At 45.0% G+C, this 288,358-nt stretch overlaps 13 protein-coding genes, 1 long non-coding RNA gene, 1 other non-coding gene and 1 pseudogene across 18 annotated transcripts; 8 read left to right on the forward strand and 8 right to left on the reverse strand.

Moving 5' to 3' along the window:
- Positions 1–5,241: 5,241 nt before the first annotated feature.
- Positions 5,242–6,081, reverse strand: LOC147101214 (heat shock protein 30C-like). The gene has a single exon (XM_085966469.1). It carries the CDS (start codon positions 5,827–5,829, stop codon positions 5,365–5,367), a length of 465 nt encoding a protein of 154 aa, XP_085822595.1. The 5' UTR covers positions 5,830–6,081; the 3' UTR covers positions 5,242–5,364.
- Positions 6,082–9,010: 2,929 nt separating this feature from the next.
- Positions 9,011–10,083, forward strand: LOC147101215 (heat shock protein 30C-like). The gene has a single exon (XM_085966468.1). The coding sequence runs from the start codon at positions 9,202–9,204 to the stop codon at positions 9,862–9,864; it is 663 nt and encodes a 220-aa protein (XP_085822594.1). The 5' UTR covers positions 9,011–9,201; the 3' UTR covers positions 9,865–10,083.
- A 3,315-nt stretch (positions 10,084–13,398) lies between these two features.
- Positions 13,399–14,744, reverse strand: LOC147101216 (heat shock protein 30C-like). The gene has a single exon (XM_085966716.1). The coding sequence runs from the start codon at positions 14,251–14,253 to the stop codon at positions 13,600–13,602; it is 654 nt and encodes a 217-aa protein (XP_085822842.1). The 5' UTR covers positions 14,254–14,744; the 3' UTR covers positions 13,399–13,599.
- Positions 14,745–15,750: 1,006 nt separating this feature from the next.
- Positions 15,751–16,857, forward strand: LOC147101217 (heat shock protein 30C-like). Its single transcript, XM_085966470.1, has one exon. The coding sequence runs from the start codon at positions 15,883–15,885 to the stop codon at positions 16,543–16,545; it is 663 nt and encodes a 220-aa protein (XP_085822596.1). The 5' UTR covers positions 15,751–15,882; the 3' UTR covers positions 16,546–16,857.
- Positions 16,858–22,823: 5,966 nt separating this feature from the next.
- LOC147101218 (heat shock protein 30C-like) lies at positions 22,824–23,888 on the reverse strand. The gene has a single exon (XM_085966471.1). It carries the CDS (start codon positions 23,678–23,680, stop codon positions 23,027–23,029), a length of 654 nt encoding a protein of 217 aa, XP_085822597.1. The 5' UTR covers positions 23,681–23,888; the 3' UTR covers positions 22,824–23,026.
- Positions 23,889–25,194: 1,306 nt separating this feature from the next.
- On the forward strand, positions 25,195–26,282 carry LOC147101219 (heat shock protein 30C-like; annotated as a pseudogene).
- A 6,165-nt stretch (positions 26,283–32,447) lies between these two features.
- On the reverse strand, positions 32,448–33,490 carry LOC147101220 (heat shock protein 30C-like). The gene has a single exon (XM_085966717.1). It carries the CDS (start codon positions 33,302–33,304, stop codon positions 32,651–32,653), a length of 654 nt encoding a protein of 217 aa, XP_085822843.1. The 5' UTR covers positions 33,305–33,490; the 3' UTR covers positions 32,448–32,650.
- Positions 33,491–34,813: 1,323 nt separating this feature from the next.
- Positions 34,814–35,771, forward strand: LOC147101221 (heat shock protein 30C-like). The gene has a single exon (XM_085966472.1). The coding sequence runs from the start codon at positions 34,905–34,907 to the stop codon at positions 35,565–35,567; it is 663 nt and encodes a 220-aa protein (XP_085822598.1). The 5' UTR covers positions 34,814–34,904; the 3' UTR covers positions 35,568–35,771.
- Positions 35,772–46,404: 10,633 nt separating this feature from the next.
- On the reverse strand, positions 46,405–47,451 carry LOC147101222 (heat shock protein 30C-like). Its single transcript, XM_085966474.1, has one exon. It carries the CDS (start codon positions 47,371–47,373, stop codon positions 46,711–46,713), a length of 663 nt encoding a protein of 220 aa, XP_085822600.1. The 5' UTR covers positions 47,374–47,451; the 3' UTR covers positions 46,405–46,710.
- A 1,271-nt stretch (positions 47,452–48,722) lies between these two features.
- On the forward strand, positions 48,723–49,805 carry LOC147101223 (heat shock protein 30C-like). The gene has a single exon (XM_085966475.1). The coding sequence runs from the start codon at positions 48,951–48,953 to the stop codon at positions 49,602–49,604; it is 654 nt and encodes a 217-aa protein (XP_085822601.1). The 5' UTR covers positions 48,723–48,950; the 3' UTR covers positions 49,605–49,805.
- Positions 49,806–53,420: 3,615 nt separating this feature from the next.
- Positions 53,421–54,547, reverse strand: LOC147101224 (heat shock protein 30C-like). Its single transcript, XM_085966476.1, has one exon. The coding sequence runs from the start codon at positions 54,386–54,388 to the stop codon at positions 53,726–53,728; it is 663 nt and encodes a 220-aa protein (XP_085822602.1). The 5' UTR covers positions 54,389–54,547; the 3' UTR covers positions 53,421–53,725.
- A 7,759-nt stretch (positions 54,548–62,306) lies between these two features.
- LOC147101225 (heat shock protein beta-11-like) lies at positions 62,307–63,274 on the reverse strand. The gene has a single exon (XM_085966478.1). It carries the CDS (start codon positions 63,194–63,196, stop codon positions 62,534–62,536), a length of 663 nt encoding a protein of 220 aa, XP_085822604.1. The 5' UTR covers positions 63,197–63,274; the 3' UTR covers positions 62,307–62,533.
- Positions 63,275–76,573: 13,299 nt separating this feature from the next.
- On the reverse strand, positions 76,574–84,394 carry LOC147101226 (uncharacterized). Its single transcript, XR_015073461.1, has 3 exons — positions 84,284–84,394; positions 83,205–83,227; positions 76,574–76,808 (listed from the first exon to the last, which is right to left on the reverse strand). It is a non-coding gene; the product is annotated as an uncharacterized LOC147101226 (long non-coding RNA).
- Positions 84,395–84,605: 211 nt separating this feature from the next.
- Positions 84,606–149,859, forward strand: kat2a (K(lysine) acetyltransferase 2A). Of its 2 annotated transcripts, XM_085966477.1 has the most exons (18): positions 84,611–84,888; positions 100,248–100,371; positions 102,355–102,500; positions 105,882–105,971; positions 108,591–108,772; positions 110,431–110,622; positions 111,384–111,490; positions 115,549–115,659; positions 118,543–118,679; positions 125,662–125,870; positions 126,648–126,774; positions 132,762–132,872; positions 133,005–133,148; positions 138,935–139,049; positions 144,626–144,662; positions 146,424–146,487; positions 147,685–147,769; positions 149,018–149,859. In XM_085966477.1, exons 1-18 carry the CDS (start codon positions 84,655–84,657, stop codon positions 149,209–149,211), a joined length of 2,409 nt encoding a protein of 802 aa, XP_085822603.1. In that variant the 5' UTR covers positions 84,611–84,654; the 3' UTR covers positions 149,212–149,859. The 2 variants fall into 2 exon arrangements, 1 of the variants encoding a protein (XP_085822603.1); XR_015073460.1 differs by lacking the exons at positions 147,685–147,769; positions 149,018–149,859 and having other exon boundaries at positions 84,606–84,888; positions 138,935–139,101; positions 146,424–146,462.
- A 9,277-nt stretch (positions 149,860–159,136) lies between these two features.
- Positions 159,137–223,983, forward strand: dhx58 (DEXH (Asp-Glu-X-His) box polypeptide 58). 3 transcript variants are annotated; one of them, XM_085966482.1, is made up of 14 exons: positions 159,137–159,470; positions 162,306–162,356; positions 163,599–163,782; positions 166,043–166,247; positions 176,614–176,804; positions 178,468–178,584; positions 183,569–183,695; positions 184,135–184,332; positions 185,331–185,584; positions 190,214–190,363; positions 195,311–195,472; positions 196,131–196,321; positions 204,624–204,717; positions 222,878–223,983. In XM_085966482.1, exons 3-14 carry the CDS (start codon positions 163,606–163,608, stop codon positions 222,938–222,940), a joined length of 1,929 nt encoding a protein of 642 aa, XP_085822608.1. In that variant the 5' UTR covers positions 159,137–159,470; positions 162,306–162,356; positions 163,599–163,605; the 3' UTR covers positions 222,941–223,983. The 3 variants fall into 3 exon arrangements, with proteins under 3 accessions (XP_085822608.1, XP_085822605.1, XP_085822607.1); XM_085966479.1 differs by lacking the exon at positions 222,878–223,983 and adding an exon at positions 205,568–206,066 and having other exon boundaries at positions 159,179–159,470; XM_085966481.1 differs by lacking the exon at positions 222,878–223,983 and adding an exon at positions 205,568–206,066 and having other exon boundaries at positions 159,182–159,470; positions 184,135–184,326.
- Positions 223,984–267,052: 43,069 nt separating this feature from the next.
- Positions 267,053–267,124, forward strand: trnac-gca (transfer RNA cysteine (anticodon GCA)). Its single transcript has one exon. It is a non-coding gene; the product is annotated as a tRNA-Cys (tRNA).
- The last annotated feature ends 21,234 nt before the right edge of the window (positions 267,125–288,358 follow it).

Here is a 288,358-nt window from a genome sequence, read left to right on the forward strand (position 1 = left end):
GGTGTATTTAGATTTTTAGAAGACATTCAATAAGGTGCCACACAAGAGGTTATTAAACAAAATTAGGGCTCGTGGGATTGGGGGTAAAATACTAGCATGGATTGAGGATTGGTTAACGGACAGAAAACAGAGAGTAGGAATAAACGGGTCATTTTCGGGTTGGCAGGCTGTAACTAGTGGGGTACCGCAAGGATCAGTGCTTGGGCCTCGGCTATTCACAATCTACATCAATGATTTGGATGAGGGGACTAAATGTAATATATCCAAGTTTGCTTATAATACAAAGCTGGGTGGGAATGTAAGTTGTGAAGAGGATGCAAAGAAGCTTCAAGGGGATATAGACAGGCTAAGTGAGTGGGCAAGAACATGGCAAATGGAATATAATGGTGGAGAAATGTGAAGTTATCCACTTTGGTAGGAAAAATAGAAAAGCAGAGTATTTTTTAAATGGTGAGAGATTGGGAAATGTTGGTGTTCAGAGGGACCTGGGTGTCCTTGTACACGAATCACTGAAAGTTAACATGCAGGTACAGCAAGCAATTAGGAAAGCAAATGGTATGTTGGCCTTTAATACAAGAGGATTTGAGTATAAGAGTAAAGACGTCTTACTGCAATTATATAGGGCCCTGATGAGACCACACCTGGAGTATTGTGTACAGTTTTGGTCTCCTTACCTAAGGAAGGATATACTTGCCATAGAGGGAGTGCAACGAAGGTTCACCAGACTGGTTCCTGGGATGGGGGGATTGTCCTATGAGGAGAGATTGAGTAGACTAGGCCTATATTCTCTAGAGTTTAGAAGAATGAGAGGTGATCTCATTGAAACATACAACATTCTTACAGAGCTTGACAGGGTAGATACTGGGAGGATGTTTCCCCTGGCTGGTGAGTCTAGAACCAGGGGTCACAGTCTCAGAATAAGGGAGATTGAGATGAGGAGAAATTTCTTCACTCAGAGGATGGTGAATCTTTGGAATTCTCTACCCCAGAGGGCTGTGGAGGCTCAGTCGTTGAGTATATTCAAGATAAAGATCGATAGATTTTTGGATATTAAGGGAATCAAGGGATATGGGGATAGCGCAGGAAAGTAGAGATGAGGTCGAAGATCAGCCATGATCTTATTGAATGGCGGAGCAGGCTCGAGGGGCCAAATGGCCGACTCCTGCTCCTATTTCTTATGTTCTTCTGTTCTTCTAATCAGAAGTTCACACTAATTGACTCTGGTGCAATGCCCTGCCCACCTCCCATCTACGGGCTGGATAATGATCGGTCTCAATATACTCTACACTGAAATTACACTGAATACTTTCACAGACATTTGTAATTATAGTTTACATTTATGGAAGTCTGAGATGCTCAATTAAAAGAAAAGTAGCTGATCACTTTTAAGTAAAAACTTTACCTCTATATCTGTTTATAGAGGTTTAGTCTGCAGTGAATACCGTGTCAGTAGTGAACCTTATGTCTGCCTGTTAATTTTGTTTTATTTGATTGGTCTGACATTATTTATTGAAAGAAATGCCAACCAAAGAGGTGCAAGGTGTGAGTGAACCCAAGCATCAATCAGAGAGAGATGTCAGTGAACCCAATCACCAATCAGAGAGAGATGTCAGTGAACCCAATCACCAATCAGAGAGAGATGTCAGTGAACCCAAACACCAATCAGAGGAAGATGTCAGTGAACCCAAACACCAATCAGTGAGAGGAGTCAGTGAACCCAAACACCAATCAGAGAGACCTGTCAGTGAACCCAAGCACCAATCAGAGAGAGGTGTCAGTGAACCCAGACACCAATCAGTGAGACAAGTTAGTGAACCCAAACACCAATCAGAGAGAGATGTCAGTGAACCCAAACACCAATCAGAGAGACCTGTCAGTGAACCCACGCACCAATCAGAGAGAGGTGTCAGTGAACCCAAACACCAATCAGAGAGAGATGTCAGTGAACCCAAACACCAATCAGAGAGACCTGTCAGTGAACCCACGCACCAATCAGAGAGAGATGTCAGTGAACCCAAACACCAATCAGAGAGACCTGTCAGTGAACCCACGCACCAATCAGAGAAAGATGTCAGTGAACCCAAACACCAATCAGAGAGATGTCAGTGAACCCAAACACCAATCAGTGAGAGGAGTCAGTGAACCCAAACACCAATCAGAGAGACCTGTCAGTGATCCCAAGCACCAATCAGAGAGAGGTGTCAGTGAACCCAGACACCAATCAGTGAGACAAGTCAGTGAACCCAAACACCAATCAGAGAGAGATGTCAGTGAACCCAAACACCAATCAGAGAGACCTGTCAGTGAACCCACGCACCAATCAGAGAAAGATGTCAGTGAACCCAAACACCAATCAGAGAGATGTCAGTGAACCCAAACACCAATCAGTGAGAGGAGTCAGTGAACCCAAACACCAATCAGAGAGACCTGTCAGTGATCCCAAGCACCAATCAGAGAGAGGCGTCAGTGAACCCAGACACCAATCAGTGAGACAAGTCAGTGAACCCAAACACCAATCAGAGAGAGATGTCAGTGAACCCAAACACCAATCAGAGAGACCTGTCAGTGAACCCACGCACCAATCAGAGAAAGATGTCAGTGAACCCAAACACCAATCAGAGAGATGTCAGTGAACCCAAACAGCAATCAGTGAGAGGAGTCAGTGAACCCAAACACCAATCAGAGAGACCTGTCAGTGATCCCAAGCACCAATCAGAGAGAGGTGTCAGTGAACCCAGACACCAATCAGTGAGACAAGTCAGTGAACCCAAACACCAATCAGAGAGAGATGTCAGTGAACCCAAACACCAATCAGAGAGACCTGTCAGTGAACCCACGCACCAATCAGAGAAAGATGTCAGTGAACCCAAACACCAATCAGAGAGATGTCAGTGAACCCAAACACCAATCAGTGAGAGGAGTCAGTGAACCCAAACACCAATCAGAGAGACCTGTCAGTGATCCCAAGCACCAATCAGAGAGAGGTGTCAGTGAACCCAGACACCAATCAGTGAGACAAGTCAGTGAACCCAAACACCAATCAGAGAGAGATGTCAGTGAACCCAAACACCAATCAGAGAGACCTGTCAGTGAACCCACGCACCAATCAGAGAAAGATGTCAGTGAACCCAAACACCAATCAGAGAGATGTCAGTGAACCCAAACACCAATCAGTGAGAGGAGTCAGTGAACCCAAACACCAATCAGAGAGACCTGTCAGTGATCCCAAGCACCAATCAGAGAGAGGCGTCAGTGAACCCAGACACCAATCAGTGAGACAAGTCAGTGAACCCAAACACCAATCAGAGAGAGATGTCAGTGAACCCAAACACCAATCAGAGAGACCTGTCAGTGAACCCACGCACCAATCAGAGAAAGATGTCAGTGAACCCAAACACCAATCAGAGAGATGTCAGTGAACCCAAACACCAATCAGTGAGAGGAGTCAGTGAACCCAAACACCAATCAGAGAGACCTGTCAGTGATCCCAAGCACCAATCAGAGAGAGGCGTCAGTGAACCCAGACACCAATCAGTGAGACAAGTCAGTGAACCCAAACACCAATCAGAGAGAGGTGTCAGTGAACCCAAACACCAATCAGTGAGAGGTGTCAGTGAACCCAAACACCAATCAGAGAGAGATGTCAGTGAACCCAAACACCAATCAGCGAGACATGTCACAATTTCCTACCAATTGAAATGGTGGCTGTGAAAATTAGACATTTTCTCCTAGGTATTAGTTACTGTAATATGTCATGCCTGTTCTATCCTGGAGTGCTTCACTTCCTGGGTTCCACCTACGTTCTGCTCCACAGCTTGGCCTGCCCTCAGCTAGTGCTCCCTCCTCAGGCCTGAGCCCTGCCTCTACGCTGCTCCCCTACTAAGCAGGGGTTTCTGTATGACTGCATTCTCCTGTTATCTTATGCTGCAGTCCACCCTAAGTCCCTCTATGTGACAGCTCCGGTCTCACCTGATGCTTGGTGAACATTCTGACCACCTCCTTTGGTGGCCCCTTACTGAATGTATAACCACTGACTGAAAGAAACATCAGCCATCTCTGTGGAGCAAAAGCTGATACTTGAGATGTGCAAACCAAAGACAGGAACTGCGATTTTTTAATGCATCTTAATGGTCACAGGCATTTCATGTTCCCTCTTTCTTTGCTGCACACTGCAGAATCTAAAGTGAATGTGCAACCTCTAATTTGGTACTTCATGGATATAATTTTATTAGCAAATATTGTAAAATGCACATAAAGCCAGTAAGTAAATAAATAGAATACATTTTCCAGATATAGTGAATGATTTGAAGGAATCCAATTCTTATGACACACCACATAAGAAGTTGGGACTCAGAGTAAAATTATTTTGTGTTGTATTTATTCCAATATTTAGTAATATTCTGAGTGAATCAAAGCTGATTCCTTTATTGACCTATAATGGCTCCCGGTCCAGCAACAGCTCAATTTTAAAATTCGCATCCTTCTTTTCAAATTCCTCCATGGTCTTGTCCCTCTAACCTCCTCCAGCAGTACAACCCTCCGAGATCTCTGCGCTCCTCCAGTTCTAGCCTCTTGCAAATCCCCGATTTTCATCGCTCCACCATCAGCAACCGTGCCTTCAGCTGCCTGGACCCTAAGCTCTGGAATTCCCTCACTAAACTTCTCCACCTCGCTGCGCCTCTCTTCTCCTTTAAGACGCTCCTTAAAACCTAGCTCTATGACCAAGCTTTTGGTCACTTGTCCTAATATCTCCTTATGTGGCTCGGTGTCAAATTCTGTTTGATAATCGCTCCTGTGAAGCGCCCTGGGCCGTTTTATTACATTAAAGCCGCTATATGAATGCAAGTTGTTGTTGTATTTCATTTCTGCCTCTCTCTTTTCCTTTCTGTTACTTACACTGTTCTGTTTGGCCTCTTGTGCCAGGGTTTGAGAAGCAATTTACTGCAGACATAAAACTGTACATTCCAAGATATAGAACAATGAAGCATATAACTAGGAACATGCAAAGTGAATCTTTATTATTCATACATAATTAGATTTTTGTGCAACATTTACTCAGAATCAGGACTGTGGGAATAGGACACAAGTGTAGACTTAATCGGAAATAACAACAGAAAACGCTGAAAAACTCAGCAGGCCAGGCAACATCTGTGGAGAGAGAAATAGAGTCAACGTTTAGACTCTGTTTCTCTCTCCACGGATGTTGCCTGGCCTGTTGAGTTTTTCCAGCGTTTTCTGTTGTTATTTCGGATTTCCAGCATCCGCAGTATTTTGCTATCGCATCATGGACTTAATCGGTTCTAATTGTCCCGTTCCATTTCTCCTATTCCTCTCAATAACATCACTGCTGCAGTTATTCTGTCCCTACTTCGCTGTGCCAACTACTGACTGGACAGTAACTGTTGTATCAGAGGTGATGTTGATGGGGACGTTTTGTCCATTCACAGCTGGCAGTGCCAGGCGTGGGGCTTGAACCTTTAACCGACCGTCCTGTGACAAACAGCAGTTAAGAGCTTGAGCATCGACATCTTCTGGCAGCTGAAATTCTCTCCTGAACTCTTCATATTTGTAGCTGTAAGAGCCGCTCCCATCATCACTTTTCTTCTCGTGTTTTCCTGTCACCAGCACTTTTCTTCCAAGTACTTTCACCTTCAGTTCCTCCGGGGAGAACCGCTGGACATCCAGGGACAGAGAAAAGCCATCTCCATCCTTGCCCTCTGATTGGCTTTTACCTTCTTCATTGTCATCAGCTCTGTTGTCCTGATTTCTTAATTTTTTGCTCCAATAGTTTTTCTCAGAGCTGCTCCTGCTCTTCCTCGCTTCTGCCATCTCTTTCCACACGTTGTGCTCAAGCTGCTTAAAGACCGTCTGCTGAAAAGGCCTCAGTGTTTACACAGTCTGCTGGCACAGACATCAAGGGTGGGAAATGTGACCACGCAGCATTTTCTCCGCCTCTCATAACTCTTATCAGTTCTCAGAAAACCGTGGCTGCTGGAAACTCCCAATCTTCAGGCTCTGGGCGCTCAGACGCAGGCCTTATACATTCTACTCCGAGAGGTGCACAGCCTTGCAGAATTAGCTGGCGTTTAATGTGCGTGTCGCGAGAACAGTGATTTATTGTGATACCTCAGTCTTGCTTTAAACAGGAATTACTGCTGCCAGTGACAAGTTGGCACAAATCTGGAATGTGCCAACTCGGTGACACCATAAGTAGGAGGAGCTTGTCTGGAGCACTTTCTCTGATGATCCTTTTTGAATTTTACAAATGTACGAGACCCTCGCACTTCAAAAATTGTAAAAAAAAAGTTTCTGTTAAAACGGCTCAGTTTAATTCCCACTGTCTGTGACTCGCAGTGAAACCTGGTGAGTGGGCCAAACAGGAAGTGAGATCATTCATGGCTTTGTGCTGCCTTCCACACCAGGATATTTCAGGAGTTCAGTGCAGTTTGAACACTTCTCTTTTCAAACTTATTCAGTTAAAATTCAATTTATTGCTTTCGTACAGAAAATCAGCTTGGAAATTAGTGAAGACTTCCAGAAACTGACGTCAGTTAAATCATTGATTTAAAAGCTTAATTCTGTAGCCATGTTGTTTAAGACAATGGGTGTTTGTGTCATTAACATTCTTGAATGAAATGAAGGCCTTGGAAAAGGTTTTACATTGGATAAGGAAAGCTAAACGTGTTTGTATTTATTTTAAAGTTTTTAAAATAAATGAATGCATCAGAAATTCAAGTAAATCCAGGCACCCCAACAAAGCATAATGGGACTCCTAGCCAACAGAAACTAGGGTATTGGTATGTCAGTGACACTGCTGGAGTAAGTCTGCTGACTCCTGGGATAGCTCGGAAGCTATTGTCTCGGGTGGGACAGGAATTGGAGCGGCAGGAATGTTTGCAGAACTCCAGGGTTAGGAAGGAAATGTCAGCAAGCTTTTCCACTCTTGATTGCTATAGGGTGGCCCCTGATGGAAGTGTTGATGTGTGGACACTGGGCGAGGATTTGATTGGTCTTCAACATTGCACAGTCTTCCAACACTCACTGTTTAGCTCCTATGTGAATAATGGCTATTGAGCGGCATGAACTTTCTACCCTCTATGGGGAGGTAGCTGGCCTATGTTGACTGTATCTGAGACAGGGAACTCTGCACTGTAGGTAACTCCAATTCATCATCCAGCCCTTATCGAATTCAGATCTTAATCTCGTCCAATAGGATTAACTTGTCTTTTATTTGACGTTCTGTTGTTCAAACAATATTTAGTGTGAAATGTGAGGATACAAGGTTAAACATTTTTAAACTGTCTGATTTCTGCATACACAGTGGCCCAAAAATTACTGTGGCCAACAAACGGTGCCCACTGTTAGTTAGACTGGCCCTTGCCCATTTAATGTCGCCGATATTTTGCCCTGCAAGTTGCTGGAAGTGCGAGATGAAAACAACACGGCCCCCTCTACAGGGCATCTGGGATCTGAGCGAACAGGGCAGGCAATTATGTATCTCCTTAACCAATTAGATGGATGGATTCTGAAATTAACAGTGCAAAACTGACAAGTGTAATTTAGAGTGGGCGAATTCATTGTCAAGTCAGGTACAGAAAGAGAAATAAAGAGAGGGAAAATTAGATTAAGAGAGAGAGAAAAGAGAAAGAAAAAGTTTAAAAAATACACTTAAAAAAAAACTCCAACAACAATTAAAACCTGAAGGAGTGAGACTTCGCAAATGTAATAGTTCATTTTCAGTGCCAGAGACATTGACTGGCAGTAATTAACATTTATCATGTTGTTAAATGGGTATTTAGACTTGAAATGAAATGACTTAACTTGTGACAAGTTTATTTTGTATCTACTGTACAAGTACAGGACCCTCACACCGCTCAATGCATTTGAATGGGGAGATGACAATTTTGCAAAGTTAACGCCCATCTCAGACAGTAACTTTTTGATTTCCCTGATTAATCGCGCATCTGCCCTCGCCTGAAGTTCTTGTGACATTTACACATAAATAATGGTGAGCGCTATTAGCCTCGCCGTTACTTAGACAGCAATTTTTGGGCCATTATAGCACAGAACTTACTTTTTCATCCTGTATCTGCTGCTATTTCCACTAGGTGGCAGTGTTCCATAAATTAATGATTAATCAACAAATGAGCTGAGATGGTGATTTCTTTAGCTTCTAATAATGTACACTGATTCTGCACAACATAATTCTCCACATCCACCTCATCAATTGTTTTTAAATATTCAAAACACTTTGAAAGGGGAATATATTTAGTCCTCATTTATGGCTCCGGAATATAAGTGCTACAATTATCTTTGTTGCTCTTCTCCAAATCCTTTACACAGTCTCTACAGCTAAAATATATTTGAATGTCTTGTGCACAGCTGATAAACACACGTATTCTCCAACTCACTGTGAGCAACACCACGGGTGAGCTGCTCGACCTTTCATGAACAGAGTGACCACGAGTTAACACTATACTTCCTGCCTTGTACGAAACACCCTTTAAAGTTTGTAAATTATATACAAATTACAGTTCAATGACAGTGTGTACAGAGGAGGCCACTGACACGGGATAGGACACAGAGATTTGATAGAAGATTGTAGAACTGGGCAATAATGGGTCATCGCAGCAACGCGCTCCGGCGAATTACAGACACAAACCAAGGGAATTAATCGCTCTGTATGGGCTAGAATTACAAGTTTATATATTTCACATCGCACTGGCCGGAATATCACTTTCTGATCACGCTATCTTTCCTTTAAAATTACTGCACAAAAAGCAGTTCGAAAATGACAATGTCCTTAACCGCTTATATTCGAGCTTCCTTACGGTAAACACTTCTGCTTCTTCACAAACCCCATTTTACCACACAATCTTGTCGTTCTGCCAGGCTGTCGATCATTTGCCCCTCCCTCTGTGCTGTCACTGGGTGAGGACATTCCAGGAGTCTCTGGAATTGCGCCAGTGGGTGTCACTGAATCCCAGTCATTCTTGTTTAAAGCAAGGCTGAGATGAGACGTCAGTTATTTTCTGCTCACGTGTCATAAACCCAGCAATGTTCAGCTAGTTCTGGAAGTGTCTGGAGTTCTGGGAGTGGAATATATAAGGCGGGTGTTCTGAGTGTTGCAGCAGATCAGAGACTGAAGATTGGGATTCACATCAGTCGTGTTTGAGAGAAGTGATTGAAGAGGCAGAGACAATGATGAGCTGTCGGGCTTTCCACCCTTCACGTGTGTGCCAGCAGCCTGCGTACACATTGTGGCCTGTTCCACACACAGTCTTTGAGCCGCTTGAATGTAACATGTGGAAACAGGTGGAAGAAGCGAGAAAGAGCAGGAACTTCATCAATCGAGTTCTCGAGGAGCTGGCAAAAGAATTTTGGGAGGAAAGACCGAGAAATCAGGACAACGGACCTGATGATAATAAAGAAGGTAACAGCCAATCAGAGGGCAAGGATGGAGATGCATTTTCTCTGTCCCTGGATGTCCAGCGGTTCTCCCCAGAGGAACTGAAGGTGAAAGTACTTGGAAGAAAAGTGCTGGTGACAGGAAAACACGAGAAGAAAAGTGATGATGGGAGCGGCTCTTACAGCTACAAATATGAAGAGTTCAGGAGAGAATTTCAGCTGCCAGAAGATGTCGATGCTCAAGCTCTTAACTGCTGTTTGTCACAGGACGGTCGGTTAAAGGTTCAAGCCCCACGCCTGGCATTGCCAGCTGTGAATGAACGAAACATCCCCATCAACATCACCTCTGATACAACAACCTCTCCCCGGCTAAATCCAGGCAAAGAGGCCCAGGAACAGGACAGTGGAAAGGATGAGGGGAGCAAGACTCAGGCTGAAAGGAATGAGGACTGTTGATACTCATTTACTGTGAACTTTTGCCACACGTCACAGAGCAATTGTATACTGGTGGAAATTAGCTCTTAGTGAATTTGTGTGAAACTGGGACTGTGAATCATTCTTTTCATTCTGTATGTCTGAAAAATCTCTTCTGTCCTATAGTGATATATTTTCTTGAATGAGTGTTGTATTTTAATTTGTATATTGAGGGAATAAAGTACAAATCTCTGAATGGCCTCCTATGCTATATGATTCTATATCAGCCATTTATTTTATTTTTGCTGCATTTGCGAATCTCATATTAAAATATATAATTTCTTTCTAAACTGATGCCAGCTTTATTTTCTATAATTCATTTAAAAAAATTATTTCTGTTTATAAAGAAAGCAAGAATTGTCATTGAGAGAGCACCTTTCCTGCACTCAGGATATCCCAAAGTGCTTCACAGCCAATTCAATATTTGTGAAGTGCAGTCATTGGTGCAATGTAGCCAGTTGCAGCAGCACATTTTACAACGAGCAGATTCTCACAAACACAATGGCCCAGATTTTGCCACAAGTTCGGGATTTCCGCATGCGCGAAATCTGGAATTTGCGGCCTGTCAACGCACGTGTTGACAGGCCTTCCACGCGGGCCAGGAAACAGCCATCGCTGGCGCAGAGTTGAGCTATTTGCTCACCAAATGGCCAGCAATTGCACACACAAGTTTTAACAGTTGATGCAAACAGTCGCAGGGCTATCCAAGGGGATATCTAAGTTATTAATTAAACAGTTTCAGATCGTAAATTATACACATACCCTATATTGATAGAGTTTCTGCAAATATTGGCCCGGATTACAGTTTTAATGACATCTAAAATGATCAAATGACTACCCACAACCCAGAGGGTGGTTGGAATCTGGAACTCACTGCCTGAAAGGGTGGTAGAGGCAGGAACCCTCACAACATTCAAGAAGCATTTAGATGAGCACTTGAAACACCATAGCATACAAGGCTACGGAGCAAGTGCTGGAAAATGGGATTAGAATAGACAGGGCTTGATGGCCAGCGCGGACACGATGGGCCGAAGGGCCTCATTCTGTGCCGTATAACTCTATGGCCTAGAAATTCGGTTGGTAGCGCCAGCGATTAGCACCTAAAGAGCCCGAGAATTGGGGCGTTACCCAATTTTCGGGCGGGCGCAGTGAATATAGCGCCACCTCCCATATTGAGTATCCTTTTAGCGCCGGCGCTAACTCTTTGCGCGCACCCGTGGGCGCAGGCAGATCATGACATCATTTCAGTGTGCAACGCCTTTTTGGCGCCCCGGACCGGATATTCGGTGGCGCCCGCAACCTTTCCGCCTGGCGCTATTAGTGACAGTTGGATGGAGCTTTCCCAGGCCCTTCTCGGACTCAGGGGGCGCTATTTAAAGGGGACAGCACTAGTATAAAAGCTGCAGCCATTTGGGCTGGCCATTCTGATCGTTGCTGGAGAGAGTTGCTGACCTTCTGTTGGACAGTACTTTTCTCATTGAGCCTTTGGAGGCACTGGCACTGGCAGCTCGAGGGCCCGGCTCCCGAGCTGGTGATGCAGCATCTGAAAGCAGGGAGTTGGAAGAGTGGCTTTATCAAAAGGACAGCTTGGCAGCAAGGGATGCCAGATTGCGGCAAGGCTATGACATGGGTCCATAGTGAGAAAGCATGCTGGCGGGGGGAACAAGTGGAAGGAGGTAGTTGTGAAAGGTGAGAACCTTACCATCGCTGTCGACAATGGGGTCGGCAGCTGCAGTGGTTACAGGACCACTCAGACGTCCTCCAAGAATCTGGTGGACTCTCTCCTCGAGATCCGTGAGAGTGACCACTTGTGGAGGTCCTCCACCGGTGCGAAGCTGGTCTTTGCCAATTCTCGCCAGCTTGGACTGCAGGGGAAAGGAGGGGAAGTTATGTTACCTGATGCCCTGAGTGATCATCTCATGCCCCCCATGGTGGAAGAGCCCTTACATGATGCCCTGAGTGATCATCTCATGCCCCCCATGGTGCAAGAGCCCTTACATGACGCCTTGAGTCAAATGTGCATGTGTGTGTCCAGAAAGGGCCATGGGTGCTTGCTGGCAGATGGCCAATGGGGCACAGGCCACCCTGTAGCCATAAAGTCAGGTGCAAATGAAGGGATGCAGAAGTTTGCAGAAACAACACCCACCCTCACGACCCGAGTGAGGTCGTTGAATTTCTTTCTGCATTGGACAGGGCTCCTGGTCACCATGCTGCTGGAGTTGACCCTCTGGCATACATCCCTCCAAGCTCGTCAGTAGTCCTTATAATTCGGCCTCCTGCCATTGTCTGGGTAGAGAACATCTCGCCGGCGCTCCACTGCGGCCACCAATTGCTCCAGAGCCTCATTGGTGAAGCGCTCTGCTCTCTGTCTCACCTTCTCCATCTGGTCCAAGTTTTTAGCGCCAGAGAAGGGCCTGCGCCGATTCTGAGGCCTGCAAGGCGCAGAGTGTGGATGCTGAAGCTGACTGGCCCACCCCTTTAAGAGCTGGCCGGCGCCTGGAAGTCTCGTGGTCATCAGTAATTGAGAGCACCTGCGCTGCACCCATCCGCTCCGATATTGGGTTGCGCTGGAGGTTTGGCGCCTTAGGAGTCCCGTGTAACGCCTGAATTCGCGCCTCAATCACCTTTAGGGGTAATGCAACCCAATATCACGCCAGGTGGCGATAAGTTGCGTCTGGCTATAAACTTTGCGCTGCGCCAATTCTAACGCCCCAAGCGGGGCTATACCCAATTTCTAGGCCTATGACTTTATGACTAAATTTTAAGTGAGGTTGGTGGAATAAAGGTAATTACGAAAAAATTCCAATTCTGTCAATTGTAATTAGATTACATTTCGGGATTCCGTTAAAACTCATTACGGGATTCCCTTCAGAAATGATTAAAATGGAATTCTGCTTTGTGATTGGAGCACCAGGCCCACGTGATTCCAGGTACGCTTCCACACGGCCGGCATCCCTTGAGTCCGTGGGCCATTACACTGCCCTCTGCCTCGGGGCTCGAGAGCGCAGCTTTCACAGCCTCGCTGCCAGCATGTACTTTCGTTACTCTTTCACGGGTTAGAGGCTGGGGAATGGGGGCTTGGGGAGAGAGGGAGGGAGACTGGGGAATGGGGGCTCGGGGAGAGGGAGACTGGGGAATGGGGGCTCGGGGAGAGGGAGACTGGAGAATGGGGGCTCGGGGAGAGGGAGGGAGACTGGGGAATGGGGGCTCGGGGAGAGGGAGACTGGAGAATGGGGGCTTGGGGAGAGGGAGATTGGGGGTTTTTGGGGAGAGGGCTGCAGGGAATACCTCTGGGCACAGAGACGTACACAGCTATTGGTGCAGTGGGTCTGTGCAATGTTGTGATTTTTTTACTGGCCTGAGTTCAGTTTGAGGCAGAATCCTTTTTCTACTTTTAAGTTAAACCAAATTAAAATGAATGCCATTACGGAGAGTGAAAGGATATAAGTGGCTAGTTTTTGAATTGTGTCATCTCATTATCTTTTTAACAAGTTAACAAGCTAAATCATAGAAGTCACTGTTCCAAAATGTTTATTGGTTCAATACATATATCAAAATAATCCACTCTAATGCAAATAACGGCACAGTGAACAATTTCAGACACACAAGATGAAAACAAGAATTAATTTTCAGCATTATGGCTTCATATCATTGTCTTAAACTCATTTCTGCCTCTAACCTTTCTTATATCTTAATAAAGGTCATTGCAAATGTCTCTTAAATGTCCGTTTTTGCTTCTGCCTCTTTCTTGCTCCCCTCATCCTTTCCACTGTCCTGTTCCTGGGCCTCTTTGCCTGGATTTAGCCGGGGAGAGGTTGTTGTATCAGAGGTGATGTTGATGGGGACCTTTCGTTCATTCACAGCTGGCAGTGCCAGGCGTGGGGCTTGAACCTTTAACCGACCGTCCTGTGACAAACAGCAGTTAAGAGCTTGAGCATCGACATCTTCTGGCAGCTGAAATTCTCTCCTGAACTCTTCATATTTGAAGCTGTAAGAGCCGCTCCCATCATCACTTTTCTTCTCGTGTTTTCCTGTCACCAGCACTTTTCTTCCAAGTACTTTCACCTTCAGTTCCTCCGGGGAGAACTGCTGGGCATCCAGGGACAGAGAAAAGCCATCTCCATCCTCGCCTTCTGGTTGGCTTTTACCTGCTTCATTATCATCAGGTCCGTTGTTCTGATTTTTTGATCTTTGTTCCAACAATTCTTTAGCGAGCAGCTCATGCAGCCAATCCATGATCTTCCTGGCTTCCTCCACTGGTTTAGGCATGTTGTGTTCGAGCTGTTCAACGACACTGTGTGGAACAGGCCTCAGAGTGTCTGCAGGCTGCTGGCACAGACATGAAGGGTGGAAAGCCTGAAAGCTCAGCATCACGGCTGCTTTTTCTAAGTATCACTTCTCTCAAACCCGAATGATGTCAACTCCAAGTCTTCAGTCTCTGATCTGCTGCAGCACCCAGAACACACGCCTTATATATTCCACCCCCAGCAATCCAGACACTTCCAGAATGAAGATTGCTGGGTTCATGTCATGTGAGCAGCAAAGAATGACTCCACCTCAACCTTGCTTTAAACAAGAATGACTTGTCCCAATGACACAGTGACACAATTCCAGAGACTTCCAGCATGTACTGACAGAGTGACATCACAGGTGGGAGGGGCCTAGCTGGAGCTCTGCCTCAGATGAATTTGTTTTAATATAATAAGTGGAATCGAGGATCTTTATCTCCCTAAATTCTCAGTTTGTGATAACGGCTCAGTTGATTTCTCAGTTATTTTGCCTCCCAATGAAAAAGCAGAGAGTGACTTAAACAGGACGTCATTCAGGCATGGAGTTCTCCATTGCCCTTCACACCAGATCTTATCGGAAATTTGTTTTAAAATTGGGTGTTTGTGTTGTTTAAGCATTCTCGGAAACTGAGTAACAAGGGGAAGTCATGATATATTTTTACTTATTTAAGAAAAGCTACCTTCAAGAGATGAGGGGACTGGGGGCGGGGAGGAAGCATGAATAGAGATTCAAGATCAAATTTGATACCAGCCATAGCACAAAGAATTACACTGGGATAAAGGGTGGGAACAATCGGGAATTAGATCCACTAAAAGCTGCCTGAGATAAGGGACTCAGCGGGCTGGACCCTCCACTGAGTGGGGCATCCCCGAGAAAATAAGTATCTTCCTGCTCACATCTGGTGAAACATCAGCCTGTCTTGGAGTCAGTGTTCAGCTGAATTTTCTGCAAATAACAAATTATTTATCGTGATGGACTTTTAAACAGCCTCAAACTGTAATTTTTGACTACAATAAACTGTCCATAGAACATCTCCAGACTGCAGGAATGTGAAGACCATCACTCCATCATCTCGGAATACTGGACAGCAACACATTACCATAGCAACGCACCCTGGCTAATTAAACAGAAAACAAGGGAACTAATGGCCCTCTATGGGGTAGAATCTGAACGGCATTTAATTTAAATCAAACTGATCAGAATTTCACTCTTTCTGATCACTGTACTCTGTTGTTGATAAATGTGACTTTAACCTTTTGAAAATGACTGAAAATAGCAGAGCTAGTAATCCCCTGACCGACTCTTCATTATCTCACAATGTTAGTATATATTTCATTAATTTTAACACTTCTATTTCTTAGCAAACACCCCTTTACCACACAGTCGCTGCCTTCTGCCAGGCTGTCAATCATTTGCCCCTCCCCTCTCTGCTGTCACTGGGTGAGTACATTGCAGGAGTCTCTGGAATTGCGCCAGTGGGCGTCACTGAATCCCAGTCATTCTTGTTTAAAGCAAGGCTGAGATGAGACGTCAGTTATTTTCTGCCCACGTGTCATAAACCCAGCAATGTTTAGCTCATTCTGGAAGTGTCTGGAGTTCTGGGAGGGGAATATATAAGGCGGGTGTTCTGAGTGCTGCAGCAGATCAGAGACTGAAGATTGGGATTCACATCAGTCGTGTTTGAGAGAAGTGATTGAAGAGGCAGAGACAATGCTGAGCTGTCGGGCTTTCCACCCTTCACGTGTGTGCCAGCAGCCTGTGTACACATTGTGGCCTGTTCCACACACCGTCTTTGAGCCGCTTGAATGTAACATGTGGAAACAGGTGGAAGAAGCGAGAAAGAGCAGGAACTTCATCAATCGAGTTCTCGAGGAGCTGGCAAAAGAATTTTGGGAGGAAAGACCGAGAAATCAGGACAACGGACCTGATGATAATGAAGCAGTTAAAAGCCAATCAGAGGGCGAGGATGGAGATGGCTTTTCTCTGTCCCTGGATGTCCAGCGGTTCTCCCCGGAGGAACTGAAGGTGAAAGTACTTGGAAGAAAAGTGCTGGTGACAGGAAAACACGAGAAGAAAAGTGATGATGGGAGCGGCTCTTACAGCTACAAATATGAAGAGTTCAGGAGAGAATTTCAGCTGCCAGAAGATGTTGATTCTCAAGCTCTTAACTGCTGTTTGTCACAGGACGGTCGGTTAAAGGTTCAAGCCCCACGCTTGGCACTGCCAGCTGTGAATGAACGAAACGTCCCCATCAACATCACCTCTGATACAACAACCTCTCCCCGGCTAAATCCAGGCAAAGAGGCCCAGGAACAGGACAGTGGCCTGGTTGTCGAGAACAAGACTCAGGCTGAAAGGAATGAGGACTGTTGATACCCATTTACAGTGAACTTTTGCCACACGTCACAGAGCAATTGTATACTGGTGGAAATGAGCTATTAGTGAATTTGTGTGAAACTGGGACTGTGAATCATTCCTTTCATTCTGTATGTCTGAAAAATCTCTTCTGTCCTATAGTGATATATTTTCTTGAATGAGTGTTGTATTTTAATTTGTATATTGAGGGAATAAAGTACAAATCTCTGAATGGCCTCCTATGCTATATGATTCTATATCAGCCATTTATTATATTTTTGCTGTATTTGCGAATCTCATATTAAAATATATAATTTCTTTCTAAACTGATGCCAGCTTTATTTTCCATAATTCATTTAAAAAAAATTATTATTTCTGTTTATAATGAAAGCAAGAATTGTCATTGAGAGAGCACCTTTCCTGCACTCAGGATATCCCAAAGTGCTTCACAGCCAATTCAATATTTGTGAAGTGCAGTCATTGGTGCAATGTAGCCAATTGCAGCAGCACATTTTACAACGAGCAGATTCCCACAAACACAAATGGCCCAAATTTTGCCACAATTTCGTGATTTCCGCATGCGCAAAATCTGAAATTTGCGGCCTGTCAACGCACGTGTTGACAGGCCATCCATGCGGGTCATGAAACAGCCATCGCTGGCGCAGAGTTGAGCTATTTGCTCACCAACTGGCCAGCAATTGCACACACAAGTGTTACAGTTAATGCAAACAGTCGCAGGGCTATCCAAGGGGATATCTAAGCTATTAATTAAACAGTTTCAGATCGTAAATTATACACTATTGATAGAGTTTCTGCAAATATTGGCCCGGATTACAGTTTTAGGACATCTAAAATTATTAAATCACTACCCGCAACCCAGAGGGTGGTTGGAATCTGGAACTCACTGCCTGAAAGGGTGGTAGAGGCAGGAACCCTCACAACATTCAAGAAGCATTTAGATGAGCACTTGAAACGCCATAGCACACAAGGCTACGGACCAAGTGCTGGAAAATGGGATTAGAATAGACAGGGCCTGATGGCCGGCGTGGACACGATGTGCCGAAGGGCCTCATTCTGTGCTGTATAACTCTATGACCTAGAATTTCAGTTGCTTGCGCCAGCAGTTAGCGCCTTAAGAGAAGTGAATTTCGGGCGCTATGCGTGTAGCGCCCGGGCGCAGCGCAGTTTGCGCCTCGCCCCAAATTAAGTTGACCCTTAGCGCCGGCGCAAAGTTTAGCGCCCGCCCGGATGCGCGCGCAGAAAATGACGTCACATCCTCGTGCAACGCCCTTTGGCCGCCCCGATTCCAAACTTCAGTCGGACCGCCCCATTGTGCGGCTGGCGGCCGGAGCGTTTGTAAAAAGGAACGCAACACAACCAGCGCGGGCCCCGGGGGGCGCAAATTAAAGGGGACGTACCCTCCAGTATAAAGCCCAGCCATTTTGCAGCAAACACTCTTGTGCAACGCATTTCTGGACACACAACAAGGAGGATAGCTAACTGGTTTCAAGCAGCAACAGCTCAGGTATTTTTGGACTCAGGCCAGAGCGCTGCAAGGGGCCTTTTGGAAATTTGACTGTTTGCCAGGATTTGATGGGGGTTGCATGGGGTGCCAACGTGGAGCTGCAGCGCCATGTCCGTAGGGCTCGCAGACGCATTGTGAGAGGGGCAGCCCTGGCTAGAGGCAGAGGGGGCTACAGGCGTCGGCCACGTAGGCCTTACCCAATCAGGCTATACCGCCAGCAGCGCTCCTACCTCAACATGACTGATGCGCGATGTGTTAGAAGGCTCCGATTCCGAAAGGAGGTGGTTGCAGAGATCTGCCACCTGCTTCGCAGCGATCTGCGTCCAAAGCTCAGGTGCAGGACGTCTCTGTCAGTGGAAGTGAAGGTGACGGTGGCATTGAACTTCTATGCCACCGGCTCCTTCCAATCCGCTGCTGGGGACATAGCGAACATCTCCCAGTACGGCGCGCATCGCTGCATCCGCCAGGTGACCGAAGCACTGTTCAGAAGGAGAAGCCAATTCATCTCCTTCCCCATGGCCCTGGAGAGCCAGCATCAGCGCGCATTGGGATTTTCAAGACTCGGGGACTTCCCCTTGGTGCAGGGCGCCATTGACTGTACGCATGTGGCTTTGCGGGCCCCTCTGGAGCATGGCGAGCAGTTTCGCAACAGGAAGGGCTACCATTCTCTGAATGTGCAGCTGGTGTGTGACCACAAGCAGCGCATCATGGCTGTCAATGCCAGCTTTCCAGGCAGCAGCCACGATGCGTTTATCCTGCGGCAGAGTACTGTGCATGACATGTTCGAGGCACAGCCTCCCCCAAGAGGATGGCTACTCGGGGACAAAGGCTATCCTTTGTGTACCTGGCTCATGACCCCGCTCCGCGCGTCCAGGACCGCTGCTGAAGAGGCCTACAATGAGAGCCATCAAACCACCCGCAACATCATCGAGCAAACTATTGGGATCCTCAAGCAGCGGTTCCGCTGCCTTGATCGCTCCGGAGGAGCTCTGCAGTATTCGCCGGACCGGGTCTCCCAATTTGTGGTAGTTTGCTGCATGCTACACAACCTGGCAGGACTCAGGCACTGCCACCTGACGTTAGAGCAGCACCTCAGGAGGAGGAGCAGGAGTACGTTCCCAGGAGGGAGCGACCAGGGCCAAGGGCCGCGCGACGCCACCTTATTACACGGTACTTCTAAGCCCCCTGTCAGGGAATGCCTTGGGGCCATGAGGGAAGATGAATGCAGCCGCTCCGCAAGCCCTCAGCCGGCGAAGCCAACAAACACTAACAAGAACAACCATGGAGACTGTATGAATAAAGATAATTATTTATTACACAAAAATGAAAGCCCCTTCCCACATGAATCCCCAAAAACAATCAACGGGCCCCACAAAAAGCCCAACAAACGACTCACTCCCACAAACTGGGGAGGAGTAACTCCACATTTGTACAAACCTGGCCTCAACCTCGGCCTTAACGCAAAAAATAAGCCCACGAACCAAACAACCATGGGCAAAAGAAAGATGGCCACCACCATATAAAACGAAAGCTGGCCACACCCTCTACTGAGTGGCCCGCGAGGGCGAGACCTTGTCCAGCCTTTTGCCTCCCCTGCCCGGCCTGCTGCTCCTTCGCAAGCTCTGCCCAGTGGCTGCTGCGAGGCTGGGGGAAGGCGCCTGAGGCTCAGATGTCCTTCCGCCAGATGCCGCTGGGGGGTGGCCTACATGGCCTTTGGGCCTCGAGGGGCCGGCTGCTGAGTGGCGCACCTGAGCCTGGCCAACATCAGCTCCAGCCGCTTGCCCTTGATGCCCCAGTGGGGGAGTGGCGGCGACGGATGGCGCAATGTGGGCAAGCTGGCGCCTGGGATGCGCTGGCTGGTGCTGTGGCGCGCTGGCACTCGGCCGGGCCCGCACTGCAGGATCCGCAACAATCAGCCGAGGGGCGGCTCGCTGGGATGCTCCAGCGCGGCGGCTGCCCTGGCGATGCCTGCCTGAGACAGCGCGTGTGGCAGCAGTGAGTGCCCCTGTTGTCCTGGTGTGCGCCCGCATCACACCCACCAGGGACCACAGAAACCACAGAAACCCCACAATGCAGATAGAGGCCATTTCGGCCCATCGACTTGACGGCATCAGTGAGCATGCGGCCACTCACGGCAGTTGATGCCCCGAACTCGCGCACACTGGTCGCCAGCGACTCGATGGCCTCAGGCATGCGCCCCACCATGCACATGAGCTCCGTGTGGCGCCGGTCCGAATCCTCGGCCATCTTGTCCAGCTTCCGCGCCTCCTCCGAGGTGAAGGTATCCGGACTGGAGTCGGGACTCTCCCGCTGGGGAGCAGGGGACCGAACTAGGGGAACCTTGCCACGTTGGTGGCGGCGAGTGTCCCGATCAACTGCACTCCCCTCTGATCCTTCCCCCCTTTGGGGGGAAGGCCGCGGCCCACGCGCAGGGCTCCTGGGTGGCTGGACGCCACTGGTCCCAGAAGCTGCAATCCGCTGCGACAGTTGGTCCAGGCACTCGTCCAGTGAGGACGTGTCAATCATTTCGTCCTCTCCTGCGGGACCTGAGTGTTCCCCTGATGGTCCGGCTTGCTCTTGCTCCTCCTCCTCCTCCTCCTCCTCCTGCTCGGAGGGGCTGTCACTGGCAGCTTCAGGGTCCTGGTCGTCACCAGCTGAAAGCAGGAATGCACAAGAGTAGCTTCAGAGTGAGGAGACGGCGTCAGCGAGGGAGTTAGGACTGGTGGCATTCAGCGCATTGGTGGGACAGTGGCAAAGGAGGTAGCTCGGATGCGCAAGTGCGACGCGAGAGGGCCAAAAGGCGAGGTCCTTACCATTGCCGGGCAGTGGAGGGTCGGCTACTCCGCATGCTGTGGGCACGATCAGCCAGGCTCCCATGAGCCCACACATGCGCTCCTCCAGGCGAGTGAGCTTCTGCAGCTTGGCGCGGCCTCCCCTGGTCCTGGCACGGGCCTGGCGATTATAGGCAACTTTAGCCTGCAAGAGAAAGGGCGGGCTGTAAGTACGGAGTGTAGCCCTGATGTAGTGTGCACTGCCTCCCATGGTGGAATAGCTTGGCCAGAGTGTAGCCCTGATGTACTGTGCACTGCCTCCCATGGTGGAATAGCTTGGCCAGAGTGTAGCCCTGATGTACTGTGCACTGCCTCCCATGGTGGAATAGCTTGGCCAGAGTGTAGCCCTGATGTACTGTGCACTGCCTCCCATGGTGGAATAGCTTGGCCAGAGTGTAGAGTGCAGAATGGGCAATTGATGCTCATGACTGTCCCAAAGCTGCTGGCTGAGGGCTGGCCATTAGGACTTTCAGCTCCCTTTGCCCATCAAGTCAGGTGTACATGCAAGAATGAGGAGGAGACTGGAAAGGGTACTCACCCTGACAATCCTGGTCAGGTCGTTGTATTTTTTCCGACATTGTTTGTGGGTCCTGGGGGCATCGCCGGTGAACGTCACCCTGTTGGCGATCTGCTTCCAGGCTCTGGTGTATTCTTGGTGGTTCGGATTCCTCCCAGTCTCTGGGAACAAGATCCTGCGCCTCTTCTCCAGAGCTGTCACCATTATTTCCAGATCACGCTCTGAGAAGCGCAGGGCACGCTCACGGGCCTTCTCTGGCGTTGCCATGACTCCCTGGGGCTGAGCAGCAGTGTTGAGGCCTATTTGCAAAGCTGCAGTGTGCAGGGCGTGGCAGCAGACCAAATCGTCCCTTCCCCCTTTAAGAGCTGGTCGGCGCCACGGGGTCTGCTGTCAATCAAAAAATGACCGCACCCGCGCTGCGCCCCGCCTCAGCGCTCTCCCTCTGCACCGCCGGCTTAGCGCCTAAAGATAGTAGTGGAACGCCTCTTTTAGCGCTCCACCAACCTCTTAGGGCGAAGCCACTGAATTTCCGGCAAGTGGGCGCAACTTTGGGGCGGGCGCTAACTTCGGGCGGGCGCTAACGTTAGCGCCCCAAAACTGGCTATACTGAAATTCTAGGCCTATGACTTTATGACTAAATTTTAAGTGAGGTTGGTGGAATAAAAGTAATTATGAATTAAATTCCAATTCTGTCAATTGTAATTAGATTACATTTCGGGATTCCATTAATTCTCATTACGGGATTCCCTTCAGAAATAATTAAAATGGAATACTGCTTTGTGGTTGGAGGCCCACGTGATTCCAGGTACGCTTCCACACGGCCGGCATCCCTTGGGTCCGTGGGTCATTACATTGCCCTCTGCCTCGGGGCCTGAGAACGCAAGTTTCACAGCCTCGCCGCCAGCACTTTTGCGGGTTAGAGGCTGGGGAAAGGGGGCTTGGGGAGAGAGGGAGGGAGACTGGGGAATGGGGGCTCGGAGAGAGGGAGATGGACTGGAAAATGGGGGCTTGGGGAGAGGGAGACTGGGAAATGGGGGCTCGGGGAGAGGGAGGGAGACTGGGGAATGGGGGCTCGGGGAGAGGGAGGGAGACTGGGGAATGGGGACTCGGGGAGAGGGAGGGAGACTGGGGAATGGGAGCTCGGGGAGAGAGAGAATGAGGCTTTTGGGGAAAGGGCTGCAGGGAATGCCTCTGGGCACAGAGATGTACTCGGCTATTGGTGCAGTGGGTCTGTGCAATGTTTTGATATTTTTTACTGGCCTGAGTTCAGTTTGAGGCAGATTTTTACACATAGAATCTACTTTTAAGTTAAACCAATTTAAAATGAATGCCTTTACGGAGAGTGAAAGGATGTAAGTGGCTAGTTTTTGAATTGTGTAATCTCATTATCTTTTTAACAAGTTAACAAGCTGAATTATAGAAGTCACTGTTCCAAAATATTTATTGGTTCAATACATACATCAAAATAATCCACTCCATTGCAAATAGCGGCACAGTGAACAATTTCAGACACACAAGATGAAAACAAGAATTACTTTTCAGCATTATGACTTCATATCATTGTCTTAAACTCATTTCTGCCTATAAACTTTCTTATATCTTACAAAAGGTCATTGCAAATGACTCTTAAATGCCCTTTTTTGATTCTGCCTCTTTCTTGCTCCCCTCATCCTTTCCACTGTCCTGTTCCTGGGCCTCTTTGCCTCGATTTAGCCGGGGAGAGGTTGTTGTATCAGAGGTGATGTTGATGGGGACCTTTCGTTCATTCACAGCTGGCAGTGCCAGGCGTGGGGCTTGAACCTTTAACCGACCGTCCTGTGACAAACAGCAGTTAAGAGCTTGAGCATCGACATCTTCTGGCAGCTGAAATTCTCTCCTGAACTCTTCATATTTGAAGCTGTAAGAGCTGCTCCCATCATCACTTTTCTTCTCGTGTTTTCCTGTCACCAGCACTTTTCTTCCAAGTACTTTCACCTTCAGTTCCTCCGGGGAGAACCGCTGGACATCCAGGGACAGAGAAAAGCCATCTCCATCCTCGCCCTCTGGTTGGCTTTTACCTTCTTCATTATCATCAGGTCCGTTGTTCTGATTTTTTGATCTTTGTTCCAACAATTCTTTAGCGAGCAGCTCATTCAACCAATCCATGATCTTCCTGGCTTCCTCCACTGGTTTAGGCATGTTGTGTTCGAGCTGTTCAACGACACTGTGTGGAACAGGCCTCAGAGTGTCTGCAGGCTGCTGCCACAGACACGAAGGGTGGAAAGCCTGAAAGCTCAGCATCACGGCTGCTTTTTCTAAGTATCACTTCTCTCAAACCCGAATGATGTCAACTCCAAGTCTTCAGTCTCTGATCTGCTGCAGCACCCAGAACACACGCCTTATATATTCCACCCCCAGCAATCCAGACACTTCCAGAATGAAGATTGCTGGGTTCATGTCATGTGAGCAGCAAAGAATGACTCCACCTCAACCTTGCTTTAAACAAGAATGACTTGGCCCAATGACACAGTGACACAATTCCAGAGACTTCCAGCATGTACTGACAGAGTGACATCACAGGTGGGAGGGGCCTAGCTGGAGCTCTGCCTCAGATGAATTTGTTTTAATATAATAAGTGGAATCGAGGATCTTTATCTCCCTAAATTCTCAGTTTGTGATAACGGCTCAGTTGATTTCTCAGTTATTTTGCCTCCCAATGAAAAAGCAGAGAGTGACTTAAACAGGACATCATTCAGGCATGGAGTTCTCCATTGCCCTTCACACCAGATCTTATCGGAAATTTGTTTTAAAATTGGGTGTTTGTGTTGTTTAAGCATTCTCGGAAACTGAGTAACAAGGGGGAGTCATGATATATTTTTACTTATTTAAGAAAAACTACCTTCAAGAGATGAGGGGACTGGGGGCGGGGAGGAAGCATGAATAGAGATTCAAGATCAAATTTGATACCAGCCATAGCACAAAGAATTACACTGGGATAAAGGGTGGGAACAATCGGGAATTAGATCCACTAAAAGCTGCCTGAGATAAGGGACTCAGCGGGCTGGACCCTCCACTGAGTGGGGCATCCCCGAGAAAATAAATATCTTTCTGCTCACATCTGGTGAAACATCAGCCTGTCTTGGAGTCAGTGTTCAGCTGAATTTTCTGCAAATAACAAATTATTTATCGTGATGGACTTTTAAACAGCCTCAAACTGTAATTTTTGACTACAATAAACTGTCCATAGAACATCTCCAGACTGCAGGAATGTGAAGACCATCACTCCATCATCTCGGAATACTGGACAGCAACACATTACCATAGCAACGCACCCTGGCTAATTAAACAGAAAACAAGGGAACTAATGGCCCTCTATGGGGTAGAATCTGAACGGCATTTAATTTAAATCAAACTGATCAGAATTTCACTCTTTCTGATCACTGTACTCTGTTGTTGATAAATGTGACTTTAACCTTTTGAAAATGACTGAAAATAGCAGAGCTAGTAATCCCCTGACCGACTCTTCATTATCTCACAATGTTAGTATATATTTCATTAATTTTAACACTTCTATTTCTTAGCAAACACCCCTTTACCACACAGTCGCTGCCTTCTGCCAGGCTGTCAATCATTTGCCCCTCCCCTCTCTGCTGTCACTGGGTGAGTACATTGCAGGAGTCTCTGGAATTGCGCCAGTGGGCGTCACTGAATCCCAGTCATTCTTGTTTAAAGCAAGGCTGAGATGAGACGTCAGTTATTTTCTGCCCACGTGTCATAAACCCAGCAATGTTTAGCTCATTCTGGAAGTGTCTGGAGTTCTGGGAGGGGAATATATAAGGCGGGTGTTCTGAGTGCTGCAGCAGATCAGAGACTGAAGATTGGGATTCACATCAGTCGTGTTTGAGAGAAGTGATTGAAGAGGCAGAGACAATGCTGAGCTGTCGGGCTTTCCACCCTTCACGTGTGTGCCAGCAGCCTGTACACATTGTGGCCTGTTCCACACACCGTCTTTGAGCCGCTTGAATGTAACATGTGGAAACAGGTGGAAGAAGCGAGAAAGAGCAGGAACTTCATCAATCGAGTTCTCGAGGAGCTGGCAAAAGAATTTTGGGAGGAAAGACCGAGAAATCAGGACAACGGACCTGATGATAATGAAGCAGTTAAAAGCCAATCAGAGGGCGAGGATGGAGATGGCTTTTCTCTGTCCCTGGATGTCCAGCGGTTCTCCCCGGAGGAACTGAAGGTGAAAGTACTTGGAAGAAAAGTGCTGGTGACAGGAAAACACGAGAAGAAAAGTGATGATGGGAGCGGCTCTTACAGCTACAAATATGAAGAGTTCAGGAGAGAATTTCAGCTGCCAGAAGATGTTGATTCTCAAGCTCTTAACTGCTGTTTGTCACAGGACGGTCGGTTAAAGGTTCAAGCCCCACGCTTGGCACTGCCAGCTGTGAATGAACGAAACGTCCCCATCAACATCACCTCTGATACAACAACCTCTCCCCGGCTAAATCCAGGCAAAGAGGCCCAGGAACAGGACAGTGGCCTGGTTGTCGAGAACAAGACTCAGGCTGAAAGGAATGAGGACTGTTGATACCCATTTACAGTGAACTTTTGCCACACGTCACAGAGCAATTGTATACTGGTGGAAATGAGCTATTAGTGAATTTGTGTGAAACTGGGACTGTGAATCATTCCTTTCATTCTGTATGTCTGAAAAATCTCTTCTGTCCTATAGTGATATATTTTCTTGAATGAGTGTTGTATTTTAATTTGTATATTGAGGGAATAAAGTACAAATCTCTGAATGGCCTCCTATGCTATATGATTCTATATCAGCCATTTATTATATTTTTGCTGTATTTGCGAATCTCATATTAAAATATATAATTTCTTTCTAAACTGATGCCAGCTTTATTTTCCATAATTCATTTTAAAAAAATTATTATTTCTGTTTATAATGAAAGCAAGAATTGTCATTGAGAGAGCACCTTTCCTGCACTCAGGATATCCCAAAGTGCTTCACAGCCAATTCAATATTTGTGAAGTGCAGTCATTGGTGCAATGTAGCCAATTGCAGCAGCACATTTTACAACGAGCAGATTCCCACAAACACAAATGGCCCAAATTTTGCCACAAGTTCGTGATTTCCGCATGCGCAAAATCTGAAATTTGCGGCCTGTCAACGCACGTGTTGACAGGCCATCCATGCGGGTCATGAAACAGCCATCGCTGGCGCAGAGTTGAGCTATTTGCTCACCAACTGGCCAGCAATTGCACACACAAGTGTTACAGTTAATGCAAACAGTCGCAGGGCTATCCAAGGGGATATCTAAGCTATTAATTAAACAGTTTCAGATCGTAAATTATACACTATTGATAGAGTTTCTGCAAATATTGGCCCGGATTACAGTTTTAGGACATCTAAAATTATTAAATCACTACCCGCAACCCAGAGGGTGGTTGGAATCTGGAACTCACTGCCTGAAAGGGTGGTAGAGGCAGGAACCCTCACAACATTCAAGAAGCATTTAGATGAGCACTTGAAACGCCATAGCACACAAGGCTACGGACCAAGTGCTGGAAAATGGGATTAGAATAGACAGGGCCTGATGGCCGGCGTGGACACGATGTGCCGAAGGGCCTCATTCTGTGCTGTATAACTCTATGACCTAGAATTTCAGTTGCTTGCGCCAGCAGTTAGCGCCTTAAGAGAAGTGAATTTCGGGCGCTATGCGTGTAGCGCCCGGGCGCAGCGCAGTTTGCGCCTCGCCCCAAATTAAGTTGACCCTTAGCGCCGGCGCAAAGTTTAGCGCCCGCCCGGATGCGCGCGCAGAAAATGACGTCACATCCTCGTGCAACGCCCTTTGGCCGCCCCGATTCCAAACTTCAGTCGGACCGCCCCATTGTGCGGCTGGCGGCCGGAGCGTTTGTAAAAAGGAACGCAACACAACCAGCGCGGGCCCCGGGGGGCGCAAATTAAAGGGGACGTACCCTCCAGTATAAAGCCCAGCCATTTTGCAGCAAACACTCTTGTGCAACGCATTTCTGGACACACAACAAGGAGGATAGCTAACTGGTTTCAAGCAGCAACAGCTCAGGTATTTTTGGACTCAGGCCAGAGCGCTGCAAGGGGCCTTTTGGAAATTTGACTGTTTGCCAGGATTTGATGGGGGTTGCATGGGGTGCCAACGTGGAGCTGCAGCGCCATGTCCGTAGGGCTCGCAGACGCATTGTGAGAGGGGCAGCCCTGGCTAGAGGCAGAGGGGGCTACAGGCGTCGGCCACGTAGGCCTTACCCAGTCAGGCTATACCGCCAGCAGCGCTCCTACCGCAACATGACTGATGCGCGATGTGTTAGAAGGCTCCGATTCCGAAAGGAGGTGGTTGCAGAGATCTGCCACCTGCTTCGCAGCGATCTGCGTCCAAAGCTCAGGTGCAGGACGTCTCTGTCAGTGGAAGTGAAGGTGACGGTGGCATTGAACTTCTATGCCACCGGCTCCTTCCAATCCGCTGCTGGGGACATAGCGAACATCTCCCAGTACGGCGCGCATCGCTGCATCCGCCAGGTGACCGAAGCACTGTTCAGAAGGAGAAGCCAATTCATCTCCTTCCCCATGGCCCTGGAGAGCCAGCATCAGCGCGCATTGGGATTTTCAAGACTCGGGGACTTCCCCTTGGTGCAGGGCGCCATTGACTGTACGCATGTGGCTTTGCGGGCCCCTCTGGAGCATGGCGAGCAGTTTCGCAACAGGAAGGGCTACCATTCTCTGAATGTGCAGCTGGTGTGTGACCACAAGCAGCGCATCATGGCTGTCAATGCCAGCTTTCCAGGCAGCAGCCACGATGCGTTTATCCTGCGGCAGAGTACTGCGCATGACATGTTCGAGGCACAGCCTCCCCCAAGAGGATGGCTACTCGGGGACAAAGGCTATCCTTTGTGTACCTGGCTCATGACCCCGCTCCGCGCGTCCAGGACCGCTGCTGAAGAGGCCTACAATGAGAGCCATCAAACCACCCGCAACATCATCGAGCAAACTATTGGGATCCTCAAGCAGCGGTTCCGCTGCCTTGATCGCTCCGGAGGAGCTCTGCAGTATTCGCCGGACCGGGTCTCCCAATTTGTGGTAGTTTGCTGCATGCTACACAACCTGGCTATCCGCAGGACTCAGGCACTGCCACCTGACGTTGGAGCAGCACCTCAGGAGGAGGAGCAGGAGGAGCAGGAGGAGGAGGAGGAGGAGCAGGAGTACGTTCCCAGGAGGGAGCGACCAGGGCCAAGGGCCGCGCGACGCCACCTTATTACACGGTACTTCTAAGCCCCCTGTCAGGGAATGCCTTGGGGCCATGAGGGAAGATGAATGCAGCCGCTCCGCAAGCCCTCAGCCGGCGAAGCCAACAAACACTAACAAGAACAACCATGGAGACTGTATGAATAAAGATAATTATTTATTACACAAAAATGAAAGCCCCTTCCCACATGAATCCCCAAAAACAATCAACGGGCCCCACAAAAAGCCCAACAAACGACTCACTCCCACAAACTGGGGAGGAGTAACTCCACATTTGTACAAACCTGGCCTCAACCTCGGCCTTAACGCAAAAAATAAGCCCACGAACCAAACAACCATGGGCAAAAGAAAGATGGCCACCACCATATAAAACGAAAGCTGGCCACACCCTCTACTGAGTGGCCCGCGAGGGCGAGACCTTGTCCAGCCTTTTGCCTCCCCTGCCCGGCCTGCTGCTCCTTCGCAAGCTCTGCCCAGTGGCTGCTGCGAGGCTGGGGGAAGGCGCCTGAGGCTCAGATGTCCTTCCGCCAGATGCCGCTGGGGGGCGGCCTACATGGCCTTTGGGCCTCGAGGGGCCGGCTGCTGAGTGGCGCACCTGAGCCTGGCCAACATCAGCTCCAGCCGCTTGCCCTTGATGCCCCAGTGGGGGAGTGGCGGCGACGGATGGCGCAATGTGGGCAAGCTGGCGCCTGGGATGCGCTGGCTGGTGCTGTGGCGCGCTGGCACTCGGCTGGGCCCGCACTGCAGGATCCGCAACAATCAGCCGAGGGGCGGCTCGCTGGGATGCTCCAGCGCGGCGGCTGCCCTGGCGATGCCTGCCTGAGACAGCGCGTGTGGCAGCAGTGAGTGCCCCTGTTGTCCTGGTGTGCGCCCGCATCACACCCGCCAGGGACCACAGAAACCACAGAAACCCCACAATGCAGATAGAGGCCATTTCGGCCCATCGACTTGACGGCATCAGTGAGCATGCGGCCACTCACGGCAGTTGATGCCCCGAACTCGCGCACACTGGTCGCCAGCGACTCGATGGCCTCAGGCATGCGCCCCACCATGCACATGAGCTCCGTGTGGCGCCGGTCTGAATCCTCGGCCATCTTGTCCAGCTTCCGCGCCTCCTCCGAGGTGAAGGTATCCGGACTGGAGTCGGGACTCTCCCGCTGGGGAGCAGGGGACCGAACTAGGGGAACCTTGCCACGTTGGTGGCGGCGAGTGTCCCGATCAACTGCACTCCCCTCTGATCCTTCCCCCCTTTGGGGGGAAGGCCGCGGCCCACGCGCAGGGCTCCTGGGTGGCTGGACGCCACTGGTCCCAGAAGCTGCAATCCGCTGCGACAGTTGGTCCAGGCACTCGTCCAGTGAGGACGTGTCAATCATTTCGTCCTCTCCTGCGGGACCTGAGTGTTCCCCTGATGGTCCGGCTTGCTCTTGCTCCTCCTCCTCCTCCTCCTCCTCCTGCTCGGAGGGGCTGTCACTGGCAGCTTCAGGGTCCTGGTCGTCACCAGCTGAAAGCAGGAATGCACAAGAGTAGCTTCAGAGTGAGGAGACGGCGTCAGCGAGGGAGTTAGGACTGGTGGCATTCAGCGCATTGGTGGGACAGTGGCAAAGGAGGTAGCTCGGATGCGCAAGTGCGACGCGAGAGGGCCAAAAGGCGAGGTCCTTACCATTGCCGGGCAGTGGAGGGTCGGCTACTCCGCACGCTGTGGGCACGATCAGCCGGGCTCCCATGAGCCCACACATGCGCTCCTCCAGGCGAGTGAGCTTCTGCAGCTTGGCGCGGCCTCCCCTGGTCCTGGCACGGGCCTGGCGATTATAGGCAACTTTAGCCTGCAAGAGAAAGGACGGGCTGTAAGTACGGAGTGTAGCCCTGATGTAGTGTGCACTGCCTCCCATGGTGGAATAGCTTGGCCAGAGTGTAGCCCTGATGTACTGTGCACTGCCTCCCATGGTGGAATAGCTTGGCCAGAGTGTAGCCCTGATGTACTGTGCACTGCCTCCCATGGTGGAATAGCTTGGCCAGAGTGTAGCCCTGATGTACTGTGCACTGCCTCCCATGGTGGAATAGCTTGGCCAGAGTGTAGCCCTGATGTACTGTGCACTGCCTCCCATGGTGGAATAGCTTGGCCAGAGTGTAGCCCTGATGTACTGTGCACTGCCTCCCATGGTGGAATAGCTTGGCCAGAGTGTAGCCCTGATGTACTGTGCACTGCCTCCCATGGTGGAATAGCTTGGCCAGAGTGTAGAGTGCAGAATGGGCAATTGATGCTCATGACTGTCCCAAAGCTGCTGGCTGAGGGCTGGCCATTAGGACTTTCAGCTCCCTTTGCCCATCAAGTCAGGTGTACATGCAAGAATGAGGAGGAGACTGGAAAGGGTACTCACCCTGACAATCCTGGTCAGGTCGTTGTATTTTTTCCGACATTGTTTGTGGGTCCTGGGGGCATCGCCGGTGAACGTCACCCTGTTGGCGATCTGCTTCCAGGCTCTGGTGTATTCTTGGTGGTTCGGATTCCTCCCAGTCTCTGGGAACAAGATCCTGCGCCTCTTCTCCAGAGCTGTCACCATTATTTCCAGATCACGCTCTGAGAAGCGCAGGGCACGCTCACGGGCCTTCTCTGGCGTTGCCATGACTCCCTGGGGCTGAGCAGCAGTGTTGAGGCCTATTTGCAAAGCTGCAGTGTGCAGGGCGTGGCAGCAGACCAAATCGTCCCTTCCCCCTTTAAGAGCTGGTCGGCGCCACGGGGTCTGCTGTCAATCAAAAAATGACCGCACCCGCGCTGCGCCCCGCCTCAGCGCTCTCCCTCTGCACCGCCGGCTTAGCGCCTAAAGATAGTAGTGGAACGCCTCTTTTAGCGCTCCACCAACCTCTTAGGGCGAAGCCACTGAATTTCCGGCAAGGGGGCGCAACTTTGGGGCGGGCGCTAACTTCGGGCGGGCGCTAACGTTAGCGCCCCAAAACTGGCTATACTGAAATTCTAGGCCTATGACTTTATGACTAAATTTTAAGTGAGGTTGGTGGAATAAAAGTAATTATGAATTAAATTCCAATTCTGTCAATTGTAATTAGATTACATTTCGGGATTCCATTAATTCTCATTACGGGATTCCCTTCAGAAATAATTAAAATGGAATACTGCTTTGTGGTTGGAGGCCCACGTGATTCCAGGTACGCTTCCACACGGCCGGCATCCCTTGGGTCCGTGGGTCATTACATTGCCCTCTGCCTCGGGGCCTGAGAACGCAAGTTTCACAGCCTCGCCGCCAGCACTTTTGCGGGTTAGAGGCTGGGGAAAGGGGGCTTGGGGAGAGAGGGAGGGAGACTGGGGAATGGGGGCTCGGAGAGAGGGAGATGGACTGGAAAATGGGGGCTTGGGGAGAGGGAGACTGGGAAATGGGGGCTCGGGGAGAGGGAGGGAGACTGGGGAATGGGGGCTCGGGGAGAGGGAGGGAGACTGGGGAATGGGGACTCGGGGAGAGGGAGGGAGACTGGGGAATGGGAGCTCGGGGAGAGAGAGAATGAGGCTTTTGGGGAAAGGGCTGCAGGGAATGCCTCTGGGCACAGAGATGTACTCGGCTATTGGTGCAGTGGGTCTGTGCAATGTTTTGGTATTTTCTACTGGCCTGAGTTCAGTTTGAGGCAGAGTTTTACACATAGAATCTACTTTTAAGTTAAACCAATTTAAAATGAATGCCTTTACGGAGAGTGAAAGGATGTAAGTGGCTAGTTTTTGAATTGTGTAATCTCATTATCTTTTTAACAAGTTAACAAGCTGAATTATAGAAGTCACTGTTCCAAAATATTTATTGGTTCAATACATACATCAAAATAATCCACTCCATTGCAAATAGCGGCACAGTGAACAATTTCAGACACACAAGATGAAAACAAGAATTACTTTTCAGCATTATGACTTCATATCATTGTCTTAAACTCATTTCTGCCTATAAACTTTCTTATATCTTACAAAAGGTCATTGCAAATGACTCTTAAATGCCCTTTTTTGATTCTGCCTCTTTCTTGCTCCCCTCATCCTTTCCACTGTCCTGTTCCTGGGCCTCTTTGCCTCGATTTAGCCGGGGAGAGGTTGTTGTATCAGAGGTGATGTTGATGGGGGCGTTTCGTTCATTCACAGCTGGCAGTGCCAGGCGTGGGGCTTGAACCTTTAACCGACCGTCCTGTGACAAACAGCAGTTAAGAGCTTGAGCATCGACATCTTCTGGCAGCTGAAATTCTCTCCTGAACTCTTCATATTTGAAGCTGTAAGAGCCGCTCCCATCATCACTTTTCTTCTCGTGTTTTCCTGTCACCAGCACTTTTCTTCCAAGTACTTTCACCTTCAGTTCCTCCGGGGAGAACCGCTGGACATCCAGGGACAGAGAAAAGCCATCTCCATCCTCGCCCTCTGGTTGGCTTTTACCTTCTTCATTATCATCAGGTCCGTTGTTCTGATTTTTTGATCTTTGTTCCAACAATTCTTTAGCGAGCAGCTCATTCAACCAATCCATGATCTTCCTGGCTTCCTCCACTGGTTTAGGCATGTTTTTTTCGAGCTGTTCAACGACACTGTGTGGAACAGGCCTCAGAGTGTCTGCAGGCTGCTGCCACAGACATGAAGGGTGGAAAGCCTGAAAGCTCAGCATCACGGCTGCTTCTTCTAAGTATCACTTCTCTCAAACCCGAATGATGTCGACTCCAAGTCTTCAGTCTCTGATCTGCTGCAGCACCCAGAACACACGCCTTATATATTCCACCCCCAGCAATCCAGACACTTCCAGAATGAAGATTGCTGGGTTCATGTCATGTGAGCAGCAAAGAATGACTCCACCTCAACCTTGCTTTAAACAAGAATGACTTGGCCCAATAACACAGTGACACAATTCCAGAGACTTCCAGCATGTACTGACAGTGACATCACAGGTGGGAGGGGCCTAGCTGGAGCTCTGCCTCAGATGAATTTGTTTTAATATAATAAGTGGAATCGAGGATCTTTATCTCCCTAAATTCTCAGTTTGTGATAACGGCTCAGTTGATTTCTCAGTTATTTTGCCTCCCAATGAAAAAGCAGAGAGTGACTTAAACAGGACGTCATTCAGCCATGGAGTTCTCCATTGCCCTTCACACCAGATCTTATCGGAAATTTGTTTAAGAAAATGGGTTTTTGTGTTGTTTAAGCATTCTCGGAAACTGAGTAATGAGGGAATCATGATACATTCTCACTTATTTAAGAAAAGCTCATTTTAAGACGTGGGGCGGGGTGGAGGAAGCATGAATAGAGATATAGCATCAAATTTCAAACTAGCCCCAGCACAAAGAATTACACTGGGATAAAGGGTGGGAACAATCGGGAATTAGATCCACTAAAAGCTGCCTGAGATAAGGGACTCAGTGGGCTGGACCCGCCACTGAGGGGGGCATCCCCGAGAAAATAAATATCTTCCTGCTCACATCTGGTGAAACATCAGCCTGTCTTGGAGTCAGTGTTCAGCTGAATTTTCTGCAAATAACAAATTATTTATCGTGATGGACTTTTAAACAGCCTCAAACTGTAATTTCTGAATACAATAAACTGTCCATGGAACATCTCCAGACTGCAGGAATGTGAAGACCATCATCTCGGAATACTGGACAGCAACACATTACCATAGCAACGCACCCTGGCTAATTAAACAGAAAACAGGGGAACTAATGGCCCTCTATCAGAACGTCATTTAATTTAAATCAAACTGATCAGAATTTCACTCTTTCTGATCACTCTGCTCTGTTGTTGATAAATGTCACTTTAACCTTTTGAAAATGATTGAAAATAGCAGAGCTAGTAATCCCCTGACCGACTCTTCATTATCTCACAATGTTAGTTTATATTTCATTAATTTTAACATTTCTACGTTTTAGCAAACATCATTTACCACACAGTCACTGCCTTCTGCCAGGCTGTCGATCATTTGCCCCTCCCTCTGTGCTGTCACTGGGTGAGGACATTCCAGGAATCTCTGGAATTGCGCCAGTGGGTGTCACTGAATCCCAGTCATTCTTGTTTAAAGCAAGGCTGAGATGAGACGTCAGTTATTTTCTGCCCACGTGTCATAAACCCAGCAATGTTTAGCTCATTCTGGAAGTGTCTGGAGTTCTGGGAGAGGAATATATAAGGCGTGTGTTCTGAGTGTTGCAGCAGATCAGAGACTGAAGACTGGGAGTTCACATCAGTCGTGTTTGAGAGAAGTGATTGAAGAGGCAGAGACAATGCTGAGCTGTCGGGCTTTCCACCCTTCACGTGTGCGCCAGCAGCCTGTGTACACATTGTGGCCTGTTCCACACACAGTCTTTGAGCCGCTTGAATGTAACAGGTGGAAACAGGTGGAAGAAGCGAGAAAGACCATGAACTTCATCAATCGAGTTCTTGAGGAGCTGACAAAAGAATTTTGGGACGAGAGACCGAGAAACCAGGACAACAGACCTGATGATAATGAAGAAGGTAACAGCCAATCAGAGGGCGAGGATGGAGATGGCTTTTCCCTGTCCCTGGATGTCCAGCAGTTCTCCCCGGAGGAACTGAAGGTGAAAGTACTTGGAAGAAAAGTGCTGGTGACAGGAAAACACGAGAAGAAAAGTGATGATGGGAGCGGCTCTTACAGCTACAAATATGAAGAGTTCAGGAGAGAATTTCAGCTGCCAGAAGATGTCGATGCTCAAGCTCTTAACTGCTGTTTGTCACAGGACGGTCGGTTAAAGGTTCAAGCCCCACGCCTGGCACTGCCAGCTGTGAATGAACGAAATGTCCCCATCACCATCACCTCTGATACAACAACCTCTCCCCGGCTAAATCCAGGCAAAGAGGCCCAGGAACAGGACAGTGGAAAGAATGAGGGGAACAAGAAAGAGGCAGAAGCAAAAATTGACATTTAAGAGTCATTTACAATGAACGTTTGTAAGATATAAGAAAGGTTATATGTAGAAATGAGTTTAAGACAATGATATGAAGTCATAATGCTGAAAATTAATTCTTGTTTTCATCTTGTGTGTCTGAAATTGTTCACTGTGCCGTTATTTGAATTCAGGTGGATTATTTTTATATATGTATTGAGCCAATAAACATTTTAGAACAGTGATGCCCAAGATTCAGCTTGTTAACTTGTTAAAAAGATATTTATATTACACTATTCAAAAACTAGTCACGTACTTCCTTTCTCGCTGCATAATGGAACTCATTTTAAGTTGGTTTAACTTAAAAGCTGAAAAAGGATTCGATGTCTAAAGATCTGCCTCGAACTGAACTCAGTCCAGTAAAAAATATCAAAACATTTAACAGACCCACTGCACCAATAGCCGAGTACGTCTCTGTGCCCAGAGGTATTCCCCGCAGCCTCACAATGACCAGCAATAACAGCCTGTCTTCCAACACAGGCACCAGACTGTACACCATTCATTTAGTGGATGGTCATAACCCGATTCATTGGGGTTATCTGTTCAATATAAATAACATGGGAGAAAAGGTAAAGTTCCTTGCATCATAAGCAACTTTTATAAAGTTTTAGTTAAATAGTATGACTAATCCTATACCCTTGAGGCCTCTATCATTCAGTATCAGTAAGGTGTGTAATATTTCTCACAGTGTCAGTCAGCTGTTATATTGCCTCAGTAAACTTACTGTGTTACAGCAACGGGCAAACTGCTCATGTGTTTAGGCTGCTGTAGGACAGCGGGAAACATCAGTAACCGTATCACAGGTCCCGGACTACACATGAGCAATGCCACAGAAGAGCTAATAGTAAAATATTAAATGGTGTATAAAATGTAAACTCAGACTATGAACTTAATGCAACCCTGGAATATATTTCATTGTTATGCAGGGAATAAAGATTCATGTTGCAGTTCATAGCAGACTGGTGTGTGTTAGGGGAAAGGTCAACTTCCCATTGTCAGCTGTGGCTCAGTGGGCAGCACTCTCTAGGTGGGAGGGGCTAGGAGTGAGCCAGGTGTGACTGGTTGCCTAATTGCAGCTGGGTGTTGGAGGAAGTTTTGTAAAAAGTTGGTGGAGGGTTTTGTTTTCAGGTTTTAGGGCCTTTTTGGCCCACAAAAAGCAGCCAGATGGCTGCTGAGGGGTCTGGGGTGCCGGGCCCCTCAGAGGACAATATTCCCGAGAGGAATTTTATTAGGGAAGAAACTGTGGTGGGAAGGGGGAAAAAAAGGCCCAAAGATTTGGGCCGGGACCTCAGGAGGTTTGGTAAAGAAAATACAGTGGTGGTGCAATGTGAAGATAAGAAGATTCGAGCCTGGGATATAATCCAGGCGGTTCATGAGGACTGTGGTGAGGGAAGCTGTTTTGCCTGCCGACCAAAACCAAATGTGGGATTTGAGGTGAGGGTCAGTGGCCGTGAGGAGGTGGAAAAACTGCTGCTCAGCCTGAAAGTTGGGGAGAAATTTTGGAGGTGACTCTGCTATATTCAGAGGAGGTGGTGGTTTCATTTTTGAACTTGCCTGTGTACATCGAGGACGAAGTGCTGAGGAAAAAGTTGGAGTCGTGGGACATTAAAATCTGTTCCAAAATAAAGAGGAGGTACTATCAGGGAACACGGGTAGCAGACGGAACCCGGTATGTAAAGGTGCGGTTCCCAGAGGGGGTGAGGTCTTTGCCTTACAGTATGAAGTTCGAGACACTGGAAGGAGTACAGTACTTTCGTGTGCTGCACGATAACCAAGTAAAGGTGTGTTACTATTGTCTGGGACATGACCATCTCGTAAGAAACTGTCCTGATTTGTATTGTTACAATTGTGGTGAGTCGGGACATATCGCGCGGAGCTGCAAGGCGGAGAGCTGTGGGGTGTGTCGTAAAGGCCCTGCCTGCTGTGAGTGTGTGGCAGAAGGGAGCGAAATGAGTGATGAGATGGGAGAAGGAGCAGGAGAGGAGTGTGGAACGGCCGGAGGTGCGGTGCCGTCGGAGGACACAGCCGGTAAAATGAAGGAGAAAGGTGCACAGGAAGAGGCAGAGGTTGGCGGAGCGGAGATCGAGATGGAGATGGCGGAAAACACAGCGAGTGCTATGGAGGGGAACAAAGACAGCAGCGGGCAGCAAGGGTCGAGTGCAGACTCGAGCCTTAGTGCAGTTCGGCTCCCCCTGGGGAGTCGGGTGTCTGTGGGGGGAGAGGAGGCAGGAGCGGGGTGTGTGGTGGAAGTGAGTGCTCCGGGGAGAGGCGGGGAGTCGGATATTTTGGTGAGTGGGAGGGGGCAGGGCGGGGAGAGGGTGCAAGAGGCAGGAGCCTTAAAGGGACAGCAGAATGGGATCGGCGAGATAGAGACGTCAGAAGGGAACAATTTAGGTGCGCCATTGTCCCATGGAGTGAGGGAACAAGGTGCAAGGGTCAGAAGTAGAGACGTGGTCGAAGGGGGCGGCACAGTGGGAGAAACTGTGATAGCAGGAAGACTCTCAATGGGAGATGAAGTATCTGACGGGGAGCAGGATTATGTATCTGACAGGGAGCAGACACAGGGGGTTGCAGAAGAGCTTGAGTGTGAGGAATTAGAGAGGGACAGAGACATGGAAGTTGGGGATGGGGTGGCATCATGTGGAAAGGGAAAGGTTAGTGAGGGGCAGAAGGAGGGAGAAAGGGCAGCTCCTGGGTCCAAACTTAAGGCAAGGAAGAGGCTGAAACAGCAAGGAGGGGTCAAACAGGAGGGGAAAAAGAGCCGGAGGCTGCAGGAAAAAGCAACAGCTGCCCAAAAAGTTGAGAAGGAGCATGAGAGGAGGGAAGAGCCTGAGATTAAATGATGGGGAGATTATTGGGCATACTTCCCTTCTTTGGAGCCATGATTACATTGGTCTCGATCAATGTGAACGGACTGAGGGGTGAGAAGAAATTGCAGCAGTTGTTGCAGGGTTTTAAAGGCACGGACTTGTTGTGTCTACAAGAAACCTTTTGGGATGAGGATATTCTAGAAAGAGTTCAGAAGGTTTGGAAGGGAGAGGTGTTTGCAAGTTGTGCAAACAATAACCGTAGAGGGGTTGCTGTTTTGGTGAGTCCGTCCATAGAAGAGAACGTTGCCTTGGTGGACAAGGACACTGAGGGGAGATTTTTACGGCTAAGGGTAAAATTGGAGGGATTTAATTGTGATCTTTTTAATATCTATGCGCCAAACGACCATTGCAAGCGTCGCGAGTTTTTTCGGGGGTTATTCACTGCAGTGGCAGAGGTGGAAAATCCTTGTATAGTGGGGGATTTTAATGTATTTTTATCTTGGATGGACATTTCAGCCCAGGTGACCTTTAAAGAGGATAACTCCAGAGGGATGATTATAAAAATGATGACAAATTTAAATTTGAGAGACTTATGGAGGGACTCGGAACCCCATAAAAAGGGAGTTCTCCAGAGCAGGTTGGGTGGGTGATGTTTCAAAACAGAGCCGAATAGATTTTGTGTTAATGCGGGAAGGGTTAAGTTCGGAGGTGATGGAGATTTATTATAAAAATTTATTTTTTAGTGATCACTCGGCTTTGGTTCTTAGAATTAGGAACAGCAGAGTTAAGATTGGTTCAGGGGTGTGGATTTTAAACAATCAATACCTGAAGGAAAGTGCTTATAAAGATGGGATTATAAAAATAATAAAGAATGCTCGGAAGGAACTTTTGTTCTTGAAAGAAAGAAGAGTTTGGTGGGACAATTTCAAATATGAGGTAAAAGTTTTTTCGGTACGTTATGGGAAAAAGAGGGCGGCAGCTAACTGGCATCGAGAAGAGAATATAAACAAAAGGTTTACGGATGTCTGTAAAGCAGTTGACGGAGGGGATAAGGGAGCTGAGACTAAGTTCCGGGTGCTAAAGGAAGAGTGGGAATTATTGCAAGCTGAAAAATGCAAGGGGGCCATTCTCCGTGCAAAGGCTAGAGATGCATTGGAGGGCGAAAGATGCAATAGATATTTTCTAGAGCAAGAGAAGCTGTGACAGAGATTATCGTTAATTGAGGAGTTGAAGGTTGGGGAGAAGATCATTCATAAAAGTGAGGAGATTTTGGAGGCGGCTAACAGCTTTTATCAAGAGCTATATACAAAAGAAGACATTTCCAATTTGGAGATGGAGAAGGTTACTGCTTTTATTGAAAAGGGTTTAAAGGAGGATGAGGGAAGCATGTGTGATAAAGAAGTAGGATTAGCGGAAATAAAAATAGCAATAAGTGGAATGAAGGGGGGGAAAAGCCCAGGGTCCGATGGACTAAGTGCAGAATTTTATAAGGAATTTTTCGAGATTTTAAGTCCATTGCTCTTAGGAGTTTTTAAGGAAATTAAAATTGAGGGAAGCCTGGCCCCATCTATGAGGAGAGGTATCATAAGCTTAGCTTATAAAAATAAAGGGGATAGACGGGATCTGAAGAATTGGAGGCCCATCACACTATTAAATGTGGATTATAAGATCTTGGCGAGGGTTGTGGCAAATCGTTTGAAGGAGGTGTTACCGGAGATAGTTTGGCCCTCTCAGTCCTATGGAGTCATAGGCCGGGACATCGCAGACTCTGTGGTCTCAATCCGAGATGCGATAGAGCTCATGGAAGAGAATGGGAGGGAGGCTTATGTATTAAAGATAGATCAAGAGAAAGCCTTTGATAGGGTCTCTCATGAGTTTTTATTGAAGGTTTTGGAAGCATTTGGTTTCAAGGAAAATTTCATTCAGTGGATAAGGATTTTTTATTCAAACATATTTAGCTGTGTTAAATGTAATGGTTTTTTATCTAAGTATTTTCCGATACAGAGATCAGTGAGACAGGGTTGTCCCCTGTCCCCACTGCTGTACACATTGGTAGCAGAACCATTAGGTTACATGATGCGAAAGAAACAAGGTGTAGTTTTGAAGAAGGGTCAAACCCGAAACGTCAACTCAAATTTCTCTCCACGGATGTTGCCTGACCTGCTGAGTTTTTCCAGCATTTTCTGTTGTTATTTCGGATTTCCAACATCTGCAGTATTTTGCTATCGTACAAGGTGTAGTTGGGATTGTGGTCCCCAGTTCCGGGCTGGTGTCGGTGATACACCAATATGCAGATGACACAACCTTAACACTGAGAAATGGGGAGTCAGTGAGGAAAGCTATGGAGGTAGTGGAGGAATATTGTAGAGCTTCAGGTGCCAGAGTGAATAATAGTAAGTCCCAATGCCTGGTTGCAGGGAGGGGTAGGGGGGAATGGTTGGGGGAATGTCCCTTTAAGGTGGTGGAGGTTTTGGAAGTTCTGGGGGTGCATATGGGGTGCAAGAAAGACAGGGAAGAAGTGGATCGATTAAATTGGGAACCGAAGGTTATGAAAATTAAAAAGATTTTGGGAAGATGGGAAAGAAGGTGGTTGAAAGTGCAAGGAAGAGCGACAGTGGTGTCTGCTCTCCTGCTATCTAAGCTGTGGTACTTATTGACGGTGGTGGATATTCCTGAGTGGGCAGAAAAGTCCATCCGAGAGGCTTGTGTGAGGTTTTTATGGGAAGGGAAACCAGCCTGGTGGCTTACAATACCATCATTGGACGGAGAAATCAGGGAGGACTCAATTTTCCAGATATTGATTTGAAGAAAAAATCCTTTAGAATCAAATGGGTGAAGAGATTTCTTCAGAAGTCAAATTCAAGTTTTTGGAAGAGTTGTTTTGAGCATTTTTTAAAACGAAGTGGGATAGGAGGGCAGGGGATATTGTATATGGAATACAATAATATGTTTTTGAAATCGATTAACCTTCTCCCTAGGTTTTATAAGGGGGTTGTAGAGACTTGGGCTCAATTTTTAAAAAGTGTGCAGTTTACGCCCAAGGGGGCTGAGGAATTTTTAGAACAGCCCTTATTTTTGAATAGGTGGGTCAACATCGAAGGAGAGGTTTTATTTAATCAAGCTTTTATAAAAGCTGGGATTATATCGGTGAAAGATGTATTATACGAGGTGATTCCAGGTTGGTTGCCGGAAGCGATAGTGAGGGACATGGTGTGGGAGGAGGATCAGGAGGTAGAAGGAAAAGCAATAGGAATCATGTATGAGAAGATTGTGAGGGCAATGCCACAGGATTGGATGGAAGAAATAAATGCGGAAATCTCCAAAGGAAGTAAAATGCGTCCTGCTTTTCCAAGCTTTGTACTGGAGAAAGGGGGAGAGTTAGTCCAATTTGACATCTGTAATACTCGAGATTTCTATGAGGTATTCAGAGAATGGAGATTCAAGACACCTGCTGGTCAGGAGTTTTGGTAGAGTATATACCCACAGCTGGACTTCAACAGGATTTGGAAGGGAGTGTGGGCGAATTTTAAATGCCCAGAATGGATTGAACTGGATTTCAAATTGGCTCATAACCGGATTTTTACCATGACGGTCTTGTGCAAGATTGGACGAGTGGAGGCGGCAACTTGCCCAATGTGTGGGACACAGGATGAGACTCTGTCCCATTTACTGGTGTTATGTCTGCAGTTAAATGACTTTAAGTACTATGTTCGACAGTTGTGTGAAGCTTTTTTGCTGGGTGGGGACCGAACAGCGAGAATGGGAATCCCGTGGGACTCAATTTTGAGATGGGGATTGCAGGAGAGTCTGCCAGAGTATAGCGGAGCGGCAATTAATTTAATGTTCAGTTTGGCTAGATTCGTGATTGTGCAAAGAAGGAATGCTCTGTTTTTTAAGGGGAGGAGAATCAATCTAAAAGAGTATTTTAAATATAAGCTAAAAGACCATTATAAGGCTCTGTGGATGTTTTATTCAGAAAGGAATTTAAGGACAGTATTTTACAACCAATTTTTAAAGTACAATCGATTAATATATGTTACAGGTGATAAATTAAACTTCAGGTTTTGATGTTAAAATGTGGTGGTGGAATGGCTGTGCAGGGCAGTGGAATTGATTTGTATCATACAATGTAATGATCACGATGTTGTAAATGTTCTTAATGTTCAATAAAGTATCATTAAAAAAAAAGTGGGTAGCACTCTCGCCTCTGAGTCAGAAAGTGGTGCGTTCAAGCCTAACTCCAGGGACTTGAGCACAAAAATCTCAGCTGACTCTCCAGTAGGGAGTGCTGCATTGTCTAGAGGTGCCGTCTTTTGAATGAGACAAGGCCCCGTCTGCGCTCTCAGGTGGATGTAAAAATCCCATGGCACTATTTTGAAGAAGAGCAGGGGAGTTATCCCCGGTGTCCTAGCCAATATTTATCCCTCAATCAACATAACAAAAACAAATTATCTGGTCATTAACACATTGCTGTTTGTGGGAGCTTGCTGTGCACAAATTGGCTGCCGCGTTTCCCACATTACAACAGTGACTACACTTCAAAAGTACTTCATTGGCTGTAAAGTGCTTTGGGACATCCGGGGGTCATGAAAGGTGATATATAAATGCAAATCTTTCTTTCTTTCATTTACCAAGTTATGGTGTTGGGAGTAGGGATGCCAAATCTGATTGGAGGAATTCCAGGAGATTTGATCACATGAGATTCTGATCACATGACATCGGACTATGCGATGTTGAATCACGTGATGTCGGATCACATGATCCAATGTTTCTCCCATTCCCTTGGAAATTATGTTTGAGTCTCTACCTCAATAGCCACGTGTGGTGAAGGATCCCACGGTCTAATAGCACTCAGTTCAAGAAGCTTCCTCCTCCCATCCCCCTTGTTTCTTTCAGTGAGAATTTTTGGGTTCCATTCCCTAATTCCCCATTTGCCTACCAGTGGAATCAATCTTTCACTATTTACCTACAATAAAATCCCCAGGTGTCACTGAGCCCATTATTGGCTGCTGCTCCCTCAGTGCCGCTCGCACTCACCACCTTGCTGCTGTTGCTCCCGCTCTGTGGCAAATGCTGGTCCCCACACCCACTCCATTCCCCCTCTCTCTCCCCCGAGCCCCCATTCCCCAGTCTCTCTCTCCCCGAGCCCCCATTCCCCAGTCTCCATCACTCCCTGAGCCCCCATCCCCCAGTCTCCCTCGCTCCCCAAGCCCCCACTCCCCAGTCTCCCTCCCTCTCCCTGAGCCCCCATCCCCAGTCTCCCTCGCTCCCCAAGCCCCCAGTCTCCCTCCCTCTCCCCGAGCCCCCATTCCCCAGTCTCCCTCCCTCTCCCTGAGCCCCCATTCCCCAGTCTCCCTCGCTCCCCGAGCCCCCATTCCCCAGTCTCTCTCTCTCCCCCCGAGCCCCCATTCCCCAGTCTCCCTCTCCCCCGAGCCCCCATTCCCCAGTCTCCCTCTCTCCCCGAGCCCCCATTCCCCAGTCTCCCTCTCTCCCTGTGCCCCCATTCCCCAGTCTCCCTCTCCCCTGAGCCCCCATTCGCCAGTCTCCCTCCCTCTCCCCAAGCCCCCATTCCCCCTCTCCCCTGAGCCCCCATTCGCCAGTCTCCCTCCCTCTCCCCAAGCCCCCATTCCCCAGTCTCCCTCTCCCCTGAGCCCCCATTCGCCAGTCTCCCTCCCTCTCCCCAAGCCCCCATTCCCCAGTCTCCCTCCCTCTCCACGAGCCCACATTCCCGTCTCCCTCTCTCCCCCCGAGCCCCCATTCCCCAGTCTCCCTCTCTCTCCGAGCCCCCATTCCCCAGTCTCCCTCCCTCTCCCCGAGCCCCCATTCCCCAGTCTCCCTCCCTCTCCACGAGCCCACATTCCCCAGTCTCCCTCTCCCCGAGCCCCCATTCCCCAGTCTCCCTCCCTCTCCCCGAGCCCCCATTCCCCAGTCTCCCTCCCTCTCCCCGAGCCCCCATTCCCCAGTCTCCCTCTCTCTCCCTGAGCCCCCATTCCCTAGTCTCCCTCTCTCCCTGTGCCCCCATTCCCCAGTCTCCCTCTCCCCTGAGCCCCCATTTGCCAGTCTCCCTCCCTCTCCCCAAGCCCCCATTCCCCAGTCTCCCTCCCTCGCCACGAGCCCACATTCCCCAGTCTCCCTCTCTCCCTGTGCCCCCATTCCCCAGTCTCCCTCTCTCCCTGTGCCCCCATTCCCCAGTCTCCCTCTCCCCTGAGCCCCCATTCGCCAGTCTCCCTCCCTCTCCCCAAGTCCCCATTCCCTAGTCTCCCTCTCCCCGAGCCCCCATTCCCAGTCTCCCTCCCTCTCCCCGAGCCCCCATTCCCCAGTCTCCCTCCCTCTCCCCGAACCCCCATTCCCCCTCCCTCTCCCCGAGCCCCCATTCCCTAGTCTTCCCATTGCCAGTCGGAACTCTCTGCCCAAGTTGGCACTCAGCAGCAGCCAGTGACAAGCTCTATGGAAAAGGTTGGGAAATGCTTCTGATTAAAATTAACACGGTTTAACCTCTTTGCGACTCCCGATCGCAGGCTAACATTCATTAACCAGTTACAGTACCTCACTTCAGCATCTGTTGTTCGAGTGAGCACACTGGGGCAGGAAATTTTGATCGCTGATCTCCCAGGTTGCTGGAAGCAGCGCTCGGGATAGGAACCCCCGATTCGGGGAAACACCCGGTCATTCCGGGAGGGTTGGAAAGCCTAGTTGGGAGCTTTACATCCACATTAATTGTAGAGCCACCATTGTAACTAATTTAATATCATAATGCATTAGGAGCTTCAAACATTGCTGCATGATATCAGTAAACCCAATTATATTCATGCTGCTGTGGCGGAACCACCAGAGGATTATGGACAATTGTATAATTCCTTTTACAGCAATGTAGTACAGCTGGGGGCTGCACCTTTAATGTATCTGTTAACTGTACTAGGGCTTCTTTCCTGTACTCCGCGTGATGACGTCATGCCGTCCATCATGTGATCTCTCAACGGCGGGAAGAACGTGATGACGTCAGAGCTCGGAACCTTCTAGCAGTTTCCAGAGAGGCTTTCAAGCAGACCAGACCTATTTGCATTGTATCCTACAGTTTCCTGTACAGCTTCGTTTGTTCATTAAATGTTATTGTTTTTGATTTCTGAGCCGATCTCAATTCTTCGACTAGGAACCCCAGTTCCTACACTGTCATAGAAACATAGAAGATAGGAGCAGGAGTAGGCCATTTGGCCCCTCGAGCCTGCTCCCCATTCAATGCGATCATGGCTGATCATCCAAATTCAGTGCCCTGTCCCTGCCTTCTCCCCATATCCCTTGATCCCCTTAGCCTTAAGAAATATATCTAACTCCTTCTAAAATATATTTAATGAATTGGCCTCAACTGTCTTCTCTGGTAGAGAATTCCACAGGTTCACCACTCTCTGGGTGAAGAAATTCCTCCTCATCTCAGGCCTAAATGGCTTACCCCTTATCCTTAGAGTCAGTGCTATCCAATGCAGAACTAGTATTACCTAAATTAGTTGGCAGTCTTGGCTCAGGCACTTTCACCTGAGCCAGAAGGAGTTGGGTTCAAGCCCCAGTCTATCGCCCTGAGCACATAATTGAGGCTGACACTTCAGTGAGGGAATGCTGCGCTGTGAGAGGCGCCCTCTTTCAGATGGGACAGTAAACTCAAGTCCCATCAGCCCTCTTGAGTGGAAGTAAACGATCCCATTACCCTGTTCACAGAGCAGCTCCAGAGTTCACATGGATTCCTGGGCAACATTTGCCCCTCAAACAAAGCCACCAGAAACAGATTATCTGGTCATTTACCACATTGTGTTTGTGGGTCATTGCTCGTTGTAAAATGTGCTGCTGCAATTGGCTACAATGACTGCACTTCACAAAGATTGAATTGGCTGTGAAGCACTTTGGGATATCCTGAGTACATGTAAGGTGCTCTCTCAATGACAATTCTTGCTTTCTTTATAAACAGAAATCATAATTTTTAAAAAATATGAATTAGTAGAAAATAAAGCTGAGATTAGTTTAGAAAGAAATTATATCTTTTAATATGAGATTCGCAAATACAAGAAAAATATAATAAATGACCGATCAATATAGAATCATACAGCATCAGAGGAGGCCATTCAGAGATTTGTACTTTATTCCCATAATATACAAATTAAAATACTACACTCATTCAAGAAAAGATATCATTTTGGAACAGAAAGGATTTTTCAGACATACAGAATGATTCACATTCTCAGTTTCACATAAATTTACTTGAATCTCATTTCCACCTGTGTACAATTGCTCTGTGACGTGTGGCAAAAGTTCACAGCAAATGAGTATCAACAGTCCTCATTCCTTTCAGCCTGTGTCTTGTTCTCGACAACCAGGCCACTGTCCTGTTCCTGGGCCTCTTTGCCTGGATTTAGCCGGGGAGAGGTTGTTGTATCAGAGGTGATGTTGATGGGGACGTTTCGTTCATTCACAGCTGGCAGTGCCAGGCGTGGGGCTTGAACCTTTAACCGACCGTCCTGTGACAAACAGCAGTTAAGAGCTTGAGCATCGACATCTTCTGGCAGCTGAAATTCTCTCCTGAACTCTTCATATTTGTAGCTGTAAGAGCCGCTCCCATCATCACTTTTCTTCTCGTGTTTTCCTGTCACCAGCACTTTTCTTCCAAGTATTTTCACCTTCAGTTCCTCCGGGGAGAACCGCTGGACATCCAGGGACAGAGAAAAGGCATCTCCATCTTTGCCCTCTGATTGGCTTTTACCTTCTTCATTATCATCAGGTCCATTGTTCCGATTTTTCGGTCTTTCCTCCCAAAATTCTTTTGCCAGCTCCTCGAGAACTCGATTGATGAAGTTCCTGCTCTTTCTCGCTTCTTCCACCTGTTTCCACCTGTTACATTCAAGCGGCTCAAAGACTGTGTGTGGAACAGGCCACAATGTGTACACAGGCTGCTGGCACAGACGTGAAGCGTGGAAAGCCCGACAGCTCATCATTGTCTCTGCCTCTTCAATCACTTCTCTCAAATACGACTGATGTGAACTCCCAGTCTTCAGTCTCTGATCTGCTGCAGCACTCAGAACACCCGCCTTATATACTCCCCTCCCAGAACTCCAGACTCTTCCAGAACTAGCTAAACATTGCTGGGTTTATGACATGTGGGCAGAAAATAACTGATGTCTCATCTCAGCCTTGCTTTAAACAAGAATGACTGGGATTCAGTGACACCCACTGGCACAATTCCAGAGACTCCTGGAATGTCCTCACCCAGTGACAGCACAGAGGGGAGGGGCAAATGATTGACAGCCTGGCAGAAGATAGCGACTGTGTGGTAAAGGGGTGTTTGCTAAGAAGTAGAAGTGTTAAAATTAATGAAATATAAACTAACATTGTGAGATAATGAAGAGTCGGTCAGGGGATTACTAGCTCTGCTATTTTCAGTCATTTTCAAAAGGTTAAAGTGACATTTATCAACAACAGAGCAGAGTGATCAGAAAGAGTGAAATTCTGATCAGTTTGTTTTAAATTAAATACCGTTCAGATTCTACCCCATAGAGGGCCATTATTAGTTCCCCTGTTTTCTGTTTAATTTGCCAAGGTGCGTTGCTATGGTAGTGTGTTGCTGTCCAGTATCCCGAGATGATGAAGTGATGGCCGTCACATTCCTGCAGTCTGGAGATGTTCCATGGACAGTTTATTGTAATCAGAAATTACACAGTTTGATGCTGTTTAATTATTTATCATGATACACTTTTAGTTATTTAAAGAAAATTCCAGCTGAACACTGACTCCAAGACAGGCTGATGTTTTTCCAGATGTGAGCAGGAAGATATTTATTTTCTCGGGGATGCCCCCCTCAGTGGAGGGCCCAGCCCGCTGAGTCCCTTATCTCAGGCAGCTTTTAGTGGATCTAATTTGATCTTGAATCTCTATTCATGCTTCCTCCCCGCCTCTGTCCCCTCACGTCTCGAAGGTAGTTTTCATAAATAAGTAAAAATATATCCTCATGATTCACACTTGTTACTCAGTTTCCTGAATGCTTTAACAACACAAACACCAATTTTCTTAAACAAATTTCCGATAAGATCTGGTGTGAAGGGCAATGGAGAACTCCATGCCTGAATGATGTCCTGTTTAAGTCACTCTCTGCTTTTTCATTGGGAGGCAAAATAACTGAGAAATCAACTGAGCCGTTATCACAAACTGAGAATTTAGGGAGATAAAGATCCTCGATTCCACTTATTATATTAAAACAAATTCATCTGAGGCAGAGCTCCAGGTAGGCTCCTCCCACCTGTGATGTCACTCTGTCAGTACATGCTGGAAGTCTCTGGAATTGTGTCACTGTGTCATTGGGCCAAGTCATTCTTGTTTAAAGCAAGGTTGAGGTGGAGTCATTCTTTGCTGCTCACATGACATGAACCCAGCAATCTTCATTCTGGAAGTGTCTGGATTGCTGGGGGTGGAATATATAAGGCGTGTGTTCTGGGTGCCGCAGCAGATCAGAGGCTGAAGACCTGGAGTTGACATCATTCGGGTTTGAGAGAAGTGCTACTTAGAAAAAGCAGCCGTGATGCTGAGCTTTCAGGCTTTCCACCCTTCATTTCTGTGCCAGCAGCCTGCAGACACTCTGAGGCCTGTTCCACACAGTGTCTTTGAACAGCTCGAACACAACATGCTTAAACCAGTGGTGGAATCCAGGAAGATCATGGATTGGCTGCATGAGCTGCTCGCAAAAGAATTGTTGGAACAAAGGTCAAAAAATCAGAACAACAGAGCTGATGACAATGAAGAAGGTAAAAGCCAATCAGAAGGCGAGGATGGAGATGGCTTTTCTCTGTCCCTGGATGTCCAGCAGTTCTCCCCGGAGGAACTGAAGGTGAAAGTACTTGGAAGAAAAGTGCTAGTGACAGGAAAACACGAGAAGAAAAGTGATGATGGGAGCGGCTCTTACAGCTACAAATATGAAGAGTTCAGGAGAGAATTTCAGCTGCCAGAAGATGTCGATGCTCAAGCTCTTAACTGCTGTTTATCACAGGACGGTCGGTTAAAGGTTCAAGCCCCACGCCTGGCACTGCCAGCTGTGAATGAACGAAAGGTCCCCATCAACAACACCTCTGATACAACAACCTCTGCCCGGCTAAATCAAAGCAAAGCGGCCCAGGAACAGGACAGTGGAAAGGATGAGGGGAGCAAGAAAGAGGCGGAAGTGAAAAAGGACATTTAAGACACATTTGCAATGATATTTAGTAAGATATAAGAAAGTTTATAGGCAGAAATGAGTTTAAGACAATGATATGAAGTCATAATGCTGAAAATTAATTCTTGTTTTCATCTTGTGTGTCTGAAATTGTTCACTGTGCCGTTATTTGCATTAGAGTGGATTATTTTGATATATGTATTGAACCAATAAACATTTTGGAACAGTGATGTCTATGATTCAGCTTGTTAACTTGCAAAAAGATAATGAGATTACACAATTCAAAAACTAGCCACTTACTTCCTTTCACTCTCTGTAAAGGCACTCATTTTAATTTGGTTTAACTTAAAAGTAGAAAAAGGATTCTATGTGTAAATATCTGCTTCAAACTGAACTCAATCCAGTAAAAAATATCACAACATTGCACAGACCCACTGCACCAATAGCCGAGTACGTCTCTGTGCTCAGAGGTATTCCCTGCAGCCTCACAGTGACCAGCAATAACAGCCTGTCTTCCCACACAGGCAGCAGACTGTACACCATTCATTTAGTGGATGGTCATAACCCGATTCATTGGGGTTTTCAGTTCAATAGAAATAACTGGGAGGAAAAGCAATGTTACTTGCAGTGTAAGCATGTTTCGTAAAGTTTTAATTAAATAGTATTACTAATCCTATACCCTTGAGGCCTGTATCTTTCAGTATCGGTGAAGTCATAGAGTCATAGAATAGTACAGCACAGAAGGAGGCCATTCGGCCCATCGTGTCTGCGCTGTCTCTTTTGAAGAGCAATCCAGTTAGTCCCACTGCCCTGCTCTTTCCCCATACCCCTGCAATTTTCCCCCCTCAAATATTTATCCAATTCCCTTTTGAAGGCTCCTATTGAATCGGTAACCATCGCCCTATCGGGCAGTGCGACCCAAATCCTAACCACTTGTTGTGTAAAAGTTTTTTTCCTCATGCCGCCTCTGGTTCTTTTGCCAATCACCTTAAACCTGTGCCCTCTCCTGATCGAGCCTTGTGTAATATTTTTTGCAGTGTCAGACGGTGGTTATATTGCTTCAGTAAATTTGCTGTATTACAGCAACGGGTGAACTGCTCATGTGTTTAGGCTGCTGTAGGACAGTGGAAAACATCAGAAACCGTATCACAGGTCCCGGACTACACGTGAGCAATGCCTTAGGAGATCAAATAGCAAAATATTAAATAGTGTATAAAATGTAAACTCAGAATATCAACTTAATGCAACTCTGGAATATATTTAATTGTTATACTAGCCAAACACAGCAGGGAATAAAGTTTCATGTTGCAGTTCATAGGAAACTAGTGTGTGTTATGGAAACTGTCAACTAGCCGTTTTCCAAGTTATGGTGTTGGGAGTATGGTTCCAACTCTCGTTCGAGGCATTCCTGGAGATTTGATCAAGTGACATTCTGATCACATGACATCTGGCCATGTGATGCCAGATCACGTGACATCTGATCACATGGTCCAATGTTTCTCCCATTCCCTTGGAAATTATGTTTTAGTCTCTACCTCAATAGCCACGTGTGGTGAAGGATCCCACGGTCTAATAGCCCTCAGTTCAAAAAGCTTCCTCCTCCCTTCCCCCTTGTTTCTTTCAGTGAGAATTTTTGGGTTCCGTTCCCTAATTCCCCATGTGCCTACCAGTGGAATCAATCTTTCACTATTTACCTACAATAAAATCCCCAGGTGTCACTGAGCCCTTTATTGGCTGCGCTTCACTCAGTGCCGCTCGCACTCACCACCTTGCTGCTGTTGCTCCCGGTCTGTGGCAAATGCTGGTCCCCACACCCACCCCATTCCCCCTCTCCCTCCCCCGTGCCCCCATTCCCCAGTCTCCCTCTGCCCAAGCCCCCATTCCCCAGCCTCCCTCTCCCCAAAACCCCCATTCCCCAGTCTCCCCTCTCTCCCCGAGCCCCCATTCCCCAGTCTCCCTCTGCCCTCTCCCCCATTCCCCAGCCTCCCTCTCCCCAAAACCCCCATTCCCCAGTCTCCCCTCTCTCCCCGAGCCCCCATTCCCCAGTCTCCTTCTGCCAGAGCCCCCATTCCCCAGTCTCCCTCTGCCCGAGCCCCCATTCCCCAGCCTCCCTCTCCCCAAAACCCCCATTCCCCAGTCTCCCCTCTCTCCCCGAGCCCCCATTCCCCAGTCTCCCTCTGCCCGAGCCCCCATTCCCCAGCCTCCCTCTCCCCAAAACCCCCATTCCCCAGTCTGCCCTCTCTCCCCGAGCCCCCATTCCCCAGTCTCCCCTCTCTCCCCGAGCCCCCATTCCCCAGCGCCCCCTCTCTCCCCGAGCCCCCATTCCCCAGTCTCCCTCGCCCCAAAACCCCCACTCCCCAGTCTCCCTCTCCCCAAAACCCCCATTCTCCGGTCTCTCACTCCCCGAGCTCCCATTCCCCAGTCTCCTGTTCTCTCTTCGAGCCGCTATTCCCATAGTCTCCATCTCCCCGACTCCCCAGTCTCCATCACTCCCTGAGCCCCCATTCTCCCCGAGCCCAAATTCCCCAGGCTGCCCCTCTCTCCCTGAGCCCCCATTCCCCAGTCTCCCTCCGAGCCCCCATTCCCCAGTCTCCCGCTCCCTCCCCGAGCCCACATTCCCGAGTCTCCCTCTCTCTCCCTGAGCCCCCATTCCCCAGTCTCCCTCTCTCTCCCCGAGCCCCCATTCCCCAGTCTCCCTCTCTCTTCCTGAGCCCTCATTCCCCAGACTGCATCTCTCCCCCCCACTCTCCATTCCTGATTCCCCCCGGCCGGTTGGGAATCTCTGCCCAAGCTGGCACTCAGCAGCTGTGGAAAAGGCTGGGAAATGATTGATTAAAATTAACAAGGTTCAACCTCGTTCTGACTCCAACCCCAGGCTAACAGTCAGTAACTAGTTACAGCACCTCACATGAGTATCTGCATAGGGTAGAACTGACAGCATGAATATGATTGGGATTACTGATAACATGCAGCAATGGAAGCAGAGCTTGCGATCGGAATTCCCGATTCCAGGAAACTCCTGGTCATTCCGGGAGGGTTGCAAAGTCTAGTTGGGAGCTTTACATCAACATTAATTGTAGGGCCATCATGGTTACTAATTTAATATCATAATACACTAGAAACTTCACACATTGCTATATGGAAATAAGATTCAAGTAAATTTATGTGAAACTGAGAATGTGAATCATTCTGTATGTCTGAAAAATCCCTTCTGTTCCATAATGATATCTTTTCTTGAATGAGTTGTATTTTAATTTGTATATTGTGGGAATAAATTACATTATATTCATGCTGTCAGTTGTATCCAATGCAGAACTAGATTATTATCTAAATTAGTTGGCAGTCTTGGCTCAGGCACTCTCACCTGAGCCAATAGGAGTTGGGTTCAAGCCCCAGTCTATCGCCCTGAGCACATAATTGAGGCTGACACTTCAGTGAGGGAACGCTGCGCTGTGGGAGGCGCCCTCTTTCAGATGGGACAGTAAACTCAAGTCCCATCAGCCCTCTTGATTGGAAGTAAAAGATCTCATTACCCTGTTCACAGAGCAGCTCCAGAGTTCACATGGATTCCTGGGCAACATTTGCCCCTCAAACAAAGCCACCAGAAACAGATTATCTGGTCATTTACCACATTGTGTTTGTGGGTCATTGCTCGTTGTAAAATGTGCTGCTGCAATTGGCTACAATGACTGCACTTCACAAATATTGAATTAGCTGTGAAGCACTTTGGGATATCCTGAGTACATGTAAGGTGCTCTCTCAATGACAATTCTTGCTTTCTGTATAAACAGAAATAATAATTAAAAAAAAATATGAATTAGTAGAAAATAAAGCTGTGATGAGTTTAGAAAGAAATTATATATTTTAATATGAGATTCGCAAATACAGCAAAAATATAATAAATGACCGATAAATATAGAATCATACAGCATCAGAGGAGGCCATTCGGAGATTTGTACTTTATTCCCACAATATACAAATTAAATACAACACTCATTCAAGAAAAGATATCATTTTGGAACAGAAAGGATTTTTCAGACATACAGAATGATTCACATTCTCAGTTTCACATAAATTTACTTGAATCTCATTTCCACCTGTGTACAATTGCTCTGTGACATGTGGCAAATGTTCACTGTAAATGAGTATCAACAGTCCTCATTCCTTTCAGCCTGTGTCTTGTTCTCGACAACCAGGCCACTGTCCTGTTCCTGGGCCTCTTTGCCTGGATTTAGCCGGGGAGAGGTTGTTGTATCAGAGGTGATGTTGATGGGGACGTTTCGTTCATTCACAGCTGGCAGTGCCAGGCGTGGGGCTTGAACCTTTAACCGACCGTCCTGTGACAAACAGCAGTTAAGAGCTTGAGCATCGACATCTTCTGGCAGCTGAAATTCTCTCCTGAACTCTTCATATTTGTAGCTGTAAGAGCCACTCCCATCATCACTTTTCTTCTCGTGTTTTCCTGTCACCAGCACTTTTCTTCCAAGTACTTTCACCTTCAGTTCCTCCGGGGAGAACTGCTGGACATCCAGGGACAGAGAAAAGGCATCTCCATCTTCGCCCTCTGATTGGCTGTTACCTTCTTTATTATCATCAGGTCCATTGTTCAGATTTCTCGGTCTTTCCTCCCAAAATTCTTTTGCCAGCTCCTCGAGAACTCGATTGATGAAGTTCCTGCTCTTTCTCGCTTCTTCCACCTGTTTCCACATGTTACATTCAAGCGGCTCAAAGACCGTGTGTGGAACAGGCCACAATGTGTACACAGGCTGCTGGTGCACACGTGAAGGGTAGAAAGCCCGACAGCTCAGCATTGTCTCTGCCTCTTCAATCACTTCTCTCAAACACGACTGATGTGAACTCCCAGTCTTCAGTCTCTGATCTGCTGCAGCACTCAGAACACACGCCTTATATATTCCACTCCCAGAACTCGACACTTTCCGAATTAGCTAAACACTGCTGGGTTTATGACACGTGGGCAGAAAATAACTGACATCTCATCTCAGCCTTGCTTTAAGCAAGAATGACTGGGATTCAGTGACACCCACTGGCGCAATTCCAGAGACTCCTGGAATGTCCTCACCCAGTGACAGCACAGAGGGGAGGTGCAAATGATTGACAGCCCGGCAGAAGGCAGCGACTGTGTGGTAAAGGGGTGTTTGCTAAGAAATCGAAGTGTTAAAATTAATGAAATATAAACTAACATTGTGAGATAATGAGGAGTCGGTCAGGGGATTACTAGCTCTGCGATTTTCAGTCATTTTCAAAAGGTTAAAGTGACATTTATCAACAACAGAGCAGCGATCAGAAAGAGTGAAATTCTGATCAGTTTGATTTAAATTAAATGCCGTTCTGATTCTACCCCATAGAGGGCCATTAGTTCCCTTGTTTTCTGTTTAATTAGCCAGGGTGCGTTGCTATGGTAATGTGTTGCTGTCCAGTATTCCGAGATGATGGAGTGATGGTCTTCACATTCCTGCAGTCTGGAGATGTTCCATGGACAGTTTATTGTAGTCAGAATTTACAGTTTGATGCTGTTTAAAAGTCTATCACGATAAATAATTTGTTATTTGCAGAAAATTCCAGCTGAACACTGACTCCAAGACAGGCTGATGTTTCACCTGATGTGAGCAGGAAGATATTTATTTTCTCGGGGATGCCCCGCTGAGTCCCTTATCTCAGGCAGCTTTTAGTGGATCTAATTCCCGATTGTTCCCACCCTTTAGCCCAGTGTAATTCTTTGTGCTATGGCTGGTTTGAAATTTGATGCTATCTCTATTCATGCTTCCTCCACCCCTGCCCCACGTCTTAAAATTAGCTTTTCTAATTAAATGAAAATATTTCATGATTCTCTCTTGTTACTCAGTTTCCGAGAATGCGTTAACACAAATGCCCATTTTCTTAAACACATTTTTGATAAGGTCTGGTGTGAAGGGGAATGGAGAACTCCATGTCTGAATGATGTCCTGTTTCAGTCACTTTCTGCTTTTTTATTGGGAGGCAAAGATACTGAGAATTCAACTGAGCCGTTGAAACAAACTGAGAATTTAGGAAGACAAAAGATCCTCTATTCCATTTATTATATTAAAACAAAATCATCTGAAGCAGAGCCCCAGGTAGGCTCCTCCCATCTGTGATGTCACTCTGTCAGTACCTGATACTTTATCAAATGCCCTTTAAAGGTCTATCCGTACAATATCTACTGCACTACCTTCATCAACCTTCTCTGTTACTTCAGTAAAGAACTGAATCAGGTTAGTCAGACACGATTTTCCTTTAACAAATCCACGCTGGCTGTCTCCTATTAACCCAAGCTTCTCCAAGTGGGAATTAATTTTGTCCTTGACATTGGCTGGGCTTCGAACTGAACTTCCTGTCACCAGGGCCACTCACTTCCAACTATAAACATCGCCTGCCTCAGTCCCACAGCTCCTAAACCCCTCATTTAACTTCTTGTTACCTTTAGCCTCAATTTATCCAATGCCCTGTTTGCTGCCCTCCCATCCCATAAACTCCAACTTGTCCACAATTCAGCCATGTATATTATTTTACACACCAGTTACCCGTCACCACCATCCTTGCTGACCTACACTGACTCCCTATCCCACAACACATTGCTTTTAAGGTCCTAAACTTTGTTTTTCAAATGCTTCTGTGGCCTTGCCCCACCCTATCTCCGCAGTCATACCCACATCTCACACCTTGCACACAACAACAGCTACTCAACTATGGGAGGCACATCACCCAAAAACATTGCTCCACACTCACTCACACACTTTCCTTTCTCTTGCAGGCCAAGGTGGCTCACAACAGGAGAGAGCAGGAGCACAAAGGTGGGGGACAAGCTGACACCCATCCACTGTCTGAGCTAGAGACTCAAGTGCTGCAGATTATTGGGCGCCAGGTGGTGGGCCCCGTGGCCACAGGTGACGTTGACCCCCTTGGAAACAACAACAGTATGTTCATCCCTACTCCTTCTTCTCACATCCCACTTCCCCCTCACCCCAGAAGCCTTTTGCACTTTCCAGCTAATCATGCTGTATGCATTAATTTCTCCCTTCCAGGCCCCCTCCCCTCACCTTAACCCGAATCTTGTGCCTTTATGCTTTCAGATAATGAGCAAGCACCTGAGCAGCCTGTCCCTGAGGGCACCATAGAGAGCGAGGTAGAAGAGAAGGAGGAAGAGCACACCGCATCACTGCATGTCTCACCCGCAGGTACCAGCTCAGATACTGGCACTACGCATTCTTTAGAGGCTAGTATAGTAGCGGAATCTGCACAGGGTGAGGCACCGGGGACGAGCGGGGTGCAGCAAGGCCAGGTGAAAAGGGTAGCTCAGGGGCCAGCTCCCCGGAGGGCAAGTTCGCGCGCGAGTTCTGATGCACAGGACTCAAATGAGAACCCTGATGGGGAGGCCTTTAGAAGAAGGGTGATGGGCATGCACACGGAGATGATAGGTGCAATGGCAAGGGTGCCCGAGAGCCTCTCTGCAATGATAAGGAGCAAGGAGGAGTCTGCCTCCAACATTGCACAAGGCTCTGCGCACACCATGGAGCCCATCGTTTCCAGTCTGCAAAGGATGGTAGACTCCCAGAGAGACGGTGGCGACCCAGACCTGATGCCATGTGTGATGGGCGATCTGGCAGCTTCCATTGCAGCACAGGCGGAAGCCACGCAACGTCTTAGTGCTGTAATGCAGTCTATGCTTGGTGCCATCCAATCTCAGACTGATTTCATGCAATCTCAGCTTGATGCAACGCAAGCTCTGACTGCTGCCATCATGGCTGGGTCTACCACCATCAACCGGGGATTTTATGGTGTCGCAGCAGGCCAGCAATCTGTGCTGCAACAGATTGCTAGGGATGCTGAGGTGCTGCCCTGGGGGAGTGGAGCAGGAACCTGTTGTTCTCTCTCAGGATGACAGCATTCCTGCTCCCACCACTGGCACTCTGCCATTGTCCTTGTCGCTGCCTGTCATCCAGCCAGTCCAGACTGCTGCCGCCCATGCTGAGGTGGTGCAGTCTACAGCCGGGCCTTCCAGGCCCAGAGCTGGTCAAGGGCGTTCTGCAAGGCCATCTGAAGTCTCCCACACAGGCACTCAGCAGCCTTCCACCAGCCGTTCTGCAGCCACTGGGCCAACACTTCGTAGGAGCACTAGAGTAGGCCATGGCAAAGTAACAAGAGGCAATAAAGGATTGCACAAGGGTGAATAGGTAATACTGTTGTTCTAAATATGTGTTCACTAATTATTGATAAATTTATTAATTCAGTTTGGGTTATTTTGTGGTGTCTCGCATTTCAGCTTTGCGCTGTGATATGGCCTGTAACAGGGATGGAATGATGGGAATGTGGTGAACAACAGGGATCTGGGATTTAATTTATTGGAACCGCAGTCTGATGAAGTGGTCATGGACTGCCCTTCTGGAAGGCCGATTGAGTGGCTGCCTCCTCCCTCGCTCCTGTTTCTCCTCCTCCTCCTCTTTCTCCTCATCTTCCTCTTCCTCCTCCTCTCCCTCTTCCTCCTCCTGAGGTGGTCCTGCAATCCCTGGGGGCAAAGGCTGGGCCCTCATGATGGCCAAGTTGTGGAGCATGCAGCAGCCCACCACAAAATGGGACACCCTCTCAGCCGAGTACTGGAGGGCTCCTCCCGAGCGGTCAAGGCAGTGGAACCGTTGCTTGAGAACCCCGATGGTCTGCTCGATGATGTTCCTCGTGGCGACATGGCTCTCATTGGCTGAAGGTAAGCATGCAGGTGCAGCAGGCGGTTAAGAAAGCAAATGGTATGTTGGCCTTCGTAGCGAGAGGGTTCGAGTACAGGAACAAGGATGTCTTGCTGCAGTTGTACAGGGCCTTGGTGAGACCACATCTTGAGTATTGTGTGCAGTTTTGGTCGCCTTATCTGAGGAAGGATGTTCTTGCCATGGAAGGAGTTCAGCGAAGATTCACCAGGCTGATACCTGGGATGGCAGGAATGACGTATGAGGAGAGATTGGGACGACTGGGCTTTCGATAAGGTCCCACATAAGAGATTAGCGTGCAAAATTAAGGCACATGGGATTGGGGGCAAGGTATTGACTTGGATAGAGAACTGGTTGGCGGACAGAAGGCAAAGAGTTGGAATAAACGGGTCGTTTTCCGAGTGGCAGGCAGTGACTAGTGGGGTACCGCAAGGATCGGTCCTAGGACCCCAGCTGTTCACAATATATATTAATGATCTGGACGAGGGAATTGGATGTAATATCTCCAAATTTGCAGACGACACAAAGCTGGGTGGGAGGGTAAGCTGTGAGGAGGATGTCGGGAAACTCCAGTACGATTTGGACAGGTTGGGTGATTGGGCAGAAACATGGCAAATGCACTATAATGTGGATAAATGTGAGGTTATCCACTTTGGTGGCAAAAACAGGAAGGCAGATTATTATTTGAATGGCAATAGATTGGGAGAAGGGGAAGTGCAAAGAGACCTGGGTGTTATTGTGCACCAGTCGCTGAAGGTAAGCATGCAGGTGCAGCAGGCGGTTAAGAAGGCAAATGGTATGTTGGCCTTCGCAGCAAGAGGGTTCGAGTACAGGAACAAGGATGTCTTGCTACAGTTGTACAGGGCCTTGGTGAGACCGCACCTTGAGTATTGTGTGCAGTTTTGGTCACCTTACCTGAGGAAGGACGTTCTTGCCATGGAGGGAGTGCAGCGAAGATTCACCAGGCTGATACCTGGGATGGCAGGAATGACGTATGAGGAGAGATTGTGTCGATTGGGCTTATACTCACTGGAGTTTAGAAGATTGAGAGGGGATCTCATCGAAACCTGTAAAATTCTGTCAGGTCTGGACAGACTAGATGCAGGAAGGATGTTTCTGATGGCTGGGGAGTCCAGAACCAGGGGTCATAGTCTAAGGATAAGGGGTAAGCCATTTAGGACTGAAATGAGGAGGAATTTCTTCACCCAGAGAGTGGTGAACCTGTGGAATTCTCTGCCACAGAGGGCGGTGGAGGCCAGTTCATTAAATATATTCAAGAAAGAGTTGGATATATTTCTTGAGGCTAAAGGGATCAAGGGATATGGGGAGAAGGCAGGGACAGGGTACTGAATTTGGATGATTAGCCATGATCTCATTGAATGGCGGAGCAGGCTCAAAGGGCCGAATGGCCTACTCCTGCTCCTATCTTCTATGTCTATGTTACTCGCTGGAGTTTAGAAGAATGCGAGGGGATCTCATTGAAACTTATAAAATTCTGACAGGACTGGACAGACTAGATGCAGGAAGGATGTTCCCGATGGTCGGGGAGTCCAGAACCAGGGGTCACAGTCTAAGGATAAGGGGTAGGCCATTTAGGACAGAGATGAGGAATTTCTTCACCCAGAGAGTGGTGAACCTGTGGAATTCTCTACCACAGAAGGCAGTAGAGGCCAATTCATTAAATATATTCAAGAAGGAGTTGGATATATTTCTTAAGGCTAAAGGGATCAAGGGGTATGGGGAGAAGGCAGGGACAGGGTACTGAATTTGGATGATCAGCCATGATCTCATTGAATGGCGGAGCAGGCTCAAAGGGCCAAATGGCCTACTCCTGCTCCTATCTTTTATGTTTGTATATGACTGCTGGGCAGGAGTGTTGAAGTTGCGGAGGGGAGTCATGAGCCAGGTGGAGAGCGGATAGCCTTTGTCTCTGAGCAGCCCGCCACGAGCTTGACGTGGTGGCTGGAAGAGTCCTGGCACACCGGTCTGGCGCAGGATGAAGGCATCGTGGCTGCTGCCAGGATAGCGGGCATTGACATTGAGGATTAGCTGTCTGTGGTCGCACACCAACTGCACATTAAGTGAGTGGTAGCCTTTGTGGTTACAGAAAATCTCAGAATTGTTATGCGGTGCCCACAAAGCCACATGGGTGCAGTCAATGGTGCCCTGTACCATGGGGAAGCCCGCTATCCTGGCAAAGCCACGTGCACGTTTGTCCTGCTTCTCTCTGGTGATGGGGAAGGAAATGTAATCCCTTCTCCTACTGCAGAGAACCTCTGTGACCTCCCGGATGCAACAATGGACGGCAAACTGTGAGATGTTAGCTATGTTTCCTGTTGCAGACTGGAAGGATCCGCAGGCGAAGAAATTGAGGGCGACGGTAACCTTGACTGTCACTGAGAGAGCCATGGTCGCCCTGGTCTGAGGCTCGAGGTCTGGTTCCAGGAGGTGGCAGAATTCTGTGACCACCTCCTTGCTGAAGCGGAGCCTTCTAATACACTGCTCCTCGCTTAATTGGAGGTAAGAGAAGTGCTCTCGGAATAGCCTCGGAGGGTAAGGCCTCTTGTTGAGAGCCATCATGGCCCGTCTCCTCCCTCTGGCCACATGTTCCAATCTTTCTCGTTCCCTCCACCGTAGATCCTGGAGGGCGAGGTCGACTGCCACTACAGCCCCCATTAATGTAACCAAGTGTAGCACTTTGATTTGTTGTGAGAAAAAATATAACTAATTGTTAATAGCCACAACACTCCTGATACCTTGAAATGACTGAATGAATCGGTTTCACAATGTCAAACTGACAAGGAAGCAGTGAAACAGCACTAGCCAGACAGCTGCGACTCATTACTGAGGATACCTTTAAATACCGCCCCCGGAGCTGGCATCCACCTGCTTGATGCCTCCTCTCCCTGTCGGGGCGAGGGGCTAAGGCAGGGGGCGAAAATGCATTTTGCAGATCAGGCACCCAGTGAGCGTTGTACGCTCACTGACGTCACGATATGCCTAGCGTTGAAGTCCCTGGCAGAAACTGTTAGCGGCGGCGCTATGGGGGGGGGCCAGATTTGCCGTGTGCCGCTGGATTCGTATCGCCCCGGCGCTACTGCATCAGCACCCAGTTAGCGCCCCCGCCAGGCGCTAACCAACTGAATTTCCCCCCCTTTGTTTCGGTCAGTCCCCAACTCATAAGAATTAGGAGCAGGAGTAGGCCATATGGCCCTTCGAGCCTGCTCCGCCATTCAATAAGATGATCTTCGACCTCAACTCCATTTTCACGCCTGATCCCCATCCCTTGATTCCCCTAGAATCCAAAACTCAAAAAAGATTTTCTGAAAAAATTTCTGCAGACATGTGAGAGTTTGATCAACAAATCAGGGATGTCTTAAAATTTTATGACCCTTCTGATATTTCACTCTGAGTGGTCTGTAGGTTGAGATTAACCCATTGAAGCTCAGTCCTGCAGTGCTCAAGCTCTCCGATTACAGCATCCAGCTGTATTTTAAGCATCTCTAATTATGTTGCCTCTACATCGCTGCCTGGCAGATTATTGCAAACATTATTCATTCTCTAAGTGAAGAGGTTTATCCTGGTATCTGTTTTTAATTTACTTTTTACTAATTTAATTTCTTGTCCTACTGGTCCCACTTTCCTAGTTTACCTTTAAATAATATTTTAGGTGTATGTTATCGACATCATTTAATATTTTATATACAATTGATGAAAGTTGGTAGCTACGCTCTCCTTTCTTTTGAGAATTTAACATGCTCGCCTTGCCCAGATTCCTGACCAGAGTTAAGTATACCTACAAACTTGTTTGAATTCTACATTAAACAGAATCCAAGTGAAAAAGGTCACAATCATTCACTACCCGGAAGGAATATTTTGGACACAAGCTTCAGTTGCTGCTCGTTGTGAGATGGTGTGATTACCCCTGCAGCACGATGGGCTGAATGGTCTCCCTCTGAGCTGTAAAACTCAATGAAACACCTGTAGCCACAGACAAGTAGAATTTAAATTTTAATAAGTTAACAAATTGAATCATAGACCATTACTTTTCTGCAAGTTTCATTGTTCTAACATATCGAAAAAAATAATCTAGTTATCCACAGTAATGAGACATTGAACAATATCAGACATTCAACATTATGACATCAATTTCTGAGAAGCTCACTTCTGGCAATATTTTAATTATTTTTTATAACTACAAAAATTCATTGTAAATGAGTGTTAAGAGTCCTTTTTTGCTTCTGCCTCTTTCTTGCTCCCCTCATCCTTTCCACTGTCCTGTTCCTGGGCCTCTTTGCCTGGATTTAGCCGGGGGGAGGTTGTTGTATCAGAGGTGATGTTGATGGGGATGTTTCGTTCATTCACAGCTGGCAGTGCCAGGCGTGGGGCTTGAATCTTTAACCGACCGTCCTGTGACAAACAGCAGTTAAGAGCTTGAGCATCGACATCTTCTGGCAGCTGAAATTCTCTCCTGAACTCTTCATATTTGTAGCTGTAAGAGCTGCTCCCATCATCACTTTTCTTCTCGTGTTTTCCTGTCACCAGCACTTTTCTTCCAAGTACTTTCACCTTCAGTTCCTCCGGGGAGAACCGCTGGACATCCAGGGACAGAGAAAAGGCATCTCCATCCTTGCCCTCTGATTGGCTTTTACCTTCTTCATTGTCATCAGGTCTGGTGTCCTGATTTCTCGGTCTTTCCTCCCAAAATTCTTTTGCCAGCTCCTCAAGAACTCGATTGATGAAGTTCATGGTCTTTCTCGCTTCTTCCACCTGTTTCCACATGTTGCATTCAAACGGCTCAAAGACCGTGTGTGGAACAGGCCACAATGTGTACACAGGCTGCTGGCGCACACGTGAAGGGTGGAAAGCCCGACAGCTCAGCATTGTCTCTGCCTCTTCAATCACTTCTCTCAAACACGACTGATGTGAACTCCCAGTCTTCAGTCTCTGATCTGCTGCAGCACTCAGAACACCCGCCTTATATATTCCACTCCCAGAACACCGGACACTTCCAGAATTAGCTGAACATTGCTGGGTGTATGACACGTGAGCAGAAAATAAACTATGACACCCCAGCCTTACTTTAAACAAGAATGACTTGACTCAGTGACACATCGGTGTAACTTTAGAAACTTCTGGAATTATATTGTCCCAGCGGCATCACAGTTGGGTGACAGGCATCAATTTTGTGCTGATTTTGTATTTACCTGTTATAAACCAGTAATTAGCCTTAATTACTGGTGGTTGATATTGCTCGTTAATCGCCTTGGGGCGTTTTGCTAGGTTAAGTGCGCTATATAAATGTAAATTGTTGTTGTAAGTGAAGGTCTGAAGGCGTGACCCTGCTCTGAAAGCCAGGACACACAGCACTTACACTCTCCCATCTCAGGCCCAGATACTTGGCAATTTCTGTAACTGCATAATTATGCCACGCTGGGATGCTTGTTAACCTCAGCCCTCAACAACCAATTCCAGACCCTTCATGAATTTACCCTGATAGCATTTTGCTTTTACTTAGTGCCCGACTATTTATTCCGCTGTACAGGAACAGCAGTAAGCAGAAATAGACCAGCATTAGTCACGTCAGAATAAATGTTCTAAAATGTAATTTCTAAGAATGGTAATCATTATATTTGTTTCTGTATGAAAATTAAGTCAATGCTGAATAGTGGTATGTTGCCAAATATGATTACATTGTCCCAATTTTGTTACATCGAATCTATTAACTGTACAATATTGTATTACCTGTTATAAAACAATAATTCGGTCTAATTTCTAGTGGTTTATTGGACAGTAAATCGTGCAAATAAACTACATTATAGAGTTATCTGTAAACCAGCTGTCTCTTTGAGTTATTGTGTTATTTTAACTTTCCTTGTCGCTGGTCAGCATCAAAGCACAATTATTACTTTCTTAAGTATTAGCATTTTCATGTCCCTGAATCGTGACATTTCATTTTGGGTAATTTATCTACTAGAGTGAGTAATCTTTGCAAAATTGGTTGAAAAATAAATAGACAGCACAAGACTGTGAATCAGGTAAATCTGAAATGGAAATCTTTCTATTAGGCACTTTGCACCCCTCCAGCCGTAACAATGACTTTAATAACTTCAGACCTTAACAGTAGCTCCCACTTTCTTTACATCCAGCTTTCCCGTTTCCATTTAAAACCTGCCATATCCCAACTTCATCCACCCAACCACCTCAGCTATTCACACATTTTCAGTGTCTCTTAACTGTGCTACTGTATCGTGTTAACTTGTTTTCCTTTTAAACACTTTACAGGTCATTCTACTTCCTCTCTCTTACGGTTTGTTTTTTCATCCCCCTTTGTCTGTTCCTTTTAAAATGCCGCTCATCTTTTACTTCTTCCTGCTCTGATAAAGGGTGCGACCTAAAATGGCAACTTGTTTGTTTCCTCCAGATGTTGATTGATCTGCTGAGTGTTGCCTCATATTTTCTGCTTTTGTTTTAGGAGATTTAAGGGGGTGGCTGGGATACTGGCAAAGAAAAGCTGAAACCATATAAACAGCACGGGTATGTGCCAAAGGGTGAAATTTTTCCAGCTTCATTCCTCTGTGAAGTGTGGTGGGGTGGGACATCCAGCCACTGGTCTGACCCAGCCTCAAATCCTGGCGATGAGGTCATTAACATAAAAGGTACAGATGCCCATAATGCTCCCTGAGCATCTGCCATGAGTGGGGGAAGTGGGGCAAGAGGCCAATGATAACAGAGCAACTTCCTGCCCAAAAACAATCACAGCAACCTACTAATCTAATATTGAAGTTGCTGCTTGCTGTAGCAATCGATCACACTGGATCAATTGCCTTTAGGGATATGGCAGTGTGAGATCACTTCCATTGGGAAGAGAAGCAGTAGAACTAGGTTCTAATCCACGCTGTCCAGGGTCCACCACTGTCCTACCCGCCCATCCCAGTGTCAAAATGAAAGGTGAAAGCAATCTCTGACTTTTAAAATTCTTCAATAACATCCTTATTGAACCAATAGCAATGGATGCTAATTTATTCTTAAAGCCACATCAGTAATTTTTGGAAAATCTAAATTATATTCCTGAGGTATACAGTAGGCTAGGAAGATCAAAACTTGCATATCATTGGCTTTCGATATTCAGTTGGATCCCTGTACTAACAATGTATTGAATAGATTATTCACTGGTAACTTGTTGCTGGAGTGGGTGGGGGGTACATAATGTAATAAAACCTCAGAAAGAGATCTGGGGGTCCTGATTGACAATAAATTGAAGGTATTGCAACAATGCTTGACGGCAATGTGTAAAGCAAATCAGGTGCTGGGATTTATTAAAAGGTTAATATTGAGCTAAAATTGTGAGGTAATCCTGCCACTTTATAAATTATTGGTGCAACCGCTTAGAATACTGTAAACAGTTCTGCTCACCACAGTACAAAAGGATATTGCAGCTATTGAAAGGATACAGAGGAGAGCAACCAGAAAGATTGAGGGATTAAATTATGAGGAGCGATTGTGTAAATTGGACATGTTCTCACTGGAGAAGAGAAGGTTGAGTGGTCAACACCAGCAGTGGGCCATTACTGAACCCTGGGGAACACCATTATATACTTCCCTCCAGTCTGAAATACAGCCGTTCACCGCAACTCTGTTTTCTATCCCTTAGCCAATTTTGTATCCATGCTGCTGCTGCCTCTTTTATCCTGTGGGCTTCAATTTTGTTAACAAGCCTAATATATGGTACTTTATCAAACGCCTTTTGAAAGTCCATATACACATCAACTAAGGCCCATCTCGTTTGCCTTCTGCCATCCTGGTTATCACATGATACAATAATTGAGTTGTTGACTTAATCATAGCAATTAATCTCTATCAATGTCGACCATTGGGTCTGCACCAGCTCTTTCGAAGGGCAATCCAGTTAGTCCCATTCCACTGCAATTTTTTCTCAAGTATTTATCCAATTCCCTTTTGAAGGCGACTATTGAATCTGTCTCCGCTACCCTATAAGGCAGTCCAAATCCTAACCACTTGTGCGTAAAAGTTTTTCCTCTTGTCGCCCCTGGTTCTTTTGCCAATCGATTTAAATCTGTGCCCTCTGGTTATCAACCCTTCAGCCATTGGAAATCGTTTCTCTTTATTTATTCAATCTAAACCCTTAATAATTTTAAACACCTGTATCAAATCTCCTCTTGGCCTTCCCTGCTCTCAGGAGAATAATCCCAGCTTTTCCAGTCTATTCACATAACTGTAATTCTTCATCCCTGGAACCATTCTAGTAAATCTCTTCTGTAACCTTTGGGGCCAAACTAGTGTTTTGAATAGGTTTAGCCTAACTTCCTGGCTTTTGTGCGCAAGGGCCACGATTTTGCCAGCGCTCAGCGGACCCGATTGGTGGTGGGTCAGCTGTGAAACTTAAAATGATTGACGGGTCGGGAACCTGCTGTCAAAACGCACACACCTGCACTTCACAATGTTGGGTCCGCCAGCGCTGAGCAGACCCGACAAGCAGCGGCGGGGGACCCAATTCAAATCATTAGTGGCTTGTTTACAGCCACTTAACAATGCTTTTTTTCACAGCTCGCCCACCAGTTTCCCGCTGTGCCTAGACCTCGTCAGTGAAGTTTAAGCGGGAGGTCAGTGGCCACCTTAATTTTAATGTCGTGGAAATGACAGATGAGACAGCAACTCTCGATGGCGGTGATATCCTGTTCACAGTTGCTATTGCGATGGAGGCCACGATGACCCGCTGTAGCACGGCGGCCGGCAGCTCCTCGGCGGGAGGCTCGGAGGTTGAACCGGTAGGAGGGGAGGCGGCCAGCGGACCGAGGGCGGGAAAAGCAGGCCCTGGAAGGTCGGACACCGCGGGAAGCTCGGAGGTCAGACCGGGTGGAAGGGGAGCCAGGGAGAAGCAGGCCCCGGGACGTCGGTACCACGGCAGCTGAAGATTGTCGGGCAGGAGTGCGGGAAAGGCGGAGCGAGGCGAGAGCGGACCCTATTGTGATGGCGCCGATGAAGATGGCTGCCGTCCTTGCGGGCTCCGTGCATACCAGGCAGCTAAGTGTCCTTTACTGCTTGGTGCACTCAGCTCGTTAAGAAAAAAGCATTTCACTGACTGGATTTCACTTGTTGTATTTGGCTATGTGACAAATAAAATTGAAATAGAAATATATTCCACTCCCAGAACTCCAGACCCTTCCAGAATTAGCTAAGCATTGCTGGGTTTATGATGTGTGAGCAGAAAATAAACTATGACACCTCAGCCTTACTTTAAACAAGAATGACTCGGCTCAGTGACACATCGGTGTAACTTTAGAAACTTCTGGGATTATATTGTCCCAACGGCATCACAGTTGGGTAACAAGCATCAATTTTGTGCTGATTTTGTATTACCTGTTATAAACCAGTAATTTGTCTTAATTACTGGTGGTTGATATTGCTCTTGTTAATTGCCTTGGGGCGTTTTGTTAGGTTAAGTGCGCTATATAAATGTAAATTGTTGTTGTAAGTGAAGGTCTGAAGGCGTGACCCTGCTCTCAAAGTAGCGCTGTGATAGCCACCTCAGGCCCAGATACTTGGCAATTTCTGTAACTGCATAATTATGCCACGCTGGGATGCTTGTTAACCTCGGCCCTCAACAACCAATTCCAGACCCTTCATGAATTTACCGATAGCATTTTGCTTTTACTTAGCGCCCGACTATTTACTCTGCTGTATAGGAACAGCAGTAAGGCAGAAATAGACCAGCATTAGTCACGTCAGAATAAACGTTCTAAAATGTTTTAAACTGTCATTTGTAAAAATTTAAATTATACTCGTTTCTGTATCACTTTATGAAAATTAAGTGAATGCTGCTGAATAGGGATATGTTGCCAAATATGATTACATTGTTCCAATTTTGTTTAAATCCAATCTATTAACAGTACAATATTGTATTACATGTTATAAAACAATAATTAGGCCTAATTTCGAGTGGTTTACTGGACAGTAAATCGTGCAAACAAACTACATTATAGAGTTATCTGTAAACCAGCTGTCTCTTTTGAGTTATTGTGTTGATTATTTTATCTTTTCTTGTCGCTGGTCAGCATCAAAGCACAATTATAACTTTCTTAAGTATTAGCATTTTCATGTCCCTGAATCGTGACATTTCATTTTGGGTAATTTATCTACTAGAGTAATCTTTACAAAATTGGTTGAAAAAAATAAGGCAGCACAAGACTGTGAATCAGGTAAATCTGAAATGGAAATCTTTCTATTAGGCACTTTGCAGCCCTCCAGCCGTAACATTGACTTTAATAACTTCAGACCTTAACAGTAGCTCCCACTTTCTTTACATCCAGCTTTCCCGTTTCCATTTAAAACCTGCCAATACTCAAGGTGTGGTCTCACCAAGGTCCTGTACAACTGCAGCAAAGATGTCTTGCTGCAGTTGTACAGGGCCTTGGTGAGACCACATCTTGAGTATTGTGTGCAGTTTTGGTCGCCTTATCTGAGGAAGGATGTTCTTGCCATGGAGGGAGTGCAGCGAAGATTCACCAGACTGATACCTGGGATGGCAGGAATGACTTATGAAGAGAGATTGGGTCGATTAGGCTTATATTCGCTAGAGTTTAGAAGAATGAGAAGGGATCTCATTGAAACTTATAAAATTCTAACAGGACTAGACAGACTAGGTGCAGGAAGGATGTTCCCGATGGCGGGGGAGTACAGAACCAGGGGTCACAGTCTAAGGATAAGGGGTAAGCCATTTAGGACTGAGATGAGGAGGAATTTCTTCACCCAGAGTGGTGAACCTGTGGAATTCTCTACCACAGAAGGCAGTTGAGGCCAACTTATTAAATATATTCAAGGAGGAGTTAGATATATTTCTTAAGGCTAATAAAGGGATCAAGGGATATGGGGAGAAAGCAGGGACAGGGTACTGAATTTGGATGATCAGCCATGATCTCATTAAATGGCAGAACAGGCTCGAGGAGCCGAATGGCCTACTCCTGCTCCTATCTTCTATGTTTCTACATCCCAACTTCATCCCCCCCAATCACCTTTGCTAGTCACACATTTTCAGTGTCTCTTAACTGTGCTACTGTATCATGTTAACTTGTTTTCCTTTTAAACACTTTAGTTCATTCTACTTCCTCTCTCGTACGTTTGTTTTTTCATCCCCCTTTGTCTGTTCCTTTGAAAATGCCGCTCATCTTTTACTTCTTCCCGCTCTGATAGTGTTCGACCTAAAACGGCAACTTGTTTGTTTCCTCCAGATGTTGATTGATCTGCTGAGTGTTGCCTCATATTTTCTGCTTTTGTTTTAGGAGATTTAAGGGGGTGGCTGAGATACCGGCAAAGAAAAGCTGAAACCATATAAACAGCACGGGTATGTGCCAAAGGGTGAAATTCTTCCAGCTTCATTCCTCTGTGAAGTGTGGTGGGTTGGGACATCCGGCCACTGGTCTGACCCAGCCTCAAATCCTGGAGATGAGGTCATGAACATAAAAGGTACAGATGCTGCCCATAATGCTCCCCGAGCGTCTGCCATGAGTGGGGGAAGTGGGGCAGGAGGCCAAGGATAACAGAGCAACTTCCTGCCCAAAGACAATCACAGTAACCTACTAATCTAATATTGAAGTTGCTGCAGCAATCAATCACACTGGATCAATTGCCATTAGGGATATGGCAGTGTGAGATCACTTCCACTAGGAAGAGACGCAGTAGAACTAGGTTCCCATCCATGCTGTCCAGGGTCTACCACTATCCTACCCTCCCAGGCCAGGAATTTCAGGGCCCATCCCAGTGTCAAAATGAAAGGTGAAAGCACTCTGACTTTTAAAATTCTTCAATAACATCCTTATTGAACCAATAGGATGCAGGGCACAATTTCAAAATCTGCAAATGACATGAAACTTGGAAGTGCAGTAAACAGCGAGGAAGATAGTAATAAACTTCAAAAGGTCATAGACAGCCTGGTGGAATGGGTGGCCACATGGCAGATGAAATTCAATGCAGAAAAGTATGAGGTGATACATTAAAAAAATTGCAGTAGTGTGGGACTAACTGCTCTTCGAAAGAGCTGGCACAGACGCAATGGGCCGAATGGCCTCCTTCTGTGCTGTACTATTCTAAGACCTTGGTCTTTTTCCATCTAGCAATGCTGATGTTCCTCAAACCCTGTATAAATTGCAATTTTTCTTTTTTATCCTCTTCACCTTCCTCAGGCTCTCTTCTGCAAACAGTTCCACTTTGTAACTAAAAGAACAGTATTCAGTACATGTTTAAGAGCAGTAACAAAGAGCCAACAGTAAATTCAAGTGCAATTGTGGGCCTCCGCTGCTATTTGGAAAGACTGATACCTGGGATGGCAGGAGCGACGTATGAAGAGCGATTGGGTCGATTAGGCTTATATTCACTAGCGTTTAGAAGAATGCAAGGGGATCTCATTGAAACTTATAAAATTCTAACAGGACTAGACAGACTAGATGCAGGAAGGCTGTTCCCGATTGCGGGGGAGTCCAGAACCAGGGGTCACAGTCTAAGGATAAGGGGTAAGCCATTTAGGACTGAGATGAGGAGGAATTTCTTCACCCAGAGAGTGGTGAACCTGTGGAATTCTCTACCACAGAAGGCAGTTGAGGCCAATTCATTAAATATATTCAAGGAGTTACAGGAAACTTTCGATTTACCGGCACCTAAATAACCAGAAATCTCGGTTAACCGGCAAAATTCAGTAGATTTTACTTCATATTGTACTTGCCTTCCTCCATCTGGTGCTGTGCAAGGGTGTGGCTGCAGCTGTTGCTAAGCTACAGAGACGCTGGGAAGTTGTGGCCATTGTTCTGCACTTGTTGCTAAGGAACAGGGTTTGTTGTTTTATACGGAGCTGTCAGCTCGCCGTATCTTTTACTATAGCGTTCGGTTATCCGGAATTTTTGATGAACCAGCACCACGTCGGTGCCGGATAAAAAAGTTTCCTGTAGATATATTTCTTAAGGCTAAGGGGATCAAGGGATATGGGGAGAAAGCAGAGACAGGATACTGAATTTGGATGATCAGCCATGATCTCATTAAATGGCGGAACAGGCTAGAGGGGCCGAATGGCCTACTCCTGCTCCTATCGTCTATGTTTCTTTGCTCTGTTTGATCTCCTCAGAACCACTTGATTGAACTTGAGATTTGCTGCCACCTATTGTTAGTGCACTAAGATCAAAATTGAATAACTTCATTTAATAATTAATTCAATAGGCTCAAAAAAGGCATTAATAGGTAACCTAGTGGTGTTTCAGTCTGAATTTGATAAATGGTATTTGTGTATGAGAAAAATCAGCACTTTACCAGAATCTCATTACACAGCCAAGTTGTTGAGCATGAAGTTATTTTCCAGCAGCCTATAATAAAAGGAGTCCCCACTTAAACACTGCCAGCCATGAAATTCACTCCCTTCTTTGTTGCTATACATATTTTTATATTGAGTATAAATTCCTACACACACATTTACATTGTACAACAACCCAAGTAAACGTGTCACACTAATTATAACCTCCTGCCTCAGCTCCAGTGAGACAAGTTTACACAGGCAGTATCCATTATAAATATGGAAATAGGAATTTAGAATGCATAATAGTCAGTGTCAGATTTTTATTTATAAATTATAGGACAGAAATGATTCAGGAAATTAGTAAACATTGCAAGATGGAATCTCCATCATCCATAATGACAAAGAACCATTCAGTAACTTTCAAAAGGGAACTGGATATATGTGAAAAGGAAGTATCTGCAGGACTATGGGGAAAGAATGAATTGGATAGCTCGTTCAAAAAGCCAGCACAGAAACAATGGGCTGATTGGCCTCCTTCTGTGTTGTATAATTCTAACCCGTTTGATGGATAGTGGAAGTTTCCCACATTTTGACTGTGCACATTCGCTAGAACAATACCCTTTCCGCAGGAAAAAGACAAACAATACAAATATTGAACTTAATCTTTCTTGGGCGGCGAGGATGATTTACGCCAGACAGGAGACTGGCATCAACGGGTTGTGCAACACGGTAGTGTGCGGTCACATGTAAATTCTGCTGGATAATAATAGGAGGGGACCGAGTGTAACATATCAAAGTTTGCAGATGATACTAAGATGGGGGTGAAAGTAGTGAGTGAGGAGGACATAAAAAACCTTCAAGGGGACATAGACAGGCTAATTAAGTGGGCAGAGATTTGGCAGATGGAATACAATACTGGAAAGTGTGAGGTTATGCACTTTGGCAGGAAAAATCGTAGAGCAAGTTATTATGTTAATGGCAAGAAACTGGAAAGTACTGAAGTACAAAGGGATCTGGGGGTCCTGGTGCACAAAACTCAAAAGGTTAGTATGCAGGTGCAGCAAGTGATTAAGAAGGCCAATGGAATGTTGGCTTTCATTGCTAGGGGGATAGAATATAAAAATAGGGAGATATTGCTTCAGTTGTACAAGGTATTGGTGAGACCGCACCTGGAATATTGCGTACAGTTTTGGTGTCCATACTTAAGGACATACTTGCTCTCGAGTCAGTACAAAGAAGGTTCATTCGGTTAATCCCGGGGATGGACATATGAGGAGAGGTTGAATAGATTGGGACTCTACTCATTGGAGTTCAGAAGAATGAGAGGCAATCTTATTGAAACATATAAGATTGTGAAGGGGTTGGATCGGGTGGATGCAGGGAAGATGTTCCCGATGATGGGTGAAACTAGAACTAGGGGGCATAGTCTTAGAATAAAGGGCTGCTTTTCAAAACTGAGATGAGGAGGAACTACTTCACTCAGAGGGTGGTAGGTCCATGGAATATGCTGCCCCCAAAAATTGTAGAAGCTACATCATTACATAAATTTAAAACAGAAATAGAGAGTTTCCTAGAAGTAAAGGGAATTAAGGGTTACGGGGAGCGGGCAGGAATTTGGACATGAGTCTAGGTTCGGATCGGTCATGGCCCTGTGGGTAGCGGAGCGGGCCCGTGTAGCCTGATCCTGCTCCTATTTCGTGTGTCTAATTCTGTTAGATGCAGGAGATGGTTCTGTGATAGTGGATTGGCGGTTAGGATCAGATCAGCCATGATCTTATTGAATGGCGGAGCAGGCTCGAGGGGCCGATTGGCCTACTCCTGCTCCTATTTCTTATGTTCTTATGTCAAATAATACAAGTGTAGAAATGGAGATTCTATTATATCATCAGAAACAAGAACCAGGATTTTGCTTATTAGAAACAGAAAAATAGGAGTAGGCCATTCAGCCCTTCGAGCCTGCTCCGCCATTCAATATGATCATGGCTGATCCTCTATCTCAATACCGTATTCCCGCTCTCTCCCCATACCCGATACCTTTTGTGTCTAGAAATCTATCTCCTTCTTAAATATATTCAGTGACTTGGCCTCCACAGCCTTCTGTGGTAGAAAATTCCACAGGTTCACGACCCAGAGTGAAGAAATTTCTCATCTCAGTCCTAAATGTCCTACCCCTTATCCCGAGACCCCCTCGTTCTCTAACCCCCAGCCAGGGGAAACATCCTCCCTGCATCCAGTCTGTCTAGCCTTGTCAGAATTTTATACATTTCAATGAGATCCCCCTCATTCTTCTAAACTCTAGTGACTACAGGCATGGTCGACCCAATCTCTCCTCATGCGACAGTCCTGCCATCCCAGGAATCAGTCTGGTGAACCTTCGCTGCACTCCCTCTATGGCAAGTATATCCTTTCTTAGGTAAGGAAACCAAAAACTGCACAGTACTCCAGGTGTGGTCTCACCAAGGCCCTGTATAACTGTAGTAAGACATCCTTGCTCCTATACTCAAATCCTCTTGCAATGCAGGCCAACATACCATTTGCCTTCCTAACTGCTTGCTGCACTTGCATGTTTGCTTTCAGTGACTGGTGTACAAGGACACCCAGGTGCCTTTGTACATCAACATTTCCCAATCTATCACCATTTAAATAATACTCTGTCTCTCTGTTTTTCCTACCAGTGGCTAACTTCACATTTATCCACGTTATACTGCATCTGCCATGTATATGCCCACTCACTCAACTTGTCTAAATCACCTTGAAGCCTCTTTGCATCCTCCTCACAACCCCACCTAGTTTTGTGTCGTCAGCAAACTTGGAAATATTACATTTGGTTCCCTCATCCAAATCATTGATATATATTGTGAATGTGAATAGCTGGGGCCCAAGCACTGATCCCTGCAGGACCCCACTAGTCACCGCATGTCATCCTGAAAAAGACCCACTTATTCCTACTCTGTTTCCTGTCTGTTAACCAATTTTCAATCTGCCAGTATATTACCCCCAATCCCATGTGCTTTAATTTTGCACACTAACTTCTTGTGGGACTTTATCAAAGGCCTTCTGAAAATCCAAATACATCACCTCCACTGGTTCTCCCTCATCTAATCTACCAGTTACATCCTCAAAAAACTCCAGGTTTGTCAAACATGATTTCCTTTCATAAATCCATGTTGACTTTGTCTAATCCTGTTGATATTTTCTAAGTGTCCTGTTATCACATCCTTTATAATAGATTCTAGCATTTTCTCTACTGCTGATGTTAGGCTAACCAGTCATTAGTTCAGCTTTCTCTCCCTACTTTTTTTAAATTTTTTTATAAATAGTGGAGTTACATTTGCCACCCTCCAATCTGCAGGAACTGTTCCATTGGAAGATGACAACCAATGCATCCATTATGTCCATGGCTACCTCTTTTAGTACTCTGGGATGCAGATTATCAGGCCCTGGGGATTTATCGGCTTTCAGTCTCATTAATTTGTCCAGCACTATTTTTTTTACTAATACTAATTTCCTTTAATTCCTCCTTCTCACAAGACCCTTGGTTCCCTAGCATTTCTGGGAAGTTTTGTGTCCTCTTCCGTGAAGACAGAACCAAAGTATTTGTTTAATTGCTCTGCCATTTCCTTGTTCCCCATTATAAATTCACCAGTTTCTGACTGCAAGGGACCTACATTTGTCTTCATTAATCTTTTTTTTCCCTTCTCCATACTTGAAGCTTTTACAGTCTGCTTTTATGTTCCTTGAAAGTTTACTGTCATACTCTATTTTTCCCCTCTTAATCTCTTGGTCTTTTTTGCTGAATTCTAAACTGCTCCCAATCCTCAGGCCTGCTACCTTTTCTGGCAACTTTATATGACTCCTCTTTGGATCTAATACTATCCTTAATTCCTTTTGTTAGCCATGGTTGGGCTGCTCTTCCTTTTGTGTTTTTGCACCAGACAGGAATGTATAGCTGTTGCAATTCATGCATTTGTTCTTTAAATGTTAGCCATTCCCTATCCAGTTATGCCTTTTAATGAAGCACCCCAATCTATCATAGCCAACTCACTCCTCATACCTTTGTAGTTTCCTTTGTTTAGATTTAGGACCCGTTTCAGATTGGACTTCTTCACTTTCCATCTTAATGAAGAATTCTAGCATGTTATGGTCACTCTTCCCTAAAGGACCCCACACAAAATTATTAATTAACCCCATCTCATTGACCAATACCCAATCTAGGATAGCCTGTTCCCCAGTTGGCTCAACGGACTGGTCTAAAAAATCTCGTACACCAGAAATTCATCCTCCACAGTATTATTGCTAATTTGGTCAGTCTATATGTAGATTAAAGTCACCTATGCTTACTGTGGTACCACTGTTACATGCATCTCTAATTTCCTGTTTGATGTCGTCCCCTACATTACCACTACTGTTTGGAGGCCTATAGACAACTCCCACCAATGTTTTCTGCCCCTTGGTGCTGCTTAGCTCCAGCCAGACTCATTCTACATGTTGATTTTCTGAGCCAATATCCTCTCACTATTGCTCTGATTTCATCTTTTACTAACACCACCACCCCACCTCCTTTTCCTTTTTGCCAGTCCTTCCTAAATATCAAATATCCTTGGATATGCAGCTCACAGCCTTGGTCACCCTGCAGCCATGTTTCCATAATCGCAATTATATCGTATCCGTTTACATCTATTTGCGCCGTTAGTCTACCTTATTACAAATGCTTCGTGCATTCAGATAACAGTGCCTTTAGATTTGTCTTCAACATTGAGACATCGACATTTTTTTGTACTATGGCCCTATTTGTATTACCATTTTTTCTTACCCAGACCCCATTTGTTATTGCACTCATTAACTTTAGAATCACTAGAAATGGGGAAAATATAAATCTGCCATTATATTAAAATGATCATTCTATTTTCTTGCTTGGCTTTAAAGTGTACTTGTCTAGATTTTAAAAAAGCTTTCAAAAAAAAGTGTGTTATTAATTTTATTTTATCACAAAAATCAAAAACTGCATAAAACACATTCCATAACAAAGTTCAGTAACTGATAAACAAACAAGTGGCCCCTGAAATACAAAAGCCTGAAAATCTTCCATTGACCACTGACGAAGTTGAACCTTAAAAGCCAGTCACTGTGGTCTCGCCGCTCTTTAGTAGCAGGCCTCACTTTGACCTCGCCCTCATCTTCCTCCGCTTGCGCTTCAATCTATTCAGGAATAGAAACAAAGTTTAAAATGAACCACAAACTGCCAATTGCATTTGCTGAAATGAATGCAGCTAGCATGCAAACAGTACAAACAATGTTTACATTCTTTTGACAAGAATATATAATGTTATGAACAGTGGAAGAATTATCCCCCCCCCCCCTACATTTTTTCAGCACAAGACACCAGAGGAAATGTTTCACACCTGGGTGTTTGAGCTGACCTGCTGTGATTGCCAGCGATATTCTCACTATGTATGCATTGCTATGTCTGGTCAACATTCCTTATGGAAATTTTAACATTACTTGTGTCCACACCTATAGTTGCCCGTGAGGTCTGTAGGGGTAATTGTAATAGGGGTTTGTCCTCTATGTTTTTCAGTCACAAAAGTCTGGGATTCTACGAAGCTTGATTTGAGTCACAGTTCTAAACTTTGGCTACTGGGCAGCACTGTGGAGCAGATTTGCCAATCTCCTGAAAATTTTATCTGCCATTTTCCTCACTAACCATCTTCTGTATCCAAAAAGGGATAGATGGGTGTGTCCTCATCCTGTAACGGTGAAATTCTTAAAAGCAAAAATTTAATTCTCAAAGCTTTTATTTCAGGCAAGCGATGATTTATACAAACATCATAATGCCTGGTTATGAACTTCACAGAAAACAGCAGCAGCACTTGGGGGGAAAACAAACAGCTATTATGGTAGATTCTTTGTTACTGCTCAAAAGATAGTGTTTAGAGAATGGACTGTCAATCACTAATTTTGATTGTTAAAAAAATCATTTGATTCAATGATTTTTATACAAGAACTTGGAAACTACAAGTGCTGAATTCAGTGTTGAGGTAATTTGTTTATGTAAATTTATTTTTATATAAGCCAGCAAGCACAATAGTGCACACTTCATACAAACCTAGGAAATGTGCACCTCCAGCCCATGATTTTCATGAGCAGAAAACTTGCTTAAACGCTTGAAGGAAAGAACAAAGATAGAAACTGGCTGATAGGAAAGAGGTAGTAAGGGAGGGTTGGGGCCTAGTAGTTTAGAAGGGGAAACAACAGTTTTGGTTCCATTCTCCTGGGCCCACTGCTCCAAAAATCCTATCCCCCAAGTCCCACTGCTCCCTCCTTATACCACCTTCTTCCCCATTTAGATTTTCAATGCTTAAATATCCCATGACTGCATTCTCACAACTCCCTGATCCCACAACCACCCATATTTTCCCCAGACCTTGAAAACACTCCCCAATATCCCAGAACCTCCCTACATGCCAATCAACTCCAGCTGGAGCTCACATTTAAGAGGGTAAAAAATGTGGTGGGGTAAATTTGCCCCTTCACTGCCTGGGGAGCAGATCATTCAGATATTGTAGACTAGGGTTGCGAAGGGGTGGAAAGTTTCCAGTAAGTTTCTGGAAATTTTCCACGGGAGGTTTAGCTTGGGAATTTTGCCCAAAAAAGCACATACTAGCATAATTGTTTTTTATGGTATTTTTCATTTCTCCCCCCCCCCCCCCCCAAAAACAGGTCCTCTCGAAATTAATAAGAGATGGAATCTTAATTATTAAGGAATTTCTTAATCAATATGTTTATCTTCTTACTTGGCTTGTTTTAATAACAGGAAACTTTCGATTTACCAGCACCTAAATAACCGGAAATCTCGGGTTAACCGGCAAAATTCAGCAGTAGGTTCAGGTAAGTTTTAGTACTTGCCTTCCTCAATCTGTTGCTGTGCAAGGGTGTGGCTGCAGCTGTTAAGCTACGGAGATGCTTGGAACTTGTGGCCATTGTTCTGAACCTGTTGCTAAGCAACAGGGTCTGTCGCTTTATACGGAGCTCTCAGCTCCGTATCTTACTACAGCTTTCAGTTATCCAGAATTTTTGATGAACCGGCACCACGTCGGTCCCAGATTTAAAAAAAAGTTTCCTGTACAAGTTGTGTGCGTGACTGAACAAATGTGTCCTGATTGGTTGGTTGAGCGATTAGCTCCCTCTATTGGTGATGTAGCGGTGTGCGTACACAGGTCATGCTTCCATCATGAGCATCAGGAAAAATTTACTCATCCTGTTGCAATCGTGCTGATTGACCGCAGTTCGACAGAGACAAATGCCCTTTATTTCTCTGCATAGAACAATGCCACGTTTACTGTCGGATGTGTGGAAGCATTTTAACCCAGGCATTAAAGATGGAAAGACTGTGTACATGTGCAAAAACTGTACAAAGCCATATGTAAACAATGCCACAAAGATGCAGCAGCATTTATCCAAATGCAACAACTTCAATCAAAGCTCACAGCAGTCAGCCCAGAGCTCCTCTGCTTCCATTCAAGATGATGGTGGTTCACATTCAGCATCAGGCTCATCAGCAACTCCTGGCCCACTTGGAAGGTTCTTCGATACAATGGATAACCATAGCCAGAAGAATGCAGATGAGTGCCTTGCTCGAGCTGTATATGCGACAGGCTCACCCCTCATGCTCACAGCCAATGTGTACTGGAAGAGATTTTTCAATGTTACTCACCCTGCATACGGTCCTCCTACCAGACATGCTTTGTCTACTTATTTGCTGGAGGCTGAGTATAACAGAGTCCAAGGAAAGCTCAAAGAAACGATAGAGATGGCAGACTGTGTTGCAGTTATCTCAGATGGGTGGTCAAATGTACAAGGGGAGGGCATCATAAACTACATCGTCTCCACTCCTCTCCCAGTGTTCAAGAGCACAGACCCGAAGAAGGACGAGACACACAGGCACATACATTGCTGATGAGCTGAAAGCGGTCATCAACGATCTTGGATCGCAAAAGGTCTTTGCTGTAGTTATTGATAATGCTGCGAATATGAAAGCTGCTTGGGCTCAAGTGGAGGAGGCCTACCCTCATATTACATCTATTGGGTGCGTATTCATGGGCTCAACCTGCTCCTCAAGGACATCATGGGTTTGAGAACCATGGAAACACTGTACAAGAGAGCCAAGCAAGTTGTGAAGTATGTCAGGGGTAAACAGGTAGTTGCAGCAACCTACAACTCCAAGCAAACAACAAAGAAGAACACCACACGGAAGCTGCCCAGCAACACTAGATGGGGTGGCGTTGTCATAATGTACAACAGTCTTCTGGAGGGCAAGGAGTCGCTGCAAGAAATGGCAAATCCCAGTCTTGGGATATGGAAACCACCATCAATTAAATACTGCTGGATGATGTGTTTTGGGAAGAGCGTGGTTAGTAGCCTTACTACTCTCACCAGTAGCATCTGCAATTGTTCAGATTGAAGGAGATGATGCTGTCTTGTCAGATGTTCAGGCTTTTTTCTGATTTAAGAGAACAAATCAGCATTGCCCTACCCGCATCCCTGCTGCTCAAAGCAGAGAAGGCAATTGTTCAATTCATACAGACGCATCAAGAATTTTGTGTCAAGCTGATTCATGCTGCAGCATACACGCTGGACCCAAAGCAGGTTGGGAGACCAATACTTTCTGGAGAACAGATCAACAGCGCTTAGTGTAATTTCTACCCTCTCACACCACCTCAATCTGGACATGGGCAAAGTTCTGGGAAGTCTGGCAAAGTTCTCTACAAAGCAAGGTCTTTGGAATGGGGACAGGATATGGGAATCATGCAAGCATATCAGTGCACATACCTGGTGGAAGGGACTTTGTGCATCCGAGGCCCTGTCACCCATTGCATCGGTGATACTCCAAATCCCACCTTCATCAGCGGCCTCTGAACAAAACTGGCCACTTTTTGGAAATACACATACAAAGGTGCGCAACAGGCTGACTAACAAGAGTGGAGAAACTGGTGGCTATCCGGGCGAACCTACAACTTAAGAGTCAGATACAGAAATGTCCACCACACAGCTAGACAGTGACAGAGGAGGAAATGGACACATCAGAGCCAGAGAATCAGGAGCAATGATGAGTAGAAGACTCAGGAGTAGAAGGCTCAAAAGGGACAAAATACAGGCTAAATAAGCTGACACTATTTTATTTCAGATGGGTCTTTTTTGTGGGGTTCAATAAAGTTAAAAATTATAACCTAAAGTAAGTTTTGAAAGCATGTTTTCATTTGTCATCAAAATAGACACACTGTTGCATATACAAAGATAATATAAAAGAGTCAGTGACAAAAACCATCAGTGTGCAAAAAAACTCAATTCCCATGGAAAGTTCTCTCTTAAAAATTCCCAGAATTTTGCAACCCTATTGTAGACCCATCCAATTTTCATTCCACCAGGCAGTGAAGACAAAAGTATAACCTGGTATTTCAAGCACCTTTGATTTAGAGAATCAGGAAGGCAGTTACTTATGGCAAAGCCTAGCTTTGTGATTGATTAGTTGGAATCATTTATTAAAACCCTAACAAGCAATACATGCAAGGATATGTCTGTCACACTGCTGCCTAGTATTCCTGGCAGAACTAATGTGCACCTGGCTGTTAAATTTAAACTGGCTGGAAATATAATCTTCCAGTTTTATATGGCACTGTTTTTATTAAAAGGGAAACTCCCACCCCACCCAAGACCAATTAGTTTGTCACCACATTAAATCACATGTAAACAGATTAATGGAGATTAATCCACAATGTATGAGCTGCCAAGTAATGAACATTATGATGAACCCACAAGATTTATTACTACCTCAATAATGAAGGGTTATTTGTGTAACACCAGCAGTTGAGATGCAAGTTATTTTTATGTTTACACAAACATCTAAAGTTTGAAGGTGGCTACCTGTCTGTGGTGGCGGACTAACACCAAACAGTCCAATGTTGTGGCACGACACACTGAAGCTTGCATGATGTTATAAGGTTCACTAAAACCACAGGATGTGGACAGAGATTGTGGGCTTACTTTTGAGAAAGCCAAGTCAAACATAAATGTTGCAAAGTCACAAAAACAAACTAGGAAATACTCAACAGCAGTTCTTCAGCCCTGCATTTCACAGGTATAACAGTGACAGACACAACTGGCTCATCTTTACAACTCGACGTGCAAAAATTGAGAAAAATCAAGGACGTTTTTGACTACCACCTTAAATGACACAAGTCATAACATAACATCTTTTGAAAGGAAGTAATAATTTGAAAGAGGGCTTGGTTGACTAATGTAGGATCACTTCTACAATTAATAACTATTTTTATGTAAATTGTACACGTGCCGAACAAGGATATTAAAACTGAAGTACAAAAAAAGTGTTTAGTGCACCAGGTACATCTTACCCATGTACTTGAGCATTGGGGAAACTGCTTTCTTACATAAACCAAAAATACTGGAAATGTACAGCAAGGTGGATTAATGTATTGGGCATGACACCTCATCAGAACACATCCAAAACATTAACCGCTTTCAGGTACTGACTGTACCCTGAACTATCAGCATTTTGTTTCTCCTCATTTCAGATTTGAGCATTCAGCTTTTCTTTGCATGTTTCTTTTATTATGGGGCACTGCTAGTAGATAGCCAATATTCCACTGCGAAAAAAAGTAACTTGTTCAGATTTAACTTTGCAGTGGTCACTTTGTCACAAGTCATGAGGAATTAAAAAAATACACTGCAATTAATTATGTCCCAAGTCTTACTTGATGCAAATACTGCAAAGTTTTGTCATTGCCTCCAAGGCTGGAGTGGAGTGAGGAGGCAAGCCACAGTCAAACAAACCACTGAGTATTTCCAGCATTTGCTGTTTTTAAAAACAGTATAAATTTGTTCAGTTATGTGTATGGCAGACAAGTTACTAAAAAACCAAAGCAGCCCTGGAAAATTTAAAAAGGTTGAAATGAAATTTAGAGAAGCAGGTTAAGCCAGTTATATACAAAATAGTTTGCAACCTTTCAATGCATCAGTTACAAATTTGCCTGTTCATTTTTTGTTGAATAAATCTGCTTGTTAAAGTTTAAAAATGAAGTCTGATGTTGTGACGCTCTGCTGCTTTTCTAAGACGAAAGTTCCTATGAAGGCACGAGAATCAGTAATTTAACACAGGAAGTTCTCTGTTCGTCACCCCGGGCTCGTTGTCAGAAACTTACCTACATATTGGGGCCAGTGAAGATGCTCTCAACCATAGACAGCTCAGACTCACGAGAGAAATCTAGGACACAGACGCCCAAAGTATCTACAGGAGAGCTGAAAAGTCACAAAACACTCACCCACTACTAGACAAATTTGACACCGCTCCTGCCTAGAAAGCAAATAAACTGTAAAGAGGAATCTAAAAGTGATCAAGAGAGCAAGCTGGGACAGTAAGCCAGGTCAGAAAAAGCAACATCACCTTAAATTTGATTTCTCAAAAAAATATTGAATTAGGAAGACAATAAGTAGACAAGAATGTGTTTGGGATTGAAGTTAAAAAAATTATGATCCACTAATTTTAATAAAAAGCTGGAAAAATTAAGGGTTTATACAGACCTGCGCATCCTTTTCTTCCTCCACTGGAGATTAAAAAAAAGAAAAAATAGACCATTAGGGTTTGGTTATTTTTTTCTTTCGGATTTGCTCTTACCATGTTTTATTTCTAGTTGTCAGAAATTGAAGAAGTGCACCATTTACTGTAACATAAATATAAGCACCAGACAAAGACACTCAATAAAATGAAAGACAAATTGGTTTGCAGTCAATTCCTTACCTATCCATGTTGATCTCTATCCTCCACACAAACAGTAGCCCTATTCCCATGTGCCTGCCCTGTTCCCATATTTCTAATCTCAAATATATTAACATCGTGATTGAAGCAGAAACTAACTCTGGTTGTGCATTCCATTACTTCACAATCTTGTGTAAGTAAGGGATGTTTCGCTTGCTCCTTGTCCTAAATCTTTTACATTTAGTCTTGTACCTATGGCCCCTCAAAAATCACCAATGGCCCCTCAAAAATCACCAGAAAGTGTTTCGATTTGCCCTAATTTTAAACAGCTCTCATAAAATGACCCGATAGTCTTCACTGTTCGAACAAAATAAACAGTGGACATAAAAAGGTCCACACCTGAAACACTAACTATCCGTTCTCTACATAGATGTCGACAGATCGAATTTTACCAGCATATTTTTTTTTTTTTTGGATTCAGAGTTCTATTATCAGCAGTTTGGATTTTAAATCGGACGGCACGCAGCCAATAAACTGCGACCCCTTCTGCAAACCACCAGTGCACAGGGGAAGGGGTGGGGGAGGCTGGTGGTCGACCGCGTGCTGGAGAGACTGAACTAGGGAAGTTAAAAAAAAGTTAATTTTGCCATAATTTGTAACTTATGTTTGTACCCCTCTTAAAAAGTGAGGGGGAGGGGGCACTACTGGTTCAAAAGTGTTGGCGTTTGACGACTTAAATCCTCTTTATCGACCAACTGAAGAGTAGAGAAACCCCAAAGCGTGGTCGCGGCCTTTTAAGAGAAACACGATGGGCGGGAGAAGACCTTCCGCACAATTTCATCCTTTCATACCTGATGTTTGAAAATATAATAACTATATTCGTGTGTTTATGCGGTCTGCTCACCTTAGCTCTCATGGTTTAGTGCGCGGAGACTAGCTTCTGGCCGCGCTCACCTCGACGTCAAATGGCGCTGGTGCCGGACTGTAGTGTGCGCGCGCACCTAAATACCCCATTAAAGAACTACAACTCCCATGATGCCAGTCGGCTGGTCCTTAAATTTAAAAACTCACCAAACCCGGTTATTTATCATCCAACCGACAGTATTCGGTCTTATTTAACTTAAATTAGTTATTGAATGAATTTTATTCCTCGCATGAATGATTTGGGGGGGGGGGGTGAGAGAGTGATCAACTACATTTCCCAAGGTGCCCCGCGCGGCGCGCCGGCGCAGTGGTGGCCCTGGTGGTTTCCATGGTAGAGAGCGGGCCACGGTGATGGCGGAGGCAGCGCAAGCCTCGCAGGCCCGGCCTCAGCCTCCCTACCAATCGCAGGCCCAGGCCGCGGTTGTGGCCTCGGCCTCTCCCGCCGCCGCTGCCCCGAGTCCGGCCGACCCCGCCCGCCCCGGCGCCAGCAGCAGCCAGCAACGCTCAGTCCAACGCAAAGCGCAGGTCCGCGCTTTCCCCCGGGCCAAGAAACTGGAGAAACTCGGGGTTTTCTCAGCGTGCAAGGTAAGAAGCAGAGCCGCAAGTGTCCGCCGGATCCAGGGGGCTGCATAATCTTCGACTGCGTCTCTAAGGCTTGGATTAAGTCGCTTCCCCCCCCCCCCCCCACCAATGCATTATCTTAAACTAGGCGACATAGCATTTATTTTAGAACTGACACATGTTTTCATGTGGAGGATGAAAAGTACCGCATCTTTCCTCCATTGCCTCTTCTACAATAAAATAATTCTTAACCCTGCACACATTGTCTAGGATCATACATGAAGAATGGTCACTGGGGCGAGACAGCTGAGGGTGTATGGTGCCTTTGGAACTGGACGCCGAAGAGGGCAGAACATTGGAAAAAAAATAATTGTTTTTAAAATTGCGATGTGCTCGAGGGTTTAGGTGAGAGCACCGATGTACTGTGAATAGACAAAGCACTTATTAAGTAATACCGTGCCTCTCAATTTGCAACCTTAACAGCAATTAAATAGCATCTTTTTAATATAGTAAAATACTCCCAAGGTGCCTCCTTCAGAAGTGAAAACAGATTTGGGAGGTGACCAAAGTATTAGTTGATGGTAGATTTTAGAGGAGGCTTTAGAAATTGGGGAGAGGGACAAGAAAGGGAAGTTTAGGGAGAGTTTGAACATGCAGTCAGGAGGCTGATATTCCATGCCACTCAAAGTGAAACACAGATGGGGTTGATGCAGAGAGAGTTGGAAGAGCAGAGGGCAGCTACTGGCATAGGGTTAGATGAAACTGTAGGGATAGGCGGTGTTGGTGATGGATAGGATGTGGGATTTGAAGCTCTACTGAGGGTCAAACAGAACATTCTCAAATTCAACCTGAGCGAGTGGCCAGGGAGGGAGATAAAACTGGGAGTTTGGATGTGGCATTTCTGGTAGGAGCTGAACTTTGGTCTTATTGATGTTCAGCAAGAGAATGTTTTAGCTTATTCATGTGGGGCTAGCAGTCTGGATCAAAATTTGAATATGAGCAATAAATGGGGAAAATCAGGGTTGCTTTATTTTGCTATGTGTAGTGTTATGAATCTTCAAAAACCACATTCTTAGCTTTCTAAAACTGTTTAGTTAAGTGTTTTCTCCGATACAATTTTTCTTTTACAGGTGGGTATTTTAAATGCAATTTAAAAAAAAAAGTTTGCAAATTTATGCAGTGCTTGGGAGCAGTCTGCTGTTAGCAGTCAGGGAGGGGAGGAGGAAAAGGCAGACAGCATGAGAGAGACGTAAAGGAGGACAGTGGAGGACATGAAAAAAATGAGAAGAAATTATGGCACGAGAGAGAAAGAAAAATTACTTCTGAGACAAAAGACAATACAGGAAACTTTGGTTTATCCGGAGGTTAACTGTCCGGAATGCTCGATCCGCCGGCAAAAATCAGGACCCGTTTCGTTAGTTTTATTTTCTTGTTGCTTTTTTTTCACCAGTCAGGCTCTGCAAGTCTCGCTGAAGCTGTTGCTAAGCTACAAAGACGCTTGCAAGGTATGGCCGACTGTTTAGAAGCTGACAGAGTTTGTTGCCAGATACGGAGCTCAAAAGCTCCCTATGTTTCAACATTAGCGCTGGTTTGTCCGGCAGTTTTGATGGGACGGCAACAGCTCAGTGCCGGATATCACAGTTTCCTGTAGCACCCTTTAAAAAAAAAAAAAAATCTTCCATTTTCTGCAGTAATGGCAGGGGATTTCTCATTATGGATTTTTGTTTTTTTTACAATAAATGTGTAAATTACAGTTTATTGTATTTTGTTTTCTAATCCTTCCATGGATTTTCTACATTACCTACATTACAACAGTGACTCCACTTCAAAAGTACTTCATTGGCTGTAAAGCACTTTGAGACGTCTGGTGGTCATGAAAGGTGCTATATAAATGCAAGTCTTTCTTTCATGGCCTCGCCCCCTCCCTATCTCTAATCTCCAGCCCTACCATATCTGCGCTCCTCCAATTCTGGCCTCTTGAGCATCCCTGATTTTAATCACTCCACCATTGGTAACCGTGCCTTCAGCTGTCTAGGCCCTAAGCTCTGGAATTCTCACCCTAAACCTCTCCGCCTCTCTACCTCTCTTTCCTCCTGTTAGATGCTTCCTAAAACCTACCTCTTTGACCAAGCTTTTGCCCTAATATTTCCTTATGTTTGTGCCCCTCTTTATTAAAAAAAAAGGTCACTTATGGTTTAAAAGTGTTGCTGTTTGATGATTTAAGTTATTCTTATGGATTAACTGAAGAGCGGGGAGGCCCAATCCCCCAGCATGGTCGCGGCCTTCAAAAGAAACACGATGGGTGGGAGAATGCCTTCCACACAATTTTGCTTGATAACGCTCCTTGAAGCACCTTGGGACATTTTGCTATGTTAAAGGCACTATATAAATGCAAGTTGTTATGACAGAAAATAGCAAATAAAATTCCTTTTGATATCAAATTAAACATTTTGTAGAAAAGGGGGGGGGGGGACCAGATGGGGTGTGGTTTTGGTTGCCCCTGGGGTTTGTCTCTGGCCAGTCAGAAGTATCTGAGCTGCTCCAGGCCCCGTGCTGTTTCGAATTGCTCCCTTTTCTGGTTCTGACCGCCGGACTTATTTCAGTAGCGATGTAGACAAAACGAGACTCGTGGTTGGGTGGAAAGAAGAACAGTATTTATTGAAATAAAGAATAAATTGAAAATAATGATGAATACCTTTGCTTAACACAGCACACCTTTGCTTAATACGGGGAGGAGAAACGGACACATCGAGAAGAAAATTGACTAAAATTACAATTTAACAAAATTCCCCTTTAATTCCCACCCCTAATACCTATCTAGGTTGCCTTGTAATGGGCCAGAAAGCTTATGCTCACCAGTGAATGTCTGCTCTGTGCCCCTGCGGTCTGTCTTAGATTCTTCACTGCCCCGAAGTAGAGATACCCCAGTAATTCAAAAGTAACTGCTGGTATTCCACTTCTTTGGTAGGGCTGTTGAGCTGTTCCTCTTGTAGGCAGGGCATCGGAAGCAAGGCGGCAGAGAGAGAGAGAATGGCTTCCTGAGGGGCTATCTTTATACCCCATTGGGAGCCGTTCTCTTCGCGCCCAAATCTGGATGTATCTGGGCTATACAAAATGGACCGATCTGTCCCCATTGACTGTAATGGGTTTGAATGTGTTTCCCATTCGTTTAAACTGGTTTGTGCTCAGTTTAAAATGTCTCAAGTGCTGGACAAACAAATCCTTAAGTGTTCAGTCAACAGCACTCAAGTGCTTTGTAAACAATCCATTGTCTTGTGGTCACCGCCCAACCGCAACTGATTGACAGCTTTAAGTACTTAAGCCCTGGAGTCAACATTGTAGAGAGCTCGTGTAAACAAACAATCCTTTTGTTCCTCTGTTGAACTTCCTAAACCGCAGTTGATTGACAGTTTTAAGTACCTCAGGTCCTTCAGTCAGTGATGGGAGATGTTCAGGCAGGCTGCCTTTGTCTTCTGCCACGAGGCCTGACAGCCATTTTTGATGACCTGGGGTTTTAAGGTACATTCCAACCAGGTTTTCTTTTAATCAAATAATCTTCGGGGGCTGCAGAAATTTCTGAAATTTTGCGAAACCTTACAGCTAGTTTGGATGCAGGATTTTAATTAATAGTAGTAGATAATCTAAAAGTAAGAACTAACTTGCATTTATATATCACCTTTCACAAATTCAGGACATCCCAAAGTCTTTCACAACCAATGAAGTACTTTTGAAGTGTAGTCTCTATTGTCATGCAGGGAAACATGGCAGCCAATTTGTACACAGCAAGGTCCCACAAACAACAGTGAGATAAATGAAGAGATAATCTGCTTTTCGTGATGTTGGTTGAGGTATAAATGTTGGTCAGGACATGGGGAGAACTTCCTGCTCTTCCATTCACGTAAGAAGCCTCAATTTTTTATGTTTTGTGTGAAAGACTGAGGGGGGTGGGAAGTAGTATACTCTTAGAAAATGTAATGTTTTTTAAAATTTAAAAATGCCTAAAGAGGGAACTCAAATCATTGGTATCAGTAGGTTTAGTTTCCTATAAGAGCATATTAGGAGCAGGAGTCGGCCATATGGCCCCTCGAGCCTGCTCTGCCATTCAATAAGATCATTGCTGATCTTTGACACAACTCCACTTTCCTGCCCGATCTCCATATCTCTTGTTTCCCTAGAGTCCAAAAATCTATCTGTCTCATCCTTGAATATACTCAATACTATATTCATCAGAGCATTGAAAGTAACCATGTTTGAAGAGGGAGCAGAGTGACTTCATGAGTGGAAAGAGCAGGATGGCCAGAGACTTTTGGGAAAGGAGTGAAATGGGGACCACTGAAGACACTCAGTGGAAGAGGAATGGAAATGGGAGTGCCTAGCAAAATTCCACCGGAGCAGCCGCAGAATCTCCTCAGATTGCGGCAACGGCAGTTGTCTTGTGAAAAGGAACAGAGCTGAGCGGCCAGAGAGATTCCTTAGGAGTGAATTGGGAACAGCCATGGAGACACCATGGGAGAGGAGCAGAGCGGGAGTGACCAGAGAGATTCCCTGGGAGAGGAAAGGGAAGTACCGGAAAGCAGCAGGAGTTGGTGGAATGGAGCAATGTGTTGGCAGAAAGACGTGGACGATCACATTTGGAAGGGTTTTTGGGGCAGCTTGGAGGACATAAGAGCAGAAATTAAATGCAGGAAAGTCTCTATGAAATTGTGACATTAGGACAAGATTGTGGTAAACCACTGTTTGTATTCCACTGTGTACATGCCTGGACATGCCTCGGCTGACTCCTCCCACAAGTCCTAGTATAAAGGTGACTGCTCCCCAGCCCCTTTGTATTCTGGACCGGTCGACCACTCGAGGCAGACCTTCATTCTTTTGTTAATAAAAGCCTTTAGTTACTCTCTTAACTCTCAGTCTTTTATGAGTAATTGATAGCGCATCAATTTTATTAACAAAATTTTTATAATGGAGAGGATCCTCACACCAGCATGCCTGGACTTAGATCATCGGGAGGCGGACTCATCCACCAAGTTTACTCACTGGTTAAGTGTTTCGAAAAATTCCTGACCGCCTCCGCAGCAATCAAATCGGACGAGGACAAACTGGATGTCCTGACCTCCAAAGTGAACCACCGAGTGTACTCGGTCATCCAAGACGCGACCTCGTACATGGATGCTATCAAGCTCCTCAAGGACCAGTACACGCGCCCAGTGAACGAAGTGTACGCCAGGCACCTTCTGGGGAGTCGTAAACAACAACCTGGGGAATCGACCGTGGAATACCTTCAGGCACTGTCTGTGCTTGGCCGGGCCTGTGGTTGTAAGGATGTAAAGGCCGCCGTGTACACAGAGGAACTTATCCGGGACGCTTTTGTAGCGGGCCACAGATCCAATTACACCCGACAGCGACTGTTGGAGCAGAGTGACCTCGACCTCAACAAGGCCTCTGAACTCGCACTATCATTGGATGCAGCCTACCGGGGCATGGATGCCTACTCCTCTGCACCGTGAACGCCGCGGGGAATGACAGCCTGGGACACGGTAGGACCGCCTCATAGCGCCGTGCCACCCCAGCCACACCCCAGCAATGGCCCAACTACCGCAGCAGTGCCCCAAGGCCAGACAGCAGTGCCCCAAGGCCAGAAATGCTACTTCTGTGGCCAGGCAAAACACCCCAGAGCGCGCTGCCCGGCGAAAAACGCGATCTGCTCGGGCTGCGGGAAGAAGGGACACTACGCTAACGTCTGCAGGGCCAAAGCCACCCCGAACCCCAGCAGCGCCGCGTGTGGGCCATGCGGGCCGCCATCTTGGGCCTCCCCGGCCATGTGCGAACCACCGGTACAGCAGCCATTTTGGACGCCTCCAGCCACATGGGGATCATGGACGCCGCCATCTTGGACGACAGCCGGAACGCAGCAGGCCCCCAACACCGCCTCATCTGATACCCGCAGCGACACACCGACCCCTACGCTGGCATCCGTTACACTGGACCAAGCGAGACCGCACCAGCTGGCCAGTTCCACAATGGACATTAGGGTAAATGGCCACGATACAATATGCCTTTTTGACTCTGGGAGCACGGAGAGCTTCATCCACCCCGACACGGTGCGGTGTTGCTCTCTCCCAGTCCTGCCTGCGCACCAGCGGATTTCTATGGCATCCGCGTCCCAGTCGGCGGACATCGGCGGCTACTGCGTAGTGACACTCGTAGTAGACGGGACCGTGTACGATCATTTTAAACTTCTGGTCCTGCCCGACCTCTGCGCTGCCGTCCTGCTGGGGTTAGATTTTCAGTGCCACCTTAAAAGTGTTACGATGGCGTACGGTGGACCCCTACCCCTACTCACAGTCCGCAGCCAGCAGCTCCCAAATTGCCCGCCGCGCACCAGGTGCAACCTCTCCACACTCGGAGTCACCCCCCCCCCACTGTTTGCTAACCTCACCCCCGACTGTAAGCCCATCGCCACAAAGAGCAGGCGATACAGTGCCGGGGACAGGGTTTTCATTAAAACCGAAGTGGAGCGGCTCCTGAAGGATGGGATTATTGAGGGCAGCACCAGCCCCTGGCGAGCCCAGGTTGTGGTCATTAAGACCGGCGAGAAGCAGCGCCTGGTCATCGACTACAGCCAGACAATAAATCGCTACACCCTGCTGGACGCCTACCCACTCCCCCGCAGAGCTGATATGGTCAACCAGATCGCGCAGTACCGCGTCTTCTCGACCATTGACCTGAAATCAGCGTACCACCAGCTCCCTATCCGCCCTGAGGACCGCCAGTATACTGCCTTTGAGGCAAATGGCCGCCTCTATCACTTCCTTAGGGTTCCCTTTGGCGTCACCAACGGGGTCTCCGTCTTCCAAAGGGAGATGGACCGGATGGTAGATCAAAATGCGTTGCAGGCCACTTTCCCATATCTGGACAATGTGACCATCTGCGGCTGTGACTTGCAGGACCATGACGCAAACCTCGAAAAATTCCTCCTCACCGCCCAACTCCTGAACCTGACATATAACAAGGAGAAGTGCATATTCCGCACAAACCGCCTCGCCATCCTTGGCTGTGTTGTGGAACACGGAGTCATCGGCCCCGACCCTGACCGGATGCGTCCCCTTATGGAACTCCCACTGCCTCAAGGCCCTGAAGAGGTGCCTAGGGTTTTTCTCCTATTATGCCCAGTGGGTCCCCTACTATGCGGACAAGGCCCATCCGCTGATCAAGTCCACCTCTTTTCCCTTGACGGCAGAGGCCCGCTTAGCCTTCCACCGTATCAAGGAAGACATTGCCAAAGCCACCATGCACGCAGTGGACGAATCCATCCCCTTCCAGGTGGAAAGCGACGCGTCCGACTTTGCCCTGGCCGCTACCCTCAATCAGGCGGGGAGACCCGTGGCCTTTTCATGAACCCTCCAAGGCCCGGAGACCAGACACTCCGCTGTTGAGAAGGAGGCCCAGGCGATTGTGGAGGCTGTGCGTCATTGGAGGCACTACCTGGCCGGAAAACGATTTACCCTGCTCACTGACCAACGTTCAGTTGCTTTCATGTTTAACAACAAGCAGAGGGGCAAAATCAAAAATGACAAGATCTTGAGGTGGAGAATCGAACTTTCCACCTACAATTACGAGATCTTGTACCGGCCCGGGAAGCTCAATGAACCCCCGGATGCGCTATCGCGTGGCACCTGCGCCAGCGCGCAGATCGATAGACTGCGAGCCCTCCACAATGACCTCTGCCACCCGGGGGTCACCAGGTTCTTCCACCTCATCAAGGCCCGCAACCTGCCTTACTCTATTGAGGAGGTCAGGACCATGACCAGGAACTGCCAAGTCTGCGCTGAGTGCAAACCGCACTTTTATAGACCAGACAGGGCTCACCTGATAAAAGCCACTCGCCCCTTCGAGCGCCTGAGCGTTGATTTTAAAGGGCCCCTCCCCTCCTCCGACCGCAATGTGTACTTCCTCAATATTATTGACGAGTACTCCCGTTTCCTGTTCGCCATCCCCTGCCCGGACATGACCAGTGCCACGGTCATTAAATGTCTGAACGACCTCTTCACCCTGTTCGGTTTCCCCAGCTATATCCATAGCGACCGGGGCTCATCGTTTATGAGCGACGAACTCCGTCAGTACCTGCTAACTAGGGGTATTGCCACAAGCAGGACCACCAGTTACAACCCCCGGGGGAACGGACAGGTGGAAAGAGAAAATGCGACAGTTTGGAAGGCCGCCCTGCTAGCCTTAAAGTCTAGGGGCCTTCCAACCTCCCGCTGGCAGGATGTGCTCCCCGATGCGCTCCACTCTATTCGGTCACTGTTCTGCACTGCCACTAACGCCACCCCTCATGAGAAAATGTTTGTCTTCCCAAGGAAGTCCACATCGGGGACATCGCTACCGCCATGGCTGACGTCCCCAGGGCCGGTCCTACTGAGAAGGCACGTGAGGACCCATAAAACGGACCCCCTGGTCGAGAGGGTCGACCTCCTCCACGCCAACCCCCAGTATGCTTACATTGCATACCCGGACGGGCGGGAGGACACAGTCTCCATAAGAGACCTTGCACCCTCGGGGGCCGCAGTAACCCACTACTCACTACCACCCCCCCCCCCCCCCCCCCACGATCCGATATCCAGCCCCAGCAGACGGCAGGCCTGGGCCCAGCGACCCGCTCGACATCTACGAGGACGACACGCCTGTGCCACAGCCTACGCGGGACTCGACGCCGGAAGCTCCAGTACCCCTGCCGTCGCCACGCCGATCACAGCGGCAGACAAGACCTCCGGAGAGACTCCAATACACTAACTTTTAATACACTTCACCCCGCCGGACTCAATTTTAAACAAGGGGTGAATGTGGTAAACCACTGTTTGTATTCCACTGTGTACATGCCTGGACATGCCTCGGCTGACTCCTCCCACAAGTCCTAGTATAAAGGTGACTGCTCCCCAGCCCCTTTGTATTCTGGACCGGTCGACCACTCGAGGCAGACCTTCATTCTTTTGTTAATAAAAGCCTTTAGTTACTCTCTTAACTCTCAGTCTTTTATGAGTAATTGATAGCGCATCAAAGATTGAAAGATTGAAATTGACCTGCAAAATCAGGACATCCAATTAAATTAGGACAGTTGAGTTGTTGGCATTGCACCAAAATAAATACATGCAGGATAACATGTCTAGCAGTGATTTGCAAGAGAAGTTATTGAATTTATAACTTGTAGAAAAACCCTTTGTAGAAATAACTATATTGTTAGTATATTATAGCCCTGATAGATTACAAATTTGTTTCAACAAATTTTCCTGAGGTGGAAAACACAGAAATACTCTGCTTTTTTTCTCGCAGTTAAAGAACAAAATACAACATGTTTAGAATAGATATGCCTGGGTCAGCACTGTGGTGTGATAAAGATGTCCACAAGGCTGAAGATAAATCCTTTTTGTCTTTGTGAATTACTCAATTAGGGCCCCTTATGGAGATATTTTTTATGTTATATACGGCTGGTCACAGCACTTCTATTTAGCAGTTACTGCTGAAATAGGTGTCTTGTGTCGAATAAACCTGCAGAAAAGCAGCACTTTTAAATTGAATTATTATCTTAAGTTCCCTCCCAGACATCTGTTTAATATATATAGTTTGATCAGACAATCCCAAGAGTTACTGCAGTGATATTCTACCCATCTGTGCTTATAAATAATTAGCAGTGTGTTTTTAGTACATCAGTCATCTGAACTCCGTGAATTATAGGATAAATAGGTATGTGTTTAAGGCATGGAGAAATTCAGATAACATTAGAAATTGCAAGAGCTTTGCTCCCTCATTTATCATCCTCTCAACTCAGCCCTGAGAAGTTTACTTGAAATTTACTCTTACTGGTTATTAATATATATAGTATAGGATAGGAATCTAATGCTAATATTGTCAGCTGTTGTTTAGCAGTTGGCTTTGAAAGAAATGGTAAGATCCTCTAATTGAAATACATGATCAGAACTGAAGTGCTGTTATACTCTGATGTGTTTCATTTTGTGCCTGCTACTGAGAAACACACACGCCTTGTTTATTTTTGTAACAATTCACATATCAGAATCCCTGCTCGACTAGGCTGATCCAAAGCTTTATATAATTATAGTATTCATTCATGATTATAAATGTGCAACATATTATGAACAAATATACATATAGGTAGCCTTTATTTGATCATAAATATATTTGGAAATCCTTTTGTTCCTCTGAATTTGGGGCTATAATTACCCGGCGTTAGGGTTGCAAAGGGGTGGAAAGTTTCCGGTAAATTTCCGGAAATTTTCCACGGGAAGTTTAGCTTGGGAATTTTGCCCAAAAAAGCACATGCTAGCATAATATTGTTTTTTTTGTATTTCTTTTTTTTTCCACAGGTCCTCTCTTAAAATTACTAACAGAGATGGAATCTTAATTATTAAGGAATTTCTTAATCAATATATGTTTATCTTCTTACTTGGCTTGTTTTAATAATTACAAGTTTTGTGTGTGACTGTGAACAAATGTGTCCTGATTGGTTGGATGAGTGGATGAGCGATTAGCTCCCTCTATTTGTAATATTTGCATATCGAATTGTGATTGGCCTGCAGGCATCTGTAAGACTGCTATAGTTTTTTTTAAGATCCAGGTTAGGGGTCCTGAGGGAAGTCATTTTGTTTTCTGCTGATGTTGTGATGATGCAGTAAGTAAATCAGACTTTATACCAAATAAACCAGTTACTTGTTGAACTCTGTTGTCCTTCAATTTAAAATATACAAAATAATACACTATTGGTGATGTAGCGTCGTGTGTGTACAGGTCATGCTTCCATCACATGGAGCATCAGCAAAAATGTACTCACCCTGTTGCAATCGTGCTGATCGACCGCAGTTCGACACAGAGATGAATGCCCTTTATTTCTCTGCATAGAACAATGCCACGTTTACCGTCGGATGTGTGGAAGCATTTTACCCCAGGCATTAAAGATGGAAAGACTGTGTACATGTGCAAACACTGTAGAAAGCCATATGTAAAGAATGCTACAAAGATGCAGCAGCATTTATCCAACGATCTTGGATCACAAAAGGTCTTTGCAGTAGTTACTGACAATGCTGCGAATATGAAGGCTGCTTGGGCTCAAGTGGAGGAGGCCTACCCTCATATTACATCTATTGGGTGCGCAGCTCATGGGCTTAACCTGCTCCTCAAGGACATCATGGGTTTGAGAACCATGGAAGCACTGTACAAGAGAGCCAAGCAAGTTGTTAAGTATGTCAGGGGAAAACAGGTAGTTGCAGCAACCTACAACTCCAAGCAAATGACAAAGAACAAGAACACCACACTGAAGCTGCCCAACACTAGATGGGGTGGTGTTGTCATAATGTACAACAGCCTTCTGGAGGGTAAGGAGTCGCTGCAAGAAATGGCAATATCCCAGTCTGGGGATATGGAAACCACCATCAAGAAAATACTGCTGGATGATGTGTTTTGGGAGAGAGTGGTTAGCAGCCTTAAACTACTCTCACCAGTAGCATCTGCAATTGCTCAGATTGAAGGAGATGACGCTGTCTTGTCAGATGTTCTCAGGCTTTTTACTGATTTAAAAGAACAAATCAGCATTGCCCTACCCACATCCCTGCTGCTCAAAGCAGAGGAGAAGGCAATTGTTCAATTCATACAGACGCGTCAAGAATTTTGTGTCAAGCCGATTCATGCTGCAGCATACATGCTGGACTCAAAGCATGTTGGGAGACCAATACTTTCTGGAGAACAGATCAACAGCGCTTACAGTGTGATTTCTACCCTCTCACACCATCTCAATCTGGATGTGGGCAAAGTTCTGGGAAGTCTGGCAAAGTTCTCTACCAAGCAAGGTCTTTGGAATGGGGATGGGATATGGGAATCATGCAAGCATATCAGTGCACATACCTGGTGGAAGGGACTTTGTGCATCTGAGGCCCTGTCACCTATTGCATCGGTGATACTCCAAATCCCACCTGCATCAGCGGCCTCTGAACGAAACTGGTCACTTTTTGGGAATACGCATACAAAGGTGCGCAACAGGCTGAGTAACAAGAGAGTGGAGAAACTGGTGGCTATCCGGGCGAACCTACAACTTATTGAGCCAGATACAGAAGTGTCCACCACACAGCTAGACACTGACACAGAGGAGGAAATGGACACGTCAGAGCCAGAGTCAGAGAATCAGGAGGAGCAATGATGAGTAGAAGACTCAAAGGGACAAAATAAGGACAAATTACAGGCTAAATAAGCTGACGCTCATTTTATTTTAGATGAGGCTTTTTTGTGGGGGGTCAATAAAGTTCAAAATTATAACCTAAATAAAGTTTTGAAAGCCTGTTTTTATTTGTATGGAACAGTATGTCTATTTTGACGACAAAGATAATATAAGGGTCAGAGACAAAAACCATCAGTGTGCAAAAAAACTCAAAATTCCCGAAAATTCCCATGGAAAGTTTCCTCTTTTAAAAATTCCCAGAATTTTGCAACCCTACCTGGCGTTCAGCTGAAAAATAGAAACCTATGTTTATCAGAGCAGCTATGAATACTTCACTCCGTAAGCAGTAAAGAACACCCATAAATTGGTTAATTTATATCAGTTGATCCTCAGTGACTTTGGTCACAGACAAAAGTAAAAAATGTTTATTTTTTGTATTGTACTGCATATATTTCCTACTATTCCATTGTTCACCTTCCTGTACCCTGTATATAACGATATACAGGTAGACTACCCTTTATCCGAACTTCCGAAAACCGAAACCCTCTAAAAACCGAAGGTTTTTTCGTTCAGCGTAAGTCGTGCGCACGACTTACGCTGAGCAGAGGGTCAGCGTAAGTCGTGCGCACGGACCCCCGCCAGCCCCGACCCCCGCCGACCCCCCCTCCCCGCAGACCCCGACCCCCGCCGACTTACGCTGAGCGTCAGCGTAAGTCGTGCGCACGACCCCCCGCGGACCCCCGCCGACCCCGACCGTAAGTCGGCGGGGGTCGGGGTCGGCGGGGGGTTGCGCGCACGACCCCCCCCCCCCCCCGCCGGCCCCGACCCCCGCCGACCCCGACCGTAAGTCGGCGGGGGTCGGGGCCGGCGGGGGTCGGCGGGGGGTTGCGCGCACGACCCCCCGCCGACCCCCCCTTCCGAAATCCGAAATTCTCCGAAAACCTAAACACGGCTGGTCCCAAGGTTTTCGGATAAAGGATAGTCTACCGTAATATATTTTGGCCTGTAATTTGTGGTCAGCGGCAATGCTAAGGCATCACCGCTGGCCCCAAAGAAAGCTGCCCACAGAGTTCTCGCAATCTCTGGAAAGAAGTTTACCTTTCTCGACATGCAATTGATTGTAGCGCTGTGTCATGGGACTCCCTAGTGTAGTGCTGCAGTGATGTCAACAAGCTGTCTAAGCAGACAATCGCATTGAAGAATTCTCATAGACTGCAAACCAGGAAATAAAAAATGCTTTTATCCTCACTTTTTAAAATTTAGAGCACGAAATACTGTTTGGAACTTTCACATGGGGATATGGTAGAAGCTGAAATATCATGAACAAACTTTAAAAAAAAAAATAAAGTTTAAAAAAAAAAAAAAATGAATGTTTATATCATAATGGAAAAATTTGACACTCCACAAATATAAACATTATTTTTTCAGGGCCAGAACAGTAGTTCAGCAATCAATATGCTGTTAAAATCCCAGTTATACCTATTCCAACAAGGCTTAACATTTAATGGGCTATTTAACAGCGATATCAGTGCAGAAAAGCTCAAGTTTTCGTTAGTTCTACTGATTTCACAGATTACCAGCTGTGGGGAGGGGATAGGGAATGGGGGGGGGTGGGGGTGGTCCGTCCACAGCGCAACCAGTGCCAGAGCAGTGAATGACTGACTGCAACTTCAGGATTTCCACGTTTAGATGCACATACACTAAATCCTGAAGTTACGGTCAGTTTCAGAGGGGTAATGACGGCGACGCTGGCCGTTCCCTGTCATTACCCACAGCAAAATCCGGGCCATTAATACGATAGCAAAATACTGCGGATGCTGGAAATCCGAAATAACAACAGAAAACGCTGGAAAAACTCAGCAGGCCAGGCAACATCCGTGGAGAGAGAAACCGAATTAACGTTTCAGGTCGAAACCCTTCTTCAGAACTGGATATTCAAGATGAGACGAGATGGTAATAGGACAGGTAAAGAGACAAAAGATGGCTCTGGATGAAGTGTGAAATGCGCTGGCAGAGTGAGAGACAGCTGCCATGTGGGAGAGAGAAAAAGGAAAAGGCACAAACCAAAGGTGTGGATAAAAAATATATTAAAATATAATGGGGGCCGAGGTTATGATCTGAAATTGTTGAACTCCTCAGCGTAAGCTCGAGGAGCAGCACCTCATCTTCCGATTAGGCACTTTACAGCCTTCCGGACTCCATATCGAGTTCAACAATTTCAGATCATAGCCTCGGCCCCTATTATATTTTTATATATTTTTTATCCACACCTTTGGTTTGTGCCTTTTCCTTTTTTTCTCTCCCACATGGCAGCTGTCTCTCACTCTGCCAGCGCATTTCACACTTCATCTAGCGCCATCTTTTGTCTCTTTACCTGCCCTATTACCATCTCGTCTCGTCTTGAATATCCAATTCTGAAGAAGGGTTTCGACCTGAAACGTTAACTCTGTTTCTCTCTCCACGGATGTTGCCTGGCCTGCTGAGTTTTTCCAGCGTTTCCTGTTGTTATTCCGGGCCATTAATGTTTGATGTATAATGCACACTTTCTTTAAGTATTGCACTTCATTTAACACTTTCCTGGTCACACATACCGCCTCATGCTCGTCTGACTCAAGAGCATTGTCATGGGAGATCTCCGAATATATATGTAGAAAACAATAAATGGTAAGAAAATGATAAACTTTCCCTTTCCAATTTATAATTTGTTTCTAACCCTGTTAACATATTTTTGAGGAATTTTTTTTAATGGCCCAAAAAAATCAATTGAACTTGCTCCATGATGTCACTTCGTTATATTCATTCCATGTTAGTCATGTTGTTACCAGGGACCAATGGCGGATGCAATGTTTCAGTCACACTTTTCCCCACAAACCTATTGCATTGCTCAAAACCAGTGAGCAGTGTTTACCATGGAAACTATCCCCTGGTTACCAGGGAAGTAACGAGTGATGAATTAATAAATTGACATTGGATAAAACCGCTTTCTTCGCCCTTCCCCTCTGCCCCCATGTCAAAATGTATGGAGGTAATAAATATTAATATTATTTAAATAATACCTGCATTTATTTATTTTTATAAAAAGACCCCCTATTGAGCAAGATCTATATGATTTGTGCCGCTATTGTGGCCGTTGTTTTAGGTATTAATATATATAATTTCTCTCTAGGCTAATGAGACCTGTAAATGCAATGGCTGGAAAAATCCCAACCCTCCTACAGCCCCAAGGATGGATATTCAGCAGCCAGCTGCCAGCCTGAGTGAGCCCTGTCGCAGTTGTGGACACACATTGGGTAACTATGACATTTTACTGTGATGCTCAAGATTGCTGCGGGAACTGGATGGTTCAGCAAATTAGCATGCATCCCACTTATTTCTGGGACCAGGGTTTGGCTTCAGCCCACCGTGATGGGATGAAAGCCGCCTCTCTTTCAGATGTAAGTGCAATGAGCTTGCGTCAACTGAATCTAGTTAATAGCTTGCAAGGGTCCACCGTGCATAACTGTCCAATATTCAGTACAATTAGCACTAAATTATTAGCCTCCCTCATAGAGGTAAACAAGGGTGGCTGTGGTGGAAGGTGGAAATGGGGGGAGGAGAGTCCTCTTACAAGGCGGACTTTTGCTATAGAATGAGGTCCATGCAGTGATTTTCCCAATGTGGTGAGTTACCCACCTTGCTGGTGCAAACTGGATGCTAGAGGCTTTCCCCACAGGGAGAGAGTGCGAACAGTAGAATATGTGCTTTGTAGCCTTATTATTGGCCAGTTGTAGATTAGCATTCTCAGGGTTTTGAGGAGATTATCTGCTTTGTTCTGTCAAATAAGGAGTGATTTTGGATGTGCCCATCTTTCCCAGAACTCCTTGTTGAAATCCCTCCAATCAGGCTTCCGCCCCTGCCACAGTACCGAAACTGCTCTTACCAAGGTCACAAATTACATCCTAATTGCGACAAAAGTAATCTATCCCTTCTTGTCCTTCTGGACCTGTCTGCAGCCTTTGACATGGTTGACCACAAAATTCTGCCCCAATGCCTCTACACTGTCGTCCAGCTGGATGGGACTGCACTCCCGTGGTTTCATTTCTATCTCTCCAGCTGTAACCATAGAATCACCTGCAATGGCTTCTCTTCCCGATCCTGCACTATCACCTCTGGTGTCCCCAAAGGATCTATCCTTGGCCCCCTCCTATTTCTCATCTACATGCTGCCCCTCGGCGAAATCATCCAGCAACTCGACATCAGTTTTCACATGTACGCTGATGATACCCAGCTCTACCTCTCCTCCACCTCTCTCAAACCCTTCACCGCCTCTATACCATCAGACTGCATGTCCGACATCCAGCACTGGATGAGTAGAAATTTCCTCCAGTTAAATATCAGGAAGACCGAAGCCATTGTCTTCGGTTCACGCCACAAACTCCGTTCCCTTTCCACTGATTTGATCTCTCTCCCTGGCAACTGTCTAAGGCTGACCAAGTCTGTTTGCAACCTTGGTGTCATATTTGATCACGAATTGAGCTTCCTACCTCATATCCATTCTATCACTAAGACTGCCCATTTCCACTTTCATAATGTCGTCCGTCTCCGCCCTTACTTCAACTTATCTGATGCCGAAACCCTCATCCATGCCTTTATCACCTCTAGACTTGACTATTCCAACGCACTCCTGGCCAGCCTCCCTAGTTCTGCCCTCCATGAACTTGAGGTCATCCAAAACTCAGCCGCCCATGTGCTAACTCGCACCAAGTCCTGCTCACTGATCTCCCCTGTGCTTGCTGACCTACATTGGCTCTCAACTAAGCAATGCCTCGATTTAAAAATTCTCATCCTTGTTTTCAATTCCCTCTATGACCTCGCCCCTCCTTATCTTTTTATCTCCTCCAGCCCTATAACCCCCCCTGGGTCTTTTCAAAATCCCCGTTATTTAAATTCTCCGCCATTGGCGGCCGTGCCTTCAGCTGCCTAGGACCTAAGCTCTGGAATTCCCTCCCTAAACCTCTCCGCCTCTCTTTCATCCTTTAAGACTCTTCAAAAAAACCTATCTCTTTGGTCATCTGTGCTAATATCTCCTTATGTGGCTTGGTGTCATTTTGTGTGATAATTCTCCTGTGAAGGGCTTTGAGACATTTTACTACGGTAAAGGTGCTTGTATAAATGCAGGTGGTTGTTGTAGAAATAAGATCTTGCTTTAAAATAACCTGAGTAGAGAACTAAACAAATGACTTTTTAACTGTATTGCTCACATTTGTAATGTTTTTGTTATGTTTGACCATTAGCGGACCATGTTTCTCACTTGGATAATGTGTCGGAAGATGAGATTAACAGGCTGCTTGGGATGGTGGTGGATGTGGAGAATCTGTTCATGTCAGTTCACAAAGAGGAGGACACTGACACAAAACAAGTCTATTTCTATCTTTTCAAGGTAAGTCTAAATGGGGAAAATAGTCTCTAGCTCATCTAACTTGTACAATCTAGGAAATTGGAGCAATAGTTTTGTATTTCCTGTGTTATCTGGAGCAAATATTTGCTAAGCATTGATTGGTTAAGTCTGAGAAGCTTCCTTGACTGCAAATGCAAACTACACGTATAGGGGATGTTGCAATGGCAACGGTGCATTGCAGGGCTTGATTTAAAAATGTGAGAAACTCATAATTGATGAATTCAGGCGAATGTAAATTGTGAGGTCTTATGAGTAAAATTAGCCCATGAATATGCTGCAACAGTACATTATCTTATTGTATATCCTTTTGTTCGATGCTGGGGATGTTGGCCTGAGCGAGAACACTGACGTTGGTGCACCTATCCTGCCAATGAATTTGCAGGATCTTGTGGAGGCAGCATTGGTGGTACCTCTCCAGTGCTTTGAGGTGCCTGCTGTACATGGTCCATGTCTCTGAAGCATACAGGAGGGCGGGTATCACTACTGCTCTGTAGACCATGAGCTTGGTGCCCGATACGAGACTCCCAAAACAAGCGCTCTACTCGGAGCTCCGACACGGCAAGAGAGCCCCAGGTGGGCAGAGGAAACGCTTCAAGGACACCCTTAAAGCCTCCCTGAAAAAGTGCAACATCCCCACCAACACCTGGGAATCCCTGGCCCAAGACTGCACAAAGTGGAGGAGAAGCATCCAGGAAGGCGCCGAACACCTCGAGTCTCTTCGCCGGGAGCAAGCGGAAACCAAGTGCAAACAATGGAAGGAGCGCACGTCAGCCCAAGCACTCCACCCACTCGCCCCTTCAACCACCATCTGCCCCACCTGTGACAGAGACTGTAGGTCCCGCATTGGACTCATCAGTCACCTGAGAACTCAGTTTTAGTGTGGAAGCAAGTCATTCTCGGTTCTGAGGGACTGCCTAAGAAGAAGTTATCCCTTTGTTACATGAAAAATATTCGTAAACAGTTTTGAAAATATAAATTGTGAAATATTGAATTGGTTTCGTGTGAGCATTGCTTTTTGTAACTATTTTAGTTGTAAGATTTCAGGAAAAAAGAAAGAAAGAACTCGTATTTATATGTAGCGCCTTTCATGACCTCAGGTTGTCTGAAGGTGCTTCAAAGTTTTTGAAGTATAGTCACTGTTGTAATGTAGGGAAAATGGAGCAGCCAATTTTCACACAGCAAGGTTCCACAAACCGCAGTGAGATAAATGACCAGATAAGTGATGTTGGATCGGGGATAAATGTTGACCAGGGCACAAGGTGAACTGCCATGCTCCTCTTCAAATAGTGCCATGGGATTTTTTACATAGACTTGAGAGGGCAGATGGGGCCTTGGTTTAACGTCTCATTCGAAAGACGGTACCTCCGACAATGCAGCACTCCCTCAGTACTCCCTGAAGTATCTGCCTAGATAATGTGCTCAAGTTTCGGGAGTGGAGCTTGAACCCACAACCTTTTAACTCAGATGAGAGTGCTATTACTGAGCCATGGCATCAGATAAGTGTAAAGTCATGGGATTAGATAGAAGAATCGAGAATGTAAAGTACATAATAAATGTTAATGTGTTTGAGGTAACAGCAGATCTAGGGGTTGGTGGATAGTTTGCTAAAATTCTCAGTTCACTGTTCGCAGGTGGCCTAGAAAGCAAATAGTGTGTAGCTAGGGGTGTGACATAAGACAAAGGAGGTGATGTTAGAAATTATATCTGGACTTAGTGAGAGTATGTTCAGTTTTTGTCCCCGCCTTAGAATAGAGTTACTGGTGGGAGTTCAGAGCAGTTAGTAAGCTGGCTTCTGGATTTAGAGGGGTGAGCCAGACTTTACTCTCTAGAGAAGTACAGGACGAGGAGAGTTTGATAGAGGTTTTCAAAATTTTCACAGCAAATGCAAATTTGGATTCGGAAGTTCTGTCGGGCACAGGATTTGAGGACTGGAGATACAGACTGCGATTTTGTTATCGGGTTGGGTGCGGGACAGCTGGTTTCCGGCTTCCAGTCCCGCCCCAGCTGCATTCCGCGCCACAGACGTGATTTGACCTTGTTAAGCCCGCCCTGCGGGCTTGCTGGCCAATTAACAGGAAACTGGCCTGATGATGTCAGATGATGTCATTTGATGACACGTCATCTACCGGCTTCCTTAAAGGGACCACGCACAATTTTATTTTGACAGTTGATTTCTCGGTGTTTGACAGCATTGAGGTGCTGAAAACACTGACCATCACTGCACAAAGGTGACCTCTTGCACCAAGGCTCTCCAACGACTCCCTCCATAGGCTGGAATAGATGGCAGCTGCAGGTGAGGTGACAGAAGTGATCTGTCACTGGTGAGAGAGGTTCTCCCAATGAGTTGGCACTGGACATATAGTTGGATTTAAAAACTTGTAAGCTAAAGAAATTTGTAAATGTTTTAAAAATGCAGTACCCAACATTTTCTTTGCTCTTAAACTTACCATGTGCAACATTGGATCCTTCACACCACTTCTGCAGCTGCCATCATTCCACAAACATTACACCAGACTCGCAACACACCACACTTACCTAGCGTGGTGTCTGGACATCGGGAAACCCGACCCAGAAGCAGGAAAATCCAAAAACAGGCTGAAAACTACTGGCATGTACCGTAATTGCCTTTAATCAGCTTCCCGCTGCTAGGTGTCGGGTCCATTCGCAAATCGGGGACCCAACACTTGGGAAAGCTGTTTGGAGGCAGGTTGACGGCGGATTCGGAACCCGCCGTCAATCAAATCGAATTTAACCTCTGACCTGCCTCCAAACCCGCCCTCTCAGCGCCGGCAAAATCGCGGCCAAAGTTTAAAGTTATGGGTGTCGGAATAAAATAAATGTTTGCAATTTTCTTTGGAAGAGGGTGATAGATTTGTGGAATGGATCATCAGTCAAGGTGACCAAGTATAAAACCTGGTCAAGTATTAAAAAAAATACCTGGATGAATTCCTATTGGTAATAGGACTATTAGTTCCAGAATCTCTCAAAGGAATCTGATGGAAGGTTTGGAAGGGTAGGCTAGATGGATCAAAGATCTGCTCAAAACATTACTCAGTTGGTATTTGGTTTTTATATGTTACTGTAACTTTGAGAAATGTGCAATTTGTATGTTGACTGAGATAATTGGAGCAGACTTGTAAGCAACATGCTATAACATTAAAGCTCTCCTATCAAGCTGGATTCATTGAAGAGAACAAGCATTTTTATAAAGTTGTGCAATGTTTACCAAACTGCAAAATAAACTCAAAAATTTCAATACAACATACACTTTGAAGCTGCAGGTACTTAAATTGCATCCCATTTGTACTGTACTTCTGCACATTATAATGAGGCAAGTAGCTGACTTTATTTCCTTCCTGTTAGCTTTTACGGAAATGTATCTTGCAAATGGCACGCCCTGTGGTGGAAGGAAAGTTGGGAAGCCCTCCATTTGAAAAACCAAGCATTGAGCAGGTGAGGTTTTAACACAGGAAGTTTGAGTGAGATTGTAGTTTTGACTGGATTATGAATGACGGAGAAGAAAATTCCACCCATAATATTCAACATTTTAAACATAAAACATGCATGTCTAGTGGGGATGAAAATAGTTCTTTTATCAAAAAGAAGCAACAATACATACTTGTGACTAAAATGTAGAATTATGGTTATGACGCAGTAATGATCTGAAAGTGGGCAGCTTCTGACATTGGAGGTTAAAATATCAGTGAGCAGAAAGTTCACCTTGGTCTTCCTTTGTATTCTTTGGATGGAGGAAAAGCATTACTACATTTTTACATTGCTTTGTTCCATAACTAAATGTATTGATGCGCTTACATTTCAAGTCAGCAAAGGTAGTGTAATTTGCAGAAATTACTCAATATTTTACAAAATGATTTCTAGGTGTTCTCACCTCCTTGATGTTGAAACTAATGGTGAGCATAGACTTTCCTGAACAGCACTGGACTCCCAACTGGGTGATCTAAGCCGGAATCTCATTCTGACCTGCCATTAGCACTTGGGCGCCCTCACTCAAACAATGAATTTGTCCCTCTTGGCCAATTTTCTTTTTTCAAAATTGAGAAACGCGGTGAGGGTCCAAAGTCTATTGTGCAGGACACTACCAAGATTGAAAAGAATATAAGAAAAGCCGAGGTAAATCAGGCTGTAATGATTGGATAATGGCAAGCTTGGGTTTTAAAAGTCTGAACATTCTAAAAGGAAGTTAAAACTGAGGGAGGTGAGGAGTTCCACAGTTTGAAGGCCCTGAAAAAGAATGTGTCGGATTGGGTGACAGATTCATGTCACTCATTGCACAGTCATTCATGTCGAAATGACTTATGAAGTAATACTGGGTGGCCTGCTGGTGGCGCTGTCCAGGGAGAGTGTAAATACTCGGGCACGGGCCCAGCTTGTGCAGGACATTCTTTAACAGGAACTAGTGAAGGACACAACTAGATCTCCATGTTGAAAATCAGTTGATTAAAGCTTTGTTTAACGCTTAGACCAAGTGCCGAGTAGTTTTTCTTATGTCAATGAGTCTTGATTTAAACATTGAGAAAGTAGGGAGGAGGAAGAGCATCTAAATATGTTTGGAGTAAAGAACGAATAAGAGAGGAAAGTTAAGAGGAGCACCAGTAAAATAGAGAAAGAAAAGAAAGGTTGCAACATGGGAGAGACAGAGGTTGGAGACTAGGTCAAAGATGGATTACATAACAAGCAACCATTTTCTTGTAACTATGCACGAGTATGCGAGAAGTGCTAGAAGAGCCTCCTCAGATATGGGAGGCATAGTCAAGTCTTGAACAGACCAAGATTTTATAAAGAAATTGCATTTATATAGTAATTTTCATGAGCTCAGGATGTCCCAAAGTATTTCACAGCCATTGAAGCACTTTTAAAAATATAGTCACTGTTGTAATGCAGGCAACATGGCAGCCAATTTGCAAGGCCCCACAATCAGCAATGAGGTAAATGACCAGATGATCTGTTTTTGGTGTTGGTTAAGGGATCAATGTTGGCTCGGACACCAGAAGAACTCCCCATCTCTTTGGATATTACCTTTGGATCTTTGCCCAGCTGAGAGGGCAGACTAGGCGTTGGTTTAATGCCTCATCCAAAGGTCGTCCGCTCCAAATGTGCAGCACTCCTGCAGTACTGCGCTGAAATGTCAGCCTAGATTACGTGCTCCAGTCTCTGGAATGGGGCTTGTACCCACAACCTTCTGACTTTGGTGAGAGTGCTGCGTCTGAGCCAAGGTTGACACCTTTATAAAGAATTAAGAGTCGTTGATGTGAAAAGAAGTGGCATGGAAAGAAAACTGAGTTTCATGGCGATTCTACTTGGATGAAGGAGATAGTGGTGGCAACTATAACTTGTTGAAATTCGTATTAGTGGGGCGGTTGATTTACTGACCCATTAACGCCAACACTCTGCCTGCTGCCATTCTTATAGGGTCCTTCTGATGGGTGGTTGAAGCACCTGCCTGTTTAAAAGGCAAATCGGAGTCTTATGATATAAATAAGACCCAACTGACATTTTAGCATCGAACTGGTTGGAGTGTATGTCGTGCACGCTCCAACCACCTTTACTGGTGATACAGGTAAGAGGCTCCATAAAAGTAGGTTTTGAATTTTTTTTTTAGTGTGATCCACCAGGCCCCAGATAAATAATTTGGGCTGTGTCCGCCCTGGGCTCCCGACAGCACCACCCCCCCCCCCCCCCCCAAACAGTCTTGCCTTGTTGCTGGACAGGCAGCCTCAGGGCCCTCCGATGTTGCACCAGCCTGAATTGGGAGGCCCGTTTGAGATGGGCAGCTCAGTGGTTGTATTTAAATGAATCCTGAGCCTCAAAATGGCTCCAGCCTTTTTGTTGGCGCCTGGCTCTTTCAACCAGTCGGCAGCCCAAAGGTTAAAATCTGTCCCAATGAGGCCTAGAGTGTCGATAGATGAAGGACTAAGAGTGGAAACATCAAAGGTAAGATGTCATAGGGAACAAAGGAATACTACCTTTGGGGGAAGACAATAGCAATAAGTCTTGGATGTAAATGTGTGCTGATTCATTGGATTTAAACCTTTGATATTCTGTTTCTACCAGGGAATTTTTAATTTTGTTCAGTACAAATTCAGCCACATTCCTGCCAAGGAAAAGCAAACCATGTATGAACTTTCCAAAATGTTCCTGCTCTGTTTGAACTACTGGAAACTGGAAACTCCATCTCAGTTCCGGCAGAGATCCCAGAACGAAGATGTTGATGCATACAAAGTTAATTATACCAGGTATTTGGGAGCGTCATAAGTACGTCTATGAGGAAATGTTCAGTTACTCTTTTTAAAAAAGTTTTTGCTCATTTAAGATGAGGAATATTGATGTGAGGACAAGAAACTGTTGGTGAAAGTAGCAAGTCCTCGCAGGCCAGACATGGAGTAACATTCTCTTTACTTTGCCCAGCAATATGCCTCAGTCCCACTTTCAGAAGAGCATTCTATTGCACCATTGTGACACTTCCAGTTTCTGCAGTATTTATTGTAATAACCTTTGAGTTAGTTTGTCAAATAGTGGGCATTCTTGTGCTTTGGCCCCGCATGCTGTCAGAAATTGATTGAGACTGCCACAACTCATTTCATGTAGGACTGTTAGAACGGGATGGTCTAAACCCCAAAGGGGAAAGGACAATGTGCAAATTGACTGCACGACTTTGTCGCCTGAGGCATAGTATTTTAGTTCTCTTTGATTCAAAGGCTTCTTTGTGGAGTCTGGGAGTGTCTTAGTTTGGTAAGCATGTTCAATATGAACCTGATCTGAGGTCTGTCTGAGAAGAGGGAGGAAGGAAACTATTGAATGTGGCTTCTGGGGCAGTGTTAAGTTTGTTATAGTTCTTGTTTCCACATGTTAATTGGGAGCTGTTGTTTTATTTTATAATCTTTTCCTGCTGAATATTGTCTTATTTACTTAACACGATAAAACTTCACAAGGACTGGATGGGAGTAGTTTCCATCCTTTTTTATAAACAAATGCTATTGCTCCTTTGCTATCAACAGTGCTACCTCTGATCTGTGTGAAATCAGTTACTGTGTAAGAGGGAGGCTCTTGCCTTTTTGTATAAGTGTGGTTTTAGCTTTTAACACATTTATTTTCTTAACTTTTTTTGTGAATTTTGAGCTGATTAAGGTGAGGAGTGTTAGGGCGAGGGAATGGAACATGCTCCATAAGCATTCCCAAGCCATGTATAGCAGTTGGATGCAAAATGTAAAGCCCTTTCTATTCTGCCCCAGTAATATATCTCGGCACCAATCCCTTACTGCACAGTGTGGTCTTTTTTCATTTCCCACTTCACTATTTTTATGTACAGTTACATAATTCCTCATTTTTGTTGGCAGTTCAAGTGTAATCCATGCAAAAAAAAGAGAAAATCTAACTGATGACTAACAATGGTACAATACAGGAAACTTTCTTTTATCCGGCACGGACGGGACCGACGTGGTGCCGGTTCATCAAAAATTCCGGATAACCGAACGCTATAGTAAAAGATACGGGCTCCGTATAAAGCAACAAACCCTGTTGCTTAGCAACAGGTTCAAAACAATGGCCACAAGTTGCAAGCGTCTCTCTAGCTTAGCAACAGCTGCAGCCACACCCTTGCACAGCAACACATGGAGCAAGGCAAGTAATAAAAGTTACCTGAACCTACTCCTGAATTTTGCCGGTTAACCGACATTTCCGGTTATTTAGGGGCCGGTTAATCGAAAGTTTCCTGTATGTCTAAATTTTCCTATATTTGTCACCAAGTCCAAAAGAAAAATGTTAGTTTCTGAAAGTAAATATGGTAAAATTTTATACATTGGTTTTCTAAGGTCTCGGTCTTGGCTATTTAGGATTTTTATTTGCAAGAACAGGAGGATAATACTTTTTTATTGTCATTTTCTTTGTATTTTAGGTGGCTCTGCTACTGTCATGTCCCTCAAAGCTGTGACAGCCTTCCTCGGTATGAAACCACACAGGTCTTTGGGAGGACCTTGCTTCGGTCCATCTTCACAGTCACTCGACGGCAGCTACTTGAGAAGTTCAGGGTGGAGAAAGACAAGCTGATGCCAGAAAAACGAACACTCATCCTCACCCACTTCCCAAAGTAAGAGATTAACGCTTCAAGCTCGATGCAGTGTTTTCTTTGATGCTGTGAAAGAAGAGATAGATAGGGCAGTTGTCGAGGCAGCTACCATAGAAAACAGTTTTGCCTATGGCACAGCCTCAGAAATCCCCAACCCCCCCCATCCCAAACCTCCAAGATAGGTGGGCAAACCAAGTTTGAAAAGTGCTGGCACACAACCATTGTGTGGGAAATATGTTGTACAAAGCCGGTGGTACACACTGCAGGTATGATTCAAATAGTGTGGACATTTCTTGGCAACATAGGAAAAAAAACTGTATGGCGGAACCTAGGAGAACCATTATTGCTGATTAAACACTGAAGTGAAAGTCCACTCCAGTGGAGAATGACTACAACCTGATCCACCCTGCAAGGCGGAGCGCAATTCAAAAAGCAATTCGTAATACAGTTTCTGGAAAATTTAACAATCCATCACTTCACTGCCCACCTAACTTAAAAATAACCTTTATCTTAAGGTATTTGGAATTTTAGTTGCTTTATCCTGAAATGCTACTGTTCGAAGTTGGCCAGTTGCTGTAAAACAGGTTAACCCTGTGGATCCTCTAATAGTTCTGTAATGTAACTGGCATTCCCAACTTTAGTCAGAGTTTTTATATTAAGACATTTTATCTGCTAGTGTATGATTTTTAGATGAGTGACCATCTTTCCAATATAGTAATTTTATTTTGCACTATTTGTAGTGTCAGCTCTGTCTTATTTATCTTCTCAATTAATTCTTGCAGATTCCTGTCTATGCTGGAGGAAGAGATTTATGGCCAGAGTTCTCCAATATGGGATTCTGATTTCACTTTGTCCGCTGCGGAAGGAGTACAACTGGGACAACAGCCAGGTAGCTGTCTCTAGAATCAACAGTCGCCGCAGGTCTGCTTTCTCAAAAGGGGTCAGTGCCCATGGATTGGAGGGTAACTAATGTAACCCCACTATTTAAAAAAGGTGGTAGAGAAAAAACGGAGAATTATAGACTGGTAAGCCGGACATCGGTAGTGGGGAAAATGCTAGAGTCCATTATAAAAGATGTAATAGCAGAGCACTTGGAAAACAGCGATGGGATCAGTCAAAGTCAGCATGGATTTACAAAAGGTAAATCATGCTTGACTAATGTACTGGAATTTTTTGAGGATGTAACTGGTAGAATAGATAAGGGAGAACCAGTGGATGTGGTGTATTTGGACTTTCAGAAGGCTTTCGATAAGGACCCGCATAAGAGATTAGCGTGCAAAGTTAAAGCACATGGGATTTGGGGGTAAGGTACTGACTTGGATAGAGAACTGGTTGGCAGACAGGAAGCAAAGAGTTGGAATAAACGGGTCTTTTTCTGAGTGGCAGGCAGTGACTAGTGGGGCACCACAGGGATCGGTGCTAGGACCCCAGTTATTCACAATATATATTAATGATCTAGACGAGGGAACTAGATGTAATATCTCCAAGTTTGCAGACGAGACAAAGCTGGGCGGGCGTGTGTGCTGTGAGGAGGATGCCGAGAAACTCCAGTATGATTTGGACAGGCTGGGTGATTGGGCAGATACATGGCAGATGCAGTATAATGTGGATAAATGCGAGGTTATCCACTTTGGTGGCAAAAACAGGAAGACAGATTATTATCTGAACGGCAATAGATTGGGAAAAGGGGAAGTGCAACGAGACCTGGGTGTCCTTGTGCACCAGTCACTGAAGGTATCCATGCAGGTGCAGCAGGCGGTTAAGGCGGCAAATAGTATGCTGGCCTTCATAGCGAGAGGATTTGAATACAGGAGCAAGGATGTCTTGCTGCATTTGTACAGGGCCTTGGTGAGACCACACCTTGAGTATTGTGTGCAGTTTTGGTCGCCTTATCTGAGGAAGGATGTTCTTGCCATGGAGGGAGTGCAGCGAAGATTCACCAGACTGATACCTGGGATGGCAGGAATTACGTATGAAGAGAGATTGCGTCGATTGGGCTTGTATTCGCTAGAGTTTAGAAGAATGAGAGGAGATCTCATTGAAACGTATAAAATTTTAACAGGACTAGACAGACTAGACACAGGAAGGATGTTCCCGATGGCGGGGGAGTCCAGAACCAGGGGTCACAGTCTAAGGATAAGGGGTAAGCCATTTAGGACTGAGATGAGGAGGAATTTCTTCACCCAGAGAGTGGTGAACCTGTGGAATTCTCTACCACAGAAGACAGTTGAGGCCAATTCATTAAATATGTTCAAGAAGGAATTGGATATATTTCTTAAGGCTAAAGGGATCAAGGGATATGGGGAGAAGGCAGGGACAGGGTACTGAATTTGGATGATCAGCCATGATCTCATTAAATGGCGGAGCAGGCTCGAGGGGCCGAATGGCCTACTCCTGCTCCTATCTTCTATGTTTCTATATCGGGGAATTCTGTGACGAGCCCAGACAATGAAAGTCTGTCTGCTGGTCCTGGGTGTTCTATGTAAAATAAGTATGGGCAGTTTGTGGTTTAGGCACAAAACTCTCCCTAATTCAGCACTAACTGACAATCTTATTCAATGATGTCAGAAGATACCTGGTGTGTGAAATGGAAAAACATCTTGCTGGTGAGAGAGGGTGCTATACTGAGACATCTTAAATTCAGAATTAAGAGAACTTTAGAGTGCTAACTACTAACCTAGGAATGCTTGATGCTGACCCTGTATGCCTGATATGAAAAGTGTTCCATTCCCCGGCACGAACATTCCTTGTGCAAAAATCACTAACAAACTCGACAACTGCCTGTGCTTTTATAAGTAAATTGTTTTTGTTTGTCGTACTTGACCTTTTTTCTGCCTTTTTCCCCCCTCCCTCCTTGTCCTGAACGTATTGATATTTGCTGGGACACAGTTCTAAGGGTACGGGTCACCCTCCAGTGTCTCATCCAAATGCTCATTATTGATGCATCAGCTTTCACAGCAGGCTATTTGACAATGGGCAGCGTCACAACTGAGCTTGATCTTGTCTTCACTGAACACCCACACAATGAACTTCCAACACAGCTCACTGGACATCAATCAGGAGATAAACACTGAAAGTACACCCCTTCTCCCTGCTCCAACTGAGACAGTGAGGCTGCTCCCACACCCCCCCAAAAGAAAATCGGACTTCTTTCACCCAGGACCTTGATAGCCAACAGAGATAGGAAGCCTTCATCACATCAGTCTGGGCTAAATAAGGATAGAATGAGTGTGATTTAATTACCATATAGTAGGTACTTTTGTTCTTGGAACAAACTGATCTTTGAAGATGAAAAATAAAAGGCGCAAAGCAGAAAACAACATGCTTTTTTATTACAATAGCAAAATACTGCGGATGCTGGAAATCTGAAATAACAACAGAAAATGCTGGAAGCACTCAGCAGGCCAAGCAGCATCTGTGGAGAGAGAAACCTGGAAAAGGTTAGAGATGTAACAGAGTTTAAGCAGTGCAGAGGCTGGGAAAGGGGGAGTGGAGGGGCAGGAGGCAGGAGTGGTTAAATGTTGCAAATGGGGATGGCAGAATCATAAACAGTCTGAAAAATGGGGGCAGGGGTTATAGTCTGAATTTGTTGAACTCCATGTTGAGTCCAGAAGGCTGTAAAGTGCCTAATTGAAAGATGAGGTGCTGTTCCTCGAGCTTACGTTGGCAAGATCTCTCTGTCCTCGGCCTCTTGCACTGTTCCAATGAAGCTCAACGTAAGCTCGAGGAACAGCACCTCATCTTTCGATTAGGCACTTTACAGCCTCCTGGACTCAACATTGAGTTCAACAACTTCAGACTATAACCCCTGCCCCCATTTTTCAGGCTATTTATGATTCTGCTGTCCCCATTTGCAATATTTAACCACTCCTGCCTCCTACCCTAGCACAGAATGTTCCTTCAATTCCTTCCTCCCCTCACCCTTTCCCTGCCTCTGCACCTGCTTAAAACCTGTTACATCTCTAATCTTTTCCAGTTCTAATGAAGGGTCCCAGACCTGAAATGTTAACTCTGTTCTCTCTCCACAGATGCTGCCTGGCCTGCTGAGTGCTTCCAGCATTTTCTGTTGTTATTTCATGCTTTCTTATTAATTGTTTCTTGCCTTCTACAATTTTGCTACAAACCTCGGAACTTGATTTGGGTTCCCCTGATTTGTTGGTAGTTAGGACAGTGGTTTGAAATATCCGTAGAGAAATCTGAACCATTTAGAGTACTGATGCTTGTTCACAGCTTTCGACTTTACCCGTTTCTATCATATAATATGGATCCTTTTGAACTGCTAATGCTAAATATTATAAAGTAGAATGTGGGAAACATATGCAGAATGTTTGTTAATTCCTAACATTCATATACAGGAAACTTTTTTTTATCCGGCACGGACGGGACCAACGTGGTGCCGGTTCATCAAAAATTCCGGATAACCGAACGCTATAGTGAAAGATAGGGAGAGCTGACAGCTCCGTATAAAGCAACAAACCCTGTTGCTTAGCAACAACTGTAGAACAACGGCCACAAGTTCCAAGCGTCTCTGTAGCTTAGCAACAGCTGCAGCCACACCCTTGCACAGCACAGATGGAAGAAGGCAAATACAATATGAAGTAAAACCTCCTGAATTTTGCCGGTTAACCGAGATTTCCGGTTATTTAGGTGCCGGTAAATCGAAATTTTCCTGTAGTACATTAGATTTTTGTGTTTTAATGCTGCCTCAGTCCTCAAAGGATTAATGCACTTTGTCCATACTAATTTGAAGCTCGAACTGCACTGCAGATATCCAATAGTGCTCAAGGACTGTCTGCATGGGTTAAATGTGCATCACTTAATGTGGGTTGCACATCGGGTCATCTTCCACTGTTATATATGTTTGTTTTATCACATGATGTGTGTTTGTTCACAGCAACTTTGTGTTTTAAAAAAAAAATGTTATATTGCTGACGTTTTATTTTTCAGCTGTTAGTCCGTCCCCAGTGCCTAGTATCCCTACATCAAGCAGAAACATCAGCTGTAGCTCCAGTCCAGCATCCATTAGTGTTGACATGGGGGTTTCTGAGCCAGCACCAGGTAATTGTTGCGTTACTGTGAGCTGTAAGAGTCTATTTTAATCTGATATTAGCACTAGAAAGATCAGAAGCATTGTAATGCAGTTATATAACTAACACATGTTTTGCATGTAAAGTAATGGAATGCTGGAATCTTTTCAGTAGAGCAGCTGTGATCATGTAAGTTGTAGGATCAGGATTTTTTTTTATAGTTTAAAAAAAAAAAAAAAAGTTTGTCTATTCAAGTTCAGATACATTATAAGACATCCAATTGAAAACCGAGGCCACACTGGTACAGCAGCCAATTTAATTAGTAGGGATCTGAGCCAGCTTGTAGTGCTTGGTACTTGTCGAGTAAGCACCTGCTGTTTAGTGTAACAAAGGGACAGGAGGAAATATGAAGTGCTATATAATAGATGATGTGATGCAGCATTACTTAAATATTCAAGGATTAACCTAGCTGTTTGTGCCAAGATCAGGCACTGCTGTTCACATCACGTTTGTTGCTTTAAAACAAAATGTAGTTATACATCTTGGACACATGGTGGCATCACCCCTCTATTTATTTATCTATATATTTTAAATTGTTACCAGCCAATGTTATCATAGTAATATATATAGCAAGATATACAGTGGATCAGAAATTCACCTTTTAAATGTAGTGACCTGATGGCCTTGGTTTTGTGTGCTGAAGATTACATAGGATATACGGCACAGAAACAGGCCATTCGGCCCAACCAGTCCATGGTAGTGTTTATGCTCCACTTGAGCCTCCTCCCGGCTTTCCTCATCTAAATCTTACCAGCATAACCCTCGATTCCCTCCTCCCTCATATGCTTGTCTAGTCTCCCCTTAAATGCATCTATACTATTCGCTTCAACCACTCCCTGTAGTAGCGAGTTCCACATTCTCTCCATTCTTTGGGTAAAGAAGTTTCTTCTGATTTCCCTATTGGATTTCTTGGTGACTATCTTATATTGATGGCCTCTAGTTATGCTCTTCCCCACAAGTGGAAACATTCTCTCTGTACCCACTCTATCAAAACCTTTCATAATTTTAAAGACCTCTATTAGGTCACCCCTCAGCCTTTTTTCAAGATAAGAGACCCAGCCTGTTCACCCTTTCCTGATATGTATACCCTCGCATTTCTGGTATCATGCTTGTAAATCTTCTCTGCACGCTCTCCACTGCCTCTATATCCTTTTTATAATATGACGACCAGAACTGTGTGCCGTATTTTAAGTGTGGCCTAACCAAGGTTCTATATAGGTTTAGCATAACTTCCTGACTTTTCAATTCTATCCCTCTAGAAATAAATCCTAATGCCTGGTTTGCTTTTTTTATGGCCTTGCTAACCTGTGTCGCAACTTTGTGATTTGTGTATCTGTACGCCGCGATCCCTTTGTTACTCTACCCCACCTAGACTCGCACCCTCCAAGTAACAAGTGACCTCCCTATTCTTCCTACCAAAATGTAATACCTCACATTTATCTGTTGAACTTCATTTGTCAATTATATGCCCATTCTGCAAGTTTATTAATGTCCTCCTGTAATTTGTTACAGTCCTCCTCAGTATTGACTACCCCCCCCCCCCCCCCCCAAAATTTGGTGAAAAAGAGGAAACTGTAAATCCCCAACAAATGAACTTTTGAGGTCCTGTAAGTGGGTTACATCAGGGTTACTATGTCTGATTTAACATCTAGCACAACTTTTGGCAGTTTACAGAGTGAGATTCTTTTAAGAACATAAGAAATAGGAGCAGGAGTAGGCCTTTCGAGCCTGCTCTGCCATTCAGTAAGATCATAGCTGATCTTCTACCTCAACTACATTTTCCCACCCTATCCCTATATCCCTTTTTTTCCCCCTTCGTATCCAGAAATCTATCGCTCTCAGTCTTGAATATACTCGACGACTAAGCATCCACAGCCCACTGGGGTAGAGAATTCCAAAGATTCGCAATCCTTTGAGTGAATAAATTTTTCTCCTCCTTCTCAACATCTCCAAATACTTTCTATATCACATATGTCAGTCAAGGAAGGTTGGCTAAGTTTTCTTCCCATTTTCTCCTTTCACTCTTCCTATATTGTGCACCATTTCTTGCTCAAAAGAATGTCGAGTTGATTTATTCCAAGGTCTTTGCTGGTGCCACACTCTAATAAATGAGAATAAACTGGGATGATTCACTCCTGAATTTCCTTCCTTACCCTTATGTAGAACTTTGTTTTTTCCTGTCTCCTCTTCCCAAGTAACCTAGCATAGATTAGGAACTCAACATGTGGACAATCATAAGAACAGACAAGTGTTCTGCTCCCAAAAGGTAGAGGATGCTAAATGAAGATTTTGACTGGGGTAGTACCTTTTTTCTCCAATTCTACCTCCAGTTTTCTCCCATTACCTCTCTCTTGAATATGGTGACTTGTGCTGGGACATGATTTGATTGGTGCCAGTAGCTGCTCTTGGCGTGAGAGTCTGGGCAGCTCTGGTCGGTAGGCTATTCAGCAGCCGGGGCCATCACAGCTAATGGCAACCTTGTTATGATCTAATGGCTATAGACATGGAGTTACTGGAATGCAATCAGGTCAAGCTATTATTACTGCATTAACCCAAACAGTGAATGTTGGCAGATTACACGATCTTGGAGGCATCACAACTGACCCCAATCCAGTCTTTACCCAATATCCATGCACATGTGCTTCTGGGACTGGAAACTATGGCTGATATTCCTGTCCTTGGCCAGAGGTGATTAGGCTTGTTGTACTCCTATCATCAACCCTGGTTGAGGTCAGCTAACTCAGGAGTGCAGACAAGATATTGAATCTGGCACTTACCTAGAGCTACGCATTGGATAAACTAGCTGGTTTACAGTGTATTTAAATACTTCAAGACAATTGTTTGTCCATTACAGGAGAGAAAAGGAAACTTTCGGACACCATGACCCTAGAAGATGCGAAGAGGATGCGTGTGATGGGTGACATTCCTATGGAGCTGGTTAATGAAGTAATGCTGACTATCACAGATCCAGCAGCTATGTTGGGTCCAGAGGTAGGTTACTCGCTGAGCTAATGGGCCAACATCCTTGTGGGGAGGTTTGCTGGTGCTGTTGGGGGGGGGGGTTAAACTAACTTGGCAGGGGAATGGGATACGGAGTGGAGCTATAGTAGGGGGTGATGCACAGCCAAATATAGAGGAAAAAACGAGACTGTCTGGAAGGCAGAGCAAATATGTAATGGCACAAGGGAGTATGGCAAGGCTGGATGGCATTTATTTTAATGCAAGGAGTCTTGCGAGTAAGGCAGCTGAATTGAAGGTGTTGATGAACACATGGGAGTATGATATTGTTGCTATCACAGAGACATGGTTGAGGGAGGTGCAGGACTGGCAGCTCAACATTCCGGGGTATAGAATCTTCAGGTGAGACGGGGGGGTGTAAAAGAGGAGGGGGTGTCACAATATTCATCAAGGAGTCAATTACTGCAGTAAGGAGGGATGATATCTTAGCAGGTTCCTCTAATGAGGCCATATGGGTAGAACTTAAAAACAAAAAGGGGGCAAGCACTTTGCTGGGAGTGTACTATAGGCCCCCAAACAGTCAGGGGGGAGATAGAGGAACAGATATGTAGGCAAATCTCAGAGAAGTGCGAAAATAATAGGGTAATAATAGTGGGGGATTTCAACTTCCCCAATATTAATTGGGATAGTCAGAGTGTGAAAGGCTTAGAGGGTGCAGAATTCTTAAAGTGCATCCAGGAGAGCTTTTTGAGCCAGCATGTAGAAAGTCCTACAAGAGAGGGGGTGGTACTGGACCTAATTCTAGGGAATGTAGCCGGGCAAGTGGTAGAAGTGTCAGTAGTAGAGCATTTTGGTGACGGTGACCATAATTCGGTAAGATTTAAGGTAGTCATGGAAAAGGACAAAGATGGACCGGAAATAAAGGTTCTAAATTGGGGGAAGGCCGATTTTAATATGATAAGGCAGGATGTGGCCAAAGTGGACTGGGATCAGTTACTTGTAGGAAAATCCACATCAGAGCAGTGGGAGTCATTCAGAAAGGAAATAGAGAGAGTACAACGCCAACATGTTCTCGTAAAGGTCAAGGGTGGGACCAACAAGTCCAGGGAACCCTGGATGTCAAGGGATATACAAGAATAGATTAGGAAAAAAAGGGAGGCTTTTGGCAGATACAAAGGACTAAAAACAGTGGAAGCCCTAGAAGAGTATAGAAAGTGCAGGGGGGTACTTAAAAAACAATTAGGAGAGCGAAGAGGGGGCATGAAAAAACACTGGCGGGCAAAATAAAGGAAAATCCCAAGGTGTTTTATAAGTATATTAAGGGCAAGAGGATAACCAGGGAAAGAGTAGGGCCCATTAGGGACCAAAGTGGTAATCTGTGTGTAGAGCCGGAAGATGTAGGTGAGGTTTTAAATGAATATTTTGCATCTGTGTTCACTATGGAGAAGGACGATGTAGGCATAGAAATCAGGCAGGGGGATTGTGATATACTTGAACAAATTAGCATTGAGAGGGAGGCGGTACTGGCGGTTTTAGCGGGCTTAAAAGTGGATAAATCCCCAGGCCCAGACGAGATGTATCCCAGGCTGCTGTGTGAGGCAAGGGAGGAGATTGCAGGGGCTCTGACACAAATTTTCAGAACCTCTCTGGCCACAGAGGAGGTACCAGATGACTGGAGGACAGCTAATGTAGTATCATTATTCAAGAAGGGTAGTAGGGATAAACCAGGGAATTACAAGCCAGTGAGCCTAACATCAGTGGTTGGGAAATTATTGGAAAAATTCTGAGGGACAGAATTAGTCTCCACTTGGAGAGGCAAGGATTAATCAAGGATAGTCAGCATGGCTTTGTCAGGGGGAGATCATGTCTAACCAATTTGATTGAATTTTTCGAGGGGGTGACTAGATGTCTGGATGAGGATAGTGCAGTTGATGTAGTCTACATGGACTTCAGTAAGGCTTTTGACAAAGTCTCACATGGGAGACTGGTCAAGAAGGTAAGAGCACATGGGATCCAGGGCAATTTGGCACATTGGATCCAAAATTGGCTTAATGGCAGGAGGCAGAGGGTGATGATCGAAGGTTGTTTTTGTGACTGGAAGCCTGTGTCCAGTGGTGTACCGCAGGGATCGGTGCTGGGTCCCTTGCTGTTTGTAGTGTACATTAATGATTTAGATATGAATGTAGGAGGTATGACCCGTATGTTCGCAGATGACATGAAAATTGGTGGAGTGGTAAATAGCGAAGAGGGAAGCCTCAGGCTACAGGACGATATAGACGGGTTGGTCAGAGGGGCAGAACAGTGGCAAATGGAATTTAACCCTGAAAAGTTTGAGGTGATGCATTTTGGGAGGACTAACAAGGCAAGGGAATACACAATGAATGGTGGGACAGAGGATCAGAGGGACCTTGGTGTGCATGTACATAGATCCCTGAAGGCAGCAGGACAGGTAGATAAGGTGGTTAAGAAGGCATATGGGATACTTGCCTTCATTAGCCGAGGCATAGAATATAAGAGCAGGGAGGTTATGATGGAGCTGTACAAAACGCTAGTTAGGCCACAGCTGGAATATAGTGTGCAGTTCTGGTCGTCACACTATAGGAAGGATGTGATTCCATTGGAAAGGGTGCAGAGGCGATTCACCAGGATGTTACCTGGGCTGGAGCGTTTCAGCTATGAAGAGAGACTGGACAGGCTGGGGTTGTTATCCTTAGAGCAGAGAATGGTGTGGAGATGCCGGAGTTGGACTGGGGTGGACAAATGTAAGAAGTCACACAACACCAGGTTATAGTCCAACAGTGCACTATAACCTGGTGTTGTGTGACTTCTTACATTAGAGCAGAGAAGGCTGAGGGGGCCCTGATTGAGGTGTACAAAATTATGAGGGGCATAGATAGGGTAGATAGAAAGGAACTTTTCCCTTTAGTAGAGGGGTCAGTAACCAGGGGGCATAGTTTCAAGGTAAGGGCAGGAGGTTTAGAGGGGATTTGAGGAAAAACTTTTTCACCCAGAGAGTGGTTGGAATCTGGAACTCACTGCCTGAAAGGGTGGTAGAGGCAGGAACTCTCAACATTCAAGAAGCATTTAAATGAGCACTTGAAATGCCATAACATTCAAGGCTACGGACCAAGTGTTGGAAAATGGGATTAGAATAGATAGGGCTTGATGGCCGGCAGAGACACGATGGGCCGAAGGGCCTCTTTCTGTGCTGTATAACTGTATGTATGACTCTTTGCGATCGGCGGCTTCCCGCGGGCGGACGCCTCCGACCTGCAAAATGTCTACGGAAGTACCTGGTGGCCCAGGAGGTACGGAAGCTTGCGATCCTGGGCCTTTCCAGGTCCGCGCGGGTAGATACCCACGTATCCCAGGGGCGCAAGCGGTTCATCGGCACTCCTGGGATTGCGTGGGCCGGCCCAACCAATAAAAGAAGGGATTCCCGTTCATACATTTGACAGTTCTGTACGTACGGAAGTGTCATAAGTATGAATGGGAATCACTTAAATACACCAACACATGAAATAATGTTTTTTTTAATTACATATTTAAAACGAATTAAAATGCCATTTAATTACGAGGCTGAAAATAAACTTACCTTTTTGAAGAGTATTTTTAATTTACAAATGAGTGAGAACATTTTATTTTTCTATTTTTAAAAACTCCAATGCTGGTAAAAGTAGGCATAAGAATTTGACAGACGTTCAGTGGGCGGAGCACAACTCTCCACCCACAGAGACCCATCTCCCGCGGATGCGGATGATCTGTCAAGAGAATTCTTCGCATGCCTAAACCTGGAACTTGCGCGGACCCTTTGGGCACGTGCACACATCGTACGCACCCGTGGGGGTTGCAAAATACGGCCCAATGAAATGCATGCAGCAAGTCATTTGTCCATATACAGGAAACTTTGTGCTATCCAGCACCCACGGGACCGAGCTGCTGCTGTTGCCTCAAAACTGCCGTACTCTCCAGAGTTAATGTTGAGAGATACGGAGATTCTTATCTCCGTATTTGACAACAAACACTGTTGCTTAGCAACAGCTTCTAAACACTCAGGTGTGGCCTGCAAGCTCTAGCTGAAGCTGTTGCTATAGCTACAGACCTTGCACAGCTTGACTGTTCAAACAAAAAAAAACAAACAAAAAGAATAAAAAACGGCTGCTGATTTTTGCCGGTGGCTCCAGATTGCTGGATAGCTCACCTCCAGATAGCACAAAGTTTCCTGTACTAGACTCATCGCTTCTGTCCAAGGAAGGGAATAGCAGCCAAAGCTTCCAGTCCTGGAAGCACATGTGAATGGATATTGGTTAAGGCTGGATTAGGATCAGTTGTGATGCCGCCTATCTCGACTCTTTTTTCTCCCCTTGTCCAGTCTCTTCCCACCTACATCCGCGACTCTTCTGATGCCCTCCGCCACTTTAACAGTTTCCAGTTTCCTGGCCCTAACTGTCTCCTTTTCACCATGGCCATCCAATCCCTCTGCACCTCCATCCCCACCAGGATGGCCTAAGGGCGCTCTGCTTCTTCTTTGAGCAGAGACCCAACCAGTTCCCATCCACCACAATCCTCCTCTGCCTTGCTGAACTTTGACTCCACTCACTTCCTCCAAATAAAAGGTGTTGCTATGGGAGCCCATATGGGTCCTAGCTATGCCTGCCTTTTCGTGAGATATGTGGAAAATTCTTTGTTCCAGTCCTACTCGGGTCCGCTCCCTCACCTCTTTTTCCGGTACATTGATGATTATATTGATGCCGTTTCCTGCACTCGCCCCGAAGTGGAAAATGTCATCAACTTTGTTTCCAATTTCCACTCTTCCTCACCTTCACATGGTCCATCTCCAACTCCCCCTTCCCTTTCTTGACTTCTCTATCTCCATTACTGGGGATAGGCTGTCGACCAATATCTACTATAAGCCCTCTGACTCACACAGCTACCTTGATTACACTTCCCCCCCATCCCGCTTCCTTTAAGGACTCCATTCCATTCTCCCAGTTTCTCCGTCTCCATTGCAACTGTTCTGACGATGCTGCCTTCCACACTAGTGCTTTCAATATGTCTTCCTTTTTCCTCAACTGGGGATTCCCCTCCACCATGGTTCACTGGGCTCTCGACCGTGTCCGTCCCATTTCCCGCACTTCTGCTCTCACCCCTTCTCCCTCCCAGAACCATGATCGGGTTCCTCTTGTCCTCCCCTTCCACCCCACCAGCCTCCACATTCAACAGATCATCCTCTGCCATTTTCGCCACCTATAGCGTGATACCACCATCAAACACATCATCTCCTCCCCTCCCCTTTCAGTATCCCGAAGGGGCAGCTCCCTCCGTGACATTCTGGCCCACTCTTCAGTCACACCCGAAACCCCCTCTTCCTCCCACGGGACCTTCCCATACAAGCGCAGGAGATGCAACACCTGCCCTTTTACCTTCTCCCTTCCCACCGTCCAGGGCCCCAAATAGTCCTTCCAGGTGAAACAGCGATTTACTTGTACTACTTTCAATTTAGTATACTTTATTCACTCCTCACGATGCGGTCTCCGCTACACTGGGGAGACCAAATGTAGATTGTGTGATTTGCTGTACGGAACACCTCCGTTCAGTCCGCAAGTGTGACCCTGAGCTTCCGGTCGCTAGTCATTTTAATTCCCTGCCCCACTCCCACTATGACCTCTCTGTCCTCGGCCTCCTACACTGTTCTAATGAAGATCAACGTAAACTTGGGGAACAGCACCTCATCTTTCAATTAGGCACTTTGCAACCTTCCACTCTCAGCATTGAGTTCAACAATTTCAGACCATAACCACTGCTCTCTTTTTTGGACAGCAGCTGTTGGTAATGATTCCTCTGTTGCCATTTACAGCTCCTCTAGACCCATCTTTTGTTTCTTTGTTCCCATTACAACCCCCTTTTGCCTCGCACCATCACCTCTTTTATCATTTAATCTCTCCTGCCTTCCACCCTATCATAGACCTTCCCTTTTGTTCTTTCCTCCCCTCCCCCCTTCCCTGCCTCTGTATTTGCTTAAAACCTGTTAAGTTTCTAACTTCTTCCAGTTCTGACGAAAGGTCATCGTCCTAAAACGTTAACTCTTGTTTCTCTCTCCAAAGACGTTGCCTGACCCGCTGAGTATTTCCAGCATTTTCTGTTTTTATTTCAGATTTCCAGCATCTGCAGTATTTTGCTTTTGTACTAGTATTAGAATTTGGTCATATCAACATCCCAGAACAGTCTTTTTTAAAACTTTGATGCAAATTTTTGTTCCTCTCCACCACGATTTACTCCCATATTTTTGCCAATGCTGCTCAGTAACTGGGCAATTGAAGGTGTTCAAGGTGGCACAGCCTTTAATTTTTTCCCCTCAGTGGGTGTGTTTAGCTTCCTCTGAATAAAGAACTTGGTATGTGGGAAATTATAATCAGGATGTGTTGCTTTAATTTACAAACACGCTGTGCTCAGCACATAGGTAATTTGAAGCTACCACATCTTGTTTCCTGAGTACAGGAAACTTTTTTTTATCCGGCACGGACGGGACCGACGTGCCGGTTCATCAAAAATTCCGGATAACCGAAAGCTATAGTAAAAGATACGGAGCTGAGAGCTCCATATAAAGCAACAAACCCTGTTGCTTAGCAACAGGTTCAGAACAATGGCCACAAGTTGCAAGCGTCTCTGTAGCTTAGCAACAGCTGCAGCCACACCCTTGCACAGCAACAGATGGAGGAAGGCAAGTAATAAAAGTTACCTGAACCTACTCCTGAATTTTGCCGGTTAACCGAGATTTCCGGTTATTTAGGTGCCGGTTAATCGAAAGTTTCCTGTATTTGCTTAATTGTTCAAATAAGACTGCAACAGTATTTCTGTACTAGGACATCAGTTTTTTTGTTTTTGCTCCGAAACAAACCTCTCTAAGAAAGTTTTGGCAGATGAGAATGTATTGAGCCGACTCTAGGAGAGTTGAAACCATGTCAGTTGACCGTCAAGAATTTCAATGCATCTTTTATTTTTGGGTTTCTTTTAGACAAATTTGTTGTCTGCAAATGCAGCTCGCGATGAAGCAGCACGTCTGGAGGAGCGGAGAGGTGTCATTGAATTTCATGTCATAGGAAACTCACTTTCTCAGAGATCAAACAAGAAAATAATGATGTGGTTGGTTGGCTTACAAAATGTTTTCTCACATCAGTTACCACGGATGCCAAAAGAGTACATCACAAGGCTTGTCTTTGATCCGTGAGTACATTTAGAGCACTTAAAAGATTCAGCGCTCTTTCACAAATACTGTTGTCAAGTTTTAAATAGAAATTAACTTTTCTAATATGTGTGTTCTAGTAAAAGTATTAGAAAATGTAAGGCATTGTGCTTTAGAAGTTGTACGTGCTGTAAGGTTAAAAGATGTACATCATTTTGTTTTTGGTCACAAAATTAAATTATTCAATGAACTTGCGTGTGAGCAATTTTGAAATTTTGTTCATACCTGGAAGCAGGAATCATTCTGGTTTATTTCAAATGAAATTGTAAATGTATTTATTTGGAACACATTTACTATTTTTCCAGAGAACAGGTAGCCTTCACAAACATATTTTCGTTGTTGTTACACTTCACAAGCAAAGGAATTTTACCCAGTATCTGTTTTCACAGAGAGCTGGCACAGACTCGATGGGCCAAATGGCCGCCTCCTGTGCCTCTATGACCTAAGTGAAATGTCCTGGAATGTGGCTCATTGAAATGAGAGTGTTTGAAATTGAGAGCAAAAATAATCAAGGATTTACTGGGCTGTGTATCTATCTTGATTACAGCTTCAAATTGTAATTTGTGGTGACATTTTAGATTGTGTTTCCTCAAACAGGGACCAGCGAGAGTTTCCCTGTTATTTATGTAGGTATCCCAAGTAATTTTTAAAATCTGAATGTACTAAAACAAAAAATAAAATGTCTTATTATGTTTAAATAAACTTTCCAAACCCAGTTTCAAACAAAGTCTGTTGTGTGGTGCATCCTGTTACTGCAGAAAGCACAAGACCCTGGCCCTGATTAAGGATGGTCGAGTCATTGGAGGGATATGTTTCAGGATGTTCCCCACCCAAGGATTCACAGAGATTGTATTTTGTGCTGTAACGTCCAACGAGCAGGTGAAGGTAAGGAATAATTCCCTGGCGTGTATGCCAGTGATTCCTAATAATAATGCAAAAGACTACAGTACATAGAAGTGAGAGAGATTACATCTTGGTTACAATCCATAGCACGTTGTATGGAAATGAGTCATCAGGTTTCAAATAAGATCTTGAGACAGAATTGTTAGTAACTGTAGCCATTACTTCTGAAATTATTTATTACCAAGCTCATGTTGCCTTAAATCTGAGTAATCCTACAATTAAATTCATTCATTAGCATTCACCAATATATAGTCAAACACAAGGTTATAAAAGTTATTTTAAGAGTTCCAGTATTTTAAATTTGTTTGTTGCTCTTTGATTTGTTTATATCCAAATATAATGTCCTTGTACATATGGTCTTTGCCACCATTAGCACTCACTACAGCTCTATGCATCAACTTCTGTAATATCTCTGTCTGTCATAGGAACAGGTGTAGGTCAATTAGCCCCTCGAGCCTTTTCTGCCATTCAGTGAGATCATGGCTGATCTGCGACCGAAATCCATATACAGTACCTGCCTTTGGTCCATATCCCTTAACATCTTTGGTTAACAAAAATCTATCAATCTCAGATTTAAAATTAACAATTGATCTAGCATCAATTGCCATTTGCGGAAGAGAGTTCCAAATTCTACCACCCTTTGTGTAGAAGTGTTTCCTAATTTCACTCCTGAAAGGTTTGTCTCTCTCTTCCTTCACCCCCCCCCCCCCCCACACAATCCCTTGTCTCCTCTTCTCCCCTCCATCCCCAAGTAGACCATCTATAAAAGGGCGCTAATAGTGCTGGGAGTCCACTGTGAATATGTAATGTGGGTGTTGCGTCTTTATACTAGGTACTTTTTTATTACAGTAGTTACAATTATGCATCATGCATGAAATTTAAGCAAGGTGACAGTGTAAAGGGTCGGAGTTAACATGATTCATGGCAGTCAGACTTAATAATTCCTGCTAACTTCTTCTTTCCTCTTTCCCCAAGTCCATTATCAGTGTTTGATTCAAACCAAAAAGCTTATTCTAAACTTTGCATAATACACAACATAGCTCACACAAAGCAGTTATTCAACACAGTGCCCACAGGCCTGTATGCAAACAGTAAAAGAAAACAATGCCATCAGCTGTCAACATCTAGAACAAATTGTGGCTCCAAAGTAGAGATGTTATGCATTTTAAAACCGCATACATTTTAAACATTGGCTATCTCCCCTCTAAGGAGATACACACTGTACAAGATTTGACAGATCATTCAATATCCTTATCAGTTTCAGGCCATTAGTATTCAATATTGAAAGAACTGAGTACACATATTGTATCTTAGAGGGAGCAGGGGAAGGGAACATTAACCTTTTCAAAGGAATGCTCACACGGCTGGGAATTCTGTACAAGGAATGTTGATGCAATTGACGTTTATCCAGACATGTTTGTCAAGGATCACGGTGATGTGGCATGTCATTTGTACAAGTTTCAACAAAAACAAGAAACTGATATGGTTGTCATACTCTTCGATCCATGCCCCTCTCTCCCCATCCCACAGCACCAAAACATCCCTAAACAAAGTCACAAACTATATTCTCTGTGACTGTGGTGCATTATCCCTCCTCGACTTCTGTGCAGCTTTTGAAATGGTTGACCACGCCATCCTTTTCTAACACCTCTACTCCATTTTCCAGCTCACTGAGATTGCCCTTGTTTGATTTCACACTTGCCTAATTATAAACAAAACAGGAAAGGAGAGCATAGGAAAGAATAAAGTAAGGGAGGACATTGATGGCCAGGGAATAAAGTGTTGTAGAACAGGAGTGTAAAAAGATGGTTTAAAATAAAATGAGAAGAACTGCTATTAAACATGAGTTGAACTGTCTGTACAGCAGTGCACACAGTGTCCGTAATAAAACAGGGAAACTGGAGGCAATAATACCTTGCGTGGAACTAGACATAGGGATTACTGAGACATGGCTACAGAAAAGTCAGGACTGGGAATTAAACATTGCAGGGTTTAACATATTTAGAAAAGATAGAGGGGGGAAAAGGGGAGGTGGAGTAGCTGTACTTATTAGGGATAACATAATGGCAGTAGAAAAAAGTGACGCAGTTATCGGCACGACAAAACTAGAATCCGTGTGGATAGAGATAAAAGATAATAAAGGATCAATCACACTAATGGGGAAGTCTACAGACCACCGAATAGTGAAAGTGAGGTGGAGGAAGAACTATGCAAACAAATTAGGGAAATGAGTAAAAAACATGGGGGGTTTCAACTACCTCAATATTAATTGGCCAGAAGAGGTAGGTATAAAGAGGATAAGGGAATGGAGTTCCTACAATGTGTACAGGACTCCTTTCTAACCCAATATGTAAGAAGCCCAACAAGGGAGGATTCGCTATTGGATCTAGTAATGGGGAATGAACCAGAGCAAATAAAAGTAAAAATAGGGGAACATCTAGGCAATAGTGACTATCATATAATTTGCTTTAAGATAATAATTGAGAAGGACATAAGTATAACGAAGACCAGGGTAATAGATTGGAGAAAAGCCGATTTAGCGGGGCTGAGAATAGAACTTGGGAAAATAAAATGGACAACAATATTTGTAAACAATGATGTAGAACAGCAGTGAGAAATATTTAAAACGGTGTTCAACAGAGTCTGGGGAAAATATATTCCGTTTAAAAAAACAAGAACAAGCTAAACACTAATGAGACACCATGGATGATTAAAGACATGGGGAAAAATTGATTAAGGAAAGAGGCATACACTGAGTGCATGGACAGCAGGGGACAGCATGACAGAGAATAGGATTAGGAAAGAAGTAAAAAAAACACAATTGGAAAGGCAAACAGGATCTATGAAATTAAATTATGAAGGAACATAAAACAAAATATTAAATAGTTTACAGGCACATAAATTAAAAAAAGGAAAGTCGAGATGTGAATAGGGCCACTAAGGCATGAACAGTACAATATCACAGGCAGCGATAGAGAGATGGCAGAAATATTAGATAATTACTTTGCTTCAGTATTTACCAGAGAGATAGAACAGGTGGAGATGACATCGGATGATGAGATTAGAAATAATATAACTGCATTTAAAATAAAAAGAGGAGAAATATTAAATAAACTAATGAAACTCAAAGAGGATAAAATCCCTGGTCCGGATGGATTGCATCTACGCATTTTAAAAGAATCTAGGGAAGAGATAGCAGAGGCATTACTACACATAATTAATAATTTGTTAGAACAAGGTGTAGTGTCTGAGGACTGGTGGATAGCTAACATAATACCTACATTTAAGAAGGGAGATAGAACATGTCCAGGGAACTATAGACCAATCAGCTTAACATCGGTGGTAGGAAAAATAATGGAATCCCTACTAAAGGAGAAAATAGAAGAACATCTAGAAACCAAAAATATAATAATGAATAGTCAGCATGGATTTCAAAAGGGAAAGTCTTGCTTGACCAACCTCATTGAATTTTTTGAGGAGGTAACAGAGAGTAGACAAGGGTAATGCAGTAGATGTGTCATTTATCTAGATTTTACAAGGCCTTTGATAAGGTACCACGTAATAGACGAATGAATAAGGTCAGAGCATGCGGAGTCAGGGCAAATAGCAGAATGGATAACTAGTTGGCATCAAGACAGAAAGCAGAGAGTAGGGGTAAAGGATAGCTGTTCAGAGTGGCAGAAGGTGGGTAGTGGTGTTCCACAAGGATCAGTGCTGGGACCACTTCACAATTTATATTAACAATTTAGACTGTAGAATCAAAAACACAATTTTTAAATTTGCACAGGACACCAAATTTGGGGGGGGGTGGGTGGGTGGATAGTCAATACTGAGGAGGACTGCAACAAATTACAAGAAGACATTAATAAATTTGAAGAATGGGCATATAATTGGCAAATGAAATTCAACACCGATAAATGTGAGGTATTGCATTTTGGTGAGAAAAATAGGGAGGTCACATATTAGTGGGGTAGAGAGCAAAGGGATCTCGGAGTACAAATACACAAATCACTGAATGTAGTGACACAGGTTAACAAGGCCATTTAAAAAAAAAAGCAAACCAAGCACTAGGGCTTATTTCTAGAGGGATTGAATTGAAAAGTAGAGAAGTTATGCTAAACTTGTATTGAACCTTGGTTAGACCACACTTTGAGTACTGCGGTTCCGGCTGCCAGATTATAAAAAGGATATAGAGGCACTGGAGAGGGTGCAAAAAAGATTTGCAAGGATGATACCAGAAATGCGAGGGTATACCTATCAGGAAAGGATGAACAGGCTGGGTCTCTTTTCTCTTGAAAAGAGAAGGCTAAGGGGTGACCTAATAGAGGTCTTTTAAAATCATGAAAGGTTTTGATAGTAGATACAGAGAGAATGTTTTCACTTGTGGGGAAGAGCAAAACTAGAGGCCATCAATATATGATAGTCACCAAAAGATCAAATAGGGAATTCAGAAGATACTTCCTCCCAGAGAGTGGTGAGAATGTGGAACTTACTACCACAGGGAGTGGTTGAAGCAAATAGTATCGATGCATTTAAGGGGAGGCTAGACAAGCAAATGAGGGAGAAGGGAATAGAGGGTTATGCTGATAAGGGAGGAGGTGCGAGTGGAGCATAAACGCCGACATGGACTGGTTGGGCCGAATGGCTTATTTCTGTGCTGTATATCCTATGTAAACCTATCCAATCATAGTCAACGCATCCCTACCCCTGCACGGTCACCTTTGGAGCACCCCTCTGATCTATCCTCAACTCCCTCATCTTCCTCATCTACATGCTGCTCCTTGGCATCTGTAGACATGGGTCCAGCTTCCATGTGTATGCTGATGATACCCAGCACTACCTCTCTTGATCCCTCCCAGTGCCTCTATGCCGTCAGATTGCTTGTCGCTAAACTGTGGGGAGACCGAAGCTATCATTTTTGACTCCGTCCCTGGCCATAGTCTCAAGGTGATACAAACTGTTCACAACCTTAGCATCCTATTCAAGCCGGAACTAAGATCCAACCCCAGATCCTCTCCATCCTAGAACTGCCTGCATACACCTCTGCCATTGCCTGGCTCTGCCCCTACCTCAGCCCATTTACTGCTGAAACCTTCAGTCATGCCTCGTCAACTCCAAACTCGCTTATTCCAATGCTCTCTAGGCTGGCCTTTATCATCCTCTACCCTTCCATAAATTCAGCACATCCAAAACTCTACTGCATTGCACTGCTTGCCCATTACCCCTGTCCTCACTGACCTACACTTTCTCCTGGTTCCCCAATGCATTAAATTAAAATTCTTATATTTGTGTTTAAATCTCACCATGGCTTTTCCCTCCCTATTTCTGTAACCTCCTCCAGCACTACAACCTCTCAAAGACCCGAACTCTCCATTCTTCTGCCTCTGGCCTCTTGCATTCCCCACCTCACCCCACTGTGCCTTCAGCTGCCTAGGCCCCACACTCTGTAATTCCCTCCCTAAGGCCCTCTGCCTCTCCACCTCCCTCTCCTTTTAAAACCCTTCTTAAGCCCACCTCTTTGACCAAACTTTTTGCTTACTCTTCCTATTAGCTCATCTTTTGGCTCAGCGTCCATCTTTTCTTCACGCCTCTGTGAAATACCTTGGGACCATTTATTTATAAATAGTGCAATATAAATTCAAGTTACTGTTGTTTTCTGTTGACCTATCATGATCATGTGAGAAAAACAGATGGTGTGGATTTTATAGGTTTTGTCTATCATCCTACCAATACCTCTTCCAGAACTATTGGGCAGAAGTTTAATTTTGAACCTGATTTTTACACGCCTGATTCTGGCTGACAACTTTGTTGTTCTTAACAGAGTAGTTGAAACTTCAATGAGACACACCCCTTTGCACCAGTTTGAGGAGTTTACGATGAGGTTTTCGCTGAAGTTGTGCGATGATATGCTCCCACACAGAAGCACCAGTAAATGCACTGGATTATATATTAATATTTCCTTCTGGCAGGGTTATGGGACACATTTGATGAATCACCTGAAAGAATACCACATTAAGCACAACATTCTGCATTTCCTGACATATGCCGATGAATATGCCATTGGTTACTTCAAAAAGCAGGTACCGCTCTTCCACTCGATGCTTTCTTTTTTGCAGAATACAGAGAAAAATCTAATGTCTTCAAGACATTAGACTCATTAAAAACATGTGTTGAGTAAAGCTTTTTTTATACTTTATTCTGTGTCTCTACAGGGATTTTCAAAGGATATAAAAGTTCCCAAAAGCCGGTATGTGGGCTACATCAAGGATTATGAAGGAGCAACGTTGATGGAATGTGAGCTTAATCCTAGAATCCCTTACACAGAGTTATCACATATTATCAAGAAACAGAAGGAGGTAAGGCCATCAAACCCACTTAAGCATTATTTCTGTATGCTTATACGCCTTCAGTTTTATATTTTTGACTTGGATGCGCAGTAATATAGGATAATAGATGTCTGTGCTCAATACAGGGCATTACTTGAACTAAAGAGTTTTGAGGGCAGACGGCGTCAGTGCCAGACTTAATGCTTTCTATTAATTTAAACATTCTTTATAATAATTACAGCAACAACAATTAATTGGGCAGTCTTTATATATCTTTTAAAATTTTACATCTGCATGAACCTCTTGTCCATTTTTTCAATGATAAATTCTTATGTCCACATTTATAATCAAAACTGACTCTGTAAACTTGTCACGCTGTAATTACATCCTCCTCCCAATGGAGGAGCTGCAACGCTACCACTGGCAGGAGGGCGTATTACATTTATAAGTTTATATGGACAGTTTCCATTATAAATATGGATATAGAAGTTTATACTGGAAATACAGAAAAATAGAGAGAGAATGTGTGACTTAAAATGGAGACTAAAATAATGTCTGTGCTCCTTGGTCCAATTATTCCCCAGTCTGTAATGTCATTTCACCTGAAGACTACACTTGATCTTGACTCCTTATGTGCAACGCCATGGGGAATTGACTCAGTTTTTGACAAGTTGCGGTCTCTACATTGGGGGAACCAAATGCAGATTGGGTGATCGCTTTGCTGAACATCTCTGTCCAACCCAAACGTGTGACCCTGAGCTTCCAGTCACTTACTGTTTCAATTCTCTGCCCGACTCCCCCTCTGACCTCTCTGTCCTCGGCCTCCTACACTGCTCCAATGAAGCTCATTGGAAGCTCGAGGAACAGCACCTCATCTTTCGATTAGGCACTTTTACCACCTCCCGGACTCAACATCAAGTTCAATTTCAGATCATAACCACTGCTCCCATTTTTTTGGACAGCAGGCTTGGGTAATGATTCCGCTGTTGCCATTTACAGCTCCTCTAGACCCATCTTTTGTTCCTTTATTTGTCCCATTGCCACCCCCTTTTGCCTTGACCCTCATTCCTTTTGCCATTTAATCACTCCAGCCTTCCACCCTACACAGACCTTCCATTTTTTTCAGAAGGCATTCGATAAGGTGCCACACAAGAGGTTATTAAACAAAATTAGGGCTCATGGGATTGGGGGTAAAATACTAGCATGGATTGAGGATTGGTTAACAGACAGAAAACAGAGAGTAGGAATTAACGGGTCATTTTCGGGTTGGCAGGCTGTAACTAGTGGGGTACCGCGAGGATCAGTGCTTGGGCCTCAGCTATTCACAATCTATATCAATTATTTGGATGAGGGGACCAAATGTAATATATCTAAGTTTGCTGATGATACAAAGCTGGGTGGGAATGTAAGTTGTGAAGAGGATGCAAGGAGGCTTCAAGGGGATATAGACGGGCTAAGTGAGTGGGCAAGAACATGGCAAATGGAATATAATGTGGAGAAATGTGAAGTTATTCACTTTAGTCGGAAAAGTAGAAAAGCAGAGTATTTTTGAAATGGAGAGAGATTGGGAAATGTTGGTGTTCAGAGGGACCTGGGTGTCCTTGTACACGAATCACTGAAAGTTAACCTGCAGGTACAGCAAGCAATTAGGAAAGCAAATAGTACAGTATGTTGGCCTTTATTACAAGAGGATTTGAGTATAAGAGTAAAGACATCTTACTGCAATTATATAGGGCCCTGGTGAGACCCCACCTGGAGTATTGTGTACAGTTTTTGTCTCCTTACCTAAGGAAGGATATACAGGAAACTTTGTGATATCCGGAACCGACGGGACCGAGCTGTTGCCGTCCCATCAAAACTGCCGGACAAACCAGCGCTAATGTTAAAACATACGGAGCTTTTGAGCTCCGTATCTAGCAACAAACCCTGTTGCTTTCAGCTTCTAAACAGTCGGCCGTAGCTTGCATGCGTCTCTGTAGCTAAGCAACAGCTTTAGCTAGACCTTGCAGAGCCTGACTGGTGAAAAAAAAGCAATGAAAAGAAAAAAAACTTACTGAACCGACTCCTGAATTTTGCCGGTGGATCGAGCATTCTGGACAGTTAACCTCCGGATAAACCAAAGTTTCCTGTACTTGCCATAGAGGGAGTGCAACGAAGGTTCACCAGACTGGGATGGGGGGATTGTCCTATGAGGAGAGATTGAGTAGACTAGGCCTATATTCTCTGGAGTTTAGAAGAATGAGAGGTGATCTCATTGAAACATACAAAATTCTTGCAGGGCTTGACAGGGTAGATGCAGGGAGGATGTTTCCCCTGGCTGGGGAGTCCAGAACCAGGGGTCACCATCTCAGAGTAAGGGTTTGGCCATTTAGGACTGAGATGAGGAGCAATTTCTTCACTGAGGGTGGTGAATCTTTGGAATTCTCTACCCCAGAGCATATTCAAGACAGAGATCGATAGATTTTTGCATATTAAGGGAATCAAGGGATATCGGGATAGTTCAGGAAAGTGGCGATGAGGTAGAAGATCAGCCATGATCTTATTGAATGGCTCAGAGGGACAAATGGCCGACTCCTGCTCCTATTTCTTGCGTTCTTATATTCTTTTCTCCCCTCCCCCCTTTCCCTGCCTCTGTACTTGCTTAAAACCTGTTGCATCTGAAACATTTTCCAGCTGTGACAAAAGATCATCGACCTGAAACGTCAACTCTGTTTCTCTCTCTACAGATTCTGCCTGACCGTCTGAGTATTTCCAACATTTTCTGTTTATATTTCAGATTTACAGTATCCGCAGTATTTTGCCTTTATTTCTATTGAAATGAATTTAAGTAGCTTATAGCTGCCTGCCATTTTTGTTTGTTTTATTGGTCAGAGATTCATGCACGAAATAAGTAATGGGTACTACACACAAGAAATGTTCAGGTATACCGCATCATGTGACAGTGCCAACATGTTTTTATAGCAGCAGAATGCTGGAAAATGTCCGATTCACTTTGTCCAAAAACAGGAGTCTAATGTGTGTTCATATTTTATCAGCTTCAGTAAAACAGCCAAAGCTGACAGCTAATGAAATTAGGAAAACTGCATAAATCGTACGAATTTAACCCCCCCCTCCCCCCACACCGTCAGTGAAACGTAGTCTGCAAAGCATAATGTACCATGTGTGAGTGAAACTGCTGCTGACCTTATTTATCTAGAGTTGCTGTTGTGAACCAAAGGATAACCTCCTGCTTTTTGTGCTGCTGTCGGCATCACTTACAAGTGACAAAAAAATACATTATTGTTTAACCACTATAGCACTTTGGACTGCACCATTACATATCCAACAGAATTCATACATAAAGAAGGAAAAGGACAGTTGAAGTGCAGGAGGTACTGAAGCCATGAAAGTGATCTTCTCAACTGGAACATCCACTGAATAAGGCAATAATTAATGAATAATATAGACCATTTAAAATGATTCATGTTTCAGTTTAGTGACACTTTCACAGCAAACCGAATACTCTACAGCTGAACAGTGAGGACACCCTCCATCATGTTGTGTGGCACTACCACCGTGCTAAATGGGATAGATTCAGAACCGATCTCGCAGCTCAAAACTGGGCATCCATGAGGTGCTGTGGGCCATCAGCAGCAGCAGAATTGTATTCCACCACAAGCTGTAACCTCATGGCCTGGCATATCCCTCACTCTACCATTACCATCAAGCCAGGGGACCAACCCTGGTTCAATAAGGAGTGTAGAAGAGCATGCCAGGAGCAGCACCAGGCGTACCTAAAAATGAGTTGCCAACCTGGGGAGGCTGCAACTCCCATGCGTGGTAAAAAGCGGAAGCAGCATGCTATAGACAAGGCTAAGCGATCCCACAATCAACGGATCAGATCAAAGCTCTGCAGTCTTGCCGCATCCAGTCGTGAATGATGGTGGACCATTAAACAACTAACGGGAGGAGGAGGCTCCATGAATATCCCAATCCTCAGTAATGGTGGAGCCCAGCACGTGAGTGCAAAAGACAAGGCTGAAGCGTTTGCAACCGTCTTCAACCAGAAGTGCCGAGTGGATGATCCATATCGGCCTCCTCCCGAGGTCCCCACCATCACAGAAGCCAGTCTTCAGCCAATTCGATTCACTCCATGTGATATCAAGAAACAGCTGAGCGCACTGGATACAGCAAAGGCTATGGGCCCCGACAACATACCGGCTATCGTGCTGAAGACTTGTACTCCAGAACTAGCCGTGCCTCCAACCAAGCTGTTGCAGTACAGCTACAACACTGGCATCTATCCGACAATGTGGAAAACTGCCCAGGTATGTCCTGTCCACAAAAATCAGGACAAATCCAATCCGGCCAATTACTGCCCCATCAGTCTACTCTCAATCATCAGCAAAGTGATGGAAGGCGTCAACGACAGTGCTATCAAGTGGCACTTACTCACCAGTAACCTGCTCACTGATGCCCAGTTTGAGTTTCGCCAAGACCACTCGGCTCCCGATCTCATTACAACCTTGGTCCAAACATGGACAAAGGAGCTGAATTCCAGAGAAGTGAGCGTGACTGCCCTTGACGTCAAGGCAGCATTTGACCGAGTGTGGCATGAAGGCGCCCTAGTAAAACTGAAGTGAATGGGAATCGGGGGGGAAAACTTTCCACTGGCTGGGGTCATAACTAGCACAAAGGAAGATGGCTGTGGTGATTGAAGGTCAATCATCACAGCCCCAGGACATCGCTGCAGGAGTTCCTCAGGGCAGTGTCCTAGGCCCAACCATCTTCAGCTGCTTCATCAATGACCTTCGCTCCACCATAAGGTCAGAAATGAGGATGTTCGCTGATGACTGCAGAGTGTTCAGTGCCATTCACAACTCCTCAGATAATGAAGCAGTCCATGCCCGCATGCAACAAGACCTGGACGACGTTCAGACTTGGGCTAATAAGTGGAAGGTAACATTTGCACCACAGAAGGCAATGACTATCTCTAACAAGCGAGAGTCTAACCACCGCCCCTTGACATTCAATGGCATTACCATTGCCGAATCACCCACCAACAACATCCTGGGGATCACCATTGACCAGAAACTTAACTGGACCCGCCACATAAATACTGTGACAACAAGAGCAAGTCAGAGGCTAGGTATTCTGCGGCGAGTGTCTCACCACCTGACTCCCCAAAGCCTTTCTACCATCTACAAGGCACAAGTCAGGAGTGTGATGGAATACTCTCCACTTGCCTGGATGAGTGCAGCTCCAACAACACTCGAAGCTCAACACCATCCAGGACAAAACAGCCCGCTTGATTGGCACCCCATCCACCACCTTGAACATTCACTCCCTCCACCACCGGCGTACCGTGGCTGCAGTGTGTACCATCTACCAGATGCACTGCAGCAACTCGCCAAGGCTTCTTCGGCAGCACCTCCCAAACCTGTGACTTCTTCCACTTAGAAGGACAAGGGCAGCAGACACATGGGAACACCGCCCCCTCCAAGTCACACACCATCCTGACTTCGAAGTATATTGCCAATCCTTCATCGTCACTGGGTCAAAATCCTGGAACTCCCTACCTAACAGCACTGTGGCAGTACCTTCACCACACGGACTGCAGCAGTTCAGGAAGGCGGCTTACCACCACCTTCTTGAGGGCAATTAGGGATGGGCAATAAATTCTGGCTTTGCCAGCAACGCCCACATCCCATAAACAAATTTTTAAAAAAATGTCAAAAGCACTTTTTTGGCCCTGGGCAAATCAATCACAGTTTCAGTACTCGATATTTATAGTCTATTCTAATTGAAGTCATAATAAATTTCTCCTTCGCATACAGATCATAAAGAAGCTGATCGAGAGGAAGCAAGCACAGATCCGGAAGGTTTACCCAGGCCTCACCTGCTTCAAGGAAGGAGTTCGGCAGATACCCATAGAGAGTATACCTGGAATTCGTAAGTGTTCCATTTCAGAAGAGTGAATACAGAATACATAGAAACGCTGAAGGTACATTGATCATGAGAATGTAATAGATACAGTAAATATTGTTACGCAGGAAGTGTATGGTAAACACAATGCAAGAATGTACGTGGTCTGCTTAAATGTAGACTTGATCTTTGAGCAATATATAAATAAGTTGTATTTAACTACTTTACACAGATGGTGGTAAATTAATGGAGTGAACTGTTAATGGAAGCAATGGGGACTGTATCAGCAAATTTGAAATGTAGCAAAATATTTGATGGAGGGCTATGAGAGGTAATGTGAGGCGAAAATAGTTTTTTAAGTGCATCAATGTCCCGTAATGTGCCAGTCTCTAATATCCATTGAAAATTTCAAAACTCAGATTGATGGATTTTGGTTAGGCCAGGGTGTTGAGGGGCATGGAACCAAGGCAGGTAGGGAGTTAAGATACAGAGCAACCATGATCTAATTGAATGGCAGAACAGGCTCGAAGGGCCGAATGACCACCTCCTGTTCCTTTGAATGGGATTTCCTGGATACTGGGACTGGCCAGGTGAACATCAATGGTCTTTTCCAGTCCTGTACATTCCTGTGATTCTTTGTGCAGATAGACGGTAATTATAATGATGCATAGGAAAATGGTTGATCATATACGGGGATCATGTAAGTAATGATTAATAAAAAATGTCCTAGTAAAGGATCCCCTTGGAATGAGTGACCATAATATGGTTGAATTCCAAATTCAGTTGGAGGGTGAGAGAGTTGGATCTCAAACCAGCGTACTAAGCTTAAATAAAGGAGACTATGAAGGTATGAGAGTAGAATTGACTAAAGTGGACTGGGAAAACAGATTAAAGTGTAAGATGGTACAAGAGCAGTGGTCTACATTCAAGGAGATATTTCACATCTTTCAAGATAAATATATTCCACTGAGGAAAAGGGAGTAAAAGAAAAGACAGCCATCCGTGGCTTAGTAAAGTAATAAAGGATAGTATTCGACTGAAAACAAGGGCATATAAAGTAGCCAAATCTAGTGGGAGGCTAGAAGATTGGGAAGCATTTAAAAGCCAGCAAACAATAACTAAAAGATTAATTAAGAAAGGGAAGATAGATTATGAAAGTAAACTAGCAAAAAATATAAAAACAGATAGCAAGAGTTTCTACAGCTATATAAAAAGAAAAAGGGTGGCTAAAGTGAAGTAGACAAAAAGCTGGAAACTATAGACCAGTTAGCCTAACATATGTGGTTGGCAAAATGTTGGAGTCCATTATTAAGGAAACAGTAACAGAGCATTTGGATAAACATAATTTAATAGGACAGAGTCAGCATGGTTTTACGAAGGGGAAGTCATGTTTGACAAATTTGCTCGAATTCTTTGAGGATGTAACATACAGGGTGGATAAAGGGGAACCAGTGGATGTAGTGTATTTGGACTTCCAAAAGGCATTTGACAAGGTTCCACACAAAAGATTACTGATCAAGATAAAAAATCACGGGATTGGGGGTAATATACTGGCATGGGTGGAAGATTGGCTATCTAACAGAAAACAAAGAGTTGGGATAAATTGTTCGTTCTCGGGCTGGCAATCAGTAACTAGTGGTGTTCCGCAGGGGTCAGTGCTGGGACCCCAACTCTTACAATCTATATTAACGATTTGGAGGAAGGGACCGAGTGCAACATATCCAAGTTTGCCGACGATACAAAGATGGGAGGGAAAGCAGTGAGTGAGGAGGACATAAAAAACCTGCAAAAGGACATAGACAGGCTAAGTGAGTGGGCAGAGATTTGGCAGATGCAATATAATGTTGGAAAGTGTGAGGTTATGCACTTTGGCAGAAAAAATCAAAGAGCAAGTTATTATCTAAATGGAGAGAAACTGCAACGTGCTACAGTACAAAGGGATCTGGGGGTCCTGGTGCATGAAACACAAAAAGTTAGTATGCAGGTGCAGCAGGTGATCAGGAAGGCCAATGGAATCTTGGCTTTTATTGCAAGGGGGATGGAGTATAAAAACAGGGAAGTCTTGCTGCAGTTATACAGGGTATTGGTGAGGCCACACCTGGAATACTGCGTGCAGTTTTGGTTTCCATATTTAAGAAAAGATATACTTGCTCTCGAGGCGGTTCAGAGAAGGTTCACTCAGTTGATTCCAGAGATGAGGGGGTTGACGTATGAGGAAAGGTTGAGTAGGTTGGGACTCTACTCATTGGAGTTCAGAAGAATGAGAGGCGATCTTATCGAAACATAGAAGATTGTGAGGGGGCTTGATCGGGTGGATGCGGTGAGGATGTTTCCACTGATGGGTGAGACTAGAACTAGGGGGCATAATCTTAGAATAAGGGGCTGCCCTTTCAAAACTGAGATGAGGAGAAACTTCTTCACTCAGAGGGTAGTAAATCTATGGAATTTGCTACCCCAGAGAGCTGTGGAAGCTGCAACATTAAATAAATTTAAAAGAGAGATAGACATTTTCCTAGCAGATAAGGGAATTAGGGGTTACGGGGAGAGGGCAGGGAAGTGGACGTGAGTCTAGATTCGGATCAGCCATGATCCTATTGAATGGCGGGGCAGGCCCGAGGGGCCGTATGGCCTACTCCTGCTCCTATTTCTTATGTTCTTTTGTAATGATGAGGGCTATGTGGATGAACACTGGAATATCAAAATATTCCAAAACAATCCCAACTATGCAGCCCAGGAATAGGAAAATTATGAATGTGTTCTATCCTAATTAGGCTCATGTAGAAAGATTCTCTCATTCTGCAGTTGCAGAGCGAGTACAGTATATGGTTAGTTGTGATAACAGGAACACATTTCTAAAATATTTTCTTACGTGAATCAATGTCCCCTAATGTGCCAGTCGCTAATATCCTTCAATGAAATGAGGTTCCCCAAATCTTAGCTGATGAACAATCAAAGCTGAAACCGATGGGCAACTGAAGCTGAGGGACCTCTGGGATGGTGGCCATTTGTGTGCCCATCTTTCTTTGATCTGTGCAGCCACCAGATGCATTGCCGCAAGTTTGAGCATTTACACATTTCTCTCCAGTAGTTTCTGGAATTGTAGCTTCAATTAAGCTTCTTGGCTGTACACACACTTCTAGTCTGGTCTTCATCTCGCTGACAACCAGTGTCAGCTGTTGCCACTATCCTTCAGCTGCGTTTGGTTGACTTGTGGGGTGCTGACAGATGTCTTTTTCTTGATGAAACAATGTATTATTTGGTCAGTGGTCATACATAACTCTGAGTCTCCAGGAGTGATGCAGAACCATGTTGACACCATATTCCTTCCACTATAACATGCTGCAAATCAAAATCACTGCCTTCTCATCAAGACTGAGATTGTCAGATGCTTAATCAGTATTCAAGTAAGCATTGTTTACACAGAACTAGGCTAATTGCTTTTGACTTCATAATGAAGCAGGATTTGTAGACCGTTTTAAAAAAATAAATTACGACTAGGCATATATGAATAACTGCCGTGAAATGTTAGAGATTGTATTAGATTATAAAATTTAAAACCTTGCTATGAAAATAGGATACCAGTACAGTGGGTTTCAACAATGCATTTTTATCTCTTGGACCTGAATATGAATCCAGGCCACAATCAAGATAAAAAATCTCTTTTCTAATGACCGTAAGGGAATGAAATGAAGTGTTTTGGCAAAACGCTCTTCCTTTCATTCCCTTACAGCCAGTTCTCAATAGATTTTAAGTCCACAGTACAAAACTTTTCCAAGTTCTGTATTAGGCTGGCTGTCTCACTTAAAATGTATAGGGATAGAAATGAAAGTGTAGCAGTGATAGTCCTCAATGTGGAAATCCCATTCGTGAAATGACACACGCCACAACTACAGTAGCCATCAGATTTTTTATTTACAGTAATCATCTGATGGCTTTTTAACATAAAACATCAAATTTCACCCAAGTGACTACCCTTGTAACTATTTGTGCAGTATCTTTCTCTTACGCGTGCCCTTACGTGGTGCCCCTACATGGTGCTTCCCTTGTGGCTTCAGCAGATGTGGAAGCACATTTGGGCATTGTAGATGGCGCATAACCTACACAACACCTGATTTGAGAGTGTTTGATTCTGACATTCCAGCATCTTTTACTTGGAGCAAACATTCACCCCAGCATCTGTCTCCATAGTTAAAAGTATTACAGTTAGCACAAGTCCTTTTCAAGACAAAGTATCTCATAAATGTCATGCATCCCTAGGGCAAAAAATCATAATTGATCCAAGTAATCACAAGTTAACAATCAAATGATTATCTAAATCTAAACAAACCAAAAATAGTTCCATTTGCTCAGCAATTAGAACAAGGTCCCAGTAAGGAACTGGTAACCAGCACAAAACTGAGGAGCCAAATTGGTCAATTCTTCTGCCCAAGCCAACCAATCAAATTACTCGCACAATTTTGCTGCAACTTCTTTCAGTAACCATGTTGCTTTTCAAGCCACTTACTATATCTAAGCGATAAATTAATCACACGCACACAAAAAATTCTCAAACAAAACTAACCTCTTAAACCTATCTGCTTTATCTCGGATATTCTGTAAAAACTTTCTTCCGCACAGGTCTCTCCTATCTGTGTGGCCTAAGGCTGGAGAGTTGCCAGGTTCCCAATGCTTGCAGTGGGCTATTCTGCTGACGGCCCAGGCTTTTAAGCAGGCTCCATCTATTTGTGACCTGTGACAATTACAAGGCTACCAATTTTTACTGGTGGCAAAATATTGTTTCCTGCTGCCACACTTAATAAAGTTGGACGTTTATGCAAACGTACTTCTGAAATCTCCACTGGCAAAAGAAAAAATAGACTACAGTATAATAAAGTGGACTAGTAGGCATCATTTAGTATACTAGCAGGTAGTGTTTAGCCTACTAATGTGGGACTTAATGGGAGGGGGAGTGGGGGAAGGTTTCAGACATTCTGATGGACATTGTTTGAACTGGCCATTGACTGCACTGAATAAATGGCAGTATTTTTTACCTTTTCAGTGAGTTATCCCAGTTTGCTTCAAAGCTAGTCACCAGAAGGAACATTATAACATGAATTGACTTTTTTTTAGTAGCACTGCTTCCTAACATCTAGTCCCCTACTCCTTCCAGCTTTCCTGCCCATGGACACACCGCAAGTCGGTGTTTATTTGTCTAAAGCTCCTGCTATAAAACACGTACCATGAGCACCAATGGAGATCGGCTAGCTTTTACATTTTGGTCACACTGCCTAACACTTCAGTCAGTGCACCACCTGTTCAGTATGTATTCCATGTAACATTAAAATAAACTGCAATACATCGAAGGTAAGTGGAAGTAATGTTGCTGGATTTTTATGTATTATTTTGCAATGGAGCAAACCAGATGTTGAATTTCTCTCTTTGATTCTGCATTCTTAAATCTTGAGATATTTGTCTTCGGTGTTGAACATATTCTGAAGTGGCATTTCAGGCAATTTGATGTATGGCGATGAGTTGTTTACCAAGTACTGATAACGAGAATAGTGATATTTTTTTTTTTTTACCTTTAACCCAATGTAAAATAATCATCTTTTTCCCTCCAACAGAGGAAACTGGATGGAAACCTAGTGGCAAAGAGAAAGGGTAAGAACAATTTGTCAAAGGCTTTTTAATTTTGACATTACGCAAAAGATTGAATGCAAAGTATTCTAAAAATTTGATTTTAAAAGAAAGTTGCTCTCTGGATGTGGGCAATGCTGACAAAGCTGCATTTATTGCCTTGCCCTAGTTGTCCTGAGATGATGATGGTGGGCAGCCTTCTCCCTGAAGTGCTGCAGTCCTTATGCTGACGGTGCTGCCACAATGGTGTTTAGGTAGGGAATTCCTGATATTGACTCGGCAGGGATGAAGGAATGGCGATGTGTGTCCAAGTCAGCATGGTGTGTGACTTGGAGGTGATGCTATTCACACACTATTGTTGCACCTATCCTCCTTGGTAGTGGTAGTCAAGGGAGGGAGGTGCTGCACTGCATCCTGTTGATCGTACGTACTGCAGCCACCGTGCGCTGGTGATGGAGGGGGTGGCTATTGAGTGAGGTGATGAGAGCATCAATCAAGTGAACTGGTCTGTCCCGTGCTGGGTTTCGAGTGTTGTGGCTACACCCATCTAGGTGAGTAATGAGTGTTCCATCACACTCCTCACTTGTGCCTTGTAGATGCTGGAGGGGTTTTACAGGGTCAGGAGGTGAGCCACTCATCGCAGAGTTGTACCCAGTCCCTTCCCTGCTATTGTGGCCATATGTTGATATGCCCAGTTCAGCTTCTGGTTATTGAAGATGTTGAAGATCAGGGGGAGATGGCAGAGCTTTCTCTTTTTAAAGGTGGTCATTATGTGGCGCAAACGATGCTTGCACATGCCTGCTATACACTGGCATGGGCCACTTCACTATTGCAAGAGTTGTGAATGGAGATGAACACTGCAATCGTCGGTGAACAGCCCCACTCCTGATGGAGGGAAGGTCATTGATGACGCATTTGATTTATCTGGTACATCTATTTGCAAAAGAATACTGGCTAATTTTAATGAATTTTTTTGTGTTTATTTTTAAATTTGCAATTTTAACTAAATTTCTTGATGACTTTAAGGAATCTGGTTAAGAAGGAACTACATTTGTAGCTATAAATAGACGTATTAATTCCGAGTAATAACTAATCTACTTTATGTACATTCAGCTCCAGTTGCTTTGCAGCACAGTAACTCAGTTTGTTTCCCCAGTGATGATAACGAGCATTTGTGCTGAAACAAAAACATATAACATTAGTTAATGTCTGTTTAATGCAAAGAGTTACTGAACATTTCCTCTTTTAAAAGCAGTTTAAAAATGTTGTTGGTGCCTAAACATTTAATGGTTACCTCCGAGTGGAGAGTTGGGCCCTAAAGAATTCCCTTTAACATTAGGTTTTACTGCATTCTAAATACTTGTATTTGGGTTTATTAATATTTGAGTGCAGGAACCATACAAATGTATTGCTATTTCTTTACTTTGAAGGCAGTATAATTTTTGTACTCCTTTACCATCCTAATTGGATGATCTATGTATTATTGCTGTGGTGTTCCATCAAATCTGCTATAAAATAGGGAGTTACTGATTGCTCCCTTGGTCAGTCATCCTGACGTTTTAAAGTTGTACAAAATGTATGTACACTAAGAATATTTAACACACTGAAAAACAAGTTTTCATTCTTTGTACTAATATACGCTCGAGACAAACTACTTTTCTTGCTTGAATTATGATCTTGCCAATTAAATATTTTTCAGACTATAACTACTGAAACTGCTTTATTCCTCAATCCAATGTATGTTAGTAAAGATTGTAGTCAATTTCTACCTTATTTGTATTCCAGGAAAGAATTGAAGGATCCAGATCAGCTGCACAACTCTTTGAAAAATCTACTGGCACAAATAAAGGTTGTGAGAAGAGGGGTGCATAGGATATGGTTAAAGGACTGTTTTTAATTTGTGTACACACAGCAACTATGCAATTGATTTCTCGACCTCTGATACTGAACACTCCTATAATTCAGTCATTGTTTTGCGATAAAAGATTTGAATTATCCAACTTGATTTTGAATTATAAGGATTAAACTGTATTACCATGCAATCTTTACCGAATCTATTTTCTGAATCCTTTGAATAAACATTTTCTATGCTGAACTGGTAGCAATAATATCAAGCAGTTAAATGTCACAGCAGCAGTGATTGAGCTTTTCTGCGATTAAATCAGTTAAACTATTTTGGCTGTCAACACGATTCAGTTAACCTTTTGGCAACAGACTTTTTTGTAGTCAAGTAACATTGAGTATACCACCACCGGCTTCAAGTTGCGATGCAATGCAATTTAAAAAAAAATTATATTATTTGAGGTCAAGACTTTAAAGTCACCCCCACCATTTGTTTGGGTCTCCACACAACATACAGGAAACTTTCGATTTACCGGCAATCTCAGTTAACCGGCAAAATTCAGGAGTAGGTTTTACTTCATATTGTATTTGCCTTCCTCCGTCTGTTGCTGTGCAAGGGTGTGGCTGCAGCTGTTGCTAAGCTACAGAGAAGCTTGGAACTTGTGGCCATTGTTCTACACTTGTTGCTAAGCAACAGGATTTGTTGCTTTATACGGAGCTGTCAGCTCTCCCTATCTTTTACTATAGCGTTCGGTTATCCGAAATTTTTGATGAACCGGTACCACGTCGGTCCTGTCCGTGCCGGATTAAAAAAAAGTTTCCTGTACACTCGAGCTGAGATAGTGAGCAGGTAATCTTCTCTCGGGTCACCTCCAATGCTGTTCTGCATCCAGAATGTGGTACTGAACGCAAACCAGGATGTACCTGAGCGAGGCCCATGGTAACTTTGGTTTTCTATCCTGTGAGCAAGTGCCCAGCTTGTGCTGGGCACCTCCCCATGATAGCACTGCTAAGGCAGCTGGTGCAGGGAATTACAGTGCCAGATCCCTCTCCTGCTCCATGGTATTGAAGCCAACACCTGCTGTATCACCTAGTCTGGTTTAGTTTTATTTATTTTACATGCTTCCCTCCAAAATAAAGAAGTGGAATTCTATTTTCTAGTATCATTGATCGCATGTAAATCACTTTTTCTTTTCTTTAACAGAGCCATCCTAGTGCTTGGCCTTTCATGGAACCAGTGAAGAAGTCAGAGGCTCCAGATTACTACGAAATTATTCGGTTTCCAATCGGTATGTTACTGTAATTGCACAAGTTTTTCATTTTAACTCTTTCACCTTTCTGTTGTAAAAGAGATATATGGTTAGAGAATTGACGTGACATACAGTGCAATTTAATTTTTAATTATCTATTTACATTTGATTACTCTTGGGCAATGTTTGAGCATTAATGCAGTTAATTTCTGTAATTATGTTGGTGGCGACCTGTAGCGGCTTCTAACTTGACCCAACATTAATCAGCTGGACCATGCTGTCTTTTTTTAATTTATGAATGAGAGTGTACTGAAGAGAGTTTCAAACAGTAGTCATTTTATGAGCTAGCCTATCTTAAACTTTTTTCTCAATCCACACCCAATTCATTTGAATTCGAGCCAAAATATATTCTGGTCAGCAGCTTATCGATTGATGAGCCTCATTCATTGGCTTTATTTTTGTAAAGAAAGGACGATACTTAGACTTAATTTTCATACTTGCTTCAAGTCAGTCGTTAGGTCTATAATTACATTACCATAGCAACAGCTCCCTGAAAATCTTTCCTAAATATAGTGGTTAATCCAAAATGGGGAAATTAGTCTAACTGCCGACAAGAGTGTAAATTCGGGCCCCTCTCTCATTGATAGTGAATGCAGCGCGCGCTAATTTATGCATCTAGAACTAGGGGGCATAGTCTTAGAATAAGGGGCTGCTCTTTCAAAACTGAGATGAGGAGGAACTACTTCACTCAGAGGGTGGTAGGTCCATGGAATATGCTGCTCCAAAAAGCTGTAGAAGCTACATCATTACATAAATTTAAAACAGAAATAGACAGTTTCCTAGAAGTAAAGGGAATTAAGGGTTACAGGGAGCGGGCAGGAATTTGGACATGAGTCTAGGTTCGGATCGGACATGGCCCTGTGGGTAGCAGAGCGGGCCCAGGGGCCGTGTAGCCTGATCCTGCTCCTATTTCGTGTGTCTAATTCTGTTAGATTCAGGAGATGGTTCTGTGATAGTGGATTGGCGGTTAGGATCAGATCAGCCATGATCTTATTGAATGGCGGAGCAGGCTCGAGGGGCCGATTGGCCTACTCCTGCTCCTATTTCTTATGTTCTTATCTTATTTGACATTGTGGAGATGCCAACTTGCACAAGCTGCGAACCTGATAAGTATTTACCATTCCTGGACTTTTCTTGTTCCCTATATTGTATTTTTATACAAATTACAAAAGAAACTTATCCTACAAGAATATATGACGGTTATATTGACTCTTGTTTTTGCCTCAGACTTAAAGAGTATGAGTGATCGGCTGAAGAATCGTTATTATGTTTCCAAGAAGTTATTTATCGCTGATGTTCAACGTATTATCACGAATTGCCGTGAGTATAACCCCCCTGAGAGCGAGTACTGCAAATGTGCCAATATGCTGGAGAAATTTTTCTACTTCAAGATTAAAGAAATGGGGCTTTTGGACAAGTGAAAACACTTTCAGAAGGGGGAAATGAAAGCTTCGACATTCAGATCTGACAGACTGTGAACACAGCAGAATAAACTACTCCTAAACTGTAACTCAGTCTGATCAGTGCATTTTGGAAAGTGGCATTACTGAAATTTGTTTGAACGCCATTACGGTATGCTGTAATTGCATGGGCTGGCCATTGGTACCCATAATGCATCATTTTCTTTACAAAAATCCAGTCTGTTCCAAAGTTTATCTGTTGAAGTATCCATCTCACTGCATGCAGTTTCTGCTGTCAAAGGTGTACGCAGATAATCGAGACATTGGATGCTCCATTTGGATATTTAGTGATCTGTAATATTCACAAGTATGCAAAGATGATGCACATCACAGAAGTAATCACTAGGTTGCAAGCATTTATGTGGCTTATTGAAATCGATGATGGAACCTACACAAAGATCATTTCAGCAGAATGCGTACTACAGTGAGCTTCTCACGTTTCACTCTGTGGAGTCTGTGACTTCAGTCTTGCCTGTCAGTAAACGATATTGGGCATGTTGTGATAATGCCTGACTACTTTCAGTTTTTGTAATTTTTTTTAAACTCAGTTGCATTTTGTACGTTTGCTGTAATGTCTTGCTGATGTAAATAAATTCAGCAGTAACTTCACTCAAATTGTAGATAGTTTTTATTTCTTGCAATTTGTAAAATGATTGCTGTGTTTGCCTACATACATCATGTAAAACCAGTAAATGCAAAGCACTTTGGGATATTTGAGGGGTATGGTATTATAAATGCAAATCTTTTTTATTTTACTGCATTATTGGTCTGTTCTTACTAGTGTAATATGTTTTTTAAAGATCTATATTAAATTAGATCATGCTGCTAAACATAACCATTCTGCACAAATTACCACTTCTACCATGTTCATTGCACAATGCACAGAAATTTAGGATATGGAGCTCTAACTGAAATTTCTAAAGATTGTGGTTTGATTCCTATATAGGGGACCAGCAGAGAACTTTTTTTTTTGCCACACTGAAGAATTTAGTCTTGGTTCTTCCAATCCTCAACTATGAGTCCTTCAGGTAGAATGTGTACTATACAAAATGGGTCAGCAATGTGACTGCAGCAGGTCTTCTAGGAGAATGTGAACTACTGCAAGGTCCTGAAGTTGAAGGTAATGCTCGTCCCTATAGGTTACTCATGTCAGACTAGAAAGGCGATTAGTTTATTCGAACCAGGGGCCACAGTCTCAGGATAAAGGGTAGGCCATTCAGGACTGAGATGAGAAGAAATTTCTTCACACAGAGGGTGGTGAATCTTTGGAATTCTCTACCCCAGAGGGCTGTGGAGGCCCAGTCATTGGGTATATTCAAAACAGAAGTCGATAGATTTCTGACTAGTAAGGGCATCAAGGGATATGGCGATAGGGCCGGTGAATGGAGTTGAGGCAGAAGATCAGCCATGATCTCATTGAATGGCAGAGCAGGCTCGAAGGGCCAAATGGCCTGCTCCTGCTCCTATTTCTTATGTTCTTATGTTATGATAGTAAGTCTTAATGACAAAAGCTGGGGTTCTGCTGAGGCCCTATATAGGAATCAAATTATACATTGCTGGGGCACAGAGCATACTAAGCTTTGCACTGAATCTGGTTGTGTGTTCCTCACTAGAAAGTGCTAATACTTTCACTTGATAGAAATAGAAACTTAAAACACTAACGTCTCTCGCTTTATCGTAAAGGTGAACCTAAAAAAAAGTGTAATATGTTGATTAGGTGATTTTGGTGGACATTTTTAGATAAGTTTCCCTTGCATTTTTTAATTCTACATATTTAAACATGAAATAATGAATCTGACCCTTTTATGTTCATTGGGTTTCGTTACATTGGAAGGTGTCATTGTTTGTCAATAAGAGCATTTGCAAGAATGTTTATGAAGCTTTTGTATTTAACCTTTGAGTTTGCTAAGGAGAAGAGTGGAAAGCTTTGCATTCTTGTTGGGTAAACATCCAAGGTTAACCATCTAAATTGCCTTTTGGCATGACTTCTTACTGCAGCATGTGGAAATTTTGATTATATTTCCGGTTCAGCTAGGATTGTATGTGACAGTTGAGTTAGCTCCAAGAGAGCCCAACAAAATACATTGCTACAAACTATAAATTGCGAGCTATGTGTTGCTGCTTTTCATGAAGCTTGCAGTACTCACACCAATCCATGAAGTATTGAAAAAATCCCATTGTTAGGGGAATAAAAAATCCCATTAAATTAACATTGTGTTTCTAACCAATCCAAGTGACAAGAGAATACTGAAGCTTACTATGAAATCAAATAATAAGGCATATTTTATCTCTAGGCTATACTTGCCTAACTCAAGTGAATCTACCAGAGTGATGTTTGAGTCTAGTTTGAACCAAATTAACTTGTGATGTTGCCATGAAGTATACATTTTGGGAGGGTTATTGTCATTGGCTGAATTCATCTTTTTAAAGTCTGTACTAAAATTAAAAAAAAATACAACTGCAGGGAAATTAAACCCAACCAAATATTGAAAAAGAATCTCGATTTGGTTTGGGCCCTAGTCCTTACTAAGCTAATCAATCTCACTTGGCAGTCATGAGGATGCTACAAGTGATTTTGCTGTACTCCCAGCAGGGTTCATGCTTATGATTGCTGAGTCTGCTGGGAATGTGCATGTATGGAAGCTACATAAGGCTGACACTGGACTGAGCCATGATGCCATCATATTGAATGGCTAGCTGATGCTCATTGGCTGGGCTTGCACGTGGAGAATGGCCATAGGATTACATAGGATATACGGCAGAGAAATAGGCCATTCGGCCCAATCTGTCCATGCCGGCGCTTATGCTCCACTCGAACCTCCTCCCGTCTTTCCTCATCTAAATGAGTGCAGTGGGCACAGAATGAATAACTTGGGAGTTTGGTAAGTGTGGGAGTTTTAAGGGTTAATCTCTTTTAAAATCTAGTGTTAATTGCTAGTAGCTCTTAAGTAAGATGAACTGTTTAAGATAAATTTTAAACTTTACATTTTTAACTTTTTTTCAGGCTTAAGCCGAGATAAACAAGCAAGCGCTCCTACTGGAGAGCTGCTGTAGGTAGTTAATTAGCTAGCTAGATTAAACTGATTCCTGAAACAATAGCAGAGCAGTGCTGACTCACCTGAGTTACAAACAGTATAAATACAGGGGCCTGTGAGTGCAACCGGCACTGAGTGAACAACTTGGGAGTTTGGTAAGTGTGGGAGTTCGGTGAAGTGGGGTAAGGAGGTGCTGCTTTGCCTTGCTTTTCCTAACTTCTCTCAGAGCAGCGGTGGACCTGAGCGGGAGCAGACCGAGGCTGGAGAGCGGGGATAAAAGCAGCAGCAGACCTGCAACAACAAGAGAAAACTGCAGTGTGACATCACAGGTAAGTGATTGGTAGTGACTGGGCTAAAGTTTAAGTTAACATATAGCATATATAACTAAATTTTAAAAACTAAATTTAATTTAATAAACTAAACAAGGTAAATAATTTGATTAATACTAAACAAATTAATTAAATAAATAAAATAATGGGAGAACAGAAGATGTGTTGCTGCTGCAATATGTGGGAGCTTGTGGACATTTTTGTCAAGGGCGACCAAATCTGCAGTAAGTGCCTGCGGCTCGAGGAACTTCGGCTCCGAGCTGAGGAGCTGGAGTCCGCTGTGCAGACATTGCGAGACATCAGGGAGGGAGAAAGTTACCTGGACCTTTAGCTCCAGGAGGCAGCCACACCCCTTAGATTAAATACTTTAGAATTGACACATGGTCAGGGACAGGAGGGTGTGACTGCGAGTGAGGCAGGTACAGGGATCCAGGAGGTAGTATTGCAGGAGCCTCAGTCCCTGTACTTGTCCAATAGATTCGAGGTTCTTACAACCCTTGTGGACAAGTGCGGGGAGGACGAGCAAACTGACCACGGCACCGTGGTACAGGAAGCTGTTCAAGGTGGGGGAGTAAAAAGGAAGGTGGTTGTAGTAGGCGACAGTATAGTTAGGGGGATAGACACTGTTCTCTCCAGCCAGGAGCATGAGTCCCGAAGGCTATGTTGCCTATCTGGTGCCAGGGTAAAGGACATCTCCGGGCTGGAGAAGAACTTGGGAGGGGGAGGATCCAGTTGCTGTGGTCCACCTAGGTACCAATGACATAGGTAGGACAAAGAAAGAGGTTCTGCTGAGAGAGTTTGAGCAGCTAGGGACTAAATTTAAAAGCAGAACCACAAAGGTAATAATCTCTGGATTATTACCTGAGCCATGAGCAAATTGGCATAGGGTCAATAGGATCAAGGAGATGAGTGTGTGATGGGAGAAGTGGGCTTTGATTCGTGGAGCACTGGCACCAGTACTGGGGAAAGAGAGCTGTTCCGTTGGGACAGACTAAACCTGGACCATGTTGGGACCAGAGTTCTAGCAAATCGAATAACTAGGGAGGTAGATAGGGCTTTAAACTAAATAAGGGGGAAGCAGTGCAGGAAAGTGATTGGGGTAAGGATAACCAGATTGTGTCAGGAAGGAACAGAGCGTATAAACAAAAGAATGCACTAACAAATAGGGTCCAGGTAAGAAAAAATGGTAAGACAAATAGGGCCATAGTACAAAAAAATGTTAAGATGTCTAAAAATGTTAAAAAGACAAACCTAAAGGCACTGTATCTGAATGCACGAAGCATTCGTAATAAGGTGGACGAATTAACTGCAAATGGATGTAAACGGATACGATATAATTGCGATTATGGAGACATGGCTGCTGGGTGACCAAGGCTGGGAGCTGAATATCCAAAGATATTCGATATTTATGAAGGACAGGTAAAAAGGAAAAGGAGGTGGGGTGGCATTGTTAGTAAAGGATGAAATCAGAGCAATAGTGAGAAAGGATTTTGGCTCAGAAAATCAAGATGTAGAATCAGTCTGGGTGGAGCTAAGAAGCACCAAGGGGCAGAAAACATTGGTGGGAGTTGTCTATAGACCTCCAAACAGTAGTGGTAATGTAGGGGATGGCATCAAACAGGAAATTAGAGATGCATGTAACAAGGGTACTACAGTAATCATGGGTGACTTTAATTTACATATAGACTGGCCAAACCAAATTAGCAATAATACTATGGAGGATGAATTCCTGGAGTGTGTATGAGATTTTTTTTAGACCAGTACATTGAGGAGCCAACTAGAACAGGCTATCCTAGATTGGGTATTGTGTAATGAGAAGGGGTTAATTAATAATCTTGTTGTGCGGGGCTCTTTAGGGAAGAGTGACATGATAGCATTTTTCATTCAGATGGAAAGTGAAGTAGTCCAATCCGAAACAAGGGTCACAAATCTAAACAAAGGAAACTATGAAGGTATGCGGAGGGAGTTGGCTATGATAGATTGGGGAGCTTCATTAAAAGGCATGATGATGGATAGGCAATGGCTAACATTTAAGGAACGAATGCATGCATTGCAACAGTTATACATTCCTTTCTGGCGCAAAAACACAAAAGGAAAAGCAGCCCAACCATGGCTAACAAAAGAAATTCTTTTTATTTAGTATAGGCAAGGGCACAAACATCTCCAAGAGAAAGCTATCAATTTACCATTCTTACCCACACTTTCCTGACTTTCTTCTTTGGCAGCACCACCCAACCCCGTGACCTCTACCACCTAGGACAAGGGCAGCAGGTGCTTGGGAACACCATCACCTCCAAGTCACACCATCCTGACTTGGAGATATATCGCTGTTCCTTCAGCGTTGTTCGGTCAAATTGATGCACAATAAATGCTGGCTTTGCCAGCGCTGCTCACATCCCATAAGAACATAAGAAGTAGGAGCCTGCTCCGCCATTCAATAGGATCATGGCTGATCCGAATCTAGACTCACCTCCACTTCCCTGCCCTCTCCCCGTAACCCCTAATTCCCTTATCTGCTAGGAAACTGTCTATCTCCATTTTAAATTTATTTAATGTTGCAGCTTCCACAGCTCTCTGGGGTAGCAAATTCCATAGATTTACTACCCTCTGAGTGATGAAGTTTCTCCATCTCAGTTTTGAAAGGGCAGCCCCTTATTCTTAGATTATGCCCCCTAGTTCTAGTCTCACCCATCAGTGGAAACATCCTCCCCGCATCCACCCGATCAAGCCCCCTCTCAATCTTATATGTTTCGATAAGATCGCCTCTCATTCTTCTGAACTCCAATGAGTTAGAGTCCCAACCTACTCAACCTTTCCTCATACGTCAACCCCCTCATCTCCGGAATCAACCGAGTGAACCTTCTCTGAACCGCCTCAAGAGCAAGTATATCTTTTCTTAAATATGGAAACCAAAACTGCACGCAGTATTCCAGGTGTGGCCTCACCAATACCCTGTATAACTGCAGCAAGACTTCCCTGTTTTTATACTCCATCCCCCTTGCAATAAAAGCCAAGATTCCATTGGCCTTCCTGAATGAATGAATTAAAAAAAAAACTTTCACTAGACTGCACATTGTTGATCTAGTTTGGTGAATTGTGCCATGGGGTTTTATTCCAATTCACTGAAAAAAAATTATTTTAGAAGAATTCCCATTAGGTGGTGTAAGGCAGCCCATTAATTACCATTTCCTCTCATTCATGGTCCATTGCACTTCTAGCGGCTTCAGACCGTCCCTCTTAATCATAGCCCCAGTTCCAAAACAATAAAACAGGAGTCATGTCTGTAGATAAGGTCTTAAATTCTTAAAACTGCTAGATCTCTTGCCAAGCCATCAATATACATCTGGTCTGGAAAACAATGGCCCCTAATGTAAAAGAAAAGCAAAGCAGAGAATCCACTCTGGCTCTACTGGCTACTTTGTCAATTGATCATTTCCTTCTGTCACCGTGGGGAAATAGCCACTGAAATTTAAAAACTAAAAAATTAATATATAAATTTACATTCAGCAGTACAAGCTTAACTGTGCGGTGATTGTCCGCGGAAAGCGCTAACTACTTTGTATTATGTTTATAAGATGACAGAGCGAGATCGTCAGATGCACGCAATCGCGTCATTTCACATAAATTTTAGAAAAAGTCCCCGATCGAAAAAGAACCAAATTCCATTTTACCTGCACAAGATTTTTTTTATCCTTAGGAGTTGAAACTGTTAAAACAGTAGAAATCAGACAGCATTTTAGATTAAACTCCAATTGTTTTTAAGCTGTTATAGCATTTTTTAATGAGGTTCCCAACCCCAAGGTTTTCCAGTACAACCAAGATGATTAAACAATCACCTCAAATGTCCTGAATTGTGACAAACTTCAAGAGCAAGGTTTGTAACTGCCAACTGTGCTTCAAGTACCCGAGTCCTCACTCCGATGCACATCATTGTACAGTATGTGTGCAGTGTTGGTGGGAACAACTTTCTCCATTCCTACTCTTACGCGGTGATTAACTATCCTGACACTCCATACAGTTGGCATGTATTGACTTCCTCACTGAAGGCTTATCGATTATGAATGTAATTACTGGAAGTCTGCGTGATAATTGGACTAATAGGCAATATATATTTTACAGTTCACTGTATAGTTTTATCAGGTTTATCTAATTTATAAAGGGTGTGTTGATCCAAGTCGGATGATATGCTGTTTGTTGAAGCCTTATACTATAGTGCACAATGTTATTTTTTGTCCTGGCAGACCTGTATTCCTCTACGGCCACAAAATTCAAAATAGGGACACCCTGAGGTCAACTACAGGCTACGTCCTCGGGCACATCGTCAGTTCAATTAATGGTTATTGATTGGCAACTGATTGTAAATCCCCATGGTCCTCAAAAGGTTAAACAGCAAGTAATGACTGGTTCCCTTTAAAAAAAAATGCTTGCCATCTATACAAATTATGACACTGAGGAGTGACATACTCAACTTTTATTTGTATTTGTGTATACACATTCACATGTGCGCACACACTGGAGTGATGCTTCCCCGTGACATTGCTCCTGGTAAGTCAGGGGATACGTCACTTTACAAAGACTGAAGCATTATACCATGTAGCACGTGATGTCTTCTATTAAGGTGGAGCTCTGTGTGTAACGAGTGTCCTTTTGAAGACCACACGGTCTATTTGTGTATAGATGCATCCTGAGGCCAATTGCAGACCTATTGCTCTTGCGCAGATGCTGGGATCAATTATAGGATTTTTTTTCTTTTTAAAGTTCTCAGCTGCTCCACATGGTCAGAAGGAACCAGCAGGAAAATAATTAACTTTCTTTAAAAATTATAGGGGCAGCTCCTGCTGCCATAGGGCCCCCTATTGTTGTTTTTATAATTCAGGAGGGGTTTCTCTGCATTGCATAGTCTAATAGTCACAGTTGCTGCACACCTCTGCCCCTATCATTTTTTTCTCTCTCTCACATGACAGCTGTCAATCATTCTGCCATTGCCATTGCCACTTCATCTAGAGTCATCTTTTGTTTCTTAAGTTGTCCCATTACCATCTCCTTTTGCCTTGCACCATCTTCCCTTTTGTCTCATAATCTCTCCTGCCTTCCATCCTATCACAGACCTTCCCTTTTGTTCTTTCCTCCCCTCCCCCCTTTCCCTGCCCCCTGCACTTGCTTAAAAACCTTTTACATCTCCAAAGTTTTCCAGTTCTGACGAAGGGTCATCGACCTGAAACGTTAACTCTGATTCTCTCTCTCCACAGATGCTGCCGGACCTGCTGAGTAGTTCCAGCATTTTCTGTTTTTATTTCAGATTTCCAGCATCCGCAGTATTTTGCTTTTGTATTAGTGACATGGGAAATGGAGGTGTGACTTACTCCAAAATATCTCTAGCGACAAAATCTAACTCCTAACAGGAAGCTTGCTGGTGTTGCTTAAGAGGGCAGTCACTCAACAGAATTTTCTTTCTCTCTCTCTCGGACCTACCCTTGTGCTGGCAACAAGAGCAGAAACTAAAGTCCCCGACGAGACAATTGCTGAACCGAAACTGCTGAGCAAAAGCTTCTGAGCAAACAAATGGCACACCCGAACTGCAATGTGGAGCACTGCCACCTGCTGGACTTCCTCTCCTTTCCCTTTAAAGATCTCATAACACTTTTACCCCCTCAATATATTTTGATCTTCAACCTAAAAATACTGTTCTCTGCCGGCAGAAAATTAGAAAAAAAATATGGTTACTGTGGACTATACAAATGTAGGCTGCAATAAAGGAAACTACGATGGTATGAGGCGCGAGTTGGGTAGGATTGATTAGGGACTGTTACTCAAAGGGTTGACGGTGGATAGGCAATGGCAAACATTTAAAGATCGCATGGATGAACTACAGAATTTGTTCATTCCTGTTTGGCATAAAAATAAAACAAAAAAGGTGACTCAACCGTGGCTAATGAGGGAAGTTAGGGATAGCATAAGATCCAAGGAGAGGACATATAAATTGGCCAGAAAAAGCAGTAAACCTGAGGATTGGGAGCAGTTTAGGATTCAGCAAAGGAGGACAAAGGGATTAATTAAGAGGGGGAAAATAAAGTATGAGAGTAAGCTTGCAGGGAACATAAAAACTGACAGTAAAAGCATCTATAGATATGTGAAGAGAAAAAGATTGGTGAAGTCAAGCGTAGGTCCCTTGCAATCAGAATCAGGGGAATTTATAATGGGGAACAAAGAAATGGCAGACCATGATCTCATTGAATGGCGGAGCAGGCTCGAGGGGCCGAATGGCTCCTATCTTCTATGTTTCTATGTAAAAGAGAAATAAAGATTAAACCTACAGTAGAACTAGGCTAATGCCAGCAAATGGGAAATGTAGCTTTCAGTAAAGAGCAGGTTGGTTTCAGCCATAAATTGCTAAGGCTGTAGATGTACCTGTCCTAGCGGTTCATATGGCTTTGTCAGATTGTAATCTGCCTGACCGGTACCGACTAAATTGAACAAGTTGCTCTGCAATCTCATCTAATCAATCTCCCCATCTTCAATCTACTAGTACAGAACAAACCGCTACCCATTTATTATTTGTACAAACGTTCAACAGCAGTAAATGTGAAGATTTTTACTTAGTCCAGATACCACTGACATCAGAATTATGAAACAAGTTTGAGACTTTTGAGCATTTAATGTTTGTTGGCTGTCACTGCACCCCTTTGATGGGCCCTCCATGCAGTTTCCAAAGAAATGACACGTTCAGTTTCAGTTTCTATTCCTTGGCAGAATAATAGACCGAAACCGATGTTCTCCATTTAAAGGCCAAGACAGAGCATCAGACAGTAGCATTTCCTCAGCTGCTCCTTCTTAGAAGAACAAAAAGAGCTTCTCGGTGAGTTGGGTTTTCGATTCATAAAATTGTGTTAGCTCCTCACTCCTGCTCAAACCCTACTTTCCTTCCCTTTCCCTGCATATCCTTTTTATATTCTTCACAGAATTTGTAACCACGATCAGTTTCTTAAAAGTGCGTTAGTATCTTTTCTCTCCCCCAATTTTCTTACCTTATCTGTAGACACTGCTTGTGCTGGTATACAGTACCATGGGTGCCAGCAGCCCCCTGTATCTCACCCACGTATCATTCTTTGAGCTTACTGGGTGCGTATCAGCAGACCTATCTGGGTGTGTGAGGGTCAGGGATGTGTGTATCACAGCCGAGCCTGATTGTGTCCTCATCTAACCTCCCAAAACAGCTACTTAACAGTAAGGATCACTGGGGTAAAAATTTTGGGGCACAACCTTTGCTGGGGCCGATTTTCCCAGGTAGCGCCCCGAAAGGGAGGAGGGACGCTACTGGAAGCACCCCGCGTCCCTCTTGGGGCGCTGTGAGCCAAAACTGCGGCGGGACGTGCCACAGCGCTGTGGCATGTCGCGCGGCGGTACTGCAGGCCTTCCTTCCCCCCCCCCCCCTTATTAAAGGGGAGGGGCTTGGTGCAGCGCATCCCGGCCGCCCACTGCCTCCCCTTTAACTAGCGCCGCCCCAGCCGCAGGTAGACCCTGTCGGACATAACATCCGGCGGTAAGTCGGGGGTGGGGGGGGGGGGCGCCACCCAATATTACAGCCGGGGCGCTGCACACGGCATCGCTGAATTTCGCAGGAGGTGTTAGGGGCACCATGCCCAGGCGCTAGATTTGATAACAGGAGGCGCAAATCAACCAAATGTAGCCCCCACAGAATTTTTTTTATTCATTCACATGTTGTGGACATCACTGGCAAGGCCAGCATTTATTACCCATCCCTAATTGCCCTTGAGTGGCTTGTTAGGCCATTTCAGAGGGCAGTTAAGAGTCAACCACATTGCTGTGGCTCTAGAGTCACATGTAAGACCAGGACATTAGTAAACTGGTTTTTACAACAATCCAGTAGTTTCATGATCACCATTACTGATACTAGTTTTTTTTTTTAAATTCCAGATTTATTTAATTAACTGAGTTTAAATTGCCCAGCTGCCATGGCAGAGATTTGAACTCTTGTTTCTAGATTTTTAGTCTAGGCCTCTGGATTATTAGTCCAGTAACATAACCACTATACTACCGTCCCCTTGCTGATAATGATCAGGAGCATGAAGCTGGTTTGTCTCTTTCCCAAACGCAATAGGTGTGGTTAATTTAGTGCTAGTTGAGATGAGATAACTCAACAGAGACTGGAGATCAAACCTGGGATTTTCCGGATCTGTAACATGTACTGTACCAATGTGATTCCATTTCCCCCATGAGCCTCCCTCTGGAATCCTCTTTATGACTCACTCACAACCTGGAACTCCATTTTATGTAACAGTGCAACATGAACTGAAGCTGGGCTGTGATATGAACTCGATGAGTTGATTTTTAATCTATCGCATGGCGTAACAGAGGAAAGCTGGAGGCAACTGTGATGAGAACAAATATATCTTAAGTTTAACCCTGATAGTTGCTGGGGCCACAGTGACGTGGAGCATTTGTATTGGGATGCCAAAAGACACACCTAATATCTTTCATTTCCGAGTTCATATCACAGCCCAGCTTCAGTTCATGTTGCACTGTTACATAAAATGGAGTTCCAGGTTGCAAATGTGTCATAAAGAGGATCCCAGAGGTAGGAGAAGTGAAACTTTGCCAGTGTTATGCTGTGCAGATATTTTGCTTTGATACAGAACTGTGAGATGCAGCGCCAGCATCTCTTGTGCTCCAGGTTTAAGCCACATTTTCCTGTTTAAGTTTGTGTAATATTGCTTCAGTCATGAAACGTGTATAAGGACAGACAGCCCAGCCAGTCTATCTGATAAAGTAAACTGTGGAGTCTGGCATGGAGTAGACCATCCTTATCTACTTCATATATTTGGGCTACACTGAGTTGCATAAGAACATAAGAAATAGGAGCAGGAGTCGGCCATTTGGCCCTTCGAGCCTGCTCCGCCATTCAATAAGATCATGGCTGATCTTCTACCTCATCTCCACTTTCCTGAACTATCCCCATATCCCTTGATTCCCTTAATATCCAAAATCTATCGATCTCTCTTAAATATACTCGATGACTGAGCCTCCACAGCCCTCTGGGGTAGAGAATTCCAAAGATTCACCGCCCTCTGATTGAAGAAATTGCTCCTCAACTCAGTCCTAAATGGCCGACCCCTTAATCTGAGACTGTGACCCCTGGTTCTGGACTCCCCAGCCAGGGGAAATATCCCCCCTGCATCTACCCTGTCAAGCCCTGTAAGAATTTTGTATGTTTCAATGAGATCACCTCTCATTCTTCTAAACTCTGGAGAATATAGGCCTAGTCTACTCAATCTCTCCTCATAGGACAATCCCCCCATCCCAGGAACCAGTCTGGTGAACCTTTGTTGCACTCCCTCGATGGCAAGTATATCCTTCCTTAGGTAAGGAGACCTAAGGAGTTCGGGAGCATAAGATTTTGTTTTTGTTGTGCAATCTGCCAAACAGGACCTCAGTATTCCCCTGGGAAGATGCACGACTTGTCAAGCGCTGAAGATACTAATAAGCAGGGCTGAGGCATCTTTAAGATTGCATTTACAATTAGCAAGACAAGTAGCTGAATTCTTGCAATTGAAGAGGGATTGGTACCTTTGTTGAACAGACGTGCGTGGCGTGTTGCATCTTTCTCAAAGCCAGTTACTGAGCTTCTCAACACCTGATTTTTCTGCTGCTCACTGCCCACTTCTCTTTTCAGTGATCCAGCCAATGTTCCTCTGCCAGATGTGAAGGTAACCATTTTGTAGAGGTAAGTCTCATCAGCCAATAGCTTTTTAATGGTCTTTTATAATGACTATGATGAATTGTTTTCACCTTGGTAGTTTAATTTTGTTTTTGATCCTTTTCTGAGGATAGGCGTCACAACAACCCTTGACCTAGAAACTCCATTCAGTTCATATAGGATGATCAAACTCTAATTAACGCAAGTTTGTCATACTAGAAAATGCACATACAATATTTTTTTTTATATATATATATGGCAACATTGGCTGGCCTGTGTGAGGCAGACAATGTCTCAAGCTGTAAGAGTTAAGCTTGAGTTAGATCACTGAATACATTCTACCCTGTGCTTATAATATATACATTTATTTTTACATTTTTTTTTATGACAGTGACCTGTGACATGACAAATAGTGGTGATTGGTGGGATTCTGTGTTTGAATCGTGTGATTTGAATTGCAATAATATTGGGTTTCATTTTACTGCATGTCATGGGAAATATAGTATATTAAAATCATTGCGTTGATCAATCTGAAATGCCCCCCAGGATATTGAAATCAGTGAGTAATGCGGGAAGCAGTAATTCTCACTTTCTCCATAGGTGGAGCTGCAACTTCTTTAAAGCAAAAAGAACAACAATTGGGTTAATTTTCAACTTGCCACCTGGGTAGAAATGTGACTGTGGATCAGCTGCTACAGAAACTGCCCAATTTTCATTTCTATTCATTTCAAGTGGCAAGTTGAAAATCCACCGCAATATTACAAGAACAAAGATATGTTGATTATACAAACACAGCTGACAGACGTGCCACTTCCTGGGACTAAATCTGAGCAATGCCACTGGAGTTTCGCAGTTATATATTGAAAGTCTTTGCAAGTAGCCTTCAGATGCAGCTCCAGCTTGTTTACCCTACCTGCCACTAATCCCTCTATCATGAACTTCCACCCCTGGTAGAAGCTACTCCAACTTTCTCTCTCACGTCATCTCTCACTTCAATTCCGCCAACTCTGGCCTTCCACTTGGGGTGACATTGGTGCCTTCGTTGATCTCGACAACTGCTTTACACCCTCGTCCTCACTAGATTCCAAACATTCTACTAATGGCCCAAGCCACTTCTTTAAGCCACAGAGAAATGACAGGAAAAAAACTACCCTCTTTTAGCAGTAAACTGTTGAAAAATAGAATGATTTAATCCTAATCTAAATTCACAGGCTATTTCATTTGGATTCAAGTGAATGATGGGGTTAATTTCTTTCGGTCTTGTTGCAGATACACAATGCAAATTGATTTGCGAGATTACCAGTGGGAGGTTGTGCAGCCTGCTCTCCAGGGCAAAAATATCATCATATGGCTTCCAACAGGTGGAGGCAAGACTCGTGCAGCTGTGTTTGTTACCAGACACCACCTGGACACAAAGGGAGGTCAAGGCAAAGTAGCCGTTCTTGTAAATAAGGTAAAAATATAGTCACCATTTTATGTTATAAACTAGGGACCAGTAAGCAAATACTATTTAAAGGAGCATCATTGTAAAGTAAGTTATTATTTTAGAAGCGGGGATGTGCAATGATACAAGGATACAGAAGCGATTTACTAGAATGGTTCCAGGGATGAGGGATTACAGTTACGTGGATAGGCTGGAGAAGCTGGGTTTGTTCTCCTTAGAGCAGAGAAGGCCAAGAGGAGATTTGATAGAGGTGTTTAAAATCATGAAGGGTTTAGACAGTGTAAATAAAGAGAAGCTGTTTCCAATGGCTGAAGGGTCGATAACCAGAGAGCACAGATTTAAGGTGATTGGCAGAAGAACCAGAGGCGACATGAGGAAAAACTTTTTTTATGCAACGAGTGGTTAGGATTTGGGTTGCACTGCCCGATAGGGTGATGGTTACAGATTCAATAGTAGCTTTCAAAAGGGAATTGAATAAATACTTGAAGGAGAAAAAGTTGCAGGGATACAGGGAAAGATCAGGGGAGTGGAACCAACTGGATTGCTCTTCAAAAGAGCCAGAGGAGACTTGATTGCCCAAATGGCGGCCTCCTGTGCTGTACTATTCTAATTGATGATGAAGAGCCATAACTGCACTTGAGTTTTTGTGTTTTGTTTTGCAAATGTTTTGCAGTAACAGCATGTTAAGGTACATTAAATATATATACATTGCATTTAATATGTTAATATATAATTGGTATGCAGTAATGTGTGACAGTTTCTGATAGCTTTTCTTATGGTTACTTGGAAGAACATTTGGAAAAGCATATTTCAGGATTTGTTTAGGCCTACCTGCTGAGCCCCTCTTTCCATTGACTGTGTGGGTTACTGTGTCTTTCTGTTTTAGTGTCAGTATCCGTGTACACTGTGATACTGAGCTAGCTACCTGTTATTGGCAGGAAAGCAGAAATGGAGGCCAGACCTTGATGAACTTCTTTTGATTCACCCTCCGTGAACAATGGCGCAAGGTTTACTCAACACGTTGATACCAATGTGCTAAAGGAAAAATTGCGCTTAAACAAATAAGCTTCAATGTTGTGTAATACTCCAACTGCAGCACCTCAATTTAAGAACTTGCTGCGCCTGGTTAATTTTTATGTTTCTTATTGTGCACTTTGTCAGTTGGGTTGGATTTTTGCCGCATTTTCAAAATGTGTGCAGGGTTAAGGCGTTTCATCATAACCAAAAAGAATACCTGTCACGAATGCTTCAGAAGTTTCAGATAGCAACAGCCATCACCTCTGTTGCAATGCAACATCCATCAAGATTACTGTGAAGTGAAGTATTCAGATTAAGCTGTTCAAAATTGTCCTGCCCCCAAACTCTCCCAAAGGGATGAACATAAGTACATAAGAAATAGGAGCAGGAGTCGGCCATACAGCCCCTCGAGCCTGCACCGCCATTCAGTAAGATTATGGGTGAACTTCTACATCAACTCCACTTTCCCGCACTATCTCCATATCCCTTGATTCCCTTAATATCCAAAAATCTATCGATCTCTGTCTTGAATATACTCAACGACTGAGCCTCCGCAGCCCTCTGGGGTTCCCCCTCTCTCTGACCCTATTTCCCTCCCCCTCTCTCTGACCCCATTAGCCTCTCCCTGACCCCCATTTTACCTCTTCCTCTGACCCCCCCATCACTCTCTGACCGCCCCCATTCCCAAGTCTCCCCATCCACCGAGCCCCATTGCCCCTCTCTCCCCCTGAGCTTCCAATCCCATTGATGATGTTGCTCTTTTAGTGCCTCTGTCCGTGGTTTTGGCTGAGAGAAGCATTACTCCTGGAAGCAGGGGAGACCATTAGCCCAATGTCTCTCCACTGCTTGCAGCGCAGCTCACGTCACCAGAAGGGGAGTTGCTTTTGAAATTTAGTTTTCGAGCACTGAAATAACATGGTCTCAGTGCATCCAATACATGTTGCTTATAAAAATTCCCCAGTGTTAAAAGCATCAGTGCTGTTAATGATGCAGCAATATTAGTGAAATTCTCTGAAGAAACAAATTAATTTAGTAAGTTTGGATAAGTAATTATACGCAATTAAAATGGGACTGTTGCATATGGCTTTAAATAGCCAGCTTTTTGAATGTGCTGCTTTCTACTGTTCAATACTTTGACGACAATTGGGGTATCTGTATAGAATTCCTGCCACATCAGTCCATATTATATACATCTGTATTGTAAATGAAATGATAGGCATGTATTCCATCTTTAAAACTGTTGTCTATATAGGTGCCTCTGGTGAATCAGCATTATGAAAACGAGTTTAATCTATTCCTGAAGACTTTGTATAAGGTGGTGCCAATAAGCGGTGACAGCGACCTTAAAGAGCACTTTGCAAACGTTGTACGGAAGAATGATGTCATCATCTGCACAGCACAGATCCTGCAAAATGCGCTGAACAGCACTGAAGAAGAAAAGCATGTGGATCTAACAGGTAGGACAGTTTAATCCACCGGGCTATACATCATTCAAAACAGAAGCCACTGGATTTAGAGTGCTTTAGACACGTGACGGGCAAAATACAGCCCGCGGGGCCACCAATGGATTCTGTCCGGCCCGTCAAGGCCTGGGCTGCACCTGACCCCGCCCCACGTGATGTCAGGAGGCAGGTCATTGTCTCCCAGGCAGCAGGGGCCTCAACATAGCAACGGGCCTTAGAGACGGGAGGCTGAGGTGGACAGAAGGCCGCATCATCAATCCCACTGCACTCTGAATTTTAATCAAAACATGTAAACCGTTTCTCGGTGGGGTGCCTTAATGCTTTACTTTTGCATCACTCTAAATGAAAGAGTACCTCCCAAACCCGTGACCTCTTCCACCTAGAAGGATAAGGGCAGCAGACGCATGGGAACACCACTACCTCCAAGTTCCCCTCCAAGTCACACATCATCCTGACTTAGAAGTATATCGCCGATCCTTCATCGTCGCTGGGTCAAAATCCTGGAACTCCCTCCCTAACCGCACCATGGGAGTACCTTCACCACACGGACTGCAGCGGTTCTAGAAGGCGGCTCACCACCACCTTCTCGAGGGCAACTAGGGATTGGTAATAAATGCTGGCCTTGCCAGCGACACCCACATCCCATAAAAACGGATAAAAATGATGTAACTCCAGAGTCGGGTGCCCTCAGATTCTGAAGTGTTTGGATTGAAACTTCAGTGTGGTGTCCAGCCAAGTTTAAAAAGTGCTGAGGGATTCCGTTTAACTGGGCATATTATCAACTGAAGGAGAAGGTTTTTTTTTTAATGCTTTGAGAGTTTGGGAGCACCTGCCCATTCTCAAAACATTTCAACTTTAATTTCTGGCAGCAGAGCCATGCAGATACGTGTAACCATGGCCGCATGAATGTTGATTTGTAGCCAGACATAGTCCACAGTAGAACTCCGATGCTCCCAGTGCAATTATCAATCCCAGACCATTAATGTAGTAAAGCTGCAGTCGTGTCTCACCCTGTGAAGTTGAACAGAATTTCAGACAGATTAACTTTGCCAAAGACTTTCTGGGAGTTTGGGACTTTTTACTTCGTTGGGAACACATCAGCTAGAGTTTGTCTCATTTGTTTCAGTGACCAACCAACATGAGTTATCATTTTGACTGCTCGGTCTGATATTGATCGCTGTCACTCCGAGTGTGTCATGCATTGGACAACTTTAGAGACAGCACAAGTTTGTACCTATATTGCAAAAAGTCTTCAGGTTCCTGTGGGATACATTGGGCCACGGCCCCTGAACCGGTGGAGAGCGGTGAGCGCTGCAGCGGGGAGGGTGCAGACCCGTAGCCCCCCCAGCCCAGGCCCAACCCCCAGTGATGGGGGGACTGACAGATGATACCCGTTAACCAGTTATTAACTACCACCTAACTAATTAATGCAAAATTTGTGTTTACTATTTAGCATTTTAATTATCTCATTTATTTATTTAACACTGATTATTTATACTAACTGATAATTCGTAAGTTAGTTAACAGATTTATTCACTAACTTAACACCCTCTGCTTGTTAGGCAAATGGTGAGCAATTTAATTGTGCTCATTACTGTACTAATTACACAGCTATTAATAACAGCCCACTGAGTTATTTATTTAACACTCATTTTTACTAGTGTTCAACTAATTTGCTGATTACAGACTATTTATTTACTATCTTAACACACGCCCTGCTCATCAAGTAATTGGTGAGCAATTTAAATTGTGCTTATTAATTTACTAATTGCACGACTATTGTTCCCTAATTTTGTAGCCTCATACTGATTTATTTACTAATGTGACACAAAGGGCTGAATTTTGCCGGCGCTCAGAGTGCGGGTTTGGAGGCGGGTCTGCTGTCAAAATCAAAATGATTGACAGCGGGTTGGGAACCCGCTGCGAACCCACCTCCATGTAAGTTTCGAAAGTGTCGGGTCTACGATTTCAGAACAGACCCGACACCAAGCGGCAGGGGAGGCATTTAATATACTTACCTGCTTGTTAAGTGCTTATTTACTACTATTTTGCCAGCCTTTTTCTATTTTACCACATTTTTAACAGGGTTCACATCATTCGGAGATCACGTCAGGTAAGTGTGTCGGGTTCTCTGTCTTCCCATTGCAGTGAATAGGTGACAGTTGCAAAAGTGGTATGAAAGCTTCCATTTCACAGCTGGTCACTTTCCAATGTCAGAAGCTTAAGCCTTCATGACTTGGAAGAAACTTTTGAGCTTTATGCAGTTTGGAAGTGTTTGGAGTAAACTCTCTATCAACTGTCACCTCCTAGGAGCAAGCTCTCTCACCATTGACAGATTGCTTCCGTCATCTCAACCTCAGCTGCCATCTATTCCAGCAACATCAGTGCCCTTGAAAAGATCTCACCTTGGTTCTCTGAATCCCTCCATGATCAGCCCCAACACCAACAACACCAGGCACACCAACATTACCAACAGCAATGCCAACCTTCTCCGCAATCAACTGATGCTGCACTGGACACAGAGCATCATCACCCATGCACATTGCTGCCCGGGATGCCAGCGATGGACTCACCATGTCCAGATTTGCTTCACTTAACACTGAACATGATCCACCAGGTTGGCACCACCCCACACCAGCACCATAATGCATCCCTACAATGTCCAAACCATTCCTTTCACACTAAGCCACTTCCAAAGGTGCACGCAAATCTGTCCATGAACACAAAGTGTTCAAAATAAAGATTTCAATGTTTGACAGCACATTACCAGAAACTTCACATGACCATTAGATAAACCACCCAAGTGCCTACCCTTGTGTGTTGTTCGTTGGTATGCTTGCAGTAGGATGAGGGTGAGTGTGAGAGGTGGCTAGTGAGATGGGGAAGCGATAATGTAGATAGAGAAGGATGGGTGGAGGTGCAAGGTAAGTTGGTGTGAGTTAAGATGTGCAGGAATAGGGTAGGGAAGGCAGAGTGATGGTGATGTGATGAGTGGCACAGCAGGATGAGGTTGAGTGTGGCTTGGCAGTAACGTTTCGTGATCTACTGAGATCAGTGAAAGGTTTGCGCCACTGCAGCCTGACCATATCCCTGCTGGTGTCCTCATTTGCAATGTGCAACCAGGCTGCGTTGGGCTCCTGGGGAGCTCTTTTCCGCCCATTGGAAGGGAAGAGAACCTCCCTGCATGTTGTGACTCCCTCCATAAGCATATGGAGGGAGTCATGGGAGAGCCTGGGTGCAACCGTGCACCTTCGTGCAGTGCTTGTCAGTGTTTGCAGCACCTCAATGCTGTAGAACACTGACAGCACAACTGTCAAAATGAATGCGGCCATGGTCCCTTTAAGGAAACCGGCTGATGACGTGTCATCAGATGATGTCATCAGACCCACTTCTTTTTAATTGGCCGGCAATCCCACAGGGCGGGCTTAACAAGCCCAATTAACGGAAATAACAACAGAAAACGCTGGAAAAACTCAGCAGGCCAGGGCAGCATCCGTGGAGAGAGAAACAGAGTTAACGGGCTGGATTTTCCTCCAGCAGTCGGGAAGGAGGCGGGACTACAACTTTCAGGTTTTAGTCCCGCCTCCATCGACGTCCGGCCAATCCACGCGATTTTCCCTTGATTGACCTTGTTGAGCCCGCCCAGTGGGCTCAGCAGGCCAATTAAGGGCCACCCGGCAACAGGTGACGTCACAGACTACAATTTCATCTGTCAGGACGTGCTGACAGATGAAATATCAGTGTTTCACAGCTGTTTGAAGCTGTCAAACACTGACAGTCTGAGTTCTAACCTGAGTCCTTCTACGCAGACTCAGATAGAACTCCTACCGGCACTAAAAGCTGAAGGCTGTCACTTTTGACATCGCGGCCATTCTGCTTTCAGTGCCGGCTGAGTGATGGACTCCCGACACCTAGAGGAAGAAAGGCTGCAGAGGTAAGTACGGGTAATTTAAACTTCTTTACACACTTCAGACACACCAAACACACTTACCTTTGCACTCATGCACCCATCACTCACCTGAACACCGACATCGCGACCCCTCCAAGGCCTTCAACCCGACGGTCCGCCTGCTCTAACCTGGCGTGGTTTGGAGCCATCGGGAATTCCACACGACACCCCTCAAAATAGGGATTAGGCTAAAAACTGCCTGTTAACTACCTGTTAACAGGCATTTAATTGGCACTAATCCCTTCCCGCCTCGGGTCAGCGGGTCCCAGTGCGGGGCGGGTACCCGCCTCCTTGGAAACTTACATGGAGGCGGGTTTTGGGCGGGATGGTGTCGGGACCCCCGAAATGGGGATTTTTGCCCCCCCGCACGCCTAAAAGCCTGCCTCACGGCACACTGAAAATCTGACCCAACATTTCAGGTCGATGACCTTTCGTCAGAACTGGAAAAAAGCAGGAAATGGAAAGCAGGTTTCGGGGCTGGGAAAAGGGGGAGGGGATGAAAGAACAAAAGGGAAAGTCAGTGATAGGATAGAAAGCAGGAGAGATTAAGAGCCAATGTGAGATATTAAAAGATATTCAAGGCGAGCAGAGGTGGTAATGGGACAGGTTAAGGAATAAAGGATGGCTCTAGATGGGGTGTGAATTGTGCTGGCAGAATGAAGGACAGCTGCTTTGTAGGTGGGAAGAAGAAAATAAAAAGGGCCAAACAAAAATTGTGGATTTAAAAAAAAAAAAAAAGAATCTTATCTATATATATATATATATATATATATATATATAAACGAGTCGATCTGTCTGTCTGTCCTTCTGTCCTCGGGTGTGCGTCTGTCCGGCTATGTGCTCGAAAGTTATAAAGCCTACCTACGCGCGCGTTACCTCCGAAGAAAGCTTACGGTTCCGGGACGGTCGTAAGCGTATTTACTTTTCGGACAGACGAAAATTGTTCGCGCCATATGCAAAAAACCTTCAAAATTAAACTCATTATCTGCTACTTAGCATTGATTGACTGACGTCAAGGTTCGACCAATCCTGTGCCGTCACGATTGACCAATCCTACAGTACGGTCCCCTGATGGTTGGCCAATCGGTGTGTGTGTGTGTGGGCGGGACTAATCGTTTTCATCTCAGGGATCTGGCAGCCATTGTTTTACTGCCATTACTTCAGCTTCCAGCTCAAACTACTTTGATCATCCAGCTTTGAAAAAGTTAGTATCTCTTTTAAAAATAACATAAGATTTGCCAAAAACGTTTTATAAGTACTTTCACTTTCATCTTTCAAGGTATTAAAAGGTAGAAATGTTGCCCGGCAGCAGATTCACAAAGGGACACAGACAGGGCCCAAAAGTCTGGGACTCGATTTAAAATGTTGCCCGGCAGCAGATTCAGAGGGACAGAGAGAGGCCCCAAAGCCTGGCACTCGATTTAAACCGCCCGCCCCAAAACAGGCCTGGCAAAGCCAGGCTCCCCCAGCTAGTATATATATATATATATATATAAAAATATATATATATATATATAAATATATATATATATATATGATAGGGGCCGAGGTTATGGTCTGAAATTGTTGAACTCTATGTTGAGTCCAGAGGGCTGTAGAGTGCCTAATTGAAAGATGAGGTGCTGTTCCTATTAACGGAAAATCCTTTTTACAGAGCGGTTGCAACTGGGAACGGGACTGGAACCCGCCAACCATCTCTCCCGCCGCGATCCCGCCTCTGCTGGCGAAATCGCGGCCAAAGTCTCTGCTCATGTTCAATCAGTTGAATGATTTCACGTTGAACAGTTCACCCGTATAATAATCAAACACTTTGTTTTGCCAATTAATCACTAATTGGCTGAGGGTGAAATTTTGCAAGAGGAAAATAAATCTCTACTCGGATTTTGTAAAGTGACAGTGCCCACAATAAATTAAACATATTCTGGAATATGTTCAGCATTGAACACATTCGGGAATCACTGTGGTTAATGGACTGTAGTCTAACCCAAGCTTTCATTTTAACTACACATCTTGGAAAGGCCAGTTAATGTTAACGGCCTATAATTTGAGGCCCCTACGAGCGCAAGCTTCTGCCCAGCGAATGCCCGTGAAATTCTTACGCCTGATAAAAGCAGGCGTAAGGCCTGCTTTTACCAGCGTAAGATTTTTAAAAAACAAATAATTTTTTTTCAATCATTTATACATTAAGGTAAAGTTATTTTTAGCCCCTTTAAAACATTTACATTTATTTTTCAAAAACTTAAATGGCATTTTAATTAATTTTAAATACCTTTTTTTTTATTTATTTGATGTGTAGATGTATTTTTTGGGGTATTCCCATTCATGCTCATGGGGATTCAGTACATTCAGCATAGAGCCCCACGTGATCCCGGGGCGCTTGCGAACTGCCTGCGCCCCTGAGAAACATGGGCCTCTACCTGCGGGTACCCAGAGAGGCTCAGGACCGTGATCATCCGTACTTCCAGGTACGTGGACATTTTATTTGCGGATCGGAGGCATTTCCCCGTGGGAAGCCTCCGACCACAAATTCAGGGCCATAATATTTCGTTCTTGTGAATGACAAGTTTCAGCACCAGCTGCTTATAGTCAAGTTTCGACAGAAGCAAGTGGGGTAAATACCTTTTGCTTGCATAGGATGTACAGCACAGAAACAGGCCATTCGGCCCAACTGTTATATGCCGGTGTTTGTTTATAAGAACATTAGAACTAGGAGCAGGAGTAGATCATATGGCCCCTTGAGCCTGCTCCACCATTCAATAAGATCATGGCTGATCTTATCCAATAACCAGTTTTACAGTTTTGATTATGGCCTAATAATATCAATGGCCAAGATAAGTTTTGGATAAACCTGTATCATGTTTGTTAGCATGTTAATAAGTGTTGTCATTTTTACTAAGTGTAGAAACGACATGAAGAGTTCTTTATACAATAAATGCCATAATTAATTTTAATGGTAGCTGTTGTTAAGGCAATTCATTTTGTGTGTGCGGCAATGTTCCCACTAATTTTTGTTTTTGGGTGCACGGCCCCTTTAACGGCTGCGCAGCCCATTCAAATTTCCGCACATGTGCGATTTTTACATTTTAAAACTGCCAAAGCAGCCTGCGCGGGACCTCCAGATCGCTGCGCAGTCACGCAGCTTAACGGGAATATTGGTGTGTGGCCCTCAACAGCTCACCAAAACTTGTTAAGTGGCCCTTCAGCCAAAATAATTGCCCACCCCTGCTTTAGACTGAAGGGACAAATAAACCACACAGTTTTTCCAGTAAGAAATAGCCAGCTCAGACACATAGGATGTCCGGCTTGTCTGGGTCAGTTTGCATGCAAAGTGTTGGTATTTTTAATCATTTCTTTCTTCGTGGTAAGGGTTTTGGGATTGAGTTCTGTTTTAAGTATTGCGTTTAAAACAGTAATTTTGCGCAGGTTTGTAAAGAAAGGCTACACCCATGTTCCTGGAAGACAGGGTAGTCAACTTGGTTGACAGGCCTGCTGCCAAATCCTTACATGGGAAGGTGGCGGAGGTACTGCCCTTCTGCTCTCTCAGGTCAGAATTAACAGAAAAAAGAAAGGGACAAGGAGATGTGTGTGTGCAATCGGGTTTTGAACAAGGGATTGTGAGACACAGCCTTGGGCCTCGAACAGGAGATCAAGTTTTGCAGTTAAAGACTACTTAGGGAGAAAAGCAATGCCAAAAACAAATAAGTCAGCCCACGAAAAGGACAGTTAGCTTCGTTTATCATTTTTTCTCAAAAATATTAGAGAAGCGCATGTGTGGACAAGTGAGAAAGAAATGACATCAAATTCAGATCACAAGGGTCTTCTTGGTCCTTGAATTATGCTGTGGTGTAATTAGATAATAGGCAATATAGGCACATTCCTGAATGTAAAACGCTCAGACCACTAGTGGGAGTGACCACTGCTGTGTCCAAAAGAATATCTAGGTCAGACTCGAAACATGTAACAGTATCTATATCTTACTCCCTGCATCACAAAAATGTTCCACTGCTGAGATCACCCATTCAATAGTTGAAGATGAGAGTGCCTGTCTAGGTTTTGTGTAAATGTCCTCTTCGTAAAAAATACAGACACACTTTAAAAAAAAAAAAAAGCTTTTATAAACATTTTTTCCCCAATTAAAAAAAAAAAAAAAATTAGATTCTATGTTGGAAACATTTGGAAAGCAGCTATGATTACTATGGGCGAGGAGGTCACTTTTGATTCTTTTTCTCATGAATTCTATTTCCTATAAGAACAAGTTCACTTTACATTCAAATTCATCTCTTTAATTTAGCAAACAAAACAAAATTCTATAAATATCTCTGAATGCAAGACATTACTTTCTCTTGTGTCAAACAGTCACTAGAAAGGGCAAAAACTTAAAGCACAGAACAAGCAAAAGCTGATAGAATCTAATTGTTCCCTGTGTAGTCCACTCTCTCATGGACCTTACACAATCCATTTAATCACCCGGGGAAGTGTTCTGAAGACTTGCTCCCTGTCCCCAAAAGGTAAGTCAAGCAAAACTCCAGATTAGCTATCTAATCTCCCATTTTACATTATATATATCAATGTGTTCTTACATTATATTCTTGGGCTGCCGGGAATGTGGAAATGAAAGCCATAGAACATAGGGATATTGAAGACCAGGAAATCCTATGATCCCAGCAGCCCAAGAATATAATGTAAGAAAACATTGATCAAGAAGAGGCCATTCAGGCCATCCACAGACTAGATATAATCCATCCCATTATATGGTGTGGAGATGCTGGTGTTGGACTGGGGTGGACAAATGTAAGAAGTCACACAACACCAGGTTATAGTCCAACAGTTTTATTTGAAATCACAAGCTTTCGGAGCGCTGCTCCTTCATCAGGTGAAGTGGAGAGATGCCTATAGACACAGATTATATAGTCAGAGAATAATGCCTGACTATATAATCTGCGTCTATAGGCATCTCTCCACTTCACCTGACGAAGGAGCAGCGCTCCGAAAGCTTGTGATTTCAAATAAAACTGTTGGACTATAACCTGGTGTTGTGTGACTTCTTACATTTGTCCCATTATAGATTCTGACCAACAATTCAATTTCCTATAGTGATCCCTCTATCTCCATTATTCAGTCCAGCTTTGCTGCCCTCCATCACATCACCCCTGCCCTGGCAGCACAAGAACTATTTCCTTCCATAAATCATTTCATTATCTCGGACTATATTTTTCACCCTATATTGCCCAGTAATTACGTAAACATGTTTGAAATGTTTTGACATAGTTACAAGTTTTTAAGATGTATCTCAGTACATGATTAGTCTTATTGCTGACTTTAAATAGACAAGGTGCTTTCAGTGAATAGTCAGTGACATCCCCAGATCATCTTCCTTTTCCACCTTTGCTAATTTATAATTCAGCATGGACAGATATTAAAATCCATCTGGCTTTCTTCAGCCACTTAGTTACTGCAGATCCTCTGAATGTTATCATTCCCCTTTACGCTCATCACTTAGTAACACAGTTTGGTGTCATAATATAGCACATTGTATACCATATTATTAGAAGTGCCCCCTTCTATAGCATTTACAAATAGTCTAAACAAGCAGGCAACCCGGAACAGAACGTTATGGTACACCTAGTTAATGCCCTTAGCCAGAGCCTTATTCCATTTATTATTGGCTTCTGCTTTCTATTGCGGAGCCAGCTTTCAATAGAATTAGCTTATTTGCCAATAGTTCCATGAGCTTTAATCTGCTTTATAAATTTCATTTGTGGAACATTATCAAACGCCTTCTGCAAATCCAAATATATTGTGCTCAATGGATTGCCCTTGTTAACCAATTTAGTTATCTTCTTACAGAATTCCAGCAAATTTGTGAGGCAGAATCTGTTGCTTTTAAGTCTGCACCATTAATGATGGGCTCTGTACTCTTCAGATGAACATTAAGAGCATCATAGATGTTCTTGGAACATTCTCCCACTTATAGATGTTAGGCTAGCTCCCCTATAAATTTCTGTACTCATGATTATGTACAATAGGTTCATGTTTGCTATTCCCCAATCTTTAGGTGAAAGTCCTGTAATTACAGAACTCCTAAGAAATATTAATGGGAGCCTCAACTATTTTTGAGGCCTCCAGAATGTATTCCATCTAGACCAGGTTCCCCATATACAATTCTTTGATTTTCCTCATGTAACACAGTCATTACTGATGTCTACCTACGTAATCGACTTCTGAGCGCTAATAATGGATCTGGCATTTGTGCACAGTTTTTGTTTCTGACTGACGTGAAAGATTTCATGAAAAAAAGTTCTGAATGAGTTAGAAGAAACTCAGACCGCTTTAGTGAAATCTGGAATTTTGGCTGTTTAGTATTTTAGAGGCTTTCTTTAAGAAAGAACTTTTCTACTTTTTTTAATACAGAATTTTCCCTGCTGATAATTGATGAGTGCCATCACACCCAGAAAGATGGAGTATATAATAAAATCATGGGCCAGTACATTGAGAAAAAGCAACGGCACACGAAGGGCTTACCGCAAATCCTTGGACTGACAGCATCACCTGGAACAGATGGAGCCAATAATTTTGAGAATGCAAAGAAGCATATCTTGCAGGTTGATCCAGTTTTGATTCCAAATCACCCAAAACATTTTTCAGGTGCTGACTGGCTCACCTGTAACTCAGCATTTTCTGTTTTGGGGCAACTTCTATTCTTGGCCTGAGCCAGAGGTGTCTAACCAGTGGCTTCAGTGAAGAATGCAGCTGCTGAGCCCTGGCAAATAAGTCCTTGAGGGCTTAGCAACTCAGTCCTATTTGTGCTTATTTTTCTTATTTGATGGTTTGTCCAGTTTGAATTTTATGGGCCTGTTGCCTCACTCAATAAATCCTAAACCAGAACACATAGATCTGCTGGTATTAGCAACTTGAAATCTAAGCAAATTAATAGGAGCATTAATTTAAACTTTATATAAGGCCGCCCCGAGGGTCCATTGTATGCATCTCTGCTGCCCACAATGATGAAACCTTGGACACTTCTGCTGCAAACCAAGGCAGCTCTGTTAGTTGTTCCCACTTCAGAAACCAGAACCAACAATATACAGGAAACTTTCTCGTATCCGGCACGGACGGGACCGATGTGGTGCCGGTTCAGCAACAATTCTGGGTAACCGAACGCTATAGTGAAAGATATGGACCTTAGAGCTCTGTATGAAGCAACAAACCCTGTTGCTTAGCAACAGCTTCAGAAGAACGTCCACAAGTTGCAAGCGTCTCTGTAGCTTAGCAACAGCTGCAGCCAAACCCTTGCCTTCCTCAATTTGTTGCTGTGCAAGTAATAAAAGTTATAAAAGTTAGCTGAAACCGACTCCTGAATTTTGCCGGTTAAATGACATTTCCGGTTATTTAGGAGCCGGTTAATCGAAAGTTTCCTGTACTTACAAAGTGTTGACTTCATAATTATAATATTAGCTTCAGTACATAATATGATCTAATTTTAACACTAATTATTGTAAATTCTAATGTAAAAATTACCCATTTGTTCACCTTCCAATTCTCTGTGATATTATGCATGGAGTGTGCCTACAGATACCAGCAAAACCATAGCTCGAAAATGGAACAGAACCAATAATGATTTACTCTCCATAAACCAAGTAGCAGAGAGTCATTTCAAAGGCCACAATCTAATCTCACAGTTCAAATAATAGTTATAAACTGAATAAAACTCTTAATAAATTCTGTCTCACTTGAATTATATTGTTATAATTAGCAAAAGCCCATCAGGGCAGAGTTTAAAAAAAAGACTGCTCTGGTGTGGCAGTCACCGAGACTAAATGTGGAGTGAGCGTGCACTGTGGGGTAATAGCCTTGGCTGAAGTCTGCACTTGACTTCTCAGTAATTGAAATTGGCCTCTTCAGGAGTTTTTGAAATTCAGGTTCAAAGTAAATCCACAACGGAAATAAAACTGAGATTTATCTGGATTTCGGCACTTTTACATTCCAATTATATAACCTCTGAGTATTTTAATGCACTAAGCATGGACTCAGCCCATTTGGAATTCCAAGCACTGCTGAGTTCATACTTTGGCTTCTGCTGGACTGACTGGGGCAGGGCCAACTTGCCAAGAACTGAGGGAATAGAGGGAACTAATTTTCACACACAGAGAAAGAAAAATATAATTAATTTGGAGTTCAGCAGTCATTTTTAATATTAATTACAATGTTAATGTACTGTATTCATCTATTGATGCACATTGTGTTTGTATTTTCTATTTATCACAGATCTGTGCTAATATGGATGCCTCCATGATAACATCCACCAAGGACTGTATAGAACAGCTACAAGATACTGTCCCTCAACCTGTAAAAAGATACGACATTACAGAAGAAAGAAAATGGGTACAAAATTTTAAATCCTGCATGTAACCATAAAAATATGAAGACCATAAAAATATATTATAATATCCAAACCACATTATCTAGTGCGTACTTTTAACAATATAGGAGGTGATTTTGCCAATGGGGATGTGATGGAGGCGGGACTCGCACTTGTCAGGTTTTAGTCCCGCCTCCATCGACTTGTGGCCAACCCATGCTATTTTCCCTTGATTGACCTTGTTAAGCCCACCCAACGGGTTTAACAGGCCAATTAATGGAAAGCCGATTACTGGTGACGTCAGCGAGTGACGTTTCATCTGTCAAGAGCTTTTGACAGATGAATTGTCATCGTTTGATGGCTCTGTGAAGCTGTCAAACACTGACAATCTGTCTTCTAAGTTGAGTCTTTACTTAAGATTCAATTAGAAAGCCTTCCTGAGCAGAAAGCAGAAGGCTGATGCATTGAAAATGCAGCGGCCATTCTGCTTTCTTTGCCGGTGAGCTGAGGGACTCCCGAGACCTGAAGGGATGAAGCTTGGAGGAAGAAGCAAAGGTAAGTAAAGCTTTTAAAACACTCAACACTCACCTCACACACTTACCTCTGCACACATGCACCCATCACTCACCTGCACACTAGACATCTTGGCCCCGCAGACTGACGGCCCGCCTCGCTGACCCTGGCGCGGTTCAGAGCCGTCGGGAAGCCCACACTTTAGGTGGCAATATAGGGATTATCCAAAAAACTGCCTGTTAACTACCTGTTAACAGGCAGTTAATTGGCACTAATCCCCTTCCTGCCTTGAGGAGGCGGCTCCCCACGCGGGTCTGGGACCCGCCTCCTGGGAAGATGGCATGGAGGCGGGATGGGTACCCGCCCCCAGATTCTGCCATTTTCCTAGCAGTCCCACCTCCCCAGGGCTGGCAAAATCGCCCCCAGAGACACTGTGGCGCAGTGCACTGGATCGCCATATCCATGATCTACCACGTGCTGAATTCCCAATCCCAGGCAAATGTTGACTGAAACCTTCTTTAACAAACTGTATCCTGGGGTAAGTTTCTGAATAAATTTAATTTCAAATTCAGATTATACACTCAGGAACTCTGGCAATAACACCCACCCCTGGAACATACTGGTTATCCTAGACTCTCAATGCTTTGTACGCATGCCACTTACTGCACTGGTTCGGAGAATTGACTCAAATCCGCTAACCACTACTACACCTACCTTTGTAAGAATTCTCTCCATTCCTGAGGTTATAGAGTGCTATGCATCATTCCCTCATCAAGAAATTGGGCAGTTCTAGGGAGCACCATAATATTGGCTAAGGTTAATGCACCTTTGAACAAGTTTTTCTCTCCCACTGCAATAGATCCTTTTGTCTGCTCGCTTTGCCTCCTCTTTTGATGGTCTGAACCAGCTACTCACGAAACTGAGAACCAACCTGTTCTTCACACTAAGCACGGAATTCCAGTAGACCCATTGTGGTAAACCACTGTTTGTATTCCTGTTTGTCCTGTTTGTATTCCACTGTGTACATGCCTGGACATGCCTCGGCTGACTCCTCCCACAGGTCCTAGTATAAAGGTGACTGCTCCCCAGCCCTTGGTATCCTGGACCGGTCGACCACTCGAGGCAGACCTCCATTCTGTTGTTAATAAAAGCCTTTAGTTACTCTTCTAACTCTCAGTCTTTTATGAGTAATTGATAGCGCATCACCCATTCACTCACATTAGGTAAAATTTCAATTTTACCAAACCTTTTCCCATTCACTCACACATTTCCAGCACTGGCACTTACCATTCAACATTGAGTATAGTGCATCCAGCTGCTTGTTAGAATCCCCTCTACTCTGGCCTTATTATATATCCCAGCCCTAACCCCAGAAGAGTACCCCACCCTCACCATAGTGATTTTATTTGTCTCTTCGCCGGGAGCAAGCGGAAGCCAAGCGCAAGGAGCGCACGTCAACCCAAGCACCCCACCCACCCGCCCCTTCAACCACCGTCTGCCCCACCTGTGACAGAGACTGTAGGTCCCACATTAACATAACATAAGAACATAACATAAGAAGTAGGAGCAGGAGTAGGCCATACGGCCCCTCGGGCCTGCTCCGCCATTCAGTAGGATCATGGCTGATCCGAACCTAGACTCACGCCCACTTCCCTGCCCGCTCCCCGTAACCCTTAATTCCCTTATCAGCTAGGAAACTGTCTATCTCCGTTTTAAATGTATTTAATGTCGCAGCTTCCACAGCTCTCTGAGGTAGCAAATTCCATAGATTTACTACCCTCTGAGTCACCTGAGAACTCATTTTTAATGTGGAAGCCTGTCATCCTCGGTTCCGAGGGACTGCCTAAGAAGAAGATGATGTTATTTTTCATTTTCCAGCTATCTTTATGATCTCTGAGATCACTCAATAAGTGCTGAGATGTGGGCAGTTATTTGTTCTGAGGACCTGCTCTGACTAGCACTTTGTTGACACTGCCCAAATTTGTTTAACACCCAACCCTTAAAGCCAGCAGAGAGGACACCTTCTTCATCCAATGATTCCAGGCTGGATTTAAACCCATGTCACAATGATGATCTCACGCCACTCCGTGGTGTACTCACCTCACTTCACCATTGGATCTGCTGCCTATTGAGGACACAACCAACGTTCCCTCTAAGATGCGTGCGTGCGTGCAGCACCCTGGAATGCACCGCTCACAACTTCATCAGTTGATAGCCGTGTTAGCATTTTTGCCTCATATCATGTCCAAACGAAAGGCAGGAGCCCAGGCAACAGCAGTGTCTCAGAAAAAGTGCTGTCCAACATGTAAAGAGGATTGTTTTTGGGAAATTGTGGAAACCGAAACAACCAATGTCTCTGGTAGGGGGCTTTAGGAACTGGGAGACACATATATTGCAGTTTACGTGTAACTGATAAATTAGCCCTTGTGGTATTTTTTTTTCTTTAGCTAGTGGCATGTGTGTAAAATTTTCACTTAAGTAATGTCACCTTTTTTAGTGTGCTATACTGTAAAGTATTTTCAATTCATTTATACAATTGTAGCAACCCAGCAGTTCAGTGACTTTTAAAATATAGACTGCCCATGGACAAAATAGTAGTGCTCAGAGGAATTTGAAGCCTGTCCAGTACAAAGAAAATTTAGAGGGAACATTGGATACAACCCTTCCTCAAATCTACCAGTCTTAATGCAATCTATTCAAATAAACATAATCGATCTGAGCCAGGAAATCGGATGGACCAAACCCTTTCCCATTCACTCACATTGCATAGAATAGCAATAGACCAATTACCATCTTGTATCCTATGAATGAAAGGACTATGTAATAGCCCACTGTGTCAAAATGTCTTTTGACTCGGTGGGCTATTACATAGTCCTTTCATTCATAGTTGTACAGGGCCTTGGTGAGACCACACCTTGAGTATTGTGTGTAGTTTTGGTCGTCTTATCTGAGGAAGGATGTTCTTGCCATGGAGGGAGTGCAGCAAAGATTCACCAGACTGATACCTGGGATGGCAGGAATGCCGTATGAGGAGAGATTGGGTCGATTGGGCTTATACTTGCTAGAGTTTAGAAGAATGAGAGGGGATCTCATTGAAACTTATGAAATTCTAACAGGACGAGACAGACTAGATGCACGAAGGATGTTCCCGATGGTGGGGGAGTCCAGAACCAGGGGGTCACAGTCTAAGGATAAGGGGTAAGCCATTTAGGACTGAGATGAGGAGGAATTTCTTCACCCAGAGAGTGGTGAACCTGTGGAATTCTCTACCACAGAAGGCAGTTGAGGCCAATTTATTAAATATATTCAAGAAGGAGTTAGATATATTTCTTAAGGCTAAAGGGACCAAGGGATATGGGGAGAAGGCAGGGACAGGGTACTGAATTTGGATGATCAGCCATGATCGCATTGAATGGCGGAGCAGGCTCGAGGGGCCGAATGGCCTACTCCTGCTCCTATCTTCTATGTTTCTATGTTTAACTGTGGTTCATGAAAACATAGCCCAAGTATATAGTTCAGAATGCAGCATGCTACTTTTGCACCACTGAATCTGAATTGAGCCTATACCATGTATTCCTCTCCTAATTAAAAGGGAATATTGAAAACCTTAAGATTTAAAAGGAAGACTGAAGAAAGGAGAAATATTTGATTTAAAAAGGAAGCTTTTTCCTCGTAAACTCAATGGCCCGTATTTTCCGATCGGAGGCTTCCTGCGTGCGGAGGCCTCCGATCTGGAAAAAATCTGCGGACTTACCTGAGAGCTCCCGAGGTGCGTACACTTCCGATCCTGGGCCTCTCCAAACTCGAAATGTGCAGGGCCCATGTATCCCAGAGGCGCAGGCAGTTCGCAAGTGTCCCTGGGATCACGTGGGCCATGGGGAGCCAATAGGAGAAGGGAATCTCCCTTCATACACTTGACAGATAAACCTGTCAAATATGAATGGAGATCATCCCAAAAACACAGTAAAACATTCAATAACTTTTTTTTAAATCACATTTTTAAAATGAGTTGAAATTTCAATAAATTAAATATTTTAAACAAAAATGTAATTTTTTGAAAAAAATAATTAAAGTTCTTTACAGGGCTAAAAATAAACTTACCTTTTTTAAAAGTATTTTAAAATTATAAATCAGTGAAAAAGTTTTTTTTAAAAAACTTTTTTTCAACCCTTATGCTGGTAAAAGCAACCCTAATGCTTTTACCAGGCATAAGATTTCTAAGGGTTTTCAGCGGGTGGAGGTTCTCCAGAAAGCGGAACTATCCGCCCGCAGAGGCCCTTCTCCAGGGCAGACCATTCTTGACAGATCGGAAATGCCGGTTTTCAGCGCATGCGCTTTGCATGCCTGAAACCGGCATTTCTGATGTCCCTACGGGTGTGTACACAGCTCGTACACACCCGTAGGGATCGGAAAATACGGCCCAATAGTTTTTTAAACAGTTCTTTGCAGCTTTTTCTAATCTTACTTTCACCTTTTCTCCCAACTCTCATGCAGGACCCCTTTGGGGACAGAATTAAAAAGATGATGAGAACCATTCACTCTTATTTAGATGAATGTTCAATCACGGGGAATTTGGGGTCACAGATTTATGAACAAGCAGTTGTAGAGCTGGAAAAAGCAGGTGAGGGGACGACTTTTACTGATCCGTTTTTTGTTGCGTAACAGAAATAATTTGCATCAGTTTAGAAGGTAAGCAAAGCAGCAAGAGTAAAACTCTACGTGGATATATGTCATACCTCTCGATTGTATAGTTTTAATCGGGAAATTCATACACGAAACAGTCCCACTGAGAAAAGGAAGGAGTGGTATATGGAACTCCAATGATGCAAAATCAGCTGAGGACTCAGAAAGGTTCCCTTACTATGGCCCAGAAATTGATGGAAAAATAATGGCTCATGATAACGAGCAGGCAGCACTGATTTCACAAAGTGCCTGCAACCATACGATCAGGCGCGTGCAGCATACTACCTGCATGTCTGTAGTTGGGCACGATTGAATTTCCAGGCCCGCGTTATGTATTTTGTGTGTCTAATATTTGTTCTGTGCTTGGATGTTGCTAGGTGCCATTACATCCAACAGAAAAACACGTGCCTGTGCACTCCATCTCCGGAAATACAACGATTCCCTTCTGATCAATGACACAGTGCGCATGATTGACGCATTCTACTTCCTGGAGGAATTCTACAGCAACGAAGAAGAAACTAAAGTTGTTCTTGATCAAACAGATCGATTCCTATTGAAGGTGTTTAATGGTAAGGGTAGGTTCTGACCAATTTACAGACATGCAACTCACTGGATCTGTAACTTATTGTGGACCTGGGTTGTGGCATTTTGGATGAGTTGAAGCTTGTGGAGGGTTAATGCAGGGAGGTGAGATATTGCCAATATTGCTGAATGATCCCACCCACCCCCACCCCCGTCCCATGTCCCTAGCAGAGTGTTAGAGAAGTGATGAAGGTATAGACTAGGGTTTTGGCAGTTGATTGCATAAATAAATACAAGTTGGAGTGGGAGGGAGAGTTGAGGAGATATCCAGTGTTCAAGGAGTGGAAGGTGCATGCAGGGACAAAGGCAAGGTGGGGAAAAGCACTGTAGCTATTTGAAAACAAGGACAAGAATATTGAACTCAAAGCGACCATGGTATGGGGAGCCAATGGAGCTTGGAGAGCACAGGGGTGATGGGAATGTGGGACTTAAAGTTAAAGATTGTAAAGTACTGATTCAGGGAAACCTCAGTGACCCTGGGTGTGGGGGAAGGGTGTAGGGAGAATAGGCCAAGGTTCGTGATCCAGTGAGATCTGCTGGAGGTGTATGGACATCCAGTGAGCAGAATCAGGTTCAGTTGTGATACTTCCTGTGATATCTTGAGACACAGCATATATATACAACAGCACAACATGGCTTCCTGTAAGAACTGTACTGCACGTGGCTTTATATTATACACATCAGTAGTCCACCAGGTGGCTCTATTACACTTCCACAGTCAAATAGCTTGGCCACACTCACTGTCAAGGCTTGCTCATTAAAGAATAGCCACCAGAGTGGAACAATACCCTAGGAAGGCTCACACCTTCAGGAGAGGAAGGGAGGAAAAAGAAAAGATATTATAAGTTTATAACCGAATAACCATTATTTTATTATACAGATACATATCAAAAATGATAGCAGAATGATTGTAACTTTGTACATGAATTGATCCATTTAACTATACATGATTGCTTATGCTTTTCCCATCCCCACACTGTTCCTCTCTTAGATAATAAGGATGAGCTGCGCCTACTTGCCTTCAATAAACAGTATGAAAATCCGAAACTAAACACATTGGAGAAGATACTCCTGGAACGGTTTAAGGTCTCAAACTCCCGAGGGATTATCTTCACGAAAACACGGCAGAGCACGCATGCCATGCTGGGCTGGATTAAGAGCAGTGATCGGTTAATGGCAGCTAAAATCAAAGCAGAAAGTCTGACGGGGGCCGGTGCCAGTAGCCAGACTAAGCACATGACTCAGGTGAGCCGGAACAGTGCAGTGCACCGAAATTACCATTCTCAACTACTATTACCATTTTTGTAGCTGGTTGGAACTGCGCTCGTGCTAAGTACAACAAAACAATGGGATGTGCAGGTCAGTTCGACAAGACAACCAATACGCCGTCAATCAGTAATTTCAATGATCCAAGTACAACGGGTTTCACACAGTAATGAGGCAGTAAGTACAAAAGATGGATATTACCCCAATCCTTTGGAGAACAGGTGACCATGCGTTGAAATTGTCTGTTTCTTTGCTCCATTTCTGCCCTTCCCCCTTAAGGCAGTTCTTTATATACCCCCAACTCTATGGGCATTCACACGATCTTAACATCATCCACCCTCAGCCAATCAGTGACACTGTAGCCCATTTAACTCATATATGGACATGCTTCCATTTTGTTTCTCCCTGACTCTCTTCCGCAGTTTTCCAGCAAACACAACTTAAAACAAACTACAGTGAGAGTGTTTGGGTTTCCAGGTGTGGGGCTAATGTCACACTGTGATAAGTTCTGTTCTTTCTCTGCTGTTTTCTGCCTACCTTTCCTGAAGCTACTTACTTGCGCTGCAATACCATTGCATTGCTGGTGACACTTCTGTTCCGCGACCAAGTGGCCATTTTCATGCACGAGTTGAGACGGTGATCACTGACAGACTAATTGATTGTGGATTGGACGCTTCAGCCCAACCTGGTCCTTTGTTGTGGCTATCCACACACACACACTTTCATGCAGGAGTTACTGGATAGTCATAAGGAACCGTTACAGACTTTCCCTTTCCTAGACCAGGCGTGCCGAGACCAATTGTAGCAACCCTGTGATTATCTAAATCTGTCTAAGCTGCGGAACCATACTGGGTCTCTTCCTGGCCTATATGGCTAAGTACCATACCTTACATCCCTTTACCCATTGGGCCATTAAGTTTCATGGAGTTCTGTTCAACTTTTCTTGTATCTGTTAATTTGAGCACAATGATGTCCACTTTTATCTCACAGCTAATCATAGGAAAGTGGCACATCCTGTGTATATGAAAGGGGAAATAACAGACCCTGTGCACAGGATGCTGACATTCTTCGGACTAATCATCAGATGCTGCTGTTAAACCCTTAAGGGACATTGGGCCGTATTTTGTGACCCCTACGAGGTGCGTACATGCTCGTAGGGGCCGTGCAAGTTCCAGGTTTAGGCATGTGAAGTGCATGCGCTAAAACTCGGAACTTGCGACCTTCTTGACAGATCCTCCGCCTCCCCGGGCGAAGGACCTCTGCGGGCGGAGAGTCGCGCTATTTGCCCAACTTCCACCCGCTGAATACCTGTGAAATTCTTACGCCTGGTAAAAGCAGGCGTAAGGTCAGCTTTTACCAGCATAAGAGTTTTAAAAAATAAAATTTTATCACTCATTTATACATTAAAAACCTTGTCCAATAAGGTAAGTTTATTTTTAGCCCCGTTAAAACATATATTATTTTTTTCAAAAAATCAAATTTTTGTTTAAAAGATTTAATTAAATGGCATTTTAATTAATTTTAAATATGTAATGTTTTTTGTATTTATTTCATGTGTTTGTGTATTTTTTAAGGGATCCCCATTCATACTTATGGGGTTTCTGTATGTACGGAACTCCCATAAGTATGAATGGGGATCCCCTTCTTTTATTGGTTGGGCCAGCCCACGTGATCTCGGGGGCGCTTGCAAATCGCATACGCCCCTGGGTTACGTGGGCCTCTGCCCGTGCGTACCCGGAGAGGCCCAGGATCGCAAGTCTCCCGGACCACCAGGTAAATTCATAGATTTTTTACAGGCCGGAGGCATCCGCCTGCGGGACGCCTCCGATTGCAAATTTTCAGCCTACATTTCTGCACTGCAATCAACTTCCTCCTGTATATTTATGGAATAGATTCTAAACTGTTAAAACTGAGAGACAATGCACAAAGTTAAAGAAAAACCACACACAGCAAATGATACATTATACAAGTTATACACCATCCTGACCTGGAAATATATCGCCGTTCCTTCATCGTCGCTGGGTCAAAATCCTGGAACTCCCTCCCTAACCGCACTGTGGAAGTACCTTCACCACACGGACTGCAGCGGTTCAAGAACGTGGCTCACCACCACCTTCTCAAGGGAAATTAGGGATAGGTAATAAATGCTGGCTTTGCCAGCGACGCCCACATCCCAGGAACGAATAAAAAAAATACAAAATAGCAACTGTGCAGGAATAATGAGGCAGTAATTGCTTCAAAGGGTCTTGATGAAAGATGAGAGGTTAATGGTGGTGATAAAAAGGGTCAGATTAGCAGATTTTTCACCTCTTGTGTTAGCTTTTCGACATAATCCAGTTTGTATAAATACCTTTCATAAAGAAACATAGGAAATACCAATACAATAGTAAAAATAACATCTTCAGTCTGGTAGTTTAAAAGGGAGGGAGGACAGATTCTGAGGAAAGGCAGCCATTCATGATATTAGTGAATGTTGGACTGAGGACAGGTTACAGTGTGAAGAAGAGCTGGGTCAGAAGGGGTTCAAGGGTGCAGGAGGTGGGTCTCAAGGAGATTAGCTTGTTGACATCAGAGAGAAGCTACAGAGGAATCTGATTTGGGGCAGAGGTATAGTGGGGCTGGGGGTATATAAGGGAGACGAAGGAGGCTGAGGTAGCTGAGAGATGGTTTCAGAAAGCATCTGGAAAGCACCCACATGCTTCCCAAATGCCACCCGGGTCTGTAAATGGAATTTACCACTCCTGTGTACGCTGACTGTTAGCATTTGAGAAGCACTGTAAGATTCAGATTTCCTGGCTTTGCTCCCAGAGGTGCCGCTAAGTATAAATAGATGGGGAGGGGAGGCATCAGGAGCAGTTCCAGAATGTGCAGCAGGAGGAGAGGAGGACATAACCCATGTCAAAAAAATTATGTTCCCCCCCCCCCCCCCCCAAACTCCTGTGGCTGTGCCAGTGCCCTTATTGCAAGAGCCAGAAATTCCATCCTTTACAGAACTTTCCAAACATCAAGTTAGCGTGCAGAGGTGGGCAGTGGCAGGAAGACAGGCAGGCAGGGATTTCACGGGAGCAGAGGGAACAGGAATGTAAGGCCAATCAACCAAATTACACAGAACAACTTAAATGATCAAACCAGACAACGTTTTACATTTCCTATTGCCTCATGCAACCTCCTCAAATGATTTCTCACAATTTAATGCATTAGTGATGCTGCAAAATGTATTCACAAAATTAAAACAAACATGCTAATTTAAACAATTCCATCTTTAGCTCAATTTAACATAACTAAGAAATCCTGTTTATTACGTGACACAATACATCAACACATGGTTCATTCATTTCAATGGGATTTAAGAAAAAACACATCTATACTTTTTATACAAGGTATTCCTACTTGACCAATATACAATGGAGTTTAAACAGTTTTACAATGCAAAAATTAATGGAATATCAATTGATTGTGTTGGCATAGGCCAAGGCAACCCCTTTGAGGACTTTTGCCTCTTTCCAAAGTGATTGCTCTGAGTATGCTGTTGATAATGAATTTCAAGGCAATCGGCTCCAGAGTGAGAAAAGAGCTGCTCACTGTCTCAAGTCTCTGAAGAGTATTTGCTGAGCATTATGAACGATTCGTTCAAAGGGTTCTGGCATGAAGATTCACTACTGTACTGAGCAACTATTCACACATCATCAAATGCACTGATGCATTAGGAAACACTCCCAGGATAACTTGCGATAATGGCTCTAACCGTCTGATTCTTTCTAAACATACATTCACATTTTTAAGTTGTAAGGGTTTTTTTACATAAAAGTCGCACTTGATCTTGTTGGTATCCTGATTGGAGCTGCCATGATGAGGCAAGGGGCTGACACCCAACCTTTCAATGCCAACACCCTTTCCTTGAATTCAGTAGATCTCTTCTCTGTCATTAAGGAAAACAATCTCTTCTGAAACTACTTTATAAAAACTGCAAGAGGCAGAATTTGAGCGAATCTCCAGATGGGTTACCTTCTGGAACTGACAATTTTTTTTTAAACCAGCTGAATAAATGACTATTTATAGTTCAGTATAAAAACTTGCAGCAATTCTGTAAGCAGAGAAGTTGGTTGGAGGTTCTCTGCAGTACAGCGGAGTAGCGGGAGATGCAAAACTGAGATGCTGCAGAGCCACCATTGGCCAGAGGCTGTAATTACAGCATGAAAAGTTTACACGGCAGTTTCCATTATAAATGTGGACAGAGGAATTCATATTAAAAAAAACTTGACAGAAAAGTATGGCAAACGCATGACAACAGAAAGTAAGGTTTTGTAGACAGGAAGTGCGCACAGCCTTCAGGTTTTTAATATGCTATATAGAAAGGGAGATATATTAATTAAAAAAAAAGAGAAAAAAATAGGCTAATATTTTGGGTGGTGACCATTCATCAGAACTGGAACAATTAAAAGAATATTGTGAATTTTGAAATGCACAGTATGATCCTACAGTTCTAATTTTTTGACATTTAGCATTACAAGTGATTTGTTTTTGACATTGTTATACGTCTATAGACAAGTTGGCAGATGCACAGCACCTTCAATACTCAATGTTTCCCTTGTGTTTGTAACATTACAGCAAGAGCAGCAGGAAGCCATTCGGAAATTCCGACATGGTGAAACCAACCTCCTCGTTGCCACCAGTGTTGCAGAAGAAGGCCTGGACATAAAAGAATGCAATGTAGTCATCCGCTATGGACTTATAACCAATGAGATTGCTATGGTTCAGGTAAATTAATTGTTAATATGCTGAATGTTGTGTTTATCCAGAGTCCAATTTCTATTTTATTTTTTAGTCATGAGCCTCTGGTACACACAAACATACAAAATTGAAGGGCAGATAAAGACCAGCTGGTCCATCAAGCCTGCAAGAAAAACCAGAGGCAGAAAACCAGAGAAAAACCCAGGACCAATAAGGTAAAAGTATCCTGGAAAATTCCTCTCCGACGCCCTCAGGTGATTGAAACCAGTCTAGGAGATCACATGGACTGAGTGTTATCTATAATGACACTTGCCTTCTATATGATACAATCTCTTCCCCAGCCAAGAACCTTATGGAGTCAATCACCACAAGTGCAACCTCTCTGCTAGATGCTGACTGAGAACCGATCGCAGATCACTGAGCAATGAAGAGAGAGCATGGAAGTTAAATACATTTTCACTGGAAACATTATAAGAGGGGTCACGATTCAAGTTCTTCAAATCATGTTGGGAAACAACAATGTATTTTTTGTGCATAACTGGGAAAGAAGAACTAGAGGGACTGAAGAGGCCACTAGAGGGACTGAAGAGGCCATTAGAGGAACTGATCAAGTACCATCAACATGTGGACTAGATTGCCACCTAGTGTAGCAGATGCTAGCTCAGCTGAAGCATTTTAAAGGGAACTGGATCAATTTCTGACTCAGCAAAAAACAGAAGTGTACAGGTTTGAGCTAGGGAAAGATGAGAAATAGATTGGCTTCCGGAACAGGATAGAGAACAGACCAGTTAATCTTCAGGGTGTAGACTCTTTGTCAAAACTAGATCTGCAACTGAAACACAGGTTCTCAGCACAGATGCTGCTTGACCTGCTGAGTGTGAGCAGCACTTTCCTTTTTAGAAATCATAGAATCAACGGGGGCAATTTTCTCAGCCCCGAGGAGGCGGGTATGGAGGCGAGACTGCCGGGAAAATGGCAGAGTTTGGGGGTGGGTGGCAAACCGTATGCACCCCCTTAAATTGTACCCTTTAGTTTATATGTCCTCTCCTCATTCTTCCTTCCAAAATATCACTTCACACTTTTCTGTGTTAACTTTCATCTGCCACGTGTCCGCCCATTCCACCAGCCTGTCTATGTCTTCTTGAAGTCTATCACCATCCTCCTCATTGTTCACTATACTTCCAAGTTTTGTGTCATCTGCAGATTTTGAAATTGTGCCCTGTACACCCAAGTCCAAATCATTAATATATATCAAGAAAAGCAATGGTCCTAGTACCGACCCCTGGGGAACACTACCTTCCTCATGTCCGAAAAACAACCACTCACCATTACTCTCTGTTTCCTGTCACTTAGCCAATTTCATATCCATGCTGCCACTGTCCCTTTTATTCCATGGGCTTCAACTTTGCTGGCAAGCCTATTATATGGCACTTCATCAAAAGTCTTTTGGAAGTCCATGTACACCACATCAACCGCATTGCCCTCACCAACCGTCTCTGTTACCTCATCAAAAAACTCAATCAAGTTAGTTAAACATGATTTGCCTTTAACAAATCTGTGCTGGATTTCCTTAATTAATCCATACTTGTCCAAGTGACTGTTAATTTTGTCCCTGATTATCGTTTCTAAAAACTTCCCCACTACCGAGGTTAAACTGACTGGCCTATAGTTGCTAAGTTTATCCTTACACCCTTTTTTGAACAAGGATGTAACATTTGCAATTCTCCAGTCCTCTGGCACCACCCCTGTATCCAAGCAGGATTGGAAGATTATGGCTAGTACCTCCGCATTTTCCACCTTTACTTCCCTCAGCATCCTAGGATGTATCCCATCTGGTCCTGGTGACCTATCTATTTTAAGTACAGCCAGCCTTTCAAGTACCTCCTTTTTAATTTTTATCCCATCCAGTATCTCAACTACCTCCTCTTTCACTATGACTTTGGCAGCATCTTCTTCCTTGTTAAAGACGGATGCAAAGTACTCGTTTAGTACCTCAGCCATGCCCTCTGCCTCCATGTAGGTCTCCATTTTGGTCCCTAATCGGCCCCACGCCTCCTCTTACTACCCATTTACTATTTATATGCCTATAGAAGACTTTTGAATTCCCTTTTATGTTAGCTGCCAATCTATTCTCATACTCTTTCTTTGCCCCTCTTATTTCCTTCTTCACTTCCCCTCTGAACTTTCTGTATTCAGCCTGGTTCTCACTTGTATTCTTAACCTGACATCTGTCATACACCCCCTTTCTCTGCTTCATCTTACTCTCTATCTCTTTCGTCATCCAGGGAGCTCTGACTTTGGTTGCCCTACCTTTCTCCCTTGTGGGAATGTATCACGACTGTACCTGAACCATCTCCTCTTTAAAGGCAGCCCATTGTTCAATTTCAGTTTTGCCTGCCAATCTTTGATTCCAATTTACCTGGGCCAGATCCGTTCTCAACCCACTGCTCTAGATTTCTCCCTGTCCTTTTCCATAGCTAATCTAAACCTTATGATACTATGATCACTGTTCCCTAAATGCTCCCCTACTGACACTTGCTCCACTTGCCCCACCTCATTACCCAGAACCAGATCCAGCAATGTCTCCTTCCTTGTTGGGCTGGAAACATACTGATCAAGAAAGTTCTCCTGAACACACTTCAGAATTTCTTCCCCATCTCTGCCCTTTACACTATTATTATCCCAGTCTATATTAGGATAATTGAAGTCCCCCATTATTACTATTCAAATTTCTTGCACCTCTCTGTAATTTCCATGCAAATTTGCTCCTCTATATCCTTCCCACCAGTTGGTGGCCTATAGAATACACCTAGCAGTATATTGTTTCTTAACTCTAACCAAATAGATTCTGTCCATGACCCCTCCAGGACATCCTCACACTGTAATATTCTCCTTAATCAATACTGCCACCCCACCTCCTTTCTTTCCTTCCCTATTTTTCCTGAACACCTGATATCCAGGAATATTTAGTACCTAATCCTGCCCTTTTTTTGAGTCAGGTCTCCGTTATCGCCACAACATCATATTCCCATGTGGCCAGTTGCACCTGCAGCTCACCAACCTTATTTACCACACTTCATGCGTTTATACACATGCACTGTAATTTACACACATGCACTGTTTGTTTCAGATATCCATCATCTACAGTTGTTTGCTTTTTGTGGATGATAGAGTAATACTAGATGAGCTCAATGACCTTGTTTTCATAATTATATTCTTAATACTTAAACATGGCAGCACTGTGTTAAGCAAGTGAATGGAAGATCAGATTGCAGATTCAGTTTTACCTGATATTTGCACTCTGCCGTACCCCCAGAGTCTGGTTGCTCAAGTATACTTCCTGATGGGCCTGCTAAGGGACAACATTGGTAGGGTCTATGGACATGTCTGTAGGCTTCCTTAACCTCATTCCCACAAAACTTCTGAGAGCCAATTTCCCTTTGTGGTTCACTATGCTAGCTGATGTTGTAAATGGTTCCCTCTCCTCAGGTACTGTCCTTCTCGCTTTCAAAACCATTGTCATCACCTCCTCCCCAAAAAACCCCACCCTCAACCCCTCTGTCCTTGCTAACTGCCACCCCATCTCCAGCCTTCCTTTCCTCTCAAGTTCTTGAACGTGCTGTAGCCTCCCAAATCCGTGCTCGTCTTTCCCGCAACTCCATTTTTGAATCTCTCCAATCTGGTTTCTGTCCCTGCCACAGCACTAAAACAGCCCGAAGCAAAATCACAAATTACATCTTCGACTAATGCTCTCTTTTTCCAATGCCTTTCCTCGCTTGTCCAGTTCAGAGGAATTGCACTCACTTGGTTCCACTCTTGACTTATCTTATCATAGCCACATCATCTCCAGCAATAGCTGCTTTTCCTACCCTGCACTGTTACACCCAGAGTTTCCTAAGAATCTGTCCTTGACCCCCCCCATCCTCTTCCTCATCTACATGCTACCCATTGGTGACAACATCTATAGCCATGGGATCAGCTTCCACATCTACACTGACAACACCCAGTTCTACCTCTCCATCACCTCTCTTGCTCCCCTGCATTGTCAGACTGCTTGTCTGATATGTAGTCTTGGAGGAGCGACACTTCCTCCAGTTAAATATTCGGAAGACTGAAGCCATCATCTTTGGCCCCCAGCATAAACTCTGAACCCTCGCCAGTAATTCCATCCCCCTCACTGGCCATTCGCTCAGGCTGAGCCACACAGTTTGCAGTCTCGGCATCCTAGTTGACCCCGAGCTGAGCTTCCCATCAAGTACACTCTCCATCACAAAGGCCGACTACTTCCACCTCCCTAACCTTACCCGCCTCCACCCCTGCCTCAATCCATGTGTTGCCGAAAACTTCATCTATGTCTTTGTCAGCTCCAGGCTCATCTATTCCGATTCTCTTCTGACCAGCCTTCCATTTTTCATCCTCTGTAAACTTCAGCTCATCCAAAACTCTGCTGCCCATATTTTATCCACACCAATCCTGCTCACCTATCACCCCTGTCCTTGTTGACTTATCTCTGTAACCTCCATCCCTATAACTCCTTCCCAAACTCTCCATTGCTCTACCTCTGGCCTTAGTGCATCCTCACTCCCTTTGCCCACCAGTGGTGTTGTGCTTCAGCCGTCTAGGCCAGATGCTCGTTCCCTCCCTAGCTGCTCTAACTCTCCTCCTTCCTCTCTTCCTTTTAAGGCCCTGCTTAAAACCAAATTCTTGGACCAAGCTTTTGGTCACCCCCCCCCCCCCCCCCCCCCCGTAATATCATCTTGTCTCAGCATTCATTTTGTCTGATCACACCTCTGTGAAGGGCCTTGGGATGTCTTTCTATGTTAAAGGCGCAATATACATGAGATTTGTTATTGGATGCAGATAACATATGAAGTGATATTATCTCCTTTGTCAAAAAGACTGACAAAAGTTAATCATCTTGAACCACTTATTGTACTTTCCTGTTCTATAATTGTTTCACTTTTCCTTCTTAAGGCCAGAGGACGAGCCAGAGCTGACAACAGCATTTATTCAGTAGTTGCTGAACAAGGAGGGAGAGAGATACAGCGGGAATATACAAACGAGTACCGTGAGAAACTTATGAAAGATGCAATTGAGGCCGTGCAAGATATGCCACAAAGGGACTACCTTATAAAGGCAAGGCACTTGAATAATTTTGCACAAATTTTGTACTATTTTGGAACAGCAGTGTAACTGGGGGAATGTCCTTGCTGCAATTTCGGACTCTTGTGTATCTGTCCATTCTGCATACTACAACAATAACTAGTTACATTTATACAAGCTCCTCATGCCTCAGAGAACTTACAATGGGGAGAGGTGGACCCTGATCAGGGAGTGGATGAATTTAGTGTATGGGGGGGGGGGGGGGAGGGAGAGAGGGGGAGGGAAACTGAAGATGTGAAGAAATTGATTTTTCGGAGGCTTTGAAGACGGGGAAAGAGAAGAAAGGTGAAGTGGTTTTGGAAGCTAATTATTTTGAACTAGTAGATTTCCCATTGCGCCTGGGATCTGGAGTGCGATCTGTTTGCCATCCGATCAGCATTTATTCCTCCTCACCTGTGGAGTCTGCCTCTCCTAGTGCTGCCTCCTCATGTTCACTAATACCATCCTCCAGGATGTGTGGAGCTGTCCTCATGCTTGCAAACTTTGGCAAAAGGGTTGCAGGGATTGTCCTGGGTCACGGGCAATGTAGGCAGGCTGCTCTTCTAGACCTACAATGACAGAGAAGGGTTGGCCATCTGTCTGGGAAGTCAAAGTGCTGCCACTTTAATCCAAAGTGATTTCTCTGCTTTAGCTGCGAGAGCTGCAATTGGAAGGTATAATCAGCCGGAAGGTGAAAGATCAGAAGCATAACGCTACAAGGATGGAAAATCTTCCTGAAGGTGTGAGGTTTTACTGCCGGAACTGCAATGAGGCAGTGTGCCACGCCAGTGACATTCAAATCATTGAGGGCATGCACCATGTTAATGTGAACCCAGACTTCCGGTAAGTACTCCGAAGCGACTTTTCGCTGCTTAACTTTTTGTCTGAGATCCTAATCACATTCAATGTTCCTTCACACTGAATGGATGCCATGCTGCTGATTTTGCTTCTGTCTTTTTTCTCCTTTTCCAACAACTTTCATCCCTCGCCCTCTCTTAAAGGCCTGGCTCCCTGCTGGGGTACGGTTTTACAATGGCGACCATCCTCCAGTACCTTGCTCAAATGACATTTCTTCATGTGAGGGCCAGAGACCGATTGTCAGCAGGCTGTTCAATTGTGGGCTATCACACCCAGCACTGTCTGCACCGTCCACTTCCAACAAGTATCACTGGATAGCATCAGGAGTGGGAACTGTATGCCAGTTTTTTTTTTTATTCGTTCCTGGGATGTGAGGCGTCGTTGGCAAGGCCAGCATTTATTGCCCAGCCCTAATTGCCCTTGAGAAGGTGGTGGTGAGCCGCTTTCTTGAACCGCTGCAGTCTGCATGGTGAAGTGTCCCACAGTGCTGTTAGGTAGGGAGTTCCAGGATTTTGACCCAGCGACTATGAAGGAATGGCGATATATTTCCAAGTCAAGATGGTGTGTGATTTGGAGGGGAACTTGGAGGTGATGGTGTTCCCATGCATCTGCTGCCCTTGTCCTTCTAGGTGGTAGAGGTCGTGGATTTGGGAGGTGCTGCCGAAGAAGCCTTGACGAGTTGCTGTTGTGCATCTTGTAGATGGTACACACTGCAGCCATGGTGCGCTGGTGATGGAGGGAGTGAATGTTTAAGGTGGTGGTTGGGTGTCAATCAAGTTGACTGCTTTGTCTTGGATGGTATTGAGATTCTTGAGTGTTGTTGGAGCTGCACTCATCCAGGCAAGTGGAGAGAATTCCATCACACTCCTGACTTTGCCTTGTAGATGGTAGAAAGGCTTTGGGGAGTTAGGAGATGAGACACTTGTTGCAGAATACCCAGGCTCTGACCTGCCCTTGTTGCCACACTATTTATGTGGCTGGTCCAGTTAAGTTTCTGGTCAATGGTGACCCCCAGGATGTTGATGTGCGGGGATTCAGCGATGGTAATGCTGTTGAATGTCAAGGGGCGGTGGTTAGACGCTCGCTTGTTGGAGATAGTCATTGCCTGGCACTTGTGTGGAGCAAATATTACTTGCCACTTATCAGCCCAAGCCTGAACGTCATCCAGGTCTTGCTGCATACAGGCATGGACTGCTTCATTATCTGAGGAGTTATGAATAGCACTGAACACTGCAGTCATCAACGAACATCCCCATTTCTGACTTTATGTTGGAGGGAAGGTCATTGATGATCTGCTGAAGATGGTTGGGCCTAGGACACTGCCCTGAAGAACTCCTGCAGCGATATCCTGAGCCTGTGATGATTGAATTCTAACACCCACAACCATCTTCCTTTGTGCTAGGTATGACTCCAGCCAGTGGAGAGTTTTTCCCCTGATTTCCATTGACTTCAATTTTATTAGGGCTCCTTGATGCCACACTTGGTCAAATGCTGCCTTGATGTCAAGGGCAGTCACTCTCACTTCTCCTCTGGAATTCGGCTCCTTTATCCATGTTTGGACCAAGGCTGTAATGAGGTCTGGAGCTGAGTGGTCCTGGCAGACCCCAAACTGAGCATCGGTGAGCAGGTTATTGGTGAGTAAGTGCCGCTTGATAGCACTGTCGATGACACCTTCCATTACTTTGCTGATGATTGAGAGTAGACTGATGGGGCGGTAATTAGCTAGATTGGATTTGTCCTGCTTTTTGTGAACAGGACATACCTAGGCACTTTTCCACATTGTCTGGTAGATGCGAGTGTTGTAGCTGTAGTGAAAGAGCTTGGCTAGAGGCACGGCTAGTTCTGGAGCACAAGTCTTCAGCACGATAGCCGGGATGTTGTCGGGGCCCGTAGCCTTTGCTGTATTCAGTGCGCTCAACCATTTCTTGATATCATGTGGAGTGAATCGAATTGGCTGAAGACTGGCTTCTGTGATGGTCGGGACCTCGGGAGGCGGCTGAGATGGATCATCCACTCGGCACTTTTGGCTGAAGATGGTTGCAAACGCTTCAGCCTTGTCTTTTGCACTCGCGTGCTGGGCTCCAGCCATTATTGAGGATGGGGATGTTCATGGAGCCTCCTCCTCCCATCAGTTGTTTAATGGTCCATAACTATTCATGACTGGATGTGGCAGGACTGCAGAGCTTTGATCTGATCCGTTGGTTGTGGGATCACTTAGCTCTTTCTATAGCATGCTGCTTCTGTAGTTTAGCATACATGTAGTCCTGTGTTGCAGCTTCCCCAGGTTAGCACCTTATTTTCAGGTACACCTAGTGCTGCTCCTGACATGCTCTTCTACACTCCTCATTGAACCAGGGTTGGTCGCCTGGCTTGATGGTAATGGTAGAGTGAGGGACATGCCGGGTCATGAGGTTACAGATTGTGGTGGAATACAATTCTGCTGCTGCTGATGGCCCACATGGATGCCCAGTTTTGAGCTGCTAGATCTGTTCTGAATCTGTCCCATTTAGCACGATGGTAGTGCCACTCAACACGATAGAGGGTGTCCTCAGTGTGAAGATGGGACTTCGTCTCCACAAGGACCATGTGGTGGTCACTGCTACCAAAACTGTCATGGACAGATGCATCTGCGACAGGTAGATTGGTGAGGATGAGGTCAAGTAGGTTTTTCCCTTGTGTTGGTTCTCTCACCACCTGTCGAAGGCCCAGTCTGGCAACTATGTCCGTCAGGACTCGGCCAGTTCACCAAGAGTGCTACCGAGCCACTCTTGGTGATGGACATTGAAGTCCCCCACCCAGAGTACATTCTGTGCCCTTGCTACTCTCAGTGCTTCTTCCAAGTGGTGTTCAACATGGAGGAGTACTGATTCATCAGCTGAGGTTGGTGGTAACCAGCAGGAGGTTTCCTAGCCCATGTTTGACCTGATGCCATCAGACTTCATGGAGCCAGAGTCATTGTTGAGAACTCCCAGGGCCACTCCCTCCCGACTGTATACCACTGTGTCGCCTCCTCTGGTGGTCTGTCCTGCCGGTGGGACAGGACGTACCCAGGAATGGTGATGGAGGAGTTTGGGACATTGGCTGAAAGGTATGATTTTGTGAGTATGACTATGTCAGGCTGTTGCTTGACTAGTCTCTGGGACAGCTCTCCCAATTTTGGCACAAGTCCCCAGATGTTAGTGAGGAGGACTTTGCAGGGTCGACTGGGCTGGGTGTGCCATTGTCATGTCCGAAGCCAGTGCCAGGGTCGATGCTGGGTGGTCCGTCCGGTTTTATTCTTGTTGTTTCTTGTAGCGGTTTGTTACAACTGAGTGGCTTGCTAGGCCATTTTAGAGGGCAGTTAAGAATTAACCACATTGCTGTGGGTCTGGAGTCACGTATAGGCCAGACCAGGTAAGGATGACAGATGTCCTTCCCTAAGGAAATGAATAGCTTAGCCATACAGACCAGGAAGGTCCCAGGATCAATCCTTGGTCTATGCTGAGTTAACTGATATCAGCCAGGCCAATACTAGGAGCACTACAATTAGTCTCAGTTTTCCTTGGTTAAAAAGGGGAACGGTAGCATAGTGGTTATGTTACTGGACTAGTAATCCAGAGGCCTGGACTAATAATCTGTGTTAGATGTGAGTACAAATCCCACCATGGCAGCTGTGGCATTTAAATTCAGTTAATTAAATAAATCTGGAATTTAAAAAAAGCTAGTATCAGTAATGGTGACCATGAATACTACCAGATTGTTGTAAATACCCATCTGGTTCACTAATGTCCTTTAATCTACACATTTTCTCCGGTCTTTTTTTTACCCCTTGTCCTTCCAGTCAGGGTGCTCTTTGCTCATTTATTTAGGCTGCTTGACTTGTGGCAGTTTTTAAAGCACTGGGTATTACATAGTATTTGCAGCACAGAAACCGGCCATTCGGCCCAACAGGTCTATGCCGGTGTTTATGCTCTACACGAGGTTCCTCCCACCCTTCTTCATCTAACCCATCAACATATCCTATTCTTGTCTCCCTCATGTGCTTATCTAGCTTCCTCTTAAATGCACCTATGCTAGTTGCCTCAACTACTCCTTGAGGTAGCGAGTTCTACATTCTAACCATTCGCTGGGTAAAGAAGTTTCTCCTGAATTCCCTCTGGATTTATTAGTAACTATCTTATATTTATGGCCCTAGTGCTGGTCTCCCCCGCAAGTGGAAACATCTTCTCTACTTCTACCCAATCAAACCCTTTCATAATCTTAAAGACCTCTATCAGGTCTTCTCTTTTCTCAAGAAAGGAGCCCCAGCCTGTTCAATCGTTCCTAATAGGTATAACCTCTCAGTTCAGGTGTCATCCTAGTAAATCTATTTTGCACCTTAGAATCATATAAAGTTACAGCACGGAAGGAGGCCATTTCGGCCCATCATGTCCGCGCCGGCCAACAAAGAGCTATCCAGCCTAATCCCACTTCCCAGGTCTTGGTCTGTAGTCCTGCAGGTTAGAGCATCCCAAGTGCACATCCAAGTACTTTTTAAATGTGGTTAGGGCTCCTGCCTCTACCACCCTTTCAGGCAATGAGTTCCAGACCCCCACGACCCTCTGGGTGAAGAAATTTCCCCTCAAATCCCCTCTAAACCTTCCCCCAATTACTTTAAATCTGTGCCCCCTGGTTTTTGACCCCTCTGCTAAGGGAAATAGGTCCTTTCTATCCACTTTATCTAGGCCCCTCATAATTTTATACACCTCAATAAGGTCTCCCCTCAGCCTCCTCTGTTCCAAGGAAAACAGACCCAGTCTATCCAGTCTTTCCTCATAGCTAAGATTCTCTAATCCCGGCAACATCCTTGTAAATCTCCTCTGTACCCTCTCTAGTGCAATCACATCTTTCCTGTAATGTGGTGACCAGAACTGCACGTAGTACTCTAGCTGAGGCCTAACTAGTGTTTTATACAGTTGAAGCATAACCCCCCTGCCCTTTTATTCTATGCCACGGCTAATAAAGGCAAGCATTCTGTATGCCTTCTTAACCACCTTATCTACCTGGCCTGCTACCTTCAGGGATCTGTGGACATGCACTCCAAGGTCCCTTTGTTCCTCTACACTACTCAATGTCCTACCATTTAATGTGTATTCCCTTTCCTTGTTTACCCTCTGCTTCCTGTCTCTGAGCCAGTTTTGAATCCAATTTGACACTTTGCCCAGGATCCCATGGGCTTTTAACTTCGTGTCCAGTCTGCCATGTGGAACCTTATCAAAAGCCTTGCTAAAGGCCATATACACTACATCAAACGCACTGCCCTCATCTACCCTCCTTGTTACCTCCTCAAAATTCAATCAATTAACCTTCTCCAGTGCCTGTATATCCTTTTTATAATATGGAGACCAGAACTGTTCACAGTACTCCAAGTGCGATCTAACCAAGGTTCTCTAAGTTTAACATAACTTCTTTGCTTTTCAATTCTATCCCTCTAGAAATGAACCTCGGTGCTTTGTTTGCTATTTTTCTGGCCTTATTAACCTGCGTCGCTACTTTTAGTGATTTGTGTATCTGTACCCCCAGATCCCTCTGCCCCATTTAGACACTTATTTTTTAAGGAGTATGTGGCCTCCTTATTCTTCCTACCAAAATGTACCACCTCACACTTACCTATATTGAAGTTAATTTGCCAATTACACACCCATTCTGCAAGTTTATTAACGTCCTCCCGTATTTTGCTGTCCTCCTCAGTATTAACTATACTCCGCAAATTGGTCTCGTCTGCAAATTTTGAAATTGTACAACCCTAGTCTAAATCGTTTATGTAAATGGTGAACAACAGTGGTCCCAGCACCGATCCTTGTGGAGCAACACTTCCCACCTTTTGCCAGTCTGAATAACTACCTTTATCTCCTACTCTCTGTTTTCTGTTTCGTAGCCAGCTCGCTATCCATTCTGCTACTTGTCCCTGACTCCACATGTTCTGCCCTTAGTCATGAGTCTACTATGTAGTAAACCATGTTGCTGAGGAGACCCAGGTTCTCTGTAAATAAAACAATACATGATATCATTTTCATGCAAATAATGATATCACGGTAGGGGGAGATCACTCTGCAACTAGGAGAGTTTGGCTGCAGCCTTCTCATATTCTTAGGTGGATTGAAGATAAACATTTTCATTGGAACATAGGAACAGGAGTAGGCCATTCAGCTTCTCGAGCCATTGAGTTAGATCATGGCTGATCTGTATCTTAACTCCATCTACCTGCGCTGGTTCCGTAACCCTTCAAACCCTTGCCTAACAAAAATCTATCAATCTCAGTTTTGAAATTTTCAATTGACCCCGGCCTTGACAGCTTTTTCGGGAAGGGAGATCCAGATTTACACTACCCTTTCTGTGAAGAAGGGTTTCCTGATCCCTGAATATCTCGTTCTAATTTTAAGGTTATGCCCCCTTGTTCTGGACTCACCCACCAGAGAAAATAGTTTCTCTCTCTCTATCCTATCAATTCCTTTAATCATCTTAAACACCTCAATTAGAACACCCCTTAATCTTCTATACTCAAGGGATTACAAGCCTGGTCTATGCAACCTGTCCTCATAATTTAACTCTTTTAGCCCTGGTATCATTCTGGTGAATCTGCGCTGCCCACCCTCCAAGACCAATGTATCCTTCCTGAGGTGCGGGGCCCAGAACTGAACACAGTTACTCCAGAATAACAACAGAAAATGCTGGAAAAACTCAGCAGGCCAGGCAACATCCGTGGAGAGAGAAATAGAGTCAACGTTTCAGGTCGAAACCCTTCTACAGAAGCCTGCTGAGTTTTTCCAGCATTTTCTGTTGTTATTACAGTTACTCCAGATGTGGTCTAACCAGAGTTTTATGTAACTGTACCATAACTTCCACCCGGTTGTATTCCTGCTGTTCTACCCGGGGCAATGATCAGACTTTTCCTGTCCTTCATCTCATGGAGATAGCTTGGAAGCATAGAAACATAGAAGATAGGAGCAGGAGTAGGCCATTCAGCCCCTCGAGCCTGCTCCGCCATTTAATGAGATCATGGCTGATCATCCAAATTCAGTACCCTGTCCCTGCTTTCTCCCCATATCCCTTGATCCCTTTAGCCTTAAGAAATATATCTAACTCCTTGAATATATTTAATGAATTGGCCTCAACTGCCTTTTGTGGTAGAGAATTCCACAGGTTCACCACTCTCTGGGTGAAGAAATTCCTCATCATTTCTGTCCTAAATGGCTTACCCCTTATCCTTAGACTGTGACCCCTGGTTCTGGACTCCCCCGCCATCGGGAACATCCTTCCTGCATCTAGTCTGTCTAGTCCTGTTAGAATTTTATAAGTTTCAATGAGATCCCCTCTCATTCTTCTAAACTCCAGCGAATATAAGCCCAATCGACCCAATCTCGCCTCATACGTCATTCCTGCCATCCCAGGTATCAGTCTGGTGAATCTTCGCTGCACTCCCTCCATGGCAAGAACATCCTTCCTCAGATAAGGCGACTAAAACTGCACACAGTACTCAAGGTGTGGTCTCACCAAGGCCCTGTACAACTGCAGCAAGACATCCTTGCTCCTGTACTCGAATCCTCTCGCTATGAAGGCCAACATACCATTTGCCTTCTTAACCGCCTGCTGCAGCTGCATGCTTACCTTCAGCAACTGGTGCACAAAGACACCCAGGTCTCGTTGCACTTCCCCTTCTCCCAATCTATTGCCGTTCAGATAATAATCTGCCTTCCTGTTTTTGCCACTAAAGTGGATAACCTCGCATTTATCCACATTATACTGCATCTGCCATGCATCTGCCCAATCACCCAACCTGTCCAAATCATACTGGAGTTTCTCAGCATCCTCCTCACAGCACACACGCCCACCCAGCTTTGTGTCGTCTGCAAACTTGGAGATATTACATCTAGTTCCCTCGTCTAGATCATTAATATATATTGTGAATAGTTGGGGTCCTAGCACCGATCCCTGCGGTACCCCACTAGTCACTGCCTGCCACTCAGAAAAAGACCCGTTTATTCCAACTCTTTGCTTCCTGTCTGCCAACCAGTTGTCTATCCAAGTCAGTACCTTGCCCCCAATCCCATGTGCTTTAACTTTACATGCTAATCTCTTATGCAGGACCTTATCGAAAGCCTTTTGAAAGTCCAAATACACCACATCCACTGGTTCTAGCTTTTGGAAACTGTGCACTTTAAAGACTGAAAAAGGGAACATTGTCATTAGGATGGTCCAGTGTTCTGTGATTATAGCTAAAGCTAAATGTTTGTTTCACTCACTTTTGCCTCCTGTGTTGTTTGTCTAGAATTTACTACAATGTATCTGGAAAAGTAAATATTCAAAAGAAATTTGAGGACTGGGAACCAGGTGGGACAGTGACCTGTCAGAAATGTGGTGAGGTATGTAAATTCCAGGCAACTCTGCTTGAGACCAACCAGTCGATGATAACATGGGAATAAAAGCGGATAACTGCATTAGCAAAATTAAAATCAGGCTCCATAATTATCCGAAAATTAGTAAGAAAATATTTAGAATGAGTGGGATGTGCAATCTGTAACTGAAGATCTTGGGTAATTTTACCAGAAGCATTTTTTTTGCAGATATTAACTAGAAACATCATGCTCCGAAGAAGTACTGAGTTGTTCTGGGAGTATCCTATAATCATTATACAACCTAAGCCAACCAAGACTACCTGGAATCAAATCTGGGGCCTTCTTAGTCTGTGTGGCTCAGTACCAGACTGGGTATTGGGGCTCATCTTACCAATGCATTTATACAACTAAAAAGTTCTTGGTTTTTAAGCCCATGTTTTATATATTTATATAGATGACATGCATATCAGATACAAAATGCATCCAACAAGCAGACCTGATATCATAACAAAATCCTTGACTTTCTCAATTAGATGTTTTTTAGTTAGGTTCACTGATGTACACATGGTTTCTATTCCCTGTTCCACCCCCAACTGTTGCATCTCCAAATCAAGTAGGATGTGGACTCTGTATTTAAGACGTGAGATAGTTTCTTCCCTAAAATTCCGTGAAATTCCAGGTTTGATTCCAGGTGGTCTGTGCTGACTTAAAAGGCATGCATGAATAGATGGTCAGGTGCACACAAGATCAGCTGTGAAGCCCCCATGACCAAATAGCCTGCTGACACGCACTGTTCATGTGGGTGAACTGTCACACCTTCACGAAGTCTACTTTGAAATACTGTTTAGTTATCCCTGTATTGCACTTCTCCACACAGATCTGGGGAATGCAGATGATCTACAAGTCTATGCCCATTCCAAGTTTATGCATCAAGAATTTTGTGGTTGAGTTGCCGAATGGAAAAAGAACCTTCAAACAATGGAAAAGTGTCCCTTGCCAGATGAAAGAGTTCAACTACTCCGAATTTTGTGCAGCCAACTATTCAGATCTCTGAATATGCACATTCCTCATAAACGTAAAGCTGGCTTTTAATCGTCCATAAAATCTCCATACATTTAGTCACCATTCAGGGTATAACAGGAATTAATTTACATCCTCCAGTTTGCAATAATGAGAAAAATCCCACAGAACTGAAATGTGTAATAATTTTAGGTAATAACATAGATCCTAAATTTTTTAGTTCCAACTGCTAGTTAGGGAGGGGAGAGATTTGCATTGTCTGTTACTGCGGTGTGGGGTTTATAGCAATTTCTTGGTCTGTAACTAAATTCTTGTAATTAAATGATAGAATTTAATGTAAAAATAAAAATAGCAAACTGCTTCTCTTTTTATAAAAAAAAAAAAAAAAAAAAAATTCATTCTCGGGATGTGGGAATCGCTGGCAAGGTCCATCCCTGAGAAAGTGGTGGTGAGCTGCTGCCTTCAACTAGAGCCTAGCTCCAACTGAGTGGCTTGCTAGACCACTTTGCAGGGCAGTTAAGAGTCATCCACGCTGGTTCTGTTAATTCAATAGTCACAAAGACTGTGTAATTAGCTCCAGTGAAACTTAAAATATGCTAAATGGTTATGCACTTAATTATCACCCAATTGTCCACACAGCACAGCATGTTTGAGTACTTAACATTCAATACCGTAGACTATCAGTCAGTTTGAGTGAGTTTTGCATTTTTCAGATAATCATTTTAGGGAATTAGATTTCAGCTGGATATCTGTGCTGTTAATGGCACACTTCCTTTCAATTTTGATCCTGCAAATTATTTCCCAAGGGTGCTGAAGCTATCTTGCTGTTGCTTAAAAGTCTACTGATATTAAAGGTCACAATACCATAATGGTCAATGATAAAGTCAACAAATGTATGTGCAAACTCTTGTTTGCTAGGAATGTTCAAGAGAAACTATCCTTTGATTCAATCGCCACGTTTTGTTTTGTTTTGTTTTGGGGAAGTAAATTCCCATGATTCATTGCACTGACTGAGGAAACCAAGTTGGATGAGACATTGAAGTCGCACTGGAGCTCCGCATTCGAATTTGGGAGAGATTATCTTGAGGTAGACTTCTCTTTTGTTGGCAAGACGAGCAACCTATTGTTTTGGCAAATCCAAAATCAAATGTTGACGCCCCTTAGTAATATTTTTTTAATCAGATGGATCAATTCCTGGTGTAATTTTTATTGTCCCACCAAACTGTTGCCTTTCACAGTTTATATTATATTATTATATTTGAAAAAATCTTGTGTATGTACGCACTTCCTGTCCCCAAAACTGCTTCTACTTCAATATTTCAAGTCAATGTTTATGATGGGAATTCCCTACTTGTCTCTTGTCAAGAATGGGCTGTCAGAGTTCAGGCCTCCATCCAATAGGTGGCACTGCGGCAGCTTCTCTGTACCTCTCCCAGCAGCTTTCAGTACCAAAAATTGTGGATCTCCTCTGTCCTGCTCTCTCTCTTTGAAGTTTGTTTAAATTCTCAATTCTTGGAATCATTCTTTGAGCTTATGTGATTGATTTTCAAAATCACATCTACATCAGTGGAGGCAGATTCAATCATGGCTTTCAAAAGAGAATTGGATATGTACCTGAAGGAAAATAATTTGCAGGGCTACGGGGAAAGGGCGGGGGAGTGGGACTTGCTGAAGTGCTCTCGCAGAGAGCCAGCACAGGCTCGACGGGCCAAATCGTCCCCTTCTGTGCTGTATTTGTGTTCTTTAACTTTGCGTATTTCATTTAAATAGTAAACAGGTAGTAAGAGGAGGGGTGGGGCTGATTAGGGACCAAAAAGGGGACCTATGCATGGAGGCAGAGGGCATGTCTGAGGTTCTAAATGAGTACTTTACATCTGTCTTCACCAAGGAAGAGGATGCTGCCAAAGTCACAGTGAAAGAGGAGGTAGTTGAGATACTGAATGGGATAAATATTGATAAAGTGGAGGTACTAGAAAGGCTGGCTGTACTTAAAGTAAGAAGTCACACAACACCAGGTTATAGTCCAACAGCTTTATTTGAAATCACAAGCTTTCGGAGCGCTGCTCCTTCTTCAGGTGAAGGAGCAGCGCTCCGAAAGCTTGTGATTTCAAATAAAGCTGTTGGACTATAACCTGGTGTTGTGTGACTTCTTACATTTGTCCACCCCAGTCCAACTCCGGCATCTCCACACCATGGGTACTTAAAGTAGATAAGTCACCAGGGCAAGATGGAATGCTGAGGGAAGTAAAGGTGGAAATTGCGGAGGTACGGGCCATAATCTTCCAATCCTGCTTGGATACTGGGGTGGTGCTAGAGGACTGGAGAATTGCAAATGTTAAAAATGGGTGTAAGGATAAACCCAGCAACTACAGGCCAGTCAGCTTTACCTCAGTTGTGGAGAAGCTTTTAGAAATGATAATCAGGAACAAAATTAACAGTCACTTGGACAAGCGTGGATTCATTAAGGAAAGCCAACACAGATTTGTTAAAAGCAAATCATGTTTAACGATGTAATTTTTTGATGAGGTAACAGAGGGTTGATGAGGGCAATGCGGTTGATGTGGTGTACATGGACTTCCAAAAGGCATTTGATAAAGTGCCATATAGTAGGCCTGCCAGTAAAGTTGAAGCCCATGGAATAAAAGGGACAGTGGCAGCATGGATATGAAATTGGCTAAGTGACAGGAAACAGAGAGTAGTGGTGAACGGTTGTTTTTCAGTCTGGAGGAAGATATACAGTGGTGTTCCCCAGGGGTCAGTACTAGGACCACTGCTTTTCTTGATATTTATTAATGACTTGGACTTGGGTGTACAGGGCAATATTTCAAAATTTGCAGATGACACAAAACTTGGAAGTATAGTGAACAGTGAGGAGGATAGTGATAGATTTCAAGAGGGCATAGACAGGCTGGTGGAATGGGCGGACACATGGCAGATGAAATTTAATGCAGCAAAGTGGAAATGATACATCTGGTAGGAAGAATGAGGAGTGGCAATATAAACTAAAGGTTACAATCCTAAAGGGGTTGCAGGAACAGAGAGCCTAGTTCTAGTCTCACCCATCAGTGGAAACATCTTCCCCGCATCCACCCGATCAAGCCCCCTCACAATCTTATATGTTTCGATAAGATCGCGCCTCATTCTTCTGAATTCCAATGCGTAGAGGCCCAACCTACTCAACCTTTCCTCATGTCAACCCCCTCATCTCCAGAATCTGCACAAATCGTTGAAGGTGGCAGGGCAGGTTGAGAAAATAGTTAAAAAAGCTTATGGGATCCTGGGCTTCATAAATAGAGGCATAGGCCTAGAAATTCAGTGCCCTTAGCACCGATTTTGCGGCGCTAGAGGGCCTAGCGCTGCAATTGGCGCCGGTTCCTAAATTGCCTGGGGCCCTTCCGCGGCGGTAGACCGGTAGCGCTGCGCCGGCACCGATGACATCATCGGTGTGCGCAGCGTCCCGGTTGCCGTGGTAACCCGGCCCCAAGCCGAAATTCAGTTGCGGCCGCCTCGCCAGTGGCAGCCGCAACTAAGACTCCGGCAAACGAGTGTTGCCGGAGTCTGCGTCGGCGCTTTAAGGAGGCGCGGCGGCCGGCCGCTTTCCCGCCGGCCGCCTGCCCGCAGCTCCCTCCCCGGACTTCTCCCCCCCCCCCCGGAACAGATGCAAGCCCAGCACTTGTCCGAGGTGCCGGGCTCATTTTTGCAGAGATTTGCGCGGGCCGCGGCCGGGTGCAGGCAGCTCCTCCTTAACGGAAGGAGGAGGCCTGCACTTCCCGAGCCTGCCGCACCGCAGCGGGCGCCGCAGCGCCGCAATGCGGCGTGTTGCGCCAGTTTTCAGGCACTAAAACCCTTCAGTAGCGCCGGCAGCCGTTTGGGCGCGGCGCTACTGAATTTTTGGCGCGCGCAAAGGGACTTAGCGCCGGCGCTAACTTCCGGCGCTAAAGCCCTGGCGCAGCGCAAACTCAATTTCTAGGCCATAGAGTACAAAAGCAAGGAACATAAGAGCATAAGAAGTAGGAGCAGGAGTAGGCCATACAAAGAGAGAGAGCAGGACAGAGGAGATTCAATAGGATCATGGCTGATCCGAACCTAGACTCACGTCCACTTCCCTGCCCGCTCCCAGTAACCCCTTATTCCCTTATCAGCTAGGAAACTCTATCTCCGTTTTAAATTTATTTAATGTCGCAGCTTCCACAGCTCTCTGAGGTAGCAAATTCCATAGATTCACTACCCTCTGAGTGAAGAAGTTTCTCCTCATCTCAGTTTTGAAAGGGCAGCCCCTTATTCTAAGACTATGCCCCCTAGTTCTAGTCTCACCCATCAGTGGAAACATCTTCCCCGCATCCACCCGATCAAGCCCCCTCACAATCTTATATGTTTCGATAAGATCGCGCCTCATTCTTCTGAATTCCAATGCGTAGAGGCCCAACCTACTCAACCTTTCCTCATGTCAACCCCCTCATCTCCAGAATCAACCGAGTGAACCTTCTCTGAACTGCCTCGAGAGCAAGTATATCTTTTCTTAAATATGGAAACCAAAATTGTACGCAGTGTTCCAGGTGTGGCCTCACCATTACCCTGTATAACTGAAGCAAGATTTCCCTGCTTTTATACTCCATCCCCCTTGCAATAAAAGCCAAGATTCCATTGGCCTTCCTGATCACCTGCTGTACCTGCATACTAACCTCCTTGCACCAGGACCCCCAGATCCCTTTGTACTGTAGCACTTTGCAGTTTCTCTCCATTTAGATAATAACTTGCTCTTTGATTTTTTTCTGCCAAAGTGCATAACCTCATACTTTCCAACATTATATTCCATCTGCCAAATTTCTGCCCACTCACTTAGCCTGTATATGTCCTTTTGCAGGTTTTTTATGTCCTCCTCACTCACTGCTTTCCCTCCCATCTTTTTATCGTCGGCAAACTTGGATATGTTGCACTTGGTCCCCTCCTCCAAATCGTTAATATAGATTGTAAAGAGTTGGGGTCCCAGCACTGACCCCTGCGGAATACCACTAGTTACTGATTGCCAACCCGAGAATGAACCATTTATCCCAACTCTGTTTTCTGTTAGATAGCCAATCTTCCACCCATGCCAGTACATTACCCCCAATCCCATGATTTATTATCTTGTGCAGTAATCTTTTGTGTGGCACCTTGTCAAATGCCTTTTGGAAGTCCAAATACACTACACCCACTGGTTCCCCTTTATCCACCCTGTTACGTCCTCAAAGAATTCGAGCAAATTTGTCAAACATGACTTCCCCTTCGTAAAACCATGCTGACTCTGTCTGATTAAATTATGTTTATCCAAATGTCCTGTTACTGCTTCCTTAATAATGGATTCCAACATTTTTCCAACCACAGATGTTAGGCTAACTGGTCTATAGTTTCCAGCCTTTTGTCTACCTCCCTTTTTAAATAAGGGCGTTACATTAGCAGTTTTCCAATCTGCTGGGACCTTTCCTGAATCCAGGGAGTTTTGGAAAATTACCACCAATGCATCCGCAATCCCTACCACTACTTCTCTCAAGACCCTAGGATGTAAGCCATCAGGTCCAGGGGATTTATCCGCCTTAAGTCCCATTATCTTACCGAGTACCATTTCCTTAGTGATTTTAATCATGTTTAGCTCCTCCCCCCATAGCCTCCCGTTTGTCCAGTGTTGGGATATTTTTAGTGTCCTCTACTGTAAAGACTGATACAAAATATTTGTTCAGCATTTTTGCCATCTCCATGTTCCCCACTACTAATTTCCCGGTCTCGTCCTCTAAGGGACCAACATTCACTTTAGCCACCCTTTTTCTTTTTATTTAACTGTAGGAACTCTTGCTATCTGTTTTTATATTTTTTGCTAGTTTACTTTCATAATCTATCTTCCCTTTCTTAATTAATCTTTTAGTTATTCTTTGCTGGCTTTTAAATGCTTCCCAATCTTCTATCCTCCCACTAGATTTGACTACTTTATATGCCCTTGTTTTCAGTCGGATACTATCCTTTACTACTTTACTTAGCCACGGATGGCTGTCTTTTACGCCCCTTATTCCTCAGTGGAATATATTTTTCTTGAAAGTTGTGAAATATCTCCTTGAATGTACACCACTGCTCATGTACCATCTTATACCTTAATCTATTTTCCCAGTCCACTTTAGTCAATTCTGCTCTCATACCTTTATAGTCTCCTTTATTTAAGCTTAGTACGCTGGTTTGAGATCCAACTCTCACCCTCCAACTGAATTTGGAATTCAACCATGTTATGGTCACTCATTCCAAGGGGATCCTTTACTAGGACATTTTTTATGATGAAGTTATGATGAGCCTTTATAGAATTCTGGGCACCGCACTTTAGGAAGGATGTGAAGGCCTTAGCGAGGGTGCAGAAAAGATTTACAAGAATGGTTCCAGGGATGAGAGACTTCAGTTACGTGGATAGACTGGCGAAGCTGGGATTGTTTTTCTTAGAGCCGAGAAGATTGAGAGGAGATTTGACACAGGTGTTCAAAATCATGAGGGATCTAGACAGAGTAGATAGAGAGAAACTGTTCCCATTGGTGGAAGGGTCAAGAACCAGAAAACACAGATTTAAGGTGATTGGCAGAAGATCCAAAGGCAACATGAGGAAAAACCTTTTTACGCAGCGAGTGGTTATGATCTGGAATGCACTGCCTGAAAGGATGATGGAGGCAGTCTGAATCATGGCTTTCAAAAGGGAATTGGATAAGTACCCGAAGGAAAAATATTTGCAGGGCTATGGGGGGGGGGGGGGGTGGTGGAGGTGGAGGGAGTGACTTGGACTTATATTGCCACTCCTTGTTCTTCCTACCAAAACGTATCATTTCCACTTTTCTGCATTACATTTCATCTGCCATGTGTCCGCCCATTCCACCAGCCTGTCTATGCTCTCTTGAAGTCTATCACTATTGTCCTCACTGTTCACTATTGTACTGGTCTCGCTAGACGTGCTCCTATCTAGTTATCCAGCCAGCTAAACACTCATTCAAATAATTCCTCGAGAAGAGGGTTTGCTGTTTTGAAGCTTTGCTTGAGCAAATTTGTGAAACTGTAAACAAAGACAAAGTATGTTTTGTACATAGAACTGAGTACTATACATACTTTGTCTTTGTTTACATTTTCACAAATTTGTTCAAGTAAAGCTTCAAAACAGCAAACCCTCTTCTCGAGGAATTATTTGAATGAGTGTTTAGCTGGCTGGATAACTAGATCGGAGCACGTCTAGCGAGACCAGTACAGTGAAAAGACAGCAATACGGCTAGCTGTGAAGAGAGGAGATCCTCCATGTGGAGCAGCAAGGATTCAGAGTAGGCCATCACGACAGAGCCAGCTTAAGTCTTCAACTTGTACACCACACTTACCTCACATCAACATGTCAGAAGATAATACCGAAAACGCTACTCAGCGAGTAGAAGACCTTAAACAGTTAGATGAAACTGTCGAATGTGACAATCTGTCTATAAGCTCTCGTTGCTACAGATCGTCAGCTGGTTCTAGATCGCCAGCTGGTTCACGGTCATCAGCTGGCTCACGGTCGTCAGGTGGTTCTAGGGTAAGCATGGCCATCGCCAAAGCACGGGCTAAGCTAGAAGCAGCCCAAGCCAGAGCTGCGCATGCCGACAAAGAAATAGAAATAAAAGCCGACTGGGCCCGTCTCAAAGCTGAACTCCAAGCTGACCAGGCCCGTCTCCAAGTTGGACGCCAGGCTGAACAGGCCCGTCTCCAAGCCACATTAGACGCTCTACAGGAAGAAAAAGAGATAGATGCTGCATTAGCTGAGGCACAAGTATTCGAGGCAATTTTAGTGGAAGCTGATCCTGAGACAGCTAACAAACCTTTAATTCCCGTTCCACGGCAGAGTCGACGACAGCGCACCAGAGATTACGTGAGCGACCAAGCCGACACACAGTTTACGAGAGAGAGGGATGAAGACCCGCACATCTCTACAGACTCGAGCACTTCATATAATATGCCCCATGGCACCAATCAAGGTCAAAATGGACAGCGTGCCTCAAGTCACAGGATCCTCCCCTGCAAAACAGAGGACACGGTACAGAGGACACGGTGCAGAGGAATGGAGCACTGAAGAGAGAAAGTCAACAGGAACCCCCCTCTCGTTTCCTTGAGACCCCCAACAGAGCCCCTACTCAAGGCAACCCTGGCACAGGTCCCAGCACCTACGACCTTGCCAAATACCTTGCACGCAGCCGGCTGGTGACTACAGGGTTAACCACATTCGATGACAGGCCAGAGAATTATCAGGCGTGGAAGTCCTCCTTCCACGGTGCCATATCGGGCTTAGACCTGTCGGCAGGAGAAGAGCTCGACCTCCTTATGAAATGGCTCGGCCCAGAGTCCACCGGACAGGTGCGCAGGATAAAAGCGGTTAATGTGGGACATCCGCCAGCGGGGTTGAAGATTGCTTGGGCGAGGTTGGAAGAAAGCTACATCTCGCCTGAAGCCATTGAAAGGACTCTCTTTGCCAGGTTGGAGAACTTTCCGAAGTTGACAAATAAGGAACCCCAGAAGCTCCGCGACCTTGGAGATCTGCTGTCGGAACTCGAAGCAGCAAAGCAGGACGGCTACCTACCCGGCCTATCGTACTTAGACACTTCCAGAGGGGTAAGTCCCATCATTGAGAAGCTTCCATTCAATCTGCAGGAGAAGTGGATATCGTTCGCATCAGAGTTCAAGCTAAAGCACAACGTTACCTTCCCACCATTCTCTGTGTTTGCCAACTTCATCCGTAAAGAAGCCAAAGCCAGGACCGACCCCAGCTTCAACCTCTTCTCCTCCCACACAGCACTTGCCAGGAGAGATAATTTTGATAGACATGGAAAGACACCAATATCTGTCCACAAAATGCAAGTGTCTTCAACCGAGAACACGAAAGATCAGAAGAAATCTGAGGATATGAGCAAACAATGCCCCATCCACAGCAAGCCCCATCCGTTAAAGAAGTGCAGAGGCTTCAGAGAGATGTCCCTGGAAGACCGCAAACAGTATCTCAAAGAGAACTCTATATGTTTCAAGTGCTGCTCTTCCATGAACCATCTCGCCAAGAACTGCAATGTAGATGCAAAATGCACAGAATGTGAAAGTGATCGGCACATTTCAGCACTCCACCCAGGCCCAGCTCCTTGGAAGTCAGAGTCGCCTCCTCCCGCCTCAGAGCACGGCGGGGAGAAAGAGGGAGCTGCCGGTCCAGAGATTACATCCAAGTGCACCGAGGTGTGTGGAGAAGGAGTGAGCGCAAGAGCATGCTCCAAGATATGCCTCGTTAATGTGTACCCTGTAGGACGTCGCCAGGAATCTGAAAAGATGTATGCTATACTAGACGAACAAAGCAATCGTTCTCTAGCAAGATCCGAGTTCTTCGACATCTTCAAGGTCAAAGGAAGTCCGTCGCCTTACTCGCTGAAGACGTGTGCTGGGTTTTCAGAGACAGCCAGCAGGAGAGCCTGTGGTTATGTTGTTGAGTCAGCCGATGGGAAGATTAGTCTCCCCCTTCCTACACTGATCGAATGTAATCAAGTCCCCGACAACCGTTCAGAGATTCCCACTCCGAATGCAGCTCATCACCACCGTCATCTGAGACGCATTGCAGAAGAGATCCCACCTCTTGTTCCAGATGCAGACATACTTCTGTTGTTGGGAAGGGACATCCTGAGGGTACATAAGATAAGGAAACAGATCAATGGTCCACATGACGCCCCTTTCGCCCAAAGGCTAGACCTCAGCTGGGTCGTTGTTGGAGACGTGTGCCTCGGGTGCTCACAAGCCATCTCAAGTGAGTACACTCAAGACTTCCATCTTGGAGAATGGTCGTCCAAGCTACCTTACGCCATGCAGTAGTCAGATCCGAGTGACAGAGAAATTCAGTCATACGGCCCAGCCTCAGAACTCCCCAGCGCTGATCTCCACAAACAGCACACAGATGATGCTCACTGGAAAGAACCCGGGTCAGTCAGTCTTCTGTCGCACCGCCAATGACCACAAACTTGCTCCATCGATCGACGACATGAGATTCCTCCAGATTATGGACAATGAGGTGTCTCGTGACAGCTCTAACAGCTGGGTTGCACCCTTACCCTTCCAGAACCCCAGATGACGGCTGCTGAACAACAGGGAGTATGCCTATAATCGTTTTAACTCACTCCATCACACACTAGAGAAGAAGCCGAAGATGAAAGCACACTTCCTAGAGTTGTCAAGAAAATGCTTGTCAACGATCATGCAGAGATAGCTCCTCCATTCCAGGAAGGCCAAGAGTGTTGGTACCTCCCTTCGGAGTCTATCACCCCAAAAAGCCGGAACAGATCCACGTGGTGTTTGACTCCAGTGCACCATATCCGGGAGTCTCTCTCAACGATGTACTCCTCACAGGGCCTGACCTCAACAACAGCCTCTTGGGGGTACTCATGAGATTCAAGAAAGAGCCCGTCGCCATCACTGCCGATATCCAGCACATGTTTCACTGCTTTGTGGTGAGAGAAGACCACAGAGACTTCCTCCGCTTCCTGTGGTAGCGCAACAACGACCCCAACAGAGACATTGTGGACTACAGAATGCGTGTCCATGTCTTCGGGAATAGCCCGTCCCCTGCTGTCGCCATATATGGACTGAGGAGGGCTGCCAAGGAAGAAGACGACTTTGGCAGTGATGTGAGAGGGTTCATCGAACGAGAGTTCTACGTTGACGATGCACTGAAGTCATTCCCGACCGAAGCAAAGGCCATCAGTACCCTTGGACGAGCTCAGGAACTACTTGCACTATCCAACCTCAGGCTGCACAAGATAGCCTCTAACAGACCAGCAGTGATGGAGGCATTCCCCCCTGAAGATCGTGCTAAGGACGTCAAAGATCTAGATCTCTTCACTGATGACCTCCCCCTACAACGTAGCCTAGGAGTGTCTTGGAACATAGCAACAGACACGTTCACGTTCCAAGCCTTAGATGACAAGAAACCCTTCACACGTAGAGGAGTGCTCTCTACAGTCAACAGCCTATACGACTCTCTCGGCTTCTTAGCCCCTGTCACCATACAAGGCAGGCTGCTCCTCCGGGAACTCTCCACATGCGCTGAAGAGTGGGATTCACCCCTCCCTGAAGAGATGGAAGCAGAGTGGGACAGATGGAGAGACTCACTTCAAGACTTAAAGGAGATCCGAATACCTCGCTCCTATATGTCCTTCTCTCCCTCAAATGCCCAATTCAAAGAGCTTTGTGTCTTTGCAGATGCATCCGCTAAGGCCATCGCAGGTGTGGCTTATCTGAAGGTCACCACTCAAGATGGACAAAGCAAAGTCGGCTTCGTCTTTGGTAAGGCCAAGTTGGCACCCCAGCCAGACCTCGCCATACCCAGATTGGAACTGTGCGCAGCAGTATTAGCAGTTGAGATTGCAGAGTTCATAGTAGAGGAGATTGATCTGAAGTTCGACAGCATCACGTATTATATAGACAGCAAAGTGGTGCTAGGATACATCCAAAACCAAAGTAGACGGTTCTACGTACATGTGAACAACAGGGTCCAACGTATTCGACAGTCCACATCCCCCAACCAGTGGAGGTACGTCCCCATAGACCTGAACCCAGCTGACCATGAGTCTAGATCTGTAACAGCGTCCCTTCTCAACAGCACGACTTGGCTGTCAGGACCTGCTTTTCTTCACGATCAGTCCCTGCACTCCTCCGAACTCAATGAGTCATTCGACCTCCTAAACCCTGTTTCTGACTCTGAGATACGCCCACAAGTCACAGCGAATGTTACTCAAATCTCTAAGGACCTGATGAGCACCAAACGTTTCGAGCGTTTCTCCCAATGGAACACTCTCATAAAGACAGTAGCACGCCTAACCCACATAGCTCATACCTTCTCCCAGTCTACACAAGAGAGTAGCTGCCATGGGTGGCACATCTGTCGTAAGAGTCCCTCTGAAGAGGAGCTCAAGAGAGCCAAAATCCTTGTGATGAAGAGTGTCCAACATGAGTGTTACTCAGAAGAGTTGAAGTGCATAGCAGCAGAACGCAACCTACCCCCTCACAGAAGTCTACGGAAGCTGCATCCTATCATCGACGCCGACGGACTTCTCAGAGGTGGTCCTTTTGTCGCCAGAGGACTCCAGTGACAAGTAGAGTTAGGATTATGTGGAGTTGCTAACGTCCCCAGACAGGGAGTGTTCTGGACTTATTACATGCAGATAGCACCCTCTAGTGGTAGTTAGTGTATAGCAGTGTTGGTGTATAGCATTAGGTTATTTGACCTTAAGAACATAAGAACATAAGAAATAGGAGCAGGAGTAGGACAATCGGCCCCTCGAGCCTGCTCTGCCATTCAATAAGATCATGGCTGATCTGATCCTAACCACCAATCCACTATCACATAACCATCTCCTGAATCTAACAGAATTAGACACACGAAATAGGAGCAGGATCAGGCTACGCAGCCCCTGGGCCCGCTCCGCTACCCACAGGGCCATGACCGATCCGAACCTAGACTCATGTCCAAATTCCTGCCTGCTCCCCATAACCCTTAATTCCCTTTACTTCTAGGAAACTGTCTATTTCTGTTTTAAATTTATGTAATGATGTAGCTTCTACAGCTTTTTGGGGCAGCATATTCCATGGACCTACCACCCTCTGAGTGAAGTAGTTCCTCCTCATCTCAGTTTTGAAGGAGCAGCCCCTTATTCTAAGACTATGCCCCCTAGTTCTAGTTTCACCCATCATCGGGAACATCCTCCCCGCATCCACCCGATCCAACCCCTTCACAATCTTATATGTTTCAATAAGATCGCCTCTCATTCTTCTGAACTCCAATGAGTAGAGTCCCAATCTACTCAACCTCTCCTCATATGTCCATCCCCTCATCCCCGGGATTAACCGAGTGAACCTTCTTTGTACTGACTCGAAAGCAAGTATGTCCTTTCTTAAGTATGGACACCAAAACTGTACGCAGTATTCCAGGTGCGGTCTCACTAATACCTTGTACAACTGAAGCAATGCCTCCCTATTTTTATATTCTATCCCCCTAGCAATGAAAGCCAACATTCCATTGGCCTTCTTAATCACTTGCTGCACCTGCATACTAACCTTTTGAGTTTCGTGCACCAGGACCCCCAGATCCCTTTGTACTTCAGTACTTTCCAGTTTCTTGCCATTAAGATAATAACTTGTTCTACGATTTTTCCTGCCAAAGTGCATAACCTCACACTTTCCAGTATTGTATTCCATCTGCCAAATCTCTGCCTACTTACTTAGCCTGTCTATGTCCCCTTGCAGGTTTTTTATGTCCTCCTCACTCACTACTTTTCCTCCCATCTTAGTATCATCTGCAAACTTTGATATGTTACACTCGGTCCCCTCCTCCAAATCGTCAATATAGATTGCAAAGAGTTGGGGACCCAGCACTGACCCCTGCGGAACACCACTAGTTACTGATTGCCAGTCTGAGAATGAACCATTTATCCCAACTCTCTGCCTTCTGTTAGATAGCCAATCCTCTATCCATGCCAGAATATTACCCCCAATCCCGTGATTTTTTATCTTAAGCAATAATCTTTTGTGTGGCACCTTGTCAAATGCCTTTTGGAAGTCTAAATACACTACGTCCACTGGTTCCCCTTTACCCACCCTATATGTTACTTCCTCAAGAACTCCAGCAAATTTGTCAAACATGACTTCCCCTTCATAAAACCATGCTGACTTTGTCCTATTAAATTATGATTATCCAAATGTCCTGTTACTGTCTCCTTAATAATGGACTCCAAAATTTTACCTACCACAGATGTTAGGCTAACCGGCCTATAGTTTCCAGCCTTCTGTCTACTGCCCTTTTTAAATAAGGGTGTTACATTAGCAGTTTTCCAATCGGCCGGGACCTTTGCCGAGTCCAGGGAGTTTTGGAAAATTATTACCAATGCATCCACAATCCCTACCGCCACTTCCCTCAAGACCCTAGGATGTAAGCCATCAGGTCCAGGTGATTTATCCGCCTTGAGTCCCATTATTTTACTGAGTACCACTTCCTTAGTGATTTTGATCATGTTTAGCTCCTCCCCCCCCTATAGCCCCCTGTTTGTCCAGTGTTGGGATATTCTTAGTGTCTTCTACTGTAAAGACTGATACAAAATATTCATTCAGTGTTTTTGCCATCTCCATATTTCCCACCATTAATTTCCTGGTCTCATCCTCTAAGGGACCAACATTTACTTTAGCCACCCTTTTTCTTTTTATATAACTATAAAAACTCTTACTATCTGTTTTTATATTTTTTGCTAATTTACTTTCATAATCTATCTTCCCTTTCTTAATCAATCTTTTTGTTATTTTTTGCTGTCTTTTAAAGTTTTCCCAATCCTCTATCCTCCCACTAGATTTGGCTACCTTATATGCCCTTGTTTTTAGTCGAATATTTTCCTTAATTTCTTTACTTAGCCACGGATGGCTGTCTTTTCTTTTACACCCTTTTCTTCTCAGTGGAATATATATTTTTTGGAAGTTGTAAAATAACTCCTTAAATGTACACCACTGATCATGTATTGTCTTACCCTTTAATCTATTTTCCCAATCCACTCTACTCAATTCCGCTCTCATACCTTCATAGTCTCCTTTATTCAAGCTTAGCACGCTTGTTTGAGATCCAACCTTCTCACCCTCTAATTGAATATGGAATTCAACCATGTTATGGTCACTCATTCCAAGGGGATCCTTTACTAGGACATTTTTAATTAATCCTGTCTCGTTACACAGGACCAGATCTAAGGTTGCTTGCCCCCTGGTCGGTTCAGTTACATAATGCTCAAGAAACCCATCCCTAATACACTCAATTAACTCATCCTCAAGGCAGCCCTGCCCAATTTGATTTGTCCAATTAATATGATCGTTAAAATCCCCCATAATTATAGATGTTCCCTTATTACAAGCCTCAACTATTTCCTGATTGATACTCCGTCCAACAGAGTTGCCACTGTTCGGAGGCCTATAGACTACGCCCACTAGTGTTTTTTTCCCCTTATTATTCCTTACCTCCACCCAAACTGTTTCATTATCCTGATCTTTTGACCCAATATCATTTCTCTATTATAGTGATTCCTTCCTTTATTAACATAGCCACCCCACCTCCCCTTCCTTCCTGCCTGTCCTTCTTAATCGTTAAATAACCTGGTATGTTTAATTCCCAGGCATTGTCACCCTGCAGCCATGTTTCTGTAATGGCCACAAGATCATACCCATATGTAGTTATTTGTGCCATTAACTCGTCTATTTTGTTACGAATGCTACGTACATTCAGATAGAGAACTTTCAAAGATGTTTTGTGACACTTAGTTCCTGCGTTTGCCCTTTTTATTACTTTACCTTTTACTCCATACCTTCTGCCCCTTCCTGACACGCTCTGGTTTTTAATTTCCCCACTGCTACCTAAGTCTATGACCTTCTCTGTTGTCATTTTTATTATTTGCTCTCTAGGAACCTCCCCCCCACTAGTTAGTTTAAAGCCCTCTCTACAGCCCTAGTTATATGATCCGCCAGGACTCTAGTCACAGCACTGGCCAAGTGAAGCCCATCCCAACGGAACAGCTCCCTCCTGCCCCAGTACTGGTGCCAGTGTCCCAGGAAGCAAAACCCATTTCTCCCACACCAGTCTTTGAGCCACGCATTTAACTCTCTAATTTTATTTGTCCTAGCCAAATTCGCTCGTGGCTCAGGTAATAATCCAGAGATTATTACCCTTGTGGTTCTGCTTTTTAATTTGGCCCCTAGCTGCTCAAACTCCCTCAGCAGAACCTCCTTCCTTGTCCTATCTATGTCATTGGTACCAACATGGACCACGACAACTGGATCCTCCCCCTCCCACTCCAAGTTTCTCTCCAGTCCAGAGGAGATGTCCTTAACCCTGGCACCGGACAGGCAACACAGCCTTCGGGACTCTCGCTCTCGGCTGCAAAGAACTCTATCTATCCCCCTAGCGATACTATCCCCTACCACTACAACATTTCTATTTACTCCCCCCACTTGAATGGCCCCCTGCTCCACGGTGCTGTGGCCAGGTTGCTCATCCTCCCCGCAGTCCCTGTTCCCAACCTCACAGGGAGTAAGAGCCTCGAACCTGTTGGACAAGTGCAAGGGCTGCGGCTCCTCCAACACTACCTCCTGGGTCCCCGTACCTGCCTCACTTCTAGTCACACCATCCTGACCCTGGCCACGGACTACATCTGAATTAATTAATCTAATTGGTGTGACTACCTCCTGATAGAGTCCAGGTAACTCTCCCCCTCCCTGATGTGTCTCAGTGTTTGAAGCTCGGACTCCAGCTCTTCAACACGGAGCCGGAATTCCTCGAGCAGCCAACACTTACTGCAAATGTGATCACCGTGAGCATCAATGGTGTCCACCAGCTCCCACATATTGCAGCAGCAACACATCACCTGATCTCCCATTTTATGTAATTAATTAAATTTATTAATATTATTCTTAAATACCCTCTGCCTCGATTCTAGATGGTGAATATCACACCTTAGAAACTATAAACCAAAGAGATTTAAGCTTCAAAAGGGAGAAATACTCACCAACCAATCACTTACCCGCTTTCTGGTGACGTCACACTTGGATTACTTTTTACCTCTCTCCTTCCCTCCGAGTTCCCAGACTGGAGATTGGTAGGCCTCTGGGGCCTTTTATAGCCCCGCTCTGCCGCTCAGGATTCCCGCCGACACTGTGAGGCCTTACCTGGGTCTCTGGGGCCTTTTATAGCCCCGCTCTGCCGCTCAGGATTCCCGCCGACGCGGTGAGGCCTTACCTGGGTCTCTGGGGCCTTGTTCCTGTTTGACCCGGAAGTAGTATTCCAGGAAGAACCTGGCAAAGTTATGAAGAAAGCTACATGAGGGATTCTCAATCCTGTTCCATCTCTTCTCATACGCTAGGCAAGACGCAATGTCTGTGAGTATCTTTGTTTAATAACATGAGAACAACCTTGTCAGTGTAGTATTTTGACAATACTTTGTCTATAAGAAGTTGTTAGTTACCGAAGTTTAGCTCCAGTGCTGTTTAGTTATACAATTAGTCTATTCTATTGTCATAAACATGTTTATATCTTATGTAACATCTAATGTATAGTACTCAGTTCTATGTACAAAACATACTTTGTCTTTGCTTACAGTTTCACAAATTTGTTCAAGTAAAGCTACAAAACAGCAAACCCGCTTCTCGAGGAATTATTTGAATGAGCATTTAGCTGGCTGGATAACTAGATAGGAGCACATCTAGCGAGACCAGTACAACTATACTTCCAAGTTTTGTGTCATCTTGCAGAGAGCCGGCACGGGCCCGACAGGCCGAATGGCCTCCTACTGTGCTGTAACCATTCTATGATTCTATCTGGAACTCTGATCTCCACCGGGCTCCTGCTCTTCAAATACCATGGGCACGGCCACATGAGATTTATTCATAATAAGCATAAACTTGACAAGTATACGATCTATTCAAATATTTTACCTTCCCCAAACTGTAAAAGCACACATTGGGGGTAATTTTCCGACATTTGATAGCAGAAAATCGCATGCTCAGCAGCCTTTATTTAATACAATAACAAAATAATGTCCTTCTTTCTTTACTTAAGTGTCAGCTGTGGCTCAGTTGGTAGCCCACTCACCTCTGAGTCAGAAGGTTGTGGGTTCAAGGCCCACTCCAGGGACTTGAGCACATAAAGCTAGGCTGACACTCCAGTGCTGAGGGAGTGCTGCACTGTTGGAGGTGTCGTCTTTTGGATGAGACGTTAAACCGAGGCCCCATCTGCTCTCTCAGGTGGATGTAAAAGATCCCACGGCACTATTTCGAAGAAGAGCAGGGGAGTTATCCCCGGTGTCCCGGCCAATATTTCTCCCTCAACCAACATAACAAAAACAGATTATCTGCTCATTATCACATTGCTGTTTGTGGGAGCTTGCTGTGCACAAATTGGCTGCCGCGTTTCCCACATTGCAACAGTGACTCCACTTCAAAAGTACTTCATTGGCTGTAAACTGCTTGTGATGAAAGATGTCATTAATCAGACTCTGTATTTAACTACACATATTGTATTGCCTGCTCCTGTGTTTTCACCTTGTATTGTATATAGTGCACCGCCCCCTTTCTCCCCATTGGGTGTGTCGGCTCTGCCCATACCTGGCCCTACTTAAGACAAGCCCAGGCTTGTCTTGCAGCTGAACAGCAGAAAGCTAGGTGAAGACACAGGCATCTTTCTTTGCTAATAAAAGCCTTGTTTTATTCAGTTAACTTTGAGTCTTGGTTATTGAGGCGCATCAATTTTATTAGCAAACTTTTAACGATGGATCAACTTTTGAAAACGGAACGCTTGGATTTGGACCCGCATGCTTCGGATGCATCGGCATGGTTTGGACACTGGTTCCAGTGCTTGGAATTTTTTATGGCCAACTCCGAAGCCGTCACAGCCTCTAAAGCCACCGGAGATGTGAAACTCGGGATCCTGCAGAATCGGGTAAGCCACCGGGTTTTTCCACTCATCCAAGATGCCGCCACCTACCTGGATGCCTGCAACATTCTAAAGGCCCACTATCAGCGGCCTACCAATGAGGTGTACGCCAGGCACCTGCTTGCTACCTGCACACAGCGACCCGGAGAGTCGCTAGAGAACTTTCTAGTCACCCTAAAAGTGCTTGGCAAAGACTGCAAATACAAAGACGTCAAAGCCACGGTATACACAGACGAGCTTATTGGGATGCCTTTATCGCAGGCCTTAGCTCTAATTACATCCGGCAGAGACTGCTGGAGAAAACGGGCCTAGATCTGACACAGGCTGTGGACACAGCGCGATCGCTGGATGTGGCTCAGAAGAACTCTGACTCCTACTCGTCAGGCCGCGCGGCCCACGCCGCCTCTGCTTCCCCGCCCGGTAGCCCAACACCGTCGGGGCCCTGCTCTCCCCCCAGAAGCCCTACGACCGCCGTGACGCATCGGGGCCCCAAATGCTACTTCTGCGGGCAGCCGAAGCACATCAGGAACCTGTGCCCGGCGAAAGGCACCACCTGCTGTAAGTGCGGTAAGAAGGGGCACTTTGGGAAGGTGTGCAGAGGGAACCCCGCAGGCAAAACCGCCACCGCCGCGTGCGCGCCGTGGGAGCGGCCATCTTGGACGCCATCTTGTCCGACCTCGTGGAGTCCGCCATCTCGCGAGCAGACATCGTGGATGCCATCTTACCCGGCCTCGTGTGGCCCACCATCTTGTCCCGATCAGGGCCCTACAGTGGCGTCGATCACAGTGGACCAGTCCAGACCGCACCCACTATCCAAATCGATGGTGGACATCGAGGTAAACGGGTGCAAGGTTAAATGTTTAATTGACAGCGGGAGCACGGAGAGCTTCATTCACCCTGATCTGGTACAACGACTCTCTCTAACTATAGTCCCTACTCAGGGCACGATCTCTATGGCCGACAAAACCCAGATATCGACTATTGCGGGTTACTGCGCGGTACGATTGTCTGTTAAAGGCACTGTATATAATAATTTTAAACTGTTAATTATGAAGGATTTATGTGTGAGCGTGATCTTGGGCCTGGATTTTCAGTGCCACCACCAAAGCATCACGCTCAATTTCGGTGGGACCCAGCCGCCCCTCACAGTGTGCGGTCTGGCTACCCTGAAGGTAAAGCCGCCTTCGCTATTCGTGAACCTTACCCCTAACTGCCGGCCAATAGCGACCAAAAGCAGGAGGTACAGCTGGGAGGACAGGCGGTTTATCGCGACCGAGGTAGACAGGCTCCTGAGGGAGCGCATTATTGAACGCAGCAACAGCCCGTGGCGCGCCCAAATGGTGGTGGTGAGGGGTAGCGAGAAGAAGCAGATGGTGATTGACTATAGTCAAACAGTCAACATCTATACCCAACTAGACGCCTACCCGCTACCCCGCATATCCGAGATGGTGAACCAAATCGCCCAATACCGGGTGTTCTCCACCATTGACCTCAAGTCAGCGTACCACCAGCTCCCTATCAGACCAGAGGACCATTCGTACACCGCCTTTGAGGCAAACGGACGCCTCTACCAGTTCCTCAGAGTCCCCTTTGGGGTGACGAATGGGGTCTCGGTCTTTCAGAGGGAGATGGACCGCATGGTCAATGACCACCACTTGCAGGCAACCTTCCCCTATCTCGACAACGTCACCATCTGCGGCCACAACCAACAGGACCACGACTCAAACCTCGCGAGGTTTCTGAAAACCGCACAAAAACTCAACCTCACCTACAACGAGGACAAGTGCGTTTTCAACACCACGCGCCTCTGCATACTAGGCAGCGTGGTGGAGAATGGGGAAATCGGACCAGACCCCGACCGATTGCGCCCCCTACGGGAGCTGCCCCTGCCCAACACTCCCAAAGCCCTGAAAAGGTGCCTGGGGTTATTCTCGTATTATGCCCAATGGGTCCCCAACTACTCCGATAAAGCCCGCCTCCTCTTGAAAGCATCCTCTTTCCCGCTCTCTGCTGAGGCCCATGCTGCCTTCAAAAGCATTAAGCAGGATATTGAGCGGGCCACGCTACAGGCAGTGGACGAGAACACTCCCTTTCAATTGGAAAGTGATGCGTCTGACTTTGCCTTGGCGGCCACCCTCAACCAGGCGGGGCGGCCCGTAGCTTTCTTCTCGAGGACCCTCCAGGGGCCCGAGATCAGACACTCCTCCGTGGAAAAGGAGGCCCAAGCCATCGTGGAGGCAGTGCGCCACTACCTAGCCGGCAAACGCTTCACCCTACTTACCGACCAGCGGTCGGTAGCATTTATGTTCAATAATAAACAGAGGGGGAAGATTAAAAATGATAAGATTCTTAGGTGGCGGATCGAGCTCTCCACCTTCGAGTACGACATCATAGGGGCCCTTAACGAATCCCCCGACGCCCTCTCACGAGGGATGTGTGCCAACGCCACCGGGGATCGGCGACAGACCCTCCACAACGACCTCTGCCACCCAGGGGTCACACGGCTGTTCCACTTCATAAAGTCCCGCAACTTACCCTACTCGATTGAGGAAGTCCGGTCTCTGACCAGGAACTGCCGCACTTGCGCTGAGTGCAAGCCTCGGTTCTACCGCCCTGATAGAGCCCACCTAATCAAAGCTACACGGCCCTTTGAGCGGCTTAGCTTAGATTTCAAGGGCCCCCTCCCGTCCGTCGACCGCAATGTTTACTTCCTGAACATTGTGGACGAATACTCCCATTTCCCATTCGCCTTCCCCTGCCCAGACATGACCAGCGCCACGGTCATTAAATGCCTCAACAGCCTGTTCGGTATGCCAAGCTATATCCACACGGATAGGGGGGCGTCCTTCATGAGTGAAGAGCTACGCCAGTACATGCTGTCCAAGGGGATTGCCACGAGCCGTACCACCAGCTACAACCCCCGGGGTAACGGTCAGGTGGAGCGAGAGAACGGGACAGTATGGAGGGCAGTCACTCTAACTCTAAGGACCAAGGGCCTCCCTATCTCCCGCTGGCAGGAAGTCCTCCCAGATGTGCACCACTCAATACGGTCACTATTGTGTACCACCACTAATGCCACGCCTCATGAGCTAATGTTTGTGTTTCCCCGGAAATCCACCTCGGGCATATCCATACCGTCATGGCTCTCCACCCCAGGTCCGGTACTTTTGCGGAAGCATGTGAGGGGCCACAAGACGGACCCTCTCGTGGAGCCAGTGCACCTGCTCCACGCCAACCCACAATATGCGTATGTCCGGCACGCCGACGGACGGGAGGACACTGTGTCCATAAAAGACCTCGCCCCAGCCGGTAACAACAACAACGACAACGACTACAACGACTACAACAACAACGGCAACAACCACAACAACTATTACCCACCCACTCCGCCCACTATTCTTTCATCACCCCCGGAAGAACACCAGCCAACGGTAGCCCCACCACCTACTCCTTCAACAACCCCGGTGGCGCCCCCGGCAGAGACCCAGGAGGTCACCTGGGACACCCAGCCGGCACCCGCGGCACCGCAACTGTTACGTCGGTCACAGAGGACTATCACACCCCCGGACAGACTAAATCTGTAGAAGGGGTGAATGTGATGAAAGATGTCATTCATCAGACTCTGTATTTAACTACACATATTGTATTGCCTGCTCCTGTGTTTTTACCTTGTACATAGTGCACCGCCCCCTTTCTCCCCATTGGGTGTGTCGGCTCTGCCCATACCTGGCCCTACTTAAGACAAGCCCAGGCTTGTCTTGTAGCAGGACAGCAGGAAGCTAGGTGAAGACACAGGCATCTTTCTTTGCTAATAAAAGCCTTGTTTTATTCAGTTAACTTTGAGTCTTGAAGTTATTGAGGCGCATCACTGCTTTGAGATGTCCGGTGTTCATGCAAGGCGCAATATAAATGCAAGTCTTTCTTAATCTCACCCCACCCTCCCCCTGTAGTGACATCCCAAGTCCTATGAGAGCAAGGAGGTGGCCTGCTGCCGCAGGTGGCTATTAGATGATGTATCAGGGCTGGCTGGGGTCAGCTGACTGACAACCCTCCACCTTTGTGAGGAAGCGTTTGGCCTCTGACCTTTGCTCGGCAGTCACCTGATACCCTGTTCAAGAATCATAGAATCGCAGAAGTGTACAACACAGAAGGAGGCCAATTGGGTGCAGCTTTATGAAAGAACTATCCACTGAAGTCACATTCACTTGCCATTTCCTCTTCGCACTTAATAGATTTTTAAATTTTTATCCACTTGTAGGGCATTCCATTTCCGAACAACCCTCAGGATAAAAAAAACCTTCTAAAACTAGGAATTAATAGAGGATTCACAAACCTGAAGAGGTTGCAAGTATGTAATGTACGGCTTTTCAAAATCACCAGTTTATTATTTAGAAGTCAGTGTAACCCAACAGTATGTGTACACCTCCACCCTCAGTGTAAGAGATTCAGAGGCTTGTTAATAAGCAGCTGAGGATTCTCATGCCATAGATCATTAGTGCCGACAGCTGGAACTGAGGTTAGAGCCTGCACTCTCCGTGCAGCTGGTCGCACCAAGCATTTCATTTTCAAATTGCCTGGGTGAGCAGTAATGATATCACACTCTCATCGGTTCTTTTTAATTTGGATTTAATGGTGATTACACCACATGTCCTTGGGTCAGGCCCATCACCAGTATTTGCATCCTTAATATTATTCATTGTGCTGCACACAGAGTAACACACTTCAGAGATGTGAAAGTAATTGATTTGTGATGTCAGAATACAGTGGCAGTTGTTTCCCCAATGTCATTTGGCTGAATATTTCCTGTATTTAGTCAATATATGCATTTTATTTACAATCACTGCAATTGGGTCACTTTTTTGAGGTCAGTTTTTTTTACTCAGTTCTTGCCCTTTTCCAGTGCCCTTTAATTCTATTTACCCGTAAGTCATATAGATATAGCACTGTCCTAGGCCCAACCATCTTCAGCTGCTTCACCAATGACCTCCCTTCCATCATAAGGTCAGACTTGACGCTGATGATTGCACAGTGTTCAGTTCCATTCTCAACTCCTCAGATAATGAAGCGGTCCGTGCCCGCAAGCAGCAAGATCTGGACGACATTCAGGTTTGGGCTGATAAGTGGCAGGTAACATTCGTGCCACACAAGTGCCAGGCAATGACTATCTCCAACAAGAGAGAGTCTAACCACTGCCCTTGACATTCAATGGCATTATCATCGCCGAATCCCCCAACATCAACAGCCAGGGGGGGTCACCAGTGACCAGAAACTTAACTGGACCTGCCAGATAAATACTGTGGCTTCAAGAGCAGGTGAGAGGCTGGGTATTCTGCAGCGAGTATCTCACCTCCTGACTCCCCAAAGCCTTTCCACCATCTGCAAGGCACAAGTCAGGAGTGTGATGGAATACTCTCCACTTGCCTGGATGAGTGTAGCTCCAACTACACTCAAGAAGCTCGACACCATTCAGGACAAAGCAGCCTGCATGATTGACACCCCATCCACCACCTTAAACATTCACTCCCTCCACCACCGGCGTACCGTGGCTGCAGTGTGTACCATCTACAAGATGCACTGCAGCAACTCACCAAGACTTCTTCGGCAGCACCTCCCAAACCCGCGACCTCCACCACCTAGAAGGACAAGGGCAGCAGGCGCATGGGAACACCACCACCTCCTAAGTTCCTCTCCAAGTCACATAGCATCCTGGCTTGGAAATATATCGCCGATCCTTCATAGTCGCTGGGTCAAAATCCTGGAATTCCCTCCCTAACAGCAGTGTGGGACTGCAGCAGTTCCAGAAGGCGGCTCACCACCACCTTCTCAAGGGCAATTAGGGATGGGCAATAAATGCTGGCCTTACCAGCGACGCCCACAACCAAGGAATGAATAAAAGAAAATACCCTCACTGTAAGGGACTTGCTGGGCGGCAAATATTTTCATGCAGGAAGAAACTGAATGGACATCAGGAAGAATGGTGCACCTGGTCCCCCCTTTACCATGCACCGTCCACAGTCAAAAGGCTGAGTTTGAGACCTGCTCCCGAGTCTCTGTTTGTTTTAGAAAAAAAATTAAGGACCTTGGCCCATAATGCAGGTCACAACCAAAGTTGAAACATGTAGAAGATAAAATGAGGTAAAAGACAAATCAAGAAGTAGTGATTGGTGTTTAGAAGACTGTAGTAAGCCTTACCTCTGCTGTGGTCTCTTGCTTTCTCTCAATCGGTGATAAAACACTGAGCCTAGTCTGCCCACTGCTAGGTGGACTGTGCAGATACCAAGAGATACTGAAAAAGGGAGAAAGACGGAAGAAAAGAAAGGGCAATGAGAAGTAATGCCCCTTGGTTAATCACTGTAGTTTATGTGACAAGTTCAATTTGCTGCTATTAAGCTTGTGTATATTTTTGCTGAAAGGTATTATAGACAACTGAAGATTTCACACCTAGAATTTGTTCAATTTTTTTTGCAATAAGTTAAATCCTAGGATTCAAACATGGCTGTGTGTTAAAGCACCATCTCGGACCTGTGGTGTACGTACCCTTCGGTGGCACAGTCCCAAGAGGCTTCTTCAGAATTCCTGAGATTTAATTAGTTGAATTTACACAGAGATTGATCAGTGTATAGAATAGAGGCCCAGGTCAAGTGGTGGAGACGGAAACCTTGGAATCATTTAAGAAACAATTGGTTGCTGAAATGGGTGAAGTGTAGGGTTTTTTTGGATGGATGGGCCGAATGACCTTCAATATCTTGTGATTTTGTGAATCCCTTTGATAGGTGTAATCTTATAAAATGCTTTATTGTACCAGGTTGAGCTGAAGCTCAGTGTTGGTAAGCTGTAGAAGGGCACAGGATGAGTAGAACCTGTTCTCTGGGTCCGATTGGGCATTTTTCAGCTCCCAATCCTATTAGTTGCCTCTTTGCGTAAGTATCTGCATCCTCAACATCTGCTTATTGTTCTCCCCCACTCTTTATTTTGCCCTGTCCTATAAAGGGATTCCCCTGATCCTCCAATGAAGAGTCTCATTTGAAACATTGGCCTCCCTTTCTCTCCCAGATGCTGACTGACCTGCGCCTTTCTAGCATTTTCTGACATTATTTCAAACCTCGAGTGTTGACCCATTTTCTTTTTATCTCCTCCAAATCCCAGTCTGGAAAATGGACTCTCCTCCCTTTTAATGGGGTTCTTGTAGCCATTTTTCTGAGCACTTTAAACCTCCCCTAAGGTGCAAAAATATCTGTGTAAATACCATAAGCAACTCGAATATCCTTCAACTCATGAGGGGCAGAAGTACATCATTCGGCTTAAACATTGCCTGTCTCTCTGGTACATGGGCTAAGTAAGTAATCACGGCAGCGTCATGTCTGAGTTTGAGCTCTTTTGAGACTCTCGTATAAATCCTCATCTTAAATCGAACTTAAAAATCATTTGAAACGTTAGGAGCCCTTCAAGCTCAATGAGAGATGACTTTTGAGAACAGAACCAAAGGACATTGGGCTACACATGCATGTGGCCACAAGAGGGAGCTGAGTTTTCAGTCACTGGTTGTACACACACACGGCTGTCCATTTTGTGCTTTTTATTAATCCAATAGGGAATTCAGAAGAAACTTCTTTACCCAAAGAGTGGCGAGAAATGTGGAACTCGCTATCACAGGGAGTGGTTAAAGCGAATAGTATAAATGCATTCAAGGGGTGGTTAGATAAGCATATGAGGGAGAAGGGAATAGACGGTTATGCTGATAGTTAGATGAGGTAAGATGGGATGAGGCTCGAGTGGAGCATAAACGTCGGTATGGACTGATTGGGCCGAATGGCCTGTTTCTGTGCTGTATATCCCTATGTAATCCTATGTAATGTGATCCTATCCCAACAATTTTGGAAGTGTTTTAGAAACGGTTTGGTGTTTGGGATGGAAGGCTGCATCATCTTACCTCATAGTTCGTGGGTATAGAGGAATTTGTGTGTTAATATGGGCTGTTGGCCCTGAAATTATGCCATGGGATACCGTCTTATGAATGGATGAATGTTTTAAAATAAAAGTCGAAAAGGGAATTTCAGACAAACGTTAAGCGTTCATGCGCTCGAATCCCCAGGTCATAATTACAGGGGCCCTCAGAGAAAGTCACAAACTTTCAAACACAGAGTGATCAACAGGTGGAATAGACAGGTAGAGTAATGGAGATGAAATCTTGGAGTCATCTAAGAAACAATTGGATGCTGACATGGGCAAAATGTAGACTAGATTTTTTCAGGTATGTTTTTTAAATTAGTTCCTGGGATGTGGGCATCGCTGGCTCAGCCAGCATTTAGTGCCCATCCCTAATTGCCCTCGAGAAGGTGGTGGTGAGCTGCTTTCTTGAACCGCTGCAGTCTGTGCGGTGAAGGTACTCCCACAGTGCTGTTAGGGAGGGAGTTCCAGGATTTTGATCCAGCAACGATGAAGGAACTGCGATATACTTCCAAGTCAGGATGGTGTGTGACTTGGAGGGGAACTTGGAGGTGATGGTGTTCCCATGCGCCTGCTGCCCTTGTCCTTCTAGGTGGTAGAGGTCGCGGGTTTGGGAGTGCTGCCAAAGAAGCCTTGATGAGTTGCTGCAGTGCATCTTGTAGATGGTACAAACTGCAGCCATGGTGCGCCGGTGGTGGATGGAGTGAATGCTTAAGGCGGTGGATGGGGTGCCAATAAAGTGGGCTGCTTTGTCTTAGATGGTGTCGAGCTTCTTGAGTGTTGTTGGAGCTGCACTCATCCAGGCAAGTGGAGAGTATTCCATCACACTCCTGACTTGTGCCTTGTAGATGGTGGAAAGGCTTTGGGGAGTCAGGAGGTGAGACACTCACCACAGAATACCTAGCCTCTGACCTGCTCTTGTAGCCACAGTATTTATGTGGCTGGTCCAGTTAAGTTTCTGGTCAGTGCTATATTTCAAAGAAGCAACCAGCTCCCTAAACACCACTGAGACACTGCCATGTTTCAAGTAGTAGAGAGGGGAAAAGCCAGTCGGAGTCTCTACACCTTATTGTCACATGGACTACACCGGTTCAAGAAGAAGGCTCATCACCAACTCAAGGACAACTAGGGATGGGCAATAAATGTTGGCCTTGCAAGTGATGCCCACATCTTGAGAATAAAGTAAAAAAAAATGCTTTTATATCGCACCATACACTTAGCAAAAGGCCTAAAGCACTTTGCAGGAACAAGAAGAGTTAGGGCAGATGGCTGAGGGTGAGGTCAAAGAGGCAGGCTTTGAGAGGGCTTTTGGAAGTGGGGAGAGAAGAAGCCAGAAAGAGGGGTTTCAGGAGAGACTGCTAGAGCTCGGGTCTGAAGATTGGAGTCTCTGAGTGTGGGTCTGTGAAGGCTGGAGCCTCTGCCACTAATGAGAGACTGGGGAGGAGTGAGGAACACACAGTAGTCTAGCTTCAAAAGACCAGAAGGCGTAAGTAAGGATATAGGGTTGGAGGAGGTTGTTGAGATTTGTAGACAAGAATGAAGATTGTGAAATCATTGTGTTGGGAGATGCGGAACCAATAGAAGTTGACGAAGATAGAGGTGATAGGTGAGGGGACTTGGAGTTTGTGTAAGTGGAGCTTGGCAAGGAGAGCATTGGAAAAAATCGAGCCAGAAAGCAACAAAGGTTTTGAAGAGATCGCAAAGTCTCTGTTTGAAGAATGGACTCAGTCGAGAATATTTTGTGGACTTTATGGGATTTTTCTGAGGGTATTTTCCCTGTGATGGGATCGCCCTGTGCAGATACGTGAAAGACTGGTTTGTTAAAACTCCAGAGAACGCATGGCAGTTGGCTGTCACCCAGAATGTATGGGTTCGCCCGACAGTCCTGGAAAAAGGAAGGGGGGGGGGGCAATGAAGAAGGGGCTGAGGACCCTGAGGCACCCGTTAACTTGAACCTATTAGAAAGCCACTCTAATATGCAAAAGCACTTCTCACCTCCATCTCAGAAGCGAAGCAGGAAAATGAACCCACTAGCCTAGCCAACTTTTCCCAACACAAAGACCGAGATATGTCCCAGACTTAGGGCCATTAGTCCAATCACGGAATACTCATGGTTCTGATGATGACCCATCACTGACTAAGCACCGGAGTGCTTAGAAATAAAAGGATTTTAAAGATCAGCGGGAAAGATAGGGGTAGCAAGACTCCTATAAAGATAGATCCTTTTCCACCATTCTCTCTCTCTCTCTCTCGCTCTCGCTCCACCAAGATCGACCTAACAAGAAGAAGTACCAGAGGAAGAAGCCGCTGAGACTGAGAACCGCAAACCCCTCACAGGGAATGGCCTCCAGGCAGTGACTTCCCACAGCTGAGCGGAGCGATCGAGACCGACTGTGTGTGGTGGTAAGCATGGTCTCGAGTGTCCCAAGCCAGTAACCAGATATCCCAGGCGAGCTGGGTGAGGTGTAAGGGGCTCAGGGTTTTTCTCAGAAGTGAAGTTTTTGGGCTATTCCGGGGTGGAAGCTTCATTTGGTTCAGCCAGGCAAAGGGGCTTATGTGACTGGGTAATTCGTTGGTAGGGGTGGAGTTCGAGTCCACCATAGCAACAAGGGAATTACTGCATGTATAGCCCCCAGTTTTGTACTGTATGTATGTTGTTTGTAACCTGGATCTTATTCTCCACAGAGATTGTGATTTCGTTTAGTAGTGCATGTTTTAGCCAGTGTATGTTAGACCAAATAAATATAAGTATGATTTTTCACCGAAGCATTCCTGTCCGTGACTTATTCCATTTACACTCTGAATAATAATTCCCAGGTATAGAACTTTCGTAAGGCACGGGCGATTCGAATCGTCCGTCTAGCAATTGGGCTAGGATCAAAACCGCTTACAGTTTATACGTTTCCAGGGAGATTTGGGGTGGGTTGGGGATGAAACTGGCCGATATGGAGATAGAATTTGGCGGCGTTGGTTATGGGCTGGATGTAGGGTTTGAGGCTCAGCTCAGGGTTAAACAGGACACCAAAGTTGCTCACTGTTACGTTTGAGCTGAGTGAGAATCCAGGATGGCCAATGGAATCCGGGGCAAGGGCGCAGAATGTCTGGCGAGAACCAAACAGGATTGTTGCCTGAAACATTAACCTTTATCTTCCAGTGTGCTGACTGACTCGCAGTTCATTTTTAATATTTTGGGTTTTTACTTCACTGTAATAAAAAGATTGATAGTTGTTCACAATTACAAGGTTTATTGTGCGGAGGGAAATCTACCGTGTAATGGGTAATTCTGTGATTCTGCACTCCCGAGGGGTGGGGGAGGGGAGTGTGCAATTGTGAAATGACCCCTGCAGTGATCTGGACACATTTAGCAATCAACAGCTGAATCAGAGTAATTCTGGGATGCTGACCAGCAGAGGGAGGCAGATAGCAGGGAGAGCAATGAATCTGGTGCTTCAGGTGTGGGTGGTCTCAATTGGCACTTTACAGCCTTCTGGACTCAACATCGAGTTCAACAATTTCAGACCATAATCTCGGCCCCTATTTTTTTTCCACATGGCAGCTGTTGATGATTCTGCCATTCCCATTTACACCTCATCTAGACTCATCTTTTGTTTCTTAACTTGTCCCATTACCATCTCCTTGCATCATCACTCCTTTTGTCATTTCACCTCTCCTGCCTTCCACTCTATCACAGACCTTCCCTTTTGTTCTTTCCTCCCCTCCCGCCTTTCCCTGCCCCTGCACCTGCTTAAAAACCTGTTGCATCTCCAACTTTTTCCAGTTCTGACGAAGGGTCACAGACCTGAAACGTTGGGGGTGATTTTCATTCAGAAGTCGGGAAGGAGGCGGGACTACAACTTTCAGGGTTGTAGTCTTGCCTCCATAGAGATGCGACCAACCCACGCGATTTTAACTTGATTGACCTTGTTGAGCCCGCCCAGCGGGCTCAGCAGGCTAATTAAGGGCCACCTGGCAACAGGTGACATCACAGACTGAAATTTCATCTGTCAAGACGTTTTGACAGATGAAATATCAGTATTTCACAGCTGTTTGAAGCTGTCAAACACTGACAGGTTAGAAGTAAGACTGAGTCCTTCTACACAGACTCCGTTAGAAATCTCACCGGCACAGAAAGCTGCAGGCTGTCACTTTTGACAGATCGCAGCCATTCTGCTTTCTGTGCCGGTTAGATGACGGACTCCCGAAACCTAGAGGAAGGAAGGCTGTAAAGGTAAGTACAGGTAATTTAAACTTCTTTACACACTTTAGACACACCAAACACACTTACCTTTGCACTCATGCACCCATCACTCACCTGAACACCGACATCTCGACCCCTCCAAGTCCTTCAACCCGACGGCCCGACGACTCTAACTTGCCGTGGTTTGGAGCCGTCGGGAATCCCACACTTCAACCTTCAAAATAGGGATTAGGCTAAAAACTGCCTGTTAACTACCTGTTAACAGGCAGTTAATTGGCACTAATCCCTTCCCGCCTCGGGTCGGCGGTTCCCAGTGCGGGGCGGATACCCGCCTCCTTTGAAACTGGCATGGAGGCGGGTTGAGGGCGGGATGGAGTTGGGATCCCCGAATTTGGGACTTTAACCCCCCACACGCCTCCAATCCCGACTCCACGGGTCAATGAAAGTCGACCCCATTAACTCTTTCTCTCTGCACAGCTGCTGCCTGACCTGCTGTGTGTTTCCAGCATGTTCTGTTTTTTATTTCAGATTTCCAGCATCCGCAGTATTTTACTTTTGTGTTGTGGTCTCAATTGGAATCAGTGAGGTGCGGGTGAGAACTTTGCTGCTCACTGAGACTTTGTAGCTGTAAGTTTTCTCCGTGAAATTTTGCCCAGTGATTGTCTGAGGGAATTCCTGTGTAATTCTGACTTTTTTGAAACCAATGCAGGTGTTGTGAGCAAGAATACAAAACACAGTTTACTTGAAGTTGCCTCAGAGTGGTTCTGCTTAGTGTAAAAACTAAACCAAATACCAGCCAAAATGAGCGATCCAGTGCCATCATTTTTTTTCAATTTGAATGTTGTATCTCACTCTTAAACCATTTATTTTTAAATGGTTTGTGATCGGCCTCAGTCTTTTTGATTGTAAATCTCAATCCTAATCATTCCCCATTGTTGATGGCCTCTTCAATTAAGATGTTTCTAGCAGATTCCACTTAGAAACATTGCATTACCCTTACTTTCCTCTCTAGCTAGTCACCCCTCATTAAATACTGATCCATTCCCTCGACCCCAGTTTTCTGGGTTGGATTGGCGGGGGGGGGTGGGGGTGGGGAGGAGAGTTTTAAAGGAAGAGGAAAGCCTACAGGGAGTTATTTTGTTCAAGGTATTAGAAGAAAATGATACTCTCATCAAAAAAATTCCTTGACCTTTTTATTAGGCTGCATTTATACTGCAGCTGCTGACCTGAGACTAGTGTCTGCCAGTTGCAATGTGCGGTCAGCAGGCGAGTTATATTACACAGTGACTTGAGTTTGAGTGGCAGTGGAGCTATGTGCACGTGATCCAATGCAGGGACAGAGCTTCATCCCCCCCCCCCCCACTCCCCATAGCAACCCGACAATCCCGAATTTCTCTTAATATTAAAACATCTCATTCAATGTATCAGAAGTTCCCAAGAGTCTCAAAGCAGTGTGAAGCCCTCTAAGACCCCCAAATTGTACAGCCCTGCACCTGAAAGGAATACAAACCAAAGTGGCCCGAGAAAGAAATACTTGCATTTCTATGGCGCCTTTTTGGCCTCAGGACATCCCAAAGCGCTTTACAGCCAATAGAAACATAGAAGATAGGAGCAGGAGTAGGCCATTCGGCCCCTCGAGCCTGCTCCGCCATTCATTGCGATCATGGCTGATCATCCAATTTCAGTACCCAGTCCTTGCTTTCTCCCCATACCCCTTGATCCCTTTAGCCTTAAGAAATATATCCAACTCCTTCTTGAATATATTTAATGTATTGGCCTCTACTGCCTTCTGTGGTAGAGAATTCCACAGGTTCACCACTCTCTGGGTGAAGAAATTCCTCCTCATTTCTGTCCTAAATGGCCTACCCCTTATCCTTAGACTGTGACCCCAGGTTCTGGACTCCCCGGCCATCGGGAACATCCTTCCTGCATCCAGTCCTGTCAGAATTTTATAAGTTTCAATGAGATCCCCTCTCATTCTTCTAAACTCCAGCGAGTACAAGCCCAATCGACCCAATCTCTCCTCATATGTCATTCCTGCCATCCCAGGTATCAGCCTGGTGAATCTTCGCTGAACTCCTTCCATGGCAAGAACATCCTTCCTCCGATAAGGCGACCAAAACTGCACACAATACTCAAGATGTGGTCTCACCAAGGCCCTTTTGAAGTGAAGACTCTGTTGTAATGTAGGAAATACATTTTTTTTTTCAGTAGGGTCTCTCTCTCTTTTGGGCTGCTCTGGTGATGTGAATTATAGGGAATGTCCTGTGTGTGTCAGATCAGTACTATAGCAGCCAGTGGCTGGAGGAGAGCCATGGCCTTTGAGCTGGCCTGAGAACTGCTCTGGAACTGTTTGGTGCCAGGAAAACACACTACAGGTTGGGACTTGGAAAACTCCTAGACTTGTTTGCAGTCGCAGCCCCTTCCCAGCTTGCAATGGAGTCACTCTGAGATGCTCCCAGAGTGATGTCAATAAAGTGGCCATTCAGGGAGGGAGACTGCACCGAAGAGTCTCTGACAGCAAGAAAGTCAGCATTTAAGAAGAAAGTGTTGAGAAATTATTTGGTGATATATATATTTATAGAAAATGGTAAGAGTTTCTGGAGGGAAAAGCTGAGGTAGATTTCATGAATCATCGCTCACACAGCCTTGGCTTGCTCCTCAAGATGCCCAATCGGGCAGAGATCAACCAGCTCAAATTGTAGACCTCCCAATTTTCTGACTGTAAAGAAAATCAGGAAGGCTGTGATTCAGGTACTCTGACCTCCAAGTCTGAATTCCCAATGTGCTTTCCTGCTGCTGGAAGCTACGCTCAAATTTACCTCACTGGCCTTGAAAATAAGCCATAAGGTACTGGCATGCTAAAGCCTAGTGAGCTCCTCTTAAAATCTGTTCTTTGCAATGTTGGTGGAAGCATTGAGATAAATGGATGTAATTTCAGGCCTTTCTTTCCTGTTTACACATGCTGTAGAAACCTCTGGGACCAATCACAGGATAATTACAGATGAGGAAGGCCATTCGGCTCATCTTAATTCATCCATCCGGAAAGGCCCTAAAGTCCATTGCAGCATCCAATTGTTTCTTAAATTATTCCAAGATTTTCACCACCGCTACTCTATGCAGGAGTTTATTCTCCATATTGATGACTCTGCAAAATCTCGATATCAATCCTAAATTTACCGTTTACTAGTTTGAACCTCTATTACCTTGCTCTACTCTCCCAATTTAATTGAAAGTAATATTCCAGATTTACTTTATCCATGCCCTTGACTATCTTACATACTCCCAATAAGATAACCTCTCTGGTGCATCCTTTCCAGGTGGAACAGTCCAAATCTTTCTTTGTAACTCGCACCTTTGGAATCAACCACATGGCTCTTTTCTGTGTTGCCTCCTTAGCACTGTCAGTCAGTCACTATGTACGATCTGTTGCCTATTATGACTACCTAGTACTCAACTAAAGGAGCATAATGATCTGGAAAATGAGGTTGTTAGAAAGAGTGCTATGTGGAATGTTTGACTTCAAATGCACGGATATCCATGATTGGATTATTCCACTTTGCCAGGCAGATGCTGTATGGAGGTACAGAGGAGCCTTGTTGGAACATGATGTGGAGAAGAAATGTGAATACATGCTCTACAAATCACATCCATTGCAGATGGATCATATTTTATAGGATAAATACTGAGACTTTTAAAGGACTGTAATGTTTTTGGACTATAGTTGTCACTGATAAAAGTGGCTCAACTTATCAGAAATTTGAGTTACAAGGATGTGCCTTCTGCTTGTGCCAGGGAGGGTTACCACCTTACACCAAGCTCAAAACTGGACACGTGGCAGCAGAGGGGTAGGGCAGTGGCACACGTTTTGATGTTAGCTTTACAATTGATGAAAATTTCATTAAAACTTTGATAATTAATGTCCCCCCTTTAAAGAAGTTTGTGGAGAAATGAACTACTTTAAACAATTTCTGTACGGCCTGCTGAGGAAAAATCAATAAGATGCATCACATTTGATGCAACTCGCCAAGGCTTCTTCGGCAGCACCTCCCAAACCCACGACCTCTTCCACCTAGACAAGGACAAGGGCAGCAGGTGCATGGGAACACCACCACCTCCAAGTTCCCCTCCAAGTCACATACCATCCTGACTTAGAAGTATATTGCCGATCCTTCATCGTCACTGGGTCAAAATCCTGGAACTCCCTACCTAACAGCACTGTGGGAGTACCTTCACCACACGGACTGCAGTGATTCAAGAAGGCAGCTCACCACCACCTTCTCAAGGGCAATTAGGGATGGGCAATAAATGCTGGCCTTGCCAGCGACACCCAGATCCCATAAGCGAATTAAAAAAAGTTACCCTTTTTATATTCACTGGAACTTTTATTAAGAAAACAAATATCAGACGACTTAAATCCCACTAACCTGAGGTAAACCCCTAGTATAAAGCAATTAAGATTCACACTCCAATACAGTCTATAATATGATCTGCACCGCACAGGGCTGTTGTAAGCTGTAATTCAGTTGAACCAACCACTCCACTGTTGGTTGGATCGAGGAGCTGATGATTTGTTCTGTGAGAAATGCTTTAGTGTATTTTTCAGCCTGTACATCCATCACCTGCTGTGAAGGGTGCGTGATGTGCCCTGTGCTGTAGCATCAGCTTGTTTGTTTTATTTAATGCCGTTTGGGTAGCCATGGTAGAATTCTCACAATTACATCTTAAAGCTGCAGTGTCCAGTGTTTACACTTTTCTTGTCTGACTTTCTAAACTAATGTAGGACCTGTTCACCGTCACTTTCAAGATCCAGATTTGTTTTTATATATGTAATAATTCCATTTTTTAAAAATTGGTCAAAATCCTTGAGCAAGGTTAGAGAACATAGGCATGAGGAACAGACTCCTAAAGAAGGGAGTTGATTCAGGTCAGTTGCCAGCTTTAACAGGGATTTGGATTGATACTTCTTGAGGAGGGGGGGCTGAGAATTATAACAATATTAACATCAGTGCCTGATATTTTAGGGGAGGTAGGGGAGTTTAGTGTCCATTGAAACGAGGTGGCGCTGCTGAAGTTTCAGGTGGAGCGTCCACGATAGAATAATGACACATTGACACTGGATGGGTTGGGCTTGATGGGCCAAACTACTTTTTCTTCTTCTGGGCTTTCTTACTTCCATAAGTGAAGGGTCTAGACCAATAATGCAGGATACTATCAATGATGAAAACAGTAGGAGAGAAGATGGGGATAGTGACTAGGTGACACCAAGCTTAGATTTGAACAGTCTGTAGCTTGTGGGAGGAAAGGAAGGATGGAGGTATTCCACAGTTTGAGCTTATTGGAAATATTGAATTGTAGTAGGAAAAGGCCCGATTAGTCCTGGTTTCAACACAGTGAGGATGTAGTGACAACCTCAGGAGTTTTAAGTATAAAGTATTAGTCTCTGACCTTTGACTTGGGTTCCCGGTTCAGTGATTGGTATACAATATTAGCCTCTGACCTTTGACTTGGGTTCCCGGTTCAGTGATTGGTATATAATATTAGCCTCTGACCTTTGACTTGGGTTCCTGGTTCAGTGATTGGTATATAATATTAGCCTCTGACCCTTGACTTGGGTTCCTGGTTCAGTGATTGGTAAGCACCAGAGATAGACAATAGAAGTCAGTGCCCTTTATATATGTATAAGCTGCAAGCTTGCCCCTCTTGATTCCAACTTCAAAATGCGTGACATTTGAAATGTGATTTTTTTTGTTTTTGTGCTTTATAGTATTTACTGAAGCAGATACTCTAACTAACACCCAGTTTCCTGGAGAATTTTTAGGTCTGTGTGGCAGAGGGACTTGCTAAATTATAGGAACTTGAGACATACAAATCACCTGCCCCAGGTGGGATGAGATTTGGGTTCTGAAGGAGACCACAGAGGAAATTTCAGGGTGCAGAGTATTCCCATAGCACCTATATTTAGGACTTGTATTTAAAAGAGGTGATACATCTGGTCCAGACAACTACAGGTCCATTAGTCTGATATCAATCAATAGCATATAAACTAATGGATTACATAGGATTGCATAGGATATACAGCACAGAAACAGGCCATTTGGCCCAACCAGTCCATGCCTGTGTTTATGCTCCACTCGAGCCTCCTCCCATCTTTCCTCATCTAACTCTATCAGCATAGCCCTCATTTCCCTTCTCCCTCATATGCTTGTCTAGCCTCCCCTTAAATGCATCTATAAATGCATTCACTTCAACCACTCCCCATGGTCACAAGTTCCACTTTCTCACACTCTCTAGGCAAAGAAGTTTCTTCTGAATTCCCAATTTGATTAGTCTGATATCAATAGCATATAATCTAATGGAAACTACTCCAAGAGGTAGGCTGGAGTACTTGTATAGGAATAACACGAGACAGCCAGCATAGATTTAGAAGGAAAATCATTCTGGACAAACCCACTTGACTTCTTTGAGAACATTATAAATAAAGACTGCCCATGATTTAGATTATTTTAGGAAACTTTTGATAAAGTTGCACATGAAAGACTTCTAATAATACCAAAAGCCTTAGTAATGTAGGGTACAAAATGGGACTGGATAAAAAAAATTGGTTTGAAAAGTTGAAAACAGGACTCACAAGAGGAGTAATGTCAGACTGAGGCGAGGTGTTGAGTGAGTCCTGCAGAGGTCAGTACATGGATGTCTGTTGTTTCCATTTTACATCAAAACCAAATGTAAAGTTGTAAAATCTGCTGATAACACTGAACCAGAGAGCGCAGTCAAGGCAGAGGCTGCAACAAAGGTTGTGCTGAAGAATTCAACGTGGTTGTAAGCTGGGCAGAAAAAATAGTAAATGAAATTAAGCTTATTAATACAAAGAATTGCTCGAAAAGTGTGTGTCAAAAGTATACAAGGAATGAATCGAACTAACAGAGGAAGACGTAGAAAGGAATGCAGGAGTGATGCCAAGACCATCTGATTAAGTAAGTGAAAAAGCTATCTGAACGCTAGGATATATAATCAGAACAGTCGAGTCTTTGAGATTATGCTAAGGGTTTTACAATTGCATTGGTCAGGCCAGAAGGTTTGTGATATTTAGCCTCTTACAAACTTCTGGACAGCCCACTTAAAAAAAATAACTGGTTCAAAACCAGGGCAAATGGCAGCCCCAGAGTTCGGAAATGAATCGGAATGGTGCTGCTGGGGAAGATGATGGAGCTGACTGCAATGTTAATGTCCCACTCTAGTTTTGCAAACGTCGAAATGACATTTGAGTAGCAGGGGGAAAAAATGCCTCTGTAGTGTTTGCCAATTGTAAATACAGTTTTTTCTCCAGCGCTGCAAGTTAAAATTCAATATTTTCTCCTCTGTAGAGGCAGAAGATATTAAGTATGGCTATTGACAATATGAGAGGAGATGCCCTAGTTACATGGTTCTAATGAACTGGATGCATATGACAGCATTTGATAAAATGTGAAATATATATTTCCAACACTCTAATACTGTTTGGTATGCCACAGCCTCTGATATAATGCACATCATTTATAGCTTCCTCATTAACAGACAGCTCGTATAAACACCCTGCTAGAACATGACTTGTGTATTACGGGCTAGGACAGTGTCATAAAGAGGCTATGCTGCCTGCATCTGTATATATTTAATGCTTCCTTCCCCCAACTAAAGTGAGCCATATCGCAGCATGTGCCTGAGCCTATTGGCACCTATTTTGGAGACAACCCCCTCCCTGAATCAGTCAGTGGAGGATGTTTGAGATTGGCTTGCCCTGCGGATTTTTTTTTTGACACACACAGGGCCTTCCCCACAGGCCCCAGGTGAAATAAAGCCATTGGTCCAGAGTTGACCAATTTCACCCCGATGGGTCTTAGCTGTAATGGCTCCTGTGCACAAAAAGCATGACAACACGTGAGTAATGGCCAATTTGAGTGAGGTACAGAAAACTCTCTTTTATCCGGCACCGGTGTGGTGCCGGTTTATCAAAAAGTCCGGATTACAGAGAGGTATAGTTAAAAGGTACGAGAGCTCCGTGCACAGCAACAAATCCAGTCTTCCCTGTTGCTTAGCAACAGGTGCAAGAAGCCCGGCCACAGACCAAGCGTCCCTGTTGCTTAGCAACAAGTGCAGGAACCCCGATTACACAGCCACAGATTCAGGAACTGTAGGGGGATGGGGCTCTGCTCTGCCCAATTGCAGGGGTCTTTAGTGCCTGTTGATGTATTGGGCCTCGGTCTCCTTTATACCCTTGCAGCTTATGTTAGCCTGCAGGTCGGGTGTCACTAAACACCCTCTAAGGAGATAGAGAACAACAACTTATAGAGGAGGACTAAAATACGGTGGCGACCCGCACAGTTTATACCTAATCTGTGGGGTACTCCTGAGCCCAAGTGCTCCTGGAGTCCTCTCTCTTTTCCCTAGTCTGCTGTTCCCTTGTTTGGCGGGTTCGAAGCGCTCTAATGCCCCTATCTGGTTCTAACTCCAGAATTTGGGTGGAGAACGATGCACTTTAAATAGACACTCGGAGACAAGTAGTCCTTGGAAAAAGAACAGGTGACAACCAATTTTATTTGCCAAGGTAAGTTCTACCACAAACGTAATAAACACACACACACATTTATAACTATAAATAAAATATGAGCGAGAACGGACACAACGAGAATGTTTACACAGTTTTATCTTTACCAAGTCCAATCCCACCAACCCACTTTCCTACCTAAACTAGACTGACAGTTGCAGGCCCTTGGATTATACTCACAGCCTCCTCCCTTGACAGATGGAATTTTGAGTGCGGTTGTTGGGTTGTTGTTGTTGCTGTCGTCGTCGGAATTCGACCTGTGCCTCGGGGTTCGCCGTACCCTGAACCTCGGAGAGGACCTTGCTGCGTCTGGTCGGGTTTTCTCGAAGTTTGGTTTTGTTGATTGCGCTTTCGGTCGGTTGTCGTTGGTTGGTTTGTGCTTGATGGAAAAGGTTCCCGAAATGACTGGAGTGAATGCCGTCTTTCACAGCCACTTCGGTCGTTGGTGTCTTCTTGTCGAGGTCCCCGGAACGGGAGTCGGTATACAGTACGCCTTCTTGCGGCGATGTTGTGCCGTCTGGTAGCGGAGTAAACCTTCAGTATACCGATTGATCCTGGGGCCTGATGGTGGATCTTCTCCTCAGCGTGGTTGGAGTTCTTTAGATGTAAGTTCGCCCCAGCTCGTCCCTCCTGGGCTCGTCTTTTCTCTCAACGTCTTAACTCGCTCTCCTGTTCGTTCTTCTGGTAATAGTTCTCTCTCTGCGTTGGTCCTTCTTGTGTTCCATATTTATACAGGTATGTGTGAGGACAGGGGTATTGTTTTGAGTGCACATCGGCTCCTCCAAGTCTGCTGCCCCATTGTGTCAGCCCTGGGACTTGATTAGTTTGGGCCACCTCTTAACTGTAGTGATCCCAAGACTATTGTCCCTAGTCCGAGTTGATTAAGGTGATGATGGCTTGTATTCATAGCCCGATTAGGGGTGAGTCACATATTCAAACCCGGACCGGGTGGTCCCCATTGGCCAGGGGTTTCCTCGCTTCAGGTCTGGCTCGGTCCCCTGATTGGCCTTTGAGAATGCACTCTGCTTCGATTGGCCGACATCTATGGCTCGCCTCTGAGCCACAGTCCCCTGTATTCGGATGTCCCAGGCATATCCCAGCCTGCTTGTCGGGACCTCTGCCTTGGCCAAAAATGTTGGTTTTAAACTGTATAGGGCAATCCAATTTTTGGTAAAACGCGGTTGTGGATTTTCGAACCCTACAGAATGGCCACTAATATGAAGTAAAACTTACCTGAACCTACTCCTGAATTTTGCCGGTTAACAGAGGTTTCCGGTTATTTAGGTGCCGGTAAATCGAGAGTTTCCTGTACTGGGAGGCATTCAGTGCCTGCAGGACTTTATCCCAAAAAGCAGTCAATGCCTTTGGGAGAGGAGGAGAGAGAACCAAAACAGGATAAAGGTCTGATTAGGAATAGGACTGAGAATTAGATAATATTTTAATATCTTTAATGTTTTTTGTTTCTAAGTGAAATATCATGATTTTAGAGATAATATGCAGTTGAAATGGAGTCACAGGTGTGTAGTGGGTGGTTTCTGTGTTTACACTAAGTTCCCAGCCTTGACCTTGTGAGCATAATGTTTACTGAGTGGAATATGGAGCAGGACTAGAGAGAACAGATTCTGTGTTGTGAAGGTAAATTTGGAGCAGATGTTGGGTTGTTTACATGGAGGGTCATTAGCAGCTGGAATCAGTTGCCCAAAAAAAGCAGTTTGAGGCCAGGATTGGAGTCAGTTGAGAAATAACCAGATACTGTATTGGGAAAACTGTCGAGCTGTTATTTCAAAAGAATGGGAACCAAAGTTCCTGCAGGGGCCTCTCCATCCAAACCCATTTTATGATCTTGTGAATTCAGAGGGAAGATCACTCGGGGCAGCTCTGTGACACAGCTCGAGCAACGACGACAGAGACCCGGGAGCAGGGCCACTCTGGGTGGCCTCCCGCGTGTCTGAGGCGAGCATTGGCAGAGATAGGAAGAGAAAGCTTTTAATGCTGGATGTCTGATGTAAGTGACAGAGGCCTGGGAGCAGGTTTCCTGCTGGTCTCTCTAATCCTGTCACAGAGATCTGGTCTGTTTTCTACAATGCTTGCTTTTTAATACCACAATATTAAAAGGCTAAACATTATCTCTGAGCATTGATCTGACACACATGATATGGGCATTGCTAACCCATTTCCACCAGCAGCAGCCATTAAGTGCCGTGCCAGTCGGATGCCTCATAAACTGCCTCTCTCAAACGTGCTTTCCCTACGAATGCCCATTTTTTTTTCCCGCACCGCACTTAGAAAGCAACAGCTGCAAACTTCCCTTCCTCTGGGAACTGGGCTGCCTTTTTATAGAAAGCGAGGCAGATCGTTAATGCACCGTGTCCACACACTTGACTTCTGTCATAAATTTTCATAGTGTCTTCATTACCTGTGAAATTTCTGTTCTGGAGGACAAGTTAACATAAAAAGGCAGTGCATTTACCCGTAGACATTCTATCAAACCTCATCTTATCTAACAGTTGTCAGTAAATAAATAAACATTTTCAAGAACCTAATCTTGGCTTGTTGAGGAATGTGGCATTGGGATAACACTTCAGTAGTAAGTCGATGAGCTGCATTCTGGCCATTAACTGAAAATACATAAAGATGGCACCATTGCACCAGTGTTCAGTGGGTCAATGCCCATCACGCTGAATGATGCCAACCCTGTCATATTCAATAAGTATGGTACATTTCAGAAATCAATTAATTGATAGCTTTAATGAAAAATCATCTGAAATAACAACAGAAAATTGCTGGGAACTCTCAGCAGGTCAGGCAGCATCGTGGGGAGAGAAACAGAGTTAACGTTTCAGGTCGATGACCCTTCTTCAGAACTGGAAAAGGTTAGAGAAGTAACAGATTTTTAAGCAAGTTCAAGGGGCAGTGAAAGGGAGGAGGGGACGAAAGAACAAAAGGGAAGGTCTGTGATAGGATGGAAGGCAGGAGAGATTAAAAGACAAAAGGGATGATGGTGCAAGGCAAAAGGAGATGGTAATGGGACAAGTTAAGAAACAAAAGATGAGTCTAGATGAGGTGTAAATGGTGATGGCAGAATCATCAACAGCTGTCACGTGAGAGAAAAAAAAATGATATTGGGGCCGAGGTTATAGTTTGTTTGGACCATTACTGTTTAATTGTTTATGGCCATTCAGTGCCGTAGCTCTCCAGAGGTAGAGTAGCAATTTTGGAAAATGTAAACAAAATCATAAAATATTATTTACTCCCACCCCTCCCTTCTAGATCCTTTTTGTTTTATTTGCATACTTGACGACCACTAGTTTTTTTCACAGTTCACTAAGAATCCTGCTGTCTCCTATATGTTTTTAAAGTTAATAGGAGATACTAAACTCCATTCTGAGTTAGTAAATCTAATTTCTCCTTTCAAATGGGAGATTTCAAGTAGTTAATCTCTCAAATTATTAATTAAATGAAAAAATGTTACTAGTGCTGGTGTGTGCTAAACACCAGGCGCACAGCAATAATTTACATTGTTTCTGCATGAAAGTTGCTATAATAAATGTCCCAAGGTGCTTCACAGAGTCATAAAGAAAAAATGGATGCAGAGCCAATAGGAAGAGGTTGGTCAAAGAGTTGGGTTTTTAGGAGAGTCTTAAAGGAGGTGGAGAGGTTGAGGGTGGGAAATCCCACTGCACGGGGTCTAGACAGCTGAAGACATGTCTGCCAATGGTGGGGACAAAGGGAGAGGGGAATGAGCAAGATGCCAAAGTCAGAAGAACAAAGACTGAGGAGGGTGGGCGTAGGGCTGGACAAGATCACAGAGGGAAGGAGGGGAAAGGCCTTGAAGGGAACAAAACACAAGGTACTGAATTTTCCGGGGTGGTAGCGGGTCAGATCAGTGGCGGGTTGGGTGAGAAAGTTGTTATTTTTGACAGTGGGTCGGGAACCCACTGTCATCTCACTCCCACACACCTTTCCACACAGGTGCATCTGTCATCATGGAGCCGACCCGACCTGCAGCGGTGGGGGACCCAATTGAAATCATTGAGGTAGTTTACAGGCACTTAAGAGTCTTTTCCCCCTGATTTTTTAAATTTCTTTGCATGGCCACGGGATTCACGCAGCTCGGGAACCATGTCTGTCAACCTGAGGCGGGAGTTCCATTGCCATTGCTCCAGCTGATTACCTGACAGCATGGAAAACAAACCAAAATAAAAACATGTTGATTACATCAGTTAACAGATTGATGGAGATTCTGTTCTACTTGAAAAGCTACTGGTAAATGTTAATTCAGAAATTACTGAAGGGATGTAAGTGCTACCCTGGATGGTGAGGGAAATACATTTTTTACTGGCCATTCTCAGCTGTTGCCTTCCAACTGAACAGTAATTGCGGTGAATTGATCTGACTATAAAAAATGACATATACCATTTAACTAATTTTTTTGTGTTGTTCCTGGTCAGTTTTTTCCTCACAGTATACTGTGATTGTCCAGTTACACATTAAATCAAGTCATCAACCGTAACAATTTCATTCTCATCACCTATTCCACTGGTTCAATTTGCTTACAGTCCCTGAATATAACGAATTAAATTTTTCAGTCTGAGACTTTAGGGTGAATTTCTGCAGAGGTTCTCTCACTTGTCCATTGTTAACCGAAGAGCTGCAGAAATCCCAGAAACACATTGTAAGCACCACTTATACTGTTTGTCAGGGATTCCGCAGCTCTTCCACTGAACATGCATAAGATTGTAAATCCACCCCTTTACAATTACATTTAAAATCTGCTTAATTTTACCTATACACACACATCTTTTATTTGTACCAGTTACTGATACAAAAGTCAGATTTTTGACTAAAGCACCAATAATTTCCCAATTAATATACTTTTTAAATTATGTTCTTGATCGTATTTGTAGATGGCGTCATATTACTTAATGATATTTAAATATTTCTTTGTCACTCATATAACTTTTATTATATTATTGTACAGTAAAGGTTCAACAGCCACTATGTTAGGTTAAACTTAAAATTTAATGTGGCTATGGTCTCTAAGGATCCCAGCTTAAAACACGTCATGAATGACGTCATGAATGACGTCACCAGACCCGCTCCATCTCATTGGGCCGGGTACAGCGCTGGGCGGGTTTAATAGGCCCCATTCAGGTAAGTTCATTTTCTACAGTGGAATGGAGCCAGCAGCGGGGTCGCGACCCGCCACGGACATCGGCCGCACTGGACCCGCCAAGGTAAGAAAAATTCTGACCAAGGAATCCGAATTTTAAATTTGTGGCATTGGGGGACTAGAAGCCAATGTAGGTCAGTGAGGACAAGGGCGATGGGTGAATGACCCTTGATGTGGTAGGACACTAGCACACACCCTGCCTCCCCTGCTTCCCATGCAGCCAGTTTTGAAATATTTTTATATCTGTGGTGAGAACAAAGTGCAAAATAGAAACTTCACTTAGCAATCTGACAGATTACTATAAAATACTATTTCTGGAGCTGTTCAGGGGCCATAGTGGAGCAGGAAAATTAGTTCCAGTTCCCACACTGGAATAAAGTAAGAGGACATTGAACTTAAAAAAAAAAAAAAAAAATACATATATTCACTGGTCTGTATGGCTCACGTATTAATAATAGAGGCTTCTTTGGCAAGCTGTGAGCTCAACAGGAGGAATTGAATCACAAGCATTGACAAATTCTGGGTTAAATGGTGCACCATTGAGTGTCCTCTATTTCTACATTACATAAAATATAATATAAGAACATTATTTTTATTACTATATCGATAGTATTTTATTCCAGCCTATTAATACTTGCGGAAAGCACTTCAACAGATCCTGAATTTTTATACGGAGCAGCTTTCATTTCCCAACAGACGATTTGCTCCACCGTTTCGGGAATAAAACAGTAAAGGGGGATTAAATTTAGAAATTATAGACAGGTATAGCCCAGAGGCTGTATATTTTAACAACTTATCATCCAGCTGTTTGAAAGACTTGCTCCCTGACACTTTGCAAACATTTAAATAGCTCCCCCGGTGATGGCTAAGTACATCGTCTGGTGTGGTGCTGTAGGTTTGCTCATCAGTCAGTGCTGGGTTGAGAAACCAGGAGAGGAGAGGAGCTGCAATTGTCCTTAGCCTCTTGGACAAGTGAGGAGAAAAGCCAGCCAGGGCTCCTGACCATTGACCAGTAACTGCTTGTGTCTGGAGGTCGGATGGGGACAGGATTGGACTCGACTGCGACACCCCTCACAGTCCAATAGCCTTCTGACGACACTGTTTAGTTTTAGCCCGTGAAAAATGCCACCAGGGTGAGGAGGTTATGAAAGGGCGCCCGACATTCGCAGAGGAGGGGAGAAAACTGTGGGCGGGTAAACTGTTAGCAGTGGCTGACCTGAATGCTAACCACCTACAGGAACACCCACCTTACTTTCAGTTTCTTCCAAGGCTGACTAGATTTAAATTTACAGTGTCAGTGATTCAGGGAGATAGCAATTTAGGTTTTCACCAAAGCAAATTTATTATAATATATACCGTCTTCGAGCATTAACTGAGCAGTTCTCGAAGCAGGAAATTAGTCGCAGCTCCTGCAGCTGAATAAATTATGCAAATACGGGATTGTTGAATAACATAAACTGTACTCAGCTATCTATACCCCCAGATGAGAGGCGTAAATCCGAGCTTTCCATAAGCAGATTCTGTTGTATAGTTATTATAAATCATTCTAAATGCCTCCAGTGCTGGCAGGTGTTATTACTGCGAGGGGCCCAAATCTCAACAACATTTACCAGTTCAGATTTGTGCTCCACGCCAAGGAGTTTCACCAATGACTGTTAAAATAACGACAACTTGATTTATACAGCGCCTTTAGCGTAGCAAGACGTCCCAAGGTGCTTCGCAGAAGTGTTATCAAACACGATTTGACACCGAGCCCTCTAGGAGATATTGGCCTGGATTTTGCGGCGGCGGCGTAACTACGGATTATGCCACCGGCATCCGAACGGAATGCGCACTTACCTGATGGGGACCCCCCTTTGAGAACTTGCTGGCAGACGCTGCGTAGTAGCGGGATCATGAAGGCCGGTGCTCCAATCAGCAAACAGAAAGGGCTGGATTTTGATACTGGAGGCGTGTAGGAGGCGGGACTCCCACTTTTGGAGTTGTAGTCCCGCCTCCATCGAGTTGTGGTCAACCCACGCGATTTTCCCTTGATTGACCTTGTTGAGCCCGTCCAGCGGGCTCAGCAGGCGAATTAAGGGCCACCTGGCAACAGGTGACGTCACAGATTGACATTTCATCTGTCAAGAGCTTTTGACAGATGAAATATCAGAGTTTGACAGCTCTTTGAAGCTGTCAAACACTGACAATCTGTACTCCAAGTTAATTCCTTCCTCTCAGGCTGATTTAGAGATCTCTCCGGAACAGAAAGCTGAATGCTGCAGATTTTGACAGCTCGCGGCCATTCTGCTTTCTGTGCTGGTGAGATGAGGGACTCCCGAGACCTGAAGGAAGGAAGGCTGTAAAGGTAAGTAAAGGTAAGTAAAACTTCTTTAAACACTTTACACACACCAAACACACTTACCTCTGCACTCATGCACCCATCACTCACCTGAACACCGAACATCTCGAACCCTCCAAGTCCTTCAGTCCGACGGTCCGCCTCGCTAACTTGGCGTGGTTTGAAGCCGTCGGGAATCCCACACTTCAGGAATAAAAATAGGGATTAGGCTAAAAACTGCCTGTTAACTACCTGTTAACAGGCAGTTAATTGGCACTAATCCCCTTCCCGCCTCCGGGAGGCAGGTCCCAGCACAGGCGGGTATCCGCCTTCTTTGAAACTGGCATGGAGGTGGGTTGGGGGCGGGATGGGTTCGTGCCCCCCGATTTCAAGATTTTAACTCCCCACATGCCTCCAATCCCGTCTCCACGGCCCAATGAAAATCCTGCCCTTGGTCTCTCATTATTTATAACATAGATGTTTACGCACATTAAATCCCGGAAGGCTCTATTAATGAGGGTTTGTTTTTTTCCTTCCCTCCACTTTCTGAATGGATTTCTTTTAAGCTTATGCTCCACGTAGATGCAAAAAAAAATACCCTCAATGTAGCAACTGCTTCCCCCGAACATTTCAAGGACAATAAATACTTTTCATGAACAAAATCCTAAAATGCTTCCATTTCCGGCCTCATATAGCTTTGAAAATTACCCGCGTCTGTTTGCACCAGCCGTAAAGTTTTCAGGCGTAATTGCTGGGCAGTTGGTGGGCAATTAGCCCAACTCTGCTCCAGCAATGAGGATTTCCCTGTTGTTGCGGATCACCTGTCAAGTCGGAACTTGACAGATCGCAAGTTCGGGATTTAATGCATGCGCTAGCGGAAATCCCGAACTCACCGTCCATTTCAAAGGCGGTATGACGGCGTACTCTCAGAGTACGCCGTCATACCCACCGCAAATTCTGGCCAATTAGGACAGGTGACCAAAAGCTTGGTCAAAAAGGTAGGTTTTAAGGAACGTCTTAAAGGAGGAAAGAGAGGCGGAGAGGTTTAGGGAGGGAATTTCAGAGCTTAGAGCCTTGGCAGCTGAAGGCACGGCCACCAATGGTGAAGCAAGTAAAATCTGAGATACCCAAGAGTCCAGAATTGGAGGCCTGTAAGTCTGTTTTTAGTCTTTTGTTTTCATCTTCCTGCTTGGGGCTGCTTTATTCAATGATATATCTACAGTTAATTATAACTGAGCCTCTGCACTCCTGATTATCCGCCAGAATGGGAGTGACCATAAGAAGTTAACCTTTGTTTTGCATTAATCAACTAAAATCCATTTGAGCATTTTTAATTGATTTTTCATGGTCTTTAGGCTCTTGATCCAGCAGGATAAGTCATTCTCTGGGTGTCTAGTACCTGGTAGCAGTCCTGCCTCTGAGTCAGAAGGTTGTGGGTTCAAGTCTCACCCCAGAGACTTGAGCACAAAATCTAGGCTGACACTCCAATGCAGGGGAGCGTTGCACTGTAGGAGGTGCCATCTTTCAGATGAAATGTTAAATCGAGGTCCCTGTCTGCTCTCTAAGGTGGATGCAAAAGATCCTCTGGCGCTATTTCGGAGAAGGTATCCTCGGTGTCTTGGCCAATATTTATCCCTCAATCAACATAACAAAAACAGATTATCTGATCATCATCACATTGCTGTTTGTGGGACCTTGCTGTGTGCAGTTGGCGGCTGCGTTTCCTACATTACAACAGTGACTACACTTCAAACGTACTTAATTGGCTGTAAAGCGCTTTGGGGTGTCCTGGGGTTGTGAAAGGCGCTAAATAAATGCTAGTCTTTTTCTTTCTTGATGGAATTTGTTATCTATGCAGCTCTTAAGTTATTTAGATTTAGATCCAGGAGTTGGGCTTTCAGTAAGTTTTTCAAAAATATACATCATTTTTAAAATGGGGGTTGGGGGTGAGATCCCAGTGAGAGAAGATTTGCAGGACGTTGCCCATAGAGGAAAGTTTGAAAATCATTAAGGTATAGTGCATTCAGCTGCAGAGTAAAGTTACTTCTGTTCTGCTCTGCTCCAACCTGACTGAAGCCTATCCTCACAAAATTGACTTCCAATGCGGCACTACGACATTGCCAAGATTGCCTAATTTTGTGTTGTGGGCCCATGTGAATTAGAATCTGGGTTCGCACAGTCCAATCTAATTTCACCTAGGACATTTACAGCCACTTACAACCAGCACAGAGAATCAGTCTGGGCTAGATTCCAATACAGGTGCCAGAGGTGAATGGACTTTGCGCTAACCCTCTGAAGCACTTAATCCTAAGGCACATTAATACTGTTATTAATGTATAGGCACTGTCAACCTGGTTCTTTGTACACTAACTGGTTTGAGTTTCTTGCTGACTCTAATGTAATTTCTGTTTCCAATTAGGAATAACATAAGTTTGTAAAAATGTCATTCCACTGTACTACATGCTGTAATGATCAGGGAGATTGGCCAATTGGAGCTAGCAAGACAAAACATATTGCTTCATTAAGCCTCGCTGTGACTGAACTGTAAAATTTCAACATTTGATACTCGGGTGCAGAATGTTACTGAAAAAAGGATGGTAGGTTTAAAAAAAACCACTTAGGGCTGAATTTTGCTGGCGCTCAGAGTGTGGGTTTGGAGGCGGGTCCGCTGTCAAAATTGAAATGATTGACAGCAGGTTGGGAACCCGCTGCGAACCCGCCTCCATGGAAGTTTCCAGAGTGTCGGATCTGCGATTTCAGAACAGACCTGACACCAAGCGGCAGGGGAGACATTTAAGATACTTAACTGCTTGTTAATTGCTTGTTTACTACTATTTTGCCAGCCTTTTTCTATTTTCCCACATTTTTAACGGGGTTCACATTGTTCGGAGATCACGTCAGGTAAGTAGATCAGGTTCTCTATGTCTCCCCATTGCAGTGAATAGGTGACAGCTGCAAAAGTGGTATGAAAGCTACCATTTCACAGCTGGTCACTTTCCAATGTCAGAAACTTGAGCTTTCAGGACTTGGAAGACACTTTTGAGCTTTATGCAGTTTGGAAGTGTTTGGAGTAAACTCTCTATCCATTGTCACCTCCTTGGAGCAAGCTCTCTCACCATTGACAGATCGCTTCTGTCATCTCAACTTCAGCTGCCATCTGTTCCAGCCCTTGACAAAATCTCACCTTGGTCCTCAGAATCCCACCACGATCAGCCCCAACACCAACATCACCAGACACACCAGCACCACCACCAACAACAACACCAACCTTCTCCGCAATCACCTGATGCTGCACAGGACACAGGGTATCAGCACCCGACCACATTGCTGCCCGGGAGGCCAGCGATGGCCTCACCATGGCCAGATTTACTTCACTTGACGCTGTACACCCTGGCTGCCACATGATGCGCCAAGTTAACACCACCCCACACCAGCACCATAAAGCATTCCTACAATGCCCAAGCCATTCCTTTCACACTCATCACCATTGCGGGGGATACCGTTATGTCTCATCATTCACTGCAACTCACTACGACACTTCCAAAGGTGAGCACAGATCTGTACAATAAGGCAAAGTGTTGAAAATAAAGATTTCAATGTTTGACAACACATTAACAGAAAATTTGCATGAACATTGCATAAAACACCGAAGTGCCTACCCTTGTGTTAGTTGGTATGAATGCATTAGGTTGAGGTTCAGTGTGAGGGGTGGCTAGTGAGCATATGGAGGGAGTCATGGGAGAACCTGGGTGCAGTTCTTTGCCTTTATGCAGTGCTTGTCAGTGTGCACCTCAATGCTGCAGAACACTGACAGCACAACTGTCAAAATGAATGTGGCCATGGTCCCTTTAAAAAAACCGGCTAATGACGTGTCATCAAATGACGTCATCAGACCCGCTTCCTTTTAATTGGCCGGGAACCCCGCAGGGCGGGCTTAACGAGCCCGAATAACGGGAAATCCTTTTTACAGAGCGGCTGCAGCTGGGAGCGGCACCGGAACCCGCCAACCACCTCTCCCGCCGCGATCCCGTCTCCGCGGATGAAATCGCGGCCTTAGTGCTCCTCCTGGCTCCACTGTCGTGTCAAAGACTATTGCTGCCCCCACTCAGCCCTCTCCCTCCCTCCCAATTGCTTCTCCCCCCTCCCTCCCGATCACTTCCTCCCCTCCCTCCCAATTTCTTCCCTCTCGATTTTTTCCCTCCCGATTTCTCCCTCCCTCCCGATTTCCTTCTCCCTCCTTCCCTCCCTCCTGATTTCCTCCTCCCTCCCTCCCTCCTGATTTCTTCCGCCTCCCTCACGATTGCTTCCCCCACCCCCCCCCCCCCATCTCCCACGACCCACCTGACAGTCGCTGCTGCGATACAATGACCCAAAATTGAAATCCTTGTCACTAGCCTGAACATAAATAAATATCGAGCGAGCATTAGACCTACCCAAATTGTGGGTCTGTAAGTCAGTGGGCTTGGATGCCATTAATCAAATCTGAGTTGAGGAATGAGGAATGCCTATAATTTTTGCTGAATAATTTAGACACACAAGGCGAAAGGAGAATAAACTTTGTGTTTCACTGGAGGCCTGGTATGAGTAAACCTCTTTGCTTTGGTGGCCCAGATTTTGTGGTGGGTAATAACAGCGAACTGTCAGCATCCGCCTGTGAAACTGACTCTAACTTCAGGATTTAGCACATGCATATCTAAAGGTGAAAATCCTGAAATTGCAGTCAGTCATTCACTGCTCCGACACAGGCTACGCTGTGGACCCCACTCCCACCGCCCCCTAACCCTGCCCATAGCCGGCAATCCGTGAATTAAGTGTAACTGACAGAAACGTGAGCTTTTCCACGCTACTATCGCTGTTAAGCACCCCATTAAATGTTAAGCCTTGTTGGAATAGGTGTAACTGGGGTTGTAACAGCGCATTGAAACTAATTTTTATATTTGTGGAATGTCAAATTTCTGTATATGATAAAAATTACTAGATTTAAAAAATAATAATTCTACCTTAACCCCATGTACTGCATATGTCCCAATCTTTATTTCGCTCTCTGCAACATTTTTAAAAAGCGCAGATAATCAGTGCTTTCCATTTCCTGGTTTGCTATCTGTGAGAATTCTTCAATGTGATTGGCTGCTTAGACAGCTTGACGACATCCCTGCTGCTCTACTCTCGGAATCCCCTTTTATGTTCTTATGAGAAACCTAAAGTTTTCGCCACAGAGATCGCAAGATCGCTGTGGGCAACTTTCTTCGAGGTCAGCGGCGAGCACCGTCGCACCACCACCGATCGCAAATTACAGGCCAATGATGTGTTTGTTGCATAAGTGCATGTTTCTTTACATTAGCGTCCTGCACTGATCACTGTCTACAATGTTATAACCATTTGAAAGTAAATTAGACAACTAACAAGCTTCCCTATCATCACCCTCACTGTCAATCAGTATTAATACTTTATTTTACTGCCAAAGAAGTACTGTATAATGTTTACATTTCTTTGACACATCTGCTGTTTTGACTGCAACAATTTGGGTTACTAGTTTCCACTGTGCATGCCAGGGTCAGATTAACTATGATCCAGTCCTCTTGCATAATAGGATAATATTAGAGAGCCTGTACCAGTAGGCCCAGTGTTTAGGTTACGCTATGGACTTAATTATCAAAGGCTGCATTGTATCAACATTTAAAGAAAAAATGAAACCGTTTATATGCCTTTGAGGAAGTATGTTGTTTTTTGAAAGTATCAATTTCATTTTTAATAAATTTTGACAGCATCACAGTGGAATGGTTGTTCAAAAATAAAATGGTCAAAATGTGAGTCGACTCAGCTTTTCCGCGTCCCCACTGGAATGCCTACTATTTTTGGTTGCAACTGCATAAATCTCGAGAGTCCCCTGCTAGGTTTCAGGGTCACCATGCCAGAAGGGGCTGTGAGTGATATCAGTCACTTGTGCTCACATCAGCCGGTTGTCCTGACATGGGCTGAAATTACAGTTGGTTCAAAACAAATGGCTGCTCACTGGAACGAGATGTGGGATTAATCCATTTTAGGCACTGAAGTCATTCAGGCTTTGAAAGGTTTATGTGTTGGGCTTCAACTATTTTTCCCTCCAAACCTTGACTGTCCAGCCTTTTTGATTCTATGCTTGAGGTAAAGGGTGTTAATGATGTATTGGAGTTTCTAAATACCTCTGTCAGTACTGAATGTACGCTTCTCCAGTGGCACAGCAGGTCGCGTCTCAAGCATACAGCACCACAAGAGGTTTGACACAAGATCCAACCTTTCCACTGAATTCCTAGTCTTGGTTGCACCATCGGGTAAAAGAATTGGAGAGTGAGACACCCAGGTTCAGTCTTCTGTACTGCCTAGTGCTGATATGGCAAGGATGTCCATACTGTGTCCACAAGCCCCCAGCTTAGCCATCCAGCCCTCAAAGCCCCAGCAACTCAGTCTGATTTGCACTTATATTTCTTACTTTCTGGTTTATCCTGCTCATATTTTATGTAGATGTAGGTTTGTTCTCAGTGCTGCTTCCTCAATCCTAAATCAGAACACCAAAATCTGTCAGTGCCAGCAAAACGGGTGGTGTCTCATTGCCTTCCCCCCCCCCCCCCCCGTTATAAACCTCGCCTGTTTTGAAACTGAATATTGGTTGGCGAGCACAACAGGCAGCCCATGTGATACTGCCCGTTTTGCGCTGCCGCCCAAGTTGAATTTCTACCGCGAGATGTTTGCAATTTCACGGGAGCATTCACTTAAGTTTCATATGTGGCTCCATGTTACAGATCCACATGGCCCACTAAGGCAAAAAGCTTGGACAACCTTGGGTATGGAAGATTTGCACCGGTTTGCTTTATCCATCAGGATAGTGCCAGTGGAGAGAAGGGAGAAATAAAATTAAATATAAAAAAAACCCAAACAAGGTTCAATACAAACTTGTTTTATGCTGCACTGGCTATTGCATTGCTCATGGTGCCTTGAAAGCTCCATGGAATATATCCACACAATAATAATGACTAACATCCCTATGGTTTCAAATAGAAGTGTGTAAGGTGTGATCTTGATACAGTGAAGGACTTGATGTGAGTGAGGGAGTTAAATGTTCACATCATTAAATATTTACTTGTTGAACATTATTATAGCTGTGCTTTGGTGCCAGTAAGTGCTTTTAGTGCCTTGATTATACCTTGTTTTTTTTAAAAATCAACAGCATTTGTGGTAATATAGCTTCAGTTAAATAGGCTGGAATATATGTGAAGGGTGGTGAATTCTTCAGTCATTTACCTTCCAGAATAATCTGGTGTCCTCTGAGATCTTGTGCTGTGGCTCGATATCCCAATAGGTCATAGGCTGATCAACATTAAACCGCGTTATCAAAAAGAAAGGTTGGTGCAGCTTAAAACAAAACTAAAAATAAACAAACTAGGTGTTAATCAATGTGTTAGGCAGCAAAATGTTAAAGTTAGGTGAAGACTTGAGGCACATAAAACAGTACATCACAAAGGTTTGAAAAAGTAAGAAGAGGTAAATCAGGATGTACAGTCTACTCTTAATTTGGAGTTGATTAGTTTGAATTTGTAGGACTGTTGAATTGGTGTGAATGCTGGTTTGGATGTTAATGAATATCCTCTGTACAGGGCTGAAGACCTGTTCACCAATCTCAGTGGTGGCCAACAATTTTTTTGAATAAGATCTTTCCCAGGCTTACTTACAATTGGAGCTTGCTGAAGGAAGTCAGAATTTGCTAACGATAAATACTCAGCGAGGACTTTAGCATTACAAAAGACTGAGGCTGCAATTTTGCCAGCGCTCAGGGGGTGGGTTTGGAGGCGGGACATCCAACAAAATCGCAAAGATTGACAGCGGGTCAGAAACCCGCTGTCAACCTGCCTCCAATCAATCTTCCCAAGTGTTGGGTCCCCGATTTGCGCATGGACCCGACACCTAGCGGCCGGAACATAAGAACATAAGACGTAGGAGCAGGAGTAAGTCATTCGGCCCCTCGAACCTGCTTCGCCATTTAATAAGATCATGGCTGATCTGATCTTGGCGTCAACTCATGGAAGAGGATTATAGCCACTTAACTGCTTGTTAACAGGTAGTTGACAGGCTTTTTCCAATTTTGACACTTTTACTGCGGGCTTCCTGATGTCTGGACACCATGCCAGGTAAGTGTGGTGTGTTGTGAGTCTGCTGTAATGTTTATGCATTGATGACAGCTGCAGAAGTGGTGTGAAGGATCCAGTGGTGCACTGGTGAGTTTCAGAGGTAAGAAATTGTTGGGAAATTCATTTTTAATGCATTTAGACTTTTCTATAGGTAACATGTATTGATTTGTATGTGTAGTCCCACCTCATTGGAAGAACCCCTCTCACCAGTGACAGATCGCTTCTGTAACCTCACCTGCAGCTGCCATCTGTTCTAGCCTGAGGGAGTCGCTGGAGAGCCTGGGTGCAAGAGCTCACCTTTGTACAGTGATTGTCAGTGTTTGCAGCACCTTCAATGCTGTCAAACACTGAGAAATCAGCTGTCAAAAAAATGTGTGTGGCCCCTTTAAGAAAACCGGCAGATGACGCATCATCAAATGACATTATCTGACACCGGCTTCCTCCTAATTGGCCAGCAAGCCTGCGGGGCGGGCTTAACAAGGCCAATTGATGCAAAATTATGTCTGTGGGCCGGATGTCGTTGGGGGTGGGACTGGAACTCGGAAGCCACCTGACCCGCTCCCAAGCCGCCTCGAATTAGAAAATCGCGGCCTCATATTTTGGTATCGCACCCGCTCCAGCCATATTCCATAAAACCATGGAGACAATTTTAGTTGGCCTCCAAGGAACTCAATATATCTTAGATGATCTCCTGGTTACCTGAAGATCAGAGTAAAAACATCTGCGAAATCTCGAAGCAGTTTTCAAGTGGTTAGATGTATATGGTCTCCAAATGCTCACTGTTATAAGACTCCGTTAGTATTTTTCTTTCATTATTAACAAGTTTGGTGTTCGACCATCAGAGAAGAAAGTTGCAGCAATGACTTCTGCACCTGCTCCAACAAAGTGGGTCGATTAACCTCGGTCTAGTCTGGGTCTAGTCAATTATTAATGGAACTCTGTCCTAAACGCGTTGACAGTCACATACCCGTTGAGTAGACTTTTCGTAAGAACGTAAAGTGGGTGTGGTAGAAAGACTGTCGGTGTAGTTTTGAACGGCTGAAGACAAGCGCACCATTAATGGGACATTATGACCCAACTTTGCCGCTGATTTTATTAGTTGATGTGTCTCAAGTGGGTGTAGGTGCTGTGATTTCTCACCGATACCCTCGTCTCCAAATGAGCGTTCACCTCCCGTATCCTGACTTCCTCCAAGACCCGTTATGTACAGATCTAATGAGAAACTCCTGCAATCATACCTGGAGTGAAGACATTTCACACATACCTATTCGGACATTGTTTTGTTCTGTTTATTGGTGTCTTTGGCTTTCGTATCCTCTGAAAACCAAGGAATATCTATTTTAACTTGATGAGAATTCGAAGATAATTGAATAATCAAGTTTAAACCATCGAAATCGAATGCCAATACAGATTTCTTTGTCCCGACTACCTATATCAGGTTCCGGTATTGTTGAAGATTTGACCAAGAAGTTGTTTACTGAGCAGTTGAACTCACTTCCCATCACAATCCGTGAAATGCGCAATGCTACAGTGCCCGACCCTGTACTATCCCGTGTTATGTACTATGTCGTGAATGGCTGGCCTGATGATGAAGTTTTGCCATCAGAACTACAATTTTATATAGTAGATATCGAGATGGAATGTCGATCGATGATGGGTGTTTCCTTCACAGACTTTGTGTTGTTATCCCATTTCCATCACCACTGTTATGTCCAAATAAACATTCAAATTGATGGTAGGTCACACACAACATCACCATTTGGTACATAAAGGCAGTGAGTCAATCGATGCAGTACTCGTAATCGATCCATATTACACTTCCACAGCAAACCACCCACTTAAGCTAAAAATGTAACAACTCCAATCTTCTGTTCAATAACACCAACACTCTATTTTTTCACATTCCCGTGGAATCAAGGCATAATGTTAAGTTGAATTGAAACTGCAAAAAAAAAGCTTCCTGTGTTTTTTTCTTTTAAAAAAATTGCTTAATTTTGACTACAGGATAATTTGATTTTTGGGAGTAAAAAATTATTTCAAATGAACAGTAGACTGTAGTGACATCAAGTTGACAACTAACTTGGTTTTAGAAACCTCTAGATTTTAGGAGGAAGGGAAAACAAAACGAGATAAGGAGTTTGAGGTCCTGTGAAAATATGAGATACAATAGGAGATGGGACAATGAGTCTTGATTTCAACAGAGTGAGGATGCAAGGAGGACGAATACAAAGTTTAGGAGAAGTGACAGAGGAACGCTCAAAGGAATACTGACCAGCGCAATATTGATAAAGTGGAAAGAGATTATAGACTGGAGGAGAAAGAAGGATTGCATATTTTTCTTGCATTCTGCCCAAGAGTGTGAGCGAAGTGCGGGAATAAATTCCCCAGAATGGGGCAGTGTTCAAATCTTGGATGGATGGACTTGAGCTCCATAGAAAGTAAATCTAGAGTTTACCTCTCACAAGTTATAATGGCACCTCAAGCCTCGATTGAAATACTGCCTTGTAGTCCACAAACAATCATTATCCTTTAATGCTACAATTAGAATTTCCCAGTGCTCAGCTGTGGATTACTGGTGGACAAACCTGCAGTACTGGTGTCATGATCGCTTATCCACTTGTGTAAATATTGCTGCGCAAGTAGAAGAAGGGCATCCCGGTAGTTTTGCATTAGCACCAAAGGCTACAACTAATACAGAATAAATAACGAGGCTTGCCTTTGTATAGCCCTGTATCATGTCTCTGAGAAGCATCTCCAAAGCTTTATTATTGAAATTCTGTGACTTAGTTAGACAAATGCAGTAGGCATTTTGCTACATACAAGAGCCCACAATGAGAGGAATAACCAGAACAAAATAAAGTCTCTGCATAATCTTGAAACTTTATGTAAAGAATCAATGATTGATACCACAGAGAAACTACAGGCCTGTAATTTAATTTTAGGGTTCAGTTTAACTTTCATGTATTGCTCAAACTTCACACTCAGTTAGTGATAACATTTAAATCCCTTGGTAAGATTCGGCCTTGAATTTGGTTGTTCTTAGAATCATAGAATGGATACAGCACAGAAGGAGGCCATTCGTCCCGTTGAGCCTGTGCCGGCTCTCTGCAAGAGCACTTCAGCTAGTTCCACTGCCCCGGCCCTTGCCCCGTAGCCTTGCAAAAAAAATTATTTCAGGTACTTATCCAATTCCCTTTTGAAAGCCACGATTGAGTCTGCCTCCACCTTCCTTTCAGGCAGTGCATTCCAGATCCTAACCACTCGCTGTGTAAAAAATAATTTCCTCATGTTGCCTTTGGTTCTTCTGCCAATTACCTTGAATCTGTGCCCTCTAGTTCTTGACCCTTCCGCCAATGGGAACAGTTTCTCTCTATACCTCTATCAAATCTCCTCTCAACCTTCTCTGCTCTAAGGAGAACAACCCCAGCTTCTCCAGTCTATCCATGGAACTGAAGTCCCTCATCCCTGGAAGCATTCTTGTAAATCTTTTCTGCACCCTCTCTAAGGTCTTCACATCCTTCCTAAAGAATTGGACACAATACTCCAGTTGAGGCCAAACCTGTGTTTTATAAAGGTTCATCATAACTTCCTTGCTTTTGTACTCTATGCCTCTAGTTATGAAGCCCAGTATCTGGTATTCTTTTTTAACCACTTTCTCAACCTGCCCTGCCACCTTCAATGATTTCTGCACATATACCCCCAGGTCTCTCTGTTCATGGACCCCCTTTAGAATCGCACCCTTTAGTTTATATGGCCTCTCCTCGTTCTTTCTACCAAAATGTATCACTTTACACTTTCTGCGTTAAATTTCATCTGCCATGTGTCCACCCATTTCACCAGCCTGTCTATGTCTTCTTGAAGTCTATCACTAGCCTCTTCACTGTTCACTATATTTCTAAATTTTGTATCATCTGCAAATGTTGAAATTGTGCCCTGTACACCCATGTCCAAGTCATTAATATATATCAAGAAGAGCAGTGGTCCTGGTACCGACCCCTGGGGAACACCACTGTATACCTTCCTCCAGTCCGAAAAACAACCGTTCACCACTTCTCTCTGTTTCCTGTCACTTAGCCAATTTTATATCCATGCTGCCACTGTCCCTTTTATTCCATGGGCTTCAATTTCGCTGGCAAGCCTATTATGTGGCACTTTATCAAATGACTTTTGGAAGTCCATATACATCACGTCAACCGCATTGCCCTCATCAACCCTCTCTGTTACCTCATCAAAAAACTCAATCAAGTTAGTTAAACACGATTTGCCTTTAACAAATCCATGCTGGCTTTCCTTAATTAATCCACACTTTTCCAAGTGACTGTTAACTTTGTCCCTGATTATCGTTTCCAAAAGCTTCCCCACTACCGAGGTTAAACTGACTGGCCTGTAGTTGCTGGGTTTATCCTTACACCCTTTTTTTGAACAATGGTGTAACATTTGCAATTCTCCAGTCCTCTGGCACCACCCCCATATCCAAGGAGGGTTGGAATATTATGGCCAGTACCTCTGCGATTTCCTCCTTATCCTCCCTCAGCATCCTAGGATGCATCCCATCCAGTCCTGGTGACTTATCAACTTTAAGTACTGCCAGCCTTTCTAGTACCTCCTCTTTATCAATTTTTATCTCATCCAGTATCTCCACTACCCCCTCTTTCACTATGACTTTGGCAGCATCTTTTTCCTTGGTGAAGACAAATGCAAAGTACTCGTTTAGTACCTCAGCCATGCTCCCTGCCACCATGTGTAAGGTCTCCTATTTGGTCCCTAATTGGCCCCACCCCTCCTCTTCCTACCCATTTGTTATTTATATGCCTACAGAAGACTTTTGAATTCCCTTTTATGTTAGCTGCCAATCTATTCTCATACTCTCTCTTTGCCCCTCTTATTTTTATTTCATTTCCCCTCTGAATTTTCTATGTTCAGCCTGATTCTCACTTGTATTCCCAACCTGACATCTGTCATACACACTCTTTTTCTGCTTCATCTTACTCTCTATCTCCTTCATCATCCAGGGAGCTCTGGCTTTAGTTGCCCTACCTTTCCCCCTCATGGGAATGTACCTCGACTGTACCTGAAGTATCTCATCTTTAAAGGCAGCCCATTGTTCGATTACAGTTTGGCCTGCCAATCTTTGATTCTAATTTACCCGGGCCAGATCCATTCTCAACCCACTGAAATTGGCCTTCCTCCAATTAAGTATTTTTACTCTAGATCGCTCTCTGTCCTTTTCCATAGTTAATCTAAACCTTATCGTACTATGATCACTGTTCACTCAATGTTCCCCTACTGACACTTACTCCATTTGACCCACCTCATTCACCAGAACCACATCCAGCAATGCCTCCTTCCTTGTTGGACTGGAAACGTACTGATCAAGAAAGTTCTCCTGAACATACTTCAGAAATTCTTCCCCATCTCTGCCCTTTATACTATTACTATCCCAGTCTATATCAGGATAATTGAAGTCCCCCATTATTACTACTCTATAGTTCTTGCACCTCTCTGTAATTTCCCTGCAAATTTGCTCCTCTATATCTTTCTCACTAGTGTAATGGCACCTCTATTATTTCTTAACTCTAACCAAATAGATTCTGTCCTTGACCCCTCCAGGACATCCTCTCCAGCACTGTAACATTCTCCTTAACCAATACTGCAACACCAGCTCCTTTCTTTCCTTCCCTATCTTTCCTGAATACCAAGGGCTGGATTTTACCAGCCGAGACGAGTTAGGGGCGGGACTGCTACCTTCCAGGTTCTAGTCCCGCCTCCAGCGACGTCTGATGAACAAAGGCTATTTTGCCCTGATTGGCCTTGTTAAGCCCGCCCTGTGGGCTTGCCGGCCAATTAAGGGAAAGCCGGTGTCAGATGACGTCAGTGCATGACGCTTCATCTGCCGGTTTTCTTAAAGGGACAGGCCCCATAATTTTTTGACAGATGAATTGTCAGTTTTTGACAGCATTGAGGTGCTGCCAGACACTGACAATCACTGTCCAAAGGTGAGCCCTTGCACCCAGGCTCACGAATGACTCTCTCCTTAGGAGAAAACAGATGGCAGCTGCATGTGAGATTGCAGAAGCCAACTGTCAATTCTCCCGATCAGATGAGGCTTCACAGAAACATCAAATCTTCTCACCTGCAGATACATATAAACAGAATAAAAATATTTCTCACTACATTCTCTCACCTGTCATATTTACCTGTGCACAATTGCACCCATCACACTACCTCTGCAGCTGTCATTTGCACACTTACACTGCAGCAGACCCACAGCTCGCCTTGCTGACCCTGGCGGGGTTTCCTGCTGTTGGGAAGCCCGCATCAGCAGGCTGAAAATGTTAACAGGCAGTGAATTGGCTCTAGTCCCCTTCCCACCGCTATGAGACGGGTCCCTGCGTGAGTTGGGGACCCGCCTCCTGGGAAGATGGTTCGGAGGCGGATTGGGAGCGGAATTGGGACTTTGGGGGTATAGCTCAGTGGTAGAGCATTTGACTGCAGATCAAGAGGTCCCTGGTTCAAATCCAGGTGCCCCCTCATTACCATTTAGGCTGAATAATTAAAAATCTCTCTCCACAGCTGCTCTGTGATCATTAACAATAATGCTTCAGAGCCACTTTTCACCAGCAGTCAATCCTTGTGGTGTAGATTGGTTATTTTTCACACAGTCTAAGGATAAACGGTAGGCCATTTAGGACAGAAATGAGGAGGAATTTCTTCACCCAGAGAGTGGTGAACCTGTGGAATTCTCTACCACAGAAGGCGGTGGAGGCCAGTTCATTAAATATATTCAAGAAGGAGTTGGATTTATTTCTTAAGGCTAAAGGGATCAAGGGGTATGGGGAGAAAGCAGGGACCGGGTACTGAATTTGGATGATCAGCCATGATCACATTGAATGGCGGAGCAGGCTCGAGGGGCCGAATGGCCAACTCCTGCTCCTATCTTCTATGTTTCTATGGCTGGGAAAAGCCAGCCCCTTATATCCAAGAATATTTAAAATATTCTTATCCATTGTTCTCCAGGTAATTCCTCCTGGGTACCGATAACTCTCTAGCTTGCCTAATTATTTATCCTGACAGATGAGGTGATGCAGTTAAAAAGCAAATTTACACAATAACGGCTTTCCCTTTTCACAGCCTAGTCATAAAGACCAGGATCTCTTAAGTGCAGTAAAAGGTGGCAAAGGGCAGCGATCGATTGACATAACATTTTATCGGCCAATTGCTGTGTAGAACTGAAACAATCTGAGCGAAATAGATGAAATATTTAGAGATGTATAGAGTTTCTTAACCTTTCTGTTTACATCTAGTACTGTACCACCCTGTAATAAACATTCAAACTCCAGAATTCCTCTCCAGTCACAAGAACTCCAGTTCTCCTTTTAGTTAAGCATTTTATTGAGCCCATACTGTGTATTGGAAGCATTTTAGATTTGCGTTCATGATGTAAGATAGCATCTGACCCCTCAATTCCAACTGTTACTCACTCCCAATTAGCCATTGATCTACATATGTACTATATATACAGATAGATGTTTTTTTAAATTTGAGTTGCTGCAGTGCATCTTGTAGATGGTACACACTGCAGCCACGGTACGCCGGTGGTGCAGGGAGTGAATGATTAAGGTGGTGGATGGGGTGCCAATCAAGCGGGCTGCTTTAACCTGATGGTGTTGAGCTTCTTGAGTGTTGTTGGAGCTGCACTCATCCAGGCAAGTGGAGAGTATTCCATCACACTCCTGACTTGTGCCTTGTAGATGGTGGAAAGGCTTTGGGAAGTCAAGAGATGAGACACTCACCGCAGAATACCTAGCCTCTGACCTGCTCTTGTTGCCACAGTATTAATGTGGCTGGTCCAGTCCAGTTTCTGGTCAATGGTGACCCCCAGGATGTTGATGGAGGGGGATTTGGCGATGGTAATGCCATTGAATGTTATGGGGAGGTGGTTAAACTGTCACTTGTTGGAGATAGTCATTGCCTGGCACTTCTGTGGCACGAATGTTACCTGCCACTTATCAACCTAAGCCTGAATGTCGTCCAGGTCTAGCTGCATGTGGGCATGGACTGCTCCATTATCTGAGGAGTTGTGATTGGCGCTGAACACTGTGCAGTCATCAGCGAACATCCTCATTTCTGACCTTATGTTGGAGGGAAGGTCATTGAAGAAGCAGCTGAAGATGGTTGGGCCTAGGACACTACCCTGAGGAGCTCCTGCAGTGATGTCCTGGGGAAGTGATGATTGACCTTCAACCACCACAACCATCTTCCTTTGTGCTAGGTATGACTCCCGCCAGTGGAGAGTTTTCCCCCAATTCCCATTGACTTCCGTTTTACTAGGGCTCCTCCATGCCACACTCGGTCAAATGCTGCATTGATGTCAAGAGCAGTCACTCTCACCTCACCTCTGGAATTCAGCTCCTTTGTCCATGTTTGGACCAAAGCTGTAATGAGGTCGGGAGCCAAGTGGTCTTGGCCTAACCCAAACTGGGCATCAGTGAGCAGGTTATTGGGAAGTAAGTGCCGCATGATAGCAGTGTTGATGACATCTTCCTTCACTTTGATGATTGCGAGTAGACTGTGATGTAATAAAGACTCACTACACACTTCGTTGTACATAAAGCAAGGCTTTAATCGACTTGTAACAAAACATGGAGGTCTAGTTAGTAGTCACTAGCTTCCTGTTTCCCGATTGTCTCTGGCCAAGTTGGGCCCACGCCCGAGTATTTATACTCCTCGGACGGCACCCTCAGCTGGCCGTTCAGTAGTACTTCCTGAGTTACTTCTTGTAGAAGTTGCGATTTATGACATTCTTCCTCCCTAAAAGGTTTGGAAGTCCAGTCTTCCTTTAATGGACTAGGCGGACCAAAAATAGCTGTAGTTGTTTAGCTTTCTGCTTGTGACCGGAAGGCACGTCTCCCCGGACCGTGTCCTGGTCCCTGGGTCGCTTGGCCCGTAGCGGTAAGCCGGTAGAGTCCGCGTCGTCTTGATCGTCCTGTGGAGGCCTGGGAATATCATGACTCCGGGTGCGGGTCCCCACAGGCGCAGAGCTGGCCTCATCCTGGGTCGTAGCTGGAGATTGTCCGACGTCCTGATTTCGGGTGGCCATTCTACGGGGAGCGTTCGGCTCCCTGAGTTGATCCGGTAGCACTGCTGGCAGATCCCTCGATGTCCCAGGTTGGGCGTCATCTTCATAGGAGTGCGGAGTGTTGACATCATCGTCATGGGCTCCTTCATCATTCGGGCCTGTGTGACCGGTTGGGCAGGGAGCCAGATCTCTGAGCGAGATGGTGGACACCCGGCCATCGGGGTACTGCACGTGCGCATACATGGGGTTTACCTCCGTTAACTCCACCTCGTCAATGAGAGGGTCGTTCTTGGCAGACCGGACGAACCTCCGGAGCAGCACAGGGCCTGGAGCCACCAACCATGACGGTAGAGATATCCCGTGTGTAGAGCGACACCGGAACTTGAAGAATCGCTCATGAGGTGTGACATTAGTGGATGTGGAGAGAAGAGACCTGATAGAGTGTAACACGTCAGGGAGCACAGTTTCCCACTGCTGGTCTGGTAGGTTGCGTGACCTCAGTGCCAGACGGACAGCGTTCCAGATGATGGCATTGTATCGTTCAACCTGTCCATTGCCGATTGGGTGATATGGTGTTGTCTTACTCGAGGCGATTCCCCGTTGGGAGAGAGAACTTTTAAGTTCACTCGACATAAAGGAGGGACCCTGATCCGTGTGGATAAAATTGGCCATCCCGCAAAGGGAAAAGACCTGATCGAGGCATTTAATTACCGTAGAGGTAAGCATATTAGGACAGGGGAAGGCAAAGGGAAAGCGTGAATACTCGTCTACCATCGTAAGTAGGTAGGTGTTCCGCATCGATGAAGGCAATGGCCCTTTAAAGTCTATGCTGAGCCTCTGCATAGGCTGCATTGCATGTATGAGTAAGTCATCTGATGGGCGGAAGAATTGTGGTTTCAATTCTGCACAAATCCTACAGGAGGAGCATGTTTTCTTTATGTCCTCCGTTGAGAATGGTAGATTTTTGGAGCGCACAAAGTGCAACATACGGGTAATGCCAGATGGCATAAGTCCATATGCAGATCCGCCAGAGTCGACGTTGACATTGAAGAGCAAAATGCCCGTGTGAAGGTATCTGGGGCCACATTCCGTTTGCCGGGTCGGTAACGGATAATATATCCAAAGGCAGCCAGCTCCATCCTCCAGAGTTGAATTTTATTATTTTTGATTTTCGTGCGCTTCCGGTTATCCAACATGAAGGCCACGGAGCGCTGGTCAGTTATGAGCGTGAAATGATGCCGAGCAAGAAAATGACTCCATTGGCGTACAGCCTCGATGATGGCTGTAGCCTCCTTCTCGACGGTGGGGTAATGGAGCTCGCTACCCTGTAAGGTTCCGGATAGGAATGCCACGGGTTGATCACCTTGATTCAAGGTAGCCGAGATCGCCACCTCCAATGCATCGCATTCGACCACAAAAGGAAGGTTTTCGTCAATGGAGCAAAGCGTGGCTTTCTCCAGCTGTCGTTTGAGGAGGTTGAAGGCAGAAATAGCCGTTGCTTCCAATGGAAAAGACTTCGCATGAAGCAGGGGCTGTATTTTATCGGAGGAGTGAGGTATCCACTTTGCGTAATAAGCAAACATGCCAAGTGCCCGACGAAGAGAGCCGAGATTTGTAGGGGGAGGGAGCTCCTGAAGTGGACGAAGTCGCTCTGGGTCCGGTTTAATAACACCGTTGCCCACCCAGTAGCCGAGAATGTTCACTGATGGCACCGATTTCACCGATTTGGATTCGTTTAACGTTAAGCGGCGACGACGGAGAATGTCAAAAAATCTCTGAAGCTTGGCGTCATGCTCCTTTTGATCATGGCTGGCAATAGTGATATTGTCTAAATACAGAAAGGTATCCGTCAAGTTCTCTTGCTGGACTAGGCCATCCATTGCCCGTTGGAAGACGGCCACCCCATTGGTGACCCCAAATGGAAGGCGACGAAACTGATAAAGCCGACCACTGGTCTCAAAGGCCGTATACTTTTTGTCAGAGTCTTTCAGCGGTACCTGATGGTACGCACTCTTAAATCGAAGGTTGAAAATACCTTGTATTTGGCAAGGTTGTTGACCATGTCATCTATGCGTGGTAGCGGGTAGGCATCCAGATCGGTATATTGATTAATAGTCTGCGAATAATCAATACACAGACGTTTCTTATGTTGTTTTAAAGAGTTTTTCACAATGACGACTTGAGCCCGCCAGGGAGATGAACACAGCTCGATAATACCGTCAGCTAAAAGGCGAGAGATTTCTGCCTCGATAAATGCTCGGTCCTCTTGGCTAAAGCGCCGTGATTTGGTGGCTATGGGTTTACAGCGGGGGAAGAGATTGGCAAACAGAGAGGGCTCACTGAGTAAGGCCGCCGAGAGCACACAACACGGCACCTTAGAAATGGTAAGCTCCGGCTTCGACCCTCCAAACACAAAAGTGAGTCTTTTGTGCTGCTTCTGGAAGTCCTGTCCCAGAAGCACATCGCTACATAAGTTTTCGAGTACTCCGAGCTGGGTGGAGGGATACGTGCGACCATTGAGGATGAGGTTGACAAGACAGAAGCCAGAAGAATTAGTGGTCAGAGTCGTCAGAGCCATTGCAATCTCCCTGTCCGAGGGATAAATGCGCAGTTTTAACCTGCTGACAGCCCGCTTACTAATGAAGCTGTCAGAGCTGCAGGAGTCGATTAGCGCGCTTAGAGTGTGCCCATTTACTGAAACCTTCGTGGCTGCATGGGACAAACTTTGGGGAAAAACAGCTGTGATGGGAGGAGGGGTAATTTTTCCTTCGGCAGCTGTAGTCTTAGCAGTGGTTCTTAGGGGAGGAGCAGCTCCATAGATAGCAGCTGTGAAGCTAACAGGAGCTCTCGACCGGTATACTTTAGAGGAGCGGCCTTTCTTGTTAGCAGAGGCCCATGACTGGCATACCTTGGAAAAGTGTCCTTTCTTGCTGCAATGATTGCAGGTCGCATTACGAGCCGGGCAAAATTTTCTGTAATGGAACGTACCTCCACAAAAGAAACACTTTCTTCCTGATTGCCAGGATGCTGCTAGGGCGGGGTCGTCATCAGCAAAGGCCTCTAGGGTAGGGTCGTCGTCCATTAGAGTAGAGTCATCATCAGCGGGGGCATCCACCCGAGACCTATCGAAAGACTTATTAAAGGTGATAGCCGCCGCCCGTGCACGTGGTGGGAGATAAGTGTCTGCATTCTTCTTGGCCAAGTCCAGGGAACACACCTGGTCATAAGCAGCCCATAAATTGAGGGTTTTATTTTCCAGCAGGCGCTGACGTATAAAAGGGGACGCAATCCCATTGATAAAGGAATCGCGGATTAGTTCCTCTTGATACTGTTCAGCTGTAACTGCTTTAAGGTTACAATCTTTGCTGAGCCTGTGAAGTTTCTGGAGGAATTCATCGAGTGATTCCCCAGGCTGCTGCCGAGTTGTGGCCAGTAGGTGTCGAGCAAAGATTTCATTCGGGGACTTGACATATAGCAGCGTCGTAGTCTATACAGTCCTCAATATAATCATACACATGAGGGGATACGTAGTTAATAAGCATTCGTAACTTATTAGGGGCATCCGCCCCACATTCTTCAAGAAAGTTGCTAAAGGCACGAAACCAATGCTTCCATACCTTCGCTGCCGCAGGTGCATTCAGGTCCAGGTTGAGACGAGCGGGTCTAAGGAGTTTTTCCATGATGGATCAGTTTCTTGCCCAAGTCCCTTTCTGCGGTTCGAGTTGCAGCTGGTTGTTCCGAATCACCCAAGGCGTGGAGACGATAACAAGTCGATTAAATTGACGTAATAAAGACTCACTACGCACTTGGTTGTACATAAAGCAAGGCTTTAATCGACTTGTAACAAAACATGGAGGTCTAGTTAGTAGTCACTAGCTTCCTGTTTCCAGATTGTCTCTGGCCAAGTTGGGCCCACGCCCGAGTATTTATACTCCTTGGACGGCGCCCTCAGCTGGCCGTTCAGTAGTACTTCCTGAGTTACTTCTTGTAGAAGTTGCGATTTATGACAGACTGATGGGGCGGTAATTGGCCGGATTGGAATTGTCCTGCTTTTCGTGGACGGGACATACCTGAGCAGATTTCCACATTGTCGAATAGATGCCAGTGTTGTAGCTGTACTGGAACAGCTTGGCTAGTTCTGGATGTTAAGGGTGCAGGTACTTTTGAATATCAACTATTCTAATTCATTCCAAATTCACTTGTAGACTTCAAATGGTACACAACGATAAGCAGACTAATGTGTGAAGAATCTCTTGTGACAAACAGGAACCCTGGAACTGACCCACTTGGCTATCGTGGAATCGTAGTGCTTACTCACTCGAGCAGGGAAGTGATAAGGGTGGACACAAGGCCAAAATGCAGACCTCCAGAACGGTGAACACAAGGCCAAAATCCAGGCCTCCAGAAGGGTGGACACAAGGCCCAAATCCAGACCTCCAGAACGGTGAACACAAGGCCCAAATCCAGACCTCCAGAACGGTGAACACAAGGCCAAAATCCAGACCTCCAGAAGGGTGAACACAAGGCCCAAATCCAGACCTCCAGAACGGTGAACACAAGGCCCAAATCCAGACCTCCAGAACGGCGAACACAAGGCCCAAATCCAGACCTCCAGAACGGTGAACACAAGGCCCAAATCCAGACCTCCAGAATGGTGAACACAAGGCCCAAATCCTGACCTCCAGAAGGGTGGACACAGGCCCAAATGCAGAACCTTGGTGATTTGTGGGCATGAGCTCAATGTGCCATCTTTTTGTGGTGCTGAGAGTTTCTTCAGTGCGCTGTGTCACCGTAGTCTACCAGAATTTTACAAGTTCTGACAAAGTGTTCAGTGAAAGAGACAATTGGAGGATTGCTTATAATTGCTTAAACCTGAAGAAGAATAGGTTAATCAAACTGCTTACCACAGTTGCCAGCAATGCATAGGTCAGGAAAGCGTTATTCCCTGCAAGAATTCAGGTGAATCAGTCTGTGTGAACTGTTTTAATTAATTGAATAACAGATTCTTGAATGTTTTGTGCAGCTTGCTGTACTGACTGAAAAACCTACTGCCATCTAGCCTGGGGTTAGGAAATGAAATATTTGAAAACCATTGCCCAATTAGAGTAAACTCCAGCATTTCATCATGTGCTGTGATGCTATATTATTACAGGGGTATCCAAGGAGCCTTTACGTGTTAGAGAATCATGTTTACTGTAGGCTGTGAATTGAGATTAGTGGTAGAATTGTATAACTGTTACTGGCTAACGTCACAAAGTATAAGTTACAACCTGCAAGGGCTAAAGTTTTAAATCAAACGTAGCTTAAAGGTATCATAGAATATATCTGACCATACTTGGTAAACAGTTGGTCATCGGGCTATAGAAGTGGCCTGAACGGTGCAAAAATGTTCCCGGCTTTTGACTTCAGGTACTGTATTGAAATGTTGTTCATTCCATGACCTTTGGGGAATGGGAGAGTTTTAGTTTACTGCTGTAGCCCTCCACTTCAGTCAATATTTGTTGATTCCTTTCTACATAAACAGTTCCATTTAACATCTGTTCAAAACCCTGTGAATCAATGGAGACCAGAAGTGGGCTGCAGTTAAATAGAGACTATTAGCACTTTCACTTTTGGTTAGAAAAATTCAATTTATTGATTTATTTTTGACTGCTTTTCTCTCACTCTGTCCTGGTCTTCCAATACAAGCACCGTGCTTAGCTGAGCAGGTGCAGGTAGGGAGGGGGGATTGTTGACTGAGGTTCTACACAGTTGACTTTCTCTCCTTTTCCATGCCTTGCTGTGGCTGAGATTGGGAAGCTACCTTCCAACTCACTGTTTGCAGGCATTGTGTGTGTAGTGACTCTAGACACATCGGCCTAAAAATTCGATTGCTGTGCGCCTCCCAACGGGGCGTAAAGCGACTAGAGCCTGGGTGAGGCGCCGCAAACACCTCCCGCGAAATTCAGCGGGAGGTTAGCGGCGGCGGTAACCGTTAGCGCCCCGTGGCGCTGCGCCACCGGCGAGGACGTCATCGCCGTGCGCAGCACCCCACTCGTGTCCCGGCCGCGATCTTCGGCAGCGCCCCCTGACTTACCGTCGGACGCTATGTCTGACGGGGTCAGAGGAGGGGCCTACCTGCGGCCAGGGTGGCGCTAATGAAAGGCGAGGTGCCGGGTGGCCATTTTTGTTGCTGGCCGCCTGCCAGCACCTGCCCCCATTGCCGTCCCAGGCCTCCTGACCCACCCCCCCCCCCGCAGAGTGCCAGCTGCGCTCCGTGAGGTGCCGGGCTCTTTTGCCGGCACTCCGATCCCTGGTGGCCCAGCTGGTCCCCGGGTTGCGCTGCGTAAGGCCCCTCCCCTTTAAGAAGGGGAGGAAGGCCTGTAGTACCGTAGCGCGACGTGCTGCAACGCTTGGCGCTGCGGCACATAGCGCTGTGATATTCCCTCACAGCGCCCCAAGAGGGAGGCAGGGCACTTCCAGTAGCACCCCGCTTCCCTCTTGGGGCGCTACCGATGAATTTCGGCTGCGGGGGCGCTAATTTTTTCGGGGTGAAGTTAGCGCCCCAAAGGGGGCGCGACTCAATTTTCCCCCCATATATTTTACACTTACACATGTGCATGCACAAGTATGCACACATACACACCCAAAAGCTTACAAGTGTCTGTTACCTGCATTATGAGACTCACAGGTTTAACCAGTTTTCATTGGCTATTTACCATCTGATGACACTGCCTGACGGTCTCATGAATGTGAACCCTCTCAAGATTTGACCATTCAAATTGCATTTCCCCTTTGCATCACATGTTCGCTAGTAGCCCACAGCAAGCCTTCCACTGTTATTGGAGTTTTTGTCATATCTGCCCTTGGAAGATATTTTCACTTTTAAAAGAAGGAATGTATTAGAGATTTGAGGCACACAATTCCTAAATCGTGGTTGTTTTACATGGTGCCCTAATGTAACGAACAGCAGCCCTAAACCTCTGTGCCTTGCTACCTCTATCTCCTCCCTTAAGACACTCCTTAAAACCTACCTCTTTGACTAAGCCTGTCCTAATATCTCCTTATTTGGATCGGTGTAAAATTTTGTTTGATAATCGCTCCTGTGAAGCAGCTTATGACGTTTTACTACATTAAAGGCGCTATATAAATGCAAGTTGTTGTTGCTGTAGGGTACAGTTCCAAGCACATCAACCACTCTCTAGTACCTCACCCGAGTGGCCATTATTCAGGTGTCAGCCTTGACGGTGAGTACTTGCAAGCTATTTGACTGCAGTGGGTGTCACAGCTGAGCCCCGATCCTGCTCTCTTCCGATGCCTGCACGCTTGGGAGCAACATTTTGATGTGAAGCAGAGCACTCTGCTGAGACATGGGTGTAGTGTATGTACCTTTAAGAGAGAACTACTTTTACAGCTCCTGTATACTGTAGTACCGGCAGTGAGCACACCTGTATATAAGCCTTGAGCAGGCATCTGTACTGTTAGTCTTTAGATTACCCTCCTCCAGTAAACACCTGTTGATTGTTAATCTACAGCCTCCGTCTAGTTATTGAAGAACACCATACCTTAAGATTTGCGGATTCAACAGTGGCGACGAGGTCGATTCAAATCTACCTGCAACTCTGCATTTCCTTCCAAGGATTCGCTCCGGGAGGACGGTGGAAGAAAGTCGAGGCCAGAAGCACGGGCGTCGACCACGAGCATCCGCCCAGTCATCCGGCAGAGAGAGTGAACATCGCAGGGGAGGCTGTTGAGAGCTGGGCTTGGTTCTCCAGCCACGACAATCCAGCAACAGACTGGCAACAGGTACAGCGCAGACCCTTCCCGGACAGCGGCGGCTGGAGCCGACCAACGGCACAGAAAAGGCCGAGCAGCGTCGATGGGGTAAGAGAGAGGGTAGAGCGCACAGGGCGCAGCCGGGGGTTGAAGACCGAGCGGCGTCGACGGAAAACAAAAAGAGAGAGAGGGTAAAGCACAGCCGGGGTTCAGGACCGAGCGGCGGCAACAAGAGAGGCGCACAGGAGAACGCGCAGAGCGCAGCCAGGGCTCAAGGGCTGAGCAGCGTCCGCGGGGAAAGAAAGGGAGAGCGCTGGAGATGCCATTTTTGAAGCCGCAGTGGAGAAAAAGGGCGAGCGCGGGAAGAAAGGAAAGCGCGGGAGACGCCATTTTGAGCCAGCGGAGAAGAAGGGAGAGCGCGGGAGACGCCATTTTAGAAAGTCTAACCACACCCACGGATGCCGAAGAGTGGCAGTGTCACTGCGTTCGACAATGAAGTCGAAGATTGGGCGACATATGTGGAACGCATTGAGGTGTACTGCAAGGCGAATGAAGTGCCAGATGTCAGGAAAGCACTGGTTTTGTTGAATTCCATGGGTGCAAAAACGTATGGCGTACTGCGAAACCTAATAACCCCAGAGAAGCCAGTGGATAAGGATTTCGAAAGCATAGTGGAAATCCTACAGGACCACTTAAACCCCACACCGCTGCTGATAGCAGAAAGATTTAAGTTCCACAAAAGGAACCAGCAGAAAGACGAAAGTAATGCTGAGTATTTAACGGAACTGCGCAAGCTATCGAAACACTGCCAGTTTGGAATGGGACTAGCAGATACGTTAAGGGACAAGTTTGTGTGTGGGCTTCAAAGTGAAGGAACCCAGAAACGGCTTCTATCAGAAAAGGATCTTACGCTGGACAAGGCTTTCAGCATGGCAGTATCACACGAAGCAGCCACACGGGGCACTGCAGAGATACAACGGAGACCGCAAGAATATGGCACCAATGAAATGTCATATGGAGCAGGGAAGTGTTATCGCTGCGGCAGAACAACACACGACCAGAAGGATTGTTGGTTCAAAGACCAAGTGTGCAGACAGTGTGGAAAAGCAGGACACATAGCAAGAGTCTGCAGGTCAGGGAAGAAAACCAGCAGCAAGAAATCTCCACAGGAGAAGTACAAAAAGGTACATAAGGTGATGGACAGTAGTTCAGACGAACAGAAAAGTGATACAGACTCCGGAAGCAAGGAGCTGGGTTGTCTGAAACTACATAATGTAATCAAAATGGAGGATCACCAGACTATCTGGGTCACGCTCAAGATAGACGGAGTCCAAGTGAAAATGGAATTGGACACAGGATCAGCCCTAACAGTCATAAACCGAAAGGACTACAAGCGGCTATTCTCACATATACCCTTGAAAGCTACAGAGATTGTCTTGAAGACGTACACGGGGCAAAAAGTCTACCCCAAAGGAAAAATAAGGGTGAACGTGATATACAAAGGCCAGGAAATACCCAAAATGGACCTATATGTATTGCCAGATGGAGGACCACCACTACTAGGATGTGAATGGATCCGGAAGATACAATTAGATTGGCATTCCATACAGGCACTGAAGGTTGAGGCCAAAAAGGATGACGACGTCACACCTGGACGACTGTCAAAAATGCTAACTGATGCACAAGAAGTGTTCCAGCAGGGACTCGGAATACTAAAAGGCATAACAGCGATGATTAAAATAGAGGAAAATGCAAGCCCAAAGTTTTTTAAGGCCAGACCGGTGCCTTATGCGATCCGACCAGCCGTCGAAGCAGAGCTGGAAGGTTTGGAATGTTCAGGAGTACTGTCCAAAGTGGACTGGAGCGAGTGGGCTACACCCATCGTTCCTGTAATGAAGAGGTCGTTGAGTAATACACCTGGGGAACCAAAGAAGGTCCGCATCTGTGGGGATTTTAAGGTGACAGTGAACCCAGTCCTTCATACGGTACAATATCCGCTTCCACGGATTGAAGATATTTTCGCCTCGCTACCTGGAGGTAAACGCTTCACTAAGATTGATCTGGCCCAGGAGTACCTGCAAATGGAGGTAGAAGAAGCCTTGAAACAATACCTCACGATCAACACTCATAAAGGTCTCTACCAATACAACCGGCTGGTGTTCGGGGTAGCATCGGCTCCGGCTATTTGGCAAAGGGCAATGGATCAAGTCCTGCAAGGGATTTCAGGGACCCAGTGTTAGTTGGACGACATCCTGGTCACGGGCGAAAATGACAGTGATCACCTCGCCAACCTGGAGAAGGTGCTCACTAGATTAAAGGAATATGGGCTACGAGCTAATCGCCACAAGTGCGAGTTTTTCCAGAAGCAGATCTCGTATTGTGGCCACGTTATTGATGAAGAGGGGTTACATAAGTCCCCTGAAAAGATTGAGGCAGTAGTCAAGGCTCCAGCACCGGAAAATGTGTCACAACTGAGGTCGTTCCTCGGGCTGGTGAACTACTACCATAAGTTCTTACCAAATTTGCCTACAGTATTACACCCACTGAACACCCTACTGCAACAGGGGGTACCATGGAAGTGGAATGATGAATGTAAACGAGCTTTCCAGAAGTGCAAAGAATTGATCACATCAAAAGAGGTGGTGGCCCATTTCAACCCAGCACTACCAATTCGGTTGGCGTGTGATGCATCACCCTATGGTATTGGAGCGGTGCTGTCGCACAAATTCCCAGACGGGTTGGAGAGGCCAGTAGCCTTTGCGTCTCGGTCACTAACCTCAGCCGAGCGCAACTACGCCCAGATTGACGGGGAGGCCCTCAGCCTAGTATGGGGAGTAAAAAAATTCAACCACTGTCTGCATGGGCAGAAGTTCACCTTGCTGACTGACCACCAACCACTTGTCTCCATCTTTAATCCAAAGAAGGGCGTTCCGGTGATGACTGCACAACGGCTACAAAGATGGTCCCTTTTTCTAGGGGCGAACCAATATGAAATAGAGTATAAGGGCACGAAACAGCATGGAAACGCTGATGGGCTATCACGCCTGCCACTGCCTACTGTGGAGGAAGCACCAGCAGTGGACCCTATCGAAATATTTTATTCGTCGATAATTGAACGCTTGCCAGTAACTAACGCGGATATAGAGAAGGAGACCTGAAATGATCCGACACTGACTCGGGTATATGATTTGACGGTGAAGGGATGGCCAGCACATGGTGACTCACTGTTGCCAGCATTCTCATCCAGAAGAGAACAGCTGTCAGTATGCCAGGGGACCCTGATGTGTGGATCCCGAGTGGTAATTCCACCCAAGTTAAGGGAGAGAGTGCTCAATGAGCTTCACGAAGGCCATCTGGGAGGGGTGAAAATGAAAAGCCTTGCTAGGGCTTATGTGTGGTGGCCGGGGATCGATCAACAAATCGAGGACCTAACAAAGAGCTGCTCAGGATGCCAGAAGGTCCAAAATGCACCACCACATGCCCCTCTACACCCATGGGAGTGGCCCTCCTCTCCATGGCAACGGGTGCATATTGATTTTGCTGGTCCATTCATGGACTCAATGTTCTTAATAGCAGTGGATGCTCACTCGAAATGGCCTGAGGTGATCAAAATGTCCTCCACCACTACGGAGAAAACGATTGCAGTCCTACGGACCATATTTGCCAGGAACGGCTTGCCAGAGCAGATTTGCTCTGATAACGGACCACAGTTTGTGTCCGAAGAGTTTCGGTAATTTATGAGAAGGAATGGGGTAAGGCATTACACGTCTGCCCCGTATCATCCAGCCACAAATGGATTGGCTGAGAGGTTCGTACAAACCTTTAAAAAGGCAGTAAGGGTCATGTGCGATGACGACATTCCACTGCAGCATAAGGTGGACAATTTCCTGTTAGCCTACAGAAATGCGACACATGCAGTTACCGAAGGTTGAGATTTTGTCTGGATTTGCTCAGACCAAATGTGCGAAGAAATGTTGAGGATAAGCAATTCCAGCACATCAATGAGAAGCCGACAAGGAGCTTCAATGTAGGACAACCAGTCTTGGCCCGCGACTACCCAACAGAGAAATGGCAACCTGGAACGATATGCACACGGCAGGGGCCACTAATGTACACAGTGGATGTCGGGGAGAACATTGTGAGATGCCACGTCGACCAGATCCGAGCGTCACAGGAACGAGTCAACCCCATGTCTCACGTACCTGGGGATGAACCCAACATACCGGTAGCATCTACCCCAGAAACAGTAGCAGCGGAAACTGATGAACTAACCGACGAAAGGGGGCCAGAATTGCCTCCGCACCAAGAACAAGACACTCAGGAAAGGCGCTACCCAGAAAGGATCAGGAAGCCGCCCCAAAGACTGAATCTATAAATGAACTATTTCAGTTAAATGTGCATGTTAAAGTGTTAACTGTTATTTGAATGTTATGGGTACTGTTAATCTAAAAGGGGAGGAATTGTAGTGTATGTACCTTTAAGAGAGAACTACTTTTACAGCTCCTGTATACTGTAGTACTGTCAGTGACCACACCTGTATATAAGCCTTGAGCAGGCATCTGTACTGTTAGTCTTTAGACTACCCTCCTCCAGTAAACACCTGTTGATTGTTAATCTACAGCCTCCGTCTAGTTATTGAAGAACACCATACCTTAAGATTTGCGGATTCAACAATGGGCAAGGGGAGCAGGCCCATGTACCTCGACTGGGAACCAGTAGCAGCACATTTTGCAACTTAATTGCAGTTTCCAACACATTTCTGAGTGTGAATATTTTGAAACGCACTGTCAAGTGCTTTTAAAAGGTGGCAGTGGCCTGGTGCATTGTCTTGTCACCACTCAGAACTGAGATTGAATCCAGTCCAAAATGTTTGGAAAGTTTTCTCTTTGCTGGTGATACACATCAAAAGTGAACTAAATGTGGGACTGTGTCTTCGTGGCTATGAGAGCTGTCACTTGACTCTCAGCGACCCTGAATTGTCAGTTGTTTGTTGTGCTGTCACATGGATGGTAACGAGGCTGGGAAGGGAGAGCTTTCCTGTGTGTCCAGCCTATGTTTATCTGACTAAAGGACTTCTAATGCTGCCGCTGGTTTCCCCAAAAATGTTTCAATCCTCACTTTTGTTTAACTTTGGTTAAGTGCATAGACCATAGTGCAGGACATCACGCAAATTGAAAAGAGTCAGAGAGCAAGCCAGACAGTTCAAGTAGATACAATAGCAAAATACTGCGGATGCTGGAAATCTGAAATAACAACAGAAAGTGCCGGAAGCACTCAGCAGGCCAGGCAGCATCCGTGAAGAGAGAAACAGAGTTAGTGGCCCAGAAATTCGGGTCTCCACGGGTGAGTACGCACGGGGTATTCCCCCGTAAGCCCAATAGAAGTGCCGGTTTCCTGTATGCACTGCGCATGCGCGGGAAACCGGCACTTCCGAACCAATGAAAGGAAGGGTTAAGAGGTGGAACGCGTGCGCAGGAGAGGCTGCGCGTGCGCATCGAACTTAGGTTTTTTTTGCAGGTTTTCCCGGGAGGGTAAATCTCCAGAAGTTACACATGTAAAAAGCAGGTGTAAGGCCTGCTTTTTACAAGGTAAGTGGTGAATTAATTAAAATTAAAACATTTTTTCCACAGGTTTATTATTTTTAAATACTTTAAAGCAAGGTAAGTTTATTTTTAGTCCCGTTAGAAAATAAAATTATTTTTTTCAAGAATTTAAATTATTGTTTAAAATAGTTATTTCATGTAATTTATAGTTTATTTAAAAAATGTGATGTTTTTTAAAAATTTATTTGAAGATTTAGTGCTGTTTTGGGGCCGTAGTATTTATAAGTTTTGACAGCTCTTCCTGTCAATCTTATGAATGGAGCATTCCTTGCTCCGATTGGCTCCCCATGGCCCACGTGATCACAGGGGACGCATCGAACTAACTGCGCCCCTGGGACACGCAAGCACTGCGCGCCGGCAGCTGGACCAGGCCCCGGATTGGAATTCCACGGGGGCCCACAGCTCAACGGCCGGTGCGCAAGGTAAGTGCAGGTCGGGGGCTTACACCCGCGGGAAGCCCCCGACCCGACTTTCTGGGCCCACCGTTTCAGGTCTGGGACCCTTCATCAGAACTGGAAAAGGCTGAAGATGTAACAGATATTAAGCAGGTGCAGGGAAAGGGGGAGGGGAGGGGAGGGGAGGAAGGAACATTCTGTGCTAGGGTCGGAGGCAGGAGTGATCAAATGTTGCAAGTGGGGACGGCAAAATCATAAACAGCCTGAAAAATGGGGGCAGGGGTTAGAAGTGTCTCAGACCTGAAACGTTAATTCTGTTTCTCTCTCCACGTATGCTGCCTGGCCTGCTGAGTGCTTCCGGCATTTTCTGTTGTTAGTTCAAGTAGATATTTGTTGGCAAGCTTGGATTTTAAAAGCCTGTAGAGACTAAAAGGAAGAAAAGACAGCGATTTCAGCTCCACAGTTTTGAAGTCTCCAGGAAAAATGAGTGGAAGACAGTGCAGCCTCAACTCTTCGAGGATGAAGACTGGGCAAGATGGTATAATTAGAGGCTAGAAGGAACAGGAGAAGAAAGATTAAAATAGCGATGTCTATAGTAGCATTGATAAGATGGGGAAAGGCAAGAAAGTTTGTGACAGAACGAGCAAGCTGGAAGGTTTGAGGTGAGAGAGGAGTCACCTATGAAAAATTCTCCCAATCCCGCTGAACAAACGTAACACTACTGGTTTCAATTGCAGCACTTGAGTGCATGCAATCTCGACTGTATCGCACCGCAACATTAATCTACACCGAGTCAGTGGTCTACAGGGAGCTAGGTTCATGAATATAATTTTAAAATCAGAACAAATGAAAGACAACAACAGAGGAACCCCTGCACTTTTCCAATATCAACCTCTCTGAGAGCGTGAACATTTTAGCAGTCTAAGCTGTTAACACTCGTGATATAAAAGGCACCAGACAGTGTATTAATAGCAGTATCCTTGACGTGCTTAAGCAACACTATCTCCAGGTTGAGTGGAAGTTATATTCTCAATATTGCACTGTTTTGTATTGAAAGGCTGGTGGGAGGTTGTCCACCCACACTGTGTTGGATAGTATGGAGTGGGCAGTTTGTCAGCATTCTAGAATTTCTATCTGGTAAGCCAAAATTCCCTCAGTATAAAAAAAACTGACTGAACAACAAGCCTCTTAGATGCCTTGATTTTACGATCAGCATTATTTTAGCACCGACACTACCCCATTTATTTTAAACTGGTTAACATCTGAGGTAGAAGTAACTTTTTTATAATGTGTAGCGCAGAAACAGGCCATTCGGCCCAACTGGTCTGTACTGGTGTTAATGCTCCACATAAGCCTCCTCCCACTCTACTTCATGTCGCACTATCAGCATAACCTGCTATTTCTTTCTCCCTCTTGTGTTTATCTAGCTGCCCCTTAAGCACCTATTCGCCTCAACTACTCTTTGTGGTGGTGAGTTCCACATTCTAAGCAGTCTGGCAATGTTCCGTACAATTTTTTTGGCGCTGCATGGCCCCTTTAATGGGCTGCACGGCCCATTCAAAACACCACGGTTTTTCTATTTACAAGCCGGCTGCGCGGGAACCCTGGATCGCTGCGCGGTCACGTAGCTTAAAGGGAACATTGCTCTTTGGGTAAAGAAGTTTCTCCTAAATTCCCTATTGAATTTATTAGTGACTATCGTATATTTATGGCCTATAGTTTTGGTCTCCCCTGTAAGTGGAGACATCTTGTCTACATCTACCATACCAAACCCCTTCATAATTTTAAAAATCTTGGGAAATCTCGGCTCACAGTCTCAACCTTGGCAGCCCTTGTTTAAAATAATTACCTTTTACTTCAATCCTTTTTTTCATTTATTTCTGTTGATGTTTGTTGTTGGAACACTGCACGTAGGGTGAGGGTAAATGCTAATGACCTAATCAAAGGAATTGCGAGAAGGAGTTATTTTTCTAATAATGCGAGGGAGCTGAATTATCACACAGTGAAACAATACCACCACTGAGCATCCTGACTATATTTTAATTTCCTCACACTGCCAAGCTCAGCAACTTCTTTGAGATAGCTCTCTAGTGAAGTACTCAGACTGCCTTTTTAAAAAAGAAAACCCATAGTGGAGACTAGTACAGTGGCTTAAAGCAGGCAATCCCTTGTCACCCTCTGGCATTGAATTTAACCTAGATCAATGGGACAAAACTCTGCTCCCCCGGGCAGTTAGACAGATCTTAAGTGCCAGGAGTTTGGACCATCTCCATCCAGTTTTTACTGCGTGTGAGTCCACAGGATGAAACTGCACATAGTTCTCCATTAATTGGCAATCTTGCTCAGAGAGGTTGTACAGATGACTGTCAACATTTGTGCAAAGTGAAAATGTCAAACTGGTGCAGGCAGAGGTGGTGGCCTGAGGTTGTGATTAAGGCCCATGATTGGGGCAGAGTAGTTGGAAATTTACCTTGTAGGCAACTCATTCTTTAGACTGAAACTGGGTGCTGAAATATGTTCTATTCTTCAATATGGACTACCTTCAAATTGAACACAAACATTTCTAATAAACATAGATTAGTAAAAAAAAATGTTGGATTAGGAGCCAGATACTCCTTTTCTTTTCTATTCTCCCTGGTCTTCTTCAGCCACGTGTATCCTGGGGGAGAACGAGCTGGCCTGCTTCCAGGCCTTGATAGGATGGCCTCTCTAAACATAAACTCTCAAATTACTTGTTCACGCATAATGCAAACTGGTTTAAATGATCTCATTCCAAGTTGATTTTGGAGGGGTGCACATCTGGATTGAAACAATTTCATTTCACACTGGCGTTTGTAAGAAATCCCGAATTGGAAGAAATAACTTGAAACAAAAAAGTCTCTCCAGTCTGGTGTTAGAATAACTGGAGAGACGCTTAGAATTTGCTGGTGTTCTTGGTTCCCTGCGGATGTTCTAACACTGCACCGTGCTGGTGACCTTGTTTCCAGACTAGCTGTCTGCTGTTTGTGTGCTGCAAAGGTTGTTGACTGTGTCTTTGATTTGGCCAACAGAGGCCCAACGCCTATGTTTGTTCCATTATTGCTAATATCCATATTATAATGCTAATTTAGGATTTTGACTTTCGTTTAACAAAGCTGCTTTACAATGCATAACTTAATTAAGTATAAGGACATAGAATAGAAGATATCTTTGGGAGTTCATTCCATAGTACAACAGTCTGATGAACAGCGTGAACATAAATAACTGATAACAGGCAGCTACGAACATCTGAAGGCTGAGAATGGCATGTCTGACTCCAAACTTGGGAGGACAAGCATGAGGGAGATAGTAGGAAATGGTTTGAAAGTATAAACAGGAAAGTCATGTGAAGGGGAGGGTTTTCATTCGAAAATTGAGACAAAGAACTCGACATACCATTGGGCACCTTGGTTTAGGAAGAGCCCTTACTGGCTAGATAGTCCTGTCCATAATCTACCCTAGGCCCACCCATAAAAAGAGAATAAAAGAATATCTAAGGAGCCTTTAACACAGACGGTGGAGGGAAGGGAAGAGCTGTTCGTGCACACCAGCCATCTGTCCAATCGGGACCGATACCAAATGCTTGTCACGCTATGTCTACTATGTCTATCTTGATTGTGTGTTGTACTTAACTTAAACTGCCGCTCCTTAATAAAGTGACCTAGGACTCCTAAGTCCCTTTGGGTAATCTGTGTGTGGCCTGTGATCCAAATCTTACATGCTGCAATTACAGTGTAAATTGTAATGATCAGTAACATGTCATTCTAGAATGGTACACTAGGTGGAGCTGTATAGTTAGTAGTGGGCTACCCACAAGGCAGTAGTCAAGATGGATGCCTGTACACTAGTCCACATGGCTGAATAAATGACTAGCTCAAGCTAGCTGTTCATAATGAAAATGTCTATTTATTTATGAACATAACATGGTACCAGGATTGGTAATATCTGCTGAATATTGCAAAACGCGACATGGAGAATTTGAAGCCACCGGAGGGCTTGAAACTCATGGGGAATGTCGACTGCAATTGGCGGACTATCAAACAACAATTCAAACTCTATATTGCTGCCATCGGGTTCGGTACGATGCCAGACGCAAGGAAAATAGCGTTACTGCTCACTGTTGCAGGCCCACAGGCGATAGAGGTATTTAATATATTTGTATTTGATCAAGAGGAGGACAGAGAAAAAATGGACGATGTGCTAAAGAAGTTTCATACACATTGTTCTCCCAAAAAGAACGAGACCTATGAGAGGTACGTGTTCCGTTCACGGACAAAGCAGCAAAATGAGACTTTTGATAGCTTTGTGACCAATCTGAAACTGAAAGCACAGACATGTAATTTCTCTGAGCTGAAATCATCCATGATTCGTGACCAGATTGTGTTTGGTATTCATGATAAAAAAGTCAGGGAACGGCGGTTCCTCCTGAGAATCTGTCCTTCCTCAGTTCTAACAGTGTATGCTCAGTCGAATGGTAAGGCAGAGAAAGGTGTTCAAGCTCTCAAACAGCTACTGAAGAAAGCAACAGAAAGCAAGTCTGATCCTTATCTCGCCCTGCTGAGCTACCGAGCCTCCCCTTTAGACTGTGGTTCTTCACCTGCTGAACTCCTAATGGGTCGCAAGTTGCGCACCACGCTACCCTGCTGTGCAAAAGAAAAGCAGAGTAAGGAACTAAGACAGAGACTTCAACTGTTAAAGCTGAAACAGAAATCACACTATGACAAGTCATCCAAAACTCTGAAACCATTGACAAGGGATGATGTTGTCAGGATTGAGGATCCAGATGCATGGAACAGGAAAGCTACAGTTCTTGAGGAAGTAGGACCAAGGTCATACACTGTTAGAACTGAGGAAGGACAGATTCTCAGGAGGAACCGCCGTTCCCTCCTGAAACTATCCAAGAGCAAATCGATGA

This window comes from Somniosus microcephalus, chromosome 24, assembly GCF_052327205.1.
Source record: "Somniosus microcephalus isolate GS21.2 chromosome 24, FLI_Smic_1.0, whole genome shotgun sequence".
Classification (NCBI taxonomy): Eukaryota; Metazoa; Chordata; class Chondrichthyes; order Squaliformes; family Somniosidae; genus Somniosus; species Somniosus microcephalus.

Coding starts and splice junctions, on each gene's coding strand:
- LOC147101214 (XM_085966469.1), bottom strand. CDS start 5,829: ATGGCAGAAGCGAGGAAGAGCAGGAGCAGCTCTGAGAAAAACTATTGG.
- LOC147101215 (XM_085966468.1), top strand. CDS start 9,202: ATGATGAGCTGTCGGGCTTTCCACCCTTCACGTGTGTGCCAGCAGCCT.
- LOC147101216 (XM_085966716.1), bottom strand. CDS start 14,253: ATGCTGAGCTTTCAGGCTTTCCACCCTTCATGTCTGTGCCAGCAGCCT.
- LOC147101217 (XM_085966470.1), top strand. CDS start 15,883: ATGCTGAGCTGTCGGGCTTTCCACCCTTCACGTGTGTGCCAGCAGCCT.
- LOC147101218 (XM_085966471.1), bottom strand. CDS start 23,680: ATGCTGAGCTTTCAGGCTTTCCACCCTTCGTGTCTGTGGCAGCAGCCT.
- LOC147101220 (XM_085966717.1), bottom strand. CDS start 33,304: ATGCTGAGCTTTCAGGCTTTCCACCCTTCATGTCTGTGGCAGCAGCCT.
- LOC147101221 (XM_085966472.1), top strand. CDS start 34,905: ATGCTGAGCTGTCGGGCTTTCCACCCTTCACGTGTGCGCCAGCAGCCT.
- LOC147101222 (XM_085966474.1), bottom strand. CDS start 47,373: ATGATGAGCTGTCGGGCTTTCCACGCTTCACGTCTGTGCCAGCAGCCT.
- LOC147101223 (XM_085966475.1), top strand. CDS start 48,951: ATGCTGAGCTTTCAGGCTTTCCACCCTTCATTTCTGTGCCAGCAGCCT.
- LOC147101224 (XM_085966476.1), bottom strand. CDS start 54,388: ATGCTGAGCTGTCGGGCTTTCTACCCTTCACGTGTGCACCAGCAGCCT.
- LOC147101225 (XM_085966478.1), bottom strand. CDS start 63,196: ATGCTGAGCTGTCGGGCTTTCCACCCTTCACGTGTGCGCCAGCAGCCT.
- kat2a (XM_085966477.1), top strand. CDS start 84,655: ATGGCGGAGGCAGCGCAAGCCTCGCAGGCCCGGCCTCAGCCTCCCTAC. Junction 132,873..133,004: donor TTGGTTACTTCAAAAAGCAG/GTACCGCTCTTC, acceptor GTGTCTCTACAG/GGATTTTCAAAGGATATAAA. Junction 144,663..146,423: donor CCTAGTGGCAAAGAGAAAGG/GTAAGAACAATT, acceptor TTTGTATTCCAG/GAAAGAATTGAAGGATCCAG.
- dhx58 (XM_085966479.1), top strand. CDS start 163,606: ATGCAAATTGATTTGCGAGATTACCAGTGGGAGGTTGTGCAGCCTGCT. Junction 178,585..183,568: donor TTACAGAAGAAAGAAAATGG/GTACAAAATTTT, acceptor ACTCTCATGCAG/GACCCCTTTGGGGACAGAAT. Junction 184,333..185,330: donor GAAGGTGTTTAATGGTAAGG/GTAGGTTCTGAC, acceptor TTCCTCTCTTAG/ATAATAAGGATGAGCTGCGC.